This window comes from Engystomops pustulosus, chromosome 9 (genome assembly GCF_040894005.1).
Source record: "Engystomops pustulosus chromosome 9, aEngPut4.maternal, whole genome shotgun sequence".
In the NCBI taxonomy this organism is placed as follows: domain Eukaryota; kingdom Metazoa; phylum Chordata; class Amphibia; order Anura; family Leptodactylidae; genus Engystomops; species Engystomops pustulosus.
Genome location: NC_092419.1, coordinates 41,540,992 through 41,829,349, shown reverse-complemented (window position 1 = coordinate 41,829,349; position 288,358 = coordinate 41,540,992). Strand labels below are relative to the sequence as shown.

Genomic DNA, 288,358 nt, shown 5'->3' with positions numbered 1-288,358 from the left:
ATTGGAGAATACTGCGTCTAACATCAAGGTTATGAAAAGATTTTTCACCTTCTGACCTAGGATTTGTGCAAAATGATGGAAGTATTACCTCTTGGGACCTATGAAAATTAGAGACCACTTTTGGAAGAAACTCAGGGTCGGGTCTTAGAATAATCCTATCATGTAGGACCGAAAAGTAGTGGGGTCTACATGACAACGCTGCTACTTCACCTACTCTTTTTGCCGAGGTGATGGCTGTTAAAAATACTGATTTTAATGTAAGAAGCTTAATTGGGATACTTTCTAAAGGCTCAAATGGGGGACCTGATAATGATTTCAGGACCAATGACAGGTCCCAAGGGGGGAGTCTAGATCTAATAGAAGGACGAAGTTTCACTGAGGCCCTAATAAATCTAGATATCCAGGGGTGACTAGCTATATCCTGGTCATAAAGAGCTGCTAGGGCTGACACCTGAACCTTCAAAGTTGCTGGTTTTAACCCTTTCTCAAGCCCCAACTGTAAGAAGTCTAGAATAAGCTTAAAGTCTGGGTTATCTATGTGTATGTCATGATTTCCTACAAATGAAAAGAAAGCCTTCCATGTTCTAAAATAAATTTTGTAGGTGATAGGCTTCCTGCTATTCTGCAGAGTGGATATTACCCGAGAAGAGAGTCCCCTATTTTGTAGGATTAACCTTTCAAGAGCCATGCCGTTAAATGAAGCCCTTTCACTTGAGGATGACAGATAGGACCCTGGAATAACAAGTCTTTCCTGTCGGGCAGTATCCACGGGTCTGCGATTGACATATCCCTGAGACTTGAAAACCAAGCACGGCGTGGCCAAAATGGGGCAATGAGAATCACTTTTGCTTTGTCCCGCTTTATCTTCCCCACCGTTCTTGGTATTAACACCATGGGAGGGAAGGCATAGAGTAGATGGTAGTGTCCCCAATTTTGGGAGAATGCATCTATGGCCAGGGGATGGTCTCTGCGATTTAGGGAAAAGAAGTTTTTTACCTTTCGATTCCCTTTGTTGGCGAAGAGGTCTACTTCTGGATACCCCCACAATTTTGTTATCATGTGGAAAATTTTTTCGTTCAGAGCCCAATCCCCCTGGGAGATGATATTTCGGCTCAGAAAATCTGCCTGGACATTTTCTGTACCCCTTATATGTACTGCATTTAGGGATTTGAAGTGAACCTCTGCCAACTGAAAGATCTGAGAAGTAATTTGCATTAGGTGTAACCCTTTTGTGCCTCCCTGTTTGTTTATGTAGGCTACAGTAGTGGTGTTGTCTGACCTTACTAACACCCTCTGTTCCCGTAAGAGTGGAAGTGCTGCTTTTAGCCCTTTTAGTACTGCCAATAACTCTTTTGCATTGGAAGATAGGCCGTCTTCTTGTGGTTCCCAGTTGCCCTGAAAAGACTGATCTACTACTTGAGCCCCCCATCCCCAGGGACTGGCATCTGTAGTAATTATACCATCCCAGTCTAACACCCATGGGAGACCTTGTGTTAAGTTTTGGGGAACTAACCACCAGTCTAGAGATTTTAGTACTACGTCGGGAATTCTTATTTTCTTGTCTAGGGATGTTGGACACTTGTCCCATGTGCCGAGGAGAAAATTTTGGAGTTCCCTTGTATGATACTGAGCCCAGGGGACCGCCTGAATGCTTGCCACTAAACAACCCAGAAGAGACATGGCTCCTCTGATGGAAATTTCGGGAGTGGAGATTAGGTCGGTTACTCCTTTTGTAATTTTCTCCTGTTTTTCTAGAGGAAGGAAAGTTTTTTGACACTGGGAATCCAGCAGTACCCCCAGGAAACTTTTTTGTGTTGACGGGGTTATACAAGACTTTCCTAGGTTTCTGACCCAACCCAAGAAATCTAGGATTCTGCATACCCTGTCTACCTGGTTCCTTACTGCAAGTTCTGAGGCACCAACTAGTAGGAAATCGTCTAAGTACGGGATGAACAAACCTGGCTCTTTTCTTATAAAGGTTGCCATTTCTGAAATAACCTTTGTAAAAACCCTCGGTGCGATAGCTATGCCAAAGGGAAGTGCTCTGAATTGGAAATGCAAGATCCTTTGATCTACTTGAACCGCAAGTCTTAGGTACTTCTGGTATTCCGGATGAATTGGAATATGGTAATAAGCGTCTGCCAGGTCTATTGACGCCATGAAACATCCTGGGAATAGCAGATTTACCGCAGACTTTAAAGTTTCCATTTTGAAACTTGGGATCTGAAGATGTGAATTTAAACCTTTTAAGTTTATTATAGCTCTTAATGACCCGTTGGGTTTTTTCACCCAGAAAAGAGTTGAATAAAATCCTTGACCCTTTTCCCCCGACGGTACCAGACACAGTACCTTTTTGGAAAGAAGAGTAGCAATTTCTGACATCATTGCTAGTCCACCTTTTCCGGACGGGACTTTTGTGATTCTGAATCTCTGAGGAGGGAGAGTTGTAAAGTCCCAGGTTATCCCTTGTGAGATGGTACTTAGGATCCAGTTGCTGTCTGATATTGTTTTCCAGGCCGGGAGGAAAAAGGAAAGTCTTCCTCCTACCTGGGGCCTTATGTCATTGTGGATGGGAACGGGCCGGTTTGGACTGATTCCTAGACTGGTTAAATAAGAAACCTCTATTCCTCTGTGGTCTGGAGGAATTTGGTCTGGAGTCTTTCTCTCTCCTTTCAAACCTTGCCCTACGAAAGGACCGAAAGGATCTTGATTTATAAGGAACATAAGGGGAAGGGAATCCTTTCCTCTTATCCCCTGCTTTTTCTAGTAAATCATCCAGGATGGGACCAAATAAAAAATCTCCATTGCAGGGTATATTACACAGTCTGCTCCTAGAGGCCAAATCACCCGACCAGTCTTTTAGCCAGAGGGCTCTTCTTGCAGAGTTTGATAGTGCCGCAGATCTTGCTGATAGTCTCAGACTATCAATCGAGGCGTCTGCTAAAAGAGCTGCTCCTTTCTGTATATTTGCAATAGAGGACTGCAGACTTTCTCTAGGGACCTTATTTTGTATATCATTCCCCAATTGGCCTAACCACATCAATACCGCTCGGGCCGTGCAAGCGGCTGCCACAGCTGGTTTAAACGCATTAGTCGAAGATTCCCAAGTTTTTTTAAGGTATCCATCCGCTTTCCTATCTAAAGGATCCTTTAGGGAACTAATATCTTCAAAGGGTAGGAAAGCCCCACGGCCCATTTTTATGATCGAAGCATCCACTTTAGGTGGGGGGCCCCAGGATGAAGTATTATCCAAATCAAAGGGGTATTTCCTTTTAATTGCTCTGGAAATAAAAGATTTCTTGTCAGGGTTTTCCCACTCCTTTGAAATTAATGTGGAAATAGTGTTATGAATGGGAAAAGTGCGTTTTTTCTTTTCCGCTAAACTTTCAAACATAATGTCCTGGACTGACTTTGGCTCTCTCTTTTCCTCAATGTCCATAGTGGCTCTAATCATTTTTAACAATTGATCAGTGTCCTCCGTTAGGAATAAAGGACGCCCCGCCAATTCCTCCTCAGAGAGCGAAGAGGCTGTTTCATCCTGAATAATACCCTCTTCTTCAGAGTTTGAAGGGTCTTCCGGGGCTGTTACAGTGGAAGGACCCGGAAGATTTTTATCCGGTAATATAGGTGCCGGATTAATCGTTTCTTTTACTGTCAACTGGACCTCTTCTCTAATTACCGAACGAAGGGTCTCCAGCCATGAGGAGGATTCCTCTGAGATAATCTTTCCAATACAGGAAGAACACGTATTTTTCTCATAACCAGACGGCAACTTCCTACTGCACATCCTACATTCCCTGTGATGTGTTTTCCTAGTGGCTTTCTTGGGAGTATCTTCTCCCTAAAACCATTAAGAATCAGAACATTAGTGTGTGTAAAAAAATGCCCCATCGGGTAACTCACCACACCTTCATTACCGGAGTTGGGTTCTTCAGGGGTTCAGGGAGCTCACGCTTATCCGCCATTCTCCTGGCCTGAGCTGCAAAGCACCAAATGCTTACTCTTGCATGGCGCTTAAATGTGAAGAAAATCCAGCCAGGCCACGCCCCCTTCCGGTTCCAGCTTTGCCGGCTCGTTCTTCTATTGCATATACACATATGCACAGAACGAGCCCAGCCAGCTCCACAAATACCCTGGTGGTTGTCTTACCGCCCCACGGCCCCTTCTTTTTTCCCCCTGTCTTCACGCTGCCCCGTTCCGGGCAGCGCCGATGCGAACCGGAAGTGAAGAGCGAGCACTTCCGGTCGCGCGCCTCCGATACCACAGCGAGGCGCCATACAGGAGGAGAAGGACCACGTGGAGCCGGCCTCTCCAGAGAGACGCGACGCGCCCCCCGGTAAGTTAGAAACTGTGGGCACCCGACGGAACCAACCAGAGGTTCCCTCAGCCCACGCTCAGGTCCCTTCCAAGGACAGGAAACCACTGAGGCAGATAAGGAGGAGCATGTTTTTATGCTCAGGTTTCCTGTCCCTGGGGGCGGATCCCTCTCTCTGGTTGGTGCCGTCGTGGTGAAGGGGAAAGATAGGACACATCCCATCTTTTTCCGGGGTACGGAGCCGTACGTATACTGCACCATTCCCATATGGCGCCGTGCGCCCATTGTCGTCTATGGGGGACGTATATCAGCCGTATACATGTCCCCCATGCAGCAGTGTAAATGTAGCCTAATTCCAGCTAGTAGAGTGTGACATACAGGTAGTAGGTGTGCGGCAGGTTTTACAAATCCATAGCATTCTGCCTAGTCCTGCTTTAGTGTAGAAGAACCTGAGTCCAGGAATTAGATCCTTAACACATAACTATTCTCAAGAACAGTCCACAAAGATGTGAACCCCTAACAATTGTATATTCTCTATTCAGTTTCCATTAGACAGTTGTCCACAGACTATTGTTGTACCTGATCTACTTGGTAGATCAGAGGTACTAATCAACCACTGAAAACATTGAGCCCGGTCTCAAATTTTTGGGCCAGATCTTCTATCATCTAAATCTCTGCTAAATTCCAAAATCAGTTTAACATTTATCAAGGCTTCTCCGCATGACCACTGGTGGGCCGGGCCAGCACAAATATTTGTTAGAAGGTTTTTATGCAAAACTACACTACGTTGGGCTGTCAATAGACTGTCAATCAGCTGGGATGGGAAGCATATGATTAATTACCCATTGCATCTCCATGGTAACAGACAACAAGCAATCCTTGTGTAGTCTGATCCTCCTTTGTCTTCTCCTTCTGATAACCTATCAATTGTAAATTAGCAGGAAATTGACGACACATGAAAAAGAATGGGGGTAAAGAAAACAGATTTATTCAAAAATGGCGCAGTAACCTTTAGATTTTATTAGTATGTAGAATACACATACCTGAAAAATAAATATTTCACACAGAACAGGTTTACATTAGACTGACTTGTTTCTTCAGAGGGCAGTACAACGTCCACATAGGAGAAGTCACGTGAGCTCAATGATGAAACATTAACACATCTGCACAAAACATAATGGGGGGGAGATTTATCAGAAGTGTCCGAGGTAAAACTGTTCTAGTTGCCCATTGAAACCAATCAGAGCTAAGCTTTAATTTTATTCAAAGCTGTGGGAAAATTAAATCTGAGCTCTGATTGGCTGCCATGAGCAACTATAACAGTTCTGCCCTTAGACACGTCTGTCTATGGCAACTTGCCTTCTGCTTTCAAATGACTTCTTTTAGCAGTTAGTATCTTCACCCCAATTCATTACCGCTTTTTTTTCCTATGCGAATACACTATCGTTTATATACAAAAAGGTTTCACTTTCATAACCCATTTAATATAGTGATCTAAAAACTTTACAATAATTTACAATCTAATACAGAAGAAAACTTCCCTTCAAATACTGCAGTTTGTAAGAGGGGGTTATTTCATAGGACCGAAACCAGGTACAGAACACAATTCGAGATGAGCAGACCAGAACTTTAAGTTTGGGCCCAAGGTACGGATACACCCCGACCGTGCAGCCAATAAAGCCCCTAACTACTGGCCATAGATGTGATTGGTCAGGGGTCCCCCAGCACAGCCGCCAATCTGGCAATATGCCCGGGTCGTGCACTTACAGTTTGGGTCTTCTCATCTCATTGAAGCATCTAGCCATACACATGCACAGTTATCATCCCAAACATAATTTCACTTCTAGATAAGCGGTTTCTTAAATATTAATTCTATAGGTTAGCAATCCTGTTAAAGGTGTTACCATTTCTAGATGTCATTTTTCTTGATTTTTAAAGAGTCAGAATGGCTTTAAACATAAAACATCTTATACTCTCCTCACTGATCCCCCTTCACCACCTCCATCAGTATACTTATCACCAGCCAACGGAGGCCATTGCTCAAGTACCAGCAGATATAGGTAGGCAGGAGAAAGGAGATGAGGGGAATTGGTGAAGGGAGGAGGACTTATTTTTAAAATCCACTCCAATGTTTTTATTAGGGAAAAAAAACAACAATAGGACAACCCCTTTAAAATGTATTTATATACAAGTATTCCCGATATTACTAAACTATAGCTATACACATACAATAAATCTCCTCTAAAACATCCTATAGTCTGATATGTGATCTGCCATTATACATACATGTCCACATATACACACTGTTCAGTAAGTGGAGTGCAGTAAAAATGTCTTAAACTATCTTCCATTTGCTTCTGGTGTCAGTCAATCATTCTCCCGATACACTGGGAGCAGGACATTACTGAAAGGCACAAAGCAAGAAAGGCTGAGGCTGGCCATACACATTAGAGAGCAAGATGGGCATTCAGCTGAATCATTCCTTCCAACCCCCACTACACATGCATACTCAGCCTGACCAAGAATCCATATGTCCCAAGAGAGGAATTCAAGAGGCTCATCTCCCCTGAAACTGCCCCATCATATGCCTCTGTCACCACCATGACATGTAAGGTATAATAAGAGGTGCACTCCTACATGACAGATAGTCGCCCAGTCTGGGTTTGGGTAGCATCGTCTAATGTGTATGGTCCATGTATGTTAGGGAATCGGTGACAAAGTGAGGACTTTTAACCATGTATCACCGTTTCCCTAGATATGAGGAATAGAGACAAAATCTAATAGGTACATGTCAGAACTATAGAGCATGACATATATTACCAAAAATAAGGGGCACACATATCATACATCACTTCCTTACCCATCATCCTAGTAGAAATACTGAACAATCCACCATATAAGTTGCCCTGTGTGACCAGCACAATGAAGATATGATCCCTGGGGCACACTGTACAATAATGTGTGGACCATGACACAAGGCAAGAGAGGTCACACCCCAAAGCTCTAGACAAGTCCAATGTGATACGGTGAGAAGCCAGCAGGGACCATCCCCCACGTGTAGTATACAACAGGGTCTACATACTAGTGCAACAGGTATAAAAAGGTAATTCAAGATCATAAAAAGGCACATTTTTATTCAACCGTGAAGAGTCATCCAAATTAAGGCATCATTCAAAATGGCCTCCCCGAAAGCGAGCAGAGTCCGTGTCTATACTTCATACAATGAGCTGTTCTTCAGTGTTCAAAATGGAGTTTGCATGATTCGTGAAGGTGACGGAGGGGAGACGGATGAGTTGTTCATTTTTGGGGAGTTTGAGATTTGCAGTTCTTCAAGTTTCTTTATGTAGTCGTCTCGTAGAGCCAGGAGCTCCATGTAACGCTGCTCCACCGGGTTCGGTTGCTAAAAAAGAGAAAGAGTTAATAAAAATGATCCTCCATTAAACCTCATTAATATTACCACTACTTTTGCTCGTGTCTGTAGCTGATGCACATCGGTTTAAGATGCCACATTTACCTGTTGCCTGATCCTTGTATTCCACCTTATGTAGTAATTGACCCACAGCTCGAGGTGACGCATACTGGCGACGGGGTACAAGACCCGATTCAACTCCTTGGTGTAAAAAGGATTTATGTACTTTGACTTTTCACTGTTGATCCAGGACCACAGGGACTGTGTCTTTTCTCTCAGTTTCTAGAATTAAAAGAAACATAAATCTTACAGCTGAAATAACAACAAAACACATTTTGGCTTTATTTCCTACTATCAGGGCTACAGAGCATAACATAAATTCATAAGTTTACCCTCCGGAGTAACGGCGTGCAAGAGGATCCGCACACTGAGAAAAACCCAAGTACAAGAGATTCATAGAAAAATGTCATGTAGAAAACGTTTCAAACTTTCACCTGCGTCTATCAGGTTCTGTTTCACTTTGTTATAAATAGCAACACAAGAAGTATAATTGAAGGAAAATAGGAGACTAAGGCCTTATGCACACGAATGGATGCTCGACCGGGCCGTAGATGGGGCAAAAACCCAACTGGGTGCAGGAGAGAGGAGGGTTAAGCTCCCCTCACCACTCCCCATTGAAAGTCTAGTGGCCGGCGCTGTAATAAGGCAAAATATATTGCGTGCACAGTCACAGTGAGATAGCGTGTACTCACTGTACTATGCCCGGCTTCCATAGATGTCTATGGGGACCATGATCTGGCTGCAAATTGTGTGGTCAGATCACAGTCCTCATTACATTTGTGTGTGCATTTGTTTCAGTACCCTTTCCTACAGACAGACAATGGAAAGTCTTCTCTCATTAACAAGCAGGAGATGAAGCCCATCATCAGAAATCTATTAAGATAGATCCAGTGGTAGGTTCCTTCTTCCGGGCTTAGCCCCAACTAATTTTTTCTAATCCTTACATATTAGCACACTTGAAAAAAACCTTATTTTACTAATATAGTCGGGACTTTCATGCCTTGTACTTCAGAAAGTGTGATAAATCCCCCCTTCCCCCTGGAGTGCAATAATGTAGTGACCACCTAATGACTAGCTAAGGAGTTACAGGCCTGCAGGGCTTACACTACTGTGTGCAGAATCAGATACAGCTTCATAGACTCAGGAGGTAGAGGAGAGCAGTGTGAATGCAGCCACATAATATGGGAAACACACTAACAGTTATAGCATTATTACATTATAAACAGAAAGCTGTGAAGCTGGGGGCTACTTACCTCTTTCTCTCTTACGGACTCGCAGTTATATAGGAAAGAGCCGAACCGGCAGCTGTAGAGATGGTCCAGAATAGTGATGAGAAAGTGCTCATTGAACTCAAATGCTGTTGGAAACTGGGGGAGAAAAGAATAGCAGAAGCATGAGACCTGGGACAGGAGACAGCTGGGCACGTAGAAGATGGCAGATGACTGGCACACATGTAGAGCATATACCTGCTTCGACATCTGCCACACACAATCAATGAACTGCACGAAGATGGGAGATCTGTCAGCATCGGCGTGATTCTTATCCCCGTGTCCAATCCTCTGAAAGGAAGAGTTAGTTATTAGCTAGCTTTTCTTTGGGAAAAAAAATAGAAGAGAGGGTCAAAAGAGTGGACAATTAAGGGTTACAGTCCTGCATTTTGGGATAGGGCATTATTTTGAAAGGTTACAGACACTACTGCACAAATGCCCCAACATTTTAACAGGACACCAGTCGCACTGCTACCGACTCCCTCCAAGAAAAGTATTCTAAGCATTTGTCAGAAGATAAATATTTACAGGAGAATGTGCGTTTCTGCATTTGCAGGTTCCATTATGCACAGACGAACGAAGCTTTTGCATCACAATTCCTTCACTCATTAGCTTGAGTCACTTTATATAAATGTAGGCAGCAATGAAGGATAAAAGATGGGTGGGTCCCGCTTTGTGCTCCCTACTAAACGCTCCACAGATAAAACATTTCTGTAATAGGTTTGTAGACTTACCGATCCAAACTTATGCCCAAAACTAATCCATTCCTTTTGTACCAGGACCTCAAAGCCATCTACAGTCCTATAGTAGCTGTCCAGCATCAGCATGGCCAAAGATGTCAGCTGGGCGGTCCGATCCCAGCCGTCGCTGCAGTGCACCACCACAGAACTTTTACCAGAAGCCACTTTATCTGCTACCTGAATGGCTCCAGTCAGTACCAGCTGAGGAAATAGAAGACATGGACAACACATGAGACCACACCATCAAATTATCATATACCGGATGCCCCAATTAATTCGTATATAGGTGGATCCTGAGCTAAAGGGGTTTGCCCATAAATGAAAGTTCTCAAAATTTAATCCCCTAGTGAGGTTTACACAATTAAGATAATTTTAAACCCTTTACTATTTTATTACGGTTTTAATTCCTATCACTTAGTGATGATGATCAGGGTAAAATTCCAGAGAGCACTCTTCTAACCAGACACATTATGATCCCTCTAGTGCTGTGTGAGACGCTGTGTGCTAACAATGTGCTCAGATTATCAGGCTACAGGTTTATACAGACTTATTTAGCTTCTGAACATTCTACTATTGAGATTGAAAAGAGATGAGAAATCAGAGATGAGATCCATGATATGGATATAACACACACACAAGCTTTGCTAACTCACCAACAAACACACACATTCAGCACTGCTGTATGCCTCCCTCAGATAAAAACCTTATCTTGTCTTTAGCTTGTAGAGCAAGTCTCTGCACACTGCACCTTGCTAGCAGGAAGTGCCTGTGTCTGAGCTGGTCTTGTAATGCAGGGGGGAGGGGCAGGAAGAAGAGATAACTGCAGTGTGCAGATAGGAGAAGCTTAATGAGAAGACCATAGTCAGAAGATTCACAGTCGTATTGAGGGTCAACCAATTGTAAACACCAGCATTGTTAACAGTTAATTAGAGAATGTGTTATTTTGTTACACAGATTATATTTAAGAATATTGTCTTCATAGGAATCTCCCCGACTTACAGAGGGACCTCTCTTACATTCAAATTCAACTTAAAAGGGTTTTTCCCACTAGAACAAATTCAGGTCATTTGTACAACATAAGGCCTAACTTGTTGATCGGTGGGGGTCTCCGCGATGAAACACCCACAGATCACAAAAACAAGGGGGTCAGATGTACCCCAGAGATGAGGGGAGCAGCAAACTGTGCATGGCCGGGGCTTCCCCATTCATCTCTATGCACTCTGCAATCAGCGCCATGCAGATGAATGGGGCAGCCCGGCCATGCACGTCCTGCAACTCTGCTCATCTCGGGGAGTCACAAGGGGTCTGACTGGGGTACAGCAGACCCCAATTTTCTAACGATCTGTGGGGGTCCCATCACCCCATGGTCAGCAAGTTAGGCCCTATCCAACTTATTTTGTGGGAAAACCCCTTCAAGTTCAAACCTAAAGAAGCTACCCAGGGACTGCCTGAAGCAAGAGGCTCGGACTCTTTCACAAATAACTTACAATACACACAAACAATAATGAACGAAAAAAAAATTACTTTAGTATCAATATGGTCTATTAAGCATAATGAACAGAAAATAGAAATTAAATCTATTTTAATATAGGAGATAAAATTGTCAGATTTAGTCCTTTTGTTTCTTTCTTTTTATTTATTTTTTTACCAATCCAGACTAATGGATTATACTGAGCCTTTACCTTTATGTGTTCTAACCAGTGCGTAGACTCCAGGCTGGAGAGCCAGTGAGATTCCTCCACATGTGGAAAGACGATATCTTTCAGTTTCTTCAGAGATTCTCTCATTACGTGAATGTTATGGATATCCAGAAAGACAAGTTCTGCAAATGGATATGCATCGTCACTCTCATAGCCTCCTCCCGTTGCCTACAGAAAAGGCAGAATATAAAAAAAAATTAAAATAATAATAATTACTGTATAAAGAATGGATTAAATCTCCAGAAAGCACTAATATACAGTAACCATCTTCAAGGTATAATCATACAGAGAAGGAGAAAGTTCTGCAGAATCACAGACTGGGGCCCATAGAGCTGATAACAGAGCAGTTCTTCTAGTTAATAATAATAATAATTCTTTATATAGCGCACCCAGATTATGCAGCGCTGCACAAGCATAGCAAATTGGTCCCTGTCCCCATGGGGCTCACAATCTAAACAACCTACCAGTATGTTTTGAAGTGTGGGAGGAAACCGGAGTACCAGGAGGAAACCCACGCAAACACGGAGAGAATATACAAACTCTTTGCAGATGTTGACCTGGGTGGGATTCGAACCCAGGACCCCAGTGCTGCAAGGCAGAAGTGCTACTCACTCAGTTACACAATGAGTAGCATCACATGACCTCCAGAGTGAGCAGGGAGCGGCAGTTCCCCCCTTACAGCAGTTTCCATCATTTAGTTTCTTGTTTAGACACACTATGATCTCACAGAGATAAGCAGCACAGTCAGGGGTGACAGCTACTGCATGGACTGGCTAAAGCAGTCCTACATCCAAAGAGCTGGCACTTAAAATACAATATTTTAGGGGAAGTTTTTTTTTTGTTTTTTTTTATTCTCACACATACAGCAAGCATTTTTTCAAACACCTGGCCAGACAGCATGGAGCAGATACCAGTATGACAGCTTTGGGAGTGGTTCAGCTATTATGTGGGGAGGCGTTCCTTTGGAGGGACACATACACAGGTACCCCGACTGCCATTAGGTGCCAGGATGAGATACTCAGACTTCTTGTGAAATAATATACAGGTGCAGTGGGCCCTGGGTTCCCTCTGATGCAGCACACTGCTAGGACTCTTCTGGCTGGACTGTGTCAGCAGTTTCTACATGATGAAGGCATTGATGCGATGGACTGTGGCCTACCCATTCCCCAAATTTCATTACAAGGACATGTGGGACAGTGTCCCACCTAATGCTCTAATCCGGGTCTGGGAGGAGATCCAATTTATAGGATCTTATCAGGAGTGTGCCCAGGCGTTATAAGGAGGAGACACCCACCTCTGAGCCACATTTCCTTGCCTTGAGGCACTTAAATTGGACCTGAAATTTGATTTTCCACTTTGGGATATTAACTTAATGGACCATTATGCACCAGTATGTCAAGGGGACATTAAAAATGTATAAAGAGGGATCACGGGCTGAGCCCTTTTCATACAGACTGGGTACTTGCTGCATTATGCAGTAAACATCCATTATCAGCACTGGTAAAAATCAGGGGCATTAACAGTTTAAATGCCACAGGGGAGGGACAATCCATCACCATTACAGCCTGGAGCCCGTTGGAGACTCCAGGTATTGCTGCTGGCACATTGTAACAGAACATCAGTAAATCTACCATACACTGTAATACAGCATTATATATGGTAGGAACACTTAGGGGGGCTGCGAATACAGTAAAATTAAAAAAAAAAAAAAATAAGTCGCCCCCTTTTCCCTAGAACCAAATAAATCATTAACATGTTAGGTATCGCTGCATCTAAATAAAATCAGAAGGCACAAATGTTTAAAACAACAATTATTTTGCAATTTTGCACATAAAATTTGGTATTTAAAATGATTAAAAATATTGTACAGACACCCAGAATAGTACAAATAAAAGTCATCTCATCCCACATAAAAAAAACCAAAAACATTAAAGTGGAAGTGTCAGCGGCAACATATATAATATATAAAAGGTTTTGATTTTTTAAAAATCTATTAAAACAATTAAACCTGTATAAATTTGGCATCCCTGCGATTGTACTACCGCAAAGCATAAAGAAGAGGTGTCATTTGGAGTGTATAATTAAAGCTGTAAAAACAAAGCTGTCAAAAAAATATGGCGCAAATGTATTTTTTTCCATTGATTTTTTTGTTTCACTGCGATTGGAAATTTTTTTCCAGCTTACCAGTACACAGCATAGCAAGAACAATGTGTTAGACAAAACAAGTCCTCATAAAACTCAGTACATGGGGAAGGCAGTTATGGATTTTTCAAGGTGGGGAGCGAAGAATGGAAACTCAAAAAAAAAAAAAATGCTGTATCTTTAGGGGGTTAATTTTAATTGCTCTTTTTTGTTTTAATCATTCTCAAAGTATTCCAATATGTAAGTAATAATCTTAGATATTTCACTCAATCAGATCTCGGGTGTGATATTTTAGTTTTCCATATATTTTTTTTGAGCAGTGCATGGACGGCTTGCAACATTGTGTTGATTTGCCCAAGTGTCGCACCCCACCTTCCTATAGAGCTCTATTAACCCCTTAAGGACGCAGGGTATTTTCGCTAATTTCTCGCTCTCCATCTTCAAAAATCCATAACTTTTTCATTTTTCCGTGTATAGAGCTGTGTGAGGGCTTATTTTGTGCGTAACAAATTTTACTTTCCCATGATGTTATTTATCATTCCATGCCATGTAGTGGGAAGCCGCAAAAAAATTCCAAATGTGGAAAAATTGAAAAAACTGCATGTGCGTCATGTTCTTGTGGGCTCAGTTTTTACGACTTTCACTCTGCGCTCCAAAAAACACCTCTACTTTATTCTTTGGTTCGGTATGATCGCGGTGATACCAAATTTATACAGCTTTTATTGCGTTTTAATACATTTTCAAAAATTAAACGAATGTCTACAAAAAAGAAAAAAAAAAATTTTGCCATCTTCTGAGGCAAATAACTTTTTCACACTTTGGCGCACGGAGCTGTGCGAGGTGTAATTTTTTGCGAAATGAGCCGACGTTCTCATTGCTACCGTTTTGAGGACTGTGCGACATTTTGATCATTTTTTATGTCATCTAAAAAGGTGTAAAAGTCGCGTTTTGGACATTTGGGCGCCATTTGCCTTTCCGGAGGTCACCGCCGTTAATAACCGTTTTTATATTTTGATAGAACAGGCATTTTGGGACGCGGCGATACCCAATGTGTGTGATTTTTACTATTTATTATATTTTATATCAGTTCTAGGGAAAGGGGGGCGATTTGAACTTTAAAAAATGTAAAAATAATAAAATTTTAAAACTTTTTTTTTTCTTTTTTTTCCCACTATTTCTTAGACCCTCTAGGGTACATTAACCCTAGAGGGTCTGATCGCTCCTGCCATATACTGCTATACTACTGTATCGCAGTATATGGCATTTCTGCTCACTATACATTACAATGAGCCACAGGCTCATTGTAATGCATGTGCAGAAGCCATGTATCCTCGGGTCAAACGAAGACCCGCGGCTACCATGGCAACCGATCGCCGCCCCCGATGACGTTCGGGGGAGCGCCGACCGGAGGTAAGATGGCGGCGCCCATGCGCCGCCAAATTTAAAGTGCCGCCGGCGACTTTGCCGGCGGCAAAGAAAAGGTTAACAACCTTACAGCTCCATGGCGGATATATCCGTCACGGAGCGTGAAGGGGTTAACTGACTGACCCCCTTCTTTTAGCTTAAAATTATTTTGCTTACATCCACATAAATCACCTTTTTATCTTATATTCCCTGTCATGAGAGGGGGTGTGCCCTGCTCAGCCAGGCCCTCCCATCTAATCCTCCCCATGTCTGTAATTAAGGTACAGGGCCCCACTGGCAGCTAATTTTAGGTGATATGTGGAGAACTTGTAAGTCATTATGAGCAAAGTGACTACAAAGGGAATCGTGAATTCAAGCACTCGCCTCATACCCCTTCCTTGGGCTCATGAGTCATCCGCTGCTCTGCACCTAGTAGGGGAAGGGGGGAGCAGACCTGAGGTGAGACAATGCCTTGCATGATGGCACACGCTTTTGGGACACCCTGCTCCTTCAGACAGGGTGACAGGTAGGCTTACAAACTTTGTTTTCTGTATATAGGAACTATGTGTTTTGTTTAGATAAATATAGTGTGAGCACAAGTTAGTGCTATGGGAACTTATAAAACTTAGTAGTGAAAATCTGGTGACAGTTCCCTTCTAACTTGAACAAGTTACTTATGACCATTTCTTTTAGGGAATTATACATCCCTTGTTCTACTAAATACATGGCAGTGTTGCTGACTTTTATTATAAAACTCGGCACATAGAACAAGGGCAGTGGAAATCTTTTGACAAATCCGTGGTAAATCCACTTACCTTATTAGCCACAGCATTTACATTTGGCCTAGCATCAAAAATAGTCAGTTTTGAGGTTTGGTTGTTGGCCTCTTTAATGATCTCCAGGTAGCGTTCATCATCTTTATTTCGCTTGCCGCCCATGCCCACTAATGGCTGGCTGCACCTTGTGATGACCGACTGATTTTCTGGGTGTATCCAAGACAAGACCTGCAGTTGGTAGAACAGTGAAATCACGTATTCATTATCATAAAGTTCTGTTGAATAGACTTTGGCAAATTACAGCATTAAAGGGAAACTCATCAGAAGTTCACCTAATAAACCACTACCAGTATGTTGTGTAGAATCTTTACACCTTGCAGATCATATTTCTTTCGTGGCCCAGCATGGTTCCATCACCCAGAAAATCAACTTTAAAGTGAGATGTAAATTAGCTGCATTAAGTCAAGGAGGCAGAGAGTATCAATGAATTCAATCTCTCCCTGCCTCTGAATGCCTTCTCCCCTTGATTGGCATCTAGTATCAGACTTCAGGATATCTGGTTAGTGATGTCTCCGGGGTGAAGGACCATCGATTACTGTCAAGGGGATTTCTGAGGCAGGAAAAATTTGAATTCAGCATTAAAGTCTCCGCCTACTTGACTTTGAACAATCAATTTACATCTCCCTTCAAAGTGGATTTTCTGGATGATGTCACCGCACTGGGACATTAAAGAAACATTATCTAGAAGGTGTTAAGCTGCTTGGTTTAGCAGGTCAGTTTCTTCTGACAGGTTCCCTTTAAGGGACTGATCTCCAAGACCAACATATACTTTGTTGACTCTTCAACATACCGGAATCCTGTTCCTGGACCTGAAGGCAGCAACTCTCCTGAGATCATCATCTGTGGCATTAAACGGGACCATGAGCAGAGGAGGGTAGGTGTCACAGAATTCATAGCTTTTATTAATAAAGGTTAATCTCCAATTATTGTTCGGTAAACCCTGGGGCCAAGACAAGGAGAGAAAAAAAAAAGTGCGCAACATGTCAGAGATTTCTTGAAGATTGTGCTTATATGTACACCGGCTGTACTGTATGTAACCACAGGGTGGTGATCACACCTCACTATATGGAGACCATCTGCTTTACAGATTCTTCTAATACTAAAGGAAGAGGGGACAAAAGGCACAACTAGGAGGCTAAACACTTCACTGGTAAAGATCGCGGTGTGAACGAGGCCGTGGTGCGGTGCAGCCTGGAGGTGGATCCCAGCCACAAGTGGAAATGTACAGACACAGAACGGGTGTAATGGCATAGAGCATGGAGGGCGGAGTGGCCATGGCGCTGGCAGCCGCTGTACTAACAGGCTGACTCAGTCTGGGCAGCCGGCCCGGGAGCCTTGCTCATACCACATGGAAGTTTTCAGACAATAATGTCAACCACTTATAGCTTTGTGTGGCAGTCTGATACAGATGTAGAAAACATTGTGCAGGGTAAGAGTATAATAGTCAGACTGCATGACACTTGTCATCACTGCTGCAAACACATTTACTGCACACTGCTTTACTGCACAGCCGGCGGCTGGTTACTGTACTATACACCGAGCTCACACCCAAGGAGAAGGAAGGATCACACTTTATAATCCATCTCCACCCTTCCTGGACAGCAACAGCTGCCTCAAATATTCCTAATATGACTAGTGGTAGACAAGAAATCCAATCACTGATGGCTGCCTTCACTTTTCTTAAAGGGACTGTAGCATTAGCTGACATCACACGTGACTGAATCAGGGGTAAACTGCAAACGCACAAGTTGTCCAGAATTGTAGATAAGTGCAGGAGATTGTGTGTGTGTGTTTTAGTGGGGGGCAGGATATTAGGTAAATTACTAATATATATCTATTAATAGGGCAGTTCTGAGGTTCCATAGGTTTGTTCTTAAATTGAATTTGTATGCAAGTAGAAACAATTTTATAATTGTAGATCCAGACAAAAATTTTTTTTGTCCCAGTGACAATTGGGGTTTCTAAATTTTTAGGTGTAATTGGACCAAGGATTATCAATATAGCCAACCTACAGCCGATCATTGCAGCCTGGGACTATAGTAAAACATCCAGGGAGCTTCACCAGAGGGCAGAGGGGTCCGTCTGTAACTAGGGGTCGTCTGTAAGGCAGGTGTCCTTTTGTAGGTAACCGCCTGTAGTTCTATGTAAAGTGAAGATTCTTGTCTTTACCTCATCAGCCACACATTCCTGTCCATAAAATGGGGTCATGTGATCTCTATCTGCCCATGAACAATGGCCCTGACAAGACCTTGACCTTATAGTCATGAATATTATCATAAGGTCCTGGCAGGGCAATTGTTCATGGAAAGAGATCCCTTGACCAACTATCTGCAGCCATTTTATGGTCAGGAATGTCTCACTGATACTAGCGTATAGGGTCTAGTCCATTGTAGAAAGCATACGGTGTAGCAGCCTATGCGTCAAACTGAGGTTAAAAGCCATATCAATAGTGAGCCAGCATATGCCACACCGAAACATAATGAGTACAAGCGGCTTTTGAATATTACAGTATACGCCAGAAATGCTTCCAATGTATATACCACATAGAAACATGTAATAGACATAATAGGAAGACAGGGGTAAGCCACGTGTGGCAATTGGAAGACAGATTAGGTGTGGTAATTCTGTATTGAGGCCTAATCTAGGTAGAAAACTACAAGTACAGGACAGGCCCAGTGATAATATGTGGCAAACTAACGAAAAAAAAAACTTTAATGCTAAAATTAAAGCAATCGATCAATCTTCCATCATTGAGGAGCAGTATACCATGTGTATCAGTGTACTACTAGTATTCTGGAGAAAGCACCTAGTGAGACACTGCGGCTGGTGCTGATGTTACAGGGGATTGGGCAGATGGGGCAGGGATCAGGGTTCTAGGTCTGTCTCTGTCTATAACACTAACTGCACTGCAAATGTTCAGGAATTAGACTGGATCTCTACTTAAATGAAATCTACCATCAACATCAAGCAGGAATAAACCAGGGACACTTACACATAGATCCAGGCACTATGACTGTGGTAATCTCCTTATATTTGTTTTCAATTCCTTCATTATAACTTTTAAAACTATGCTAATGAGCTTTAAGGGTTACCCTAGCCCCTCTGTGAGCTGGCTTTACAGGCTGTTACACTGTCTCACCCCGAGACAGTGTAACAGCCTGTGTAGCTGCAGAATGGAGGGGCTCTGGTAAGGCTTTCTAGAGCCCTTCTGGTTCATTGGCATAATTTTAAAATGTAATTTTAGCAGGAAGGAGACCATGAATAACAAATAAGTTGCTTGATTTTAATTTAGGTCTGACTATCGGAAAACACAGTTACAAAGAATGGGCATTGAGGAGTGAAGCACGTATACCATTGCTCCCTTCACTATGCGACAGCCAGAACAGTGATCTCGAACAAGCCTGTAGAAGTGATGCATGGAGGCTAACCCACACTTCATTCAGAGGTACAACAGAGCCGAGTGTGAAGGTCCCAGCAATGGACTAAACCCTGATCCCATGTCCACAGGGAAGAGGATATTAGCATTTTAAGGGACAACCCGTTGAGGTAAACTAAAAAATGCTAACGTTGCACAGAAAAAAGTCAGACATCTTCCAGACATGATCTTTGTCTAATATTTTGTAATGCCACATTTTAAGGCATATCTTGTAATGGTAACAAGTATCTAATATAATTGGATTCTGTGCTGAGATATCATGAGATTGATAGTTAACCACTGCTTTCTCTTGCCCTCCCCTTTGCCATGAATCAACATTGAGGGGGAGGATATACTGATATTACTTTTTGCAATGTATGTAAAAGTAATAAGTGAGAGGATACAAGTGGTTAGGGTAATGCCTATCCATGTGTGAACTGTATATGTCCCAGCATAGTAGATAATGCAGCGAGCGGAACATAATGTGCCATTTTCCTTACCTGCCTCTGAAACTCTTTAATAGGATCATAAATATCCCAGCCATTATTGGGAAATCTTTCTTCACTTATGAATGCAAAGAATTGCTGGAAAAAAAAAAAAAAAAGAAAAAAAAAATTAGTGGTAGCAATCATCATAACCATCTTTATACAGTGACAAGCATTTGTTGTACTAGGGGTGTTCACACATTGAGGGTACTACAATATGGGTGCATAAGTGGCTACTCCACACCCAAGTAGCCTCAGCTTCTGCTGCCTACCAGTACATCCTCATCTCACTCCTTTGCCCCCCTCCGCTCTCTCATCCTGGAGCAGGAGTTCTGTGCATGCGCAGACGAAGGGACCGCCACAACGCACTTGTGTTGCTGCCTTCGTCTCTGTAGCCAGAGCTACTGCATATGTGCAGATCTTCGGAGGTGAGCAAAGGAGTGAGGAGAGGATGCACTGGTAAGCAGCAGCTGATAGTACTGAGGTGTGGAGCAGCCGCACCCGATATTTAGCATATATATACGTTTTTCTCTGCTTACTCTGAAGGCTATGATTAGACAGAGATTGCACGGTGATAAGGAAGATAGTAGCAACCTACCATCAGATGTAACCTGTTAAGTTGAACTGTGATAATAGGTTACCTTTAAGGCTATTTAAGTTATTTTATCTGGAAATTTCCATTGCATTTGGTGCATTATAAAATAAAAACAACATTAGGTTTATGGGATTTATAAAATGATTTGTGCTCCATTTTCTCTACAGTCATGGCCATAAGTTTTGAGAATGACAAAAATATTATATTTTCATATATCTGTTGCCCTCTGGTTTTTATGTGTGTTTGTCAGATGTTTTTATCACGTACAGAAATACAAGTGCAATCATATTATGAGTAACAGAAGCTTTTATTGGCAGTTAGAATGAGTTACTGCAGCAAGTCAATATTTGCAGTGTTGACCCTTCATCAGGACCTCTGCAATTCCCCCTGGCAGCTCTCAACTTCTGGACCAAATCCTGACTGATAGCAGCCCATTCTTGCTCAATCAAAGCTTACATTTTGTCACAATTTGTTGGTTTTTGTTTGTCTACCAGTCTCTTGATGATTGACCACACGTTCTCAATGGGATTAAGATCTGGGGAGTTTCCAGATGTTTTGTTCCCTGAGCCATTTAGTTATCACCTTTGCTTTATGGCAAGGTGCTCCATCATACTGGAAAATGCATTGTTGATCACCAAACTGCTCTTGGACAGTTGGGAGAAGTTGCTCTTGGAGGACATTCTGGTACCATTCTTTATTCATGGATGTGTTTTTAGGCAAGACAGAGAGCCGATTCCCTTGGCTGAGAAGCCGCCCCACACATGAATGGTTGCAGGATGCTTTACAGTTGGCATGAGACAAGACTGGTGGTATCGCTCACCTTATCTTCTCCAAACAAGCCGTTTTCCAGATGTTCCAAACAATCGGAGAAAATGACTACCCCAGTCCTCAGCAGGCCACTCCCTGTACCTTTTGCATAATATAAGTCTTTCCCTGATGTTTTTTCTGGAGAGAAGTGGCTTCTTTGCTGCCCTCCTTGACACCAAGCCTTGCTCCAAGAGTCTCTGCAGTCTCACAGTGCGTGCAGATGCACTTACACCTGCCTGCTGCCATTCCTGAGCAAGCTCTGCACTGCTGGTAGCCCCATCTCCAAGCTGAAACACTTAAGAGACGGTCCTGCCACTTGCTGGTCCTTCTTGGGCGCCCTGGAGCCTTTTTGGCAACAATGGAACCTCTCTCCTTGAAGATGCGATAGATTGGTGACTGAGGTGCAATCTTTCTAGCTGCGATACTCTTCCCTGTTAGGCCAGTTTTGTGCAGTGCAATGATGACTGCACGTGTTTCTTTAAAGATAACCATGGTTAACAGAAAAGAAACAATGATGCCAAGCATCAGCCTCCTTTTAAAGTGTCCAGTGGTGTGATACTTAGTTAATCATGACAGATTGATCTCCAGCCCTTTCCTCATCAACACCCACACCTGTGTTACTGGAGCCATCACTGAAACGATGTTAGCTGCTCCTTTTAAGGCGCCTGCAATGAGGTTGAAATGTGTTTGGGGGGAAAAAGTTGATTTTCTAGGAAAACATTGACTTTGCAATTAATTGCTGTTAAGCTGATCACTCTTTATAACATTCTGGAGTATATGCAAATTGCCATTATAAAACCCGATGCAATAGACTTTGTAAAAACTAACATTTGTATCATTCTCAAAACTTATGGCCATGACTGTACAGCATTTATTCAACAACACTGCAGACTTCTGTCCTACTTTGTGCAAAATCCATCATAAAACACCAGTTGGCTCAGTCTGAAGTTTTATTTATTCTCTCTAGAAGACTTTGTATAGATGTTGACTTTACCTTGTGAACATGAGTGGTTATCTGACGAAATTCACAGTGAACGGCACTGAGCGGCCTGCACGTTATGAGAATACAGGCAGAACCATGTGTTTTTACAGGCCAACGTAAATTCGAGAAACAAGAATTCTAAATAATTCTAAAATATGGCTGCACCCATCACAGTAGCTCCCTCTGTGGACTGGTATTTCTTACAGACTAAGAATTGGGGACGGTGCACATTTCTCACATTACACATCTGTAGCACCCAAGCCACACAGGGCTGCTTCACAAATACATGTCAAATTTCACAAGAAATTCTGGCAACACCCATAGCTCTTGTTAGAGAAAGCAAGAAAAAAAAAAAAAGTCTGGTAATCAAAGCGTTGACGAGAGAGGAATGGTGGGGGATAATGTGTACAGAAAGCAATCTGAACAATGCGTCTACTGCTGTGCTTTGAATGACAGATTTGCTGTGATCAGTATCTTTCCCCAACACGGCAATTTCTGCACAAAGAAACATCTCCTTTACTTACAAGCGCCCAGCAATTTCTTACTGCTCCATCACTTAACACATTTAAATTAAGGTTAAGCTACAAAAGGGAAGGCTCTGAACACAGCAATAAATCAATACACCCAACGTTACACTGAACAAACCCGGAGCAAAGTAGCACTGACCACAGGCACCGCGGCAAGTCACGGTTCCTACAAAAGATACGTCTGGAGTGACCATCAATGCAGACCACCGAGAAGAGACATGTACCAGCCTTGTGTGTCTTATATTTCTGCCCCCCAAAAAGACAAACTTTCCCAATACAGGCAGTCCCCGGGTTACATACAAGATAGGGACTGTAGGTTTGTTCTTAAGTTGAATTTGTATGTAAGTCGAAACTGTATATTTTATCATTGTAGTTCCCGACAATTTTTTTTTTTTGTCCCCGTGACAATTGGAGTTTCAAATTTTTTTGCTGTAATAGGACCAAGAATTATCAATAAAGCTTCATTGCAGACAATTTTAAGCTGATTATTGCAATCTGGGACTATTTTAAAGCATGCAGAGAGCTTCACCAGAGGTCACAGTGGGCAGAGGGGTCCGTCTGTAACTATGGGTTGTCTGTAAGTCGGGTGTCCTTAAGTAGGGGACCGCCTGTACTGTAATAATATTTTCTTAGAGAAAATAGAAAAAAAAAATGTATAATTACAGAAAAATGTTAAATCAACTGGATAAATCATCCCTATCTAGGAGCTACAATGTCTGACACTCAGCGGAATTCCTACCATGTAACACTACATCTCCCACCTTCTGTATTCATGATATAGTCACCGGCCAAATGGAGAAGTTACCGCACACATGCACCTATTCGGGGAGATTTATCATAAAAGTCTTAGAACAGAACTGTTCTACTTGTCCATGGCAACCAATCAGAGCTCAGCTTTCATTTTCACACAGATGAGCTCTGATTGGTTTCCATGGGCAACTAGAACAGTCTCCCCCATTGTCTCTTTTTGGGCTTATAGTAGTATACACGCTCAGCTATTCTCTTTGTCCATTTAGATGGGATGCAGAATGGGTCATGGCGACCCTCTGTTCTCGAGATAGGCGCAGCTCCAATAGTCACAATTTTATGTAAAATACAGAAAATGAGGAAAAACTCCTTTAACTGGTCATGGCTTCTCCCGGGAGACCCCAGCTGACAACACAATTCAGAAAGGGGTTTGTTGCTGATGGAGTCACCCCCGTAGTTCTCCAGTCACAGCATTAGTAGAGAAGTATAGTGATATAATACATAACAGCACTGGGGTAATCAATCATTACAAAACCCACACACAAAAAATAAATTAAAAAAATCATACAAACTAGTAAAATGTTATTTTTCCTCTCCAAAATTACATAAACCACTCACTTTGAATTCTATACCGAATCCATGTCTCCTTCCAATTAACCATGTATTACCAGCGCAGGAATTATGATAGAAGTGTGTGATTACATAAGCTTACACAGCGCCCATGATGGATGGCTCCTAAGTACAGGACGTAACGCTCGTGTTTTGCACCGTCAAACTGCTTATTTACTGTCATAGAGACCTGACATGTACAACTAGTCTGTTCACCCAAGGACAAGTATGACTAAATCACATAGCGAGGGTGGAAGGAAACCCTCTGCACAGCTTCCTGCAGTAATAGCAGCAAGAATATAGATTGGGTAAAACCTTAAAGGGCTTGGCCACTTTTACCTCATTTTTTTGTAGTGTGTGTGTGTGTGTGTGTGTGTGTGTGTGTGTGTGTGTGTGTGTGTGTGTGTGTGTGTGTGTGTGTGTGTGTGTTATTACCAATTTACCAATACAAGTGGTTCTGTAGGTTTGTTCTTAAGTTGAATCTGTATGTAAATCGGCACTGTATACTTTATAATTGTAACCCCAGTCAAATTGTCTGTGACAATTGGATTTTAAAAATGCTGAGTTGTCATAAGAACCAGCATTAACAGTAAAGCTTCATTGCAGATGCACTTGATAACTGTTATAGCCGATTATTGTAGCCTGGGACTAAAGTACAGTAAATTACCAAAACATCCAGAGGTCTGTGTGTAACCCGTCTGTAAGTCGGGTGTTCTAAGTAGGGGACCGCCTATATACATCTACTAACAGTTCTGCTCCGCTTTCTTGACAAGTCAAGTGAAGCTTCCTGTCTTTTACCTTATCAGCCAGAGGTTCCGGACCATTAAATGGCCGCAGATGGAGGGACATGTGATCTCCCCCTCTGTGCCTTTACATGGAGCATCATGGAGCATTGTATTTAAGAGATTCAGTCCCCTCAGTCACAACAGTTGAATTGCAAAACAGACATTTTGTAATTCAGTACACCTTGTTGTGACTGAGGGAGATGGATATCTCCATTGCATCACCATGAATCCAGTCTGGTCACAAAAAGCAATGCAAATTGCTCCAATTCTTAAAAGAGGGGAGACCCTGTGACCCTCAGGGCCCATGCACACACATTCAGAGAGCCGAATCAAGAGAAATATGCTGTAGGTAAGAAAATCAGTCTTTGAGGTGGATGGATCTCTGCTTTCAAATACAATGCTCCCTACTGGAGAAAGAAGGAGCAGAAAAAAAAAGACAAAGAAGCTGCTTTCTAAAGGGGTATTCCCACAAAATCAATTTCTTATATGTACTCACAGATATATTTCCAACCTATCAGTCCTGGCATTTACAATTTTGGTTGTCACTGTATCCAATCGTAAAACTTCTGACTATGGTTGGGATTTTTCTTATGAATAGCTTGCACGGCTGCAGTGTTCTCTGCCTCCTGCTCCTCCCTGCATTACAAGACCAGCTCAGACACAAGCACTTCCTGCTGGCAAGCAGCTGGGTGCAGAGACTTACTCTACTAGCTACAGACAGATAAGGTAGACAGCAAAACTGACTGTGTATTTTATTGATTAGGTGAGAAAGCAGAGCGGAGAGTCATTGTATAGATCTCATGGATCTCATCATCTCTCATCACTTTCAGATCCAAGTAGAAACTGTAGATCAATTCTGTACTATGATCTAAGCACAATGTTAGCACACTGTACCTCACAGCACATGAAGGGTCTGCTTAGCGTCTCCCCGCCCACACTCTGGAATCTTGCACTGCCTTATCGAGGAAGTGGTAGGACCAAAAAAGCAATTACAATTGCAAAGTTAGGGGTTAAAAATTATCCTTATTGTGTAAGCATCACTGGATTTAAATTTGAGAACTTTCTTTCAGGGGAAAATCCCTTTAATGAACTACGGTACATTACAAAGAACTTTTATCACCAGCTCTATTCATTTATGGAAAAAAAGGACTTCAAAATCTTTAGTTACTTAAAGGAAATTAACCATCAAAATCATAGAGAAGCTGGGTCCACTTACTCACAGGCACAGTGACTGTCAATATTCTTATATTGGTAATCCATTGCCTCCTTCCTTCTAAAATTAATTTTAAAGAGTTATGCTAATGAGCCCAAGGAGCTCCTGAAAGCATTACCAGAGCCCCTCAGTGCTGCAGATGCACAGGCCGTTACAGTGTGCAAGGAACACCTCCCTTGTCGGACTGTGTGCTGGAACTCCCTCTACGGCCCATTTTACATTGTTCTATCTATCTGATCCGTCCGTGATCCCGGCAGTGACATGGACTGATCTCAGAGTATTATATTATATATGATGCATATGATTCGCAGCATAGTGATCAGTACGAGGCACTTGTCATGCAATAATGTAAAATTAGCCTAATGAATCAGTCAGAGGGAGGGGGAAGTGCAGAGCAAGCAAAGGGGCAGGGTGAGACAGTGTAACAGTCTGTGAAGCCAGAGGAAGGCAGGCTTTGGTAATGCCCCAGAAGACCTATAGGTTCATTAGCATTGGTTTAAAAGTTGATTTTAGAAGGAAGGAGGTCATGGATAACAAATATAAGAAGATCACCAGAGTCACAGTGCCTGGATCTAGGAGTAAGTGCCCCTGGCTAATCATGATGGATTTTGAGAGTCACACTGGAATTCAGGAGGTTGGGATCTCTGGTCTACTGCAGCGAGGACACCTGGGGAGGCCAAACATTGTGATATAAAAGCCTGTCACGCGCTTTATCCTGGAGCCACAGCCTTGTTTATACATTATTAATGCCAAATTAAAAGACCCATATTAATTTTTATTGTCAATTTCTCAAATGCAAAAGAAAAAAAAAAATAATTTTTTCAAGGACAGATCCATTACAGCCTGAGCCAGATGACTCGCGTACAATCTTACTTTAGAAACTACACACACGAACATTTCCACAAAGTGAACTGTGAGAATAGCGGTCAGGGTATAATGGAAGAGCCGGCGAAACCGAAACAGAAAAGCCATTTGTCTTGGTCAGCCGGGAAGATGCAGGACAAGGTTATACACATCAGAATTCAGCACAGTTCATCAGGAGAAGCTGCTGCGGGAGGGAGACATGTTTATATAGCTGGACACATAAGTGATATATAGTGACCACATCCAGCCCAGACACCGAGGTTATACATAGGAGGTTATGCACCCGCATTTTATGTCAGGCGCTCAATGTACCCCCCGATATAATTCATCTTATAACAAATATCCTACGCAGGGATCACTTACATAGTGTGCCACATAGCATAGCGAGAGGATGGGAGCCACTATATGTAGCTCATACGAGAGATGTGCTCACACTACAGGGTGAATAAAGGGAAATACTGCCCTAAAATTCTGGAATGTGGAATACTGAGAGAACACAGGACGATAGTAACAGCTCTTATATGTTCTGAGAAATACCTGCAAAGCACCAAGGAAAATGCTTCATTAAAATTTTTGTTTTTAAACCACTATAGCGTATTTTTTGGACTATAAGGCGCACCGAATTATAAGGCGCACCACTAATAAATGCCTGCTAAAATGTCTAGGTTCATATATAAGGCGCATTGGATTATAAGGCGCACTTGATTAAGGATGAACGACCAGAAGGTGGCAGACCTGTGCACAGTTCAAGGCAGCTGTTGTATGCAAGTACGGTTCATATATAAGGCGTACTGGACTATAAGGCGCACCTTTGATTTCTGGGAAATCAAATGATTTTTTGTGCGCCTTTTAGTCCGAAAAATACGTTACATATAACCACAATTACACTATGAATATGTTCCATTTCAACATGTCCATATAAAAAAAAAAAAAAAAAAAAATAGGATAGAGGCTTCCAGCTTCCCAATTAATTTTTTGTTATTTTTTTTATATTATATGAACATGTTGGAAAGGAACATATTCATAGTGTAATTGTGGTTACATGTATAGTGATTATAGGAAGTTGATGCTGCGGGATATACAGTGGGTACAGGAAGAGTTGCAGTCGTCCCAAACTTCTCCCATTTAAGGATTATGGAGGCCACTGTGCTCTTAGTAACCGAGTGCTACAGAAATTCTTTTGTAATCCTGGCCAGATCTGTGCCTTGCTACACTTCTGGTTCTGAGCTCCTTGGGCAGTTCCTTAGACCTCATTATTCTCATGTTCACTGAACTGTGAGCTGTGGGGTCTTGTATAGAAAGGCGTTTGCCTTTCTTAATCAAGTCTAATCAGTTTAATTAAACAGCTGGAAGGAGTAGAACCATCTCAAGGAGGATCGGGAGGAAATGGACAGCATGCGAGTTAATATTGTCACACTGTTGTTAAAATGTCTAATGGTCTTGAACTACATCAGATTTATCAGTTGTTGACCAAAATCTGACATTTCACCCTGCTAGTAAAGTTTGATGCCCTACTAATGCAGATACTGGTCTTCCGAACCCTTCTAGATCCCCCAGACTGCAGAGGCCTAAAGTCACCACTTTATGTTAAATGACTTCCAATGATCCCACAGGTTATCAATATTAGGGATGTAGATTAGCAACAAATTGTTTTACATAGAAGGTCACTTATATACTAATATTTTATACTTCCTGGTCCCCATTCTACAGCGTTTAGTACAACATTGTTATCACACACACAAATAATTCTCTGGCCTACGAGATTATGGGATATGGTCAGGACAAGCCTGTTTAGAAGCACTAATAGGATGTATGTGGTCGGACTGGCCAGTAATACATTATTTATACAATCCATTATCAACATGTTTTGTTAAAGGGCAGCAGTCTCTGAATAATAGATAGTGATATTAGAGATGGCTGTATTTATAGGGCAGGCTGAGATATTTAAAGAACAACAGGTATAAAACCCACGTTAATACAAAGGAAGGCTCCCGGGTAGTAATACTTGGGAGCCTCAGTCTTCTAGGTATGTGTGCGCACAACTCTTCCAGGGGGATGGGGCCTTCCCCATTAATAAGAGCCGTTCCCAGCTCCTCGTTGCCAGCATGCATCACTCTCCTACAATCCATTGCCCCTCATCCCCAGCATGCACCTCTTTCCAACAATGCATTGCCCCTCATCCCCAGCATGCACCTCTTTCCAACAATGCATTGCCCCTCATCCCCAGCATGCACCTCTTTCCAACAATGCATTGCCCCTCATCCCCAGCATGCACCTCTTTCCAACAATGCATTGCCCCTCATCCCCAGCATGCACCTCTTTCCAACAATGCATTGCCCCTCATCTCCGCTGTCAAGTCACAATTCCTGGCATACAGATGGCTGGTCAGCATCTCAGTACTATACTACTATATTCTAATGCACAGAACACAGATAAGACATTAAAGGAGAACCCCAAGGCAATATCCCCTTTAAAATTTTATATCCACACATCACTGCATAGTGCGGTTACACGAGCGCTGAAAGTGGTGAGCATGACGCTTGTTCTGCACCTGTGTGTTTTCTAAGAGATCCCAAGGTCTATGGTATATACTGTAACCCTGTATATACACAAAACACTCCAACCTCAACACTGAACCTTGCACGTGCCTGGTTGTAACCATAACAGTGCATGAAAGCAGAGTAAAGTCCAATGCACTCTACTATCAGATCTTCTATTCACACTGATCATGATATCTACAAGAGATCCTTTAGATAAAAAGTACAAAGTCACAATTAGGTCATTATTGGCACATAGGGATACTATAGTCCTGGTCAGACAAAGCAGAATGATTATAGTGGGAGTTTGTCAGCTCCACAATGTCTCCACAAACACTTGTACCATGTAGGAGAAGAAACTTTTTTTTAAAGGTATGCAAATATTCCTGCAAGTGCAACAAAATCCTATGCCAGGAAGCCGACTGTCAGTAATGGCTACGGAGGAGATTGGAACCCTTGTGGCCGTCTGTGGGCATTTTATTCCCATCCCCCCTTGCACTTGCAGGCCGATCTGCATATTCATAAATATAGCACAATAAATGTGATGCTTCAAACTTACTTTTGAAAATTCTGCCCACCACTAGGGGGAGATGTGGCGCTTAGTGCATCGTTTTTGTTGAGCTTGAAAGGGAACCTGTAACTAGGAGACCCATTTTTAGCACTCCCCCAGTCCCCACAGAGCACAGTACATACGCTGCCAAAGTGTTTTTGTATAAAAAATTGGTTTTACAGAAAAAAAGATATGTTATATTGTACCTTTCATTAGCATCTGCTGTGTGACTAGGCAGTTGCCAAATGGGAGGGGCTGGAAAGGAGCAGTCCCCCCCCACCCTTGGGAAACAGCTACTCCATGTGACCTTTTCAAATATATGAAAACACCCATCACTGGGCTTAGCGACGCCCCCTGCTCCTCTACAGCCAATCCCGAGTGAGGGGAGTTATTCATATATTTGAAAAGGTCACATGTTTCCCAAGGGTGGGGGGGGGGGGAACTGCTCCTTTCCAGCTCCTCCCAAAAGGCAACTGCCTAGTCACACAGCAGATGCTAATGACAGGTACAATATAACATATCTTTTTTTCTGTAAAACCTATTTTTTATACAAACAAACTTTGGCAGTGTATGTACTATGCTCTGTGGGGACTGGGGGAGTGCTAAAAATGGCTCTCCTGGTGACAGGTTCCCTTTAATGTATACAGAATTTAGCATAGCTCCACCGAGTGGTGAATGCAGGTAGTCAAAATTTTATCCAATAATGGGTTACTATCATTGTAAAAATGTATGGCATTTTGCTTTGTTCAATCAGTTAGCAGCTAGCGAAACTACTCCTTATTGTTCACCATAACAATTGTAGTCTCAAAAACGGCCTGCGGCATTCAACAAGTCTCAAGCATATAAACAGCAGAATGCAGTCCAAAAAATCTAATAAAACATAACTTTTAATCACAAGTTTCCAATAAAAATGATAATCGAAAATGCAAATGTCTAAAAAATGCCTAGAATATTGATCATAAGAGATCAGAATAAATCAATAGGTCAACGGATGCACATTATGTATATTTATGCATGACAAGAGTACAGCATTGCATTAGGTAAGGGAGATAAAAAGGTTTGGTCTCACCAATCTTCACTGGAACGGGTTGGATTTGTCAGCACTTCTGTAGGGAAATACTCCGACTTACCCTGTTTTTGCCCTTACTGCAGTCCTACTCCCGTTAATAGTGACTCCCAGCCCTTACAAGGGCGGTCCCCAATACTGTCCCTGTATGCAGACTATTGCACCCTGTAATTCAAGGTTATTATTGAGTCCTCTTCCCTACGCGTTTCGTGCACCGTCGTGTGCACTCCTCAGGGGAAACAGAATTTCTGCAGGTTGCAGTGTGTCATGAGTTGCCAAGGCCACGGCAACTCCACTTATTGATTGCAGGCGTTGGCCCTAATGCATTATCAAATGAATCGGGTGTGAGCAGTGGCTCATCACTACCCGAATCTGTCCGGCTAGGCACTAAGTTGTTAACTGGCGTCGGCGCCATATTTTGTGCGCATGCGCCTAAAATAGCCATGTCGGCCCGCCCACTGACCTCCTACAGGCCGGTCATGTGATCCTGTAGCGATCACGTGGGGCCATGGGCGGAGTCTGTAACTAGGGACGCGATGAGCGACGTGTCATCACACTTCCATCGTCACTGACAGGGTTCCCTCCCGTCATTCAGCGTTCAGCCAATCAGGTCTGTTTCTGCTATTGAGTGGGCGGGAAAAGGGGACCATTCTATCCATCAGCTTAGCCGCATTAGATACGCAAGAAGTATGCTAATAGTGCACAGTTTTGTTTTACAAATAATACCATGCTCACTTGGCTAAGTTGCTAAGGATTATAAAATAAAGGCCTATACTCTGGATCACGGCATTACATTTTTGGCTTCTGAAAGTCGTACCATTAGGCGCCTATATACTTTGGTATGGATGTATGAGGACACACATACTTAAAGAGGGTTAACGGAGGCGATACATCACTTTTGAGAACACACATTACTTTTGGGAACACACAAACTTAAAGGAGGTTGTCGGAGGCGATAAGTCATTTAAAGTAATCAATGGCTTTCTGATATATAATGAAATGCTCCACTACTATATAGGTACATAATGTGGAGAAGTTGTTCTATAAAAAGGACGTAAAATTCAACATCTCATTGAGTCCTTTAGGGGCGACGGTGTCCAGAAGGAAGATCCATTTAGTCTCCCGTTGTAAAATTATTCTGTCCCAGTCCCCCCCCCCTCACTGGTTTCTGTACTGCCTCAATTCCATGGAATTTAATTTTACTCACATCACCATTATGAACCAGATTGATATGACGGGCCAGGGGTGTATCTCTTTTATGTGCGATATCCCCTAAGTGCGCTCCCACTCTCCTTCTCAATTCACAGATGGTCTTCCCTACATATTCAATCCTGCATTCACAAACTGCTCGATATACCACCCCTTGTGTTTTGCAGTTTATGAATTGTTTTATCTTGTAGGTGGTACCTGTCACTGTGGATGTGAATGAATCACATCTTAGTATCTGAGGGCAGGCGACGCATCCACTACACCTAAAGCTACCAGTGATTCTGGTCGGCCTATCCAGCCATGTGCTGTTTTGATCTTGAGTGTAGAACAACTTCTCCACATTATGTACCTATATAGTAGTGGAGCATTTCATTATATATCAGAAAGCCATTGATTACTTTAAATGACTTATCGCCTCCGACAACCTCCTTTAAGTTTGTGTGTTCCCAAAAGTAATGTGTGTTCTCAAAAGTGATGTATCGCCTCCGTTAACCCTCTTTAAGTATGTGTGTCCTCATACATCCATACCAAAGTATATAGGCGCCTAATGGTACGACTTTCAGAAGCCAAAAATGTAATGCCGTGATCCAGAGTATAGGCCTTTATTTTATAATCCTTAGCAACTTAGCCAAGTGAGCATGGTATTATTTGTAAAACAAAACTGTGCACTATTAGCATACTTCTTGCGTATCTAATGCGGCTAAGCTGATGGATAGAATGGTCCCCTTTTCCCGCCCACTCAATAGCAGAAACAGACCTGATTGGCTGAACGCTGAATGACGGGAGGGAACCCTGTCAGTGACGATGGAAGTGTGATGACACGTCGCTCATCGCGTCCCTAGTTACAGACTCCGCCCATGGCCCCACGTGATCGCTACAGGATCACATGACCGGCCTGTAGGAGGTCAGTGGGCGGGCCGACATGGCTATTTTAGGCGCATGCGCACAAAATATGGCGCCGACGCCAGTTAACAACTTAGTGCCTAGCCGGACAGATTCGGGTAGTGATGAGCCACTGCTCACACCCGATTCATTTGATAATGCATTAGGGCCAACGCCTGCAATCAATAAGTGGAGTTGCCGCGGTCTTGGCAACTCATGACACACTGCAACCTGCAGAAATTCTGTTTCCCCTGAGGAGTGCACACGACGGTGCACGAAACGCGTAGGGAAGAGGACTCAATAATAACCTTGAATTACAGGGTGCAATAGTCTGCATACAGGGACAGTATTGGGGACCGCCCTTGTAAGGGCTGGGAGTCACTATTAACGGGAGTAGGACTGCAGTAAGGGCAAAAACAGGGTAAGTCGGAGTATTTCCCTACAGAAGTGCTGACAAATCCAACCCGTTCCAGTGAAGATTGGTGAGACCAAACCTTTTTATCTCCCTTACCTAATGCAATGCTGTACTCTTGTCATGCATAAATATACATAATGTGCATCCGTTGACCTATTGATTTATTCTGATCTCTTATGATCAATATTCTAGGCATTTTTTAGACATTTGCATTTTCGATTATCATTTTTATTGGAAACTTGTGATTAAAAGTTATGTTTTATTAGATTTTTTGGACTGCATTCTGCTGTTTATATGCATTTTGCTTTGATACATCATTTCATTGTGGCCCAACTCAGGAAACCCCACCTAGTAAAGATCCAAAAGCTTTAAAATGGGTTGCCTGGGCACTTTTTTTTTTACTTCAAACAGAGCCAAGCTGTCATCTATTAAACCAGCTTTGAACTGTAATGATGTGGTTTCTGGGGGGAGCAATGTTTTTCTAATTCCATGCAACCACTTTTAGGTCTGCAGCCAGGATCTGGATGAGGATTACCTTCAATGGTGCCCTTGCCCAGCGGTAAGTGTGACATTTCCAAACAGGTTGTTTAAGGATACATTGAATGCATCAAACTTTGAGAAGATCAGAAGTAAACCAAAACTAACCCCCCTGCCACCCAATGTCATGTTCATCATCTTCCAGGTTTACCACTTCATAGAGCTTTCCATGAGCCCATCATTATTACTGCAGGACCACAACCTTATCTGCACAAATTTATCATTTATAAAACAGAATAAACAGCATATAAAGTAATCAATAATTTAGGGTAATGTAGGAGATGTAAGGAGCAGCAATATCATTGTCAATGGAGAATGTTGTGAATACATTAAGCAATGACCATCTTAGTTTGTAGCCAGAGTCACCAATAGACCGTGAGTCAGCGAGACGGATGAGCCTGCAGGCGATGACTACTAAAGGAACAAAAATCAAATGAATTATATATATTTTAACATACAAAGTGGCTTACCAAACCATGTGAAAGAGGAAAAGCATGTTTGGTCAGATCTTCAAATATCTGTTTTCTGCTGTGCGTTTCCTGTTTCAGAGCAAAACGCAGGTTTCTCATGTCCTGTAATGTAAAAGGATATGAATGAATCATTGTCAAATGTGGCTCAGGCTAAAGGCTCGATCTTTTCTTGTAAAAAATAATAAGCTACACATAGGGATGAACACATAAGGAAAGTATTATACGAGTGCCAGCCTGGGATAAGATTGTAGAGACACATTTACAAGTAGAGTGTTAAAATAATGGAATACAATATTCCTCTAACCCCCCCCCCCCCTTCATTTATTATGCTGTGCTAGAAGCAGTGTAGAAATGTTCTGAGATTACAATAATGAGGGCCAATCTTTAGAGCAAATTATTGTATTTTTTGGACTATAAAACGCACTTCAGATTTAGTCACATTCTGCCTAACTTCACTCCGCACTGCCACATCCATTCACAGACTGCTCTTTATACCTGGCACCAGCCGCAACTTCTTCTCTGGCCCCATCTCCTGGCAGTATGAAAGGGTTTAAGGACCTTGCAGTGATGCAGGAAGCATGAGATCAGTCACATGATTCAGACATCACTCTAGGTCCTGCAGTAGTACTCCATTAAAATGGCTGGAGCAGATGCTCTGACTTCTCAGAGATTGGGGGAAATGCTTCGTCAGCGCTTCACCTATCCTCCAGGACAGTGGTCAGGAGGGTCTGGCAGTGCCGGATCCTCCTGACCTTCAGGCACCATTTAGAATTTTTCTAGCAAAATAGTGCATCTTATAGCCTGAAATATAATGCATATTACATTGGTGGTGGTTCCAATTCTTATTTCTCTCGGATAAAAAATTTCTTTCTGATAAGACGCATTACAAAATGTCTTTTATTCATTTGTGCCAATTCTCAAAGATACCTAGCTTCATACCAGAGCCACAGCAGCTCTCACATATACATGCCGTATGGCTGTCGTACTTACTTTACAGGTAATGTCCAGACCATACGAGTTTTCTCCTCTACTCGTGGCTCCCCCCATCTTCTCAATCCTTGTTATAACACCGAGAGGTGCATCAAACACAATTAACTGCTCCTAAATTAAAAATATATAGATATTAGCAAATTATCATTGTTATTAGTGAATAAACATTGGTCTATGTAGAATTGTGCAGGAAGCGGAACAGGACTTCTGTATAGATAATAAACAGGTCTTTAGACTTGCTGCACTGCTTAGTCCCCGGCGGGGGTCTCCATATAAAATATCGCAAACTCCAACAATGGGAATTCGTACACATTGCGCATAGTGATTGCTCTGGTGGACATCTCCTGTAATAATACCTTCTGGTACCTTTACATATTGGGGAACCACAGCTTATAGCCCAGTGATCTACAACTATCTGTTGCCACCCACACAGCGGCTGATGGCTTACAAGTACAAGTGACGTTATCTAGAAAGAGACGTCAATCATTTTGGATCGCTGAGCATCTTCCGCCGTATCCCTGACACGGGGTAACACAGGAGACCCGATAGATGTCCTTTCCTAACCCCCCATACTTTAATTAGGTCCCACAGAGATGGGCCTACTCCCATAACACACATTTGTAGCATAGTCACAGAATATACCATAAATAACGTAAAATGTCTCAAATATACGGGATGCACCTGTGCCTAACCCAAGTTTCGTTTAGGAACAGAAAGTGATGGCAGCGCTAAATACAGCAATGCAATAAAAAGTTCAATTCAATCTTAGACAAAAGAGTCTTTAACTTACCGTCTCCTCACCTTTGAAGTACAGTTTATAGTTTGTGACATAAAGCCTTCCTTTCACTGGGGTATTAAATGGACACATGTAAATAACATCCTTATCTGTCAAAAATAGGAAAAACAGAGTGGATAATAGTAAGACATATTGATGCATAAAAAATTCTAGAATAAAGCATAAAAGCTTTCAGCCAAGTGACAAATGCAAAGGTATCCAAAAGCTTATTGGACCTTAAGTGATGTCACAAGTATGTGACTGATCAGAGGAGGCAGTCTCTGCATACAGCCCAGTGGTATGTAGCAGAGCCGGTTGTGTTTCAATGCAGCAGAATTGTGTATTTGTGGAAGTTTGAATGAACAAATAAAGACAAAGCTCCAACTCCCCGTCAATTCTAATGAATGGCTATCAGATCCTGCACACACAGCACAGTATATATACAGTGATAACTCTTTGCACAGGAAAGGGGTTGTCTGCAGATAGAGTGCAGCTTCCATAGAGTATAATGGCAAAAAATTCTAGATAATTGTGCTTGTAAGTCATCAGCCGATATGTTGGTTGTCTGTGCAGGTTCACATCAATGCCCTCAGTGCTCTGGCCTCACTGCCCTTAGCTGATGTCACAACCAGGAAGTCCCAACCATGACAGAAGAAGATGAGAGGATTTTATAGAAAGGACTTATATACGAGACTGCTCTGAGGCTAGGAAGAAGAAGCCAGAAGCACGATATAGGCATCATTCGCTCTCTCCAGCTATGCTAAAGCTATTTTTTGTCAAGTAACTTTACAGTTAAGCTTTGTACTAGTTCCCGTGTACTTTTATAAGGGAATGGAAACAGAAATGTATATTATAAAAGCAGAGAAGGAATATAAAAGAGGATATGGGAACCTGTTATTAAGTGAAAATGTGAAATTCTGACAGGTTCCCTTTAAAGAGGATGCTATTGATATGAAGAATTTGGCACATGGGAATTAGTATACAAACCACAGAACATTACATAAACCACACAAACACGTATTCTTCACCTGTTACAAGAACTTCCCCGGGTAGGAGTGGGACTTCATTGTTGTGTTCCTGGTTGGTGCCTTCTCTAGGAAGCTGCGAGAATAAAGTCATTTTAAGAGGGCATTTAGGTTCGCCAGCACATCTATATATGCAAAAGTGTCTAAATAGTATAATAGCTAGTGAATCATTCATTACTGTCCAGGTAAAAGGAAGCAAAAATGTATCTCATATCAATTATTAACCAAACATTTCTAAGCCAAGCGCATCAATAGTAGTAAATGAGAAAGGGTCATGTCATGATGAGACTACTCAAATGTATGCAAGAAAAAACAAACAAACAACAATCTTAAATCATATAGAAAATGACTCAAAGGTCAAATGCCAGGATGAAGGATTTTAAAGCAGGTACACTATTACATCCAGCTGTGGCAGGACCAGCTATTGTTTTAAGTGCTTTTGCCCTCGTTTTCACGGGCAGTTACACGGTCTCACCCTCCCCCATTCCATCAGCATTCCCCCTCCCTATTCAGCACAAAGTGGAAGGGCCTAGTGCTCCTGCACAGTGTAACAGCCTGTGAAGCCACGGATAACAATTATAGCATTACCACAGTCACGGGGCCTGGATCTAGGAGTTCGTGCTCCTGGTTTATACATGCTGGGTTTTGATGGTAGAGAACCTATCACCAGAGTTTATCCCATCAATCTACTAGCCTCTAAACTTTGCTTATCTCAGGTAAAATATGACTCTTCTCTGCTCATTTACACATGACTTTGAGATCTTTTTCATCTGTTAAAGGGTCAAATTTCAAATAAAAGAAGTAATTCTAGACATTTAGTTCCCTACATGAGGGGGTAGTAGTTTGATGGGGTAAACTCTGGTGACAAATGTCCCTTTAAGATTTGTGCAGCCTGTCTCACCGGAGGTATACTCAAAAACAAACTGCTCGTGGACCAGGGCAGGGTTACCAGGGCCTTAGGGACTTTTCCAGGATTTACACATAGTTTGGCATAAATGTCCATATTCATTGTCCGAGTTAAAGGAGCAGCCAAACGCTTTACAGCATGGGACCATAGGCTGCAATAGTCTGGAGCCGAATAATTGGGGGCTATGTGGAGTTTTTCTGGCGTGCTCTGTACAGACATGAGGAGTAGATAAGTTGTTAGCGGAGGAGGTATAATCTTTTATTGTAATCCTGTCTGTGATGTCACTTTGTTTTATGGAAAGTGTCCAGCTATTAAGCCCGAGTGTAGATTGAGCCAAAGAATATAATAAAATAGTGAACCCCAGCTACTCCTTTGCTGCCCATGTTCTATACACAAGGTGTAAATCTTCTCTACAATGTAAAAGTTATGGTGGATTATATACCAGGATTGTTTGTGACCCTTGTACTGACTGTAATAGAACCTTCCCAATAAAAAAGCTGAACATTGGACTCACCCTTCTTATTGCCGAATTCTCCAGGGAGATTGAATTGTACCTGGTAACCGAGGACGATGCCATGATGACAAACCTAAAAAAGAAAATGTATCAGTGAGGATAGGAAGACGCGGCAGACAGCCAAGTGAGTGTAGGCAATGGCTGCCAGGCGCTACAGCTGCTTCACACCTCCGTCTGGAAGAGACAGTACACGTGGCTGGTGTGAATGGAGCTGTATATCAGCTGGGCTGACGACTGGATGTTATTATATCACCTAAGCCCCATAGCCGAATGTTACCAGCACAGGCTGCACCGATAAGTGTGGAGGGGGACAGCATCTCAGCGCAGACCGTCCTCTCATTCACACCACCATCACCGGCATAGTGACCACTGGGGACTACGCACTGGACCGGAATAAGGTCTTGGTTTGGGATTGGGCCACCCGATGATGACTAGCTAAGTATCCACAATAACCCAATGCATGTTCTTCTCCTTACTTTAATAAAATAAAGACCCCCACCCCCTATCTGCTCTCCCCCCCCCACGAACCCCACCATAGAGCCCTAGCGGCTGGGGCCTCAAACTTGAGAATGATGTAGCTACACTGATGCAGAAATATATCTTGTTTAATCCACGAGTTGAGTGGTTTTGCAGAAACAAACAATTATAACATTCAGGACCTTGGGAAAGCCGGTTTGGACTCAGCCTGTACACATTACTTGAGCTTCCTGAACTGTCCAGACAGGACTAATCAACCAGAGCTGGATCACTCATACACAGCAGTTGGGGGATGGTGCAGGAATTGATTACTTCAGCCTATCAGGCACTACACAGTGATTACATCATTCTCTTAAGCAGTGCATACTTTATGTGAGAGGAAAAGCGCCGGGGCCCCAACACAGAAGCGACAGAGCTTCATTATCAGAATTTTAAAATTTCTTTTTCAGCAAAACCACTCAGCACAGGGATTAAACAATATAGGTCTTAAGGCATGTTTGGTTCATAATGCATGAACTGTATCTACATGTGGGTGTTCTTCCTTATGAAAGGACGAGATGATCTCCATACTCCTGGTACTGCTAAGGGTACATTTTTAAGCCAAATTTACATAAACTTAACACAAATGTAGATTGACAGATATTTTTGCGTTCCACTATATGACAACGTGACAGTACATCTTCTACACTTCTCCATGAAGTCCGGATTTTTCTACAAAGATTTGTAACAATGGTTGTGTGAGTACAGGCAGTCCCCGGGTTACATACAAGATAGGGTCTGTAGGTTTGTTCTTAAGTTGAGTTTGTATGTAAGTCGGAACTGTATATTTTATCATTGTAATCCCAGACAGAACTTTTTTGGTCTCTGTGACAGTTGGATTTTAAAAATGTTGGGTTGTCATAAGAATCAATACTAACACTAAAGCTTCATTACAGACACATTTGATAACTGTTACAGATGATCGTTGTAGCCTGGGGACTAAAGTACAATAAATTACCAATATCCAGAGGTCCGTTTGTAACTAGGGGTCATATGTAAGTCGAGTGTTCTTAAGTAGGGGACCGCCTGTACTGCTACAGCCCTGTTAAAGTAAAAGCCGGTCCAGCAAAGCTCCAAAACCCTGCAATGTTTTACCAGGCCAGACTGGACCAGAAGCAGAGGGAACTGCCCCCTAGCATATTAAAGGGGCTTTCCCGTGAAGCAAAGTTGGGGGTCCAGCCGACTGATCAGCAAGTAAGGCCCTATCCCGTGGATAGGGCCTAATTCTGCTTTGTGGGAAAACCCCCTTTTAAGGAGCACAAGAACTTTTCATTACAGATTTCCACAAACTAAAAGGAAGAAACTTCCTTTAATTCCTCGGCACATTATTCCATTTGGAAAATAATAAGGCACATTTGCACAGTGAGGCGAGGTGAAAAGAGTCACGGATTGTTATAATAAAATATCGTCCAGTTGCCCGGCAACCATTCCACACAACGCTCATTTCCATGAATCAAAGAATCAATAGCACAAAGATGCAAGGAGCCGGAAAAAAAGGAGATCATCTTGTTTCTTCCACTTACAGCCTCGTAGCTTGTGTTCTCTTATCCACACAAAGGATTAGGGCTGCGCGAGGACTCAACAAGCCGCACATCTTACACTTTATGTCTATTGCTGCTAAATAAATAACAGCAAAGGGAGATTTTATTGCATCTGGCAATTTCTTTTCAGGTCTTTTCTGAACCTGATCACTACCAGACAAAGTCTGGAAAGGAGATTCCCCTGACCCCCAAAACAATCCATAGGCAAAGGCATCCAGGGTACTGTTTTGTCCCCCCAAGTTCAATCTGCTTTTAAGACTCCCAAAAGGAGGCAATCTAAGGGTGCGATCACACGTTGCGTTACGGATGCGTTTTTAAACACAGCCGGTAAAGGTAGACATTATTAATATATCACTACAGCGCTGCTTATAGAACGCACAGGGACCCAAAAACTGCAATGACTGCACAGACATATGCAATTCCCATAGATTTCCATTAGAAGGTCTCTGTTGCGTCTCCACCAAAACAAACTAACATATGCGGTAAACGCAATGCGACCGCAACGTGTGACCGCACCCCAAGTATTCTCCATAAGCAAATGTGCCCCTGATGTGTTACTTAATTACTGTAGGTTTGGGGAAAGCCTCAGGACTGAGCTGTCTGCTGTGAGATGGGAGAGAAGCAGCAGCGAGCTGGAAGACACTAGTGATGGGTCATTTGTGAACGGGCCGGCACAAAGAACTGGCTCTTGTGTGAACGACGGGAGTCGGCTCCCCTCCGTGAGGCAATGACTCACTTTAGCCCGCCCCTAATCGGCTCAATATGCCCCCTTTAACCCAATAAAATCGTGTTAAAAGTTGAGTGGGGTGAGCGGCTTGACTTGGGCTCCAATATTATTTAATAGGTAACCATTCAGGAGCCACAAGAGCCGGCTCTTCTTAGTGAGCGAAGCCTAATGAACCAACTCACCAAGAAGAGCCGGACTTCCCATTGCTATAAGACACTGAGCTGTCTGCTGTGAGATTGGAGGGAAGGGGTGTGGCTGGGAACCGTGGCTTCCTGTAGATTGTAGCAGATTGGGGCGTCAGAGGAGAGAGGGAGCATACCGCCTGAATCCTACTCAGATGGATTGTAGTGAGGAAGCCTTACTGTGTATAGCATCCACACAAATTACAAACTATTATAAGAACCCGCTATCAGTAAAATAAACTTAGTCTCTTTAACCCCTTAACGCTCTGCGCCGTAGCTCTACGGCGCAGAGGTATAAGGGATGTATGAAGAGGGCTCACGGGCTGAGTCCTCTTCATACAAAGGTGGGGGTTTTTGCATTTTGCACAAAACCCCCACCGCTAATAACCGCGGTCGGTGCTTGCACCGATCGCGGCTATTAACCCCCTAAACGCCGCCGGCAAAGTCGCCGGCGGCGTTTAAAAGACGGCGGCGCGTGGGCGCCGCCATCTTTTTTTCGATCGCCACGCCCCCGAACGTCATCGGGGGGCGGCGATCAGTTGCTATGGTAGCCTCGTGTCTTCTTTTGACACGAGGCTATCTGGCAGCTGCATATTCGTTACAATGAGCCAGTGGCTCATTGTAATGAATGTGCTGCAAAAATGCCATATATTGCAATACAGAAGTATTGCAGTATATGGTAGCAGCGATCTGACTATCTAGGGTTAATGTACCCTAGATGGTCTAAAAGATAGTGAAAAAAAAAAGAAAAAAAAAAGTTTAAAAAATAAAAAAAATTAATAAAATATTAAAAGTTCAAATCACCCCCCTTTCCCTAGAACGGATATAAAACATAACAAACAGTAAAAATCACAGACATATTAGGTATCGCCGCGTTCCAAAATGCCCGATCTATCAAAATATAAAAACGGTTACGGCCGGCGGTGACCTCCGAGGCGGGAAATGGCGCCCAAATGTCCGAAATGCGACTTTTACACCTTTTTACATAACATAAAAAATGAAATAAAAAATGATCAAAATGTCGCACAGACCTCAAAATGGTAGCAATGAAAACGTCGCCTCATTTCGCAAAAAATGACCCCTCACACATCTCCGTGCGCCAAAGTATGAAAAAGTTATTAGCGTCAGAAGATGGCAAAAAAATTTTTTTCTTTTTTGTACACATTCGTTTAATTTTTGAAAATGTATTAAAACACAATAAAACCTGTATAAATTTGGTATCACCGCGATCGCACCGAACCAAAGAATAAAGTAGGCGTGTTATTTGGAGCGAAGAGTGAAAGTCGTAAAAACTGAGCCCACAAGAACGTGACGCACGTGCGGTTTTTTTTCATTTTTTCCACATTTGGAATTTTTTTTCAGCTTTGCAGTACATGGCATGTTAAAATAAATATCATTACGGGAAAGTAAAATTTGTTACGCACAAAATAAGCCCTCACACAGGTCTGTACACGGAAAAATGAAAAAGTTATGGATTTTTGAAGTTGGAGAGCGAGAAATGAGGCGAAAAACCCTCCGTCCTTAAGGGGTTAAAAAACACAATAGGCAATAAAGATATAAAAGCTGGCAATGGTGTACATCACCCACGAAACTACCTGCCGGATTGTGAATGACTCTACAAAGACCATTACAAACCTCTGCATTGTCTGCAGCGGCAGGGAAGGGGAGCCGGCTCATAGACCCGGATCTACCACACAACTTAGATGACGTAATGGGCTGAAGGCTACCATGTATAGGAGCATAAACATGTGATAAACTAAGCTATGTCTGCACATGCATCACTCACTGTTATGTTATAGGCCCGGGCACAGCTGCCGGGCAGCGCTAAACTATGGAGTTTCTCGAAACTTTGACATCGGTCAACTCTTAAGAGCCCAATTGTTCTCAGAGGATCCATGAATGGCGGCAGCCAAGAAATCAAACACAACAGCCATAAGGTGAGAATTGTGCAGGCACAATTAGGGGTACTCCGCTTCTAAAGCTTCACATCCCAGTAATAAAAAAACACCCAGTCACTTACCAAGAAAGTGATTCATATTCTTATTACAATTGGGTGCACATAGGCCAAAAGACCAAGAAAACGCCACTGGTCTAAACACATCAGGCAGCTCATCGGTGAAGGTGCCGAGTATCACAAGGAAACGTGATGAATTTCCAAAACCAAGACATCCCCTTCTTAAATAAACTTTTAACATTATGCTAATGAGTAGTCAAAATGGCTCTACCTTAGCCCCCAGGTGCTCTGGCTTCACAGGTTGTTACACTGTCACCCCCACTGACTGTAACTTCTGTAATCTCATGGCAGCAGCGCCCATTGGGAAGGTGAGAGTAACAGCCTGTGAAAATAGAGCACAGAGGGGATATGGCAACACTCCCAGAGCCCTTCTATTTCATTACCATAATTTTACAAGTTGCTTTTAGAAGGAAGGAGGCCATGAATCACAGCGCCTGGATCTATGAGTAAGTGTTTCAGGTTTATCATGCCTGGTGGTAGATTTCCATGCAAAAATTGCATTCAAAACACCTGAATGTGTAACCCTGGCCTTTTTGGTCTCCATTACTTCTTTACAGGTTTTTCTACAGGACTTTGTGTGACTTTCAGCAAGAAGTGAGAATGTAAGGGGAATCCTGCACATATACCACATGTGATAACTACCACCAGTTATGTGCCATAAATAGTCAGTATATCAGCAGAGCAGTAATCCCACACAATATTCGTTTCCCCAGTCCCAGCACCTACAAAGAGGCATCCAAATGGTTTCAAAGGTACATCCCACAAAACAATCTGATCAGTAAGGGAGCAACTACAGGAACTATGATTATGGAGACAGGGGTTTGGTTCCCATGCATCTTGCTGCAGCATTCAATACTATAGGAGCATTGAAAATTGCCAAGCACAGCGCTCAGGTATCTTCCATTTACTGTGTATAAGCTATACCACACAAATTTCCACCACTCCCATAGTAGTGAAAGCAGTGGCAGGAAACCTGTTCCACCAGCTGCTCCATCAATTGGTGATCACAGGACCCCCCGCTATCATAATCAGTGGGGGTCCAAACAGTCAGATGAGGTCTGTATTCTCTGGTTCCAGTGATTTAAAGATGAGATTTTTGTCTATAATATGAAACCAAAACCCATGAGTACTATAGAACAGGAGAGACAGGGGCGCCTGAAGAGACACTCCCCCAGCAACCTGTAAACTTGACTCATCTCAGGCAAATATGACTTTTTTTTTTAATAGTTAAACGGCAGAGATTTAAAAAAAAAAAAAAAGGGATTCTAGAAAGGATATACCATTCCCTACCTCTGGGGGCTGCTAGGTTAATAGGGTAAAACAGATGTAATCATATTGCCAAAAATCCAGTGCATCGTGGACAGTCCCGAGCCCCATGTTAATTTGGGCAAGAGAGGATCCCCCAAACTTTGTGACCACGGGCCACTGCCCTCAAAATTCTAATTTGCATATATACTTAAGGGAACCAGGAATTTCATTTTTAGCTAGTGACAGGTTCCAATAGCCTATGCTATGCCGATTTTGAAAAAAAAAACCTTTGTCAGCATTTTAAATCATTTCATTAGTTTATAATAGTTTAATATACATTACACAGGCTGCAGCAGCCCCCTCCTTGGGGACTTATCACACGCTGCTGGCAGGGAGCCAGGAAATGTGAATCAAACTGTTGCAAAGTACTGAAACGATTCAGAATGCTGCCAAAAACATTTTTAAAAATCAACATAGAATAGGCTATTGGAACCTGTCATCAGCTAAAAATCTCATTCCTGGTGACAGGTTGCCTTTAAATTCCCCTGACTTCAGAACACAGATTTAATCTGCAAATTAATTTTTAACGTGATGCAGAATACGTACCCTGCAACGCCATAGGTTTGGTACAGGAGATGACAGGTTCCATTTATTCGAGAGATGCCCCAAAAAGCTCATGTACATAAAGACAAAAACTGGAAGGGGAAGTCTGGAAAGATTATAATGTGCCCTACACAATGTAGGTATAGGCTGTATGAATGAGAACCACAGTAATAGTGTACAGGGCATAAAACACAACATCATTACAAAGGGAATTCTTTAATGTCCGACCTAGGCCCCAACGGAAAGTAACCAGAACCTGAGCTACTGTGTATAAGTATCATAATGGAAACTCTTTAGAAACTTTCTAAAATCCATCCCTGGCCTTACACTATACTGCGACAGGGACCGAGGCACCTAACAGACAAGTGTCAGGATCTTACGCTGCAAATACTCAGGATGGTGAAGACACCAAGAGGTCTTTGAGGAGCCGCATTTTTCTTGCCTTTAATGGAGCCTACAAATGTAATATTATTGACAGATTTCAGGATTTGTTTCCCCTGAGATCATTTAAAATTTTCCTAAGCTCAATATAAATTGTGAAAATCAGCATTTTCATGAAGGACAGAGAGCACATTGTTCACTGTCCAATCTTCATTGCACCCCTTTCACGTGAGTCTTGTCCGAATTAGTGATGGCATGTACTCCCTGACCTGTTATAGCGAAAAGACTTCTGTATCCCGGACTGACAACACTGATGGGGAAGAGACTAGTCATGAGAAGACCTGTTAAATTTCAAGATAGGCCAAAAACGAATTTTAAAAATTTATTTGGGTACCAAACCCAGACCCCCACCAATGTTTAAATGCTGCTGGTGTGGTCAAATTGCTGCAGTCACGTGTGCCGCTTTCTTGGGGGAGGGTCATCATTTTCGATGAAATTCAGGGGTCGGGTCTGCCACTAGAGGGGACTCCTTATAGGATAGATACTACTTCTTCACTTAACAGCAGCGCCAATACTGTAAACACATGGACCAAATGGTGTCTATGGGTCAGTAAAAATTTAAATAATGGTATACTCCTAACATAAGATCCTACATAATATGATTGTGGAGGGTTCTTATATTATTATTTAATTTATTTTATCTCCTGTATCGACCTTTGCCTGCAAAATGTCAACTGTCTAACGGCTGCACAAAGAATCAGGTCGTGTTCACACATGGCGTTTGAAGTGGCATATAGGGGGAAATTAGTGCATTTACTGTCGGTTTGCTAGAAATTGTGCTTATTTCAGGGCATGTGCACCAAAAAACTGGTATACAAGTCCTTACACATCCCTCCTCCCCCCATTGTATGTAGCAGTAACATGGCTGCTTGAACCTTAACAGATCAAATTTAATTTCTATATTACACATGTTGTACACCAAAGACCTCATACACCCCTAGGTGCAGAACAGACCCACAGAACAACCCCCTCAGGATCCTTTCTAGAATACCCTCTTATGAGCAACCTCCCACAATGTCAGGGAAAAATTATAGAGATAAGTCAAGTTTAGAGGCTGCAAGGTTAGATTATAGATACGATTATAGTAGCTCGAAAATGTGATGTCATATTATAGATAAGAATTTAGTCTTTCACATCAGCCCGTGTTTCTGCGAGATATAGATACTGGCTTGTCTTATATTTTGTACCTCCGGCACCCATACCTATTAAGTTGCTCCGGTAGGTCGGACCTATAACCAGAGTTTTCTGCTGTGGTTCCCTACAGTTTTCCAGTGTAGACTATAGTAAATGAGGCAGGCTAGGTCAACCATCTATATCCATGTGGAAGAGGACCATTTCCACAACTGAATCAGATATCCAGGAATTGTTTGCATAAGACTGGTCGGCCCAGTAAACCAATTCTATTCCCAGTCATGGCTGATGCATGGACAGAAATTAAGTCTGGCTTAGCATCAGGGAGGAGGAAACTCACAACCTGTAGACAGAACTAGAGATGAGCGGACTCTAATTTGCATTTGGTTTGGCCGCGTGTAGCAGACATATTACCACAGCCAGTCTGGCAAATAGACAACATAGCTATAATTGGCCAGGAGTTTCTGGTCAATCATAGCCACTGCTAGTTGCATTAATTTGTCTGCCGGCAATATGTCCGTGTTATGTGTCTGTTGGGAACGTCAGGTGGGTCAGCTCATCTATTACCAGAACCTGAAATAATGTCTGGCCCCAGAATAGCAAGATCTGGTCCGATAACCCGTTTAATGTGTCGCACTCATCGGTACACCTACTGTCTGACCCTAGTTCAATAGCCTCTCACACAGCCAAACCAGTTCCCTACACTGTACTGAGGAGACCCAACCAGGTCGAAACAGCGCTGTCTACAGTTGGGAGTCTGTTACTTCCGGAATAGATGTGCTGGTTTGGCTTAATCCCACACCATGTTTTTAGACTTCTTGTACGTCATGTCTGGTGTTAAAGGAAACCTACCATTTCAAATGGTAGGTGTAAGCTGTAAACACCGAGCACCAGCTCAGGGTGAGCTGGTGCCGGTGCTTAGTTTCGTTAGTGTTAAAACCGCGGTATCGCAGTTTTAACAATTTTTAAACTTTATAGCAGAAGCCGCTTCGGCGCTGCGCGCGACCGTGTGCGCGCAACGCCTGCGGCATTTCCTATGTAGGCGCAGCGCCGAAGCAGTTTCTGCTATAAAGTTTAAAAAGTGTTAAAACCGCGGTTTTAACACTAACGAAACTAAGCACCAGCACCAGCTCACCCTGAGCTGGTGCTCGGTGTTTACAGATTACCCCTACCATTTGAAATAGTAGGTTTCCTTTAAGGGGGCTGCCTTTTAAGGTAGAAGAGGAGGCATTGTTTTTTCATTTAACACCTTGAAAAACATATGTGCATTCTTCTCAGAATTCCCTAGTGGAACATTATGGTTTTAAGTTTCCACATGCCTTTAAGGTGGCCTTAATTAGCGATCTCTCCTTAAGGAGAACACCTACTGTCTGACACTCATCTACAAGCAGTATATGGCATCACTTATGACCAATGATCAGTGGTGATATCCGGGACCCTCACACTTCCTGGCAATGAAGAGGAGATTTCTTCGGTAACGCTGCACTATCCCTTTAAATCTTATCAGTGGTGCTCCAGCAGGTCAGAGCCTATGAGCATAAGGTGCTAGAATATCCTATGGATGGGAATATGGATAGAGATTCTCCCATGCTACATTAATAATGGCCTCTGCTGCTTATCCACCACCAGAATCCAGGTAGTGACAGCAGCTGTCAGTCATAGCACTATGTATACACTAGGGCAGTGCATGTACCCCCATGTCTACCTCTGGGGGGTCCTGGCACCTATAGTCCTCCCATTAGAGGCTTCTGCTGACCACTTCCAGATAAGGACGGGAGCCGAGACGGGCCATAAATAACACCTGCGCATCTCCTGCCGCTCACAGGCGACCAGCCTGATCCACCATAACCAGCGATGAGTAGACACACAGCCCCGCACTGACAGCCGGGCACTCCTCAACGCCCCGCCTGCTCCCCGGGGCCCAGCCGGGCACAACAAGGGGGCAGCGCGCCTCCCTCCAAGTATTCCCTCAGTAACCAGAGTGGCGGCCTGCGCCGCGGACCGGCTGCCTACCTGTGCGGGTCAGATCCGCCTCCAGGGCCGCTCAGCCTGACAGGAAGTTCTGAAACCGCCGCTCACCTCTCCAAAGGAGAACAGCCCGAGCCCCGCCGTCACGTGACCCGTGCATGGGCGGAGCTTAATAAGAAACAACACTTAGGATTGGACGGGACAAGAGCTCACTGCGCGGTGCACCATGGGAGATGTAGTTTTTTGGGTGTGGTAGAGAGTGAAAGGTTTTACGAGGCGACGCCAGAGTTATTTTTATATCAGAGAGCTGTCACTAGAGATGTGCGGCCTCCCCCGCCCCACACTCAGCTGTCAATGCATCCACCTGATACACAGCTGGATGAATAGCCACCGTCTATACAGAGTGTGCGGGTCTGAAGTCCTGTATGAGACAAGAACCAACATCTATAATTAATACCAATAACTCTACCCACTTCTTTGGTAACCGATCCCTATGCAGTTCAAACAATAAATACCAACAAAAAACATATGAGACCATACGTCATACTACAAGTACCAACAATTAATTCAAAATATACATCTTTATTAATTCATATAGACAATCAAAAATTGTACATTAAAAACATACACATTAAAACCACAAGAACAAACAGCATGGTGGTGGTCAATCCATTAACCATAGTCAAGAGTACCACGTCATAATAGTATACAACATCAATCCATAAGTATAAAAATAAGGGCTATACCGGGCACAGAAAATATAAACTCTATCTCAAGTCAGACACAGTGGGGCACATTTACTAAGGGTCTGCAGCCGCGAATCGGTCGGGTTTTACCCGAATATTTCCGCTTTGCACTGTAGTTCACAGGATTGTGGCGCACGCGATCGATTTTTGGCGCAATCGCGCCGACTTTCCCGCGACAGAAATTGGGGGGCGTGGTCACCGGACAACCCGAAGGATTCGAAAAAACTGCAGAATTTAAAAAGCCATTTGTGTCGCAAGATCAAGCACTCACATACACCAGAAAAAAGCAGGTGAACTCCGGCGGACCTCGGCGCAGCAGCGACACCTGGTGAATATCGACGCACAGACCTTATTGAATCGTGGCAGAACCCGAATCAGCGCAGGAGAACCTGCCACTGGATCGCGACTGGACCGGGTAAGTAAATGTGCCCCATTGTGTTATGTGTGCTCCAGCATCTAATATCAGCACTCCATTGTGTTATGTGAGCTCCAACATCTAATATCAGCACTCCATTGTGTTATGTGAGCTCCAACATCTAATATCAGCACTCCATTGTGTTATGTGTGCTCCAACATCTAATATCAGCACTCCAATGTGTTATGTAAGCTCCAACATCTAATATCAGCACTCCATTGTGTTATGTGAGCTCAAACATCTAATATCAGCACTCCATTGTGTTATGTGCTCCAACATCTAATATCAGCACTCCATTGTGTTATGTGTGCTCCAACATCTAATATCAGCACTCCAATGTGTTATGTGAGCTCCAACATCTAATATCAGCACTCCATTGTGTTATGTGAGCTCCAACATCTAATATCAGCACTCCATTGTGTTATGTGTGCTCCTACATCTAATATCAGCACTCCATTGTGTTATGTGCTCCAACATCTAATATCAGCACTCCAATGTGTTATGTGAGCTCCAACATCTAATATCAGCACTCCATTGTGTTATGTGCTCCAACATCTAATATCAGCACTCCATTGTGTTATGTGTGCTCCAACATCTAATATCAGCACTCCATTGTGTTATGTGAGCTCCAGCATCTAATATCAGCGCTCCATTGTGTTATGTGAGCTCCAACATCTAATATCAGCACTCCATTGTGTTATGTGTGCTCCAACATCTAATATCAGCACTCCAATGTGTTATGTGAGCTCCAACATCTAATATCAGCACTCCATTGTGTTATGTGTGCTCCAACATCTAATATCAGCACTCCATTGTGCTATGTGAGCTCCAACATCTAATATCAGCACTCCAATGTGTTATGTGAGCTCCAACATCTAATATCAGCACTCCATTGTGTTATGTGAGCTCCAACATCTAATATCAGCACTCCATTGTGTTGTGTGTGCTCCAACATCTAATATCAGCACTCCAATGTGTTATGTGAGCTCCAACATCTAATATCAGCACTCCATTGTGTTATGTGAGCTCCAACATCTAATATCAGCACTCCATTGTGTTGTGTGTGCTCCAACATCTAATATCAGCACTCCATTGTGCTATGTGAGCTCCAACATCTAATATCAGCACTCCAATGTGTTATGTGAGCTCCAACATCTAATATCAGCACTCCATTGTGTTATGTGAGCTCCAACATCTAATATCAGCACTCCATTGTGTTGTGTGTGCTCCAACATCTAATATCAGCACTCCATTGTGTTATGTGAGCTCCAACATCTAATATCAGCACTCCATTGTGTTATGTGAGCTCCAACATCTAATATCAGCGCTCCATTGTGTTATGTGTGCTCCAGCATCTAATATCAGCACTCCAATGTGTTATGTGTGCTCCAACATCTAATATCAGCACTCCAATGTGTTATGTGAGCTCCAACATCTAATATCAGCACTCCATTGTGTTATGTGTTCTCCAACATCTAATATCAGCACTCCATTGTGTTATGTGAGCTCCAACATCTAATATCAGCACTCCATTGTGTTATGTGTGCTCCAACATCTAATATCAGCACTCCAATGTGTTATGTGAGCTCCAACATCTAATATCAGCACTCCATTGTGTTATGTGTGCTCCAACATCTAATATCAGCACTCCATTGTGTTATGTGAGCTCCAACATCTAATATCAGCACTCCATTGTGTTTGTGTGCTCCAACATCAGCACTCCGTTGTGTTATGTGTGCTCCAACATCTAATATCAGCACTCCATTGTGTTATGTGAGCTCCAACATCAAATATCAGCACTCCATTGTATTATGTGAGCTCCAACATCTAATATCAGCGCTCCATTGTCTTATGTGAGCTCCAACATTTAATATCAGTACTCCATTGTGTTATGTGTGCTCCTACATCTAATTTCAGCGCTCCATTGTGTTATGTGAGCTCCAACATCTAATATCAGCACTCCATTGTGTTATGTGAGCTCCAACATCAAATATCAGAACTCCATTGTGTTATGTGAGCTCCAACATCAAATATCAGCACTCCATTGTGTTATGTGAGCTCCAACATCTAATATCAGCGCTCCATTGTCTTATGAGAGCTCCAACATCTAATATCAGCACTCCATTGTCTTATGTGAGCTCCAACATTTAATATTAGCGCTCCATTGTGTTTTGTGTGCTCCTACATCTAATATCAGCGCTCCATTGTGTTATGTGAGCTCCAACATCTAATATCAGCACTCCATTGTGTTATGTGAGCTCCAACATTAAATATCAGCACTCTATTGTGTTATGTGGGCTCCAGCATCTAATTTCAGCACTCCATTGTGTTATCTGTGCTCCAACATCTAATATCAGCACTCCATTGTGTTTGTGAGCTCCAACATCAGCACTCCATTGTGTTATGTGTGCTTCAACATCTAATATTAGCACTCCATTGTGTTTGTGAGCTCCAACATCAGCACTCCATTGTGTTATGTGAGCTCCAACATCTAATATCAGCACTGCATTGTGTTATGTGAGCTCCAACATCTAATATCAGCACTGCATTGTGTTATGTGAGCTCCAACATCTAATATCAGCACTCCATTGTGTTATGTGAGCTCAAACATCTAATATTAGCACTCCATTGTGTTATGTGAGCTCCAACATCTAATATCAGCACTCCATTGTGTTATGTGAGCTCCAACATCTAATATCAGCACTGCATTGTGTTATGTGAGCTCCAACATCTAATATCAGCACTCCATTGTGTTTGTGAGCTCCAACATCAGCACTCCATTGTGTTATGTGTGCTTCAACATCTAATATCAGCACTCCATTGTGTTACGTGAGCTCCAACATCTAATATCAGCACTGCATTGTGTTATGTGAGCTCCAACATCTAATATCAGCGCTCCATTGTGTTTGTGAGCTCCAACATCAGCACTCCATTGTGTTATGTGTGCTCCAACATCTAATATCAGCACTCCATTGTGTTATGTGAGCTCAAACATCTAATATTAGCACTCCATTGTGTAATGTGAGCTCCAACATCTAATATCAGCACTCCATTGTGTTATGTGAGCTCCAATATCTAATATCAGCACTCCATTGTGTTATGTGAGCTCAAACATCTAATATTAGCACTCCATTGTGTAATGTGAGCTCCAACATCTAATATCAGCACTCCATTGTGTTTGTGAGCTCCAACATCAGCACTCCATTGTGTTATGTGTGCTTCAACATCTAATATCAGCACTCCAATGTGTTATGTGAGCTCCAACATCTAATATCAGCACTCCATTGTGTTATGTGATCTCCAACATCTAATATCAGCACTGCATTGTGTTATGTGAGCTCCAACATCTAATATCAGCACTCCATTGTGTTATGTGAGCTCCAACATCAAATATCAGCACTGCATTGTGTTATGTGAGCTCCAACATCTAATATCAGCACTGCATTGTGTTATGTGAGCTCCAACATCTAATATTAGCACTCCATTGTGTTATGTGTGCTCCAACATCTAATATCAGCACTCCATTGTGTTATGTGAGCTCAAACATCTAATATTAGCACTCCATTGTGTTATGTGTGCTCCAACATCTAATATCAGCACTCCATTTTGTTATTTGCTCCAACATCTAATATCAGCACTCTATTGTGTTATGTGAGCTCCAACATCAGCACTCCATTGTGTTATGTGAGCGCCAACATCAAATATCAGCACTCCATTGTGTTATGTGAGCTCCAACATCTAATATCAGCACTCCATTGTGTTATGTGAGCTCCAACATCTAATATCAGCACTCCATTGTGTTATGTGTGCTCCAACATCTAATATCAGCACTCCATTGTGTTATGTGAGCTCCAACATCAAATATCAGCACTCCATTGTGTTATGTGAGCTCCAACATCTAATATCAGCGCTCCATTGTCTTATGTGAGCGCCAACATTTAATATCAGCGCTCCATTGTCTTATGAGAGCTCCAACATCTAATTTCAGCACTCCATTGTCTTATGAAAGCTCCAACATCTAATATCAGTACTGCATTGTGTTATGTGAGCTCCAACATCTAATATCAGCACTCCAATGTGTTATGTGTGCTCCGACATCTAATATCAGCACTCCATTGTGTTATGTGTGCTCCAACATCTAATATCAGCGCTCCATTGAGTTACGTGTGCTACACCATCAAATATCAGCAATCTATTGTGTTATGTGGGCTCCAGCATCTAATATCAGCACTCCATTGTGTTATGCGTGCTCCAACATCTAATATCAGCACTCCATTGTGTTATGTGTGCTCCAACATCTAATATCAGCACTCCAATGTGTTATGTGTGCTCCAACATCTAATATTAGCACTCCAATGTGTTATGTGCTCCAACATCTAATATCAGCACTCCATTGTGTTATGTGTGCTCCTACATCTAATATCAGCACTCCATTGTCTTATATGGGCTCCCACATCTAATATCAGCACTACATTATGTTATGTGAGCTCCAACATCTAATATCAGCACTCCATTGTGTTATGTGTGCTCCAACATCTAATATCAGCACTCCATTGTATTATGTGAGCTCCAACATCTAATATCAGCACTCCATTGTGTTATGTGAGCTCCAACATCTAATATCAGCACTCCAATGTGTTCCCCACAGCCTCCAGTAATGTCCCCACCACCCATACTAAGAAGTGTCCCTCACAACCCCCCCCCCATTATGTCCCCCACACAGCCCCCAGTTATGTCCCCCACACAGTCCCCAGAACACATACTCACCTCGGCCTTCCCTTCCTCGTCTTGATGTGCTCTGACTGCTGGACAGGGTGCATTGACGCCATTAGTTGGCATCTGCTGCTCCGGCCAATGTAGTCAGCTAACTGAAGCAGGAGATGTTGGGTGATGGCGTCAGTATCTCCTGCTCTCTGTAGTGGAGAACTGAGCTGACAGTGCCGTTCTCTACTACAGAACTCATTACTGAAGACACAGATAGTGATGAGAGTGGGGAGAGACGTCCGGACAACAGGAACAGTGTCCTGCTGATCTGAGGCACAAGCCAAAAGATTCAGGGCATGGGCCCCGGTTCTTTTGACCAAGCCATGCCCCTGCACATATAGATAAATAGGGAAGAAGGGCACACATTGTACCTCCAATCCAACAGATGGACACATCTGTCTATGGGGCTTGGGCAAATAAAATCTTCTTATTGAACACTGTGTTGTTCTGTGCCCATATCATGAATATTACTGTATTAGAACTGCAGCAATGAGTGTATTACATTTTATATATAGTCAACAGGGTTTTGGTGGTCATGGGCCCCCTAGAAGCCATGGGTCCAGCCAGGGCTGATGCTTAAAATACCTATATTATCATCTTCAACTGGGTAGCTACAAGTGACGGATGAACATTACTGTGGACCACAACAGAAGATTTGGGGGGGGGGGGGAACTATCATATGCCGGTGCTCATGTGCCCCCTGTCCTGGCTTTAACCTCTTGATGTACATGTCTTGCGTAATTTGGCGAAGAAACAACCCCGCTCCGCCGGCAATTATTTCAGTGCTTCAAGCGTTGAAGCAGTGATAAATGTCCCCCATTGTTTTTAAGGACCAACATTAGATGTATGCTGAGATGACCCATGACTCAAGTATTGGTCAGTGGCTTGTGTTTCATACTATTAACAAGTAATTTCTCCATAATCTGCACATGACTGGGTGTTTTGTTCACCATGAAAATACACGGTGCTTCACAAAATATATAGTCTCCATTACATGAAGGTCAAGAGGATTCCATTACAAAACTTCCTGGGATTGACTCAGCTCACACTTAGTGTACATTGCCTTAATGTGTATTCTCCCCTGCAGTAATGGATAGCGCCTTCATGGATATAAAACTCCACTGTCAGCAGGAAAGAAAAAAGGAAAGCTCATTGTGTTCAGGCATTTACCAGAAGGAATTACCTTACAAAAAGCCTGAGGGAAAAGAATTATGGAATCGGACAGTGGAACTCCAGTTATTAACATGACAGCTTATTTAGGGTGGCCATACACACGTGATGGATGTTTGCCCACCTTGCTTGTGTATTGCAACTATCACCCTATAGAGTAATTATTTCCTATATAACCTATTGACAGGAAAGCAAGTAACAAGCTGATCAGTAGGGGTCCAACTTCTGTGAACCTCACCAACCCAGAGACCGGGGGTCCTGTTCTCCATAATGGGTTTAGCAGCAGGATGAGCATGTGCCCTGCTGCTCTATCCCATTCTACAGTAGTTTTGTAAATCGCTGAATACATTGCTAGCCTATTTCCGACACACACACATAGCATGTAGGTTCCTGTGTTGGGGGTCCCGTTTTTGGTGAGTGTTTCAGTTATCCATTATACCTTTCTGAGGAGGGGGATACATGATTTATAATATCGTGCTATATGGTTGTAGAACTAAAATCTCCAGAATGCATCATCTTTAGTAGATAGGCCATGCTGTCGCTTGTAGTTCCACAACAAAAGCAAAAGAGGGGTGGCTGTACTGTCTGATATTAACGTGACCCAAATTTATGTTTAGGCTTAAAGTGAAAAATGTCTAATGGGCAAAATTAAACCAGCCTGAAAGAGATACTAATAGGTAAGTAACACTTCACATTGCATGAATTGGGGGGTTCGAACTGCACCTTAATTGACACTTTTTTTGCACCCTCTAAAATGTACCAAATGTACAATGTATGAACCAAGCTGAGGATTTCTCATCTTAATAAACCCTTTCTTTATATGTGGAATCACTGGTGATCAGCTGTTATCATTGGAAGAAGTTATGGCCTCACAAGGACACACTTAGTATTACATGGTCTTTTAGTGGGTCTCTCCTTTAGGTTTAGGTCCAAAAATGAGGCCCCCTCTCTGATGCCCATATGTTTGAATAATGAAAGCAGGGCGGTAGATCAATTGGGAACTTCCTTTTAAACAAATAATTGAGTTTTATTTTTACACATTTTTTTTTTGGGGGGGGGGGGGGGGACAAAACCAAAACCCTTTCTAAATGCGGCGCTCTTAGTAAATGATTATACTGGTGCTGTCTGCAATTAAGCTTTATTTTGCTTCTTATGACAATCCAACATTTTAAAATCCAATTGACACAGAGACCAAAAACATTTTTGACTGGGGTTACAATTATGAAATATACAGTTCAGACCTACATACAAATTCAGCTTAAGAACAAACCTACAGAAACCATCTTGTGTGTAACCATATATAACTGCCTGTATATAAATCATTTGCGTGCATGTGTGTGTGTATGTCCCCTAAAGGAATCTGCACTGTCACGTTTACAATCATCAAGTTTTACACAGACGCTCCTTGAGGGTGATGCCACACATGGTGTTTTGAGTGGGTTTTTGGCCCGTTCTTAAGCAGTCCGTCATTTTTTGGCGCGCCGGGCTACTCCCCATCTGACGGACCCATCCCCACGTCCCCCCTCATGCCCCTCCATGTCCCCTCTGGCATGTAGGTGGCAGAAAGATGAAAATAATCTCAAGTGGTAGCAATAAGCTAGCATTTACAATTACTTCAGGGCTTCTACGCCACTTGTGTGGTGCAGAAGCCCTGATAAATAGACATGTAGAAATGGACAGGTCGTGAGATTTCCCTGCTGACCTTGCTCCAATCTCTCCTATGAGGATTCACCTGCCTATAGTTACTAGGAGTCTGTAGAATGGCAAAAGTTGTTCAGAACAGAAAATTACAGAAACCCGATATTGAACCATTCTGACTTTGAAAATATCGAAAAAGTACAGAGGCTTCGATGCATTGTGCAATCCTACCTTGCACAGCTCTATTTACTGAAGCATAATAAAGATACAGGTGTCAAAATATGGGAATATGAAGAATTTATTTATGTTTTAAACCATAACAAAAACTGCCTACACTTGGTATCTCCATGATCATACTGACCCAAAAAATGATGATGATCATTTGGCCCACAGTGGGAAAGCAGTGTGAACAAAGCCCCCCCAAAAATAGAGCAACTGTTTTGTGTTTTGTCAATTTCACTGCATTTGGAAATTGTTTCCAACTTCAAAATACAATACATAGAAAATGAAATGGTGCTCTGAAGAAGTACTATTTATCCCCCAGAAAACAAGGCTTCATATGGCTCTGTAAACGGAAAAATAAATCAAGTTCTGGCTTTCATGTGCATCAAATAAAGAATGAAATCACCAAAAACAGCAAAGGAGCGCATCTACCATCAGGATGAAGGATTGTAAACCAAGCACACTGACATACTGGTGTGTGCCCCCTCTTGCAGGATCTGATCTTCTTTTAGCTTTTTATGCCCTGTTTTTTTTCAAGAAAGGCTCTTAAAATTATGCAAATAAGCCTGAGGGGCTCCGGGCTCCATAGGTGTTAATGCAGCCTTGAGACCCTCAGGCTCATTTCCATAATCTTTAAAGCTTTGGGTATAGGAAGCTAAAAGAAAAGCACATTTTGCCAGAGGGGGCACACACCCGTATTTTAATGTGCTTGGTTTAAAGATATCTATAATCTATGATTCACTGATGCTATACGTCACAAACTTACATGCTCATTCTTTTGTCTAGGCAATGGCATAGTTTTTCCTATGTCCAGGAACTGACAGATTCTTCTAAAAAAAAAAACTTTATTAAAATATTGAAATGAGCCGGAAGCACGGTGGCCAACGTCACCGAAATGCCTCTTGGCTCCACTGCCTGATAATATATGCCCCTATGTCCCACCTGTCTATCCGCAGACATCAAGATAGATGAATGTGGCCAGGCTGCATTGAGCATCGACTGCAAATCGCCCTTTGGGTGGCTCCTCACAGCTGTCATCTCAGTCAGTTTTTATCATCTTAATCATCTTACTGGCATCATTTAGGTGGCATAATATAAAGCAATCTATTTTAGTAATGGAATCTTTAAAGGAAATCTACAATCAAAATCAAGCACGGATAAACCAGAGACCCTTACTCATAGACCCAGGCACTGTGACTGTGGTAATCCTCTTATATTTGTTATCCATGGCCTCCTTCCTCCTAAAATCAACCTTGAGCATTGTGCTAATGAGCTAGAAGAGCTATGGGTGTGTTACAGAAGCCCCCAGTGGTCTGGATTCACAAGCTGTTCTTATACTGTGCAGCACATCTCATTCTCATTCTCACACTTCCTGTAATCTCAGCATCAGTGCTTCTTCAAAATTTAATCACCTGTGTAGCTACATCACTGCTGGATCATTAGCATAATTTTAAAAGTTGGTTTAAGAAGGAAGTAGGCCATGGATAATACAGTGGAACCTTCGATTCTGAGCATAATTCATTCTGGGTTCATTCTTGAAATCTGATATAAGACCAAGTTTTCCCTCAGGAAATCATTGACACTTAGAGGATTGGTTCCACAATGACCAACTACCTTGGATTACAAGCAGAATTTGTGCTTGTAATCCAAATCACTCATATATGAAAGCAAGTTTTCCCACAGTTGATTCGTTTCACACCCTAAAAATACTTAGTCATGTATATTTTGCATGTAAACCAAGTTACAATTTTTATAAAATGCTAAATTGTCTTCTAAAACAATTGTTACTTGTAATCCAAAGTTCTGCTGTAGAAGACCACCACCGTCAAGGAGCCTGGATCTATTAGTAAGCGTTCCTGGTTTATTGTGAGGGATTTTGATGGTAAATTTCTTCTAAATAAAACTGAACCCCAATGGAATTGTTCCCAGAACCTTCTTGACAATGTATTAGCAATCTATGTTCTGTTTTATGGAAGTCCATAATTTACAATTAGAATCGTTATAAAAGTAAAATTTTTTTGATGCTGCGAAGAAGTTTAACTACTAATAATACAGCCTTTTTAAGGGAAATCTGTAAAACTTTAAATTCTGGTGAGGCAGGGCTGCTTGTTACAAGTGAAAAGTCCAATGGGTGATAGCTGAAATTGCTGTCAATCATTGAGTAGGATCATCCATTATGCTCAATCTTCTCCCATAAATATCTATACATCCATCTTTTCAGTTCCTTCTTCTCCAGATTGCCAATAGGGAAGGAGCCAGAGTCCTGCTGTGGCTCATACACAACTCTGATACAGGTATATCATACTAGCACAGATCCATGTAAAGTCTCTAATGCTTTCAAAATTTGTTCTCCTGATATCAGGAGAACAAGAGCAGGTTAACCACCTCTTCCAATCATAACATCATGAATGGTGTATCATCTGTGTCCTGCACCTTGTACTGATATAGCATGATGGGGTCATTTACTAAGGGCCCGATTCGCGCTTTCCCGGCATGTTACCCGAATATTTCCGATTTGCAGCAATTTCCCCTGAATTGCCCCGGGATTTAGGCGCACGCGATTGGATTGTGGTGCATCGGCGCTGGAGTTCACGCGACGAAAATCGGGGGGCGTGGCCGAACGAAAACCCAACGGATTCGGAAAAACCGCCGCATTAAAAAAAAAAAAAAGTGTCGCGGAGCTTGAACTTACCTTCACTCAGCCCGGCTTGGTGTATTCCAGAGCGTTCCGGGGAACTTCAGCGCAGCAGCGCCACCTGGTGGACATCGGAGGAACTGCCTTAATAAATCCCGCCCGGACCCGAATCCAGCGCAGAGAACGCGCCGCTGGATCGCGAATGGACCGGGTGAGTAAATCTGCCCCGATGTGTCCACTAGTGGTCAGCAGTGATATAAATATTGAAAAATATTATACATTTTTTATTATTTACCAAAATAGAAGAAAAAATAACAATGCTCCCATCAAATAGAGTAGTTTCCATTAAAAATCTTTCTTTTATTGTTTTATTGACTCATTCCCTTGGTTTCGTTCTTCCAATTGGGGAACCGCAATTCCGAATTTGAGTTGCTTTACATATGAATGATCTGAATATCCCAGCGACTCATCATTAACACCGTTATGTCATTCTGCCTTCAGTAAAATACAGTTTACAGTTTAGATTTCAATAAATCTGAGAGGAATATTTATAGAGGAGCAGTAAACCATTCATCCTAATAAAATAATATTACGACGACAAACAGCTGAAGGAACTGTAACATTCACTATATCAAAAGTGTCATTGAAAATATAAGGAATATATGTCATAAATAAATGATCGGGTCCTGCACCAATCTCTGGATCGGTGGTCCACTGAATGGACAGTGTGTTGTGCATGTACGTGATGGAGAGTGGCCGCGCATGCACAACACACTCTCCATTCAGCTTGGCTGCAGGAATGGGTTAAGGTTGACCCCTCTTCCTAAGATAGGTGTGAGTCCCAGAGGTAGCATCCGCAGTTTCCATCTATTTATGGCACATCTTATGGATGAGTGATGAGTGGACCGATAAAATTCAGGTTCGGCCAAACCCAAATTTTAAAAATTTGTTTGGGCAGGTACCAGGCTGTTTAACCCCTTAATGACTTGGCCATTTTGCACCTTTCTGACACAGCCCATTGTTTTTTAATCTGACATGTTTAAAAGAAAAGTGGTTTTAACTTTAAAATATTTTGACATATCCAGGCGATTTTCGGATTGTTTCTCTTGACACTTCGCACTTCAAGTTAGTTGAAAAATTTGGGGATATGATTTGCGTTTATTTATTAAAAAAAAAACATGTATGGTGAAAATCTAGAAGTAATAACACCAAAATGACTTGATAGCTAACATTGCCCTAATGAGTGTCTTATGTTGGCAGGGTTTTTTAAGCGTCCACTCATTTTTATAGGATGTTATGAGGCTTAGAACTTTGGGTTATATTTTTCACATTTTCTTTAAAAATGCGAAATTATACTTTTGAGGCACCTACCCAGCTTTACAGTGACTTTGAGAGGCCTAAATAATAGTAAAACCCCATATATTACCCCATTATAGAAACTGCACCCCTCAACTCTCCTCTCCTCACTCCTGCTCCCGTCTCGGCTGGCTGGCGCGCTCCAGTACTCGCGGATATAAAGGGCCAATGCACTGCTGATTGGCACTGGCTACTTCCGGGTTTCCTCAAAAGCCGACTTCTCCCAGCAACCCCCGCCGGATCTTAGTGCTCCAAGCCTATGAGAAAGCTGTTCCCTGTGCCTCATGCTAGTTATTGGATTCCATTGTGACCTCGGACCTGACCCTGCTCCTTCGCTGCCAGCCTTCACCTCCTGCTCCATTCTCGACCTTGAACCATTGCCGCCTGGCTTGACCATCTGCCTGTTCCTGACCACGAGACTGCCCAGTGATTCTGTAGCTCGACCTTGGCTGCCACTGCGGGCAAGTCACACCTGTGGAACGACCTGGTGGCATCACGCCGCAGCAAGACGCTGCAGCTTTGCGGCAGGCACTGGTGGAGACCAGGTGCCACTTAGATTCCGGTTCCAGGTGTCGGCTTGTGTCATCGTCCGCGGTGCCCATGGGGTTCACTGACCCCGAGCCCTGACAGCATTGAAGGGAAGGTGCGCCATTCAGAGCAGATTTGCATTGTCACTTTTTAAGGGTTATACAATCTTTATTTTTTTGGCAATTTGGCCATATGAGGGCTTATTTTTTGCAGGATGCAGTATTTTGCACTATTTTACAAACTTTAGGACATCTTTAGCTTATTGATGACATTTAATTAAATCTTTAATATGTGGAGGAAAAGAAAATCATTAATTTTTGTTTTGGATCTTTAGCATTATTTTTTTAACGTCCCACGTACCATAAAAGTAATATATTGGGGTCATTTACTAAGGGCCTGATTCACGTTTTTGCGACGTGATACCTGAATTTTTCCGTTTTGCGCTGATTTTCCCTGTATTGCCCCTAGATTTCGGCGCACGCGATCGGATTGTGGTGCATCGGCGCCGGCATGCACGCGACGGAAATCGGGGGGCGTGGCCGTAAAAAAACCCCGACGGATTCGGAAAAACTGCCGCATTTAAAAAAAAAAAAAAAGTGTCGCTTGACATGCACTTACTTTCACTAAGCCCGGCTCGGTGTACTCCAGTGCGTTCCGATGCTCTTAAGCGCAGCAGCGACACCTGGTGGGCGTCAGAGGAACTGCCTTAGTGAATCTCGGACAGACCCGAATCCACCGCAGAGAACGCGCCGCTGGATCGTGAATGGACCGGGTAAGTAAATCTGCCCCAATATTTGTACTCTGTACTAGATCACTACAATTACGGAGATGCCTCATTTATATAGTTTTCATTATATATTTTTCCAATTTACTGAAGAAAACTTTTCAGAAGCATAACTTTAGTATTTTTCTGTTGACAGATCTGTTTGAGGGCTTATTTTTTGTGACAAGTTGTTCTTTTCAGTGGTACCATTTTTGTGACAGGATTTGAGGAAAAAAATAGCATTTTTTGCAAATTTCCTGTTTATTGGACTTGGACATTAAACAAGTCCAATAATGTTTCAGATTAAATGTCTGGATTGTTACCACCACACTGTTGGGTATTTTTGCACATTTGTGATTTTTGCATATGTAAAAACATCATTTTGGTGGGTTTTTCACTTTTTATTTCTTTTTCTTAAAAATTAAATTTTTAATTTTTTTTTTCACGCGTTGCCAGCAGCATTTAAAGATTCCAGTACCTATTGCTGGGATTAACAGTGGGCCATGGGTGGGGAGGTCAAGCTGAACATGGGCTTGAAATTCTAAAGAAGTTCAGGTTCTCGTCCCAGGGACGCAAATCTGCAAAGTTTGGTTATAGATAATCTCCATTATAGCAGTGTTAATAGATTGTTTAAAGGGACTGTCCAGTAGGGAATTTTTGTATTACAGTCTCATAATCGGTTCAAAACATAAATTAATCAATACTCCTCTCATGATATCACAACCACTCCCATCCCAAACATTTGTAGGTCCACAATGGCAGAATAGGGTGAAGCAGACATAAACAATGCCAGAGATTTCGCATTAGGCCAATAGGAGAGGTGATATTGCAACATCCCCCACCGGGGCCTAACCTTTTCTTGGGGCCTGGAGACAGCCGGGACCCAGGATACTGGAGTGGCTGGCGGTTGCGGCCTAGGCACGCTAGTGTCACGGTGCTTGGTATGGGGACCGGAAGGCTGTCCCACAGCCTGGAAATCTCCAGCGGGTGGTGTGTGCAAGAAATTAGATGAGGGAGAGGCTGTGGTACTGGTTCTCCCTGGGGCAGCCCTTAGAGTCTGTAGTGTGTGTCCCTGGTAGATAGATGGGGCGCCCTTGATGGTGATACAGTAGTAGCAGGGACCAGACGAAGGCAATATTGTGCATAAAGGTAACTTACAGTTCTTTATTCGAACCAACAGCAACAACAGGCCAAACGATTCTGTACAAGCGCAGGTTACTGGAGTGATCTTGGAGAGGGAACCTCAGGAGCTGGGTCACCAGCCTGGATACAGGTGCAGGCTGGGATGTAGTTGTGTCCAATGCTGGAAGCCGCAGCTTTAATCCTGGATATTATTCAGTATCAGACCTGAAGGTGAGCTGACACTAGGTCTCTCACTCTTGGCTAGTAGCAGGTGTGCTCAAAGAGATGCTCCTCTGTCAGAAACTAGATCCTAAGAGAGCGTGTCACTTCCTGTCCAGGGGTTTTGTTACTCCCTCTGGTCAGGTGGTGGCTTACTCCAGTTCACAAATAAGTGCATTGAGGCATATCATTGGATGATAACATTAAACAATATTGCCCATTCAGGCAGTATCTACCGCTGCACAATTACCTCTTTATCTACTTATCGTACAAGGGGCTTATTCGCAACTACCATGCATTGGCAGGGATGTTGCAATATTTTATGTTTTTCATTAGTTGGATGTACCGTAGTTTGATTTAGAAGGGCAGTGCAGTTAGAATGTAACTTACGAGAAGTCAAAATCAGACTCACACCATGGATATGGGAACATGAGGAAAAGATGATTCTTTATTTTCATAAGTCAGGAATGTGTTTGGGTTCTAAAAAAAACAATTTCTAGTGGAAATAACTTAAAGGGGTTGTCCACTTTCAACAAATAATTGATATGGATTGTGTAAGGAAAAGTTATACAATTTTCCAATACACTTTGTATCAATTCCTCACCGTTTCCAAGATCTCTGCTTGCTGTCTTTCTATTGAAAGCTTCCATGTTTACTTACAGTGGAGAGAAATCTGCCATAGTTTGTGATGTGTTTTAGACGCGCACGTACATGAGCTGTTATTATCACACGGCTCTGATTACTCTCTGTGATAATAACAGCTTGTGCACATGTGTGACCATCACAGACTGCGAACAGTTTTCTATCTACAGACGGTCCTCTACTTAAGAACAACCAACATACAGACGACCCCTAGTTACAAACGGATCTCTGGATATTGGTAATTTAATGTACTTTAGCCCCAGGCTACAATCCTCAGCTGTAACAGTTATCAAAGTTGTCTATGCAACATCCCCCACCGGGGCCTAGCCTTTTCTCGAGGCCTGTAGGCAGCCGGGGCCCAGAATACCGGAGTGGCTGGCGGTTGTGGCCTAGGCACACTGATGTCACGGTGCTTGGTATGGGGACTGGAGGGCTGTCCTACAGCCTCCCAGGTCTCCATCAGGTGGTGTGTGCAAGAAATATGAAAGGAGAGGCTGATGTACTGAATCTCCATGGGGCAACCCCTTGATGTCTGTAATGTATGTCCCTGGGTGATAGATGGGGATGCTTGTGGTGGTACAGCCGTATCCAGGGAGCTAAATAACTTATGCTTCTTTATAAGAACAGCTGCAGGCAACAGGCTAGAACGATCTTGGAACAGATTCCGTATTATTGGAGATTCTGGATTACTGGAGTGGTCATGGAGAGTGGTCCTCAGGAATTGGTTCTCCAGCCTGGTAGTAGATGCAGGCTGGGATGGAGCTGTGTCCAGTTGTTCTGGGATGAGCTGAGTGTGAGTGTACAGACACTATCCCTCTCTTCAATCTGTGACAGGATGTGCTCTCTAGTAAGAGCTTGTGCTCTAAGTTCTTTCTGGAACTGACTGACTTAGCCCCTCCCTGTCCAGGGGTTTTGTTAACCTGGTCAGGTGGTGGCTCACTCTCCAATCACACTCCAGTGTACATGGTGGAATACAATTGGATGTTAACTTGCACACTATTAAACATTGCCTGTACATGCAGGATCTACCGCTGCTTATTACCTCTGAATTGCTGTTTTACCCCTAAGGCGATTTGTGCAGGCTCACCTGCTGGGGAGAGACAGATAAAGGGCCTTATTCGCAAAACACTCCTCTGTCCGCACATCAGTAGCGGTGTTGCATCTGCAATTAAGCTTTAATTCTGGTTCTTATGACAACCCAAAAATTTTAAAAGCCAATTGTTACAGAGAGCAAAAAAATTCTGTCTGGAGTTACAATTAAAAAATATACAGTTCCGACGTACATACAAATTCAACTTAAGAACAAACTTACAGAACCTATCTTGTACGTAACCGGGGGACTGCCTATACTTGGAGTAAACACAGAAGATTTCTATAGAATGACAGCAAGCAGAGATCTTGAAAACTGTGAGGAATATATACAGAAAGTATCTTGGAAAATTGTATAACTTTTCAGTACACAAACCATATCAGATATTTGCTGAAAATGGACAACCCCTTTAAATTTCCGCTTGTTTCTTGGATAGCTAAAGGTCAACTTGCTACATGGCCAGGTATGCCTGGTGGTCAGGTAAGGGACTGAACCAGATGTAAAAAGAGAGATTTTTGAAGGTAACTGTTGACTACATTAGGGCAATGCCAGTCCTAAGATGTAGCATTTATTTAGCCTCAAGTTTAGACCAATTAGTTTTTGTTTTTATTACAAATAGGAAATAATACAAAAGGAAGTATATAATCTACAAATATTTCACATTTGAGCATGGCCAATCCAGTAGAGTATATATTTCAATGATATGATTGAATCAAATTTGCCTCAACATTAATAAGACAGATGAAGGAACATTTTCTGAGGGTGTTCCTTTCTATTTGCAGAATATAAGGATTTTCTTTTAGGGCATGTAAAATTAAGGAAGTTCAAAAATCTTTTAAAATAGTTGGTCTCGTCCAAATTCACATTCGCATCTGTATGGGATAAACCTTACCCATTCATTCCAGGACACACCTTGAAAATGTATGGCTTAAAAGCAAGAATCATTAGCAAACTGACCCTTGGCTTTAGGTTTTATAAATAGCCTCCTGCTTGAGAAAGATGAGACCCCCCCCCCACCCCATCTGTCTACAATCTGGTTCCAGAACAGACACTCAGTGGAAAACAAAAAGGATAACGCTCAATATAGCAATTATCCGGCTCTCTGATGCAGCAAGATAAGAATAGCTGAGAGGTATTTTATACCGCCACTGACTAATGTAACAATGGAATGGCCATCTCTAGGCCTTGATACATAGAGTGCACAGAGTTCATGGTCTGTGGTCTAATCTGTCCTTGGCATGACTACGTGTGGCACAGATTCAACCAGACTACACGTCATAGACTAGACAAAAAAATTAGGGGAGGGGGGGCCGAATCTTGCGACACACTCCGAACATGGTTGTATGATTCTGATATTGTAATCATTTGACATTTCTCTTTGTGTCCTACCCAAGATTAACCCCCTAGACGCCTTTTTATTAAACTTGTGATACATCTAATCTGCGGAAGCCTCTGTTTAACGTAATATTACTCTGAATTATAGGATTTGAAGGTCTTATATATTTTTTTTCCCCTTCTTAATCAAACGTAATTACCAACCTCCAAATGTGATGTGTTTGAAACCCCCGTGCTGGAGCTCGGCTGTCCTTAATGATCAGAAGCCATCTGTTAATCGTACCCTTAAACTGTACAAAGGCAATATTTAATCTAAGGCGATTACTTCTCACAGTAATCGTCTTAATTAAAATATGGTGCATTTTGGACAAGTCTGTCCCTCAATCCAATTGCTGTCCTCCTGCTGTCCAACTGATGTCACCGCAGGGGCCCGAGATTCTGATGTTTGCACAGACTGGATTTTTTTTTTCCATTCTGCTTGCCTCTTTTACATGCATTAACAAGCTAGTAAAGCCTCCGGATAAAAAATGCATAGAGCAACATGAAGCTAGAAGCTGGCTCATTTAAATTTAGGTATAATTTAACATAGCAAATGATTTTATTTCACTGAACAACATCTTAAAGATATTGTTGACTTAATTTTTCCCCCTTGTTTTTGCTTTAACTTTGTTCCTTTCTTTGACACATTTTTGTGCTATGTCTATGACTCCCATTTATGTCTAAACTGTGCATCTCGTTCGCAGAAGCCACACAGCTTCTGACACAATTTGGAATCTCGAATAGATTTTGAAAGCTCTTTTTACTGCTATGTGACAGGTTTTTAATGGTCACAAAAATTCATTTTCTGTTTGTATTAGTGCTTTCACAGAGGCTTGTACTGCACTTGAATTACCATCGTGGGTGACTGACCCCTGGAACACCCACTTATCATAAAAATAAAGGAGGCACAGGCCTTAGGATAGGCCATCAATGCATATTCCAAAAACAGACCCTTAACTCTTTGTATGGGTAGGGACTTGGAGGCCTGAAACAGAAAAATTAAGCTTTGACCACTAAATAATAAGTAATTTTATACAAATGTTTTAGGACCGCTCATCTTAGATCATTAAAAATACCCGCTAATCAACCAAAAACAAGCAAATGCTTTCCTTTATACCGGGATAAAAATGATCGGTTGTTGAAAACAAATCTCTTCCCGGAAATGAAAAAGATAAACATTGCTAAATAATCCATTGATGCTTTGGAAATCGTCAGTCTATCGCTCTCACAACTGAGCAATTTCGTTTTCCACAATGCTTAGGAAATCTGCTTGTGGTAAAGGATCTGGGGACATTGGTCTTTCGCTCCTCCCTCAGTGATCTGCCCCCTCCCTCTTTCTGCCGAAACCTCTGCAGCAGTGACTATAATACTATATCAAACAAATCCCTGCATTCACACTGCTGGGAGCATAGTTAAAGGAAACCTGTCACCACATTTTCACAAATACAGCTAGTTACAGGTTCCCATAGAGCCCTGTAAACTAATGTCACCCTTATGTTAAATTACCTACATCATGGGGGCATGTCTTTTTTTTGCTTGGCCATTTCCTCCCATCCACTATTTCCCATGCCATATGCCTCCTCACTATTCAGCACTTCATGTCATGTGACCAGGGTAGTCTATGGTGCTTTCCCCCTAAATATTGTCATATGTGCCCCATGTATGCATCTCATAGCATGAAATCACAGCAAACCTCCATGGAAATCTACTCCCCCCATACCCCATGGAGACGTCCTGTGATTTCGTGTGATCAGGAACATACATTGCCTAGATATGGCAAATTTTATAGGGGACATCAGCCTGGTCACATGACAAGGCACCTTTTGACACAATGGGGCACATTTACTTACCCGGTCCTGTCGCAATCCAGCGACGCGTTCTCCAGCGAGGATTCAGGTCTTCCGCCGATTCACTAGGTTGTGCGCCCGATGTCCACTAGGTGTCGCTGCTGCGCCGAGGTCTTCCTAGGTCCGTCGGAGTTCACCATCCTATTCCTGGTGCATGTAAGAGTGTCAAGAGACACTTTTTTGTTTTAAAATAGCCCGATTTCTTTCCGAATCCATCAGGTTATCTGATGACCATGCCCCCCGTTTTTTCGTTGCATGCAAGCCGGACACCGATGCGACACAATCCCATCGCGTGCACCAAAAACCCGGGACAATTCGGCGCAAAACGGTAAAATTTGGAAAACCCAGCGGAAAAACGCGATTCGGACCCTTAGTAAATGTGCCCCAATATTTCCTATAAGTAAACAGAGCTTTATATGTCTGTAGTCTAATATTGGCAGACAGTTCCTTAGTTCCATTCAGCAGCATGTCCTAACAGTGAGACCTGTCAGTCTGGAACAAGAAGGCAGGGCAGTGCCTGAGATTTGAAGAGTCACAAAGCAGTCAGTCAAAATAAGGGGTGTGGTGGCCTGGGAGAAATATCCAGGTTAAAAGAGTCAATCATGCTAATTTGCATTTCAGAAAGAACGGCCATAAACGGCTGTAAAATGCCTGCACTATTTGCAGTTTTCCTGTGGAGTGTGCAGGGTGCGCAGGCACAATTTTGGCACGCTGCACACAGAATTGTGGCACCGGGTCTGACTAAGCACCAACACGCCCATTTAGGTGCACATTTTTTCCGTCTTGCTGGACACAGTGCAGCCGCGGCACAAAACTGGTGCAGACACTTTATAAATACATGTGCAAGCAGTTTGCAAGTTCTTTTTAGTGCAAAGTTAGACAGAAAACTAGTACAGACGTTAAATGTGAGACACAGATGTGCTTTTACCAAGCACATCTTTGGGAATATCAAAACTTTTTGATGTTGTCTGAAAACAATGGGGCACATTTACTAAATACAGTGCAGTCTGTACAATGTGCAGCTGCCTGTGTAGCGTGCAGGGGGCGCCAGATTCATGAATTGTGGCACCACTTTTTTTTTGGTGCACCTTTAACATAGGCATGCAACACACTTCTGTTGGACTTTGCATGTTAAATGTGGCGCACGTTCCGACTGAGCACCAGAACGCCCATTTCAGTGATTCATTTTGTGTTACATGAAGAATAGGGCAGCCACGACACAAAAGGGTCGCGTGCGGCACAAATTAAGCGCAGACATTTCTTAAATACAATCTGCACCTAAAAGAACCTGCAAGTCCAACAGAAAACTGGCGCACATCCCTTAGTAAATGTGCCCCAGTGTGCTGAGTTGCTTTCACCCTTGTTAGGAGGAAGCCAGTGGAACTATGTGCAGGCTGTCATTAGGGTAGTGTGAATGTCATCAGTCCTAAGGGGAATTTCAGAAAATGCCAGCTCAGAGAAGAGCCAGTGTATGCTTTAGTTGGGTCAGGTAGGGGCTGAGTTGAGTTTTATGCAGCGTAAAGTAGTACTATATGCTGGTTGTCATGTGGCATGTATAGCCTCCTTAAGTAAAAAACATGGCTATACTAACAGCAGTTGTACCTGCAGCAGTGTCTTCTGCAGCAGCCACATTAGGGACCACGTAGTGTGGGGGCCCGGTCAGGCCTGTCAGTGGCTGCCGTTAACTTTCCATCATCACCATTCATCCGCTGCTACAGGCTTGTGGAGCAGAGGTCGGCAAGTATGATGTGATGATGTCAACACACCGTCTTCAGAGCAGGAAGCTGGACTGCTGCAGGGAATGAGGAGAGGTGAATATCTGCTTTTATATTTTTCAAAATGGAGAGCACAGGAAAAAGGTAGGGGAGCTATCTAAATAGGGACATAAGGAGAGAGCCCTAGGAAGGGGGCATGGGATTGGGTTTATAGAAGATATAGAAAAAGGTAATTAATTTGGAAAGGGGCAATAGAAATGGCAGCATAAGTTGAATGGGCTATAGATAGGGGAACATGAGTTGGGGGCTACAGAAAAATCAGCATAAGTTGGGGAGGCTACGGAAATGAGAGCCTAAGTTGCTGGGTTACAGGAAAATATAAGTTGAGTCTGGGTAGGGCCGATGCCTGCACCAGGCATACCCAGGCCAGGGCCCAGAGCTGCTGGCGGGGCCCACACGACTCAATCTCAGTATATAATATAACCATGCGGGGCTGTACATAATTAAACTATGAGAGGGATGTATATAAAATAACGAAGTAGGAGGCTGGATATAAAATGACCATGAGGAGGCTGTTTGGGATGATAACCTAGGGAATATTTTAGGGAACAGGGGACTGTTTAAGTTTCTGTACTCTTATAGTCACCATATGAGTTTACTGCAAAGGGGCCCACTGGGTTCTGTTGCCCAGGGGCCTAAGCGAGGAAGGCTTCATAAAAGCAATGCTATTAGTATTATTTTCTAATTGTCAAAAATCTGTGCTACTGTCATAATTTCTAAAATCATTGTCTGGGACTACAGAGAGGAACCATAGACTGCCTCTTACAAGCTGCTATATGCCTATTTTTCTTTTTATACACAAATATAAATGTTGCTTTGTTCTTATTCATATCATCTCACATTTGTACTCATTGCCCCCTCCATACAATGTTCTTCTGTAGGCATTTGGACCCCCTTATGATATCTGTAATTTACCAGATCATTATACACTAGACAAGGCCTTAATATACTTTCTTATCACTGCAGGCTTCTCAGTGGGTATTTACACTGTTACTATGGCTAAGAGAATTCAACTTAACATGAAAAGCCTGAATTTCTATTAATAGATGTCTTGCTCTGAAAGTCTTTAAAGAGCAAGGAAAATTACTGCTCTACTTGGCTGAATAATGTACAGGAATAACTAGAAGGATTGGATATGTTTAGTACAGGGGTCGGGAACCTATGGCTCGCGAGCCAGATATGGCTCTTTTGATGGCCGCATCTGGCTCGCAGCCAGGGTTCCTATCCAGGGGCATTACTACAGCCGTGGCATCTGCTGCGCTGCCTGTCAAGACCAGGGGCACTTACCTGGCTCCTGTTGTGCCCCTGGCTGTAGTAATGCCCCTGGATGTATTCAGCAGAGCAGCGCAGGGTCCGCGGGGTTAATTCTGGGGCGGCACCTACGTCTCCTTCCTGCAGCAGTCTCCTCCATGTGTGAGAGAGTGAGGGGAGGAGACTGTCTGCCTGCAGCCAATCCCAGCGCTGGATGTAGCAGCGCGGGAGATTCAGACAGAGGAGAGAACTGCATATACTCGGGAGACATGCAGCACCTGAGGAGAAGGAGTCAGCAGCCGGGATCAGCCACAGATAAGTGCTCCCTTCCCCCAGTGTCTCCTCACACTCTGCCTTAACCCCTTAGTGTCCTGTGTGTGAAGCTCCTAAGTGTCCCTTACAGACCCCTCTGCATCATCCCCTCATATCTTCCCCCACCACTGCATTTCTACATTAATGTGAGGTTCTGCAGCAGCTGAGATACAAAATAGCTAGGACCTAAGACAAAATTGTGGTGCACGTCAGTAATAAATGTGGCGCATGGTCCGGCCTAGCAGTAACAGCAGTCTAGCAGTCTTGTGGGACACAGAGCAGCCGCCACATAAAACTGGCGTAAACACTTTAACAAATGTGTATTGGGATGTTCTGCGGGGGGTGGCGTGTGTATTATAATGTTCTGCGGGGGGTGGCGTGTGTATTATAATGTTCTGCGGGGGGTGGCGTGTGTATTATAATGTTCTGCGGGGGGTGGCGTGTGTATAATAATGTTCTGCGGCGGGTGGCGTGTGTATAATAATGTTCTGCGGCGGGTGGCGTGTGTATAATAATGTACTGCGGGGGCGGCGTGTGTATAATAATGTTCTGCGGGAGGTGGTGTGTGTATAATAATGTTCTGCGGGGGGTGGCGTGTGTATAATAATGTTCTGCGGGAGGTGGTGTGTGTATAATAATGTTCTGCGGGGGGTGGCGTGTGTATAATAATGTTCTGCGGGAGGTGGTGTGTGTATAATAATGTTCTGCGGGGGGTGGCGTGTGTATAATAATGTTCTGCGGTGGGTGGCGTGTGTATAATAATGTTCTGCGGGGGGTGTATAATAATGTTCTGCGGGGGGTGTATAATAATGTTCTGCAGCGGGTGTATAATAATGTTCTGCGGCGGGTGTATAATAATGTTCTGCGGCGGGTGGCGTGTGTATAATAATGTTCTGCGGGGGGTGGCGTGTGTATAATAATGTTCTGCGGCGGGTGGCGTGTGTATTATAATGTTCTGCGGGGGGTGTATAATAATGTTCTGCGGCGGGTGTATAATAATGTTCTGCGGCGGGTGTATAATAATGTTCTGCGGCGGGTGTATAATAATGTTCTGCGGGGGGTGGCGTGTGTATAATAATGTTCTGCGGGGGGTGGCGTGTGTATTATAACGTTCTGCGGGGGGTGGCGTGTGTATTGGGATGTTCTGCGGGGGGGTGGCGTGTGTATAATAATGTTCTGCGGGGGGTGGCGTGTGTATAATAATGTTCTGTGGGGGGTGGCGTGTGTATAATAATGTTCTGTGGGGGGTGGCGTGTGTATAATAATGTTCTGCGGCGGGTGGCGTGTGTATAATAATGTTCTGCGGGGGGTGGCGTGTGTATAATAATGTTCTGCGGCGGGTGTATAATAATGTTCTGCGGCAGGTATATAATAATGTTCTGCGGCGGGTGTATAATAATGTTCTGCGGCGGGTGGCGTGTGTATAATAATGTTCTGCGGCGGGTGGCGTGTGTATAATAATGTTCTGCGGGGGGTGGCGTGTGTATAATAATGTTCTGCGGGGGTGGCGTGTGTATTATAATGTTCTGCGGGGGGTGGCGTGTGTATAATAATGTTCTGCGGGGGTGGCGTGTGTATTATAATGTTCTGCGGGGGGTGGCGTGTGTATAATAATGTTCTGCGGGGGGTGGCGTGTGTATAATAATGTTCTGCGGGGGGTGGCGTGTGTATAATAATGTTCTGCGGGGGGTGGCGTGTGTATAATAATGTTCTGCGGGGGGTGGCGTGTGTATAATAATGTTCTGCGGGGGGTGGCGTGTGTATTATAATGTTCTGCGGCGGGTGGCGGGTGTATAATAATGTTCTGCGGCGGGTGGCGTGATCCCCGACAAAAATGCGGCCGCGAGACCCTCAGTAAATAAGCCCCATTGTACGGCTCTCGCAGAATTATATTTTAAAATATGTGGCGCTTATGGCTCTCTCAGCCAAAAAGGTTCCTGACCCCTGGTTTAGTATATTCTTTATTTTACACCTGTACAGAATATTGACATTTACGCTGTACAGTACAAGATATTCTAAATGTCCATTTTTCAATACAATTTTTTTGTATCTTTAAAGGAAATTTACCATCAAAATCCAGCATGATAACCCAGGGGCACTTACTCCTAGATCCAAGCACCTATCACAATGGTAATATTCTTATATTTGTTATCCATGGCCTCCTTCCTTCTAAAACCACATTTTTATTTATGCTAATGAGGCTGAAGGGCTCTGAGGGGGTCACATTCTATGGTAGTATTGTTGATTTTAATCTTTTATTTGTACACCAGGCACCTGCACTGATCAGCTGGTTTAGTCGGCATAAACACTCTGGACCTGTGCACACCTTGTGTTCACCTGGGCCATACCTGGGTGTAGCGCTCATCACCCCTTCTCACTCAGGGGTAGATTAAGACTGGCATGGGCTGTGGGCTGTATGAAAATTTTAGCCCATACAAGTCTGGAAGTCAATTCCTACATATGTTACTAGAATCAAATCAAACTAGGATGCGTAGTTTTTGCCTGATTTCAATCTTCAGTTTCAGGACCTTTGGAGGACCTTCAAAGGTCCTGAAATGGCTCTTATGTACATGTGTATTTAGAGCAGGAATATCAGCACTGACACTGTAAACACAATTACAACGTTGGCTTTGCTGTTAAATGGGTACGTAGGGACTCCTTACATCATATATTGTTATGATGTAAGGAGTCTCATCTCCAGCAAGTGATGTTGGTTCAACCGACAACGGCAGTGTGAAAATGCTCTTATTCTATGATTGCTGGGGAATTCAGTGTGTGAGGCTATCTATGATCATCCATATACTGCTATAAATCAGGTGGTTCCAGTTACTATGGCTTCCTTATAGACTGTAAGTTCTTGTGAGCAGGGCCCCCATTCCATATGACTAATAGACAAAAGGCGCAAAGGAATGCGTAAAAAAGAGAGCTATATTGGGGCGCTAAAACGACCTAGTAGGGTGGAGTGTCAACACCAGACTGCAAGAAATTAGACTGATTCTCCTCGCACCAATAAAAATTAGACCTTATATTTATTCATTAAAAATAGTCAATATAACAAAATAACAAATACATAAATAACTAATTAAAAGGATGCAGATATACCACAGGTATAAACAATTTGTCCAAAAGTAAAAAAGTGACGCGTTTCGGGATAAAACCCTAAAATTGGGACAAAATGTCAGAAGAAGGGTTTTATCCCGAAAGGCGTTCGATTATTTATTTATGTATTTGTTATTTTGTTATATTGACTATTTTTAATGAATAAATATAAGGTCTAATTTGTATTGGTGCGAGGAGAATCAGTATAATTTCTTGCAGTCTGGTGTAGACACTCCACCATACTAGGTCGTTTTAGCGCCCCAATATAGCTCTCTTTTTTATGTATTCCTTTGCGCCTTTTGTGTATTGGTTATTTGTTCCGAGTGTACTGGTTCCATCAGAGCCCTGCAGAAACGACCAAGACCTCCAGGACCCTCACATCTGGGTAATATTCTGCAAACCTCCAAGTGGTAATCAGGAGAGCAGTTTTGCACACTTCCCTCACCATCGTTTGTGCTGATATCACACGAGGCGCCATCCTCCCTGTTCTCTTTTTTTCTACATATTTCATATGTAATCAGGGGCGTAACTTGAGGGGGTGCAGAGGTTGCGATCGCTCCCGGCCCCAAGAGGTTTAGGGGGCCCTTATGGTGTCACTTTCCCATATGAGAAGGTATTACTATAAACCATACATTATAGTCGGGGCCTGGCACAGACTTTGCACTGGGGCCCACCAGCTTCTAGTTACGCCACTCTCTGTAATGTCTCATTTTATTTGTATATGTTCCCCAGCACTACACAATATGATGGTGCTATATAAATAAACATTATTATTATTGGCCAGAATAATGCAGTTACAAAATGACCATTTCAGTGCACAGCCAAAAGATCTTTGCATGTCCAATGAAAAAACCCCCCACTGGTTCTGACATTTTTCAGTTTATATAAGGATACCGCATAGCCAATAAATGCTCCAATTAAGTCAAGATTTCCTTTAAACTGCTGTGGATAATTCTTGACAATTTCATTAACACTAGACTCTTATTAGTACCTATACCAACTTCACTTAGTGCCAGCGGCAGACAGAATTACTGCTGAATACAAATTATGCAGACACCTCAGTAACGAAAATGGCTTTTCATGCATCCGCAATGAGAATTAAACGCTGACAGCACTTTGCTATTTGAAATGATATTTTTCTAAAGAGCCAAATTATCACATGACTCGTTAATCTGCATAAGAGCTGTAAAGCAGATCTTCAGTAGTAAAAATGGTTTTGGAAATCAAAATGGGGGGAAATAATGTTACAGAATATCGCTTTCAGTGGATGTGTGTGTTTTTCATTATTGCTATGATGACGACCTGGTATTGAAATGTATTTTTGTACAACAGAATTTTTGTTTCATTATATTTTCACATCAAAAATTCTATGTTTCTTAAATAGACTATCAGAGACAATGTGGGAAAGGATACATTTCTGAGACGGCAGCCGGAGTTGCACATTTACACGGATATGTTTAGCTGCAAAAATTGTTTTCATTTAAGCAAAAATGAAGAGCTGCCGTTGCTCATAATTTCCACGCACCATTTACATGGCAGCATCGTAACAGTAACAGAGATCAGATTGAGGAAAACTTTATTGAGGGCATTTTTATTATGATGACAGATAATCATTAGGCTTAAACATTATGACCGTTTTAGGGAAGACTTTTCCTCCTAGAAAAAAATTTCTTCTTGTAAATACAGATTTTGTGCTTTTTTTTATTAAAGGGCTTGCTTAGCTGATGGCAGGGATAGTATGGAGTAGTGAAGAACTGTAGCAGAAAGCTGGGGGGAACACTTTCTCACCAAATAAAGGGTTTTGTCATAAAAAAAGGTGGAAAAAAAACTCAGTATGTGTTCCACAGCATTATCTGCTATTGCCATCATGTTCCCGGCTGTCAACTGCTGGGCCCTAAAGGGCCAGATTAAAAGGGCCAGTGTGCGCACCTTTAAAATGTCTTCTGCCTACCAGGGGGAAAGTCATTAACAGTGGTGTTTTAAATGTCAATCTTAAAATCCCCCCTGCTGGTGCGACAATTCACGCATCTCCGGCCTCTAAGTAAATATAGGCGCAATCTCCGCCAGGTAGGATCTAAGGGTTGTGCGTGGCTGGTGCTGAAACATGGCGAAAAATAGCACTGTCTCGGTGCGTTGAGACAACACATGCTCACGGCACAGTGACCAGGCGCCATAGATGTCAATGGGGGCGGATATACAGCTGCAAATGGTGCGGCTGCATATTGGTTCCAATTATGTTAGTGGGAAGTCTAATCTGACAGAGTTTTCATCTATAGTCACAGCTGGTTTGTTGCCTGCCCACCGCCTTCCCCCTTACTGCACTGATATGCCCAAAATAGCATGCAGTGTGGAGAAGACAGGAAAATGGCTAGGAGGGAATAATGGATCTTCCACATTGGGCACATTCACTTACCTGTCCCGTCGCAATCCCCGAGGAGCTGCCGCGATTCACTAAGATCGTGCGTCCAATTTCCTGCATGTGTCGCTTCTCTGCTCAGGTCCACCAGAGTTCACCATCTTCTTCCCGGTATATGTGAGTGCGTGTCTCGCAACACAAATTGATTTGTTAAATTAAGCGGTTCGTCCGAATCAGTTGGGTTGTCCAATGACCACACTCCCGATTTGTGTCGTATGAAAGCCGGCGCAGATGCGCCAAAATCCGATCGTGTGCGCCAAAAACCATTGTGCAATTCGGGACAAATCGGAAATATTCGGGAAACCCGACAGACATGCATCTGACGGACCCTTAGTAAATGTGCCCCATTGTGTTTGACCCCAGCTCTTTCTCTTGACTACGATTCTGCTTCTGTGTCCTGTTCCATTAATGACTCAGACTTGACCTGGCACCAATCCATATCTGTCTGCCTAAATTTTTGTACCTTATATTACCTGTTTGCTAACTGCTTCTTACCTACAGATACTTAACTGAGTATTGGTACTGGACAATATTTGACTACATTTGCCTGACCCATGGAGCTTTGCAATGGTGTCTCCAGGAGCGGTTGAGTCAGCGTTATCCACACCAGAAGTAGCAGCCCTGTAAGCAAAGTCCAGATCTCTGTACAGGGCTGAAAGGCTGAAGAGGTCCAGGGATAACGGCCAAACCTGTTGGATAGTCCAGGGGATCCACAACTTACAGAGCACTACTTTTGGTTTACCCCACAATGGATCTTCAAAACGGTTATTGGTTATACCAGACTGCATTGGTTTCCTACTTAGTAGCACTAAGCATACAGGTTTTACTACTTTCAAGTCCATACGGCTTCTTCTGGGTGGGGATAACTTTCCAATATTATGTCTTTGCCCCTGAAGCTGGGCCTTTCTGGCTTCTTTTGGCACCTGTAACACTCTATTCCCTGTCTCTCTTAGTCTAGGTCTCTTGCCGCCACTCTGACTATGGTTGTCCAATTACAGTAAGTGAATGTTATTGTTTTTGTTTATTGAAAAGTTATACAGTTCTCCTATATATTTCCAGAATCGGTTCCCGAACATTTTTGAGATCTCTACTTGCTGTTATTTTATAGAAAGCTTCAGAGTTTACTTCCAGTGAATGTAAATCTGTCATGGTCATGTGATGTCACATATTTACTAGCCAAAATTGGGCAAACACTGGTTCCCAACCTTTTTTTGCCCATGGACCGGCTGTGAGCATACATTTTCTCGAGGACTGGTGGGGGGGGGGGGGGTGTCTGCTGTCTAGCCAAATAGGTATGTTTGCATGCCCCACCATAACATACTGGGGCAGATTTACTTACCGGTCCTGTCGCGATCCAGCGGCGCATTCACTGCGGAGGATTCGGGTCCGGCAGGGATTCACTAAGGTAGTTCCCCCAATGTCCACTAGGTGTGGCTGCTGCGCTGAAGTTCGTGGGATTGCACTGAGGTTCCCCGTCCTCCACTGGGTGCAGGTAAGTGAGTGCAGGTAAATGCGGTGGTCTTTCCGAATCTGTCAGGTTTTTTTACGGCCACACCCCCGATTTCAGTCGCGTGCATGCCGGCGCCGATGCGCCACAATCCGATCGCGTGGTCCAAAATCCCAGGGCAATTCAGGGAAAATCGGCGCAAATCGGAAATATTCGGGTAACCCGTCGGAAAAACGCAAATCGGACCCTTAGTAAATGACCCCCAATTCCCGGGAGAAGCATCCCCCACTTATATTGTCCCCTTTCCTGTTTGATGCTTCCCCTGCTTCAACTGTCCCCTTTCCTGTAGCAGCTCCCCTCCAGTGTCCTGTTTCCTCTAGCTACCCCCATCGAATGTCTGCCTTTTCTTGTGGCATACCCCTCCTCACATGTCCCCTTTCCAGTAGAAGCCCCTACCTCCTGCTCCCAATGTCCCTTTTCCCAGCTGAACTCTTAGCTGTTTTTCTTCTGCATTAATGCACAGCTCTGTTGTCGGCAGATGCAATGTGATGACATCATCACGTGCGCTGGCAATAGAGGCAGGCATTAACATGAAAGAGAAGTGAAGGAAGAGAAGGCAGCTGCTTGGGAACAGGTAAGTGAGTAATGAACTATTTTTTTTCTTTACAGAATTCGTCCCGGTCTTGGGCCATGACTTGGCGATATGGAAGCACTATTCCCCAGCATCACTGCTCTGAAGCAACATTAGCCACAGCTTTAGGACCTCTCTGTTTTCTTTCTAAAGTGTATTACCCCTTAGCCTTAATCCTAAGTATGGAAAGTAATGGTAGTGTGCACTAGGCTCAGTTCAAGGGGTGACATAGGACGAAGGAAGAGACCCTCTCCCTTCTGAGAAAGATTTTGGAAAAGTAGCTTTAAAAGAGATAAAAACTCCTTAATTCTGGAAAGAAAAAAGCTAGAAGAATAAAGCTAGTGACACAATATGGGTGTATGGGAGCATGTTTTTCCAAAGTCTTATCAAATTAGTGTTGACTAAGAACACAACCCTGAATAGTACAATGCTGGGGTATGAGTCAAATGCTCCAAATCTATGATTTCATAGAAAATGCTATATTAAGAGAGACATGTCAGGAGTTTAACTGACTCGCTAGAAAGCAGAACATTATCCTGTTTGTTTTCAGTAATCACATTTAGGACTATAGAATCTTATGCGTGACTTTATATTGGAAAGAGAATAAAAAGGAGATATTAAGAAGTTCTGCGGCTCCTTTAAAGTATGCAATGGGAAAAAATAACCAAATACCCTAAATAATATAGACAGTAAAAACCAGAAGCTATGCAGCACTAGATGTCTGTGGGGAAATCTGGAACATTGAGTCCCAAGTGGACTATTGGGGCACATTTACTAAGGGCCTTGCACCAGTTTTCTGTTGGACTTTGCACGTTCTTTCTAGAGTAAACAGTTTGCACAGGTATTTAAGACGTGTCCTCACCACATTTATATTGCACGCTGCACTAGTCATCAGGTGACACAAATTAGGGGGAGTTCTGGTGCTCAGTCTGTCGTCATGCAATATGCCCTAAATTCATGATTTCTGGGCTCGTTCTTAATGAATCTGGTGCACCATGATTATACATGGGGAGAGCACTTTTGGTGCAGTTTCCTACATTCTTAGTAAATGTGCCGCATTGAGTACAGTTAGACCTGCATGCATCATTCAGTTCGACGTAGTCAATAGCGCAGGTGGTATTCTGGTGATTGTTACTGGACTGTATAATATTAAGATAAAATGTTTATAATAACCAATATTTGACATTCCAGGCTTGGCCTTCATCAGGGGCATAATGATTTTGGTTGCAGTGGGAGTGACCGGGCCCATTGGAAGACAGGGGCCCATGGCTGTCACAATTCAGGATATGCCTGTTTTTCACAAATTAAGTTGCGGGCCCTCCAGACACGGTGCATAAGCAAGTTGTAGGAAAGAAGTAGTGTACTCCTGGCTTGTTTGTTGCACCTGCGGCTTTCTAGCTCCAGGCCCCCTTTTTGCTTTCAACTGCATTGATTCCCTGTAATAAAGTTTAAAGCAGTGGCAGAGCAAGGACTATACAGTCCCTGTTCTGCCACTATGCACAGCACCACATTGGGTGTAAATGTCCCAGCGCCGTTAGTGCAATTATTTCCTTGCTAGGTACTTTACTACACTACTGGAAGACAGTCACCCCTTGCCGAGAGGGATCTGGAAAAAAGTAAGTACATGCAGAGAGATTCCTATGTTCCTCAACTTGTACAGCTTTCCTGAAAAGCATTACTCTAACAGTCAGATTCTTCTGGCATATTACTTGTGTTCCATTGCAGATGCCAGGAAAAACATTTTTCCATGATTCATGCCATTGTTCCAGCATGCCCATCAGCCTGACTTTACGTTTTTGGCATAGTTTGGGTGTTTTGGGATGGTTTGTGTGCAATGTAAGCTTTTTTTTTTCTGAATGTGGATAGTGGATGAGGGTTAAACAAATTTCATTCTCATCCTATGAACCCCAACATGCTGCCGATCCAAACCCACCTGCTTTTACAGGTGGTACATAACTGATTATGGAAGAAAGTGTCTACCTTTATCATTATATAATCTACTGCTTTCTCCCCAGTGATGGAGGAATGGATTCCTGACCTAGTTCTGTGGCTTTTCACCTAGCCCAGTGATGGCTAACCTATGGCACTGGTGCCAGAGGTGGCACTCGGGGCCCTTTCTATGGGCACTCAGGCCATCACCAAAGATGACTCCAGGTATCTTCCTGCAGTCCCAGACAGCCCAGGACTTGCTGTGCACAGAGCTATTTTAAAGTGACAGCTGTACCTGGGACTATTTTCTGCTTTATTGGTGTCCTCAGGTGCTGGTATCAATTAAAACTGTGACAGAGAAGGGAGTATAAATCACAAATTAAATTTCTGTGTTGGCACTTTGCGATAAATAAGCAGGTCTTTGTAGTTTGGGCACTCGGTCTCCAAAAGGTTTGCCATCACTGACCTAGCCCATCCCGTTCCCTACAAGGCACTGGAGAGATGTGACATCAAAACTAATGCTGTCTACAGTTGGGTGTCTCTTTCTTGTGGAAAAGACTCACTGGTTTCTTGAAGGTCAGTTAGGCTTCTTGAAGGTCAGTTATTGATGTACAGGGAGCTGCCTTATCTAACAGAGCAACTTATATGCATGTTCCTAACTTTACTCTGAAGCAGTAACGTTAATAATTATCCTTATCATCCCCTATTTTTAGGGGACTGTTTTTTAACTTTAAAAAAAAAATGGAAATGTGCAAAGCAGACATCCAGTTAGCAAGGACAAGAAAGTGATTTTACTTAAAATTACTTGTAACAACAACTCTGAGTATGCCCTTACAGCCATGTATTATACGGAGCTGGCACAAAACACAGCATCCACTGTATATAGAGCCAGAGATAACTTGTAGACATTGCATTACGGCTGTCTGTGAGTGCACCATCAATATGCATATGACCCATTACACAAGCAGGATTAAATACATATCGCTCAGGTAATGCTTGAGACTGCATCTTGGAGTTAAAGCAGAACTGACCTTCCATAAGATCTCAGTAAAGTGCCCCAAACCAATTTGGTCTTAGAAGCCAGCACAAAATGCAAATGTTCTTATTAGATATTCCAAATCAGCTTTTCGATGCAAATGAGGCAGGAAACACAGTGAGGGAAATCTATTTTTATACAGGAGATGGGAGTCTTTGTCGAGTTCTGAAAGAGACATTTATTACTCATATAGAGGGCTGATTAATATTTCTTTTGTAAATGAACTGTGAATAAACTGAGAATAATCAGCTGTATGTTCTCTGTATAGCCTGCCTGTACCAAGTATGTATTTCTGACAATTCTTGTATGTATCAATGTACTTCATTGGGGTTTTGCCAGAATCTGGAAATTAAACTGATGGGTAGCTTGGCATTGGATTTGTCTCCTATCACCACCCTTCTAATATCTACCTTGTATGTCATGCCATACTTCATCCATTTACATCATACACCACTTGCAGTAAGGGGGAGATTCATGTGCCAGTTTTATGGAGGAGAAGGCATAATGAATCTCCCCTAATGTGCTGAACCTCCTAAAAGACAAGTAACAAAGCTAAGCTGAAAATACCTTATTATCATGTATAGAATGTGGACAGCATGGACCTGTGATTTGAGGTTGGTATACACTGTCGGACTGGGGTTCCTTGGGCCCACCAGATAAATTATGCTGGGGGCCCACCCTCCATCAACTTCTACAAAACAGACTCTAGAATCCTCCTCCACATTGGGTTGTCTTCTGCTGTATTTCTGGGGTCCACTACTAGGTTAGATCCTCTGGCACTCTGGTGGGCCAGTCCAACTCTGTTGGTATATCATAATCATGAAAAAGAATGCCATGCCATATTTAACCGATTGACATCATACCCCATGGCTGTGGTTAGACAATGGTGGGAACGCCAGTCTTAATATAACCCCCCAGCGGACAGTCCTGTGCCCATAACCACTAAGAGGAATCTCTTAATACAGTTAGGAATACGAAATGCATTAATCTCCCCTAATGTGCTGCACCTTTTAAAAGTAGAGCATGTGGATACCCCCTAAGACAAGGTACAAAGCTAAGCTAATAATACCTTATTTTCATCTACAGAATGTAAAAAACTTGGATCTGCAATTTGAGGCTACTATATCATAATCATCAGACAGAGTGATTGTGATAATGTCAAACGCTGTTCATTGGATTCAAATATGACTACCCAAATTTGTATGAACAGCCCCCTATTCTAAGTATAGCACAGGTCTCCAATACTGAGAACGGCGGTTGTTCTGCTGTCTTGTGACAGTCGGGTAACTTCTCTAGTAGCCCTGAGGGAAGAAAGATACTATACCGGCTATTCAACCCCTTAGATCTAGTGGCTACTACTCCCTCTCTCTTCCTTTTGGCCGTAAATAAAAAAAATTACACCAACCAAATCAATCACTGCGTTTTTGTGACCTGTACAGTGAAGGACGTAAAAAAAATTTTTCAAGAAAAACAAATACATTTTACCAATTTTGTGTACGTCCACCTCCCAAAAAGCAAAATTATAAAGTAAAAGTCATACGTAGAAAAATGGTATGATTGAAAACAACTTGTTCCGTATAAAAGAAGAGCACCATAGCTGGAAAAATGTTACCATCTTTTAAGGCAAAATTTCCTTTAGTAAAAAGTCATTTAAATATGCAAAACTTAATAAAATATATAAATATTATAATAAGTTACATGCATTGATGGAGTATGGGAACACCAGTCCTGGCACTGGCCAAGAGAAGCCAAGATAGAATTCAATTCTATCTTGATGCAAGGAAAAGACATAATATAATCAATTAAATTATGCCTTTTTATATATTTTATATGGTTACGAGTCCAGGCGACCTTAGATGAGTTGTGTATACAGGCTATACATGCAGGATTTTGCGCTCCTTCTGCTTTTGTTCTATTCTTCTCTACTTGAGAAGATGATTGAACAGCATGGGTTAGGGGTGGCATGGGTTGAACAGCATGGGTTAGGGGTGGCATGGGTTGAACAGCATGGGTTAGGGGTGGCACAGCATGGGTTAGAAAGCAGATTGCCAACTCCTACTGCACCAATATGTTAGAACACTGGCCCATTGGAGAATTTCCTGATACCTGATGGGTCATTACCACCTCAATATGGGGGAGATTCATTATACCTTCACAGCCAATTTTCTGGGTCAGGCTTCCAGGCTTCTGCATCCCACAAGCATCCGTATTGCACCCGTAATTACTAAGAGTCTGGAGCTCCTTAATAGATACAGATGCTGAAGTGCCAGCCAAAACGCAGGTCACAATGAAGTCCGCCCAATATGTTTGATGTATAACATTATTTTGAACCAGATAATAATAGTGCGTCTCAGTAACTCTCGTGAAATAGTTGCGGCAAACAAAAACCAAGGAGGATAAACCAAAAATATAATAAATAAAAATAATATATAATAAAGTTCCCAGCAGTCGTTTTAAGAACACAGGATACTGGTGCAGTAGTTCTTTAAGCTTTGCTTTAATAACTTTTAATTTTAACTAAAAACCCTTATTGCAGTAACAGAAAAGTATTACCTTTTTATTACAACAAAGGAGCATTATCAGCAAGATTAAACCCTGCTTTTATAGAGCTGCCAAAGCCACAACCCCAGAGGTTAGCGGGCTGAGGTATTGCAGGTGCAAAAATGACTCAATGTAACCGATACTTCAAACTAAGGCACCAGGGCCTTACTCCAACTACATTAACAAATTCATCTATGGCTAATACACATTGGGGAATGGAACATGAGGATAACCACAATGTACACTGTTGTTTTAACAATTTTTAATTTTTCAAATTGACTACTAAAATACAGGTGACCAAAACTAAAGGTCCGTATCATATGTTATGTAATGGATTCTGGCTTTGTGATGAAAACTTAAAATTTTATTTCCACATTTAATAGTTCAGAAACGCATGAAGGGAGTTATCTGACGCCTTTTCAGCAATTTGTGCTCTTTGTCTTTTCATTCTAAGCCCCTGAAATTTTTATCACAGTGCTGGAATCCATTACAATTCTTCTAGTTGAGCTACAACTGTCCGGACTGCTTTATTTCCATTGCATAGTGAATTCTAATTGGGATACATGAGGATTCCAATACTTTTCAGATATTGGGGCACATCCAAAGTGCATTGTTCCGACGATCAATTGTGCGCCCGATATCCTGCATGTGTTGCTTCCCCGGTCAGGTCCGCCGGAGTTCACCTTCTTCCTCCTGGTGCATGTAAGTGCATTGTCTTGCAACACAAATTGAAAGTTAAATCCAGCGCTCAGTCCGAAACCGTTGGATCCTCCGATGTCCCGTCCCCCGATTTCTGTCGCATGGAAGCCTGCGCAGCTGTGCCAAATCGCATGCGACACAATCCCTTGCTTAATACCTGTCCCAGCGTCGCATTTCCCAAAAACCATGAACAGTCCAGCGAAAGTGCGATCTGCGACCCTTAGTAAATAAGCCCCATTGAATCTATTGACAAGATTTATTTTAGGCTCTGACTTTAAGAGAGCTTCACCTTTCCACAAACTTTGAGGCAGGGCCGTTGCCAGCAAGTGCTTTGAAGTAATCAGTATTCCTTTGTCTCTATGTGAAGAGTATTGTTTCTGGGTATTATGTGACCTACTATCTTCATTTTAGTGCAGTTAGTGTCTGTAGATGTGTTGTCCTCTCAAAGCTACAGGGAGGAAACCTAGCGGTGGTGACTCAATGGGGCACATTTACTAAGGGTCCGCGGATCGCATTTTTGGCGGGTTTCTCGATTTTTTCCTTTTTGCGCCGCATTTAACTGGGGTTTTAGGCACACGCGATCTGATTTTGGCACAACGACTTTCATGCGACACAAATCGGGGATGTGGCCGTTGGACAACCCGACTGATTCGGACTAAGCGCGGGATTTCACATTCAAAATTGTGTCGCAAGCCAAGCACTTACATTCATCAGGAAGAAGATGGTGAACTCCGGCAGACCTGAGCGTGGAAGCAACACATGTAGGAAATTGGACGCACAATCTTAGTGAATCGCAGCAGCTCCGAATCCTCGGACAACGCTCCTCGGGGATTGCGACGGGATGGGTAAGTAAAAGTGCCCCCCTCTCTCAGCATAGAGCAGACACATAATCTGATACATTAGTGAGTGTATATATGCGTTTGGCTAGCAAAAGATCAAATTAATCAAATGCAGATTATGAGTAAATGAAGGTGAATATGTAGCAAGTGAAAAAAGAAGCACATTGCTCTAAATAGCTTTCTTTCTTATGATCTATTGAGTTATTCAGTGTTTATTAACCCACTAGTTGTAGATCCCAGCTCTACCTGGGATAGAAAATAACTGCTCTTAGCTATAACAAAATAGAAAGGGTTAACAAAAAATATTTTATATGTATCTATCTCTCTGGCCGTCTCTTTCTGTGACTGTCTCTGAGCTTCTCTTTCAGTGACTACTCTCTGATCGTCTCTGTGGGGTGGGATGAAAATTTTGGCTCAAAACCAAGTCTATAAAGTTTTCTGAGTCACAGAGAGCGACTGTGCAAAATTTGGTGATTGTAAATGCAGACTCCTTTAGCGGGCATACACACACACATACATTCAGCTTTATGACTTGTTACCCCTATAAGATACATTTAGAAGCAATATTTTTTTATTCAAGTGAGTAATCCAAACAATAAATGCAACGTTTCGGTCTATATACATCAGACCTCCATCAGGCATTGCAAGGTATAAGGAAGCAAAAGAAGGAGTCTGCGGTGTTAAGATCCCTGTAGCGGGAGTGGAGAGTAAGATATGCAGGATCATCCGCTAGAGAAGAACGCACGGGTGATCCCACATATGTCACTCTCCACTGATATAATAATGCTTTAGGCTGCATTCACACACTTGTACGGGTGACATATATACGGCCCATATATGTCCCCCATACACTTCTATGGGCTCACGACCCTGTACGGGAGCAGTACAGTTCAGCACACGTGCAGCACCCTACAGCTCCATAGCCCATAGAAAGATAGGACATGTCCTATCTTTCTACGTGATACTGCGCTGTGCGCTGTATATTCCTATGGAGAGGGGCGGGGGTGAGCTGCGCTCATCCCCTGCTCTTCTCCACAGCGCCGTGCGCTGTGCCGCGCTACGGTATGGCGGGCATACATAGTCTGAAAGTAGCCTTACATATTTAAAACATATTTTGGTAAAAGTTTATTCAGTTTTACTGCTTATAAAAAAATTACAAAAAAAGCTTATTTTTTCACCTTTGCAGTCATTTATCGTCTACTTTTATCAAGTAAAAAATATGTAATTAACAAAACTATCCTATCAAGTTAAAGTCTCACATGTCATGAACAAAGTAAAAATTGTTTGGATATGTAAAGCTTTTCCAAAGACATCGTCATTTAAAGAAGAACAGCAAAACTTGTCTTGGACATTCAGGCATCAATGACCCTCAGTCACAAAGGGGTTAAGGAAAGGGAGAGGTTTTGCTTTCGAGTTGCCATATAAACCTTTAATATTGGAATTGGCTAGTGTGACATGTCAACTATGCTGGTGAATCCAAAGAAATACGTTGCTCCTGGCTGTTATATATCTATATCCATAATGAAATATAATGAAAATGAAAAATTGTTTATTTAATTTTCTTTTGGTTGCTGCTACATGGCAGGAAATTTTTCTCTTATTTTTTTTAAATTTTTCACTCCCCATTGGTGCCTTCTCTTATTCAAGTTTCCTTGAGTCAGTCTTTACTGTGTTTTTTAGCATTGGTGGATATAGTGATTCCAGGGCCCGTGCCAGCACTGGGCATACCTGTGCAAGTGCTGGGGCCCAGAGCTGCTAGGGGGGCCCACATAAGGCTTTTCATAAAGAATCCATGGAGGTGAGGGGGCTGTATCTAATAAATCTATGGGGGTGAGGAGGGCTTTATATAAAATAACCATGAAGGGACCTTTATATAAAGTGACCATGAGGGGGGCTTACATAAAATACCCATGAGGGGGCTGTTTGGTATAATAAACTAGGGAATATTTTATGGAACTGTAGACTGTTTTCGTTTCTGAATTTTTAATGCCTCTATGCGAGTTCACTGCAAAGGGGCCCACTGAGGCTCTGTCACCCAGGGGCCTACTGAAATTTGGGGCTGACCCAGAGCAAAACACAAAGGAGCAGGAATGGGAAGAGAAAATTTGTACAAGATAGGTTCCATAGGATTTTTCTTAAGTTGAATTTGTATGCAAGTTGAAACTGTATATTTTATCATTGTAACTCCAGACAAAAAATTTTTTTTTGTCCCATTGACAATTGGAGTTTCAAAAATGTTTTGCTGCAATGAATAAAGCTTCATTACAGACACCTTACAGCTGATCATTGCAGTCTGGGACTATAGCAAAGCATCCAAAGAGCGTCACCAGAGGTCACAGTGGGCAGAGGGGTCCGTCTTTAACTAGGGGTCGTCTGTAAGTCGGGTGTTCTTAAGTAGAGGACCGCCTGTACCAGTGGATTAACTAGGAGAAGCAGGGCCCCATAGCAGGCTTCTGCATGGGGCCCCCCTTCTCACTTAAGAAATATACATATTTGTATACTCACACATGCAAGTTATAATCACACATTTATACAGATATATAGAGCATATATACATCACATATGTGTTATATATATTTTATACTGTACAATGTGCAACATAATATGTATATAATGGTGCACATCCTCCACTCTTTAGTATGTCAGGTAGGATGACGGGGCCCCCTGACACTGTGGGCCCCATAGCGGCTGCTATGGCTGCTACCACTGTAGTTACCCCCCTTGGCCTGTACTTAAATGCCAGGAAATTCTGCATTTTTCGATACATGTGATTATAATTGGTTAACAATAATGTAAGATCAGCTTAATTCTTCTGGGATCTGCTCTTTAAATCTGCTTGTATTAGTTGACCTCCCGAGAAATCTACAACAATAAAATGCAGAAACCAATTTATTTCCCTGGTTCTTTATTATGGTATGAAGAAAAACATCATTGATTCTGTGCTTGATGCAGACATTATATTACAAATGTATTACAGAAATATGGTGCGATTATTAAAATATGATTACACAAAAAGTATGAACATTTATAGGTTTACAGTACAGTGGATTTTTTTTTATAAACAGACTCTTAAATATACATTGGACAATATTAGCTGACAGAAAACATCATAGATAAAATTGACAAAATCCATGTGTCGTTTTTTTTTTTTAAAGTTGAAACAGTTTTTTCAGCAAAACATAACTGGGAAAAAAAGCCTTAAACCCAGGAACCAGTCGCCTTTATACTACAAATATATACAGAGGTGTGCAAACCAACAATGTGTTTTCCATATTAGAGTATACACCAATGGATCATTGCGTAGAACATTTGGTCAATTCATGTTTAATTGTAAGTGCATTCCATTGGATTTTGGTAGATAGTCACCTTTTTTGTTTTCATTGTTTCTAAAAATAGGTAAGAAAAGGGTATGCACCAGTTATAGGGGGTGTAGAGGTAGCAGTCACACCCAGGCCCTGGTGCCTCAAGGGGCTCTACGTCGGTATAATAAATGGCACATGACAGTTATAGGCCTTGTTACAAAGTTTTTATAGGGCCCCAGAAACTTTACGTTAGATTATTGGCCTTCTAGTTATCTGGCACTGATGGGTCATGTTGTTAATATATGATAAAGTTTATAGCCAAATTTGTTTTTGTATTATATTCAAAGCTCCCAAAAAAATTAAACCTTGATGAACAGCATGAAAAAGTTGGATAAGATCATTTTGAAAATTCTGCTTGTTACAGTCTTGCAATATTTGAGGTGCCGGTGTAATGTAGTAAAAAGGACAACCAATTGTCATGTTGTGGATTCCCCGGTACCAAGAATTACCAAGATCTAGTAGTTATCAACTGTTCAATGCATGAGCCTCCCTCACTCAGCATAACATGTACATAACAGACATAAAGGAAAGGTTCCCTTCAAACATTGGCAATTTTGTATCCCTAAAACAGTCGCTCCTGACAAATTCTAGATTCAATTTTTTCCAATCCATTTTTTTTTTTTTTAAGGGCCATGATATCGCAAATTTCCCCAATTCTTAGAAAATGATAATACGTGGGCATGCATTGCATTCAGTTTGCTTTGTCACCCCCTACATTTTGTTATGTCAAAAAACATAACAATATTTCATACTGTAATACATAGTATTACTGAAACTAATGATATTTGCATATTTAAAACAAGGTGTTAGAAATGAAAAACTCTATAATGTAACAAAACATTATGCTATAATTTTATGTACAGTCACGCACAGAAGTAGCAATACTTCTATTTATTGTTGGAAAGAAAAACCATAATTTAAAAAATATTTAAATATTTACAAGATTCAGAAAACAATTGCCGATATTAACCACAATGTTAACCTCACCATTGAAACAATTGCTTTCAAGTCTCTTGGATGAATTCCGCATATGTCTGTTTGCTGAGGGCTACACAGGGCCGGAGTTTTGATTGTGCTGTCCCAAAATATCATCAAGAATTGTCAAATTGTTTAGCCAGTCTTCATCGTTGCTGCTTCCACCACCACCCTTCATGAGACATTCAATGAAGTCCGCCTCGTTACAGTTCGCCGACAGGACTGAGCTGTTCTGACTCGCAACAAAATCATACTGATGGATCTCAGCCGCAGAGTTTATCCGGTCAAAGGTTTCAGGTGTTTGGACTGATGTTGGTCCATAAGAAGGTGGACCAAGTTGACCAGGGTTCATTTGGTTGAAGGTGGAAACACCTTGAGGCATTGCTTTCATAGCATTGAGAGCTGCAAGCTGTCCCCGGGACAAACTGTTTGCAATGTTAGGGTTGTTAAGGGACCCCACGCCCTGATTTGCCTGGGACAGGCCAAGTTTTTGCATTTGTCTAATTTGAACCCCTGGAGCAATCTGGTTTGGAGGGACCACTCCCTGATGAGGAAATTGCTGGCTCGCCATATTTGGTCTGACATTTTGTTTGGTGAACAGGGGGTTGTTGGAAAACTGCTGCAAACTGGGATCCATTTGGTTTTGACCTGTTATTCTTGAAACTCCACCTTGAGTCCACATCTGAGAGGAAGGGCTGGCATAGACATTTGGAATTCTTGATATGTTGGATTGCCGCAAGTGTTGCTGTGCTGCAGAATGATTTATTAACGAACTTGTCGTATGTCCAGACAAAGTCATTCCAGGTCGGACATTAGACTGGCTATGCACAGTTTGGTAGCCGGAAGCCATACTGAGGGCATTCTGGTTCTGTCTAAGTGGCATACTAAAATCAGACGAGGCTGGGAATATTCCTTGCTGCTTTCCTGTATTCATCATAACCATTGACCCACTATTCTGATTCATTGATGTGGGTGTTATCCCGGCAGCCATGTTTGTCTGAATCATCCCTTGTGTTGATGTGATTATTCGATGACCTTGAGGAGGTGTTGGCATAGGTTGGACACAGTCTGTACGGAGTGACTGGGGGATATCTACAACAGAAAAATGGAGTTGAGAATAATTAGTAACGTAGCAAAATAACTTGGAGCATATTAGTGATAGCAAAATATTACATTGGATAAGGAAATGACATGGCACCATTAAGAAACATTGATCAATAGTTCAATGGGTCTACCCCAATAATTTGGGTTTCTAAAGCGTCAACAAAAAGCGTTGGTAAAAATGTATTGTTCATTCTTAAGAGGGATTAATTTTTATAGTTGACAGTTTGAAAAACATGGCTGCTTTCAACCAAAAACAGCAGCACATCATGGGTAGTTACTGATATTGCAACTAAGCTCCATTCATCTCTATACAGCTGAGCTACAATACTGGCACAAACCCTGGTCAGGTGTGCCATTGTTTTTGGGAAGAAAGTAGCCTTTGGACAACCCCTTTAATAATGAACAATCCTAAATGTAATCACTGTCCAAAATTTATGGGGGGAGAAGGAGCTGTGTGTGTGTTATAGCTCAGATGTAGCAGAGCTGACAGTGTATCATTGTGTGTTATTCATCTCAGGGATCTCATCATCCCTGATCTCAGATCCGTCTCATCTCTTCTACTTCTCTACTAACAGAATGTTCAGAAGGTAAATGAAAGTGTTAAACCCTGTACTAAGACAATCTAAGCACATTGTCAGCACACAGGGATCATAATGTATCTGCTTAGAGAGTCTCCGTCCACACTCTGGGATTTTACACTGATCATCACTGAATTATAGGAGCTAAAACAGCAATAAAACTGAGTATAAGTAAAGTAAGAGGTTAAAAATGAGCTTTATTGCATACACCTCACTAGGGGATTAAAATTTGAGATTTTCATGGGCAAACCCCTTTAATATCAGGCTTCAAATATTATTACCATCACTTGCCAATCTATTCATAACCAAAATAGAAACAGTCTGAATACACACTCATCTAAGAGTCTGCACTGTGTACTAATGACTTATGCAATAAGATTTCAATAACAGATACATTTGGAAACACCATTTAGATCGTGATATCTGATATCAGAGACAGTTGTTTTGCTGTAAGTTAATATATTTGTTTTCCACTTACTTTGAAACTGGTTCATCTGCTGGGCTACAAAAGCGCTGCGCTGTTCCGAGGTCATGCTCATCATGTTTGGCCTGGGTTTTACCTGAAATTAAAAAAAAAACAAAAACAATTATGTAATATAATGTAACATTAGTTAAATACAATGTAGGTTGCTGAGGTCAGTAAATGAGCTTGTTAAGCCTCATAAAGGCAGAAGATCTGTACACTAATACATATAACGGAAGTGCTCTATATATATATACTTCCCTAATATACAAATTAAAGATTTGACTCACCAAAATGTTATCCTTTGCTTTAAAGTGAGTCTACCACCTCCCAATTCATCCAATTAAATATAGCAATATGTAGAGAACTTCTTTAGCTTTCCAGTCAAGCCTTTCCTGTTTCATAGTGTTCTGCCATTTTAGAGAAAATTAAGTTTTTATATTTATGCAAATTAGCCTCTTGGTGCACCTGGGAACTGACCACGCCTACTGGTGCACCGGTTTTCTTCTTTATACGTCTTTCTTCTCCAGTCATTGTACAAATGGTTTGGCATAGAAAGAAGAAAACATATGCACCAATAGGCATGATCATTCATTTCCAAGTTAATTTGCATAAACGTAAGATATTTCTTCTTAAATAACAGATCACTGAGAAATAGGAAAGGTTTGTCTGGAAATTTTATAAAATCTTTTATAAAGTACAATGCTACGTTTACATGTGAGTGTGATGGGAGACAGTAGACCCCTTTAAAGAGAACTTGTTACAAGAGGGTTGCTGGTAGTGACTAGCAGTAGTGGATTATAATATAAGCAGTTTGTGTGGTAGCCTGGGGCCCAAACCTTCTAGGGGGCCCTTGGCCACCCAAAACGTGTGGATCATGAGCGAGAGTAGGAGAACGGGGAGGAAAGCTGGATTTGAATCCGAATGTGGAGGTTGACAAGCAATTTCCTCGGTCGGAGGGTAGGGGACTCAGCTACAGGGAGCAAATGCCCCTGGGACACCAACCTGTAAGCTGGCAGGGAGCCAGGTAAAGTTTCATCTAATTTATTTCATTAACCGTAAAAGTCAGAGATTTTGGATAAACAGTTTAAGGTTATCCTTCACTGCTGTTGTGGTAACCTGGGCACTTCTACAAACAGCCCTCTGATGACAGGTTCCCTATAAATATATGTTTGTGTATATATACACATACATATGCAAGATATTGCCGGCAGAAAATTCCTAACTCGTCTAACAGTTGCAGCATATGTGATGTGAGATGCATTAGCCTAGTTATGATCCATCTTGAATGCACATGAATTGCTTCCCCGTGGAAGGTCACTGTAGCCTTGTGCGGTCAGCAACACTGAATGACATCCCTAATACAGCAGACACTAGGAGAAGGTCATACGTTAACTCTTGTTTCTCAACACTACACATCCATTATTATTATATGGACATAATTTCATTATCTTGCTTTCCATATAATGGTGAGAGGCAAAATCTCATTATAGATCACCAAATAGAGGGAGAGCGACAGCCATAGGAACTTGGTCACATGTGTGGTCCTTACATCATATATAGGTTTCTCAGTGTGAAGTAAGAAGGTTATTATGCATTTTTAGAGGGGAATGTTGGGAGTTGCGATGTAATTTCCTGGAATAAACTCTTTAAAGTTTTAAAGTAGAACTTGTAACGGGAAGGAGTTCAGTGGCACTAGTAGGACCAGGCCCAATTAACCTATGAGACCCAAAAGCCCGGCTGATACATCAGCACTTGTTAGGGAATAGGCTCTATTACAGATTATTATTGTGCCCAGAAATTTTCATGTATGATAGGACAGACTCTTAAAGGTTTTAAGGACAGACTCTAAAAAGATCTTCAACCTTAAAGGAAATCTACCATCAAAGTCAAACCAGGGACACTTACTCATGGATTCAGACACTGTGACTGTAGACATGTAATTATTTGTGTTATCCATGACCTCCTTCCTTCTAACATCAACTTTTTAAATTATGCTAATGAGCTGGAAGTGTTCTGGGGTGTTACCAAAGCCCCTCTATGCTCTGGCTTAACAGACTGTTAGACTGTCTCCCCCTAAGCACTTCCCCTTCGATCTGCCTCATGTAATCTCATAGCACTAGAGGAAGTTTCAGCACATAGTGTTGGAAAGAGGGAAATGCTCCTTGCACAGTGTATGTGAAGCTACAGTATGACGGGGCTCTGGTAGCACCGCAAAGAACATATCTGTCTCATTAGCATAATTTTGGATAGCAAATGCAACATCCCCCACCAGGGCCTAGCCTTTCCCTTGGGGCCTGGAGGCAGCCTGGGCCCAGAATCCAGGAGTGGCTGGCAGTTGCGGCCTAGGCACGCTGTGGGCATGGTGCTTGGTATGGGGCCCGGAGGGCTGTCCTACAGCCTGGCAGGTCTCCAGCAGGTGGTGTGTGCATGAAATATGGAGGGAGAGGCTGATGTACTGGTTCTCCCTGGGGCAACCCCTGAATGACGGAGGCAATATAGTGCAAAATAACTCACGGTTCTTTATTAGAACAACCGCAAATGGACAAAACGATCTTGGAACAGATTCCAGATTACTGGAGATTCCGGATTACTGGAGTGGTCATGGAGAGTGGTCCACAGGAATTGGGTCACCAGCCTGGTAGCAGATGCAGGCTGGGATGGAGCAGTGTCCAGTTGTGGAAGCTGCAGCTTTTATCCTGGGTTTAGCAGAGTGTTAGTGCTGATGGTGCACAGTGGTGACACTGTTTCTCTTCTCTGTGACAGGATGTACTCTATAGTGAGAGCTGAGGCCTAAGAGGCCTCAGCTCTCTGGAACTCAAGAGACCTAGCCCCTCCCTGTCCTGGGGTTTTGTTAACCTAGTCAGGGGGTGACTGACTCTCAAATCACACTCCAGTGTACATAGTGCAATACAATTGGTAGACAGAATCACATCCACTTAACCCTTGCCTGTTCAGCTGCTGATTACCTAATAACCCAGTGTTAGAACTTACTAGAAGGTTCATGACTCCTTCAGACAGCTCATAACCTGGAGAATTCACTGTTCGCAACTACTCCTCTGTCCGTGTATTGGCAGGGGTGTTGCACAAATATAAGAGGATAATCAGTCACGGTGCCTGGATCTATGAGTAAGTTTCCTTGGCTTATCATCATCTCAATGGTAGATTTACTTGAAGGCCCAGGTGGGACTGCTACCGTCACACCTCCTATTGCCTTTGGCCTGGTAAGGCTTATCATGTGATAATCATACAACGCTAGAATGCCGTTCAAAAATCAGTGTAAAATACATTAATTTATTAAAAGCTTTAACCCATTTCACTAGAATATGTACATTCTCCCTATAACAAATGTTGAGGATTATTCACACTATTATAGCATTATGTTACTATTACAACCTGTGCACAAGCCTTCAGCTGCACAAACATATATAAGCAAGTTTTACCCAAGTGCCAAGTAAAGAAATGATTTTTACAAACCTGCTGCCGCCTCATAATTTGCTCCTTCAAGATTGCATTGCGTATGTAGCCATTAGCCGTGAGAGGAGTAGGCCCTGGGCCTGCACTTGGTATGGAGCCTGGTTCTTGCATTCTGGGAACAATTCCAACATTCGGATCCTGCCAAATAAAGAGAAGAGCAAAAAAAAAATACAATAAATCAGATGAGAATGATTACTAAACTGAAATGTCACCATATTTTGCAGCATTTATATAATTTTATGTCCTTTCAGGCAAATTTCTTATAGATTTCCTTATTTTGTTTTAAAGAACAATGTATTAAATTATTTCTCAGAATATGAAGAGACTTTAATGATGAAGAAGAAGATTTTTTTGGCCATGTTTGATATAGTATGGCAGCATCAGAGATGGAATTCAGTATAATGACATCACAACGGCACGTCCTGAAGAGGAAAAGTAGCAGGGAAGACTGCAGGTAAGTATTAGTGTGAGAGGGGCAGCACGGGCAAGGGGACTTTAATATGGGGACATCAGATACTGGGGGCGTGTTATATACTGGAGGCTGTGGGGGACATTATATACTGGGAGTTGAGGGTTACATTTTATATTGCAAGCCTCTGAGGGATATTATATATTAAGGCTGTGGGGGTCTACTGGGGGCTGTGGGGGACACATAATATGCTGGGGGCTGTGGGGGACACATAATATGCTGGGGGCTGTGGGGGACACATTTTATGCTGGGGGCTGTGGGGGCCCCATTATATACTGGGGGCTGTGGGGGACCCATTATATGCTGGGGGCTGTGGGGGCCCCATTATATACTGGGGGCTGTGGGGGCCCATTATATACTGGGGGCTGTGGGGGCCCATTATATACTGGGGGCTGTGGGGGCCATTATAAATTGGGGTCTACTGGGGCTGTGGAGATATTACCGTTTTCTGTATATAATATTTTCTGTAGATGTATATGTTAGTTACTGTTGTTTTTGGCACAAGTACATGTGCGCCTTTATGTAAAGGAATGGACACTGCTGAAAATTTGGTACATATGTATTGGGGCCCTAGCAACACTCCTGGTCCTTACAATAATTAAGAGTCAGACTAGTAATGCTAAACATTTGTGACTACTATAGTGCTTTATAGACTTTTCCTTCCTGTGCATTCTCCCAACCGATCTGCAGAGCTGAGGGGTAAGGGGCCAATAGTTTAGCAGTGATATGGCCTTGGATATGTATCCTAATTGTATGAGAGCCTCAACACATGGCATGTCGGGTGCTATACCGACCAGCACAGATATTTCTTTTAATACAGATATTATTGTTGTCACACAGAAACCACACACCCATAATGATTTCCACTTTAAGGGACAATTTTTATATGGTCAGTGTTAGTAATAAAATTATATTACTATATATTATTACTACTACTACTAGTACTACTATACATTTCTATATTAGAAATATAAAAAGTCTACTACATAGCCTGCATGCTGTCAAAAAGTGTTGTTTCTTGGACTTTATACAGCAGGTCCCATCTACATAGACTACCCACAGACTCCATGTGGCCTCAGCCACACTAGTACAACCACTAATAGCCCCCAAATGACTGCATAACTATCATAATTGCTCGGGATTCTTTAGAAATTATTATACTGTATTGCTGTGTTTTCTGGAGTTTCCCTTTAAATCCTGCTTTTTTCCCAATGTGTTCTGTAATGCGGTGATGTGTCAGCAAAACAATTGTTTCCCTTATGTATAAATCTAGGCCTAGAATCCTTTGTTTGCAACTTCTATGTTATCAGCAGATGAACTGTGAAGAAAAACTCTGGCTGCATGGCTGTAAGTAACTGGGCTGTAATACAGAAAACAGGAAGCAGTGCAAGACATAGGAGACACAAAGGAAGTCTGCAGGGCACAATCATACATAGAAAGCTATTCTACTGTTGCCTCAACATTTTTACACCACAATTGTAACTTATTTATTTGTGACATACAGATCCTTTTCCCTTAGTGAATTCATTTGTTTGGTAGTCAAACGATAAGGAAGAAGGAACAATTAGGAATCTGTATTTAAAAGGGTACATTTTTGGGGACCCTATATAGGCAAATTTTAAACATAACCCTGTTGATAAAATTATACTTCATATATGTCAAAATAAAAGTAGACACAATGTATAATTATCCTGATCAGTATGGAGTACAAATTATATAAGAATGATGTACGGTAAGTATTGAAATGTAAAGACATCTAGTGGCCATGACTAGTAGTGCACCTTTTAATTGTACATGCAGGATTCTCTGCATAATAATAATAATAATAATAATAATAATAATAATAATAATTTATATCATCATATTCCGAAGCGCTTTATAAATCATAGGGGACATATACACACTAAATAATACATTAAAGAGTACAAACATATGGAACAATAGGAGTGAGACAAACTTTGCAAAAAATAAAAGGGGATGATATATCTAAAAGTGGACATAAGGACCAATGAAAGATTACATTATGCAAGCTCCCATATATAAATGTTAAAATGACAATGACGTCTTACAGAGAAAGAAATGATATTTTGGGGGTTGGGAGGTTACAACATAGCTTTTTTTGCCTTTGTCATAGTTATCTAATGTGTTTGGTGAGAATTGTTTAGTAAGCTTTATGCTCTACTTACATATGGATCCCAAAACACAGACCTCAGTGACCTTGTATTGGCTTTGGATGTATCTGTGTATCATATAAATAAGGTGCAGATATGGAAAATCCTGAAGGACATTAATCTTATAGCAGTGAACATATGGAAGTGATATCACTACATGCACTACAGTTGTATAGAAGTGCGGACCCACCCGCTTCCTAAGCCAGAAATCACCCTTTTTTCACTTATGAGTGATACAGAGAAAAGCCTCGGAGTGAAACGTCTCTGCAGCGCCGAAATATTTCATTCTAAATAATGTTCTTAAAAACCAAAATTTTTCCATGTAATGCCCCCTTTCACAATCTAAGCATAACAACGTGAACGCCTGTCACAGCTATTCAAACTCTACTATTGAAAAATCACTGTTTTATTCGTACCCAAGAAAGACAGAATTCCCCGCCAGGTACTTGGAGCTGCGAAAATCACTTCCATTATTTATCAATGTGTCACTCGGTGAATTCAATCGCCCCTCCTGTGTTGTTTAACATGGCACCTTAAAATATAAGGCACTTAATGCAAACAGTGTAGCATAGCCTATATCCAGCTGGCTGGCTGCCTCCGTGTCACAAGCTATCCATTATTCTACACTTACTGCTAAACTTTGAATAATACGGATTGCCTCTGGGGGAATATCTGAACAAGCACGGATCTGGTTTGTATAGTCTTTACATGAAAGAGGCCGCTCCGCTTACTGCCGTCTTGTGTTTTTCCTTCCCCTAGACGCGGCCTTGTGCGTGCGGACAGCCTGCTATTATTGAAGGATGCAACAGACTAAGATCTTTTTTGATGCTTAGCTTACGGCTATTATCAGTCACAACAATGGCCAGCATAGCAGTCATTGTGTTCGATCCCAATATGTTAGTAGCTAAACCCTGACAGTATTCCGTTCTTTCACTGCCACATCTGGGTGTTTGATCGTTTTCAAAATGATGCCTCTAAGCGAAAGAGATAGAGTATAGTGGCCCATATGATGACTACTTTATTTTTATTTATACATAAGAATAAATGATAAGAGTTTGATAACTGGCTTGTATAAATGCTAAGAGGCTCTAGCCTTCAGGTGCAAATTATGGGGAGTGCTCCTTGGCCGCGGAACCTAGGCCCCCACTTTTCTTATAAAGGGGCTAACAGTCAGCACATGCGCCTGCCTTCATGCTTTGACAGTGAGAGTGTGCCTGCACAGCCCGTCCGTACTCAATCTCGTTCTGCATGCAGCACGCTTTTCGGGAGCTCCACCCTTAGTACCCAACATTAGTTAGCTGAAGTGGTTACTAGCCAAGTCCCAGCCAATCAGTGTTTGGTTTACTTCCTCAATGATCGCTCAACACGCCTTTCCCCTCCCATTGTCTCTGCAACTACCATGAGATCGGATTAATTCAGGACCTGCCTTCCATAGAAGTGTGGTATAACCCGTGTCAGGAAATGTTAAAGACTATAGGGTGTCTCCACACCAGCCTGCTCCACTGCCAGCTTGGATGTGATGTAAGGAGTTCAGGAACTGCAAAATCCAGGGAACCTTCTCCCTACCCCCCCTAAAGTCGATGGGACTGATGCATATAGCCCCTAGTACTAGGTTATCACCATCAGCTGCATACACAATGAACAGAACCATATCGGCTAAGGCAAGGAGTTTTTTCCAACTTGTCCTAAAGCTTTGATCAATGCGACTCTGTACAGCACACCATAAAGTTCAGAAGCCCTACGAACATTTAAAAGAAATAATGTAGTCTACCAGGATTTACCATAGAACCAGTAGCCATGATGCAGCCAGATGTAGATGTGTCACGACACTGGATAATCTCTTGTCCACACCATTGCGGTACTAAGAATATCCGGAAAGCTGGGTGACCGCCCTATAGTTAGATGTAACATAGCTCATCACTCAGCTTTGCTATGCACAGCATTGTTACACTATCCTATAGAGGAGAAGCAGCAATGTGTAGGTAGATGCATCACCACTAGTGGGAAGTGCAGTATTTCTTATGGTTCCCTACAGCAGAACATGCAGCTTTGTTATCACATTGTTAGATGTTTTTGCGGATGTTTCTTCATTTTCCTTTTCAAGGAATCAATTATATTCTTTCTTAAAGCGACGGCACATATGTATCCTATACCACCCGCGTGAGCAGCCGCTTCTCAATGTAAAGATTATTTACAGGACTCCTGATGTGTAACATGAGCTTCTTGGGTGGTCAGCACTTCACAACAATTCGCTATGACACAGGAAAAGATGACGTTTGCTGGTTTTCAATCAGTCGGCGCTTTCTTTACGTCGGTGGAAGTATCATATGGCAATTTTATATTTCTGCCGCTTCTAATCATAATATGTTTCCAGTTAATCTGTATACAATTAGCATTGCAAATGTTTTCAGGTATGAGCATGTGCCCTGGGGCTTAGTTATTAAAGGCAAATTCATATGCAGCACAAATATTACAGACAGACACATCGTCTCACTTCACCAACGGAGCCCAAGTTCTCTTATATATTTCAGAATTTGTTGGCGATCGCAATTTTCTATCTTTACTTTATGAATAAAAAATGAATAATAATCATTGCATCATACACGGGGGGGGGGGGGAGATTCATTAGAACTGGCGTTTTAAAATAAAATTTCTCTCACCAGCGCTTATAGGTGTCAGTCTATGGACGCAAACTTCACCAGTCCCGACCTAAGACCAATATTGTACATCTCACTATTGTAAGGACTTTCAAGACCCCTGACACTGCTTAACTGCGTGTGATGAGTGATTAGTTGTCTGGTCTCATACAATGCAGTCTCAAAGTGTCCTATTATGACAGGTCTCTTCTTGAAATTCACTTCCCGATTGAAGAAAAAGTGAGAACATGGTAGTGGATTTACTGAGCAAAATGTGGCAGATTACTACCATAATTTCAGCCACAAAACTATGAAAATGTGCTACAGTTATCAAGCATTTATGATATTTTTGAGATTTTTACAAAGAAAAGGTGTGGTCTTACAGACAAGGGGTGGGACAGAAAGTGGGAGTGGCCTATGTAGCCCAAAACTAAAGCAAAAATCTGACCAGAAATGATCCAATGGGCAGGAAAGTGATCGGACCTGCCAGGAATTGCCAGACAGTATGAACTGTCACATAAATAATTGTAGTAGAAGACCCCATTATACACATGTGAACTCTGTCTACTAGAAGTCTGTGATTTTAAACCAATTTATTTGAGTTTTGGGTCTATTCATCCTGCATTTTCTTTTTCTTGTAATCCTGATATAGAAACGCTGATAAAAGGAGCCATAATGTAGCCTCAGATTTATTCCATCTCTCCCTTCTTTCTTGATGTACAGCTCTGCGGAAATAGTATCAAGCTCAGGTTTCGGAGTTTATCTCGGGGGCTGTCAGTTACGGGAGGCTTTGTTTGAAGGCTGTAAGTGATCCATGAGTAGATGCTATTGTGAAGAAGTTCTTTTAAGTTTGTCTTTATTCTGTCCTTGTGGCGCTTGGCACATCCAACTGCACACAACAAAGCAAAAGATCTTTGATGGGAGCCATGAGAAGATTCTCACACCTGGCAGGGAAAGTTCTAGGCGTTCAACAAAACTGTACAGTTATCTACAGCACGGACGAGGGACGTTCCAGGTACAAGTGGCCTTGTTTTGCCTTTTACTGGCCTGAACTTATGTTAAAAATACAGGCCTATAGGTAGCGGCATAAAGTGGAGAGCCCCCCTTCTTAAAATAATATATACATATTTGTGCAAACACGTTTATACAATCACACACATTTACGCACTTATATACATACATTTATGTTATATACACACTTAAACTATACATTCACTTTTATATACCCGTTTACACTTATACACACATTTATGCACCCATATATGCATTTATACACTAATACATTCAGTATATAAAAACATACAGTATTTAAACATCCATACATTTATACATGCACACAGTATATGTACATCAAATTTGCACACATACTGTATAGTACATACACATATACATACATATAGTATATATACATCATATAAAGGCTGATGTATACTGTATATATTAGTCAGGGAGAAGAAAAGATCACATAAATTTTAGTATTTGAGAAACAGATTGTTATTATTCAGACTTATAAATGCAATTCAACAGGCGCCTCTTGACCTACTAGATCACTGATTGATGCTAGTTATGGCCAATTATTCTGTCCATGTAAAAAAACCACAAGTTGTGGTAAGTAGGTTGTCCCTTGCCTAACCTTTCTTAAGGATTTTCTTGTGAACATCGACAGTTCTCTAGTGGATTAACCCAAACAATCAAAGTTTAATGCATATAAAATGTCACACTTCATAAAAATCTTACAATAAATAATATTTCTTAGATTTCTTGCATAATGATTGCATTGACATACAGAGTTCCCAAATGTTACATTAGTCTCCCTGGCCAAATAGCCCATATAGTCAGCATATTAATCCCCGTATAAATGAGACCGCACAGTATTGCTATCATTGCAGTCTTCACTCCCCCCCCCCTCCTTATTACTAGGCCATTGAAAGAATAAATAGATCCCTGGGATACAGAGGCAAACTACTGCATAAATGAGAAAAGTCCTTTGTGGGATCATTAAGCTGACTGTATGTAGTTGGGTCTTCACAGAAAACCTGCCCAGTCCAGCCCCTATCATCTGTATTTAGGGTTAAGGACTACCAATTATTTTTCACCTTGAATATTGGAACTCATTATTAAGTAGAAACATGTTTAGCATTGTCAGAATTTATTAAGGAGTCCCAATAAGTATAGTTTGTCTCTGTGGAGTTTATGAGGGTGCACCCGAAGGGTACAATATGGAAAAAAATTACTGTTCCGAACAGGGTTAAGTGGTCTGCTGATAGCGATCTATGGTGTATGGTCAACTCAATGAAATTGTAAAGATCCCATCTAGTAGACAAATGGTGATGGGCTTCCACAGGGAATCCAAACACAGGGGTTTAAAAAACAGATGACTAGGTGTTTTATCAGAAAACTGAACCCTTCCTAAGGTCCAAGTTGGGGAACAAACTATGACAAAAAAACATAAACCACACGTGGACCTGAGGAAGGGTTCTGTTCACTTGTGAAACATGTAGTCTGTAAAATGAAAATTTTGGAGTTTGAATCCCTGATGTTTCGAAACCCCAGTTTGTTTGTATGTCTTGTGGAAGCTGCTTAGAAACAGCTGAGTTTTTTCCCACTCTCAGTCTCATGCATTCTTCTTCTCATCCTCCCTCATCCAGCTCCCTCCGCTTGTCCCTTCTCCCCACTTCCTGCCATGTGCTTGAGCAGACATGGAGGAGGGAAGAATGCATCGGGGAGACTGAGACACAGGCACAAAGGCTGCTGCGGCTCACTACACTGCTGGTAGGGATCCAGGTAATGTGAAAATTTTTTTTATTTTAATTTTATTATAAATTCAAAATTCTAACAAAAGGCATTTTTAAAATCAGCAAAGCATAGTCTATTGGAACCTGTCACCAGGAGTGTCATTTTTAGCTGGTGACAGGTTCCAATAGACTATGCTTTGCTGATTTTAAAAATGCCTTTTGTTAGAATTTTGAATTTATAATAAAATTAAAATAAAAAAATTTTTCACATTACCTGGATCCCTACCAGCAGTGTAGTGAGCCGCAGCAGCCTTTGTGCCTGTGTCTCAGTCTCCCCGATGCATTCTTCCCTCCTCCATGTCTGCTCAAGCACGTGGCAGGAAGTGGGGAGGAGGGACAAGCGGAGGGAGCTGGATGAGGGAGGATGAGAAGAAGAATGCATGAGACTGAGAGTGGGAAAAAACTCAGCTGTTTCTAAGCAGCTTCCACAAGACATACAAACAAACTGGGGTTTCGAAACATCAGGGATTCAAACTCCAAAATTTTTATTTTACAGACTACATGTCACTTTAAGGGCACTATATGATTTATGGGTTGGTAGTAATACCACCATATAGACCTCATAACCCCGCTCAATGTTATAATAGAACATAAGGCTTTACAAAGTGCACACAAGTGATTTGTTACTGACATTCCTAAGATCGGGTGAAAATAAAAGACTGTGTAGTTCTTTCAGAGGAAAACTGTAGATTTTGAAGCCTCGGATGTAGAAGCCACCAACTCAATCACTTAATTCCATCACTAAATGAAATAGAGGCTTTATAGTGTCTTGTCTGAACATTGCTATCTAGCCTCCATGACCTTGCTACAACTAGAATCTGTGATGTGAGGCAATTTTGCCTCCTACTCAAGTTGATTTAGTGTGTCCTCTGTAAAACATTTTATTCCTCTATTACATCTCGGTAACAATGAAAAGAGTAGCTAATATGAAGGTTCATGTGAAGAAAACGGATTCAACTTGGCTTGAACTGGCAAGTAGATTTTTAACAGGGTGTAGCTGAAAACTTCATTGTATCAGTCACTGGAAGAGGAAATATAAGAATAAAAGAGGTTATCTACAGCAGAATATTTGCTAATCTGTAGTATTCCGTTTTGATTCAGGAGAACAAAGGACTTAAAAACGATATATATATTCTGTTAGTTCCTCCATTAATCAAACAGATATATGACAGATTTCTATGCTGGGAATCTAACTCTACTTATGGGAACATTTTGGAAAAGAATGTTGGCAGTTCATAATGGAGGGTCAGTGTGCCATAATCCAGCCCATGCAGTTGGCAGGGCATCAAGAGTAGTGCCAATTAAAGTAACTAAACTTTTAACAAAATGTTATAAATAAATAGGGCAGATGATATTAGTAAACTTTGTAATATACTTTATTAAAAAAAATATTTCTGTGTCCTTCTTTTCCCCTGCCTTTCTTCCTGTTTGAAATGGAGGTGCTAAGAAAGCTTCACTGCAGGAGAAAGAAGCAGGAAAATGTTGTTGGATGAGGGATTGTTTTTTGCGAAACAAGTTTAAATTTTTAAAGGTGTCCATTTGGGGTGCGTATCAATTATTATTTCCATTTTATTAACCCATTAGAGAGAGGTTGAAAAAACTAAACTAAATATTAGGATTTAGAAGATGGGCAATTTATACCTTTTTTCCACCGACAGAGCTAGTTGATGGCTTTTTACTATGAACTGTATATTTCATATATGAATAGGGTAAAGTGAAAAATCAGGTAAAAGTTAAATTTACAGACAGGTTTTAAACAATTTTTTTTAAACAAAGCCTTTTCTTTATTCCTGTAGACAATTTTCCTACCATTTCCTAAGAAGACCCTCTCTATGAGGTCACCCGACACTTTCAGACTGCATCTGCTTTCCTTGATCAGCTCTTGAATGAATTGCCTGTCATTTTCGGCTCTTGAGTCTAGTGATTTATATCAGTTTGATCTGAAACAATGAATTGCAGAATGTATGGGCAACTTTCCATGCAAGGAGATCTCTATATAAAAACTGTCTATCTTGCCTTCGCGAGGTGCAGAGATTTGTTGAGCAGGAAAAAGCAGAGGTGAAATGCAAACAATGCAAAAAACATAATGCGCATTGTCTTATATAGTAAGGTGTTTGGGGCTATTGTCTTGTTCTATTATTGCTTGTACATGACTGAGTTAGGACCGTGCAAGTGTACAAACTCTACTGGGCAGTGAAGCATGGCAACAAGGATACTAATAAGGTCAGGGTTCGAAAAATACTTAGGTAACACATTTTACAGTGGCTGCATTTACAGAGCAATGCCATGGTCTATGGACTTGTATTGACTTCACCACTGTGGTCATGGGGTCACGATTAAGGTCCATTCTGCAGTAGGCTGACCTCTAAGTCATGGTAGGAACTTACCAAAACAACAAAAGGTTTTCTAGGGTGGATGACTACATAATGTAGAAGGGCTAGAGGGGAGTGAGACTGTAAAAACTATATAATATCCATTATAACTGGGTGGATTAATATAATGTGCCACCATCCAGAATAATATAGTGATCAGACTTGCGAACTTTCAAAGGACATCCACCACCAGGATGAAGGACTGTAAACCAAGAACACTGACATACTGGTGTGTGCCCCCTTTGTTAGGATTTGCTCTTCTTTTAGCTCCTTATGCCCTGGTTTTTAAAAAAAAAAAGCTTTGAAGATTATGCAAATGAGCCCAATGGGCTCCAGGCTCCATTGTTGTTAATGGAGCCCGGAGCCTCTCAGGCTCATTTGAATAATTTTTAAAACCTTTTTTTTTCTTAAAAACGCATAAGATGCTTAATAAAGAGCAGATCATGCCACAGCGGACAAAACCCTTTTTTTCTTAAAAACAAGCGCATAAGATGCTTAATAAAGAGCAGATCATGCCAGGGCGGGCAAACACCAGTATGTCAGTGTTCTTGGTTTACAATCCTTCATTTTGGTGGTAGATGTTCTTGAAGAACAAAACTTATTCATTCCTATGCGAGTGCATTGTGTGTTGTTGAGATTCTGCTTTAAATGTCATCTAGTCTGTAAGCAGGAAAATATAGAGCAGGAAAAGCTGAGTAGACTGTACAGAGTGTCTGATCTACAGGTAGAATGTTATAGAACAAGAGGAACTGAGGGGATTGTACATAGTGTCCTATCTGCAGAAAGATTGTTATGGAGCAGGAGGAGCTGAGCAGATTGTACATGGTGTCTGATCTACAGGTAGTATATTCTAAAGCAAGAGGAACTGAGCAGATTATACATAGTGTCCTATCTGCAGGTAGCATGTTATATAGCAAGTCGAGCTGAGCAGATTTTACATAGTGTCTAATCTGCAGGCAGGACATTATAGAGCAGAAGGAGCTGAGCGTATTGTTCCTAGTGCCCTATCTGCAGGCAGCCTATTATCGATCTGGTGTAGCTAAGTAGCCTTTTCATAGAATCCTATCTGCAGACAGCATGTTATAGAGCAGGAGGAGCTTAGCACACTATACATTGTCCTATCTATAGGCAGCATGTTGTAGAGCAGATGGCACATAGCGCAGATAGGAAACTACAGTCTTAACAGCTTCTTCTCTATTACATGTTACTCCATGATGAGTATCATTACTTGGAAGGTGCAAAGTTAGGTAGTCATTCTTAAATTACCACAGACCTATCATTTGCCACCAGACACTTTCATACACCTGGCACAGTGTCAGACTATCTAACTTTCAGACACTTCTAATGAATAATATGCCATAGTATTTCAATTGTGCATCATTTTGATAATCTATGCATCAGGTGGACATGGTTTTGAGCATCTTGATTTAATTTTCATTCACTGGCAGCAAGTGGAGATCTTGAATGAATGGCAGCAGTGTGCAATATATAGTATATCAAATACTAAAAGCTCTATGAACAGAACCATTATACTATTATAATAAAGTCTTGATTACTTGTCGCACAGATATGATATGAAATCCTCTGTACACGGTCCATTAGCCCCATAGCACTTTGCATAGGGAACAGGTTGTATCTCCATTTCAATAACCCTGGTAAAGTGTGGAGACTCTGCACGTCCCTTGTCCTTGTTATATTTACAAACTGTATTTGGCCCATTTTTTTTCCTTGTGTCATTTCATTATTGCAGAGTTGAGATCACTCGCCATCTGTAGACTCATTTCATCAGCCTCCCTTTTTATCCTTGGAGCAAGGTCATTTGGGACATGCACATAAACTGAAGCTTCTCACAACTGACAATTCTTTATGTCTTCCTGTAAATCTGTTCCCTTATTTCAAATTCCTTTCACCCCTTTCAGATTCCTTTTTGGAAATTACAGGCAGAGACACATTAAGAAGGAGCAGACATATTTAGGCAAGAGCGTTTAATAGTGTTTATTAGTAGATGGCTGACGTATTCCACGTTTTAACGTTGGAATCTTCTGTAGTTTCATAAGATTGGTTGATTATTAGCTATGGGTCACGGAACGGGGCCCCTTCCACATTAACATATGCTCTGGGGGTCCTCTGTTTTTCATCAAACACAACAATATCTGCAGTTAGTGCACAAAAACTACCAGCTGCAAGTCCTGCCCCCATAAAGCAGAGAGTTCCTATAGAAGTATGTATGTACATCTATAACAAGAAGTGGGTGGTCTGACTACAGAGGGGCTCCCATGGGCTTCCTGATTCTAATCTGCTTACCAATCTGGCAACCAGAAGACTGTGCACAAATACATCTGTTTTATAGTGGTTAATATGAGCTGGAGCTTCATTTCAACAGGACCTTGCTGACTTCTATCTAGGTGTCAGAGGCAATTGATTTTTACAGCCCTGGATAAAAGACTTTCAGCAGCAATGTTGTATTAAATAAGCTGGCGCCGAAACACATCTGATGGTGGCACCCAGGCACAAATGCCTAATATTACAAATTGTGATGGAAGTCAAAACTCTAGGGGGCACATTTACTTACCCGGTCCAGTCGCGATCCAGCGGCGCATTCTCTGCTCTGGATTCAGGTCCGGCCGGGATTTATGAATGTAGTTCTTCCGCCGTCCACCAGGTGGCGCTGCTGCGCTGAAAGTCATCTCATCGCGCCGGAATGCACCACCTCGGACCAGGTGAAGGTAAGCGCTCCCCAAGCGACACTTTTTCGGTTTTTAAATGCGGCGGTTTTTCCGAATACGTCGGGTTATCGTTCGGCCACGCCCCTCGATTTCTGTCGCGCGCATGCCGGCGCCGATGCGCCACAATCCGATCGCGTGCGCCACAATCCCTGGGCAATTCAGGTACAATCGGCGCAAATCGGAAATATTCGGGTAACACGTCGGGAAAACGCGAATTGGGCCCTTAGTAAATGACCCCCTAGGTGTCTAAGTCAAAGAAAATAAGATTCTTATTCTTAGAAGGAACCGGTCATCAGGGAAGCCTAGTAAGGGAGGGTATGAAATGTCTTTACTAGCAGACCCTCTTCTTGTCCATTTACCTATAAAAACCAATCTCCTCCAAAGTCATATGAAAATGAGATGAGAAGAGTCAAGTTTAGAGAGTGAAAGGGGAGTGCCACATTTAGGGTTCTGTAGTACCTTTATAATAGTCTCTGTTAATCTTTAAGTTAAGACTCTCATATTTCAGATGTTCTGTGAGCTAGAGGACCAGAAATACTGGCTGAATATAGATTCAGTTCTCATCTGGATCTGCAGGTACAGATCTGGTTCCTGGGCATCAACTTCCTGCATGCGAGTTATCGAGTAACAGAATCGACGTCCAATACAGCTCATTTTCCCCCCTCCCTTCTGGCTACGTTATGGTAAGTTTTCAAGCAAATCCTGTGCTTTTTGACATAACATGATCACTGATGAGTGACAACTCAGGCAAAGTTCAGTATTTTCTAGAAAACTTACAATGAGGGCAGAAAAGGGAGCCGATTCTGTGACTTGGTGACTCAGATGCAAAAGGGAGACATCTACATGACGCAGTGGTCTGTGCTGGAGAGGAACCCATTACTTTTTTTAAACTTAGATTTTGGGTGATTGTAGAAATGTAACTTTATTAAAAAATCAACTTATCAATGTATTCAACTACAGGATATGTCATTAGGGTTAAATATGAAAACCTGATGACAGGTTCCCTTTAATCACCTCAACCAACTCCTTGCCCTCTTTTGATTCTGCAGCACTTAGAATGTTCTCCTCCGTACCCTGCAATTACTGTACAATCTGTGTCATAAGTTTCAGCATCAAATATATTAATGAGGTTATCTACTGCCAGGTAGTCCTGGAACTGAACTAAAACACATTTGTTTCTATTAAAATCACATGATTTTAACATCAATTTACTTTACTGGAAAATCACTTTAAAGGGAACCTGTCACAAGAGGGCTATTTTTTATCAGGGGGACAGGATCCCATAGACAAGGTACTTTATACACCAAACATGTTTTTAAAAAATGTCTTTATTATATGGTGTTTGAAATAAAGTATGTGAAATTTTACCTGGCTCCCTGCCAGATGCTTTAACCAGGTCCCGGGGGAAGGTGGGTCACTCAAATCACAAGGTCTGTCTGCTCTGTAGCATATTTCTTCCCATGCTTGTCACTCCTTGCCCCTAGCCCTGAAAACATGTTTGGCATATACAGTCCACTGATAAAAATAGTGGCAGGTTCCCATTAAAGAAATTTATGGGAAGGACATGATACCCCATTATAATGCTACATTATGAACGATTAGGGGTGTACCCAGAGGCGGATTAAGACTACCATAGGCCCAGGGCTTTATGCATATTATAATCCCTACATGTCTGGAATTCATTTCTTACATTTGAAACTAATATCAAGCTTATTGGGGAATGGAGGCCTACTGCTTTCAGAACCTTAGGAGACCCTTCAAAGGTCCTGGAATGGCTCTTGTGTACATGTGTATCGAACACAGGAACAGGCATAGGATTTCATGGGTGAAGGTTCTGCCGAGTATAAAATTATGTGTATGGTTTTGGAGGCCATGGGCCCCCTAGCAGGCTTGGGCCCTGGGCTACTGCCCAAACTGCCTATATTATAATCCACTACTGAATGTACTCTCCATGTTCACATTACCCATGGCAGCTTCGACAGGGGGTTAACTTTATATTGCAGCCATGTGGGATTGAAAGGACATGTTGCTGTATTTTAATGACATGGCTCTACCGTGATAAACAGAAAAATAAAAAGGGAAGGAACGATAACGCCTGCACATATGTTGCATAGAGCCGAGGATCTGGCATACTGTCTGATCCATTTTTCTTCTCTGTGAAACATGAAATCCAATTAATCTTCCAGTTTAAAAGGTAGCTGAACTGTGCATTTAAATAGGTTTTCTCTGGGGAAAGGAGAATGAGTAAGCTTGATAACTGGAGAGAGAAAAAATAAATTAGGTCATCAAGCTCGTCTTGATTTTAAGCCTCGTCAAACCCCTAACTGTCATAGGCTTATCACCAACAACCAATGTGATCTATAGCATTATTAAACATTCATATGAGAATATCATCTAAGCAAACACTTTCCAGATGAGCTCGCCTCCCCTTCTCCAATCGTCTCTAAATTACACTTCCCATTAACATTAGTTAACGTGCAAAAATAAAAAATAGCTGGGGCTCCATCAACAATACGTTCCCTTGTATGAGCCGGCGCAGCGTCTATTATTAAGCTTCAGGACGGCATTCTATTTTTGTTGCTGCTACAAAGCAGTTTATGTAAAATGTAATCCAATGACCTATGCTTCCATTGCTTGCAGTTCATTGAGCAAGCATTTCTAATGCATTAGCTAATTAAATCGGAGCTGGAGATGATCATTTTCACACTGCTGGATTAAAGTGTGTTACCTGCTCTTTACATAGAGCCAAGGCGGCCATTTTGCTGGCTTAATTATTAGTCGTCATTAAGCAATCAGCGCGCCGCTAGAAGAAAGTGACATCACTTAGCTATTAAGCGCAGACCATGGAGAATAAAATATGTTCTGTTAGTGTTACCAGTTGAGAAGGGGAATAAAATATATTTAATATGATTACACCAGGGCAATCTTATCCAGCATATTATATGGCAGTGACAGGGCAACCTAACTAACAGTGATGTTAAAGGGAATCTGTCGGCAGTTTTGGCCCTGGAGATCTGTGTACCTATGGCTATTGGGTGTCGTGATAGTAGAGACAAAGTTATAAAAAATGCATTTTTATTCCAGAACTCTGGTACGTGCGTGTGCGAGATCTCTTTGATGCACAGCTCCTCCCCTCTCCTATGAGTCCCTGCTGTAGCAGCTTCTGTTTGAATACTACAGCTAATATTCAAGGGGAGGGTCCAAGCAGTAGCACAGTGAAGCGATCTCACATATCATAGTGCTCTGATATAGAGGCATTTTTCACAGTCTTGATGCTACTAACACCACACACAAACACATGGTTACACAGATCTCTAGGGCTGCTACCTTACACAGCCTGCAGTTGTACATGGTCAAAAGTAATTTAATGAGGGGAGAATGTAAGAAGAATTAGGGATAGGGAAAACCCCTGAAAAAGATTTTCCACATGATCCATGAACAACAATAATAATAATAATCTTAATTTATATAGCGCCATCATATTCCGTAGCGCTTTACAAATCATAGGGGACAGATGCAAATAAATACTACATGAGTACAAACAGTCATATGGAACAAAAGGAGTGAGGGCCCTGATCACAAGAGCTTACAGTCTATGAGGGATGACACCAGACCTTACAGTCTATGAGGATGAAGGGGGTGACGCAAGAGCTTACAGTCTATGAGGATGAGGGGGTGACGCAAGAGCTTACAGTCTATGAGGATGAAGGGGTGACACAAGAGCTTACAGTCTATGAGGATGAAGGGGTGACACAAGAACTTACAATCTATGAGGGGGTGACACAAGAGCTTACAGTCTATGAGGATGAAGGGGTGACACAAGAGCTTACAGTCTATGAGGATGAGGGGGTGACACAAGATCTTACAGTCTATGAGGACGAGGGGGTGACACAAGAGCTTACAGTCTATGAGGATGAAGGGGGACACAAGAGCTTACAGTCTATGAGGTCTATGAGGATGAGAGGGTGACACAAGAGCTTACAGTCTATGAGCATGAGGTTTGACATAAGAGCTTACAGTCTGTGAGGATGAAGGGGGGGCACAAGAGCTTACAGTCTATGAGGATGAGAGTGTGACACAATAGCTTACAGTTTGTGAAGAAGAAGGGGGTGACACAAGAGCTTACAGTCTATGAGGATGATGGGGGGGGCACAAGAACTTACAGTCTATGAGGATGAGAGTGTGACGCAAGAGCTTACAGTCTATGAGGATGAGAGTGTGACGCAAGAGCTTACAGTCTATGAGGATGAGGGGGTGACACAAGAGCTTACCATCTATGAGGATGATGGGGGGGGGGGGCACAAGAGCTTACAGTCTATGAGATACCACGAGTTTAGATACCCAAATTATCTTGCAAGTACCCCTTGAAGCAAATACCTAAAGCAAACATTGTTTTTTTGTTAAATATTAGTATAATAAAACGAAAAGTTAAATGACTTTGTGATTAAAGTGCTTATAGAGGACCTTTCACCAGCCCACACATGATGTTAAACATATCCTTTTGTTTGAGCTGCTACACAGATCTGGGGGCTGAGATATCAGTCCTAGTATCTGACCATTGCAATCTTATCCACTGTCAGAGAGGAGGTGCTGGAGCAAAGGAGGGGATGGCGTGCTTTATGATAATTTTCTCAGTCACTCAGTATAAGAGAAGACTATACCCCTGACTCTGCTCCAGCACCTCCTCTCTGTCAGTGGAGAGGATTACAATGGCCAGATACCAGGACTGATATCTCAGCAACCGTGGGGGCTAGAAAAAAAAATTCAAGGTGTCCCTGGTTCAAGGTTAATCCAATTTAAAAATGTTTCAGACCTGAATTTACAATTCTGTTATCAGTTAACACTTCTTTCCTTAGTGGAGCCTCTTTAAGACAATATTATTTGTTACTTTAAACTTTCTTTGCCTGATGTTAGTTTTTCCAAATGAGATCACAGTGTTTTAAAAACTCCACTTCCTAGACTACAAATCACCAGGCTAAACTCCGTATCACTAAGCAAGTAATGGGAGTAATGGGAGCAGGGAAGTCTATAGCTAAGAAGCCTGGTGTGCATGCATCGGCAGAGGAGAATGGACTGTGACATATGCCATAACTTGGTTTATTACACATTAAGATAAGTCATTTATATGCAGACTTCTCAAATTCTTCCTTTCCCCATCTCAGCAGGGAAACTTCTTTAAACATTGATGCTTTCTTAAGCAGAGATGAGTTACCATGGCAGAGCCTAAACATTCTGCAGCTACATATGAGAAAGTGCCATCTATGCTATATACAAAGTGATACCTCCATAAATATTTGCAATAGCCCTATATATATTCTACATTTTAGATGAATGGACTATTATCCCGAAAGCTCCATTAACAAGGAGTGATGGTTGTAACCTATGTCTAAAGTATTAGAGGAGAACAATAATCCGGAATCCAGGGGTAAAGATATACTTCAAAGAAGAAACAGAATTCGGAATAAGTGTAGGATATATGTATGCTTGAGATGGAGATGAAATCGGCCTCAGAAGTCCACACTGTATACAGTGAACGGTTTACTGTGGCAGCCATCACTGAGCTATGTGTTTTATAATGAGCTTATAAGACAAAGCACTAGGGTTGAGAGACATTCACTACATGCTCAAATGATTAGGTAAGCGCTTGTTTGACTGGAAGGTCTGATACACTTGGCATGTGTGACATGGAATGTTGAGGATTTGCCAAAAGTTAAATGGTAAGGGTTGTTTGTTTGTCTTTTTTGTCTTCTTTTGGCAGATCGGTAATCTAAAATCACATGGGTTACTAGCTTTGCTGGATGAAATTAATTATGTTCTTTTGCTTAAATGTCACAATGTCTTAGCATCTAGGCTACTTTTTCCATGTAATCACTTAATGTGCCTATAAGGAATATATGCAAATGTTTTTGATTTCTGCTCTCTGTATATTAATCACATTGTAATTAAAGAAACAATACACATGCCCTAAGGAAATTGTATAGTCCACTGGGATAGCAACTGATGCTACTATAATTTAGCTGATATTAGTTTTAAAGGAGTTGACTGAGGTTAGAGAGCCTCCTTATATTGTCTAGTACAGACTGATGGACACCAAACTTACAGATGGACCTCTCTGCCAACTGTGTCCTCTGATGAAGCTCTCTGGATGCTATTACTTGAATCCCAGGTTGCAATGATCAGATGTAAGGAGTCTGTAATGAAGCTTTATTGATAATCCTTGTTCATATTCACAAAACTTTGAAAACAGAATTGTCACAGGTACAAGAAAATATTTTTTCTCAAGTTACAATTATAAAATATAATTGTTAGATCTTACATACATATTCAACTTAAAGGGGCATTCCAGGAATCAGCATAATTCATATACAAATGGGCCCTTAAAATATAAGCTTATATGTAATTAGTTGTTATTTAAAATTTTGCTCCCCTTAGCAGAAAATCCTGATGACATAGACTGTAGTGAAGAATTAAAAAGCTACCGGCCCTTTAACATACCTCCCAACATTTGGGAAAAGGAAAGCGGGACAAAATGGCGGCACGCGTAGCGTGCCGCGGCGATCCCCCTAAGCCACACCCCCAATCACTCCCTGGCCACGCCCCAAATTTTAGCCATATTAAAAATAATAAAAATCATAATTAAAAAAAAAAAAAAAATTATCCTCATTGGGATTTGAACCCAGAACCTGCAGTGTCCATGTACAATAATAACACAGTGCCTCAACCCACTGAGCTATAACCTCAGTGATTAACAAGTAGAGAATTTTGGTAACTAAGAACTATATACTGCCTTGGTATATAGGGAGGGATCTTCTCAGATTATTGTAATTATTGAGACTATTATTATTATTATTATTGAGATGATTATTATTATTTTTACCATTATTAATAATCATCTCCATAATAATAAAATTTATAATAATAATAATAATAATAGTCTCAATAATTACAATAATAATCTCTGAGAAGATCCCTCTCTATATATCAGTGCATTAGTCTGTGTCACAGTGTAAATGGCAGATAACATGTCTTACTTACCAGAAATCCCCAGCTCTGTATCACTGGGCTTATAGCTCAGTTAGTTAGGCTCCTGTCTATGGTGCAGAGGGTCCCAGGTTCGAATCTCAGCCTGGCCAAAACTTTATTTAATTTAATTATATTAAGAGCTTGTGTCTGGGGAAGACCTGGAGACCATATATGGACAGATAGAGATCTGAGCTGATGACGTGGTCCCTGCTCTCTCCACTAAGCCGACACTTCTCTGAAAAGGATTCCCTCCCGATGTCTGCTCTGGGGAACCCTAGGAGATGCAGTGACCATATATGGACAGATCTGAAGCTGATGACGTGGTCCCTGCTCTGCGCTAAGCCCGACACTTCTCTGAAAAGGATTCCCTCCCGATGTCTGTAGAAGCCATTCTGTACTGTGAGTTCAGACTTTCAAAGTATTTACTATGCGGACACAGCGCCGGGACACAGCGGGACCTGGGGGGGAAATCCGTGACAATATCATAGCTGCCCGTGACGCGGGGCAGGGGTACGAAAAACGGGAAAGTCCCGTCAAAATCGGGACGGTTGGGAGCTATGCCTTTAATCAGTCCATTAATTTCCTCCGCACGGTCCATTGCAGAGCATACAGAGGAGAGAAGATGGCCGCTGGTCACATGTCCACATCACATGTCCTACACCTGCCTGGGCAGGTCATGTGATCACCACTAAGTTAGGCTGTAGTCGGTTGGCTGCAGTGCATCCAGTATGGCCAGTGTTTTGGTGATGGCAGTTACACATCATTACTATGGTAATAGAGCAGGACAGTCTGTTACATCATCACTGGGAGCAAAGCATAAGAGGGAGGAGGAGTTACTGAGAACTGAAGGATCTTGGGACTTGTAGTTTCCAGTGGCAGCCATCTTGGTGATAACTTTAGAGAGGCCATAAAATTTTGTGAATCACAAAATCAAACTATTTAAGCTCAATTTTGTGACTTATGACATTAAGTCTTGTTACATTCATTTATTTATAGCATTATGGGTTTTTGTATCAGACGTTCATATTCCCGGAATACCCCTTTAAGAACAGGCCTAAAGAACCTATCTTGTATGTAATTCGGAGACTGCCTGTATGTTTGGGAATGTTTGGCAACACCTGTTGTGTTCAAGAGTGATCTTGGGGGAACACCCACTGGTTCCACTGATGAAGACTTACTCCACCTTATAGTCACCTTATGCCCTATGGGATTCACAGTCGTTAAAATGATGAATGCCCAATCATTTGAACCCCTTTAATAGCCAAGCACTACACAGTGTTGCATTGGTGGACATGTATCAATTCCAAACACGATTATTCACTTCACTAATGCACCCAACATGAAAATCACATAAATCATTAAACCATAAATCAATTAAATCAACCCAATTAGTTTTAATACCTTATTGATCCCATCTAAAATTTATATAATTACTGTGCATCTTGAGAACGGTGATTATTCTAATTGCCAACATATATCCTAATTAATTGCACAAATTAATTATCAGCTAATTGTATTTTTCTATTAGTAGTCTGGATATTTTGGCAAGGAAAGAAAAGGGAAAATTCATAGAAATAGGAACAATAGTTGTTGTGTACATACAAATATTCAGATTTCTTCCATGTTGTTAGAGCCCTTTGTTACCATTTACAACCAGCTGGCATCGGCCTCTTTCAGGTCCTGCCTGGTGCTATGGAACGGGCACATGAGACTATTGGAAAATCGACACAATGTAAACCCTAACGCGCTGTAAGGATAGTTTTAGCCAAAATTTTAATGCCTAGTTAAGACGGCACGAGCCTTGCTTTCTCCATCGCCATGCACAATGATGACCATTTGGTATATCCACAAGGGGATGTAGTCTTACATGCTAGCCATTAATACTAATAACTAGCCATGTAGCCTAAGGCAAGGTAGTAATCCTCACCCATTCCCTCCTTAGTAAACCTACTCTATTAGTAGCTCTGCACCACTAGGAGGGCTCCCCTAAGATGTCCATTTGCCTTAACGGACCACAAGGAATACTTTTTCTATTACTACTATCATTTGCTGTCATAACATTTTTGTTTGATGTTATAAAGTATAAAAAATTGTATAAGTAATTACATATTTTATAGCATATCATCGACAAACCTCTGCTCAGACTGATGTCCAGGAAGAATCCTTCACAAAACACTGCCACATACTTATGGGAAGACACAGCTAAACACATAGGCTACGAGAAATGTGCGAGTCTCTTTCACAGGGTGGACTTGGAAACTATTTTAGGAATTTGATCCTGCTTATGTCTGGAAATCTTGGAAGAGGATTCCTTTGCCTGTAAACAGTTGCTTCACTATTGAGAAGCAATGAGAAATATGATTAACTCCTTCAGGTTCGTGTAAGCATCACGGCAGTTATGAGGATAATACATGTGGATCATACAGTCAGTATGAGTTTAAGGAACAAAAAAATAGGTTTTACAGGAGTTATTGTCCAGAAAGACAGATCTCATCAATGCCTATTAAATCACATCTCTATCATTTCATGCACAAGTTCTTTCCAAGAAGCTTAGTTTTAGGACTGTATAAAGGCAGCAAATGTCAGCAAAAAAAAAAAAAAAAAGGGCAGAGGAGGGCGGAGGTTCAACATTTTTCATAGAGCCCAGGGCACATGGCAGTCTTAATCTGTCAATGGAACATAGGGATAGGTATCTAAAATCCATGTGCCTTTTGCTTCTTTCCCATCTTCAACACCTGTTGGAAACGTGTCAGCTCACCTCCATATACACTCACCGGCCACTTTATTAGGTACACCTGTCCAACTGCTCATTAACACTTAATTTCTAATCAGCCAATCACATGGCGGCAACTCAGTGCATTTAGGCATGTAGACATGGTCAAGACAATCTCCTGCAGTTCAAACCGAGCATCAGTATGGAGAAGAAAGGTGATTTTAGTGCCTTTGAACGTGGCATGGTTGTTGGTGCCAGAAGGGCTGGTCTGAGTATTTCAGAAACTGCTGATCTACTGGGATTTTCACGCACAAACATCTCTAGGGTTTACAGAGAATGGTCCGAAAAAGAAAAAACATCCAGTGAGCGGCAGTTCTGTGGGCGGAAATACCTTGTTGATGCCAAAGGTCAGAGGAGAATGGGCAGACTGGTTCAAGCTGATAGAAAGGCAACAGTGACTCAAATCGCCACCCGTTACAACCAAGGTAGGCAGAAGAGCATCTCTGAAAGCACAGTATGTCGTACTTTGAGGCAGATGGGCTACAGCAGTAGAAGACCACACCGGGTGCAACTCCTTTCAGCTAAGAACAGGAAACTGAGGCTACAATTTGCACAAGCTCATCGAAATTGGACAGAAGAAGAGTGGAAAAACGTTGCCTGGTCAACGTTGGCGTCAACAACATGAAAGCATGGATCCATCCTGTCTTGTATCAATGGTTCAGGCTGGTGGTGGTGTGTAATGGTGTGGGGAATATTTTCTTGGCACTCTTTGGGCCCCTTGGTACCAATTGAGCATCGTTGCAATGCCACAGCCTACCTGAGTATTGTTGCTAACCATGTCCATCCCTTTATGACCACAATTTACCCAACATCTGATGGCTACTTTCAGCAGGATAATGCGCCATGTCATAAAGCTGGAATCATCTCAGACTGGTTTCTTGAACATGACAATGAGTTCACTGTACTCAAATGGCCTCCACAGTCACCAGATCTCAATCCAATAGAGCATCTTTGGGATGTGGTAGAAAGGGAGATTCGCAACATGGATGTGCAGCTGACAAATCTGCGGCAACTGTGTGATGCCATCATGTCAATATGGACCAAAATCTCTGAGGAATGCTTCCAACACCTTGTTGAATCTATGCCACGAAGAATTGAGGCAGTTCTGAAGGCAAAAGGGGGTCCAACCCGTTACTAGCATGGTGTACCTAATAAAGTGGCCGGTGAGTGTATATTGAGTATTCATTGAGCTAGGTAAGTAGTTTATGATGCATGGAGCTAGCATGCACCAATTTATGGTATCAAACATATGTATTCTTGACCCTTCTGGAGGGACTACTGGTAAATATTCACCCTTAGGATACATGTACACTGACATATGCTCACACGGCTACGACCGGGCGGGCATACGTCAGCCACAATGGATCAGAGGATGGGTGACCCCTCCCCTCTCCATAGCGTTCTATGGCGCACGGCCCATAACATGGAGAAAGATAGGACATGTTGTATCTTTTCCCTGTGTACGGAGCGATACGGTGCTGCAAATGTTCGTGCTGGTTTGTTGGTCTATGGGGGACGTATTTGTACGGCCGCAAAATGCATCCCCCTACGTTCATGTAAATGCGGCCTTAAAACAAACTCTTTTCTTGATTTCTGAATCTGGAATGGAAAGACATGGAATGCCGAGTATCCTGCTCGAACTTTTTTCAAGCTATTGGGGGCTTTATCAAGTTGCCTAAGAGAAAGAATGTGCTTAGTTGCCCATTCTTTCTTAGGCAGCTTGATAAATCTCCCCCATTGTCCCAAGTTCTCCAATACAACCAACCCTCGGCCTTAGTTACTTTGTTATTTCGATTACTGGACTAACCATTTGTAGGGTGAAACAATATAAAGTTGTATCGTAAAGATTCTTTAAAAAGAACAGTCGCCAGTAGTTCTGTTTTATACTTTCACCTTATTGAAGGTCTTGTTCATGTGTCTTTCCTTGATGGTATTATACTGTACTTCAAAAAATCAATAATTCATCATCCTGTGGAAAGGTTTTGTATAACAGTATGGATGTCTTACTTATACCAGACGTCTGTGTAAGGGTTTGCATGTGTATTTAGAATTCTACAGGGAAGAACATTTACCCAAAAGATACTAGAAAACTACTTCTATTTTTTGAGGAGGTATCTGGAGGACACATTTATTTTGTCTTTCTGTCAGAGTTACGCTTTAAGACACAACACAGTAGCCCAAGCAACATAACTAAGAAGCCATTAAAAGCTTTTTTTTTTTCTTACCCATGTGACCTCGAGGTTGACCTTTTAAGTAACCTTGCCATGTTTATCTTCCATTTATTCACATATTCTAATTAGCATGAAGTTCCAGGAATCGGTTATGTGTATCTTTATTGTATATACAAAAGATAATGAATATGAACACATATAGGTATAGATATAAATTCACATTCATTTACAGAGTGGAAATAGCACTGTCGACCTTTTGTGTACATAGGACACATTAAATCCAGTAATTATGTAGGATTAGAAAAAAAACATGGCTGCTTTTCCCCTCCAAAACAACGCTACATCTGTGAAATGGTTGTGTGTAGTATTACAGTTCAGTTCTGTTTAATTTAAAGGTTTGTGATACTGAGGATAGTCAGGACCACCCCCATGACTTTGTTAAGTGGGCAGCTCTGCAGTTCAGTTCCATTCACTTGTTGTTATTCCAGTTGTGGAATATATTGGCCGGTCCCTGTTAATGTGGTTCAGCTCCCGTGTAAGTGTCGTTTCAACACTACACAGAGGATGAACAAGCGCTTCCAATTCCATTCTCTATGTTGGTAGCCGAGGCAGCCAGAATCAACTGATCTGTAGGAGTCTCGAGTTTTGGACCTCAACCAATTTTATATTGATCACCTATGCTATGAATCACTAATCAATATCACTGACTTGGAAAATGATTGTAATGAAGATGAGTTGCAATACCTGAGATAGCTTTTCCCCCAAATGTTCTAATTTTGGTAAAATAAAACCAAGGGACTGGTCCGGTATGAAATAAACATCGGGACAAAAATATAAGCGTGGAAGACCTATAGTGAACCCAAAATCAGGCCTCCTCACTTTAATTCAAGGCTTGTTACTCAGCCTAGGAGTATTCATCAGAATATTCTCTACACATTACATTAGGGAAAGACCAAGCCGCTTTGTTTTAAGGTATAAAATATTCATGACTGGAGAATATAAATTGCCTGCGTAGCTCTATTGTACCTGAAGTGCCGTCATGTCCAAGTCTTCTGTGTTTTAATTATAGGGTACACATATAAATTACTATTAAATAATCTGAAAAGCCTTCCAGCTGACTGATTTACTTCTCTGTAATTTCTCAAGACATTGACCTCATTGGCAACTATTTACTTATATAAACCAGGACACAAATACTCATATTACAGAGGAGATTATGTATTCTATTGTATTGCTGGAAATATGTTATGTACATTAAAATCACAAGGCTTTCTGCTTGAAAACTTGACTTTCGTGCTAGATAAAAATGTGTAAAATTTTTTGTTTAGATTTTTGTTTAGTAGATTTAAGAGTATAAATCATGGACATGCCTTGCATCTATGGTGTAAGCACATTTAAAGAAGACCTATCACCAAAATTTTACTCCTCAAACCAGTAATCCCTGCTGTTAAAAGTCCTCCCCAGATCACCTAAAAGTATTTGCCACTGAGGCACTGTACCTTAATTACAGCAGTTTTTGCAAATGAGTACACAAAGAGTCATACTCCAAATAGAAGAGTCATGTTTCTCCAGGTTGCCAGTGAACCCCGCCCTCCTCCTATTGATTGAAAGCTGTGTCTCTTCATATCTCGGCCTAAGCAAGCAGGAAGTCCTCTCCCTGTCCACTTCCTGTCTTTACCATAATGCTGTTCCTCTCACTGCGTGGTATATGTAGCAGTGAACATTATGTGGGAAACTGCAGATCTTCTCACTTCTCAAGACACATTGGTTGGGTAAGAAAGGGTGAGGTGAGTAAGGTTTATTGTACCAGTTCTTGATGACAAATTGCATTTAAGAATTAGAGAAATTCAAATCCCCAACTCTTCACTGTAAAAGCTTTCACCCATGTGTTATGTTCTAACTTTATTCAACAGAAAGGGCTAAACCCAAAGCCTGGGAAACCGTGGTGGAAAATATTCCTGCCTGGATAGCAAGGTGTTCCAGAAGGAGACGTGCAAAACGTGTACATGAGCAGCAGGTGGTGGGGAGGATGGATAGGCAGGGGCGGATCAAAACTGCCATGGGCCTTGAGCTGTATGAATATTATTGCCCCTACAAGTTTGGGATTCACTTCCACCATATGGTACTAGAATCGAGCTTCTTCCTGCATTCAATCTGCAATTTCAGGACCTTCCAAAGAGGCTTCAAAGGTCCTGAAATGGTTCTTGTGTGCATGTGTATTGAAAGCAGGAACAGATATATGAGGATTTAATGGGTGAAGCTCCTTTTCAGTATAAAGGGTATCAGGGTAGTTTGGATGGACACGGGCCCCCTTAGGAGGCTTGGGCCCCGGGCTACCACCCAAACCACAAATTTTATAATCCACTATTGTATATAGGACCCTTATGTCATCATAAAGCACAATCCTTCTTTCTCTCAACTAAACTTGTTAGCCATTAAATTCATTAGGTCAGGTGATTACACATAACATACTAGAATGTAGGAATCTGCTTTAGGATATGTACAATGTTATGTCCACCCGTACGAACGTTACAGAAACAGAAGGCAACTTGTGTATCAAAGGGATAGATGCAACAGACTAAGGACAACAGGATAAATTTGGGATTGGATGTTACCTGGATGCACATTAGAAGTATTCTGTATATGTCCCTAGAAACCTAATGCTAGAAACCTTTACATATCTATCTATGAAATGTCTATATAGGTAATGGTCCTTTTGTATGGGGAAAAGAGACCTTACAACCGCTTTGTATTTGTGGACTAATATTATTTGACAGAAACTGTAAATAATGTAAAACTTCAACAAATAATTTTCCAAAAAGTTTATTTAATGCATCTTTTGGCGATTTTGATCCTATTTAGATTGAAGGGGTATTCCTTCTATTTCAGTAAGTAATGGATATTGTTTAAAAAAATGAAAAGTTATATACATTTCCAATATACTATCTGGATCTCTGCTTGCTGTCATTCTATAGCTTGCTTCATTGTTCACTTCATGTGGACAGAAAGGTGGCACACAGGTGCACGGTTCGTTATAATACATGGCTCTAATTGCTTCCTAAGATACTAACGAATTGGGAACCTGTATGACCATAGTCAGATTTCTATCCACTGGAAGTAAACATAGAAGCTTTCTATAGAATGACAGCAAGCAGAGATCTACAAAATTAGCATTTCACCGTACAAACAATAACATAAATTTGCCGAAGTGGGAATACCACTTTAAGATTACAATGAAATCTCTTCATTTTGTAATAGATGTATATGTAAGTTCTCCTCCCGACAATGGTTGAGAATCGTGAAAAGATCATAAACAACTGCTTAAGAACACACTTTGTATCCTGGCGTTTCTCAATGTTTCCCTTAGCTGTAATAATATTGGATCTGGAAATGTGGGAGATGAAAAAGGACAGAACAATAACAACAGCTGCAATCCAATTAGATGCGACTCCCTTCACAGTGTCCAGAGAAGTCAACCTAAATCAGCTTGGTGCCGGTCTTCCTTCAGCCGTCTGGTGCCTGCCCAGGACTCAGGAAAGGGGCCGTCTGCCCACTTCATCTCCGCAGCCAAGCAGACCCTTCCCAGTCACTGCTTCCAGGGAAAAGAGGACTTGGCTGGAGATATTCATCAGAGCACCACAGCCTTTTAGTAGTCTGGCTGGGCGTCTTTTTTCACCAGTCCCTCTACCACCTTTAAGAGAACGGGTTAACCGGGTTGTGAATGTTTTTCCCTGTGTTCTTATAAACAACCTCCATACAGAGATTTTACTTTCCTTCCAAGTTTCTGGGAATCTTGTTTATTTAGAACAAGTTTAATTAGGAAGTAATGCCTTATTAGGACTGCCGAAAAGACAAGCAAATCGCTTGTTATGATTCGAGGGGGTTTACATTACTCCATTAATATGGCTGAAGTAATGAGTACATGGAGTCATAGGGATCCCTCATCTTACCTTAAGAGGGTCACAAATCTGAATGAGTGCAAAAAGGATTAAACTTAAGTGATACATGTAATACTAAATTACTTTGTAGTTTACAGCCCAACTTTATTAAATAAAATAACTAAAAAAAACACCCCCTAACCAACCTAAACCCTCACCCTCAAAGTTGTTGTCGTTTACATTGTCTCATTATATTTAGAGTAATACTTATCTGATACAATGTTAGGCTATATTCACACTGCCGTTGCCCGCCGTACCGTAGCACGGCAGGCACACGGCGGCGCGCGTGGAGGAGTTGAGCGCAGCTCACCCCTGCCCCTCTTCATAGGGATATATGGCGCACGGCGCCGTATGCCGTGAAAATATAGGACATGTCCTATCTTTTCACAGGGTATGGAGCGGTACGGTACGTGTGCTGCACCGTACCGCTCCCGTAGGGCGCTGTGTGGCCATTGCTGTCTATGGGGGACGTATATCGGCCGTATATACGGCGGCCATATATAAATCCCCCATGCGGCAGTGTGAATGTAGCCTTACACATATAAAACCACCGCAGGCAAACATTATACATATACTTTAAATGTGTATTCCCATCATAAATTGAAAAAAATCCACTCAGCCAATAACTGGCCACAGTGGTGACCTGCCTTAAAGGGGTTGTACTATTTTTTGTTATGTCCTATTCACAGGATAGGGAATAACAATGTGATTGGTGGGGATCCCCAATCGATAACCAGAAAGACCAACTCGAGTTCACAAGAAATGAGGTCCCGTTCTCACTAACTGAATGATGCAGCAGTTGGAGCAGACATTTTGCCGCTCATTTAAATACTGTGGGAAGCACAGGGGACATTTACATAAAGTGTCGGTATCTGCACTGGATTGATTACCGACCTGCTCTCAGATAGGAGGTACATATTTAAAGGGGTTGTCCACTTTCAGCAAATAATTGAAATGGTTTGTGTAATGAAAAGTTATACAATTTCCAATATACTTTCTGTATCAATTCCTCACTGTTTTCTAGATCTCTGCTTGCTTTCCTGCTATAGAAAGCTTCTATGTTTACTTACAGTGGATAGAAATCTGACCATGGTCACACAGGTGCACAGCTCATTAGAACTCACAGCTCTGATTACTCTCTGTGATACTAACAAGCTGTGCACCTGTGTGACCATGGTCAGATTTCTATCCACTGCAAGTAAACATAGAAGCTTTCTATAGAATGGCAGCAAGCAGAGATCTTGAAAACTGGGAGAAATTGCTACAGAAAATATATCGAAAAATTGTATAACTTTTCCTTACACAAACCAATCCAATTATTTACTGAAAGTGGACAACCCCTTTAATATTATGGAACTGTACAGATATATTTCAGGCGCTGAGACCATTTTCTGTCCCTTAAAAGCTTCTTAAATGTGTCTAACAGCCAGAGAACAAGCTGAGCACCCTGCCCTGGAGCCCAGCAATGGCCGTTGCGTCAATGCATCGTGGTTGACTTTGTCCGATAGCCTGTCCTGTCTGAATTGGATGCCAGAAAGACAGGCAGCAGACATCCTAATGTGGTGAGTTTTTCCAGGTACACTAGTATAAGCTGAGTGCAGTAGCATGGTTTTGTGTCCCTGCTAAACCAAATTTCTTTTGGTTTACTTTCCGCCAGTCTACAGCGCCCAAAAATGGCTACGACACATATTAATTTTGTCAGAGTTTCCACTCAGCCAAAGCCAGGCCCCTTTTTCGGAGCAGACGAAAAAAAATGAGAACCTACATTAAGAGCACCACAAAATTGGCAAAAACACCATAGTAAATGCCCCCACTGTGTTTACACCAGGCTATGAAAGTACTGAAGTTAGTTAGACCGAATGATAGGTAATTTCCGGCACTCTTGAAGTATTGACCCAGGTTCAGGATCCCAGTCCATGTGAACTGTATGGGGGTGCGATCTCATGGGTTTCCCAGCATTTGGACCCCCCGCCGATCAGATTCTATTATCACCTATCATATGGATAATAATCAAACTTGGTACAATCCATTTAATCAGATGAGCTATTGTTTGTTTTATGTCGAGATAGGACTAGACAGAGACTGGGAGCTAGGAGGATTGGTGGGATGTCACTTTTCTTTTTTTAACCGACCGGTACTTTGGGCTGTTTAACAAAGAAATACATAAAAAAAATTTTTCTTAGTTTGTAAAATTTTTTAAGTATAATCTCATCTGTGCTTAGTATCCGCAGCAGAAATAGCCGCATAAATTCTTTAAGCAAAGTAGCGGTGCAGGTAAATTAGCGAATATACGGTAGCGTTTGATAACATTGTAATATGTGTGTTCATACTTTATCTTAAGTACTGGGAAATGTTTCAAGACTTATTCTGAATACTAATTCAACAGTGGACACATTTCAAAGGCATTAATTCATTTCAATAATAATTGAGGTGTCAAAGTGTTTTCTTTTGCTTTCTATGAGTTCCTGTACAGAAATGAATTATTACACATTTTTCATTCTCCTATAGGGCAGACTATAGACTGAAAGCTGCTGGCTAAAAAGAGAATGGTCTTATTTTCTGTGGTCGGCAGCCGTATTGTGTTAGTCTGAGTTAACTAAACTGGAAAAGGCTATTGTAGTAGACTTAGAACATCCTAAGGTTTTTTTGAGTTAATTTTTTTTTTTAGTCCCGGCATCTGATAACCCACCCCCAGGTATCTCATATGGAAGACCTACAGTTAAATTTTACCAAAGTACTGAAAATTTTGAAGCATATTGGTAATCACCTTCACTAGTCACAATGCAATAGTGTGACATTACCATTTTACTCGATCGGTGGCGTCTGACTGTTGTGGTAGTCACACAGTCATAACCTGCCTCTTCAAGATTTCTCTCCTATAGAAAGCAAATAATGAAAATAAAATAATTTCGGAATATTTTCATATTAACTCTAAAATATCCTTTTTTTTCAATCTAATGGGCACGGATGCCAGCAGTCCTTGCCAGCCTTCCTTTCATCCTTTTATTGAGATGGGGTATGAGTGGCGCCAAAGGGGTCTGGCACTCACCCTTCCTCCTGGAGGGCAGTTTTCAGCTGCCAGTTGTCTATAGTCTATTGGCAACAAGTTGACTCCTCATAATGCTGATAAAACAATGTGCACATACAAACATTTTTTATGAATTATTAGACACTATGTAAAAAAGACAAAATATGAACATGAACATGACCAAGAATACATGGAAGAACGGTGGACATATGCTTGACAACACTGTAAAACCCATAGAGAAATTATTGTGGTAGGAGTACAATACAACATGTCATCTATCTCATATATTGCAGAAAATTGCTAGGTGTACAATTATGGACTAATATAGACTTTTATACAATTCTGGATACCAACTCCATGACAACACACGAGGAGTAGTTAGTTCTCGCTTTGCAAGAAGGAATTTTATCCATCACTGGATGTCACTGCTGGTATCAAATACACCACTGGTTGTCACTGCTGGTATCTGATACATCCGTAGCTGTCACTGCTGGTATCTAATACACCACTGGATGTCACTGCTAGTATCAAATACACCACTGGTTGTCACTGCTGGTATATAATACACCACTGGTTGTCACTGCTAGTATCAAATACACCACTGGTTGTCACTGCTGGTATCAAATACACCACTGGTTGTCACTGCTGGTATCAAATACACCACTGGTTGTCTCTGCTGGTATCTGATACATCACTGGTTGTCACTGCTGGTATCAAATACACCACTGGTTGTCACTGCTGGTATATAAAACACCACTGGTTGTCACTGCTGGTATATAATACACCACTGGTTGTCACTGCTGGTATCAAATACACCACTGGTTGTCACTGCTGGAATATAATACACCACTGGTTGTCACTGCTAGTATCAAATACACCACTGGTTGTCACTGCTGGTATCAAATACACCACTGGTTGTCACTGCTGGTATCAAATACACCACTGGTTGTCTCTGCTGGTATCTGATACATCACTGCTTGTCACTGCTGGTATCAAATACACCACTGGTTGTCACTGCTGGTATATAATACACCACTGGTTGTCACTGCTGGTATATAATACACCACTGGTTGTCACTGCTGGTATCAAATACACCACTGGTTGTCACTGCTGGTATCAAATACACCACTGGTTGTCACTGCTGGTATATAATACACCACTGGTTGTCACTGCTGGTATATAATACACCACTGGTTGTCACTGCTGGTATATAATACACCACTGGTTGTCTCTGCTGGTATCTGATACATCACAAGCTGTCACTGCTAGTATCTAATACATCACTGGTTGTCACTGCAGGCATCTAATACACCAAATTATTGGTTGTCAGTCACTGTTGACATCTGATACACCATTGGTTGTCAATGCTAGAATCTAATACACCAGTGGATTTCAATGTGAGATATGATACACTACTGGTTGTCACTGCTAGGATCAGATGCACTACTTGTTTTCTCTGCTGAGATCTGATGCACCACTAGCCGCCGTTGCTGGGATCAGATATACTATTAGTTGTCACTGCTGAGATCTGAAACCCCACAGTTGCAAAATGCTGAGATCGTATGAAATAATCACTACAAGTCTTTATCTATGTTACTTTGTATTCACATTACAAACAATTTAAGGCCCTCATGGCTGAGGTTTATGGAGTAACAAGAAATAATTTGGGATCCATACCCAGTACCTATGATTTAAGGCAGAAGGGGACAGATTTATATGGGTATCCCCTTGTTTGGTGGATATAGTTGATCTTGATATGTCAGCTCTCCGCTCCTGGCTTTCTAGTATGACCTTTGCAGGATGTATAAATAAAGACAATATCTGCAGTACTGAGAAATATGACGGGTAATGTAACATGACCTCTCTGTCTATTGTATTTGCAGAGTCTGATTTAAGAGTCTTTACTTTATGAAACAGGAGATATCATTTATACAAGATCTAGGAGGGAAATGATTTAATTCATAATGTACAAGGTAGTTCCTGCCATGGTGGACTGAGCATAATAAAAGTAGTGCACTACCACATCACTCCTGCGGGAGGTGCTGCAAATACAATGAGCAGTCAACGGAATCTACATATCTGGGGGCTATAGATACAGAATTCAGGGATGACTTCATTACCTAGCAGATTAGATAACCCCTTTTATTATTGTGGAAGGCAATGAAGAATCCCTATGGAGCAGTCCTTGTTCCTTTCTTTTTTTATTCCAGTACATTTAGAACTACGATAGTGACTTAACCTTTCAGTCTATACATAAGCAAATTCAATTTAGGCAAACTATCTTTCCTTTAGCAACCCTGTAGAGTTATGCAAATAAGGCAACTTACATAGTATTTTGTGTAGCTTCAGTTCCTATAGAGTTTAGCCATTGGCTTTGGATCTACACGTTACATTTGTATGTTCAGTCTGTGGATAAACTCTAGAAGTTGCTGCATGTGACTTGTCACAGCTATAGATATAGATAGAAGGTATTTGTAAATGGGTTGAGGACAACCAAATTCCTATAGGCTGCTGTTGTGTATTTTTGCACAAAAACAAGTCCCAATGTTCCAGTCAATGGAAATATCATGCAGGTCTTGGAAAGACTTTCAGATGGTTTGGGACCACTAAACAACCAGCATGGCTTTATATAGCTGGGGTGTAGGGTCCCAAACAATTCAACCTACCTAAAATATTGATTTGATTGAAGACAAATACAGGTGGAAAATAGTGGTTGGTTCAAGGAGATGGGTTGGCACATGTGCAGTGCACCTGGTATAGTCAAGGGCAGTATAACCCACTTCACCACACAATGGAAGACGGCCCAGTGACGTGAGGTGTAGTGCCCTTTACAACAACAGGCTACAGACCAATCTCATTGGCATGAACGGCATGAAGAATTTTTAGTGGTTCCAAAATTACAAATTGTCTTTAAATATATTGCAATTGTTAGTATATGTAGTACTGTCAATGGGTAACAGGGTTGGATAAAGGAACACTTCAGTCACATCCGATTCATCGTACCTTTTGCAGGGCCTGAAGGGAGGAGCAGTACACAATGAAAATGAGCCGTGCTCCTACCTTCAGGCCCTGCACCATGCATTATTAGCTTTAGTGTTCCTTTAATGTAGTTGTTGCTGGAATCCTTACTTAGTGACACATGTGGGAGCAGAATGGAGCCTAAAGGATAGTGAATTGGTGCCAGTAGTTGTGAATCTGCAGGAATTGTCCTAAATTTTATCTAAAGATCTTAAAAAAATCTACAAACCCCACCCAAATTTCTGGCTACAGATTGTACAACTATAAAGTTAATGTTTGTATATGGGGATAATTGTGGAATAATTATTAGATTACATGTGGTTAATTACACTTTATATCCGGAAGCATGTAGCAGGTATCTTCTATGGTGTGGCCGGCACAGTGTGGGGGAGTACATTTGGTATGCCATGTATATGGGGGAATGCGGTATTAGCTCCTTGTACTTGGCCTCTGTTGAGGAGGTTCCTAGTAAGGAAGAGCGTGATTCTTTCATCTGTCTAAAAATGAAGGTATGCTAGTAATCAGTTTTTGTACAAATAAATGTAGATGGTGAACTTCTTTGAATCTAAGCTTTTCACTCCATGGTTTATATAAAGCAGCAAACGAAACACAACGTCTATCTGTCAGCACCTGACATATCACTTCCTGTTTACAGCGCGGTCTGTTTCCATGCTCAGGCAATGAGAGTTTATCCAAAATCTGCCAGTGCACTTTATATAGAAGCAGCTATGTACAGTATGATCATATACATAAAAGAGATTTGTGTCTATTTGGATCTATGTAAACAGAATGATTATAGGCATCTGCTCGAGCCAGCGGTACACTTTCCATTAAAAACATACCTGCCCCATGACTAGCTAGGCTTTGTATATGTAATAGTGTCTCCAATGTAGTCCATATATTTCTGTATCAAATTATTATCCCCTTTTGATTGATACTATATTATAAAAATGCAATAGATATTAAAAATTGAGGTCCATAAATGCAACAGACCTTTTTGGTGGCACGTGGAGTCTTATTGTATGTACCTGTAGACCGTTAACCTTCAAAAATAAGGCTTATACTATAGTATTTTTCTGGATTAGTAGTACTAGTACATGTTCTGGATAACCTAAGAGAAAAATCTTCAGCTCTTGCTTCAAATGTTCTTAACTTTTATTGAGACATTTCATTGGACAATACACAGCCAACAGCTTCTGTATAATCTCTGCATGACCATGGATGATGGATCCACGCCAAAGACTTTAGCTCGTCATTTCAAGCTATGATAGAAATTTAGTTTAGGAGAGAGGATTTAGAAGTATCAGATTTTACTAGTATTGTACAGAAGAGAAGTAGGTTTCACCAATTTAACAATTTGAAGGCAAAGATACATACGAGGAGATGCACAACTGCTACTAGAGGAGCAAGACTTCAACTCATTCACTATGCATCAGGCCCGGCTTTAAGATAACGGTCCAATGCTTCTCAGCATTACATGTTCTATAGATTATATAGTAGTTTCTAGTAGTTATAAGTAGTACTCAATCATATTTCTCAACCTGGCTGAAAACCCACGTCATGTACGGCCACCTTAAGAATAAGCCTTCTCGTAGTCAAAAAGACAGCTCAGTAGGGAAAGGATCTCCCGCAGATTCCTGCTGAAGCTTTAAGTAGGTCTACACATCTCAGATTATGCACTTCAAAAACGTCAAAAGCTGCTTTCTTACTAGAAGAAGCTTAACAAGGTTTGAAGCACATATCTTCCAGAGAATGCTAATTGCTGAGCAAACCTTTTCGCTGTTTTGCAGTACATTGTTGGAGTCAATCAAGGTTGTTGTACTCATGGTATAAGATGTTATCTCTCACTCAAATCTAATCCACTTTCCTTGTGTACGTATGTTCTATAGTTTATTTAGCAATATTTAACCTTGTCGCTGACAGCCTCGTACTTCGGTATTTGGTAACTCGTCATCCTTTCGGATCTTTTTTCAATGGAAGTGAATTCAAATAACTGTTTTGTTTAATTTCTTAAGCAATAACATGTATTTTCATGTATTTTAACATGTATGTTAAAAGGGTTGGTCTTAAATACATAATAGATATGTAGGTTCAACTTCTGAGACCACCGACTTCCTTCCCAGGACAGGTTTAATGGAGAGTTGGTTGCATATGCCCAACCATTTCTTCAAGTCGATGGGAGCAACCAACACAGCTGAATAATTGGTTTGTGTTGGGTGAGTTGAAGCGCACCTCCTAAAACCCAGGCTCCTCCCTCCACCTCGAGCTGTACCATTGGGACACCCTGAGGCTAGAGGAATGAACTGCACTGAATCTTCTCTACTCTAATACAGAAAGTGGCAGTGGTGGGTTATGCATCTATCATGTATTTATGTGTCTTCAGGAGAAGTCAGGAATACTTTAGGTTTTTTTCCCAAAATCGTGGTTGGTGACGATTCACCTTTGGAGACCAATACTGAATTTCTTGAGCAATGCAACCCTCCTTCCACCTAGCCCTCCCATATATATATATATATTAATACATTAATAACTAGCTGTTTATTACCGGTTGGGGTGTTCCTTGTTTAATCACCGCTGTCAAATTCAGTGTTTAATGTCATGTCAGTGGTAACACCCAGTTGTCAAATAATTTATACACCAATGGCTAATTATAGAGGAGCATCACAACATGGGATGGTATAGAATGATTCTTTCATAGGGAATAAAAAGACAAACTAAAGCTGCCATGTCCGGAAAGGAGGCAGGTTCTCTTTAAGAAATCCTAGACTCACATACAAATCTTATACTTCATGTCAACATATTGTAGATATAATAATCAGCTCAATTACTTGTCCCAGCCAGGGAGCCAGAAAGATAGAAATTCTTTTTATCTGAGCGTGTATTAGCCGTATAACTGTTAGATTATCCATCTCGCCCCTTGCATAGTTGTCCTCTGCAGAGGAAAATAACATTACCGTTAGACAAATTATTATTTTCTACTCAGCTCATTTTAGATATGAATAGAGTATTTTAGCAGGCGTCTGATATTACTACAGCTGTGAACACTAGTAATATATTACACAAACTATGCCCTTTAATTGCCTAGCATTCCTCCCACAGTTTCTTGATGGTGGCACACTAAAGATGTATTGACATTCAGGATTACTTATGTGTGCCAAGCAGCGGTAATGATTAATAGCTTCTCAGACCACAAGAAATAGATGTAAGATTAAAGACTGGGATATGAAGCAGATATTAGGTTTGCAGTCCCAAATCCATCTACACTTTAAGAACAGGAATCCACTAGGGAAAGCCCACACTGTGGCCTGAGGGATTCTGGGTAAGCTTTCTTCATCTGACAGCACTGTAGTACAGATGTCTTTTCCATTGTCCCTACATTAGCATCTGGCACTGGTAAGAAAACATTAAGCTTTGATATTTATGTTAAAAAAGTTGTGTGAGAAAATAATAATGGCTTTATGATTCCCTTTTTACATTTCATCGAGCCAACAGAGAACCTCATACTGATGAGCCCCATAAGGTTGAAACAGTCCTCTGATATTTCTGACAAGTTCTTTCATGTGATCAACATTAATAGGAGACAATTCGACAGTGTAGAATGGAAGGTATTAATGCAAATTGGCTCAATGCATAACAAAACAACCATATAAAGTAATAGAGGGACATTTATCAGTGCTTCTATGGAAGTTTTCTGGAGTAGAAGCACTGAAACAAATTGTGATTATTCTTGAAACTATGTTACCTCCACATGCCATATTGGCATGTAGGGGGCCTGAAGGGACGTGGCTGGCGGCAGAGTGGGCTGACACTCACAGGTTTTTTTTGCAGAACTACGGCAGCTTGGGCCTGGTGTAGTTTTGCCTGGTGGTGAGGCTGCCTGACCAATACATCTAGAGGTCTATGCCTCTTGATATATTCACTGGGACAGAAGGGAGTGTGGCCTTTACCACACATCATTTTATTTTTGGAACCTAAGTCTTATCCTAGAGATTCCATTTCTCCAATAGTGTGCCCATGTCTCTGGTGGAATCCATCACTAATTGTGAACCTCGGGAATCATTAACGTTGTAAAATTTATTAAACAAAAAAATATTTTTTAAACAAATCTTTTTAACGTGACATCAACCAAATAGTCATAATAATAAACCATTAGAATCGAGAATTGAAATTAAGGCAACAACATAAGCCAAAACCTGTATCATAGGAGAAAGCTTGCAATCAGGTAGTGGCCTAGGAGACCTTTCTAGCAACACCAACGTAACCATCTGGCAAAAACCCTGACCATTGATAGGGCTGACGGCATCTGGAAGAACATATGGCCTCTACTAAAAATATTCCCTAGTCCTGGCAATGTCATAGTTTTTGCCTTGTTTTTGATCTTGTTACCTACTATGATGTATTGATGTTGCAGTATTGGAGGGTATAACCATAGTCGTCAAAGAGGTTTGACAAGGGCAAAGAGGACTGGCTCTTTGGCACAAAGAAGAAACCAGAAATAATCCTCAGTGTGAAGTCTTCCATAATCGCCAATTGCTCAGGCAACCAGACACCACCCCTGGGAGGAAGCAGCTGAAACAGGTGTAATTAGTAGCATTGGTGCTTAGTGGGGCTTGTGTTTTCATGAAATACATGTCACACCATATCTATTCCTTCATAGCCACCCGCATGTCATTCCCTAAATCTGGAATTTAATTATCCTATAAATCTGGCACTAGTTTTTACATTTGGACTAAAAAAATATAAGTAAAAAATGTAGTAGATTCATTTGTTGTTTTTCTAAACTTTTTTAAAGTCTCTCCAATAATCCAGAAAATCTGATGATCTGGCTCCCATCAAGCACTATTGATTCCACATTTAAATCATTTTATTGTATATATAGCTTCTAGTGTTATTTTGGGATTTTGCTTGCTGCATCTTCCAGGACGAGCACTGTTTAATCATCTTCATTTCAGTCATGCACATTTTCTTAGCAGCTGCTTTTCATACTTGATGGAAATTAAATCATTTTGTGCACTTGATTAAAAAAACATTTACAAATGCTTGATAAAAGCTGTGGCCAATTGTATTTCCTCGTGGTATTTTTTATTTTGATGATGCATTTAAAGACTAAAAACTTTAATTCTAAGTTTATTCGGGTCAAACCTGTTGATGAACAGATTGAGATAAAAGTAAGGTGCCATTAAAAATGGTAAAAAAGTATGGGTTATGTTAAACATTAGACTACTATTACATTTTTAGCTCGAAACTTGAAATTTTAATACTACATCTTAGAAGTCCAACAACTTCCCAGTCAACTTCCATTATTGTTTGGCCTTCTGTTAATTCCTTTAGTTATTTTGAGCCCAAATCGTTGTTGATGGTGATGTCACAGGTGAGCTCCGTTTTGATGACAGAGGTCAGCAGTGATGGGGTCTGCACAACCTGGGGTCCATAAAAACAGAAAATATTCCATCCTTAAAAAATCCTGTTTTGTACAGTCTACATATGTTCAGGGGATCCCAAATCTGTGGAGTGGTCATATGTTTGACTAGTTTCAGAATACTGTTCTTGGGAGGATCCCTGACGGATTCATTTTTTTTTCATCCAGTTTTTCCTGCTGGATGAGACTAAGGCCTCAGGCACATGACTGTTATGGGGGTCGTGATCTGGCCTCTAAATTAGCTACTGCACCCGATCGTGGTGCAGTGAGCATACTGCACTGTGACTGGGCCGCCCACCCGGCTTTCTATGGAGAGTGGAGGAGCGCTAATGCCTCTTCTATTCTTTATCAGGCCGTGTGCTCGCCCAGGTTACAGGTTTGTGTGCATGAAGCAATATACTGAGCAGATGGAGGCATTCATTTTTACTTCCGTCTGTTGACACTTTTTTTGTGTAGGTCGGAAGCATTCCCGGTGTATATGCTAATAAAAGAAATATGAAGCTACCTTAACTGGTTCTATAAAAATGTATATAAGTAAAGAATATACAAAGGCTACATGCATACTGGGGCCGGAACCTGGGCATAGCACACTGCTGGGTGTAGAAGAGGTGGGGGACACTCCTCGCTCCCCCCCCCCCTCTCTATAGAAAACTGAGCACCCAGCTCAGTCACGGTGCAGAGAGATACTCACATCACTGTTACCGAGTGCCATAGAATAGACCTCTATGGGGACTCAGATCTGGCCGCAAATTGTGCAGCCAGATCATGGTCATGTGAATGTAGCCTGAGAATATACATAAAAATTGCACGCCCCTCTTTAGGGCATGTAATGCTCTAGTGAGTAAGTTTCTCTTGTAGGTGGGTGCATTACTGAGATTATGAATATATGAAGGTCTCTAGGAGTCTTTTCTAGAAATACAACAAGTACCTAAAAGGCTGTTCTTGTGGGTTTATGTCACAACAGCTGTGCCTTTCCCTTTGCTCCGCTGTTTGCTACAAGGATCAAATTTCAGGTCTTTGTGTTCCTACTCCAACTGGCAGCTATCCACATTCTTTCTCAGTACACAAGCTGCACCTCTTTCCATTATATGGGAAAAAACTGCTGCAGCTTTAGCTCCAGTCTTGAATTGCCCTCTCTAGATCGCTTTATTACAAATAATGAAGCATTTCATATAATTATGCAGTTTAATCAAGAAGATCAGATATTACTACGAGGTTAAGGAATAGCTAGATGATCTAGATAACCAGGGGCTTGAGGCACCGAGCAGATCTAACAATCTCCAGATAAGTAAACTGAAGGTCAAAGTTTTTGTATCATCATTAGAGCAGTGGAGAGGTATGAAGTCGTCCAATTACAATAAAGGACCTTACTGTACTTCCTTAACACTATGTTTTCTACATAGGTATGGATAAACACACTTGTTTACTTTGGCTGCATGTTAGGTAGAAAGTAGAAAGGTAGAAATTCCATTAAAATAGTATTTTTTTGTACAGATAGGCGAATACTAGTAGATGGGCAGGGGTCTGACACTTGGCATCTTCACCGCTTGACTATGTGACGAGACTATAGCGTGGTGTGAACTCTTCATAGTCTACCAAGTAGAGAACCGTCATAGACTCAGCAAGAGGAAGTGGTGCTCATTGATTAGAAAATATCCTATAGTCACTAACTTATGGTTTTATTTCCAGATCCCTCTGCTCTGGAGCTACACTATAGCTTAATTACAGATCCAACTAGTTTTATTGCCTCTTCCTTATCCCAGAATTTCCTTGCATTTCCTGTAAGCCTATGATCCTCCTGTTTCACAGCTATTCTTGTTCTTATCTTTCACTAAAATATGCTTCCTTCCTGACCTTTGTTACATCCAGTATGAGCAGCATACTAGGAAAAATTAGAATAACTTCTCCTAGTGCTAAACATCCATCTAGGAGAATTTTTTTTCCATAAAAGCAGACATAGGATAAGTGCAAATACCGTCAAAAGTGGAAAAACTACACAAGACAAAGAAGAGTTCATTCATAAGATATTCAAAAGAGTGTAGAAAAGACAGAGTAATCTACCTCTTTACCCTCCATGTGCTTGTATTGTAAAGCTGATTTGGTAATATTGGTAAATGCAGCAATTTTGTTTATAGAAAGCCTTATTGGATAGGTAACAAGTTTAGGGGACTTACCTGTCTAGACTGAGGAGGCAATCCACTGGTCTGCATCTGTCTCTGCATCCTTGAAGGCTGCATCAGTTGCCTTATCTGTTGCTGGAGAAACTGATTGTTGCCGACTTGCTGAGTCTGCTGCACCGCCGCAGGTTGATGCTGGGCTTGTTGTTGCTGCTGCTGCTGCTGTTGCTGCTGCTGAAGGTAATGAATTAGTGATCCTGGATTTGAGGACATATTCATTTTCTGGTTAGCAGAATCTGGTGCAAAATGAGACAGTGGCTTTGTGTTGTTAAAGGAAAACTGGTCGTGACCTCCAGAATTGTCATTGGCTATCCCAGGCTGCAAGCCATTGGAAGGCTGTTGCATAATCATGTTCATATTTTTTGGCGGGTTTGTCATTGACTTGTAGAGAGAATTCTGTAGGCTCGACTGGCTTCCTGTAGGAGTTAAACTGGAGATCAATGAGTTCTGGGGACTAAATGGTTGTTGATGCAAAGCTGGGCTTGAGAGCTTCTCCGGTTGATATGGTGGCGAAGGTCCAGGATTGGTTGGTGCCATGCTTGGTACCATGTTGTTTTGGGGACTTTTGATAGTGTTTGCTGGGATGTTGCTTGTAGTAATGTTCTGCAACATAGAGTTCTGAGGGCTGAAGGGTTGCTGGTTAAGAGCTGGACTTGCAATCTTCTCTGATACATAAGGTGGAGAAGGCCTGTTGCTTGGGTTGCTCGATGAAGGTATGCTTGACAACATAGCATTTTGTGAACTTTGTATAGCACTTCCCTGTAAGTTTCCTGTGCTCATACTGGGTACCATTACATTTTGTGGGCTAAAAGGCTGCTGAGGAGAAGATCCTGGTCTATATGGTGGAGAAAGACCTGTAGGTGATATGGTTGGCCAGTTTGGTGTTGGCACTTGCTGCTTTCCTGCAGGTACTTGTTTGCTTGCTGCCAGTTGTTTCAATTGTTGTGCATGCCAGTTTGTCCCAGGCATGTTAGTCATTGATGTCGGTAACATAGTTTGTGACTGACCCTTGCTCTGGGTTGCAGGAATTGGTGACTGAGCAGGCTTGCTTGATGAAGATATTGGGTAATTGGTTCCAGCAGATGAGGGTCTAATTTGAGGAGACCCAGCATTCGCAGAACTACACCCACCAGAGAAATCTTTGCTAGAAATATGGTTGTCCAAATGAGATGATTGTGCTGGGGAGAGCTTGGGAGTCGTACTTAAATTAGGTTGAGAGTGACTCATTACAAGTGGTTCGTCTGGCTTACCTGCCAAGATTTTCTCAAGATCCAAGTCATTTGGGGATGGGTCTGGCATTTTGGTTAACTCTTCCAAGAGGTCTTGTAGTTCTTGGTCCACAGATTGTAGGTTGGTAGTTTTGTCTTCATATTTTTGAGTCATATCTGCATTTGAGAAAGGTGAAGCCATTCCTCTCCCATTCATATGATTATTTTCAAGTAAAACTTGGTGTCCACTGACCCCCATGGATGAACCCCCATGATTGGTAGAGAATGGAGAGTGCTGCAAATCAGAGCATGGTACACTGGAACTGGTGCTTTGTGTTTGGCCCATAGGAAGTGTAACATCATCGAGACAGAGACGTTTGTTGTCACTTGAAAATATAATATCATTTATGCCAGAGGACACAGGGGAACTGTCATCTTCCAGCTTTCTCTTTATGGATCCTTGTAGCTGAAAGATAAGAACAGACATTATTATCTCTGTTTGTTAATCACAGCATTTAAGTCACATAACACAGATTAGAAACATAAAAAGATAGCATGAAAGGTTCTGCAGATCTTCATAGTAAAATGTCACTGTCATAATGATTAATACTGTCCCCAGCTTGCAATTTTTTTACATTTGCTTATTTACAAGATGGAAAGATGCAAGGCCAATGAGAAATACTGAATCACAGTGTATCAGAATATATTAAGAAGAGAGTTATGCTTACACTGCCAATTCTGAATCTGTTTTCACTGCAATTATCATTTTATTTTATAAATCATATATTCTATGTAAATTAGGAGTTGTTGAATTTTTTTTAAGGGGTGAAAGTAAATCAGATTATTAATTTTACCTGATCTGTCACCAACAAATAGCAAAGCAAGAGAAGTTCTGCTCAGAGATATAAAGATAAATATGGTATGGAGAAATATTTTAGAATAAATCCTGTTAGGACTCCTTGTGAGAGTCCTGATAATTCCAACCAACAAACAGTGATTGACAGTTTAATGTATACAGGGAAAGCTGTCAATCACTGTGTGTGGGTGGGGTTATTAGGACTCTCAATGTCCTTCCTAGGAGTCCTAATAGGATTTACTCCACCTTTTACTCAGACACTCATCACCATATAATAGAAACCCATCTATAAGAGAACTCAGTCTTACTCTGTTTATCATTTTCTGCTTTAAAGTAGGGAAGCAAAATTCAACTGAAAGGCTTTCTTTAATTTCAATTTAGGATTAAGCCTGTTTGGCCCTTAAAGGCTAAGAATTGTTTCTGTTCTAGAGCCATAACAGCATCATTTTTCAATTAACACAGACACTGATTTTTGGTGGGATTCACACCCTACAGCCTCTTTATCCATCCTTTTATTTGCTTGTAACATGGAGGACACATTGGATTAAATTTACTAAAATAACAGCCACCATGTTGTCTGGTTTCTTGTGCTACTTTATGAGACTTTTCTGTTGCACTTCAGGCTTTTTGAGTCCAAAAACAGCTCAACTGTGACAAAAAAAGGCTAAAAATATAGTACAAGAAACCAGACAACATAGAATTGATCCTATAGAGGATATTTATCACTATCAAATACAGTTCTACTTATTTGTCTATTTTTGAAATCAAAAATATTAAAAGTTAAAATATAGCCTCTCTCTATAAAACGATTCATAAAAATTAAAAAAAGAACAACATTTTTTCAAAGCACATAAATAAAGTGAATGCAGCAAAGCATTCCACTATAAGTATTATTACAGTGCGTGCCGCCCCCGGTTTAATAGCTATGACCTATGTGTCAACTTGATTAATCTATCATTAACACCACTGCCTCACATAATGAGGAAAAATCTTTATAGTCCATAAGAAGCACAACAAACAAAGACACCAAATCATCAAGGTGTTAACAAGACTCCAACAGGACAAAAGCAATAAAAACAACATGGTGTAGATGATTTGACAAGTAATCCAGGCTACCTAAAAAAAATCAGACCAGCTATAAATCTCAGTCATAGGGGCCCACATGGACATGATAAAAAATTTGCTGTATTAAATGTGAAAATACATTCAGGGCAGGACCAGGCAGGACTTTTGTTGACTATACCTCCCACTTTGACACACTAAAAAGAAGTACTCATCTTCAAAATTATTTTAAATGTATTAAAACACAATAAAAGCTATATACATTTTTTATCCCAGTGATTAGATCCAAAGAATAAAGAAGACATGTCATTTGGGGCGTACAGTGAAAACCGTAAAATACAAGCCCACAAAAAAAATGGCGTGAATCCATTTTTTCACCAATTTCACTGCATTTGGAGTTTTTCCCCACTTCCCAGTACACGGCATCACTATCAAGTGAACAAGCCCTCACACAGATCTTTACATGGAAAAATAAAAAAACTTATAGATTTTTTAAGGTTGGGGGTAAAAAACGGAAATGCAAAAACGATAAAGGATCTGATTTTTAAGGAGTTAATGGCTTAAAGTTTCTACAAACTGAAAAGTTAGATTTACAAAAATGCCTATTCAGTAGAATCTAGCCTTTACGTAACTGTATTTATACAATACTTTACATTCATCTTGCCCTAATTTCTGACTCCTGGTTAGGAGCCTAATGAGCTGTTCATTTGGTGACATTTCTACCAGCTCAGCGTCTTGGTGATGGACAATCTTCTAGATGAAAGCTTTCTATGGTAGGTAGTAAAGATGGTAATTTTAGAATTTAGTTCTTTTATTGGGTCTTTTAGACCACAATGTGGTTGAGATAGATGATGGAGAGGTGGTTGGCTGCTGAGATAGTTAGTGAGTCAGTGGTCTGGGGTCTGCTTTCCACTGTGCATGGTCATGTTTGAGGTCTATGAATACAACATGAGTATTTAGCATTGAACCTGTTGGACCTCAACCCAGGGCAGAATGTGCACACACTAATGCATGGGGGATTTACAGGCCACGAAGAATAAGGATCTAATCCCTATAATAACCAGATTATGGCCTAAAGTGTCTCAGAGACATTCTAAGCCTGTCAGTAGTTTAGAAAAACCTTGTATGGTATATATTCCGAGGCTAGAAACAAGGAACAATAAAGAACAATGTATTCACCAAGGGTTTGCCTGACTTTACAGACTGCTACAAAATAATATGTCGTATTACCTTCATATTTTGTATCCAAGATGATCTTAATATTCCCTGAGGCTCAGTAAATCTCTGTAGCTTTATGTAAGTACTTGAGCTGTACAAAGTGTACACTCTGAATGCAAAAGTCCTGCAGAGTTTGCAATTTTTAGGTAAATATACGCGCTATATGCCTACGGCAGGAGAATTTAAGCATAGTCTCAGTGATACCTAAGCCCCTTTCCTCTGTCACAGAGCCAGCAATTCTTTGGAAAGATGAGGTACTCATCCATTTTAATAGCCCCCCTGCAGATATCCTTTGTCTATTCTCAGCAGACATTCTATTTTAACATTACATGGCTTATCGGATCCTTTACACGATCTTCCATATGCCTCAAATTCACAAGGTAGAAAGGTTGGCTATAATAAGGCAGTTGTTCCTCTAATTATAGTTTTCACACAACAAATCCTACACATACCTTAATGAACCTTTTGTCTCTTACTGCAATTTATTTCTCATTTCTGCTTATGGCATATACATATATACATAAAAGACATATACAATCTCTAATGTATGGGAACAAAGTGAATCTCAGAATTTACAATCATGGCTAATGTTGGGTTTTAGTGTCAGAAGTTCTGTTTCCCTATTTAGTATGAAGAGCGTAAGGTGTCTGCCCAATTATCTTCTCTACCAGTGACATTGATAATACCTCTAACTTGAGTATGAAATCTGGAAGGCTCAATGGGGCTGGGAAAAGGTGAGATGCTTTAAGGCTGACTCATTGTGCACCATTATTACATTGTCTCCATTCTGATGCAGGAGATGCCGGAAATAGTTTTAATTCCCTGACCCTGCACCAGGAATTATTCAAACCATGTATGCCAGAAAATGGGTGTACAAGACATGAAAAATGTCCCCCAAAGTGTACTTACTCTGCTTTGGTTCTGTTGGGCTTGTACTTACATTCATTAACACGCACACCTTAGCTGGTGAGGAGTGTGAGTGGTCAGGGAACCCCTGCCAGCCGATCCGTGGCCTCCAACTTGTGACAACAAAGAACTCCCTCCCATGGTCCTATGAGACCGTGGTGTGCAGAAATGAATCTTGTGATCACTCCCTGTGACATCCAGTCAAGCAAAGGTTCTGAAGACCAATCGTACCAGTAACCAGCAGACTTTGCACTAGAAAAATCGTGCAAACTGCTTGCACATGTATTTATAAAGTATCTGCGCGAGTTTTGTGTCATGGCTGCACTGTGTCTGACTTTCTCCTAGAGGGACATGTTAGTGCATAGTCGGAGTTGGCGCCACATTTATTACTGACGTGCACCACAATTCTGTAGAATAAAGAAAGTGCATCAAGAATATGAAGCACACTTCCCAAGCAGTGCAGGGGGTGCCAGATTCATAAAGACAGGGCGCCAGTTTTGATGAGTCTGGAGCACTCTGCACACTTCCACAGGTACATAGTACACACTACAATAGTCTTGATAAATGTGGACCGGTGTGTTTGGATGCCATCCATTCTGACCGATAGTGGATTGGGCATGTAAAATTCAATAATGCTGGACCCTTTTGTTCCTGAAGAGGTAGGTTCCCTGCAGAGCAATTCAGCAGAGGCTTATTCTTCAATCCCATGGTACACACTTGGTGGACCTGATCATTCATTTATACTTGGGAGTGGTATTGAATTGCTGCTAAATGCAGTTCACTTGGCAGATATTGATGGTTTACAGGCACCTGAGGTCCTAAGAGTTGCCAAATATCATAACGAGAACTATAACATTTCTCAGTTCTAACTTGCTAAGAAAATTCACGGTTTATTGTATGTGATCAATGATTACCATGCAAAATCAGTGATCTCTTTGACAGAGGTGAATTGTAGGGGTAAGACACATGCAGATACTATGAATGTAGAGAAAATCTGTTATGTGGACAATGTTTTTTCGGTAACTTGGTAAAATGAAGAGATAGTGTAAAGCAAGATAAACGGGTATGAAATGCATTTATTGAATTGAAATAATTGAATTAATTAATTGAAGCGACTTCTAATGGAACCAACCTAAGGTGTTACCAATCCTCAGAAATAATAGTAGCATTCATGGTTTCCTCCCTCTAGGATCTGTGCTGTCTAAAGAATGGGGATGATGATTACAGGGTATAAGACCCTAAACGGGATGCAGATTTTACTTTGGTATATCCATAGCTACATTCATTTATAAATCCCATTTATTACATCTAAATGAATGAAATAAAAACATAACAGGGCTTTCAGAAGTTCATTTAAAAATGAATCGGAAATCTTTTAATTGCACGACCCTAATGTCTATCAACTCGTGACTTTACAAATGATTCAGATAGTAACAGAGCGGAGCACATGACAGAAGCTGTACGCCTTCAGGGGGTATTGAAAGACTGTTATAGAACACAAAGCGGAGTTTATTTGCTCTTTACTAAATAAAACCATGAACTCATGCCGTGAAATCTAAAAAAAGGAACAGACAGTAACAAAACATAACAAAAAGCATAATTTCATAGGAAACACCCCGGCATCGGAATGACTTATTCATAACAGAGCTTTTGTGTTGGGAACATTGTATGGATAACACACTGTGGTCTGGATAAAAGCAATGTAAAATAAGGAGCAGTAGGGTTTAGTGTGCAATTAATTAGGAAAAATAGTAAGTCTAAGCAATAATTAGTATTAGTTCTGGTGTGTTTGGTTAAAACCAACAACAATAATTGCCTCTTAGGAGATAAAAAAACACAACCTATGTTTTAGTTGCTTAGAATAAGACACAAATAATGGTGTGATAAATCTGGAATACATACAGGTAAGTTAGGTTTTGTAATGCTCTAAAGATACGTAAGAAATGTAACATATGGTAATTGCTTCTTTAAGACTTCCCAATGTTTTTTTCTTAAATTTTCACATTGCAAGACTAAAATTGTTATGGGCCGGTGCCCGTAAGCAAGTTCGGTTTGAGAAACCCGTTCCATGTGCTTCAAACTTTGAATCATCGAATTGACATGCAGAGTTCAGTTCTGTGATTCTAGGTTCGATCCAGAACATCCTGCAAGTATAAGGACCAAGAATTTTGGATTGAAATTGCTTAGTTGCAATGGGTTTAAGATGATATTTTCTTGGGGATTATGGATGAAAGTTACCATATCTATAAAACAAAATTGCAGTGTAAGAGATTTTACTATTACTTCCATAAAACCTAAATGAAAGAGGACCTTTCACCACTTCACACATGTGGTGATGAAAATACTATGCTGTAGGGGCTGCTACAGAGATTTAAAGGGTACCAATCACCACATTTTTCTAGCACATCCTCTCTGACATTGGTGAGGATTACCATGATCAGGTACCAAGGCTGATATCTTTGCCATACTGGGGGCTAGAAAGTGCCCCTGAATATGTGTAGCGGCCCCTACAGCACAGTAGAGGCTCACATCACCATATGTGTAAGGTGATGAAAGGTCCTCTTTAAAATTAAAAAAAGGATTACCATATAAGAGTACATAGACATCATAGAGGCAGTCACAGCTTTGCTTACCCTCTACCCTCTTTCACTAGACAGCACCACATACAAGCACAGCAGTGCATTAAGACCTGCCATCCGTCTCTTTATTCAGCATCTCTTCTCACTTGATAAAGGAGTCAGGGTTGACTACGAAACGCATTGTGTTCCCGAGATATTAAATAAAACAATTTTATAACTACAAATCAGGTGATCGTCTGAATACCTGTGTGTGCCATGTCTGACAGCCCTACTATATCAATCACTAGACAAAAGGAAGGGCTGTTTACCAAGATCACCGATCCAGCTGTCAGAAATTATGTGATGGCCGAATTGTGGGGGTTCACTCCTAAGATTGAATGTTACCCATTTGAATGGAGAAGTAGGTTGCGAGACTGTTGGAGATATGTTCGCACTGCTCGCAGCCATACCCAGGTGTCTCATGGAGATTTTACTACCACTCTACTAATACAAGGAAAACCTGACACTGTTCGCAGGATTAGTGACCCCCCCAGCCAAAATAATATTGATCTTCTTTTAACAGTCTGTGATTCGACGGTATACTCTAGGCTGTTACACTGTATATGACTTTTCGGAATAATAGAATTTAAAATTTTCATTGCTTGTAAAATTTTAATTTGCCTTCATGCTCTTCCTGTGCCCACAATCCCCCCATGTCTAGGCTCCAGTGCTCAGTGCCCGCTGTATTACCAGAGAAGATACTTTTCTATTTTCTCTTTTGACAGAATCTTATCAGATGATAAGTTGCAGAGTATTGTGGGCATTGTCTGCACAACATTAATTGCTACATGTCTGAAGATTTAATGTGCCCTTCCTTGAACCAAATATACTTTTAGAGAGTAAGGAAGAGGAGTTTTATTTCCAGTGATTTATTCCAGAAACATGTCGAGTTTCTGACCTTTGTTTGTGGCTAATATCAGCAGAGAGCATTAATCTTGGTAAGCCTTCTTTTCTAACAGCGGGGTATGAAAATATAACAGCTATGCATATGGCAGAATAAACATATACTGTATCACACTCAATGAAACTCAAGTTCATTTCAAGGTTGAATCCCTACACGTTTAATGTGCCCGGAGATGTTCCAATTGACCATGAAAATAATTTTGTAGTCAAATGTTATTAAATATGAAATAATAAAATGTCATTTTTTTCTTAATTTTAATTAATTTTAATACACAGAATTTGTCAATTTAGGTTTCTAATTAATACATTTCTGTAAAAGAGTGAGTCAACACAGCAATAAAGAGCATATCTGCTCAAATAATAAAACTTATCAGCTCATATATTTTCTGTTATTTTACACTCTTGATAATGCAGTAGTTTATGTTCTTGAGTTGCATCGGAGGACTGAAAGACGAGTCTACATGGATTATTTCCTACTTTATCCCTTCTCTCTTCTCTGTTCAGGCTCCTCTTGTCAATCACTACATCATACTACCTTATGTATCACTGTTGTTAAATGTTACATTTTTAAGGGCCAGACCTAGGACAAGTAGCCTCAGAATCCATTTTTAACCATAACATTGGGTTATTAAAGGAAATCTACCATCAGATTAAATGGCAGATGACTATTACGTACCTACCCGTCCCTTCCCAGTGTGTCCCAAGCTTGATTCCTTATATCTTTGCATGGGCACATTTCTGTAAAAAATAAGTTTATAAGATATGCAAATTAGACTGTGGTTCTCTGCAGAGCACTATTAGGTGCCACCATAATATAATGCCAGCCGTATTCTGAGAGCCAGTGATGTCATCGACTCTCTTTTTGAATCTCACTGTCTCTCAGAATGTCGGTGGCGGCGCTTGGGACGAGCATAAATTATATTACAGTGGAGCCTGATGGTGCTCTGCAGAGCACCACAGGGTAATTTGCATATTTAACAAACTACATTTTTACAGAAATGGGGCCATGCAAAGATAGAAGAAATGAAGCTTGGGACCCACTGAGACGGGACAGGGAGGTACTTAATAGTTATCTTCCATCAGCTGATCTGATGTTAGATGTCCTTTAAGCAGTGGATCCCAAGCAACTAGTCTCACTGATCTGAGCTTGAGGGATCACGTGGCACACAGGATTGTGTGTAATGGAGCACGCACTGAAATCAGAACATCTGCCAGTGGCCACAGAGTCTTTCAATGCTAAGGAAGATGTGTGGCCCAGGAATTGATGATGTGAGTAAGGATAACAGATAAATAGACCTTCTGCTCAAAATAGTAGAAATGGGAATCCTTTATTCATGGTTTTTCTTTTCGGACAACATGTTTAGGGGGTGGACCAACCCCTTCATCAGGTCCAGAAAAATACACTAGCTTCTAGATGGAGATTACTTTAGATTGCCTTAACCACAGAAATGGACCCATAGGTATTGTACCCAAAGTACCTACGGCTAAGGGCTAGAAGAGAAGTGGTATGGGAGTTCTGGGGTATGGTGGCTGTGGCTCTGTATTGTGTCCATACAATGTATGTAATGTACCAAGCTTGAAAATACTGCCCAACAGAAACTAACAAAGACAAAGAAGAATTTATTAACATGATATAGTTTGTAAGAAACATCAAACTCTCATGTTATGGGCATCAATTAAGATAGCCACTAAAAAAAGGCTTTTAGTACATCTCCAGCCACCCTAACACTTCTCCACTTCTTCAAAATAGTTAGCAGCTTCTAGTACTTCCCAAGTAGGTGACTTTTTTTTCTCTCCGATTTTCATATAACCTAATAAGACATATGGACAATGATTGTCTATATGAGTCAATCCCTGTGGAAATGTAATATATACGGAGCGACAGGTGTATTATAATAGAACTATGCTTGTTTATGGCGTCAGATTGACATTGAGCTGCATTTTCCATCAACATTATAATTACCTCAACATTATCTCTGTGGAATGCGTAAAAAGTGTCTGAAACACTGAAGTATAAAGAGAATAGAAGGGATCTGTGGAAAGAACTAGCACTATTGTATTATGTCTATGTATACTGTCATAGCATTTAATTACATGCTATTTTTGTTTTGGGCTTTACATGAATGTTATGGGGACCAAATGCAAGGATAATTTGCATATAATTCTGCCATCAGCTCTAGGCTCAGATCACATACATGTAATTCTAAAATGGAATGCAATTAATTAATAGTGATTCTATTTTAGTCACTTATTTACATATTAGAGGACAGTAAGCTTCTCCACTGCACACGCTATCCAATGTGCCTTGAATGCTAAAGAGATGGGCAAGCACCACAATGGCGCCTGTACTCACATGTCCTTACTGTGAATGACTCCCTACGAGTTGTTACAGCTAGTTGGGGAGGTGTGTAAATATATTTATGGTGTTGATTGAGTCTTAGGCCCATTCGTTTGTTGGAAGAGATGTTTATCAAGCAGTTTATAAGCTGTGAAATAGTCTTCCTGAAACATTACAACATGTGCCAAAAACTGCGCTTGAATTAAGAGTTCAGACACAGGAACATTGGTTTAACAAGCAAGGGAATATAATGCTCCGGCTGGAGCTTTCATCTTCAAAAACAAAACAAAAAAGTTCTGGGGCTATTGTTACTCTCATTATTTTAAGAATACTAAGCCAAAAGCTTTCAACATTTCTTCCCCATAGCTCCCCATAAGGGTCTCTAGGAGTATGGAATAGCTTATAAGAAGCATTTGCAGGGTTCCTTGTTGACCAAGGCTAATAGGACCTTATGATGGACACTTAAAATGGACACGATTATTAGGGAATTATGGAATGAGAAAATAATTGCAGAAAAGGAGAAAAACCATAACAAATCAAAACAATTAAAAAAAATAGTGGGTTGGCCATTTTACCTCATGTTTCTGTGATGTGTGTAAAAGTTTCAGGGGCAGGATATTAGGTAATTTACCGATATACATCTATTAAAGTTCTGCACCCCCATCGTTTAGCACATCAGTCAGACATTCCTGACCATAAAATGGCTGCAGATGAAGAGTCATGCAATCTCTATCTATTCATGAGCAATCGCCCTGCCAGGACCTTATAATAGTATTCATAAATAGAAGATCAATGTCCTGGTAGGGCGATTGTTATGGACATATAGAGATCACATGACCTGCAGCCATTTTATGGTCAGGAATGTCTGGCTGATGCCGTATAATAGATATATATTGGTAAATTACCAAATATCCTACCCACCACACTTACACACACATTACAAAAACATGAGGTAAAGTAGCCTACCATTAATTTTGGAAAGTACTAATAACAAGATGTATGACCTTAACATGTATTATACCGTTTTATGAAGGATCATATAAATATATAATTCTTATACAGTATTTTTCGGACTATAAGGCATACCGGACTATAAGGCGCACCATCAATAAATGCCTGCTAAAACGTCTAGGTTCATATATAAAGCGCACCAGGTGGCAGCTGTTGTCTGTAAGTACGGTTCTATATAAGGCGCACTGGACTATAAGGCGCACCTTTGATTTCTGAGAAAATCAATTTTTTTTGTGCGCCTTATAGTCCAAAAAATATGGTACTATAAAATATAGGGCAAATACTTTCCATACATGGAAACATTTGTAGATCATAGCAAAATAAAGATACACACCAACTAACTATGTAATGTCTAACCAAACATCCAACCTACAGAAGTGTCTGTCAGTGAACCTATTCTGGATCCCCATAAAGAACACCCAATTATTTAGGGTTGTAATACATCCACATTTCAGGGTTCAGATTATGATCACAAATCATGGAGGCTATGAAGTTCTACTAAACCAATCATATATAAACATAGAACACTGTGGCTATGCATTTTCCCCAAAACAGAAGCATATTATTACTTGTCAATGAGTGACCGGGTTTGGTCTATTGGGGAAAAAATGTTACATGTAAAAACCTGGCCAATTGAGAAGTGTCTTTGCTATGATATCTTTGTCCTCAGAAGTTGCAAAGACCTGGTTTGTTTTGGTGAGACAACCCTTTTGCTATTCAGATCTGAGGGAAATGATGACATTTTCATCAAGTCTGTCTCTTCTAGTAATATTCTTGTAAATGTCTTCTTTTAACATACACTATTGTCTTAATATTACTTGTCGTATGGGGTGAAATATAACCTTTAGTTATGGATTTAGCCTTTAACAAATTACATTCTCACCGAAACGATCCACAGTACTTGGCTTTAAAAAGTTTACCGAAGCGAACATGCTTCAAACAACGCGATATAAAACAAAAAAACACCAGAAGAAACTGAAAACAGGCTGTTCAAACACTGAAAGGAAAGGCTAAGTACAAAGATCAACAGACTTGTGGCTTTTCGACATTTAGCAGAGCCGGGATATGAAAGGATATATACACTAGGGATTATAGTTTTTACTAAGACAGCCATATAAGTGGTGGTGTAAAATGCTGCTTTATACTCTTCTAGGATAGGGTTTCTCTACTCTAGTAATGCAGGCTACAAACCCTATCTAAAGTACAGGTGTCACAGTCAACAAAACCATTAGAATAGATCAGATAGATATAGATCTAAAATGTCTCCTACCTACATGAATGGGGACAATGTAAGAGCTTGTACTATGGTTCATACATTAGACCATAAAATAAGTTGTGGGAAATGCATTCCTACAATCATAGGACAATACCAGAACCCACAGGAACATGGAATTCACTCACTTTTTTAAAGTTGTTTTTCTACTTTTGTTTTATAAGGTTCACTGCTTAATAACGATTCTCAATGGGGATAATGATGACTTATGCTACTTAACAAAATGTGCATATTACAAAGATTTACTTTAGCAGCAGATATTCCCCATGTAAACTGTGACTGTATACTATGAAAGATCTGTTCACAATAATGGAGTCCAAGTAATGGATTTGATCTGCTTTAATTTTTTGGGTATGATATTGTTATGGTTTATGCTCAGGGTCCCATGTTTCAGTAGGCACCTGGGCGTCAGAGCCTCAGTGGGCCCATCTGCAGAAACTAAAACAGCCCCCTGTTCCCTAAAATATTTCCTAGTTTAGCATACGAAAGAGACCCCTCATGGATATTTTATATATAGCCCCCTCATGGGTATTTTACATAAAGCCCCCTCAACCCCTATGGATTAATTAAATACCACACCCTCTAACCCATGGATTCCTTATGTACAGCCTTATGTGGGCCCCCCGGCAGCTCTGGGCCCCGGCACTTGCCTGGGTATGCCCAGTGCTGGCGCCAGTTCAGTTTATCCTTAACAAGAAGCCGACTACTATTGTATATTCCCAAGCCTAAGTTTTCGCTCTGTAAATATGATTCCTACTCCAAAGAATGAATCTAAATATCTAACATTCCATCAAGTTGATTATAACATCCATGTACAGATATAAAGGGTTTCTCTAAATTCCAGAAAATGAAGCCCAACCGATAGTGATATCCAGAGGAAGCAGAGGTAATACAGTGAAATAACTCTACTTCATCTTAGAACATTGTCTTTACTAAAACTCCTTTAAATCTGCTCCTCTTGAATATTTTTCTCTCTGTGACATCAATTGTTCTGGACACCAGTGGTCTGTTTTGATAAAGTGATTAGAGGAATTAGAGGGAAACAATTAGCCTTCAGCCTTAGCAGCCAATGAGACAAGATTATTGAAGACTATGGATGGCGTCTGTTGGGTGGAACACGCTGCAGACCTGATGTGGAGCGATAAATGGATTTATTGTCTTATGTCTCAGACTTCTGTTTTATTCTCATAGTGGAAAATATTTTACCGTTTGATTGTCACTGCTTAGTGAAATAAAGAAACAGAAAGAATAATGTGCGGACACGGCCTGGCCTATTTCTTCAAAACTTTCTCCATTTAGTTTTGGTGACCTAAAGTTACCTCTCACTGTTCAGATTGTTAACAACTTGTTTGTACATTTTTTCTTTATCCGTCTATTCCTTCAGGGTCAATATTAGAAACAGCTTACAGGGTACAATAATTGGATGTCTAAACAGACAACAGGCTAAGCAAGGTTGGTTTTAGGAAGCCGAATGGCACAGTCAGTAGTCCAAGACAATTATGCATGGAATCTCTATAGATATATATCTCAGCGACATGAAATCACAGGTGGATATGTTAAAATAATTATTAGTAAATTATAATATGTATTATATATTGCCTATAGAAACTTATCATCTGCCGATTATAGTCCTGGATTAATTGGGATCCTTCAAAGTTTTGCTTTTGGACCCAAAGCTACTTGTTATACCTCTGCTTTAATGATGTATAATTTATGGATTTGAGCCCCAAAGTCAACAGCAATGAGTAGTACATGGGCCTATTAACACAACCATTGTCTAATGAGTAGAAATTTTCCAGAAAGGGGATTAGCTCCTCGTAAGTTCATCATCTCTAATAATCTTTTCTATAAACACATAGGCCATTTACAGTATATTTTACAGCACAATTTATAGATTTGTATCTTCAAGTTGGGTAATAGCGGCTTAGCGGTCTCTGTTATAAGAATAATACCAGAAACATAAGTCGTATGCAACGGAAAATAAAATGTTAATTCATCAAAAACATTTATCAAACAGGATATAAAATATCCACCATATGAAAATTTTAGAGATAATATTAAAAAAAATGTTAAAAAGTGTACAATATCATAAATATGATCTCAGAGATATTTATTAATCTGAATAATAGTCTACAACCTGTGTCAACATCCATACAAACAGGAGTTTTAAGGGTTTGCAGTATGTTGGGGTCTCATGACAGCGAAAACCAGTTGCTACGGGATCATTTTTAGATAATACTACGGTATACTTACTATCACCACATAAAAAACACAAGAAATCCAATTTATCGCTTAGTGCTAATATTCACCCAGTATAACCAGTGGGATTAGAAGGAAGATGGTTGTTTAAAGGGGTTGTTTGAGTGTGGCCTGTGAGGGCTTTAAAAACATTAAACTTACATTCTCCGAGGATCCTATTCACATATGCCCATCATGCCAGGCAACTGTCTGTTTGCAGGGGCAGGCACACTCTGCTCCAATAACTTCCGCCCGCCTGGCACTGCCATCTGTCCATACGCCTGATACACACATTGAAACTGTACTAGGCAAGGGGACAGGGGAAGGGTGGGTGTGTCAAGCGGGCACAAGTTGTCATAGTGGAGCAAGCCTACAAACAGGGTCCTGACACCAACAGACAGTGGCATGGGAGAACTGGAGCACCAGAAGAGGGTAGTGCAAGTTTTTTATTTTTTTTTTTTACAACCACCCCCTGTGACCTGTAGATATTTTAACACACTCGGACAACCCCTTTATAGGATTTTAAAATTTAAGATGCTCCAGGAGAAAGTGGACACACATCTGACAACTACTGGGACCCCCAGAAATCACTCCGACGGAGAGATGCATGTCCATGCTATGAGCTGGCCGCTCAAACTGCGGCTAATTCAGAGTCCCCATTGAGGTCTATTGTGCACAAAGAATTAAGTTGAGGAACGGTGAATGCACTGTGCGCCACTACTGTACACCGTAACCCCGGTGAGTGGGTGCACTGCAAATTATGGAGTAGGTCCTATTCCTGCCTGTATTTGGAGCACATTTTTAATGGGCATCGGCAGGGTGTGCAGTATGTGTACATGATACCTAAGGGAGATGGCTAACACAACTATCTCCAATGTTGGAATCAAAATCTAATATTTAAAGATATATTCTTAAAACAAAACATATGAATCATAACATATATCTTATATTAAAAATAAGGCCGCAAAAACCTTTTGTTCTGCAGCAGGATTTGCATTTGGTGAATGTAATAAATATCTGTTGTGGGTTGTTTCCTTTTCTCCATAAGGCAGTGTAATTAACACAATCCATTCATTTCCCATGGACACATGTGACCCTATGTACCTCACCCTTTGTTCAATGTGGCTTTAGCCCATGAATAATAAAAAAGTGCACACATGCAGGAAACATAGAAATTTCCATTCTGTGGTGATATTAGTTCAATGACTGAAATGACGAGATTTGTTTAGATAAACATTTTTGTAAAAATGAATTCATTGGAAGTGGCCATGTAAGGAATGTATCCAGTGCAAACCATGGTCTTTCATGATGATGATGCTCCAATGATCATGTTCACATTATATAATTGTTTAGTTCATTTTGTTTCCAATATACTGTAGTCCTATAGGTTTTCAACTTTGAGATCACAGGTCAGTACAACATACAGCTGGCATTCATCCCATATCTATGGCAACATAGCTTAGATGTATCTTGGCCAAACCTATGGGAATGGCCAATAATCCTCAATGTATACTATCTGCCTGGCTTTTCCCCCAATGATAGATGCAAAGGCAGGTTCAACTTCTCCAATGTTGCCGTTGTATTTAGTAAGATAATTTTGCTTCTAGACATGTCTTAGCTAATATTTCTTTTGCTATTGGGAACAGATGCACACTTGATGTGCATCAGGAGAGATACCTGTCAATATCTAATGTTTATGGACAACCTAAAAAATAATTGATTCAGATAACAAACTCTAACCAAATCTGCATAGTCCTTTCTTAGTCCAGAAGATCATTAAAAAAAAAAAAACCTTAATCAATTAAAGGAAGTTTCATCCCATCTTGTTGAGCATCTGCTGACCAAATGCCCTCTCAAGGAATATTGACATCATGGAGCTGTGACCCCTTTTTGAGTCCATGTAGCATTAAAGTATGCCATACAATTATCATTCACACCTTTCAGAATTTGGAGTTACCCTGCCAAAAACAGATGTTTACTGGGTAGCTAGAAGGCAAGTCAGTAGCAGTGGATTGTAATATGGGCAGCAGCCCGGCGTTTAAGGCTTCTAGGAGGCCCAGGGCCACCCAGAACAGCTAGAAGGCAAGTCAACAGTAGAAGCTTATAATGAGGGCAGCAACCCGGGTTTAAGGATTTTAGGAGGTCCGGGATCACCCAATCCTTTCACCAAGTTTGATACTGCCATGTAAAGATAATAAATAAAGTGAACTTTAGCTCTTGACAAACATACAATAGCCCTTCCAGGCTCTCCAAATGTCCTTGAACTGCAGAACTAAAAACAGACAGAAGGGACTCTCCACTTTCCCAAGAAGCTGCTTTCTGCTACTGTATGTAGGCAGTACTAGGGGGCTCACAATTTTCAAACATCCCCCAAGCCCATAGGAGTTTTAACCCATCCTTGACCCTCAGGGTCATGAGATTAATGTCTATCCTTTTAAATGCCCCAAACTGCATTACTTCAGCTGAGAAATAGGTTGTGTTCCCCTTTACAGGCATAAAAAAAACCCAACTAACGAAACACATAACCGGTAGCAGTAAATACAACCTATGTTACACGAGAAGTTACCGTATTTGATCTAAGCATCTTTATTTACATCAAAGTGCTGTACTCCCCTTCCCAGACATAACACAAGGATCCTATCACATACAAGGGATTTTCTTAGATCACTCAGATACTTGGTAAAGTGGTTGTGATAAAAGACGCCCTTTATCTTCTAATCACTGCTCATTCACACTGTACTGCTGCCTAGTCACACAATTGGAGGGGTATGTGGCACAGAGTCATGTCACAAGATTTTCCTTTATCTCTGTAGTGCCGCTTTGTCACGGTGGCTTATGAGGATTTGTGTCAATGGAGTTGAAAGTACTAATTTATCCCTAATTCTTTTCGAAATGAACAGTACATTATTAGTATTGTTTGGCATTTATGAACATCTAATTGTATATTAGGATGATGTATTGGAATACACTAAGAAGAAAAATCCAGCGATTGTGAGCAAAACATTGGCTTTTTGGGGTTGAGAAGTTCAGAGATGTAAATGCAAACAACAACTAATAATGCAGTCATTAAAAAAAGCAACAAAAAGAATTACACACATTTAAAGGCATCATATGCCAGAGATTGATAGATTGGGTATGTGTGTCTGCTGATCATAAACCTACATAAGATTAACTAAACAAGTCCAAAATGCTGAAAATACATAGAAAGTCCAAGAGCACAAAAATGTCCAAACTAATAGTAAATGACCCCCAATGTGTAATAATATACATTGTAGCACGGCTGATACAGTGCAAAACATGTGTGGCACCATAATGCTCTGTACACGGGGAAAAGATCGGACATGTCCTATCTTTCCCCGTGTGCACGGTCGTACTCCATGCATTTCTATGGAGAGGGTAGGGGTCTCCAGTGTGCCGGACAGGCATATGTTAGTGTTTTTTTTTAAACCTATGGCTACTGATAAATGAGAACTCACATGTCCATGTTAACAGCTTTCTATGAAGGCCAGAAAAATAAAAAAAACTGGCGGGGAACCGGAAGGCATTGGAAAGGAAGCAGAAAAGAGACGTGCATTGTAAGTATCACTTTTTAATGGTTTCTAAAAGGGGTTGTCCAAAATTTTTAAGTTTTCCACAGGATCCACAGGATAAATGATTACAAGCTGTTTAGTGGGGTCTGACTGCTGGGATCTATCACAAGAAGGGGACCTCCAGTAATCTTGATAATGGGGTCCCATTCTCACTAATGGGTGGAGCGTCAGGTTGAACACACATCCAGCCGCTCTATTCCGTTTCAAGGGACTGTCGGAATTAGCTGAGCAACAGCGCTCTGATATCTCTGGCGCTCACATTCATGGTCTATGGAGATAAACAAGAGCTGTGCTTGTCTATCACTCCCATACAATAGAATGGAGCAGCAGGATGCATGTTTGTCATACTGCTATATCCATCAGTGAAAATGGGACCCCCTATTCTTCCGTTTGCTCAGAGTGCCATTTTAAACATCTTTGGTGGTATAAGCAGTCGATCAGCTCATTAATCAGCTTGTTCTAACTACATGTGATCAGTGGCTAGAGAGATCCTTTAAATTACATATAGTATTTTAGTGGACTAATGAGAGTCAGGTAAAGTCTAAATAAAATAATATTTTACAATAGGATCAATAAGTAATCAATAAACCCTCAGTCTACTCAGTATCACAACCTAATTGGAACTAGTGAATTCCGGCAACACTGTCCCCATGCATGTAGCAGTATACATTAAGCTCTATAGCATTCCGCTTCAAGTGTTTTTGATTCTGAGGCCCCAGGACATGCCCATCTGTTACAAGCTACAATGAAATCGCTTTGCCAGCAGCTCTGCCATCCCTAGGGATTCACTATTGTACCTGTATGACTAATTACACAATGACAAGACTCACTGGAAAGAGAGGTAAATGCAAAATGCAAATTGCAAGGTGTGAGGAAACGGGAATGAAAGACAATATGAGCCTATTCCATTTGAGCATTAAATTAGCATCAATAATACAATTTAAATAATTAGAATTTACATGTACAATAAATCTATTATGTCGGATTAAACTGGTTCTGACAAAGAGCCGGACGATATTAGTTTTATAGATCTAAAATTCACCTGTAGTTTACTGTGCTCAGAATAAATCCCACAACACAGGATATTTCCATTGTCATGTAGATTTCCTGCCACATCCCAAAATGCTGGACAGCCGTCTGCTCCCGGGTTCCAAAACGCAGCAGCTGAAACCCCCTTGACCTTAGTGAATGTGCCCATTTCAATTAAGTGATCTAAACAAAGAAACCCTTTCAACATCTGGATTGACCCAGATTTCAGTCTATGATTAAACCACAGAAATGGAAAATTTCACAAAACTGTAATTACTACAACACCCATTTACTCATTTGGCTCAACAACAAAATATGGCAATAAGATGGGGAAACAGCTCTGCTTCTTCCGTTCCATCTTCCATAAAACTGGTGGAATGAGTCTGGTCCCTGACCAAGATGTACTTGAGTGTTTTCTTTGTGTGAAAGTCTAAGTGGATTTATGTAAGAAGGACCAGGAGTAATAAATAGTCTAAGCTGACGGCACTGGTTAATTACTAGTGATTATAATGTTCATCAAATCCTGGACCCCGAGGACGCGCTTGAGCATTCTCTTCTAGAAGATGCCATTGGAAAACTAAAAAAGTAAGTTCTTCTGAAGATGGATACACAGTACACTCAGTGTTGGTCTGACCCAGCTGAGAATCAGAGGATTCTCCAGTGGGCTGAGGCTCTAACCCAATACTGGACCCCAGTGATAAAGCAGAAGACAACTTAAATTTGGCTAGTAGGGTCTATTTAGAGTTAATGAAGGTTGGGATCCAGAATAATTTTAGCTGGTGGACCAAAGCAACCCCAATCCGATAAACTTAAAAGTTGTCGGCAAACACTCTTTCAGCTGACAGCTATTCCTTACAAACAAGAGTTCTTCATTTGGTTCAGTAAGCATGTATTTTTATTGAGAAAATGGTCATATTTTACAAGATATTAAAATTAAAAACCGTAATCATTTCATATCCACTGTAGTCTTCAGTTTGCTTAGTTTACAAGCTTTAATCCTGGTGGTAGAGCCTCCTGAAAACCAAAAGACTTTTCATGTAGAGTCCAACAACAAACATTTTTTAGTAACAAGTGATGAAAGGACAGCAGTAAAGAAGCATATCCATTACATATACAGATGGTTATTTTGCCACTATAGAACTACCTGGAATGTTTACAAAAAAAACTGTTGACCATACGAAAACATAGCCAAAGATGTTGGCCAAACTTAAAGCGCTTGTCCACTTTCAGCTTATAATCGATATTGTTTGTGTAAGTTATACAATTTCTCAGTATGCTTTCCATATCAATTCTCAGTGGTTTTCTAGATCTCTGCTTGCTGACATTCTAAAGAAAGCTTCATTGTTTACTTAATGTGGACAGAAATCTAGCCATGGTCATGTGATGTCACACAGGTGCACGACTTGTTATAACACAGACAGATCTGATTGCTCACTGTGCACCTGTTTACCCGGAAGTAAACAAGGAAACTTCCTATAGAAGGACAATAAGCAGAGATGTAGAAAACAGTGATTCATTCATTCAGAAAGCACATTGGAAAATTGTACAACTTTTCACTACACAAACAATATCTATTTGTTGCTGAAAGTGGACAATTCTTTTAAAATGGCGCACATGCTTGAACCACTATTTACCGCATATCTAGACCCTTTTTTATAAAGGCGCCCCATTGCTCTGAGGGAATGTTTTTGTATTTTCTTTCCAAATCCTTGAATGTCCATTGATGTTTATGCCAATTGTGACCAGCGCGGTCCTCCTACTACTTGTTGTATGATTTTTCATGTCTGCACACTGTTCTGCCACATTGCAATTTAATATCTTATAAATACAAGCGCTGTCCAAATATTGGCAGCCCTGTCCTCTGCCCACCACTGGGCTGTCAGTGACTGGATTAGGTTACATGGAATTGCCCAAGAACTGTTGGTGTATTTCACAAGGAACTTATCATAAACATGTAAATGTCATAAAAATCAGATGATAGAACACTATGTGCTAAGATTTACAAGTGTGATCTTTACACATCTTCCATCAAAAAGTCATAGGTGAAATATTTATATAAGGGAGAAGCCCAAAAACTTTCATTTACTAGGTTGTCTACTTTTTTGTTGGAGACAACTCTTCTCCTGTTTATAGTCTACATCTAGTATAAAAGCCCTTTCCCTTTCATATGGAAAGTGCTAATCGGTGATAAGTTTTGGATAAATTGGGGGCCCTTCCTATGAAAATAGCAGTTCTTGAAAACCCCTTATCGTTGACCTATCTTTGCGTCAGCACTACTGTTGACCTTTCCTTCTGGAACCATCACTCATCAGCTATTTTAAAAAACGACAGCATCTTAACGGATTAATTTGTATAACACCATACATTGTACAGTGGCGGTTCTTTGTATTGCAGATATGGCTCCATTCACTTCAAAGTTGTAACCAGGCCATTTAACCAATAAATGTGACATCCCTGGCCTGAATAACTATCACATGAGTTCTGTTGCCACCTAGAGCAGCTTATTTAAAGGGATTGCTGGTTGTATGACTCCCATTGGTCTAATATTGATGACCTATCCAATGGCTAGTCCAATACAGGAACGCCCTTTTAAAATAGATCCAAGGGTTTGGAGATCCTTTTACCTTCATCTAGGGTATAGTTGGTCCCTTGCTGAGATATAGAAAAGGTGATTACAACAGATAGCTCTCCAATGTCCAGATAGAGGGAGCAAGACCCCTCTTCGCACCATACTGATCCTTTTTACCCCAATAAAATAATTTTGGCTCATCGTTTATTTAGAGGCAAGCGCATTACATTGATAAAGATATATCATCATTATAAAGGCCACAGACCCTTGGGACGGATGGGCTACTCTGTGGTCCAAATATGGACCCAATATGTGTTATGATAGAAAAAGGAGCTATGGTTGGTGTAATATGACATTGACAAGAAGTGTAAAAAAAAGTCAAGTAAAAAGAAGCACATTAATCTTCATGTGTGTGAAGGAGAATAAAATAGAAATATTACAAAAACATCAATGTAATATAGTAATATAGTAAAGATTAATCTATTAATCTGCATCACAATTCAGTGGTCCCTCTAGCGCTGCAGATGCCAAGGATTTAATAAGGATAGTACAATCTTAACAAGCTCTTAGATTGGATAGAACACATTTGCCTGATAAAACCGCTGCTGCTACAATCAAAATCCTTTTAGCAATGTAGGTTACAAATGATAAGAGACAAAGCAGAATACTAAATTTGATGATGTTAGGCCCTTGACTGCAGGATAATGTTGCAATAGAAATTGTATTTAGACTATTTCTAATGTTTCTCCGTGAGTGGTTTTTCTTGCAAATGGAGATTAAAGAACTAATTGCTGTATCGTTTCCTGGTAATATCAATGGGCTTGTAGTTTTAGCAATTAATTCTGTGTTGTAGTTGCTCTAGGAAACAAAGAGGCAACTAAAAAAAAAAGGAGAAAAAAAAGGAGGGAAACAAGTGCTTACTCAACAAATGCTCCAAATTGGTTTAGTTTAAACCCAACAACATGGGGTGTTTCCCCAAGGATATCACTATCCTTATAGTGACATCACTGGCGTCCTCCCTCCTGCTGAGCAATGAATCTGCTCAGCGAGGCCGCTACAGGGATCCAATAGATAACTTCCGCTACCCATAGGCCTCTATTGCCTTTGCCAAGCTTGCTACGTCTTTCCATCCTGTCTTTTTCAGTGGATGCATCGTATACTGGTAAGATGGAGGCAACAAAGTTGCCCACTATAAGTCAATGTTTACAGTGGGAGCTTTCCTGATGTATATGCTGTGTGTATACCAAAAATGTGATGTGAACACAGACTTATGGACACCCCCCCCCCCCCAATTACTCCTCCAGTACCTGTCCCTCAATATGTGACTTCCTTCCAGATCCACAGGATAAGGGGTAATTGTCTGATTGTCAGACAATTGTCTGATTGTCTGAACTTGACCCCACATGAATAAGGGCTTGCAAGTCATGGGAATGAAGAGCTGATAGACCATGGTCTTCTATAGGGCATTTGGTATGTCTTAGTGTTATCCCAATTATCCCAATTATACAGTATAAGGGATAACTGCTATAAGTAACGTAACCCCTTAGAGTCCTGAGGAAGGTATCATTTCTCCCCTAAGAGACCAAGACAGCAGTGACATAATTGGCAGGTCCATACAAGGGTTAGGTATAGACCTCCTCCTCTGCCCATTTATCTCTGCAGAGCCATAAGGTGATACATAGATTGCATTAGTGGAATCATATCAAAACCAAACATAGATGTCTTCTCATTATGCTTTACTACATTATATGGTTAAAAAAAAACCTTCCAGTAGTTTCACTGCTTCTCAGATACATCCAGGATGTAGGGAAACACCTTTATTCCATGCCAACTCGTATATGGATCCAACATAGCCTAGGTTTGTTGAAAGAGAAATGTTTGCTACATACGTGTTTGGCACACATCCCAGATATGGAAAAGTACTAATGACTAGGCAATATTGGTGGGATTAGGCAGAAATTGAATGTTTTTGGCTATCCTGGGTTTAGAAAATGTTATTAATTTAGTACTTTTTACTTTTTCATAGTTTTTAAGATCTCTACTTACTGACAACCAAGAACAATAACTAGGAGTTCACTCAGAGAGGATGATGGCATTTTGGCACCATGAGTAAGTAAAGGATATTACAGAGTCACACCACAATGAAGATTTATGTGCTGAAACTGGAAGACCTCTTTACTGTAGGGTGAGGACGAAGGTGGAAGACTTTCAGAGTTAAAGTTGTATACACTATAGGCAAAATACATGAAGATATCGGCAAACAGAATTTTTCAAGGTGACCCCCTGGAAGTCATCTTCTATTCTTAGCCTTCAGATTCAACCATGAAACACACAGTCACAGATGCTGAAACAGACACTAGGGCTACAGCAATGTCAAAGCTTGCACATTCAGGTTTGCCAGATTTGAAGGTGTGTTGGAACATTCATCTAGTAGGAGAAGTGTCCCTTCTTCACCGACCGAGGAAGGGTTTATTCTTGAGAAAGGATATCCACGTTAAAGTATCTCTACTGCCTTGTAATATTTTTTAGAGCTTGCTGCTAATTGACTCGTACAAAATTACTGGACCAATGTAAATTTGGTGCCCTCTTTAGTTAGTCCCCTTCTTAACGGGTCCACTTGAAATATTGATTGGGGAGCAGTATAGAACTGAGACATAAAATTGAGACATAATTTCATCTGTGTAACCTTTGTTTTTTTTTTTTCCTTTATGAAATTAGATATTGGGATAGCCAGTAAACTGTGTTGCCGCTGGCTGCCCATACATCATTCCACTATCAGGGTCAAACACCCATTACAGGGGCAACCTGCAAAGTTATAATAATGTTGTAATATCATACATAAAAAGGAAAATTACCATCAACCATGATAAACCAGGGTCACTTACTCATAGATCCAGGCAACAAGACTGTGGCAATCTTTTTATATTTGTTATGTATGGCCTACTTCTTTCTTAAAATTATGCTAATAAGAAAGCAAGTTTATAGGCTGTTAGGCTACATTCACAATAACGTGTGCCCGCCGTACCGTAGTACCGTAGCACATGTCGGCGCCGGGGAAAGAGGAGGAGGGGGTCAGCTCAATTCTATAGAGAAACATGTTCTATCTTACCTGGCTTTGGAAAGGTACGGATGTGTGCTGCGCTGTACCACGGCGCTGTGCACCAATTGCCATCTATGGGGGACGTATATATTCCATATATACATCATCCGTATATGCGTCCCCCATACCGCAGTGTGAATGCAGCCTTATACTCATCCTCCACCTGCTCCTTCAATACTTCACCCCTATCTCTGCCTGATATAAGCTCACTGCAGGAAAGAAAGTTTTAGCCCACTGTAAAAGGGGGAAGTGCTCCTGCCCACTGTAACAGCCTGTGAAGCTACAGTTGATTTTAGAAGGAAGGAGGCCATGGATAACAAATATAAAAAGATTACCACAGTCACAGTGCCTGGATCTATGAGTAAGTGCCCCTTGTTTATCATGATGGATTTTAATGGTAGATTTCCTTTAAAAAGAACACAATGGGTAAAGAGTGCAGAAGCATGTGGTGTACTGGTGCTAATATGCTCTTAAATGATACGAAATATGCAACTTCTGAACAAATCTGTTTTTGTCCTGGGGAAGGTATCGTTCACATAGGGTTTTATTTAATACCCGTGAGATAACACAGTAACAAGAATCACAACCGCTAACACTAAGTAGCAAAATGCTGTATTTTGTATATATCCATAGTTCTTTTTTCCCGTGGTTATAGGCCATTCATATTTCTATAGGATTATTCGTTTACAGTTGTTGTTTTATGCCTAGAAGGTTTCAGTATGATAACATTTTACAAGGCTGACAAAAAGAAGAAATATTTCCTTATTCCATGTCCAGTAGTTACCAAGAGGAGGAACAGAAAAAAAAACAAAAATGCCAGAACAGTGCCCCATATACCCAGAAAAGATAAATATATGTTGACTTTTCATTGTTGCCTCTGGCTGAGTGGAGATGGATTCAGAGAGCCAAACATACATGCACACACAGCTCTGTGGAGAGCCTTGAAATCCTGCCAGCTTATCCGAATAGATATGGACAGGCACAGCCAGGACTGGTTTTCCACCTCATGAAACAATCATCATGTCCGGCTGTGAACAGTTTCTTTGTTTCTGTTGCAAAACCAAATGTCTACATTACCCAAAACAATAGAAACTTATCAATACTGCAAATACTCCAAAGGGAGCCCGTCACCATGAGAATGCAGCGTAATCTGCAGCGTAAACCTGTGATGGAGCAGAGCTGGGCAGATTCATGGAAAAGATTTAGAATGACCTGGAATGTGATCACTTTCTTTCTTCTTTCTATGTTGCTAAGCAGCCATTTACTCAGGTCCGGTCTGCCATTGTAGACATGGTCATAAATGGAGGGCAGTTAGTCACTAATAGGGCCACCATTGTTCATAAGAAGAGCACATATATATGTATTAATAATTTACAAGTTATACAAAATAAGAATAATCTGCCCAGTTCCTCCTGCTCTATAAAATGTGACTTGCTGAATGGATATTATGTGAAATCTGCTCAGCTCCTCCTGCTCTATAACATGCTGCCTGCAGATAGGACACTATGTACAATCTGCTCACCTCCTCCTGCTTTATAACATGCTGCTTGCAGATAGGGCACTATGTACAATCTGCTCAGCCCCTCCTTCTATATACCATGCTGCCTGCAGATAGGACACCATGTACAATCTGCTCAGCTCCTCCTGCTTTATAACATGCTGCTTGCAGATAGGACACTATGTACAATCTGCTCAGCTCCTCCTGCTCTATAATATGCTGCTTGCAGATAGCACACTATGTATAATCTGCTCAACAACGTCTGCTGCATAACATGCTGCCTGCAGATAGCACACTATGTACAATTGCTCAGCTCCTCCTGCTCTATAATATGCTGCCTGCAGATAGCATACTATGTACATCCTGACTAGCTCCTCCTTTTCTATAAAATGCTGCCTGCCTATAGGACACGATTTACAATCTGCTCTATAATATGCTGCCTGCAGATAGGACACTATGAACAATCTCCTCAGCTCCTCCTGCTCTATAACATTCTATCTGTAAATTTCACTGCATTTTAAAGGTGAAAGGTTGAGCATACTAACCATAACCAAGGTATCTAGACAATTCTAAGAGAATATATGCATGTTACCAGGGGTCTTCATTTATTATATCCTGCACTATAAATGTAATCTGTTTAGGTGATTGCTGTGGGAAACACCTCCACGTTTTGCCTGCACTACTTTAGTTTTTACACTAGGTTTTGCTGGTTTATGTAATAGAACAGATTCCCTTTATAAAATAATCACAATTAGATGTTCTTTTAATGTCTTTTCCATTCATGGGGGGAGAGGTTTTGAAGGTAAAACTGTTCTAGTTGCCTGTGGAATCAGAGCTCAGCTATAATTTTATTAACAGCTGTAGGAATATGAAAGCTGAGCTCTGATTGGTTTGCATTGGTTTGCATGGGTAACTAGAACAGTTCTGCTCTCAAACACTTCTGATAAATCTCCCCTATGGTCTCTAAATGTATGACGATTGTGGGAGGTTTTACAATGTTTGACCGTTTTTTTTTTTCAACTGTTTTGTCACTGTTGGGTTTTGCGCTATTGGAAATTGATAGGTGGTTTAAAGTCTGATTTGGCACAACTTGCAGAAGATTTTGCCGATTTATGGAAAAGTCACAATTTGCACTTATTAGATTGAAAATTTAACTGTATGCAATAAATTGTACGCAAAATAAAAAAGGACAACAGCCAAGTGTAAAAAAGCACTAAACAAGCCAAAAATAGTGATAAATTCCCTATGTGTGTTTCCATGGTCAACATGACTTATTCCTTGTGTTTCTACCTGCTGCACCTGTCTGATGCCCCTGTCCATGGTACCAACATGAAATGCCAACAGGTTACATAAGCAAGAAGATTTCCTGGAATACAAAGAAGAATTAAATGGTAGAACTTACTTAAAGAGGACCCGTCATTCAAAATTTCGGCACTAGTGCTTAAACAAACGCCGCAGTGTTAGAAGGATAGCATTACCGGAAATCTCCGCTAACGCTATCTAACACCGCGGCGAGATACAAAGCTGTCCGATGTATTCATGAGGGTGTGGTCCGAGGCGCTGCCTCTAGCCCTGACCGCCCTGCTTGCTCCATAGGCCGCCGATGACTACCGCACCACATGCGGCAGTCACCGCCCCTAACCATGCCCAACCCCGCCCCCTCATGAATACATCGGACCGCTTTGCGAGCGGTCCCATAATTACATTGTACCCCGCCGCAGTGTTAGATAGCGTTACCTGAAGTTTCCGGTATCGCTATCCTTCTAACACTGCGCGTTTATTTAAGCCCTAGGAGCTGCTTACTTTAGTAAGCAGCTCCTAGTGCCGAAATTTTAGGTGACAGGTCCTCTTTAAAGAACTTTATACAGAGGACTTATTACTCTCCTCTATAGATTTTTTTCCTTCTGTTTAAGTGCAAGGACTGGTACATTTTATGCTCTGACCTTTGATAACAGATTCTTCAAATATATTTAAGAGTTATACACAGAGCCTGTGATAAATGTCCATGTAATCACAGATATTTTCTGTTCTGGAGCAGCTCATAGAATGGACTTGATGATACGGGTACATTCACATTTCCTCTATTTGTATATCTTCAAGGGTTTCTCTTTTATTGCTTCTCACAGATTAATTGCCATAATATGTATGTACAGGCGGTTCCCTACTTAAGAACACTAGACTTACAGACGGACCCTAGTTATTGGCAATTTACTGTACTTTAGTCCCAGACTACAATTAACAGCTGTAACAGTTATCAAAGGCGTCAGTAATTAAGATTTATTACTTATGACAATCCAACATGTTTAAAATCCAATTGTCACAGAGACCAAAACATTTTTGACTGGGGTGACAATTATAAAATAAACAGTTCCGACTTACACACAAATTCAACTTAAAAACAAACCTACAGAACCTATCTTGTATGAAACCCGGGGACTGCCTGTATATGAATCCATTAGGACAGTGATGGCAAACCTTTTAGAGGTCGAGTGCCCAAACTACAACCAAGACCTGCTTATTTATCGCAAAGTGCCAACACAGAAATGTAATTTGTGATTTATACTCCCTTCTCTGTCACAGTTTTCATTGATACCAGCCCCTGAGGACACCAATAAAGCAGAAAATAGTCCCAGGTACAGCTGTCACTTTAAAATAGCTCTGTGCACAGCAAGTTCTGGCTGTCTGGGACTGCAAGAAGATACCTGGAGTCATCTCTGGTGATAGCCTGAGTGCCCACAGAAATGGCTCTGAGTGCCACCTCTGGCACCAGTGCCATAGGTTAGCCATCACTGCATTAGGAGATACATCTAACAAAGTCTCATGTTTATCCACGACATAAGCCTGGAAGAGGCAATAGTCCTACAATGGTTTAATACAACCTCAAAGTCTTTTGGGCCCTTCTCCAGTTTTTAAAATCAAAAGAATTAGGGTCCTGCAGAACTTTTCAAATAAATAAATTGGTTGTGCATTCAGTCTACCACTCCATTGATGACCATTGTGTCTTATAAGTGGTGGCACAGGACCTCAATGTGTGTTGAACTGCTCCTAAAGAGCACCAGAGGATCCTCTGGTGGCCCCGGCTCCATCCCACTACAGAGGTCCTGCTGTAGTCAACCTACATTGTGGACTGATAATAATTTTTTTTATTCATATAGCGCACACAGATTACGCAGCACTACAGAGAGCTTGCCAAATCGTTCGCTATCCCCAATGGCGCTCACAATCTAATCAACCTATCAGTATGTTTTGGAGTGTGGGAGGAAACCAGAGGACCTGGAGGAAATCAATGCAAACACAGAGAGAACATACAAACTCTTTGCAAATGTTTACTCTGGGACATTATAGCGCTGAAAGGCTATAATGCCACCGTGCCGCCCATTCTAGGGTCTACTCCCTAGAAGCGGAGGGATGGTTGGTCCCCATGATAATCTGGTGGACAAAAGGAACCCAAGTGCGACACTGAGTAAGACCTATGATTGTAGACACCCCCCTTACTTTATTTTACATAAGGATATGCTGATTACAAATATACAAGATCACCCATTGCTCTCATAATCATGGACACGTTCAGCCATAACCAATATAACCAGGGAGGGGCCCTCAGCGCACCCTAGGACCTCAGCCTCCTTCTGCTGGGGATCTCTAGTTTGGCTGTAAAGTAATGTGAATACATGATATCCCTGGCATGGCTATCCTCCCGTGAGCAGCTGTGAAAGTGTTAATATAACAAGCCGTGTTCTTGTAATTAGCGGCAAGTTCTTGACTGTGCAGAGTGTGATGGAATCAGAGAGAGACTTGCTGTGAGCTCTTTGTGTCTATGAAAACGAAAGCACCAGATAAAAGGTGCATTTTGAGGAACTGTTTGATGTTCAAGTCAATTTTCCTTTCTCTTGTCATTAGTCATTACCTGTTAGGTTCTCTAAGCCGGGGTTAGCTCAGAAAAATCCACACTGCAACATTGCACTTTCCAGTAAAGTACTTATTAACATACTGTCTCCGAGTAAATTGAAACCATTGAGCATTTTGGCAATTTCAATATTAAAAGCCTGATGGTGGAGCTTTTATTAAGGGAACAATAACACAGGGAGGCGCGGTGCGTCTATCCCCGCTAATTTCTCTTTATACATCATTTTATTCATTATATTTAGACAATTCTTTTGTATTATCTTTTGTATATGGAAGTATTTCATTTCAATACCAACAAATTGACTGTATGAAAAGACAATGCCTTTATATAAATATCTCAACCTAGAGTAGATTTAAAAAAAAAAAAAAAAAATTCTAATTGGTCCATTTGCCTTTGCTGATAAATATCCAAAATATATAAATTTAGATGCCCAGGATTTGTTTTTGTGTTAAATCCTCACTTCCTAAAGTGACCAATAGATGGAGCACAAGAGCAGACTGTATACAATGGGGGAATTTATGATGTATTGGGGCACATGTATCATTGTATTTCTGTTGTCTACTGTTGGCACACTTGTGTGTAAGGTTTTTTTTTTTGTTGGTGTGAATGTGTGCATTTTTTATTTTTTTGCCATTTTGTAGGTGCATTTTAAAACAAGTATGGAATGATGGGTCACTTGTAGTTTTTTAATTAGAGACTTTTTAGGCACCCAAAAATAGGTGGTGAAAAACACACAAATCAAAGAAAACATCTGTCATAAATTAGGAACACTGCAACAGACACACTGGAGAACTTCTTTAGACACATTGGGGCAGATTTATCAACCTTTCTGAAAGTCAGAATATTCTTAGCTGCCAATTACAGCTCAGCTTTCACTTTACCAGTGCTCATGAATATTTAAAAGGGTGGCTGTGATTGGTTGCAATGGGCAACTAAGAATATTCTGACTTTCAGACATCTTGATAAATCTGCCCCATCGCGTCCTTAACTGCACTTTTTCCTAAATTGGGTGTGGCTTGGCAGGAGTGGTATTCCATGGTCCAAAAAGGTTAAAAAAACTAAAATAAAGCAACATGTGAAACATGTAAAAATGTGCAGCATCATTGGATAACTACACCCACTCTCCACCCAAAATAAAGCAACATGTGAAACATGTAAAAATGTGCAGCATCATTGGATAACTACACCCACTTTTATAGAAATAGTTGAACAAAATGTTAAATGTTGCAATGTTTCTTTCTTTCCACTAAATTCTGGATTACAGAGATTGAGATATATATATAAATATAACAATAGACTATATAATAAAACAAAGTTTTTGTAAAATTCACCAGTGATCACCCGGAATTTGAACCTCTCAATAATTGTATTGCTCTGCAGTGCCACCACTGGGCAAACAAAGTATTACACGGTGCCTATTGAAGACTGTTTATTTAATGTGTGTTGTGTCCTCCAGATTAAGGATGCTGTCTCTAGCTGCTCTGTAACTCAAGACTGTAATCTTCTACCTTGTAGTTCCCTAAGAGCATATAAGATAAAGAGTCTTCTTAAATAAAGCCCCTTTAAAAGGGGTCCTGATATATTGACCCCGCTCTTTTAGTGATACTAAATGACACATCATAATACCAGAATGTTGGCTTACAACTTGTTCTTTGAACATTTTTATCCTATAACAATTGCATTCAGCAGACAGACACTGGCTGACCTGCCAGCTACAAATATGTTACATAGCTCCAATCCATTATCTTTTCCTTTTCATTGTCAAACAAATTCCCCACGGACTAGAACAAATATGCAATGGCCTTTACCACAGTGTATCCAATCTTCTGACACATCCTGCTTTATATGATATAGAAGACATGAACCAGCCTCATATATAGAGGACACAAAGCCAGAGGCACAAGCGACAGAGCTCCAGTTCCTGCTGCCTTGACATCTAAGACTAGGGTAGTAACAAGATAAATCCAAGCTCTGCCAGCAACAAAGTGTCTAATACATGATAAAGATCTTTTCTGCCCAAAGTGAAAGTCATTGAGTTGCCTTCTTGTTAAACATTCAGTTCAGATGATTCATAGTTGTGCATTTCTGGGAAGGATGGGTGACGGCAAACGTGAACCACCACCACAGGTCCTCAAAGTTCTCTCAAATCCTCAGTATTACACAGTGATATAGCACTTCATATCTAGAGGTCGTATTTTTCTGGGAATATCCTTGATTTAGGTTGTATATTCTCTTAATATAAGGTGGATAGACTCTAATGGTTTGGAGAACCTGAGCACTGTGCACTACGGGCAGCACAAGCACAAACAAGAAAAGTTCTCATGAACCTCCTGTGGAATGCAGACAAAACGACTGCTCTCTCATAGACAAAGGCTTGATTCTCAGGAATACAAAGCTCTCAGATTCACAGACACCGCATTCCTGTGGTAAGTCATTGAATAGCCAAGTACGTACAATATCTTGATGGTTTCTAGAAACATTACCACTTGGGTTGCAGCGTTACAAGAGCCAACTTAGGTAAAAGTGCACAACGGTCACCTGTACCCGGGGTTCCTGTTACGACTTCTCAGATGGATTACATTTTATAGAAGGATGAGACTCATGTTTAAAATTGGCATTTTAGGACATATTAATTTTTCTTGAGGTAGTCAACTTGGGAAATATTTTTCTAACCCATGTGGAAAGATAACCACGCGTAGAATTGGTAAGATCTTCCAGGTTTACCCAGATTGTACAATCATGCCTATTCTATTGGTACAAGCAGATAAGTCCCATTGATGCTCTCATCAGAGTAATGTACAATATAATAGGCATCAACCCACTGTACATCCAAAACTTTAAGACCTTTAAGGCTACATTTTTAACCCCTCCCCCCCCCCCCAAAAAAAAAGAAACAAACAAAAAATAAACAAAACCTACAATCCCTTTCAGTCACAACTACTTTGGACTTATGTTCATCCACCTTTAAGATCAATCTAATAAAACAAATTGTTATAAAATATGGGATCTAGAACCTGGTTGGAAGAAAAAAATTATGCAGATTGAGTGTTTTTAATGGTATTGTAACCATCCGGAACACATACTTGGGATACTGTGAAATGGACTAAAGCGTCTCCTGTAAGTAGACTGCATCAAGGACAGTCTTATGACAGTATAAAAATAACCGCCATTCGCAGGGCAGCCGTTCACAGCCTCTCATACTTTGCCCACTGGGCATTCAGAGCACGATGCAAATATACACAGAGAAAACAAAAGAGATGGTTTCACAGATTCTGCTACAAAGCTAATTAAAATGTCAGCTACCCGGTTAGCACCATTGTCACATACAATACTGTTTTCCTAGTAATCCCACTGAGTATCAGATCAGGAGATTCCATATACATTAAATTATTATAAATTCCATTCCTTTGATATAAAAATTGCTACACTGCAGCGTTCTGCCGACTTCAGATCTTTTCCGAAAGCTGGAAAACCTAACACTTTATTTAGCATATGAATAATATTTACAAGAAGAATACCTCCTTTACCACTTTACAGCATATGAAACACCATTTAATGTGTAAAGATATTTACATGCTGATGATAGTCATAAATGGCATCTGTGCCATTATAACACAAAAAGATGTGAATGTTTGAGAATATAGTGGAGACCGGTGAGAAAGGCAGGAGATGCATAGCTGTGGATCTGTGCATCTACTGCAGTATGATCAGATTTAGGCCTATAACCCGGGCTGAAGCACATGGGTAGGGCAGAGATAGGAGAGGAGAGCGCACCTCACCCATCCCACCTCCATAGAGAGCTGGGAGGCTGCACCAGAACACAAGAAGGAATAGGACCTGCTCTATCTTTTGTAGTATGGCCGCCCAGGGCCGTTAGACACTTTGTGCTTACCACATTGTGACCGGGTACAATACCCAATACGGTACATTGAGCCTAAGGTTACATTCACACGATGTGTGCCCGCCGTACTGTAGTACAGCGGGCACACTAGGGCGCCGGTGATATATGGGGGGTGTATATACAGCGTATATAAGTGGGCTTTATGTACGTCCCCCATACAGTTGTTTGAATATAGCCTTATGCTGTACTGCTCAATGCTATAGGCCCCTAACAGCATAATAGGCAAGGTCTCCTGTTCCCCCCACCTCATACATGTGGTGAACTCACCCAGAAGGTTCTTGACTGATGATTAACATTACTTCCATTTATGAAATCCCTTATTTAAAATATGATAAGTTAAATACTTTCATACTTTTTAGATAATGTAATAGTTGCTCTTCACACTGGTAATAGAAGGGGTGTGAAGGCTCAAAAATATTCCGATATTATATTATGCTGCAACTAAAATCTCCATCTGACACTTTTTCTGGAAGTCATTAATATTTAATCAATACCAGTATTTAGAATATAATAAAAACCCTTTTAAATATCATATTTTTATGTACCGTATTTGTTTCACTTGGCTTGTTCCTGCTGATGAAGGGCAAACTTTTAAAATGAGTCAACCCAAGACCAAAAACGTACACAGTGCCTCTCAGCAGCAGTCCACCAGAACTGCTCAAATAGACCCGATTTTCTACAAGTGAAATATTCCTTTAAGCCTAGCTGATACAATAGCAGGATGCGTGCAGTACAGCTAATTGAGGCATAGATCATAAAGATATTTTAAATGAGAAAATACCTATAAATCAAGGACTTCACATATGTACAGGAATTGCTGACCCTTTATGACCCTGCTGAGTAAATAAAGGCCTGAAAACCATCCTGCTTTACATTACCTGTGTAATTCTTTACTGCCTGACCTCAAAATGCCTTTCCTGTGAGTGTAATTGCTGACACAGTCAAGAAGCTTTACTTCTAACCAACTGGAACAACCAGCGGATTATGCAATAGCTGGCAATGTACTCTGCTCACTGCCAATGGGAAAGGAGGATGTACCAACTGCTGGTGGGGGGGATAGATTTTGGAAATAATCAGGAATAAAATAAAACAAACTTATAAATTTATAAATCACATCAAACCTATTTACATATGGCAAAAACCTCTCACTGCTCCATTCTCCATTCTTAAACAGAGTTTAAAGAAAATCTGGTGCTTGCCACCAAAATAATCCTCCTTTGTAATTCAATGAAACAAGCTGCAGGAACTTCGGAAAAAAATCTTCACCATGTAAATATACCCCAACAACAATTGTAGGAGAAATAGATACACCTGCCTGCCTCCTTCCAAAATAGCACCACATCTGTCTACAGGTTATGTCCCCAATCATTGTTGTTAAACTGCACTACTGCATACAACCTGTGAACTTGAGTGGCACCATTTTCTTTTTACAAAATTAAGAAAACTTTTAATGCAATGTAAAATATACTATTGTACCACCCCCCATATTATTTGCATTTCTAGTGCTTGACTTCACTTCATGTATGACCTCTGTGACCCATTTATGCAATTCCCCCACCACCACTTCCTGGGAAGGAATTAGATTTCCACGGCCCATAAGATTTCCTATACTGTATACTTGTATAATATATAGGAGGGGGGAGTTATCAAACACTGTTCTCCATTCCCCGCAGTTGGCAATGGATGTACCTAGAGGCTCCGGCCACTTAGTAGATCCGGTGCATCACCATACTCAATTCTACATCAGGTCCTGCCTGGCATAGAACTGAACTATAACCTGTTAGGAACTGCCGCAGGCTATAACATATCTCACATGCATATATTAGCCCAGAAAAGACATAGACCTAAATTTATGCATAAAATTTGTTAGCACACCTCCTAATGAATGTAATGCATTTTACTCCAACTTACTATGGCTATGTACTATGTACAGGCAGTCCCCTACTTAAGGACACCCAACTAACAGATGACCCCTAGTTAAAGACGGACCCCTCTGCCCACTGTGACCTCCAGTGAAGCTCTCTGGATGCTTTACTATAGTCCCAGGCTGCAATGATCAGCTATAAGGTGTCTGTAATAAGGATTTATTGATAATTCTTGGTCCAAATACAGCAAAAAAAATTGGAAACTCCAATTGTCACTGGAGCAAAAGAAAAATTGTCTGGATCTACAATTATAAAATATACAGTTTTCGACATACAAATACAACTTAAGTACAAACCTATCTTGTATGTAACCCAGGGACTGCCTGTACTACGTTTCCACTAATAGGTTTTGGCTGTGATTTTTGTGTGGTCATGATGTTCTGATAATTGTGTGTGAGAGAACCGAAATGCCCTTCATATCAACATCAGAAATGCGGAGGTAAATGGCTCCAATGTAAATGATCCCCAGTCTATTGTTACAATCTATATACAGTCCATATTTAGTGGTCTAGTGTTACACCAACCTCTGCAAATTGCCCATTAATGATGAGTAAAGCCTGACACCGCTTAGACACATCCCGCCAACCCAAGCTTTACCAGGACATGTTCTTCCAATCACGCACACTCACCGCATAAATTAATGTAGCACCTCTCAAAATTCTTTAATGACATCCGAGCTTCCGAAACAATAAATCATTTTCTGGCCCAGACAATTCAATAACCTTTAAGCGCAATTGCTTCTTTCTCCAGGAAAGTGTAATGTAAAAGGGCTCTGATTACGCTGGTCAAAGAGAGTGGAAAAACACAATTTGCAAGGATAATTCTCCCAGTCAAGTCAGATTGCTGCCGCACTTCATGTTAAGGTGACAATCCCCGTCTAGTTTTGTGTTCTGTAGAACTCATTTCATTTAGACGCTACTACTGAGCAAACACCTGACATTATTGAAGTGTTGTATAACCAATTTATGGCCAGATACGCACAATGAATCTGGTGTAGTGCCTTGTAACAACACTTTAACTAGTGACAATGATTGATCTGCGCACAACACTCCTTTCCCAGCATCTATAGACAAGCAAAGAAAAGGAATTCTATTTAACCAATGAACATTCCAGCTTCATAGTCAATAGACTGCGGAAAGTGGATCTGTCAGTGACCTTCCAGTTAAAACTAAAATTAAAATGCAGCTCAGCTTTGGAGCCACTTTAGAGATTAGATTAGGGACCTACAAAATAGAAAATCCCTAATATGATAGTGTTCTTTCAGTCACTCCATTCTGGGACTGTCTAATGTTGGATGTGCAATGCAGTTTTTGCCAACTCCCTCCTCCCACATCTGGCTTGACAAACATTATACACTACCTAAAAATAATAAGATAAGATGCCTAAATAAAACTTCTATACAGTAACCATGCATTGAAAAAATCTTATAATATACTTTGTGTAAACTAAGGAAACTAATAGGAGGAGCAAATTTAGACTATAAAATTATACTGCACTAGATTTATCATACAGCACCAGACATTGGGGCGGACTGCACTTATGTTGGACTTTAACGATTTCCATTTTGCGCTGCTGGGACAGGGATTTAAAAGGGGTTTTTGCCGCACACCATCGGATTTTGGCGCAATCGCGCCGGCTTTCATAGAACACTAATCGGGATTTAACTTAAAAATTGTGTTGCAAGCCATGCACTTACATATACCGGTAAGAAGAAGGTGAACTCCGGCGGACCTGATCGGGAAAGCGACACATGCAGGATAGAAGGCAAACAATCTTCATGAATCGCGACAGAGGTCATCCTCCTCGAACAGTCCGGATCGGGGATCGCGCAGGGACTGGCTAATTAAATGAGCCCCATTGTGTAGATTTTTGAAAATTGAAAAAGGATGCCTCCATCTCTCAGTAAATGACCTAGTAAATGTGCTTGGATATGCTTTCCTGGTGTGTATGCTGAACTAATCATAAAAACATGGTCTGAATGTAGCTTAATAGTGTCTAATTGTGTACTAACTTTGAGACAAATTTGATAAATCCGCCCCATTTCATCTCAGTTTAATAACTTAGACAGGTGGTAATAATATGTAGGCGGTTCCCTACTTAAGGATACCAGACTTACAGACAACCCCTAGTTACAGACAGATCTATCTGCCCACTGTGACCTCTGATGAAGTTCTCTGGATGCTTTCCTTTACTCCCACACTGCAACCATCAGCTGTAAGGTGTCTGTAATGAAGCTTTATTGATAATCCTTGTTCCCATTACAGCAAAAAAAAATGTAGGAAATCCAATTGTGGGACAAAAACATTTTTGTCTGGAGCTACAATTATAAAAGATACGGTTCTGACTTATATACAAATTCAACTTAAAGGAAACCTACCACTTGAAGTGGCAGGTTTCCGATGGCAATACGGAGCACCAGCTCAGGGTGAGCTGGTGCCGGAGCTTATTTTAGTTAGTGTTTTAAACCGGGATATCGTGGTTTAAAACACTTTTTAAACTTTATAGCCGGCGCAGGCAGGTACGCGCTCGGCGCTTACCGTGCGCGCGGCTACATAGGAAGTGAATGAGAGCCGCGCGCATGGTAAGCGCCGAGCGCGTACCTCCATGCGCCGGCTATAAAGTTTAAAAAGTGTTTTAAACCGCGATACTGTGGTTCAAAACACTAACTAAAATAAGCTCCGGCACCAGCTCACCCTGAGCTGGTGCTCGGTATTGCCATCGGAAACCTGCCACTACAAGTGGTAGGTTTCCTTTAAGTACAAACCCAAGGAACCTATCTTGTACGTAACCCTGGGACTGCCTGTACTCGGTAACGGGTAATTTAAAATACCCTCATTGAAATCCTATAGACCTCAAAATACCGTTTACTGTGGCTTAAAACGAATCAAAAAATTGTTCAAAAATCTGAATTATTATGTAGCTAGAAAAGCAGTGTTAAAAACATTTATTTTACAGCTTCCCAGATGAAATGGAACAATGTCAGGACTAAGGATGAGCAAATTTCAGGACGTGCATTTTATCATTTAAATTCATGCAAATTAGATATCACATGGAGCCATCAGTAGTGGTCAGAAATCTGGACAGCCTATAAATTAGAATTCCTGTAGAGCTCAGAATTCTGTAGAGGTAAATATACATACATTGCCATCATTCCTGTGCAGGGGCCTTTCGGAAGTATAAAACCTCACCAATACGATCCCTACGATATGTTTGAATTTGTAGTTCTATCCAAAAAGATACTAAATTGCCATAAGCTATGATTCTAGTACCTATAAACATACAAGCTTAACTTATTTGTATGTTGGAAACTTTTTATTCGATCAGTGTCTACAACGGATGTCCTTGGAATTTTAGAAATTGTCTTCTTTTTCACAAGTCGTCTATAATCCGTTCCGAAGCGGAGAACACCAGCAATGCAATACACCAAGGATATAAGTCTAACAAAACAGTTGCTAAGGCTAAAAAGTGTCAAAAGCTGCTCTTGTTCCAGAATCTCACAGTGGAGCTTGTGAGTCAGAAAACATCACTGTATTCCGGCAATCACTCGGGTCATGGCTGTGACCGGAAGTTTGGTCACATGATCATTTACAGCTGTGGGGCAGCTTAAGGGAGCTGGTACATTGCCAAACAGCAAAACCACTTTCACAGAACAGTACTGGGTATACAAAGCAGCCATTGTCACTTCTCTATATAGAATTTATAGAGGAGACTGGCAAGCGATCCAGAAGCATAATAAAAGCCTAGGCAATCAATGGTCAAGCATCAATGTGTTCATACAGTAGCTGGATAGAGATTTTTTTTCATTTTTTTTTTTAAATAATGTCATGTCATCCTGTAACACAAGACTTCACTTTCTAGGAAAAGGAATGATTCTAAGAAGTTGTATACTTAGCACAGAGATTGTTACAAACATTAAATTATTGTGGGGGGAATCTTATTTAGCTTACAATTATGACCCCATCCCTTTTAGCACATACAGTACTCAATATAATAATTCCTTTTTATAGTGCACACAGATTACGCAGCGCTGCACAGAGCTTGCCAAATCGGTTCCTGTCCCCAATGGGGCTCACAATCTAAATCGACCCAACAGTACGTTTTGGAGTGTGGGAGGAAACTGGAGGACCCAAGGAAACCCACGCAAACACGGAGAGAACATGCAAACTCTTTGCACATGTTGAGCTGGGACTTGAACCCAGGTCCCCAGCACTGCAAGGCTGTAATGCTAACCACTAGCCACCTATCTTGAAGATAGACACCTGCTGGGGTCTGATGGCTTGACACCCATAAAATGATTAAAAATACCCATAGGACGGATTTTAGATATCAGATTTGTGCAGATATGAACGTGGCAATAGATTTCGACAATGGAGATGATCCATTCACAAGCTAGATGTTTAGGTGAATTGGAGCTGAGCTGCAGTTTCCTGGGGCTGACCAGACAGAGATCAGAGATAGACTACTTGGATTTATTTTATGTGTGCCAGAATCATAGGATCACAGGGGCTTGAGTGTCCGATACCTAACGATCTTATATTGATTAAGTCAATGAATTAATAACTAAATAATTTTCTTTAGCAAAAGGGATTAAAATAGTTATCCCCAGGGCACTGTGGTTTTGTCACAGTACCAGGGACAAGTTAACTAGCAATATAATTATCCCTTTGTTTCAGTACTCTTCACCTTTTCTACCTCCTAATAAAAAGGAATCCCAGATAGATAATGTTGTTTTATGTTATGATCTATAGCTAATCTATGTGATCTCGGAAAATTGTTGAGTCTCAAAGTAGTTTGCCAAAATATTCTAAACCTTGGTAAAAGCACAGTAGACCAAAACGTACCATTATATTTGTACCGGAATGTTTACAAAGCCTTGAGGCAAGAACGGTGCACTTTTTATCCCTCGTAAAAATGTCTACACAAGTTGTGTTTGTACTACAATGCAAATACTAAAACATTATTAGGTCTACCAGCCGAGTAAACAACAACTTTGGATTGTTGTTTGCCGAAGAGGGATATCTTAGGTTGACTTCTATTTTGGAATCTCTTGTAAACTAAAGATTTTATCCAGAGGAGTCATATTTATTTGTAAACTTTATCTCACTGCTCTATAAGTAACCAAAAAAAAAAGTCCAGAAGATTATTTAAAGCCATCAAGTGTGCATCGAATTGAGAACCAAAGATCGGGCGTGCAGTATTGTGATGCTATTCGAAGAATGTTACAAGTAACCTATTATAAAAGATTATATTTCTGTTGAATGTAGATATGCACTTGATTTTAAAGAAGAAAAGAACAAGTATTATAGAATACACTCCAGTACAATTCATATTTCACAACACTACAGCTTTTACCTACCAGTACTCCTTTTATGTGTCACACAATGGAAAACTTGCTGTTATGGCTAAAGCATTTATATAAAAACCTTGACAGGATCACTTGGAATTGTATTGATGAAAGTGGTCTTCTAATGGGTTGATCTTCTCAAAGAAGGGGGTGCGTCCGGTGTGGCGCAGGAGGATTTGTAAAATCCGTAACAGAAAAAATCCTAGGTTGTATAGAAGGGTGGTCTATCAAGAGGATTTCACTTGGAAACATTCCTACCCAATAATTTAGCACTTTTTTTCCACCTCTTCAGAGAATAACTGATATAGATGTATTGAATTGTCAACTTTATAAAGAAGAGACATCGAGCATTGCGTAATTTGGTCTCCTGGTGGCTCTACTATAACCCCCATATCCCCATTTGGGATAGCTGTCAAATGTTTCCACTGCCGACAGTTATCTCTTTCGATCAGTGTTTTGGAAGACTAGAGTTTATAAAGAAATTATTTAAAAAAATTCTGAACAATTTGAGCAACATTTTGGACAAATCAGATTCACAAATGGAATTTCGAATGATTCCATTAAAGAGTGAGGCTGAATTCAACTTGCCCGATCCCCATTTCCCATGATATTTGCAGTTGGAGGAGAGGCAGGGACTTGAGAGCACCCAATAAAGTTGGATTGTGTGAGAACTAGTAACTATATAAGATACCACAATGCATTGCTTTCTGAGAAAGTTTAAGAAATGAAAGAAAATCCAAATGATACACAAGGTAATCGAAGCAAAATATTTGCAAATTTGTATGATATTAAGTTTTGTGTCCCATATTCATTGAATTGATCGAAGTATAAATAAAACTGAAAAAATATCCAGTAAAAGCTGATAAATCCTGGAGTCTTCCTGTTGCTTCAGAAAGAGCTCTAATTTACAAGGTATTTGTACTGCCTGACAGTTGCTAACAATGAGCGAGCTGTTTGTTAGGAGAATAATGAGCGAATCGCTTCACAGATTTGAAAAGATTCCAGGAATCATTTTCTTGTGGAAAAGCCATTTAGCATAATCAATCCAAACAGGTATTAACCTGAAGGAAATTTAATAGGGATCTGCTTATCTTTGGGTCATTGAGTCAGGAGCCGCTCACAACAATCTTCAGTGGGATCACCTAACTGTGTGGGCGCTACTTCTAAGTGGCATGGACATTGGTTTAATGTTGTTCTTTTAAAAGCGAAAAACTTCCATTGCACCTAATGTCTTTTTTTAGGTTGAGGAGAAACACTGTCACCAATTTGTTTACCCCATGAATATTTAGTGATTGATTGCCTTCTGTGAACATGAATTACTACAGAAACAGCTGCTAATCACAGTTAGTGAGATTCCTGCTTACCTTGCCCACTTACAGTAATAGTGAGATTCCTGCTTACCCTGCCCACTTACAGTAATAGTGAGATTCCTGCTTACCCTGCCCACTTACAGTCATAGTGAGAGTCCTGCTTACTCCGCCCACTATCACTGTAAGTGGATTGGGTAAGCAGGAATCTCACGATTACTAAGTGGGCGGGGTAAGCAGGAATCTCACGATTACTAAGTGGGCGGGGTAAGCAGGAATCTCACAATCAGTAAGTGGATGGGGTTAGCAGGACTCTCACTATCACTAAGTGGGCAGGGTTAGCAGGACTCTCACTATCACTAAGTGGGCAGGGTAAGCAGGACTCTAACCATCACTATTTGGGGGGGGGCTAAGCAGGACTCTCACCATTCACTTATTGGGCGGGGTAAGCAGGACTCTCACCATCACTGTAAGTGGGCGGGGTAAACAGGAATCTCAACATCAATTATTGGGCGGGGTAAGCAGGAATCTCACCATCACTTACTGGGCGGGGTAAGCAGGACTCTCACCATCACTTATTGGGCGGGGTAAGCAGGACTTTCACCATCACTTATTGTGAGGGGTAAGCAGGAATCTCACCATCACTTATTGGGCGGGGTAAGCAGGACTCTCACCATCACTTATTGGGCGGGGTAAGCAGGACTTTCACCATCACTTATTGGGAGGGGTAAGCAGGAATCTCACCATCACTTATTGGGCGGGGTAAGCAGGACTTTCACCATCACTGTATGTGGCGGGGTAAAAAGGACTTTCACATTCTAAGCTAGGTGTCCTGCCAGGATTTACCCTAATTCTACCCAGTAGTCCTGCTCAAAATCATAAAATCCTAAACATCACAGAGCCCCCCCCCCCCTCCTGTTTATATCGTATCTTGTTTTAACACAAGGATAATAAATAATAATTCTTTATTTATATAGCGCACACAGATTACCCAGCGCTGCACAGTCCTGGCTTGTATACCCAATTGTTTTAAGCAATACCTTATTTTCAACTTGTTCACCCAAGAGGCTAAAATGGGTAAATAAAGTTATGTAAAAAAATTTTGGGACGGATTTTGGATCCAGGTTGCTTTCATGGCCTAAAAATAAGAAATTTCACACACCTGGAATTTAAATGTTTAGGTAGATTGACTGCAATAATTGGTTTTATTCAGCTTAACTACGATCAGTAGATAACAAAAAAAAACTGACTGAGCGTGATGTAAACTCTCGAACATTTACAACATTTACAACAATGAAAGTCTACATGGCTACAGGACAGCATGTACATTAGCTATAATAAGACATGTATGTAATCAATACATCCATTTTAGATGAAGTTGGGCCAGCTATTGCCAATGGCTATTTAACAATGCCTCATCAACCTCTGCACTGAGCGCACTGCATCAACTCACTTGACCTAGAAGTTGAAAGTCAAACCTCATCTGATTAAAGCCCAAATAGGAACATTACTGTTAATAGATGTCCTTGCAGGCTGAACAGTCCTCCTCGTGAATTGCACAGAGGGACATTCCTATTGGCTGCTATCTGAGTCAAGATGTAGTACTTGTGCAATTAGGCATGACTCATTGGGCCCTTAAATATTTCAGTAGATAGTATGCAGATGCAGACTTTAACCAAACGAGCTCCAGAACGAGCGACAAATTGCACTGCAAGCAAACAGATGGCGTATGTGACACAATCTAAATATATGGCGCAATAGAACTTGATAGAACAGTTTAATATTACATATTTTCCTTGTTAAATGAGATTAACATTTTCACAGAGATCTACAGCGTGTGATGATTTGGTAGCCTCTGGTTATAAACCTGGAAACATCATTAAAATATAATATCTGATATGCTTAGAAAATGGCAGGATGGTAATTACAACTACAATAGATAATAGAAGCGTTCTCCACTATATGAAATTCATAGTACGGCTAAATATCTGCATGGGAACGGTATATAAATACATATGCCAGCTTTACTGCCAATATATAGGGCAGAACACGGTGTAATCTCATTGCTGCTAGTGTCATCATTGATCCTTTGTGCACATTTTCAGTGAACAAAAATGTAGTACTTTGATACCTAGCCCAACCCTTTGTTATCCCCTAATTCCTTGAAATGGATTTTCCAAGTAAGTAAGAGGTTTCTCCTGCTCTCCACACCTTGCCCGTTTCTGACACTTTGTTTGGGATAATCTGTGGCCAAACACTCTCCTGTTCCTATGTAGAATACACGCACTCCACTAATAAGATAAAAGGGCATCTACCACCAGGATGAAGGACTATATACAAGCTCCATTATCACCTATGGATCTCCTCAGGCTCATTTGCATATAGTCCATCATCCTGGTGGTAGATGCCCTTTAAGGATAGATTCACACCGGCTTGTGTGTTTCATTGCGGTTTCTGTTTTGTCTCCGCTTTGCTACCATTTTAGGTCATTGTCCACAATAAAAAAAAAACATTGGTTAGAAAACAGAACACAAGGGTTTTTCATTAGTGGAAAAAAATGGACTTGAATTTCAGGTTGTTTTGCAGACCCATGGACATCAGTGAAACAAAAAATAGGACAAAATTTCTTTCATTGACGAGATCATCGGAAAACTACTGAAATGTAAAAACCCATTGCAAAAAATGGCTCAGTAAGGCACCCGTGAAGATCACTGAACCACGGATGTGAAAAGTAACGCTAGTGCGAAGGAGCCCTAAAGCTGTATTTATTTTAGGGGGTCTAGCCCTGATAACAGATTTTGTCTATTCGGCCATTTAACCAATTACTACAACAAATAAAGGAAAACCAAACTACTGCATGTTCAATGCTTATACCATCAGGGCAATGTTACACACCATAGCTAAAACCAGAGGCATTGGAGATGCCATTATACTAATTTCATGGTATTTCATAAAATAGCAACAGTTCTTTTCTGCATTTTTAACAACTAGCTATATTTAGTCTACCAAACTGCTCTTATGTACCTATAGGTATAAATATCTGCACAATAGGGGGTGCCTCTGCACAATACGGGGTGCCACATATTACTACGGCACTTCAAGGCAGCAGGGGATTAAACCTGCAAAAAGCTTAATATACTGTTCAGTATGTTGAATGCTGTTCCTCTGACCAAGACTTACAAACGATAACAACGTTTTTGCAATCAAGATCTATTCCTGAAATCATTTCCTGAGGAGCGGCGATCAGAATCAGAGAATGATTACATTAATGAGCTCACAGTGACTCACCACTCTCCACCAAACCAGCTCCAATATGGCATCATGTAGATGCAAAGATGCCCAAATAAAGCAAAAAGTCTTATTAGGTTAGCAAATAGCTAAATTTAGTGAGCAAGTCACTAAAGTTAAAAAATGCGAGTTCCAGAGTAGAATCGATAGCTGGTCAAAGTGTGCCTTTAAGTGGGCAGCAGTGGGTCCCATGTTCAGGAGTCAATTGCAAGGCCTCCTGCATATGCTTTTGGAGTGCAAGGGTAATGGTTTAAGAACATGGAAACACATGGAAACCCAATGTAGATGTCTATGTTTACCTTTAAATCCTGGACCCCTCTTTTACAAGGCAAACATTATCACTGTGCCAATCACACACACCCTAGGAATTGGTTTGTTAAACCTTTTTAGTTTTTACTTGGCCATACATACCAGAAAGCATGTGTCACAGAACTATTTTTGACTCCCACATACACAAGCATACCTGCCAAGGCACAGCATTTGTTCTTATCTGTACCGACTGAGCTACATCATGTTACATAAGCTAAGAAGTACAGGAGACCCTAATTAGCAGAACTTGGCTAATAATATTCCATTAGATTTATTGCACCCTGTAACCCTGAGGCCAAAAGCTCAACTCACTGCAAATATCTCTGGCACAGCTTATCATCAGTAAGGACAAATGGATCCAGTACATTGAAATCCAATAACCCAAACCATCAGTCCACCAACATAGTTATTAGAGCAAGATTGGGACAACCCTGTACACATTAAATGTTCAGCTAGTCTAACCAAAATAAGCCGATTCAGCCAACAATAATATAATAGTTGAGGGAAACCTTTTGGGTCTCCTTAAAGGTTATAAGTTATAACTGAGTATATTAAAAAAGTCAAACTCTTCACATGTATGTCCGTCTTTTCAATAACAAAATTATAATGTAGCGTCACCTCCAGGAAGCCAAGATCTGATGGTAAAAGATCAGTAGGTTTCTGATTGATAAGATACTGAATACTCAATCCGGAAAGTGTTTTACTTCTGCGTATCAAAATAAAAGCAATCTTCCATCCAGTAAGAAACAAAGGAAGATGTGTACAACAGATTTCTGTTCAGTGTCTATATTTATCTGCAGCAGAACAGTGGGCTCACTGCACTAATGCAGGGAGACGATGATGTCTTTGTAGGCAGACAATGAAAATTTCTATATGATAATCAAGGAAGATTCCTCGGTGTTCTGTTATATATTTCTACGTGTGAATGAACGGGCACTGAGGCATCCTCCTTAGCAGATCATGCGTTTAATTTATACCAAGCAGAGTGTAGGGAACTGGTTCAGGAAGGTTGCCTGAGATAACCTAATAGAAACCCATGAAAGCGAGGTGAAGGATGCAGGGAAACAGTTTTCCATTAGATCTTAAATTAGGCATATCAAAACTAAACTCCAGTTGAATATCTAAACCTGGTGCTATTCACCTGTTATCCCACTCACAATTTCATTATATCCTCCAAAGGGTCAACTAAATAGAGACAGGAGGAGTAATTTGGTGGCATGTTCCTGTGTGTACACCCATCCATGCCCCCGCTTGCCACATGAAGGGGACCAGTTTTTAAAAAAAAAATGTTTTTGTATAATAAACAAGTTACATAAGGGGTCACACTAGCCCACCGGAGGTAGTCCCAGTTCAGACCTGCATCAGGGGTTTCGGTTACACTCTTCATTTAAGGAGAACGTAATGGAAAGCAAAAGTCAAAAGAAGAACATAAGGACGTGTAATCAACTTTTGTCTCCCATAAACTTCAATGTATCTTCCGTTACTTTAAGTTGTAAGCAATCACTTTAGCTTATGTTATAGTACTGCTACCTACTGCTTTTCCCTGTTAATAAAGGAAGATGCAACAGAACCTACTGAAAGCCCAGACACAAACACTATAATGGACCTAAAGGTCTTGCAGAAGACAACCCAGTGTGAAGGCTACTAAGGTTTATTTGCTCGGAGCGGATAAAGGATTGACTCCTAGAACAATTATAAGACACATTGACCAAAGGACTTTTTGACACTAGTTACATCCATATCAAAGGCAAGTACAGGGACAATAATGCGTCAAACAATGACCCCTATGTCAGCTTCTTGGATTCCTGAAGGCGTGTTCTTCTTCCCTACATATGGCTTTATACATTTTCTACACTCGATGGACATTTATACTCTATTGATAGTTTGTACATATTCCCATGGAAACCAATGCATCCAATAAAGACAACAATCGAGTGACACTTCTGTGTTCTACTCATTGTTAAAATGATGGTGTCACATCTGCGACATCTCCGTTAAAATAATAATAAAAAAAAAGAAACCGCGCCAGTAAAAGAGCGCAGATTCGGAGACCTAGACAAGCTAGTTATAGCTAATTATGTTCAGTAGACGCACTTGCTTTTTCTCCTCTGCGAGTGTTTATTTCAGCTCCCAGTGCTCTGATAGCTCGTGACAGCTTGCTGGGACACAAGAAAAGAAGTAGGTCAGGGTAAGCTGGAATCAGCAGCGGAGGATCCCATTAGACAGGCTTGTAGGGCAATAGCGAGTCTGTGATGTAGTGACAGTATAAGATGCACATAACAAACAGCCCGAGGACTGCCTCCAGCAAAACCAGTATATTTATCCTCTGTGTGTTATAATGATCCCACATATAGCTTAAACAGACTGCGATTCATTGTACAAACTCCATCCAGACAGACATCCTATCAAAAGATGGCCTTACACGTAGCAGAAAATATGTAAAGCCACAGGACATGCAAACTGTACTCTAATCTACCGATTGCCCTTATCCAGCAATATTCTCTGCTTACTTCAGCAAAACTGTTTGTTTTTTTTTTCCTGCTGTGCCAGGTAGGCAATTCTCTTACCGCCCTACGATGCAGTCTCCATGTTATACATACAGTTTTTAGGCACCGAGTACAAAGATAACTCTGTATCTTACATCATCACTTATTATAACATTAGAATAGCCAAACTAGTGAAATGGATTTGAAGTGTAATACCCAATATATCCTCATGTTTTTTGGGAAAAAAAAAAGATATATCCATTTACTTTTATCTGTCTACTAAGAACACAATAGCATTGTCTAAGGAAAATCATCAATACTATCAAAATGATAAAAATTAAATGATAGTTCTATCTATGACTAGGTACGATTGTTCCGGTCTTATCAAAGTAATACAGATCTGAGTTCTGACATGGAATAAATATTGGATTGTTAGATCATCCACAGAATATCCTTGTATCTTCTAGGTCTCCCTTATATCAATGTCAGAGCATTATATTGATGGGTTACAATTCTCATATCTAAACCGGTAGTCTGAACGTAGAAATCCATAGACTTAGTGTAGACATGGTGGGATCTGAAGGTATAAGCTTCTTCTGAGATCCACAAGCTGGCGGATTAGTGGCATTTAATAGAAAAGGGGTAGAGCTGCAATACCGTCTGTAGCCAGTGGAGAAGGTTGGCGCCATTTCTATAAATAAAAGAGCTTTTATGACCTTGGATAAGACATTTGAATAATACGCAGGGCGTTAACCTGTTTTAATGTAACATATAGAGGAAGCAATTAACTGTTTTTAATGAGGGTGAGATAATTTCTTGGAAAGGGATCATCCGATTCCTCAAAAAAAGAGAGGCAATTATACAGGAAATTCCATAAAAATGTGTCACGGAATTATACAATATTGTTGTATGCTTGTATCCTTCAAAGAGTTAATAATAAATTACCATTTGCTGCTAAGAACAAAAAAAAAAAACCTCCTCTCCTGCAATCTCTCTGGGCCGTGAACATCTGTCATTATTCAATAGGGTAAGGTTTTATTGCCACAACAAAGCATCCTGTACAATTAATCTCTAACAGGTCGCACTCACAAGGCTCCAGATTTGGTGCTTTATCGCTGCAAGTAATATGAAGTCGCTGGCACTTTGGGAATAGAGCAGAAGTAGTACACAACCACAATAATGCTCAAAAAACACAAGAATATCTATAGGATCTACACACTATCTCCCTAATCTACTTGTATCGCTCTATGCAATATCTATCTAACCTTTATCTACCCATCCTAAAAAGGATTTATTCCTTTCCAAATAAGCCTTACTCAAACTCAAAACTGGAATAAATCAATTTTTCTTGATTTGCTGCCATTTCTTTCCTCTTTTATAGGAAATCTTCCGTCTACTCTAATCTACTTTATTTAGTCCTCATCCTAGTACAAATTTTTACCATTTTTTTTATAAAGCTGCCTAACTATATTTTATGTAAATTACCTTCAGAGGCTACTTAGGACATATCACAAAGACTGCAGTAATTTTTTTTTATCTATTACTGTATTTTTCAGCGCACCATCAATAAATGCCTGGTAAAATGCCTAGGTTCATATATAAGGCGCACCGGAGTATAAGGCGCACCTGACTATAAGGATGGCAGACCTGTGCACAGTTCAAGGCAGCTGTTGTCTGTAAGTAAGGTTCATATATAAGGCGCAATGGACTATAAGGCACACCTTTGATTTCTGAGGAAATCAAACGATTTTTTGTGTGCCTTATAGTCTGAAAAATACGGTACTTATTATTCATTGGGAAACAAGTAAAAGGAGATGAATGCGGTGGGAGCATCTGCGCAGATGAGCAGGGAGGTCTTTTTGCAGAGGCTACTCAGGGCACAGAGTCGCCTCTGTGAACTCCCAGGGCTAAGGCTAATCCATGTCCCCAGCAGCCTCTGCAGAAAGACCCCCATGTACATCTGCACAGGTGGGGAGGCTCCCGCTGGAGGGGAATGGGTGAATCTAACGCAAAGAGAGACCTAAGAAACATTACTACTCTGACCTTTCTCCATTCATCTCCTCTACTTGTTTCCCACTAAATTATAAGTATCAAATTTTTACTTCAGTATTTGTGAAGTGTAGACTCAGACCTGGACTTTATCTCAGGATTAGAAATGACTGACACATGACGGCATAGACTGGATTATAAGTGTGAAGGGAAGCACCAGTGTTCTGGATGTCTTATATTTGTGGCGACCCAGAGGGGCAGAGAACGTTATACTAAAATTGACATTAAGGCCCAAAACCCACAAGTTATTCTGATATGGCTAACTCCATCAAACTTTCATCATGTGCGTGCCATAATGTCCGTCCCGAACATTCAGAGACTGGAACTGAAATCCAGAAAACAGGGCATCCTAGTTCACTGTCTAAGCGAGTGCTGGAGATAGCCCAGTCCGCAATTTCCGTCACTCCTATACTATTGAATGGAGCAGCAGGACGCATGCTTGACTTACTGCTCCACCCATTAGTGAGAAAGGGACCATCCCCCATTCTCCATTTTAATGGGAGTCCAGTTTTCGTGATCGGTGGGGATACCAGCAGTTGGACCCTCACCAATCTGCTTATTACCCCCTATGCTGTGGTTATAGTATAACTTGTTCCCCTGGTACAACTCCATCAATTTAGTTTTCGGATGGCTTGAACTTGTGACAGTATTGTTATATAGTAATGGTTATGTACTAAACAGCACAAGAGAATATTAAGAGGTTGCATGTAAAACTTTGGATACAAAACTCCAAGCAGATCACAGAAGTCGTACAGCTTAAAACAATAAACCACAAGATTTATCACAGAGGAACCATTTAGCTGATGGTAGCAGATTGTTATCCCTTTAAACAAATAGTGCAGTGTTTGTGTGAAGCGGAGACTGTTTCATGTTAATAAGCTGTTTAATTGTAGCAAATGTTCAGACTGTTCACTTCTCTGTAAACCCTGGCAGTTTTCATGGCAACTCCTCACTAGAGAGCATGATGCAGCGAAGCTCCGAGTAATAATGACAGGATCCTCAAGTGCAGGTTGTCAGTGTCAGTGTCTGACCTGCAGCATGTACCGGATAATTTCAGAATGAGAGCCCATTAGAAAGTAAAATATAATAGTATATAAAACATGCAGATCTCATGACAACATAATTACCTGCATCACACAGGGCCACAGCCTTGAACTAGTGATGTCACTCAAACTATTGGCTGATCATCACAAGCTGTCACTGGGAAAGTAGTCTGCTCCAAGCTTCGAGCACGGGTCCTCTATCACAGTCATCAAACCATTGCCAGCTCCAGGGTCGGCCACCAGCACTGGGCATACCTAGGCAAGTGCTGGGGCCCAGAGCTGTTGGGGGGGCCTCCATAATGCAGTACATAAGGAATCCATAAGGTGAGTGGGCTGTATCTTATGAATCCATAGGGTGTGAGTGGGACTTACTGTATATAAATTACCCATGGGCTGTTTGGGATGATACCCTAGGGAATAATTTAGGAAACAGGAGCCTGTTTTAGTTTCTGAATTTTTAATGCCACCACGTGAGTGCACTGCGAAAGGGGCCCACTGAGGTTCTGTTGCTCAGGGGCCTACTGAAACCTTGGGCAGACCCTTGGCCAGCACTTTAATTTCAGATTATGACCATGAAACAAGGACAACCCAAGATATTATAATAATAGTAATAATAATAATAATAATAATAATAATAATTCCTTTATTCATATAACACACACAGAGTATGCAGTGCTGAACAGAACTTGCCAAATCAGTTCCTGTCCCCAATGGGGCTCCCAGTTTAATCAACCTACCAGTATGTTTCGGACAATGGGATTTTGACATGATTTGGTTGGTATGATACAAGTCAACGTAAATTGGCAATGTTGAGTGACTGCTCTGTGGTAATAGCTTTCCATTGGCTTCTAGAAGGCGCCCATTTGGCCTACATGTTGATTGTGTCTTTCCATGTAAAGCTGACATGTGTAAGTGGATTAACATGAACTGCAATGAAGACAATGAATCTTATACATCACCCTCACTTAATATGAAGAACGCAATAACATGACATTTTGATTGCTGGTTCATATTAAGCAAGCAACACATGTAATGATATCATGTAGAAATGACATTCAATCAGTTTTCTGCAGCCAATTTTCATTTTGCCCACAAACGCTGCTGGCAGATGCACATTCTGTTTACCAATGTCCCCGTATTATTATGTGAAAGTAATGGGTTTGTTGAAGTGAATGATGGAATTATGTTGCTGTACAGAACAATCAGACCACAGATTACTATGTCATAAAGACAAGTGTGAAGCCTTTTAAAGAGGTGCAGTAAGCCATTAACGGAATTAAAGAACATGACAGCTTATCAAATTCTCTATATAATCTATGAGAGTATTAGATGCTCGGGAAGACACTAATCAAGATGACGTACTTATAATTCTAGGGGTTTGTGATTCAAGATATGTATGAATAAAGCACTAAATAGAAAACAGAGATTCTTTAAAGCAATGCAAGGCAGTACAAGATGTTCTAAAAATAATAATAATATAATGGGGTATTGTTAAAGAGGAGTTGTAGGTGTTTGGGGGCCAAATTTTACCAATCCTGCTCCAACTCCCAATTCCTACATCATCCTGGTAATTCAGGTTTTTGGCAAGGGGGCATGGTCATTCTTTGGCCAATCCATGATCACCATGGATCACTCCACTTCACTTGTCACAAATAATATCCTGTTGTTTGAAGTCACTGATTGGCCAAAATCAGGTCCCATAACCCCTCTGCTGGTTCCAAAACCCACAAGTACTAGTGAGATATGGGGTAACTGAGAGCTGGAGCAGGAAAAGTACACTTTGGCCCAGCCCCAATGGAGTCTTCTAGAATTTCTGGAAAATCCATTTAAAAATGAGGGCATTTTGGAAACTGATAAGGAGTTTTTTACTATTCAGTGAAGTCCAGCAATCAGCCTTCTGTATCCCTTGGTCAGGGTTTTCTTGGGAGACATCAAAGAAACATCAGCTGGTTGACTTTTGTTCTAGTCGAATCAGTTAAAGATCACCTAACACATTCCCTATAGTAGATGTTAGGTGCCAACAGCTATTCCTTCCTTTGTATATATACATTGGCTTGGTTTAGCCAAGTGTGGTCCTAGTAGAGAGAAAAGGATTGTTGAAATACAGATGCTCCAACCTTCTCTCTCTTACCGGTGACCATGCTTAGGAGACGGTTGGCCGCCTATTGGATATTAAAATCAGGAAGTTTGTTGACATTCACCCTAATGACAAGAGTGATCTTAAGGATAAAGACCTAATAGTCTATGATCCTTAAAAATACATCTCATAGATGCAACTTACACAAAGAAGCAGCTATCTGGAGCTTCAGCTATCAGACCATACACTGTAAGTATGCTAATACAATATTCAGCACTTACTTTCTAATCTCATTATAAAGCTCAGTAGAAGGATTATTATCTCATATATTACAAAACCTAACAAAATACAAGTTCAGACCCAGTTAAGCTTTTTATAGAGCCAATATATAAATTTGATTTATTTATATTTTGTAATAAAAATCAATACAATTAGCATATGGCAGAGCATAGAAAAAGCAAATTAATTGCCAACGAGGCTTAGAAAGACAGGATGCTGCAGAAATCCTTCTGTGTAATAAACTATAAAAAAGTTACTACTTTTAATAATCTTTTCCATGTTGTTTTACCGTAATTAATTACATTGACATCTTCTTATTTGCCGTTAATATGCTTCAGCAAATCTACTGCATGGGCAGCGCTGAATATTTGGGCAACACTGTGTATTTTCTACCAAGTTTATTGGCTAATGGAAATGAAATTGGTTTACTTAATATTTTATGTATAGCGGCTTAAATAAATGTTTGGTATATAAGATTGGATCTGCTCCATCAAGTTTTCAATTTTTTAAGTGGATTCACATTTATTTTATATCCAATCCTCTGATGGACTTTGACCAAGCGGAATATTATTTTTACAGATTTAAAGTAATTTATTTAGAGAGTTAGTTTAGTGATGAGATTAATAGAAGATGTCGGACTAGAATGTTAGCTCTGTACCACATTTTAGCTTTTCTTATGTGTCAGTGTCTTAAAAATGCCTTTATCAATGAATTTTAAAAAATCAGACATATGCGCCAGAACAAATGGATTGCGTCACATATTATCATTGAAACAAGGATAATGCGTTTCAACTGAAGACTTCCTTCTTCATCAGATGCAATGAGAATCCCGGAACAGGAATGAATCCACTTCTTCTCTGGCCATCTCCTTGGTTATAAGAAGAGGGAAGTCCTCCCTTGGAATGCACAATCCAATCAAACGTCTCATGCATTCCATTTGTTCTGGTACCTATTTCCAATTTTCCAATTAATCAATGAATACTTACTGGATGGTTCCAGGTCAAGGACGCTGCATTGCCATTACTAATACAGTCTGAAACAGGTAGCCCCCCAAGTGCTCAGGGGTACGGGATACTAGTGGGCCCCTTGTATATACACCTAAATTACTACTATATGGGAGCCCAATCTTTATATATATTTTTAATAATGTCTTGAGAATCTGCCTAGGACATGGAAAAATCTTACATTTATTACAATAAATAATAATAATTCTTTATTTGTATAGCGCCTACAGATTACACAGCGCTGCACAAAACATGCCAAATCGGTCCCTGTCCCCATGGGAGCCACAATCTAAACAACCTACCAGTATGTTTTGGAGTGTGGGAGGAAACTGGACCCCAGCGCTGCACGGTAGAAGTGCTACCCACTCAGCCACCGTAATAAAAAACACAACACATTTACCGTGTATTTTTTGTTAATGGACTTTGAACATGTTCTAGAGATCATTCCAAATGATTGACATAAAATTTTAATATATATACCTGGAGAACCAAACAACATAAGTCATATATCCAAATTCAGCGTTACATCTCACAGTACTACTTAAAGGGGGTTTTCAATCTTAGTAAAAGCATGGCTGAGATGGAAATAAACGGCTACTTATCCCATACACCTGCTCTGGTTTTGTGAAAACATCCAAATATGTCCTACACCGTTTCCATAAATTTCACTGTTTTACTACCAATGCAGTGAAGTCGACTATTGAGGTTTGTGCTTGGAAGGCTGCAGCAATATTTTTCTAATTGTGGACCACAACGATAATTCTACTCTCATGGTGCTCAAAGGAGTGGCAGGAGTGGAAATAAGAAAAGGGTCTTCAGCGTCTGCCAAAACACACTTATATCAGCAGAATGGACTCTCCTCCCCCCCTGTAAAATTGCTTTAGACTCTCTCGAATGTTGTTGTTGAGAGGAAGATGATGTGGTGTCTGGTTGTAGCTTATTCCCAGCCCCCTACATTGAACATACACACACCTGGCCAAGCTGAGTGCATGATGGAGAAGTCGGCACAAACAGCTGTTGATCAAACCATCAAGTGTAATTGACCACCTTTAATGTGTAGCCTACTTAAGGGGTGGTGCCGGATTTCCCAGACAATCTGTGCCTCTAAGATCTTGAGATACTCCTTACCTTACTACAATACAACATCAGATGCATTTGTGTTCAAACGTTAAGAAATAATTTTTGGATCTTATGGCCAAAGGGGTCGTCAATAGGTCCTTGGGGATTATTCATTGAAATAATATAGTTATAAAACCAATTCAGCCCTAATGGTGCACGTCAGCCATTGTAAGCAATTCAGGGTTAAGGATAACCATGTTGTATATAAAACCTTTTTATGTTCACAAGCTGTCGGAGATAAGTCAGAATGATGTGTTCACACTTACAATTTTACTCTTGGATTCAGTGCTAGGCAAACCTGTCTACTGTTGTAAATTAGCTTAAGTGCATAGTTCTGCTATCCATTAAGCAGGCCCTCCCCCCTCCCTGTCCCTGTTCTTGTAATTGAACACCTCTCAGTTACAGACCTCAGGCTGTCTACTAGGAATTGTAATAGCCAGGTGAAAAAAGAAGGCTTTTCTGCCTCAAAACACAGCAAATTCTCCTTCTAAAACAGGGAAATGAATCTCAGTGCCCTCAATGGCACAGTATACACCAACACACAAAAACACCATTGTTTCTTAAGATACTAGATAAATTGGAAAAGAAAAAGTCATCTGCAATCAGCACTTAAGACGAAAACTGCGGCGCAATGGCGATACTAACAATTCTGGTATTATAGTCAACTTGCTTGGATCCTGTACAGAATTTTCTTGGGTCTAGAAATCGTAGAAAGCTCGATTGTTTATTGTGTTATAACCAACAGTGTCGGGATGTGCAAAAATTTACATATCAAAAGCCTTTTTTTTTCTTTAAATAAAAACATGAAATATGAAGGCAAGAGCCTTTAAAAAGATTATCTGCTCTGGTAACAGCTTTCTATGATTAAATTCATTTATGCAGTAATTTGTCATTTACAATGCATTTAAAAACTGAAATTGAGTTGTTCCACTGAAAATTATTTCAATATTTAACAGCTGTTCTGGCTTCAAGAGAAGATTTTCTCAATGTGCAAAAGACAAAATTCGGATTAGAGTAGAATTTTTTTTTTTAAATTTACTTTGGCACAGGCAGGTGTGGGAAGGTGCTGCTTTCTGAGATTTTATGGATATTTGAAGGTTTAAATAAGCCCACAAACATATTTTGTTAGAAAAAATTCTCTAGCGCAAATGGTAAACCAAAGTTGTGTTAATGTATCAATGGTCCAATTGTCTACGAAGAGTCCGCCAAATATAAGCAAGCAACCCCAAAGAAATCTACGACTGGTGTTTGATTCTCCTGCAGTAAAAATTTTGTATTATACTATTCCCAATTACATGAATTAGCTGTTGTGTCCTCTAGAGCATGAAGCATGGAAAACTATTAACATTAGATAATAAAATATTTAGCATAATTATAAAATAATGCTTAATTATTTTCAACTATAATTTCAACTATAGATGAAACATGCCACAACATATGCAAGTACGAAAAGAAAGACTTATGTCAGGGGGCAAATTGTTGGAATAGAGAGAAATAGAAAAGGGGGCGGAATGGGAGGTGGGCATCAGATAATAGGCGAGGTTGGAGATGCGGTGAATCTGGTCATTTTAGAGAAAAATGGATACATATACATTACAATTATATTTATCTTTTATGGTCTACAATATAAAGATCCATGAAATGTTACCAAAGACACTCATATTTTCTTTAAAACATAATAAATTTGCAATTCCCAAGTTGTCTGATTCACTCTTGTCTAGACTACTGTAACTTCCTTTCGCTTACTAAACTCTCTCCTCTACAATCTATTTTTAATGCAGTAGCCAGACTTGTGTTTCAGTCCAAATGCTAAACTGGTGCCTCCAGTCTGTGCCAGTCACTGCATTGGTCAGCTCTCCCCTTCAGAATACAGTTTAAACTAATCACCCTCATCCACAAAGCTCTGCACAATACTGCACCACCCTTCCTCTTCCATCTCTATCGCTCAAGCCGTGCTCTTCCATCTGCTAGTGATCTTAGACTATTCTCTTCTTTAATTCAGACCTCCCACTCATGTCTAGAGAACTTTTTCCAAAGTTGGAATCAAGTCTCTGGAATGCCCTACCCTGGACTCTCAGACTAATACCCAACTTTCAAATACACTCTAAAAACCCATCTCTTTAGGCAGGCCTATCACATTCCCTAACTGCATGCAACTTCAACTCTCTAGTTACTAACCCATCCTGTTAAACCCTCCCTTCTGTTATCTGGCAAACACCGAATACCAGGCTACCGGCTTCCCTGCTGTCCCTTTTATTGATCATAGACTCTGTATATACGATGGCGGCTGATGACTGGTTCAAGCAGAATTTTATTAAATTATTTGTATTCTGTTCCATTATGTAAGCTCTTATACCTCTTGTGCCACCCTTTCACCCTCATAGACTATAAGCTCTTGCGAGCAGGGCCCGCACTCCCACTGTTCCATATAAATATACTATTTCTCTATAATTTCTTATTTTATTTGTATATTTCCCCCATGATCTGTAAAGCGCCAAATAATATGATGAGACAATATAAGTGCAGATTAGCTCAGGCTAACAGATGACGGTCCTTATGGGTGGTTTTTGCAGAATTCCTCAATTGGATATCAGATATGATTTTAAAACCTGCATTCCCCATGAAATGAACAAAGATTCTGATTAGACGACGTGTTACTTTAGAATTATATATATCTAATGCAAGTGTGAAACCCTTTAAAAGAGCAAGTGTCAACATCTATATGAAAGCGCAGAGGGAATTCCAGTTTGAAGACTGGTAGTGGCTTTAGAAGCTCGGTAGTAATGGCATTTCATTATTAGTGACACTGGCACTTCACATCTTTCAAGCTTTGTCCTCTGACTGCTGGATTGCTTCCCTGTTCCCAAGATGCTGAGATTTATTCTCTGAGTTTAACACTACAGAGTAATGAAATCACTCTACACCAGCTGACAGGTTGTGTAAGGGGAGCTCTGGGGCATCGCTGGGCATTATATCTTCTATCTGCTTTGAGTCCATTTAGTTTCTACAGATCTATTTTCAATTGTCCGGCTATACAGTATACGTTTTAGGGGGTGGTGAGTACAGAAGGTATTTTTTTTTTTATCGTTCTCATTTATATTTATTGCACTGCAGATTCAGTTAAAAAGAAGACTGTAAATGAATTCCTAAAAATAGATACAAGAATTGGAATGAAAACCATAGAAACTGATGCGATGTACAACAAGGGAGAACTATCGATACAGCTAAGCAAGACTTGGATAAGACAGTCAGGAGCCACACTTTTCATTGTTACCTGATGTTCCCAAAAGACAAATGCTGAAACTTATGTCATACTAGAAGAATCTCCAAAAAAGGGTTTCTAGTCTATGATGGAAGTTCTATCAGTATTTGACACTTGAGGCTTTCAAAACTTAATGGCATCAGTCAGAGCCGGCTCCAGGTTCTAGAAGGCCCCTGGGGGACAGAGCCTCATTAGACCCATTTGCAGTGAACTTACGTGGCGGCATTATTCAGAAATTAAAACAGTCTCCTATTCCTTAAAATATTCCCTAGTAATTTATCATACCAAATAGCCCCCCCCCATGGTTATTTTATATAAAGCCCCCCTCAACCGCATGGATTCATTATGTAGAGCCTTATGTGGACCCCCGCAGGAGCCCTGGGCCCTGCCACTCGCCTGGTACACCCAGTGCTGGCGCCAGCCCTGACATCAGTGTAACAGAAGGCAAGAGAACTAGAAGGGAACCTCTGGGCCTTGAGGTGTCTTTGTCTCATATAAAGAGCCCAGAGCTCTAATAAATATGTTATAGTTGGAGGCCTTGTAGAGATTTTGTATCGGGACCAAGAATCTGATAATTAATTCCGTTTAAAATACTTTCAATAACAAAACAAGAACTACCAGATTTAAAGGAATTTTCCAGTACAGTTCAATAAAAATGTAGGCTGTATGGGATGGCGTCACATATAAACCTCTTAAAGCCATATGTATTTGATATGAAAATGATGGTGCATTCACCAACACAACTTTTCAACAGCAAAACTGCAGTTTTCTTCTCCGATAACAGCTTTACAGCAGAATGTAGATTGTTTTCTATGTTAAAGACCAGTTTGGACACATTGACCAGTGACCAATAATACAGATTTCAATGTAACCAAAGTGCCATCATAGTAGAATAGTTATACAGACGTAGAGAAGAAATACGGTATACACCAGATGCTATACTACAATACAATATGCTGGGTCAATAGGTAATCCCTATGTGGTTAGCCATGCCCCGAGACTAAACACAATGACAATGAGCAGCTTTCTGTAAATGTGTCACATTGTCATCCAGTCCCTTCAATAATCGGACTCTAATTGGCCAAGGCATTTGATGTGCAGCTAATTTCATCCAGAATATAACTGTCAGACAGATATTTCAGCTTTCAACACCTGCAACCAATCCAAATGCATATTGTTCACACCCAGCCTGGGTGTCTGCCCGGTCCCTTCAGACACTGCATTACAATCTAGTTTTATCATAAGGTGAACGGGGAACAACTACATAAATTGTCATAGGAACATCATACCTTTCATGAGTGTTATACAGCTCAGTTTAATAAAGTTATACTACTAGAATGGTGAAACAATAGAAAATAATAATGCAGACATTTAAGGGAACATGTTCATGTAAGAAGCAGAGCATATTGTGCATGTTATAGAGCAGTAGAAGCTGTGCACATTGTACACAGTGTCCCATCTGCAGGTAGTATGCTATAGAGCAGGGGGATCTGAGCACATTGTACATAGTGTCCCATCTGCAGGTAGCATGCTATAGAGCAGGAGGATCTGAGCACATTGTACATAGTGTCCTATCTGCCGGCAGCATGTTATAGAGAAAGAGTTGCTGAGTATGTTGTTCACAGTGTCCTATCTGTAGGCAGCATGTTATAGAGCAGGAGAAGTTGAGGAGATTGAAGCATTTTCGGAAAGAATTTAGTACAGCATGTCATTTATTTAAGTCTATCTCCACATGGTCCTACTAAATGATTGAGAGCTGGCAATATTATTTTGCACATCTATAGACCGCCCTTCCTATAATATGCACAGACCAGACTTTGTGTTAAAGGTTGACAGGTTTCCTGTAAATCATCTCTATGTTTTCATGAATCTGATCATTCCTTTTCCAAATTGATTACATAATAGACACACTACAACTCCAATTTTATGATGGAAAATTCCTGTGGAAACAATTGTCAGTTGACCGATGGTGGCTTCCTATCGGTAGACATACACAAATGCTATTTACCTGGGGTAGAGTAAAAGTAACAGAACGGGGGCAGGACACTTCACTGACAATTTCTTTTGCTATGGTTTTAAGCATAGAAAATAAAGTGAGGTCTGAATACAGGACCAAAGGAAGCAGTTTACAAGGCAGATGACATCATCTTGCAGAAGTTATGGTACAAGTAAGGAACGCTTAGAAAAAGGGCAGGTCAAATTCCTCTTCCGATAGTCAGACTTTGCAATTAGCCAAGAATTCAGATGTTATGTTCCTATTTTCTTTCTGTTGATTTTGTAGCTAACAAATTATTTCTGCTGAATGGAAAACTCAATTTATTACAGTGGGGGCTTCATAATAAAAACAGAAACCATGAAGTATGATCTATGCAATGTGCATTTTATCAGCACCTTCTAATTCATAAAAATCTGTAATTCTCTAAATTATAAATGTCTCATATATCAGGAAGTGACTCCTGGTAAATCTACCCAAACTTTTCAATCAGATTTAATTGTGTAAACATTGATAATTTGTAGCCTGGACTCAGATTGGCTGATAGGGTCAACAAAAAAAATACTCTCTCTTTGATAGGTTAATGCACTATGACCACCTATCCCCTTCCAACACAACAAGACTGGACAGATTCCTCTCGTATCGCACTGCAAGTCACTGCACTAAGGGTGCAAGTGTCCTTTACTACTGTTAAAGGGTTAGATTGTGACAATCGGAAAAAAGCTGAACAACTTGTACTTGCTGTCAATTTATAATTATAGTCGAAATGTTATAAATTACATCAATTTACCTTCTACCTCTACATTAATCCAATCTGCAAAAGCATTACATTACCGAGTGCAAAATACAAGCCAGATGTACGACTAAACCAGCTGAAATTCACAGATAATGCTTAAGAGCTTCCCAAATACTCCAATCTCTTTAACGTGAGTAACACCAAAACAAGATGATTGATTCCGGGTCTATTCTGGGCTCCACGGGTATAATTTATCCAACTGATTTCATAATTTTGCTCTTCGTTATTAGAGAATCAGATATATTTGGCTTTCTGTAGACATTCACTATAACTATGACGACTCACTTTCCTTTATCACTTCTTACGCATTGCAAAAGCAAATATTTTACAACTTTGTGATAAGATGGTATTCGCTGAGATATTGTATGGAGATAGCTTCATCAAGATAATCTCCAATTATTTCTCACATTTACTATGGTGTATCACACTTGGCCACACATAAGATGGAACAAGGTTGATCAATGACCGAATTATTGGCTGATGAAAGTCTGGTACGTCGATACGGTCTTCCTAATTTTAGTCTTTATATTTAATGGCATTAGGTGAACATTTTTATTTCTTGGAAGGTTTTTCTTTTATATATTGAGTTTTTTATTGATTCACCCTTTCACATTACTGAAAATGGTCCACTTGTGTCAATTTTGGCTTACCTGGGTTTTCTATGTTTTGTGTATGATACTTCAATGGAACAATTCAATGATATTAGGGGGAAAAAAAGAATCAAGAATGTTGAGGTTCAACACTTGATCCTTTGTTTTCATTTGAGAGTTTTCCGGCAGCATCTTTATCCCTTCTCTCCATTGACAACGCACACATTTTTTCGAGCATGTATATGTACAAATTTAGGGGTAGTCAAATTTAGTTTTGTTTAGGATCAATCGTGTCCAAATTTGTTTGTATGATGAAAACAATGTGGTCTTAATAGGTCACTTTATAATTTTCCTCTACGGATAAAAAAAATATTGGTTTACTATTTAAAAAAAAATTCTCATGTCTGTGGCTAGCTTAAGTAAATGGCTGATGGTATGATTGTATGGCTTATTTGATATATGTTTATGCGGATATTCCCGTCCCTATAGAACCTGCACGGAGCTGCCGATTGGAGCCACAGGTGCTGAAAACCGGCTATAATTACTCTCTTATCTACAGAAACTGCAGCTGCGGCTGCCACAAATAACCACATGATCCTTTGACAGATTTTTTTTTTTTTTATTACCCAACAAATATTCAGCTCTGTTTATACTGGCTGCCAGTGCTAATAGGAGGGGCGGGCATCGCTTGACCATTTTATGGAACATCTTTAGCGAGCCAGCAAAAAAAAAAAAAAAAAAAAAAAAAAAAAAGATTATGCCTCGAGAACAGCCGCTTTTAAATTCCTTAAACACTTACGTTGAAGAAAAACCAAAACTTTGGCCCCAGATTTCCAAAGAAACAATAGGGCTCTTCATCCCTCAGAGTCATAATGCTGAGAAACCATTAGCAAACTAGATGTCTTTTGGCAAACATTGATCTAAACTCGTGTAATCTAAACCATTATCTTGTGACTCATGAATTCAGACTAATGAGGGTGCGAGCAATATGAAGAATTTATGAAGGCTCTGGAAGTCCCGAAGGTTCTGAGCTCTGCCTATAAGTGAGATGACACATGGGCGATTATCCAGTTATAGAGTATACAGGTTGTTTAGAAGGCTCATAGTCATATCTTGGTGTGTTATTATGGATTGTATGCGTTTCTGTCAGTAGTCATGGTCAATTTGCTGTAAAGCGATGACCAGTTTCTATCACTGTATGTTCATCCTCAGCCTAGTGAACCTTAATCTATAAAAAGCAGCTCTTAACTAGGTCAGTGTAAATAGTTTTTAACTCCTTAAAGTGGAGTAGGGAACAGAAAGACTGTTAATGTACATTTTGTCAATCAGTCTCCCTAAAAGTACTTAGGGCCAAGTTCACACCTCCATTATTTTGGTCACTAAAATTATAATATTAATGCTCTATTTCAATGGACTTTTAATGATTTCCATCAGTTTCCGTTTGCTCCACTTTTGTAAAGCTTTTATCATTTGAGCTCCAGCATCATTTTTTCTGTCTCGAATATTGGAAGCACTAACATTAAGCACCAAGCCATTAAAAGTCCATTGAAAATCAACAGATATTTTAACAGGTCTGTTCGACTTCTGTCATACACCTTTTAGGGATGGAAGATAATAATAGAGGTCCAAAGGCAGGTGTGAATAGGATCTAAGATAATAAGTGATGAGCAGACTCTATTTTAACATGCCGGCAGCGATGCACTCCGCCATATTGCGAAGGATATTTTCTCTCAATAGCGTTATTGAGGAGCAATGATCCTCCCCAAAATGGCGCAAAATGCCAAATAGTGCTGGCAGATGCAGTTTAGCCATTTAAATGTCACTGCCGTTAAAGGGAACCTGTCACCAGGAGACCCATTTTTAGCACTCCCCCAGTCCCCATAGAGCATAATACATACACTGCCAAAGTGTTTTTGTATAAAAAATTGGTTTTACAGAAAAAAAGATATGTTATACTGGTCCTTTCATTAGCATCTGCTGTGTGACTAGGCAGTTGCCTTTTGGGAGGAGCTGGAAAGGAGCAGTCCCCCCCCACCCTTGGGGAACAGCTACTCCATGTGACCTTTTTAAATATATGAAAACACCAATCACTTGGCTTAGCGATGCCCCCTGCTCCTCTACAGCCAATCCCGAGTGTGGGGAGTTATTCATATATTTGAAAAGGTCACATGTTTCCCAAGGGTGGTGGGGAAACTGCTCCTTTCCAGCCCCTCCCATTAGGCAACTGCCTAGTCACACAGCAGATGCTAATGAAAGGTACAATATAACATATGTCTTTTTCTGTAAAACCTATTTTTTATACAAAAACACTTTGTCAGTGTATGTACTATGCTCTGAGGGAGTGCTAAAAATGGGTCTCCTGGTGACTGGTTCCCTTTAAAGAGGGGTGTTTTCAGCTGCACCCAGATCCACACTTGAACTTGTAATGAACTTTGCTGTTCGGGTCCGCTCATCTATAAAGATAGCATCTTAGACCTTGTACTAAGCAGGGAATTCCTTCCAAATAAGAAATTGTATAAAAAACTTAAAAAATGGACTCAAGATTAGAGAAAAAAAAGGGGGAAATATACTTTTTTTGTTTAAGATTTACCAGGAGGACCTGTTAAATATTCTGGATATTTGTTTGTCTATGAAATTGACAAATAGGTGTTACTCTGTGAGGTGAGTCTGTGAACAATGTCACACTATGGGGGGTATTTATCAGGACCTCTGCGCACCGCCAGTGGCGCAGAGGCCCTGAAATAATCGCAAATGCTAGCTTATTGCTAGCTTTTGCGATTATTTTTCACTATCCGCCACCTTCACGCCAGTGGGGCGTGAAGGGGCGTGAAGGGGGGGCGCGGTCGGACTGGAGTGGGCCGGCGCGGGGCGTTACTGTCCCCGCGCCTGCGCACTGGCTGCTGCCGGCGACTTTTCACGTATGCCTGGCGTAGGAAAAACGCTGCGCAGCTGGCAGCCCGATACATGAAGAGGCAGAAGCCTCATCATGAATCGGGCTGCGAATTTGCAGCGGCGGGGCTATCATACGCTGGCGCACGAGCGCCAGCATATGATAAATATCCCCCTATATCTTCTAAAAATAATTTCAAAGGCATCATTGTTGTTTTACTTACACATATAGAAGAAACAAAAAAAATCCCTAACATTATTAGCAGTCTCCAGCCTCCGTGGAGTCAATCCATATCTTGCCTATATAGTCTACATTTGATTTACATTTAATTTACAAAATCTTCTTGAATGAAGTATATGACCAAGTAAACCAATACTCCACATTTTTGGTTGGTTTAGTCTTCTGGTATCAGGAGGGTCAGCATCTGTCAGAGCAGGTGGTGGAGATCCAACTCCTTCCTCTTTGGCAGAGCTCAGTGATCTCCTTTTGTAGTATTAATTTACCTTTTACTTGAGAACTGGTATTTCTAATGAGCTACTAAATGATTCAGAGCATCAAGTCAAAAAGTCACTGCTAGTATTTTTTTGCCTACCAAAAATGATCATAGTCCGTAAATATGTGAATGTCATTCAGATCTTTAGTAGGATGTGAAAATATTGTGCTTTAGTAAAAAGACGCAAAATTCAAAGAACATGATAATTTATGTCCCATGTAAATAATAGAATAATATAGAATAAAGGTGGCCATAAACTTTCAAACATTTGATGATCTAACAGGCAATACTAATCCCCTCTATATGTATTCACTCAGCTTTGCTTAGCATTTGGTTTAGTGCTGGATGTTGGACCAAAATTGTCCTCATAATAGTCCATTGATATCCAAGCCTTGGACATCCCTAATCACAATGGCCACCTCATGCAACTAGAGATTTACTAGTAGAAATATTATTATTACATATTTATACTAAATGTGTAATGCCGAATCATAATGAAGACCCATCACCAGTGTCGGAATAACCCACCAGAGGACCAGAGGATCCTCTGTTAGCTAAAGCTGTAACCCAATACTGTACCACAGAGGTAGAGCAGAAGAGAACCCAATATGAAGGCTAATAAGGTCTATTTCCTAGGGGTTGATAAAAGTGGGACCCCAGAATAATTTTAACTGGTGCGTCCAGGGAACTCCAGCCCCACACTGTGTATGGCGAATGGGTTGTATTGATATCTTGTCTACTGAATATACAGACAAACAGATACGTATTATCCTAAAGCAAATTTATAATGGGAACAGGTGGAAAATATGCAGTGGGGTGTAATAAATGCTGCAAGAAGTTGATTTCTTATAAATAATAAATTGCTAATAATAATTTTCCAGCAAGTCCAAATATTCAGGAATAATATAACAAATATCCAACGCATTTCACGTGCTGATATATTACGTCATTAGGAGACTTTCCATGTACATTGAGCCAGGATCTTTCATCAATATGCTGCTTATATATGTGATCTAAGATTAATGGAGATTGATTTGGTAAGTATAGCGCCAAATGTTTATGTCCTTCAGCTGCAGCAGGATATAAACGATTATAAATGAACACATAGAAAACATATACTTGTGTGTGTTTATGCAATAGATTTTTTCTCTGCGGGTACAAAGCCAATATTGCATTATATTTAAGAGAACAGTCTTGTTCCACACATCAGATCAATCAGCCTGGGAAACATACCTGACTGGCGAGGTTATCAACACAGATCTCTATTACAGAGAGAGAGAAGCTGCGGGAAATGATTGACACCATTCAATCATTCCCAGCCATTGTGTCGCGGCTGACATTCAGTGGGTCAGCTTATAACACCCTTACAATCAAACATGTACAGAATAGCTCCAAATTAGTTTAACCACTATGATACCAGAAGTGCACAAGTCATTCATTGCTACAACGCTGCTCCCTGACATTAGGAAGTCGCTGGTATTGATATAAACAGATAGAAACCTGGAAATCAACATTTCCTATTGAATACATATTGATATTTTCTTTAAGACATTTGACATTTCATAAAATAAGTTTTTTTAAATAATTATTTTTAAAATCATTTCAATCAATAATTGAGTAAGTGGAAAGTTTTTTTGATGGCATATCCTATTATTTTATCATATTATATGTGAGATATATACAATAGCTTTTCAATTTTTCTAGCGCTCATTGTATTGTAACTGACTATGATGCGGTGAAGTTGGCACACAGCCGCAGTTGGTCCAGTTAATGTGGCGTGTACATGTAACATGTTTCACGGACAGAACATGGTTATGTGAAATTGGTGTTAGGCCCTTGCACAAAAATGTTTTTTTCCGGCTGTGTACTACCGTTACAGCACAGTACCGTTTCAGCACAGGTAGCACACAGATCCATTCATTTCAATGGCCAATATGGCCATCGATTTCAATAGCCATAGCCAACCATACCGTACTTTCAATGGAAAAAAAAGAAAGAGCATGCTCTATCCTTTGACGTAAAAAAGGTCTAGCTCCATGGCTGTACATGGCTACACAAGTTCATGTGAATGAATCCTTACACAGACCATAAATGGCAAATAAGTCAAATTTTGCTATAAATAGATACATCTGACATGCAATGTCTTCTGCTGATGTATAATTTTATCATTCTATTTAACGCTGGACTGGCCCACCAGGGAATCAGAGGATCCTCTGGTGGGCACAGGCTCTTACCCAATAAAGGACCCTACGGATAAAGTATAAGAAATTTGGGATCTATTCCTGGAAAGATGAAGATTGCTCTCCCAGAATGATTTTCTCTCTTGAGCCTCATGAACCCTAGTTCGAAACCGATTCTAGTGATGAACCACGGGGCTCAGGGTGGACAGTACTATAGGAATCATTAAATAGGACAGAGCTTGAAATAATTCTGTGGCTTCGTAAGAAGAATCATTTATTTTATTAGTATTGCACTGCGTACGAAAAAAAAAAAAATCTAAATTTACCATATTTTTATTATAGTTTTTATTTCTTTGCACTTTCAAGCACTTTAGTTGTCATCAGCTCCGACCATTTCCTTTTCTCATCTGGTGGGAGTGTGGTCTTCCATTAACCATCCTAATTTGAAAAGCAGGCGCTGGCATGCAATAACGCCGCACGTGCCAACCATTGTGGAAGAGTAAATGTGCTTATTTGAAAAATAAATCTGAAATAATTTCCATATTGATACAATGCATTACAACCTGCTTTTCCATCTTTCTAAGTTCTGCTTATTTCTTTCCCAGCTGAATATATACTAGAAGATTTCTATATCACAGATAAAAGGAACATTTGAAAACTTACAGATGACTGGTTCTACCTAGGTTACCCTTCAATGGCATTAAATCTGGTACATTATTAAGAGAGGTGTATGATGGGAATTGGTTTATTGTGCTGATCCATAGTAACCAACTTCTGTTCGTCCATCATTTATCTCCTGAGCCAGTGACATATGGGTCTGTCTATTCACACTCTCAGCATTCTGTCTGCTCCAACAAACACTCTGCCTTTTTCTGCTTGGATAAGGAGATTTTTTTGTTACATCCATTATGTGTGTATCAACATTTATGGCAGCAAGATAATTGCCCAAGAGCTCTGGGGAATAAAAGCTCCCTCTTTATAACATAAGCCCCCTGAAAAAAATCAATATTAATATGAATTACTCAAAAAACCCCAATGCTGCCTTAGCTCCGGCTACAAAACACAGCAGAACAAAGGTAACGCAGGAAAATGGGCTCGTGTTATATGGGGAAATAAAGCGGCTGTAATCATTTGTAAGGGGATGGGCTTAGTTAAAGGGCTCCAAGGAATTCCCTTGTTATGATGTTGGTTTTGCATGAATGCATGCTCACCGGGAGGAGGTTTACAAGAGGAGCCTTATTGTAGGTTATTTAGCTGTGTCACTGACACCCCTGGGACAGAGTCTTGCTTCTATCACCTCTAAGTGAGACATTGAGGACAAGCGTTGTAACCTTGTTCTTTCCTATAGAAGAAAATCCAATGACGCATTGGACATCAGCTCATAAAAACAAACAATCAATCAATCAAGGCACAGGTAAAGCAGTTATGTAGAATGTGTGGTCTTTACTCAGTCTTATTTGGGGAGTCTAGTGGGTGGGCCTTAGCAATGTATACATGAAGGGCTGTCAGTGATTGCAACTTGGACATCTTAGCCTAGAACAAGCAAAACTATGTATCAATCTGATAAGGTCCTCCTGCTCTATAACATGCTACCTGCACATGGGACACTATGTACAATCTGCTCAGCCCCTCTTGCTCTATAACATGCTACCTGCAGATAGGACACTATGTATCAATCTGCTCAGCTCCTCCTGCTCTATAACATGCTACCTGCAGATAGGACACTATGTACAATCTGCTCAGTCACTCTTGCTCTATAACATGCTACCTGCAGATAGGACACTATGTACAATCTGCTCAGCTCCTCCTGCTCTATAACATGCTACATTCAGATATGATACTATGTATCAATCTGCTCAGCTCCTCCTGCTCTATAACATGCTACCTGCAGATAGGACACAATGTACAATCTGCTCAGCTCCTCCTGCTCTATAACATGCTAAGTGCAAATAGGACACAATGTACAATCTGCTCAACTCCTACTGCTCTATAACATGCCTCTTTCATGTAGAACACAATGTACAAACTGCCATAGAGGCCCCGTGTAACACAACTCATTGATTACATCAGACTATAAGCCCTTTCCTACCCAACATATATAATAGATGCTAGAATTCACCTGCACACATCTCTAGGGAAATTAAAGGCCATAAACATAGCTCAATTAAACAGACAGGACTTGCTCTAATTTCTCACTATACAGTATATTTCCATTAGGTCCAGGAATATGGGACCTATAAATAGGGATCTATGTATACATCTCATGTCTGTGGACTAGGTAATAGGAAAGAAATAGTCCATCTTTACTGTACCTACTGCCCTGCAACCAGTGAAAGTCTGTGGTTATTTATATATTCATTGAAAACACAAAAGAAGTTTTACATATTTTATGGGTTTATTTGATAACATTTAAAACCACACGTTGTAGAATAGGCACATTTATAACAAAACAAAAAAAAGAACACAACAACAAAAAAAGCAAAATGCTACACTGAATAATTTTCAGCAATCTATTTTACCAAATAAACAATACACAGCAGGCCAATCACATGTCAGCTTTTATTTCTAATAGTGTTCTAGAAAAATGAAATGGAATCCATCACCAGGATCTACTTTCCCAACTGTCCACACATTCCAATTAGACTTTTTATGGACAGGCTGCTGCTCCCATGCAAAAATGCGATAACTGCTCCCCCCACCACTTCATCATATTCTGACCCTCTTACCTCCCCTTTAGGTACAAACCTTTCCCTATTCCCCCGCAGCATGCCTCTCCTCGAGTGCATTCTCTGCAGTTGCACATTGCACCTTGCAGCCTCTGCTGCACTGTACTGCAGCTCAGGCACAACGATGATGTAAGGAGGCAGATAGAGTTGAAACCTGGGACATACAACCCACTGCCTGGGACAGTGAGAAAATCCTCGAAATCCAAAAATAACTTCATGGATCCAAAACACTAAGAAGGTATGTCCTACCTGACATGGCCTTTAGTTTGGGTACATGGATCCTGGTGACAGATTTCCTTAAACGCTGTGGTGTGCTTCATTGCTATGGGCAACAATGTCAATTTTGACATTGATATGAAACAATCTACTGGTATGAGAATCAAGCCTTAAAGGGGTTGTCCACTTTATTACTGACTTAATAATAGGTTAAGTCATCAGCAGAAGATTGAAGGGGGTTTGGCACTTTGGGACCTGAAGAGTAAGCTCCATTCTTTATATAGTGGTCATTCCAGGCAACTGCAGATCAGTTCCCAGTCATTACACAGAGAACGGCGCTTCGAGCTCTACTCTTTGTGATGACTTCGGTACCAGAAGCTGATATATCTTAAGCCCTAGTGCAAGATCACCTACCAGGTGCCATTTTTTTTCTCGTCTGCACCTTTAGGTAGAAGAGCCTTTAGCCCCATAGTCAGGGTTTGACTATGTTCTATTTATAGTACTGGAATCTTCTGTTTTGGCTCTTGGTTCTTGGGCCTCCTCTGGTACAAGGTCCCAATAGGATTTGCCAAGTGTATCCTCCCCTACATCCATGCCCCAAATATTTTATGGTGGATACAAATCAAGAGATGAATACATTTCATTTACATATTCAGAATCGTTTTCTTTTTTACAAGTTTTGTTTTAAGCTAAAGTTTTGTCTTTGAAAGAAAAGGAAGGCAACAGAATGATCCATGCTGGGGTTAAGCTCTGAGCTGGAAGACGTGTATTTTATGATGCCTTGTTTGTTTTCCACCTCTCAGCAACAGGCCATTTCCTGGTTGAGCTAAAACTCTGTGACGTTCTGGTCTCAGCCCACACAGCACATCTTTGTCATGCTCGACGTCAGCAGGAGGAAAACAGGACTCTACATCGGCTCTGTCTGGAATATCCTAGTCCTTTTCAGTACTGATTTTACTGTTCTTGTTAACACTTAACCCTACAACTCCAATTCCTCACTCTAAATCCAATGAAAACCGGTTGCTTCTGGCTGCATTTAGCTTTCAGTGGGTTTTCTCTATTCAATGGAAATGTACCAATCATTGTATAAATGTAAAAAATATGCAAATTCTTAATAAGCTTTTGATATCAATTCCTCAAAATGTACTCAGTAGTGGGGGAGATCTATCAGAAGTGTTTGAGAGCAAAACTGTTCTAGTTACTGATGGTAACCAATCAGAGTTTAGCTTTCATTTTATAAACTGCTGTAGGAAAATTAAAGCTGAGCTCTGATTGGTTACCATGAGCAACTACAACAATTTTAAACTCAAACACTTCTGATAAATCTCCCCCAGTGTTTCCAAGATCTCTGCCTATTGTCAGTTTGGGTTATAAAATGCGAGTAAACACTAGTTCAGTGGAGTGACCTTACGATTTTTTTTTTATTACTTAAAAAAATTGCAAGTTTTAAATCTTTACACAGTATTGGTCCTAAGTTTAAGCCTGAAAAAAAATTATCTTGCCAAAAAAGGCAAGATAATCATTTGATAAATGTCCCCTATGAGTGTAAATATTGTGCGGTCAACTCAACATGTTTCTAAGATACTTTGGGACAATTTCCTAATAGACCCTGTGTCAGACAGGCCCACCAGACTACAGGAGGATAGTGTCTCTCTAATAAAACAGGGTCTCAAAAGGTCCAACAACTTCATTTACACCCTCTCTACATTAGGGTTTACTTCTGACAATTCTCTAAATGTTTTAGAGAATGACAATGGAATTTTATCTGAAGAAACCCATCATGACCAATACAAAATGGATGGTATCAGCACTGTGGCAATCAGTTGATTGGTGGAAGTGTTTGGTAGAAAAACATATCCTAAAGAAAGGTCATTAATATATATTATAAACACCTTTTAGGTCAATCTGAGAAAGAAATCTTACCAATTGTATCAGACTGAGATCCTTAAATCTTCTGAATACCAATAAGATGGCCATTGGTAGCACATTCAGGTCAACACTCAACAGGTATCTTCCTTACCCATGTCTATAATCATGCACATAGAGTTTAAAGGAGATACCAGACAAGGAAGTAGTCCTTTTTTGAAATGGAAAAAGGATCAGACACAACTCAATGTTCCTAGTCTATGTTTGCACTGACAGCAGTGTTGTACTGGTCCACCAAAGGATCCTTTTGTGGGCCAAGGCTCAAACCTTAAACTGGATCCCAGAGATATAGCAGAAGACAACCGAATTTGGAAGCTGCTGAGGTCCATTTCCTTTGGGATTTTAAAAATATTCTGTGGGGGCCCAAAATTTATCTTACAACTCAAAACAAACCCGATAGGACATTGACTGAACAGGATACATTTGGGGTCCATTGAGTTTTCCCTTTATACATAGAAATTGCATAGCATCTTAATGCTAATGCTTGCCAAAACATCTAAAAGTTTATAAAGAAACCACGCACCTAGGGGTCAAACATACTCCGGAGTTTGTATAACATAGGATTCTTAGCTATTTCACTTGTGGAAAGTTGAACATTTTGTCTAATGTTGCTTTAACAGGATTAAATACAGCTTGTTTATGCATCTCTAAGTGTTTTTCCACAAGAGCAGCTTTGTAATGCATCATCAACCTGAAAAAGGTTAATGTTCCACACAGTCAAAGTGCACAGGAACAAGTTCTTGAGTAGCTTTCAGCTCACTATAGCCGTATCTCAAATAATCAGATGCAGAACTGTAGTCAGGCAGGGAAAAGCAGAGCACAAAGAGTTAAATAGCGAGAACTGGAAGATGTGCTTTGCATTTGTAAAAGTATTCAAGTCAATAATGATATCAAGGATAAGAGTATAACAAGCTATGAATGACACTTCTAAATATAAAGCTTCGACACAGGTTTTCCAGGATTCTTAATAAGTTACTATATCTATATTAAAAGAATAAGCAATGTCTGCTGGATGCCACCCAGTGCCACCATTATGGGTCAATGTGTGAAGTGGTTGGCAGAGAATATGACCGTTCCTTGTGGTTGAATCTGATAATCTATGACCACATATGTTTGCTGGTATCCTGCTAGAAGGGGAAAGAACTCATCTCATGCACCACCTCTTTACAACCTTTCAGCAGGAACGCCATGCGTTGCCATATTTAGGATTGCACTAAATAGAAAATGTGATATCTATGTAACATTTTGGCTGCTAGGTGACTGTTCAGACCAAGGTAAGTAAATGGAAATGTATTGTAACCCACTTGTTGTGACCATGATTTCTAGACTTCTAGCAGTGCTGAATTATATCAATAATAAGTACAAGAAGTAAGAGTTCTCCTTACGGAGACTTTGCCAATTAAAACCGTCGTGTAGGTGCATGGAGACATTGATGTACCGCTAGGGGATTCTGGGAAATATGTTTTCCAGGATGGGGCAAGGAAAACAATGCCTCTTTTTGCTACTTTGAAAGCCCCCACTTAACACCAAGCAGGACTTTAATAATAATAAGCTTTATTTATATAGTGTAATCATATTCTGTACCGCTTTGCAAATCATAGGGGACATATACAAATAAAAAAAGACATTACATAATACAAACAGTCATATGGAACAATAGGAGTGAGGGCCCCAAGTCATTTTACGGGGCCTGCCTTTAAAGGTAGCAAAAAGAGACACATTCTGGTAAGTAATTGCATATTTCCAAATACAAGTACAACATCTTTCAGCTCTCTGAGAAGACTAGACTAGACTATCCAGGGATCATCTGTAAAGAGTTAAGTTATTATAAACATTATCATTCCTTTGCACAAACTGCTTAAATAAGGAAGAAAGGAAGGGAAAAAGAAGGACACAAACCTATTTCTTCAATAAAGTAGATTACAAAGTTTACTATTATCCTCTGCACTTTTGATTTATAAAATGTAGATTCTGTTTCATAATAACAAACTCCCAACATTTACCAGACGTTGACTCACTGTTCTACATGGATGATTGGACATGAAAAGGGTCTGTGTAGATGGACATTGGGACTCAAACATAATCACTTCTGTAGGCCCAAGAAACACTCAGACATTGTCTATGGCACAGCTGGATATTTATTACAATTGTATCCAGTGGTCTTTTTATGAACTCTATGATGAATTCCATCTTGCTAACAAGACAGACAGAAGCTCATTGTTGTGTTAGGTAGAAGCTCTATACACGATACATGATAGAAGTTATATGCACAGAGAAGGGGAAATTATGAGTTACGGCAGCTAGTACTCCTCACCATAGAATGGAATGGATTGCAAATTACACAGAGAGCCGGACGACACCATCTTCCAGCCACTAATATATAGTAGAAAATTATCAAGATTAAGATTTTGATGTTGAGCAAAGATTAAAAAAAGCCTTTAAGAGATTGCCAGAAATTGATTCCGCAGCCATGTGGACAAATATAAATGTAGAGTATTCTGTTATCTATATAATTGTTATATAAGGATCTTCCTTAGAAGATACAAGAGTAATTCTTAAAGTACACGCCATGTACAGGTCACGGTCCCCAATTGTGGATATAGTATTACCCAGGCTTTATACGGCTTATATAGTCACCAGTAGACAAGTTCATGTCTTCCCCTACCAGAACTATAGAAAATTATACAGTGCCTGGAAAAATGAGGGAATCTGCCAAGGAGACGACTCTTTTTTAAGCAAAAAGCTGATTAGCTGTTCTTGCTGGCAAAAAGCAGCTGGGCAGTCCGACAGGTTCAAGGCCAATACGAGTCCCCTTTCATGGAGGCACCATATGTTAAAACTCTCACATCAGCAGCTTTGCTCTTTGATAATCTCACTCCAGAGAAGTAGAGAAAGGAAGGATGTGAATTGTACTGAGAACAGGGGGAGGGAGCTGTTTAGCGTTGCTTCTGCATAAAATACACTGCAGACACCCCGTGCTAATCCCTGGCTGTAGACTGAGTGCAAAACCTACAGCTACACTGTACATCAATATTCTCATTAAATTACACTCATAGTAATCTTCATTATGATTGCATGGGTTATTACATTTCTACAAGTTGCTATAAATGGCAACAAAAAAAGTACAAAATCAACTCAGAAAACTGGTACGTCTTTCTCGGACAAAGGATTTATTACGTCTTTTAGACAATTTTTGAGCTCTACCAATAAGTTCTCACCATCTCAAGCAACACTGTAACTACATTGCTAAATTATTATTCACCCACAAGTATTTTTTTAGGATTTGCACATCAATCTCATGTTTGAGACATTTGTCTTTTTGACAGTAAGTGCGAAAACCTCATTGACAGGGGCCTAACTTGGAGGCTTCTACATGGGGTCCACCTTCCTACTTGAAAAAAAATATGCATATTTGTCTACTCACACATGCGAGTTACACATTTATACACTCATGTGCACACATATAGAGCATATACACACATACAGTGCCCTATACAAAAGTACATCACACCATAGACCGTATACACATACAGTATTTACACATCACATATATGTTCTATACATACTATGGTGTACAAGGAGCAGCATAATATGTATATAACATCCTCCATTATCTAGTGTGTCAGGTCGGATGACAGGGCCCCCTAATACTGTGGGCCCAATAACAACTGCTAACATTGTCGTTACGCCCCTGCTTATGGACATGGCAATATTATGGGTCTGTATAGCCTTCACATTTTACAAAACTGGGGTAGATCGTCCTTTGACATTTATGGGACCCCATTGTCCCCCCATTGGCATCCCCTATCAGCTGATATATGGTGGCATCATTTGGCTATTCATACAGTCCCTCGTGCTTGCTCATGAGTATGCCGCGCACATTCTGCTATGTTCCTAATGCCAAATAGTAGTTTTTTAATATCACTATTAGCTCATAAAAGTATAGTAATGATAGTGGTACAACCTCTAATGATAGTGGTTCAATTGCAAGGGACACCACTAGTCACTGCAGGAGAAGTGTAGCATTACATGGCTTTCTGTGTACTGGGATTGGGAGCCACACATACAGATCAGCTCTACCTTCTGGCCATATGCCCTAATAGAGTTGATGGACAGTGCTTGTCCCTGAGGAAATCATCATTTACCCAAATGACGCTAGGAATCCTGGATAAACTGCCCCACATTTACACATGGACAGAGGCTTGTACACAGGGATTGCTCCTTTTCATTATATACATTATATCTAGAATTACCAAGTAGAGATGTAAATCTATATCACATACAACATTCCCTTGTACTTGTAGCTACTGATATGAACACAGTGAAATACTGTAAAGGTCACCATTATGGGTAAAAAGTTATCACAACTAATATGCACTAAACTAATATGTAGCCAGCGAGGCTGCAGTGGCACCTCCCTGCATTCTCAATAGAAGTCTTATGTAACGGATATGGAGATTTGCCATGAAAAGGACACACGAAGGCAACATGACCACAGCAACAGGAAACTGGTAGGGAAATAAGCCTATTTATGGCAAGAGCCTATCCTATGCGGTTGCTCATGTCTCAACAGCTTAGTGTTTAACTCTTTTCTATCTGTGACTGAGCATGACCTCACTGGGCTGTGCAACAGTTAATGCATCCGTTTATCGAGCAACAAAGTGAAAATGTCAAATCGTTTTTTCTTACTTTTCTTAAGTTCAATTTGTTTCTAAAACATTTCACTTTGTAGTTATGCTGCCAAACAATACAAGCCTTTTATACATATCACTGCAAAACTTGAGACGTCTCCGTCGAAAACCTTAAGTGCAGTCGTGCCAGCCGTCATGCGTCTTTCTCAGAAAAATCTAGGATTCGTAACAAGTTGTCAAAAAGGGAAGAAATAAGGTATTTTCTGGTGATTTTTTTTGAAGCACGCTGTGCATTGTTTATAAAGGGCGCCACTTTTTCTTCTGTCTCACAACTTCTCAGAATGAATAAGTTCCTGAGCTCTCTCTCTCCGTTTCTGAGAAACATGTTTTTCCCGAGCACTTCTGTTTCACTTCTTATGCCGTTTTCTAAGTAAAGAACACACACACTCACACAGTCGGATGTCATTCCCCTCAACTACCCCTCCTCGCCTTCACAATTTCTCATGCAAATCCAGATTCTTAGCTGGTGCCTTGACTGATGCAGACACAGGGAGGAGGGCAGAATTATGGGAAGGAATCTCAAAAGACTTCTCCAGTGTCATGGAAACAAAGATGATCGCAGCTTACATTTAAATAGGAATATATACAAACATTTGAGCTCATTCGAGAGGGGGCAAGCGATATTAATTAGCCTTTAGCCAAGTTAAAACTTCAGAGGGAAATGCAAGGGTAAGGGGCGTGACTAAGGGTTAACTCGAGAAATTCTGCTAACTGCTGACTAAAACAGTTCCTAACTTAACATCAAACCAAACGCAGCGTCATCATGTCTGGTCCACAGAGGGTAAGATCTTCAGAATTGTGAAACAGGTCTGCTCTAATCCGTATAATGTCACCCGACTTTGTAAACAGGAGTATTATTTCAGCGTTTGTCTTCTACAGCTCCTCCCTTCTGTCTTGTAGGACAACTCGAGGAGACTGGAATAGCCTTAATCTACTGAAAACAAAGTCAAGCTTAGGTTTTGCCCACTAGTACTATAAGGGCATCTATGTAACAGAGATATGATACCTGAATTCTTGTATCATTGAAGAAAAAAATATGAGAAAGACAGAGATTTGGTTTGACATCAATAAAATTGCTATTTTCAAAGTATATGTAACTTTGTGCAAATATTTGCTATAACTTATCTAGATCCTTAATTATACAGACTTTTACTCTAAGCTGCACTTATGGGACCATCAACGTGATAAAAAAGTGAACGCCAAGTAAAATGAGTCCTCTAGGATTCTTTTACTTAAAGATCAAAACTGATGGAAGGGGGCAACCTACAGAACATCTCCACATTTGCTTTTGTGTTGTAATATCAATATAAAGGTGTATTGGATCCCAGAGAGGAATTCACAGCTTGTGCTCCCCGCCCACCCTCAAAACCAAATTTTAATCTGGGCCTTCGAGAAAAAAAATTGTACTTCTGTGATGGACCCATCTGACCTTGAAGAAGGACATTTATTTCCATATGGCAACCCTCTTAATCTGGATCATCAGTACAATCCCATCATAGACTTATTTAGTGAACAATATTACATCCAATAACCAGTCCCCTAAAGTGCATAACCAGGCCAAAAAGCATTTACTCAGTCCGAAGAGTCCCAAGGTTCATCACACTTCTTGACCATAAGCTACGTAAGGAGGTGTACAAAATCATGAAATATTGAATCAATACATCATGTATTTTTTTTGTGTAAGCCCATCTCCCCTTGGGAACTTGTTGCCTCTATTTTGTGCATGCCCTTAATGATATGGTAAGTAATTGGGAAAGGTTCCCTTCAAAACTACTCCTTAGTATGGCCTTGGTAACACTTCAACAGACCTACATTAGGCCAACTAGTTATGTACCATAACAAAAAGTAGTGGCATTTGGCCCATGTGCAAAATTGTTTAGGATGGAATATTGGGAGGCTGGTAAATGAAGAGAGAGAGAGAGAGAGAGAGAGAGAGAGAGAGATCAACAGTACATCGTTTACCAGAGTTAAAAAGACAACCAACTTTGTCTATTATTCCATATATTTATTCAGGCTGATCATCCTATACCCCAACCAATCCAAAAAGAGAATGTGTTTCATGCAATGTCCCATTGGGGTTCCTTCAAACCTTCAAAATAAATTATTCAGAGGACCTGCTTTTCAGCAAACTCTAGGAAATAAATTGGATACTCTTCTCTTGTACCTCCATGTGCAGTATTGGGCTAGAGCCTGGGCCCACCATTGAATCCTCTGGTGGGCCAGTCCAACACTGGTTTCATTTTATTTTTTTATTTTTTTTTTGTACAAGAGTTATCTACTGTACCGCATCTATTGAGCCATAGACTATAACTTACTTATATGTGAATAAAAATATGATATACAATGGAAATGAACAGAGTAAAGCATAAGTGACTGTATAAAATGGAGCTATTCGATTACATTACACAGATCACATAAACTAGTATCCTTTAACAGATTAAACCCCTGTATGCAAATGATTTTTTTATTGTTTCCCTTTGAAGGTTATCTAGATATAATCCCAGAGCTGTGACCATAAAGATCAATTTCCTCCTATTAAAGGGTATATCTGATAAGAGGAATAATTGTTTTTTTTTCTAATTTCCTGTTATAGAAGTGTATTATTAAATTGGGTCCCTAGACACTGATTTCAGGAATAAGGCGGTAGGGAGTGGGACAATGTAGACACATAATACATCCATAGGAATCTAGATGCATGTTTCTTCCTTACAAAAATGCAGCTTGTAAGGAAACAATGGCTTATATGCCGAATACAGAATAGCCTTCCACCAATGGAATAAGGTAAGTGATTTGGGGTTTTCCCACCGTAAAAATATCTTATTGATAATCTTATTGATATCGGAGTGCGAACCAGTATTTAACAGCAATGTTGGGAGTGTTGGACTGGCTCACCAAAGTACCAGAGGATCACTGTGGTTGGCCCAGACTCTAACCCAATATAAGAACCCATCAGAAGACAACCCAAGTTGGGTCTCATTCATAAGTGTTGATGAAGTTTGGGTCCTGTAAAAATTGATCTGGTGGGCTCAGTCCAACAATGACCTTGTTAAGGCAAATAGTGATCCTGCATTAGGGTGGAGGCGTACTGAGTAAAAAGCTACTGTATTCCATTTACATGCCCTATTAGGACCATATAAACTATAAGGTGCAGACACTCATGCTGAAGGACCTCATGATAGAACATAGATGGGATCCTATTACAGATTTTGCATTTGGAGGATTTAAGCTGTGCCTCTAATGACATCTGCTTTCAAGGAGTGTCCCATTAATGACAATTATCCACATTCAATAGATAAAGAAACATGTCTGATCACTGGGTTCCAACCACTGAGACCAAAAACAAACTATTAGGTGGGCCTGCAGGTCCCTTGAAGTTCCCCACATAGAAGTTGTTTTAGAATTAAATGAAGGGACATTTGCATCAGATCTGCAGTATAATTGCCAGATTCTTATGATCCCTGGGGGTCCCAGAAGCCAGACCCCAGACATTTTACTTATAAATGGGAAAAACCCTTCAAGCAGTTCACCAATAATTTCAACAAGCGAGCTCCAGACCTAGACCAAATAAGGTGTCAGTGTCTGTGGTGTGTATGCCCATTACCTATAAACATTTTTACATACCTGGGCACATTTACTTACCCTGTCCCCAGAGTTCACAAAAAGTGCATTGTCCGACTCCAATGCACCATGCCGCAATTCAGTAAGATCGTGCGCCCGATATCCTGCATGTGTTGCTTCCCCGCTCATGTCCGACAGAGTTCACCATCTTTTTAGTGGTGCATCTAAGTGCTTGGGCTTGCGACACAATTTAAAAGTTAAATCCCATGCTCAGTGCAAATCAGTGGGATTGTCCGTCGGCAATATTGTGTCGCATGGAAGCCAGCGCAGCTGTGCCACAAAAAGGGTTGCGTGCGCCACAATCCCAGCAACACACTTGTTAAATACCTGTGCAAGCCCCGAAAAAGGTGAACAGTCCGAAGAAAGTGAGCAACATGACCCTTAGTAAATGAGCCCCACTGTATTTTATAGGCAGAACCAGAATTCAATACAATGGGAAACCAGGAAGCATTGACATTGCACCGAAAACAAGATTACCATAATGTTTCCAGTCCTTCTTTCTACGTCAGGTATTAGGCAAAAAAAAAAAAAAATTAAAACAGTCATGGATTAAACTATCTAACACATATTAGCATTCTTCATTGTGGGTTTTTCAATAATAGGCCAATAAAACAAGAAATGGCTTTGTGATACCGTGTCAAAAGGTTATCAGCAATAAAGAGAAAGGAAAAAAAAACTGATCTTTTTTATTTCCATGACTGCCAGCCTATTTTCCATGGGAGTGTAAATAAGAATTGGCTCCGCTTTCCAGATATAGACAAGAGGGATTAGCTGCAGGATGCCACACTAACAAAAGCCAAGACTGTGATCCAAGGGCCTGGCACCGCTGGGACTTGGGGGTGGGAGGGGAAGCGGGTATGCTGTTACACACACACACACAAAACTTACTTGACCCTTCTTGAGAAACCAGCGAGGTCATTTCTACAAGAACTTTAATTGCACGGCTGGCACCAGACATTAGAAGTGACTTATCAACACTTTCTTCACTAATCTAACTAAACTTTCTTTGAAAAACATAATTCAGCACATCGACCCAAAAATCTCCTGCTGCCTCCCTTGACTTTCAACCAATAATTTTTTGGACTGTACTGGGTGCTGTAGTTCCGCATCATACTAGACTTCATGTCTCCGATCAGATTTATATTATTCTCTGATGATATAGAAACTGATTGATAAAGATCCATCATTTGATGGTCTGAAAGAGATCATGATGAACCCGTTTTCCTTTGGGATTCCAATATGGTGTCCGTAATTTTGTAAATGAAAAGGTTTGTTCAGAATTGCTATCTTAATTTTTATCCCATATTCACACGATGCGCCGCGTTGCATTTTTGACGCATTCCAAAGGCTTGAATTGTGATCACATGCTGGAGGTTACATTGCATTTCTACTGCATTTGCTTAAATGCAATGTAACCATGTCATCAAGGCTAAAGATTTTGGAATGTGTCAAAAGCACAGCAAAATAAGGCGGCGGCGGCATCACACTGTGTGAACACAGCCTTAGCGGAGCTAAACTGTTTTTCAGCAACGCATCAGGATTACTTGCAGTCCCATGTAAAATTACAAATTAACACACACCTTATGACAAACGATTATGTAACCCTGTAGTAGTGATTGAGTAATGAGACATTATACGTTCTGGCAAGTGACAAATCACAATAATATATTTACATCTACCGTAAATCTGTGACAATCAGAAAACTTCTAGTCACAAAGTAGAAGGGAATCTTTTAGGTATTGGAGTAAAGTTAATGTTTGCAGTGTTTGCAGTGTTTAACAAGATTATATAGATCAAAAAGGTAAAAACAGGTAGATTGGTATATGAATAGATTGTCAGCTCCTAGGACCAGCTGAAGGTGAGTCCACTTCTATGGACAATGTAGACGTTGCTGCAGGATTGAATTAACCAGAACCTATTACTCAGTCCTTAGCACAGTGAAAGGAAACGCTTATTAATACTGCATCACAACCTGCTGCCATGTGCGGGTATAATGTACACAATAGATTGACATGAACTGCCACTGACTTCTAGAGGACAGGCGACAAGGGAATCACAGCGTTAACCCTCTCCTATTTCCCCTGCAGCTCCTTCCTGTGCAGCGCTGAGCCGCATTGTACGCCGCGGCATCCCGGGGGTTAATCAATGAGTGGGTGGGGGAATATAAACCAGTTTTAAAAAACATGAGCCAGCTCCATGCTCCCACACTGTGTCTGGGAGGCTCGGAGGGTGTTTTCCTTGCAACAAAAATCTATTTCTCCTGGCTGCGCAATGTGCTGCAGAAACACCGACTATTAACACGTTCAATGCCAGAATCAATGCCCCATTAAAGGGATACTAAATGTAAAGCTGGTCCCTTCAATATTTTGCAGTAATCTATTGTTCCTCGTATGCTGTAGCGATACTGTCCAGAAAAATGTCTGCCTCTGTGATCAGTGTAGTTCCCAGAACCTTTATAGACATCATTAGAAGCATTAAGGACTCTCTGGGCTTCATTTGCTTCTGCACAGTATTATCTCCACCTGAAATCACATGTTAAGGCGCCGAGCAATGTTACTGGGGGATTTGTTCCGTATGACAAACTCAGCTCTGCTACGCTGCGCACACTCAGCGCTGTGCCATGCCTCTGTAGAAGGCACACAATGATCAGCAAGTAATCCCTGATAGCTCAGCACACAAACACACATTCACCCCCTGCTGGACATGAGCTCCAGCCTTGCCACTGGTTGACAATACAAGTCTGCAGGCAGGTGTCACTTTACCAAAGGAGAGGAGGCGGCGCATTTATCAAAGTCTTTAGCTTACAAAAGATAACAATAAGCGGCTATGGAGGGGTTTACCTGATGCATTAACACATGCTTCATTGATCCCACTCATGGCATGACATAGCAGACCCAAGCGAGAAAGCTGGGTCCACCACACACACACAGTACAATTAATAATATCATTGGAAGCGCACAGATCTGCACTGCAGTTAAAAAGCCTTGTGGTCTATTAATTCACGGTGACACGGCGATGACCTGTGACCTGCATAGAACAGCATCAAATGAAGTCATTCTGCTTATTACAGTGTAACGCCTGCTGCATGGAACACTCCCGGCCCATTCACCACACTTTGAATGAGAGACTTGGTACCACTGTACAAGCCCATATGTAGTCTGTGCGGTTTAACCCCTTGATTGCCAGGGGCGGAGGGGAGGGGGGGTGTTTGCTAAAACGCTAACCCATTGTAACACACTGACGCCTAACACCAAAATCATTAGGGCATAAGGCACATAAGGCAGAGACCCTTCTGTTTACACAAGGATATTCCAAGCTTTCGAGCCGGAGTTTATTGGCAAATTTTTAATCCTATTAGTCCCCTGTGCAGTCAGCGGTATTAATCTAGGATAATTCAGACATTATTGCTGTAACCCTGGAACTGTAAAATAAAACACGGCGGCTGGAGGAGGGTAAGACAGTATCAATAATAATCCAGGCACTGGGCAGCTGTCCTTGTTCTCTGCTCATACACATTATATAAGAGAATCTGGATGGCCGCTCTTACAATCTGATCAGTCACGGCTTTGACAATTGTTTAGTCTGGTAACACTCATTATATAATGACAAACCCTAGAATCGTGTCCTAGTCGTTCCCCATCATCATCATCATCATCACACTTTGCTGATGGATAGATACACCACTAGTAGATATATACTGCACTTTAGATTGACTGACAAGACACTTCACAGTCCAATTCAGAAGCCTGGGGTTGTCAGAGCGGATGATCGGATACAATGACACTTGGATCAGATACAATGACACTTTAGGGAGAGGTCTAGCTATAGGCACTGCATGTTACTTACTGGTATATAGGGCTCCATGCGTGGTGCTTCTGTGCGCTGGGAAACCAGCAGCATTTTGGACTGGAGATCCACCAGATATTACATCCACTTTGGTTTATTGGTAAAACCCCCAAAAATCAAAAGGTACAGTCAGGACGAGAGGAGATATTGCAGTGTCTATGTCAATGTATATATTTTCCTATTAGACTCCAGACAAAAGCATCCCAGTGAGGCAGTTGGCTAATGATTCACCCAGTGCCTGTCTCAGACTGCTCACTACATTTCCATCAGCCCACAGTTCTCACTTCAAGGAGGAGTCTCAGGGCTTTAAATTACTGATAGGACATTTACAACTGCTGTGTCACCAAGGGAGGAGGAGACAGCCTGGAGTCACTCAATCTTAAAGGGGAAACAAGCATTCACTTTACACTGCTCATTCCTGACAATTACATCCCAGTGTGGGAAAGTAATGGACAGGGAGCATTCGCAAGAGCGAGCCCTCCTCCTCCTCCTCCTCTTCTTCTTCTCCCCCTCCCCTGTTGTGTTCACATTTCAAGTATGTACAATCCTAATTACATTGTAGCAGCCGCACTAATTCTAATGATGGCAATGATAACAATACAATTATGTACACAATAGCCAAGTGAAGAGCTTACAGTAACGTTACTATAGGACGGTAATATTTAATTGCCGGCGTTATACATGCTTTATTATTAATATAGAAGGCTAAGAGAAGGCTTCTTAAGAGAATCACCTATGACAGGTCTTGTCTGAGTGGCTTATGAGTGTAGTGTTCGGAGTCAATGACACATAGAATGTGTTACATAAGGGGCTTTCATAGAGACACAACTTTTGAAACAGTACTTTTATCATTGACACATCTGAACCCATATATTTACTCTCAGCCTCTGCTTGGCTCATGTATAAGGATGTATTGTGGCATCATAAGAAGTACCCACTAAAGTCATACTGTTCCCCATAATTGTATGGGGCCTTAAGAAGCACCCCACACAAAGTCATACCATACTCCCTTAATTGTGTGGAGCCATAAGAAGCACCCCACACAAAAGTCATACCTTAATTGTATGGAGCCCTAACAAGTATCCGTGTATCCTCATGATTGTACCCCCATAATTGTATGGAGCCATAAGAAGCACCCGCTAAAGTCATACTGTACCCTCATATTTGTATGGAGCCATGAGGAAGCATCCAACACGAAAGTCATACCATTCTCCCTTAATTGTATGGAGCCATAATAAGCATCCGTGTACCCTCAGGATTGTACCCCCATAATTGTATGGAACTCTAAGAAGCACCTGTGTACCCTCATGATTGTACCCCCATAATAGTAAGGAGCACCCACTAAAGTTATACTATTCCCCCATAATTGTCTGGAGCCTTTAGAAACAACCATATTAAGTTATACTGTACCTACATAATTATATGGAGGCATAAGAAGCAACAACTGAAGTCATACTGTTTCCCATAATTGTTTGGAGCCTTAAGAAACAACCATATGAAAGTTATACGGCACCCACATAATTGTATGGATCAATAAAAAACACCCTACATTATATGTATACTGTACCCAGATAAAGAGCCTTAAGAAGAACGCAAGTTATACTTTTCTCCAATTATTGTATAGTCATGAAAAGCATGCACTAAAGTCATACAACACCCCCCAAAATTGGATAGAGCCATAAGTAGCAACCACTAAAGTCATATTGTATCCCCATAATTTTATGGATCCATAATGTATAATAAGAAACACTTGCTAAAGTCATACTGTACCCCCATAATTGTGTAGAGCCATAAGACATCCCCGTTAAAGTCGTACTGTCCCCCCATAATTGTATGGAGCCATTAGAAGCATCGGTTAAAGTAATACTAAAGTATGAACCGGACAGATGGAAAATATGGTATCTGTACAACACTATACTAGATTCATTGCTTTTATAGAAGAATGTCTCCGTATTATAGTACCATACAGAAGTACAATATGGCGGCACATGACTCCCTACTATAGTGCTCTAAGGATCTCTGTCTGCCTCCAACAATAGAGTATCTAATAGAAATCAGCTGATTTACTGATCTCAAGTGATCTTATTGCTCCGTCAACAAGACGATTTATCTTATTATGTCTTCCTAGTGAAAATCCATGCCGAGCATGATACTGTGCCACACAGTGAATTATCTCTCATGAATTTCAGATTCATGTCAGGATAACACAACTAAGATCAATAAAAATGTGTTCAATGCATTTTTACTAATACTTCACTTAATCCTATGTGATATTTGGCACTGTAGATCCAATTAGGGTTATAAATGTTTATCATCACAATGGCTTAGTATTGTTATACAACATATCATTATGCCTCTTACTACCATTACAGACTGAAATTTCCATTACAGCAATATACAGTGTATTCTATAATGTGTAAATATTTTATTACATGTATTATGGTTGTAGTACATGAGCATAGGCTTCTATAGTGATCTCTAGCCGTCTCACTAGACTTGCAGAAAGCAGGGATCCACGACAGGATATTTCCTTTGATCTTATGGGAAATGTCATGAAAACTTATTAATATCAAATAAAACCATTTTTTCCCTATTCTTACATATATATGTAAATCAAAGGTTGCAAATGTAAATGACTTGTAAGTCTCGAATAATACATGTTTACAACCGCTGGTTACAACTACTTGTTTTGGTATAATACATGTAACAGTTAGGTAAAGGGACTGTAATGGGCCATGTCTAGTTAACAATAATGTTCTCCTATAAAAACATTATTATTAAAGATCTGTATGTCTACAACCCAGTTTACATAGTAGCACTCTGATAGGGATACCCAGATACTCTTTGGTAGACAGCTTTTGGTGAGCATTAACCTGTTTTCTTTGATTTTAGATACTACTGGTATATGTCTGCACAGCTTTGTTCACTCTGATACCCTGTTGTCTTACTAGTATCATGTAATGATGTGAACTACATTTGTTGATGAATCCTGGCTCTGAGAATCTTAGACTACTACCGCGTTGAAGTGACTACATGTATATTGTATTGATGTTCCTTGGATTTTTCCACCATTATGTATTTATGTATATATGTACCTTATATCCACTTGTACATTTCATGTCAATATTGATGTTGTATATATGTTCGATTTACAGTGTTTGAGAAAGGCCCTTGTGGCCGAAACGTCACACAAGTATTACTGCTGTAATCTATCACTTTGAAGATATTAAATGCATGTTAAAATCCATTGGAGTGCGTGGTCCTAATTTTACTTTACTGTACATGGGGTTGGATCCCTGGATCAGACGCACCAAGATGCAGACCGAATATATTAACTCCATCCTGCCTTGTATCAACGGTTCAGGCTGGTGGTGGTGGTGTCATGGTGTTGGGAATATTTTCTTGGCACTCTTTGGGCCCCTTGGTACCAATTGAGCATCGTTGCAACGCCACAGCCTACCTGAGTATTGTTGCTGACCATGTCCATACCTTTATGACCACAATGTACCCAACATCTGATGGCTACTTTCAGCAGGATAATGCGCCATGTCATAAAGCTGGAATCATCTCAGACTGGTTTCTTGAACATGACAATGAGTTCACTGGACTCAAATGGCCTCCACAGTCACCAGATCTCAATCCAATAGAGCATCTTTGGGATGTGGTGGAACGGGAGATTCGCATCATGGATGTGCAGCCGACAAATCTGCGGCAACTGTGTGATGCTATCATGTCAATATGAGGAATGCTTCCAGCACCTTGTTGAATCTATGCCACGAAGAATTGAGGCAGTTCTGAAGGCAAAAGGGGGTCCAACCCGTTACTAGCATGGTGTACCTAATAAAGTGGCCGGTGAGTGTATGTAACCCAGTCATATGTAACCCATTTACGAGATGCCACTATAGATTCTATACAATAGGTCAGTTGGCGTAGAGCAAAATAGCCACCTATTGCATTTACCATGACTTTAGGACATATTCCTTGTCACTTTGTAATAAAGATGTCACATAAAGACATATGAAGCACTTTTAACATATAAACAACATTTCCTATGACCTGTGGGTCTACGACGGGAACCCTACAGTACAGTATAAGCTTGGTTATTGACCAGTCGTGGACTAACTTAGTCAAAGTGATGAATTTAACCAGGATTCTGCTGAACAGTGCCTGGAGCTACCCAATTTGTAAATCCATCTTTTATTGACTTTCTAACAAGTCCCTCACTTAAGCAGGAAACAATAACAGATAATCAATGAGGTGAATCATATTCCCATTTTTCTCTGTAACTTTAATGATTGTTGGGGTTAATATAAGAAGTTAACTGGAGCCCTGAGCATATTATTTACTAGCATAGTTGTAAATTGCATGGCGTAGTAATCTGGAGTAATGGTGTGTAGAGTACAGTAAAAATATCAATGATGGAGTAGTAACCATTGGGTTGTTTTGTGATTTAGGATCAGATAGGTATAACTGAAGACAGGTCCAGCTATTACAACTCTAATACACAACTCAAAATGCAATATTAAGTTATCATGATACCACCTTTTAATTGAATTTTTATTGAGAATCCATCACCATGCTTTACCTACTCAAACTTGCCCCTCCTTCTGTGCAAAATATTCACTTTATAAATATATAAATGTGGTTGAAGATCTCTGTGGGGCTGTTAAAGTTCTGAAGCCCATAAAATATTTTATACAGGCATATTCCCAAAGTGGTCCAAGATATGATCAAGGAGTATGAGCTTATCCTCTAAATGTCTAAAGTTTTAAATGAAGGTAAGTTTCAGTTTGATACAGGTTTTTTTGTCACACCCAAGAATCAAGAGTGATCAGGTTTTCATAAATTCATATTAAGTCCCCCAGCTATAATGTATTGATTACAGTGTCACGGGTGCTCCCGTGCTCCGCTGCATGCCGGTTCCCATCACCCTGCCCTCACTTACCTCTCCGGGCTCCTGTCTGTGCTCTGGGTCCCGGCGTGCAGGCCGCAGCTTCCTGACTCCAGGCTGTGCGCTGTCACTCCTAGGGCGTGCGCTCACTACCCTGAACTTAAAGGGCCAGCATCCTTCCCATCAGCGCTGGTCACATCCGGGTTTCCCATATAACCCGGCGGTTTCCTTCACTTCTGGTCGGATCTTCAAGTCTTTCAACTGAAGTGAAAGCCTCCTGTGTGTATCGAAAGGTCCTGTTCCTGTGTGTTTCCCGAGGTCCTGTTTCCTGAGCGTTCCCAGACGCCTCCGTGTTCCTGTGCATTTCCAGATGCATCCCTGTAGTCCATGTCCGGTGGTCCGCATCTTGAGGTCCGTTTCCTGTGGTCCGTGTCCGGCGGTCCGCATCCTGAGGTCCATATCCTGTGGTTCGTTCCCGTACGACTGTGCTCCTGTTGTGCCATCCAGGGTTCCAGCCCAGTGGTGACCTCCTGCCTTCCTGTACTTCTGCGGAGCCTTCCAGGGTTCCAGCCCAGCGGTGTCTTCATTCTGTACCAGCATTTCCAGTACTCTTCTGTGTTCCTGCTGTCATCTCAAGTTGTGACTGTTTCCTGCATCCATTGCCTTGGCCACCACCGCGGGTCCCATACCAACTCCCGCGGTGGCCCAGTGGGTCCACAGACTCCTCCCAAAGAGATTCTCAGACAGTGCGCTCCTCGCGCAGCGTGACGTACAGTAAGATGGAACTGTAGGTTTTTGGTGTGACTGCAACCTCCTAAACTTTAGCTCTGGGCACAAGTCACCTCTCCCCATTTTAGCTCAACAACCTATCCCCTCTCCATGGGTCTTTGGCCTCCTGCTTCTAGCCAATTGTGACACTGGTGACATCAGACCTTATGGTCTACTGAAAAGGGACGTTACCATACTTTTCTAGACTGATGAATAAAGTATACCTAAAATTTAAAGACTTCTTATGCTAACTATAATGTGTGAAGACGAGGAGTGAAACTTTTTCTTGCCATTACATGACTTGTATATGGCAGGTATCCCCTCATAAATTCTCAGGCACTTTGATGGATGGAAACTATTTGGCAGAATGTTAACTGAAACAGTACACTTATTATCATTTTTGGAAAGTCATGAACAGCACCGTGTACTGAAACATTGTGGCTCATTTACTAATGGTCCGGGGACTGTGATTCCATCAGGTTTCCCATACATTTCCATTTTGCCCCAGGTTTTTGGCGCACGCAATCGGATTGTGGCACATCGGCGCCGGCTTGCATGGGACAGAAATCGGCGGCCGTACCGTTGGACAACCCGACTGATTCGGACAAACCGCGGAATTTAAAAAAGGAATTGTGTTGCAAGATCAAGCACTCATGCACCAGGGAGAAGAAGGTGAACTCCGGCGGTTCTCAGTGTGGAAGAGACACATGCAGGAAATTGGACGCACCACCTTAGTGAATCGCGGCAGACCCGAATCTTCGTTGGATAACGCACCATGGGATCGCGACAGGACTGGGTAAGTAAATCTGCCCCGTTATGTTGGGTTAGAACACTTACTAATAACTGGAGCACCAATTTTGCTTCTTTCTTCACTCTCATGACTACCTCTCTCCAAATACCATCTATTGTGAGTGGTAATTTAATATTTTATTCTGTATAGGGAGAAAAAGACAGATACAGAAGAATTTAAGATAGGGAAGAGGAGAAAAAACCTGTTAAGTGGAGAAAGAGGGTTATATTTGCTTATATAATTGTGTGGTGAAAGTTTGAAAAAGCATAATGAAAAGAATAAAATAGTGGTCCTGTAGCTTGTTGATGCATGGAACACAGAGTTGGGTTGACTCCAGTAGTGGAAAACAAGGTCATTTTAGCATCAGGATAAGAGAAAAGTTCCAAATTTACTCTATGCTGTAAATTCATAACATACCCCCAAAATGAGGAAGAAGTGCAAGGGAATCAATCCAGCTGACGTGTTCTTAGTTGTAGCCTCATTGAGTGTTTAGTGACCAATTAATGTATTTAATAAATTGGTCTTGACTTATCCTCCTTCTGAATCCGCCTTCATTTTGTTACCAGATTCTGCTAATATGTCCTTAAATGTGTCACATGGTACCTGTCATCCTACTACTGCCTGACTTCCAGCCTATTCTTTTACTAGTTATCCATCTATCGTTCTTCTCCTTCTGAAAAAGTCTGGCTTCATTGATGACTACGCCATGGTTCCTTCAAGTAGATCTACCCTCTGTTGGTGACTATTCTGAAGACATGCATGATATACAGATATCCTAAATCCAGGAAGCCATGGTCCAAATTGCCACTTCTCAAGGCTACTATTTCTTCAACTAGAAGCACATACAGGCTTATATTACTAGATCTCTTTTAGTTTTATTAAATTTTTTTTCTTCTTTTAGTACTAGATGTTTAGAACACACAATTTTCACTATAAAAGTAATAGAAGGGTTGTGTTGGCTAATAGTACATCTACAGCGGACTCTCAAATGGGTGTATCCACAGGAAGTGCCTCGGGCAGAACCAGCTGTAAATACAGCCTCGGGAGGATCTTGCCAAAATACTTTTGAGACTGGCAAAAGTCTATGTGAATAAATAATATAATGGGGAAAGTTATTTCTAAATATCGTTTTAACCATCTATTATATAAATCAATGGAGAGTGAGAGAATGACATCCTCCTTGGCATACACAAGGTATTAATGTTTATTCTGTGGTTTTCTTTTGCGATTCCCACCATGCGATACACTACAGGAGAGCTGCACAATAGATCTGTACAATGAATAAGGTTAACCATCACACAGCATTTCATAATCACATGACAAGTTAACATGTGCTCTCCTATAGCGGCCGTTCTACGCTTTACTACAGTTTTCTCTCGCTGCTAATCTTTTACTGATTCTATGTGGTTTAAGTGATTTGACAAGCTTACTATAAATTTGTACAGCAATTTCAAGGCTTGGGTGTATGACAGATATAGAACTGGAATATGTTTAAATGATTGAAACCACATTTCTGGTTTCAATATATATAATATAGAATACTTGGAAATTAACTGAACAGAAATTTCTTAATAAATTATAAATAGGAAAAAAATGCTTATTGAGTGACAGCTGTAAAATCATAGCTATTCATTTCATAATGTAGCCTCTGCTAGCTGTATGGTAAAATGGTGGTATTATGTAATGGGAGGCCGGGACTAAGGCTACATTTACACTGCTGCATGGGGGACGTATATATGGCCGACATATATACTTCCCCCATAGACGGCAGTGGGCGCACTGCAAACATACGGCACCATACCGCTCCGTACCATGGGAAAAGATAGGACATGTCCTATCTTTTCCCGTATTACGGCGCGGTGTGCCATACATCCCTATGGAGAGGGGTAGGGGTGAGCAGCGCTCACCTCCTCCTCCTCTCCCCCCGCACTACCGCGTGCCTGCCGTGCTATGGTACGGCAGGCAACGGCAGTGTGTATGTAGCCTAAGGATGACAGAAAGGACTAAGAGAGCTGAACTATGCCCCCAAACTGTCACTTGCCTACAAAATCGGAGTCCAAAAACCAGTGGCCTCATTATTGCCCAAAGACATCACACATGGCTTCGAGGAAGTGAAATGGCGTGCTGGAAAGATTATGTAACAAAATTCATCAACTTCCAATGCCCTCAAGATGTGGGATTAGTCAGAGTTACAAGAGCCAAGATCAGAAAACCAGAATAAACAGAAGTATTACGAGAGCACAGCAAATATAAACTTAATTTAGAGTCTAACCAGCAGGGTGTAAAGGAGTTCCTGGACGCCACCCCCAGCAGCTGACTGGCCGTCCATTACTCAAGTTATCCGTTTGCTGGAGAGAGCTGAGCTGCAGAGGAACTGGGTTTGATTCAATCAGTCCCAATACAGCAGTAAGGTAAGCCACAGTTCACACACACAATGAGGAAAATCAACATCATCAAGTCCCATTCTGTGGAGTCAAGATGATGGGATGGATGTTATATACTACTTCTATCTTAAGTGTATCTCAGAGCCGTGTGAATAGAGAGTCTGTATTCTGAAGATTAATCCCTACAGTTAAATAGACCCATAGGCACTGCAATATGTGCCACTGTAATACGACATGTGATTGAACATGCTTTTTCTCACCGTCTATGTTGATGGGTATTTATGGATGTACATCAGGTTCAACCACTTTATATATATAACTTTATATATATAGACCGAAGTTAATCTAGAAAGTCACATTGTAAATGGTAAGGACCCAAATTGCCATTGCCTGGCAGCTTCTGGCAATCAGATAGAGACAATTTTGCAAAATTAAAGGGGATTTCCGGTAACCTGAAGTTATCCCCTGTCTCCACTATTGAGACTCTTATGGATGTTGACAATACATGTGCAGCCCCTTAATTCATTCTCTATGGGACTACTGGATATTAGCAAGAATTATATTTCTACCAGTCCCACAGAATGGAATTGAACAACTTCACAGACACAATTAGTAGCTCCATTGATTTGGAGGAACAATGGACCCGGCTATTTTCATATTTTGATGTAACCAGAGTACCGTATCAATATAAGGAACCCTTTAAGTCATAGCTTCCAGGAAAAAATATATTATCAATACAATGAGCTTAAAGGAAATCTTACATGCTGGTGTGAGTCCTCGCTGTCAGGATCCGCTCTTCTTTTAGCTTCTGATGCCTGTGTTTTTACAAAACAAAGGTTTATAAATTATGCAAATAAGCCTCAGGGGCTCCAGGCTCCATTGACATCTATGGAGCCGGAGCCCTGAAGCTCATTTGCATCATTTTTAAACCTTTTTTTCTTAAAAACAAAGGCATAAGTGTCATGGGTGCCCCGGCGACCCATATCCCGGGGCGCAGACGCACCCATGTACCTCCCTGTGCCCCCGGAGCCTGTCTGCAGTAGAACTCACTTCTCCTGGCTCCAGTGGCGGTCTCTGTGGCTCCTGCGGTACAGCGTGTGCGTCCCCATTTTCTAGGACGCGCTTTTCGGCTCACAAGAATTTAAAAGGCCAGCATGCTGATAATTGGAGCTGGCCTGCCGCCTTCCCAGATAAATACCCAGCCCCTTTCTGTGTCCTGCCGGATCTTTGAGCCTATGCCATTGAGATAGCACCACGGCAATATTCCTGAGTATTCCTGCGTTCCTGTGTGTCCCTGCTTCTGAGTTCCCATGTTTCCGACTTCCTGCGTTCCTGTTTTTCTGTGTTCCCGAATTCCTGTTCCCGTGCTCCCATGTGTTCCAGTCCGTTCCTGTGTTCCCGTTCCCATCTGCCTGGACCTCCCATTTCTGACCCCGGATTTGACTTGACCTTGCATCTGTGCCACCTGCCCTGACCCTGTGTCTGAACCTGACCACAAGACTGTCTCCTGCAAAGGTACCTCGACCTAGGCTGCCACCGCGGGCTAGTCGCACTTGTGGAATGACATGGTGGTACCCTCCTGCAGCAAGACCATCCTGTCCAGAGGATCCACACATCCCGAACCCTGACAATAATAAAAAAAAACAGAACCTGACAGTTGGGGCACACACCAGCATGTAAGTGTGCTTGGTTAAAAATCCTTCATTTTGGTGGTAGATATCCTTTAACACACCTTCTTCCATTACCAAAAGCCGTAGAAGCATGTCACACTCTAGGCAGTGTGGTAATGCTTTCGAAATTTCAACAAAGTTTCATTTTCTTTAAGTAAAAGGAATGACAGTCTTGATCTCTGTCCACTGTCTTAAGGAAATAATTTATTGTAGATATAAAATAGAAACTAAGGTTTAGGAGCTAAAACATAGTTCAAAAAAATTCCAATTGGCGCTCTTTTTCACAGAAAAAAAACATGTAGGCTGATTTGTTACTTTAAACCAGCTAAAAACTTATAAACTTACTTACAATTAGAACATAAAAATTATATATGTCTATAAAAATGATACATGTTTGTAGCCCGAACCAGGGTCGTCATCAGTCAGTGTGATATTTTACAGTAATAATAGTGTTGATTTAATAGATTAGGATTAAAAGAAACCTACCACCAAGGATCTACCTGTTAATGTAGATCCGGTGGCAGGTTCCTCTAATGTATAGTAGTATAGTCCTTTTTAGGGCTAATTTTTTCATGGCCCAGAACTTTTATCAATTTTAATTCCCCCAGTATGCAAATTTCCTAAAGAGGCTACTGGGGCGTGGAGTAGCAGGAGCTGACTACTCCACACCCAAGTAGCCCCTTGTGTTCTGCCTACCAATGCATCATCAGCGAGCATGCCAATTTCACAGACGAGTGTGCACAGCTACTTGTAGCTGCATGCTGAAAATGGATTGGTTGGCGGAACGCAAGAGGCTACTAGGGCTTGGAGTAGTCATGCCATGAAGCCTCAGCTCCGGCTATTCCATGCCCCGGTAGCCTCTTGGAAGGGGAAATTTGCATATTGGTGAAATTAAAATGTTCTAGGCCATGAAAGAATTAGCCCTAAAAAGGGCTATACTACTATACTTAATAGGTAGATCTGTTGTGGTAGATTTCATTTAAATATAAGCTATATATGGTTGGGTGGTGCTATTAAAACAATAAACAGAGGTCGGCCTTTGCTGTCCTGACCACAGTTGATCGCCTGCTGCAGCATAATTTTCGGTGTATAGCAGACACGTGACAGTGGTCGGTACAGTATCAGCGGCTTTCGCAAACAAACAGGAGCCCGGCATTAAAGTACATTACCATGAGTGAACGGGAGTGCCAGAGGAGGTAAGTATAAGATCTTTATTGCTCAATTAGCCCTCTCCCAAGCCATTGATATCTTTTTTTTAAATCCCAAACAACTCCTTTAACACGGTGAGAGGAGTTGCTAAAAATTTAGTCAAGTCTGTAAAACTTTTATGTGCTCTTCTACAAAAGTCTGGTTTTGTGTGTTAGGAAACTCGATCTCTTCTGTTTGATAGAAACTTTTAGGCCCATTAAATCATTTGTCAGAGAGCAAACAGGAAGTGGATTTCAGGCAGCGAGAATGAAGTGCCGTACATGAAGTCACGCTCATTACTGGCAGGGCAGGATTATTTTAAGGAAATTAGTGTTCTGCTTTGTAGAAAGAGTCATAGGAAGGTTGAAGGAATAGCCGCTGCTCTTCAGAAAAGTCCTGCAGGTGACAAATATTACTTTTAAGTATTTCCACTCGGTGATGACATTTACAGATGGCTTGTACTGTGACTCAATATTTGCTGAATCAGTGGTATATCAGAAATAATCTCAACATCACAAGAGCCGCATGTTAAGGAAATGGTTAGTGTTATGTTTATCTGCAGATTTATGTGTTCTCTGTGTAACTTGATAGTTTTTGTTCTTTGTATTTTAAGTTGAGAAGTCGTTCACGGGCAGCGTCTTCCTTGGATACTTTGGAGGGCCCACACTCTGTACACAGGAAATGTACATGTTTTCTTTCATGTATTTGTGTATTATAGGATATATATATTTAGTATATACAGTATTAGTATATAAGGATTGATTGAATGGTGGATTTAGATTTCAAAATCATAACCAGATTAGATTTTGAACTGTAGTTAGGGCCGTTTTATTGTAAGAGAACTTTAGATCCTCTGGTAGTATGATGGAACAGTCCGTACGTGTACACTATTCAAACAAACTATAATACACTGTATATCCTTGTGTATAAGTCAAGTTTTTCAGCACAAAAAAAATGTGCTGGAAAAACCCAACTCTGCTTATACACGAGTGTATAAAAAAATAAACGATGCTTTGCACACCTTCTCCTCCTCTTCACTCTCTGCTCGCTCTGTTACCAGTGAAGGGGAGAAGGAAGAGTGGCTGCAGGGTGCATTGGAAAGCATCGGAAGGTGAGTATGTAAGTTTATTTTTTTATCTATACACCAGAGGGTTGCAGGGCATTTCATTATGGGGGGACTGCAGCAGGGCATTTTGGGGGGTGCTGCATCGGGCATTTCATTACTGGGGGAGTTTATATGGGGTATTTCATTACTAGGGCGCTGCATCAGGCATTTTATTGCTGGGGGAAGCTGAATTGAGTATTTAATTGCTTCTGGAGGCTGCATGAGGTATTTCATTGCTAGGGGAGGCTGCTGGGCATCTCATTACTTTGGTATAAGACAAAGCATCAAATAGCTGTGTATAAAGTTGTGGAGATGCTACATATGTTAACCCATTCCCATTCGTTCTTAGGTTTCTCTGGACTTTCATGTTTCCTCAGTGGCTTACAGGCACTTCCATTGCAAATAAAGTTTCATAGAATATCAACAATTATAGCAAGTAAAAGAGAAAATGCAAAAATGCCCCAAATGCAAAAACACTTATAATCCAGTGTCAAAACATACAAGTGATATAGCAGGAGCCAAAAAGTATTGTGAGTAGCAATGATATTTGTTACATGGAAAGTAAAAAGAACAGAAACCAATCAGAAATATGTTGTGGGGGAACTGACCCCAGCGCACACTTCAGCATTTTTCCTTTTTTCTTACACTTGGTGTAAATATTTTAGGATACTTTATGTTACATTGGGGCTTATTTACTAAGGGTCCCACGGCCGTATTTCCTTTGGGTTTTCCGACTTTTCGGGACAGGCATTTAGAAGGGGATTGTGTTGCACGCGATCGGATTTTGGCGAATCGGCGCCGGCTTTCATGCGACAGAAATCGGGGGGCGGGCCGTCGGACGATCCAATGGATTCAGACTGAGTGCAGGATTTAACATTTAAATATGTCACAAGACAATGCACTTATATACACCAGGAAGAAGAAGGTGAACTCCGGCGGACCTGAGTGCGAAATCGTCACATGCAGGGTATCGGGCGCATGATCTTAGTGAGTCGCTTTAGAGTCCATGATCATTGGACAATGCACAGCGTTGTGCCCCATTGTGTTTACTTTTCCTCTGTGATGGTCATGTTGCTGTGGCTATAGTCCTTTTTTTAGCATTATTTTATATTTTGACTCTTTCTTTAGATTATAATATAATCTAATAATAATATATGTATTTTATCTTGTTACTCTTCTGGTAACTTTTATTCTTTTCTTCACCTTTACATCTTGATGGGCCACATACTTTACTAGAGGAATCTCCCCTCAAGCGAGAAAAAAAGAGAAAAATCTGCTTCTTGTTATAATCAGCATCAGTTTGTACATATCAACCTATTTTAATATACATTTACTGGGCTTTGCAGCTTCAACGTCTTCCTAAGCTTCCATGCAATGAGCAATGACTGCTCTTTCAGTAGCAGGGCTAAATCACTAATCTGTTGGCAGTATTAGAACAAATATGTTTAAAGGGATTGTACTCTAGGGGAAAGTAACTCCAGAACTGCAGTATCACAGCTTTTCCCTTTTATCCCTGCTATTTGCAATACATAGGGTTCATACTAAACATATATACATACATATACAAGAGGGTTTGAAAACTTTATTAAAATGTAAAAAGTTTTGTGAAGTGGTAGAAGATGATGTCATAGAGATTTTATTACTCAGTCACTTCTGTATTCTCTTTGTCACTAGAAGATATAGGGGGGGCATAGGCAAGATCTTTATCTTTAACCCTATAAAAGTCCTAAAAAATGCTCTTGTATAAAATTGTGTTGAAAGCCTGCACAAAAGTGTGAGGCTTTCAAAACTGTAATTCATGCTTCATGGTAAGGGGCTGCCTTACAAGGTAGTAAAAGAGGTGTGATTTTCCTTGTCCTAGCTAGGAAAACATATATGCGTATTCCCCTGAATCCCCTAGTAGAGCATCAATGGCTACAAGTCCCACAGGCCTGTAAGGCACCCATAATTGGCAAACTCTCTGTAAGAAGAACTCTTACTCCCTGACCCCAAATATCTCTACAACTTGTTGGTTGGTCATGGGCCCCAACGAAACCTTGGGTCCAGGTTTGCTAAACCCCACATATTTAAATCTGCTACTGGAAAACTAAGGCAGAGCAAGATCAATCACATGACAGACACTATTGGAGCCTAAAGTGGTTTCAGGTGTCCAACATTATACTTTGCTACAGTGGGGAACAGTAGGAAATGTAACTATATTAGGAATAAAAAGATCTCATAATTCCTCTCATAATGCTCGGAAATTGTTACAATGGTAACAGAACTCAATAATCTCTAATTTTCAGCTCAACAGTGAGACATTACCCTGGTCTGGTAGTCATAACATTACCAGAGAACAACATAGATAACAATATTAGACTATATAATGTTTGATTTATTGTCTGTTGACACCCACTGGGAAATTGGACAGTGTTGTTCATATAATTCATACATTGTTATTCATCTGACTTGCTCTTTTGGAGGTGGAAATATAAAAATATAAAATCTATTGTATTCATTTTTATTATTTTAATGGTGTAATATATAATAACATAGCTTTAAATATAATTTTTATCATTTGATTTTTATAAAAAAAAACTTTTTTTTTACTTAAAAAAAACTTTTATATTTTGTAGAAGAAGAAACATCTTTCTCATGTATGTGTCATAATCCACATTTCCATAGCTGTAAGTCACCACAGTTCCTCCATACACCCTCATTTTGGGACACACCCATGTAGATTAACATTTGGTCTCCAGTGTTGCATTACAGTAGAGGCAGTTATAGACAATCTTTGGTTACAGACAGACCTCAGGATGCTGGTAATTTACTGAACCAGGCTGCAATGATCAACGGCAAGAGTTATCAACGGTGTCTGCAATGGAGCTTCATTGTTCCATGAACAGCCCGAATTTAAAAATTTCAATTGTCAAAGGAACAATTAATAATTTATCTGGAGTAAAACATAGAAAATTTACCAGTCCTTACTTATATACAAATTTTACTTAAGAACAAACCTACATAACCAATATTGGTCCAATAATAGTCCCTACAGTCCATCAGAAAACAACCCAATTTGGAGGTTCCTAAGGTCTCTACTTCAGTGGATGATTCAACATCTGTTAGACTGAAGGAGCCTTAGTCCAACTCTGGGGGTCAATCTTGGAGATAAACAAGTTGTGAGTAATGATGTAGTGACTATATGTATGTTGATTTCCATCTTCAGCAAAGGGATAGGCCCTGAAGAGTTAGGCTATTCAAACATTGGCTCGGTGAATAAGAGCACTTGTGGACATATCACCTCAGTGCAAGTGACTAATTCATGAGAGCCATGAACACTGAGTTGTTCAGGTTCTCTAAGGAGGTAGGATGGTCTCTATGAAATGTATGCTGCAAGAGGGGAAGGGGGTTGAATAGGCTTCAAACTGAAGGGAAAGTTTTTCATTATTTACGCTATAGATATCTCATACGTGTACCTGATATCAACCTTAATTTCATGAAAACGTATAAATTTGGATTTGTCCAGAAGAATTCTGTACCCTTCAATCATTCAATCTACTTGTCGTACCATAACTAGTAAGACATTTTGCCTGAGTTCTTCCTTAAATCCCACACAGAAATATTGACACCATGTTCTGCTCCATTCCCTCAAAGAACCAAATAAATGAATGTCATTGATGATTCTCTCGACTTCAGTCTTAATGACTGATGACTGAAAATTGTTAGACACGCCATTCTTTTTAATGGTTTCTGAAAGTTGCCTGGCAAATTATAGCAAACACTGTAAGCTGAGACACTGGATATTCTTTTAATTACCTCATCTCCAGATTTTGGATGTCAGGCTCTCTTAGATAATAACGCTGTCAGATACACTAAGAAAACATAATATAGCGATGTTGATCAAACAAAAAACTTCTTTGAGATACATAGGCAAAGAATAGGTAGGTGTGTGTAGGAATCTCAGAGCTTTCTGGTTTTTTTTTTCTATTATTTGTGCATATTTCCATGATAAGTGCAAGTTATAAATTGTGACCAAGTTATAGTAGTTTCCCACTGGGTCACTTATCACCAAGCCCCAATTCTTTTCGTACATTCTGTATCGAAGTCACCATTCCTGCTCCCGTGACCACCGAGAACATTGATTTGCCACCCTGTCATGGTTTGACCTGTATATGAGTGGACCAAAGGCGCCATCACTTGAAAGACGAGACTGAATTAATTTTATTTTCCAAACCCATCAAGGGCTCATCAGGCCAGATTGAGAATAACATTTTCCTTCTCCTAGAAGAGACAACCGGAAATGGAATAACTGGTGGATCCAGCTAGCAGCTTTGTAAAAGAGACTTCTCTTTTATTAAAAACTACAGCCCTATATAGGGTCTGCAAAGCACTGGCATCACCACATCATCAAAGCCTATGGTATTATATTCAGGCAATTATAAAGATGTTACTATCTCCCAGTAAATATTGAGCATGCCGTGCCTTGTTTGTCGTGTATCATTTGCTTTCATTTATGAATGATTCACATAGTTTTGTAGATTATGAGATAAAATTATGAATGGTACGTCCGTAGTATAAAATCCATTACCTTGGAGTAGTCATGTGCATTTGTTGGTCTACATTTGTCTGGTAACAACATCTTAAACATGCAATTTCACTAATTCATACTGTTGTTTATGGAAGACAATATATAAAGCATATTATTATCATCAGCAAAATGAAACACAGCCAACTGGGATGAGGGATAATACAACTCCTTCTATCATGCCTAAGTAACAATAGTTATGTTACCCAGTCATATAACCGTTACAAAACTGGCCTTATAATACTAAAACCTACAAAAAAAATATCGAGACTTTAAAATTGTATGATGCAAAATATACTCTTTATGCAATCCTCAATACATAAACACAATGGGGCAGGTTTACTTACCCGGTCCATTCATGATCCAGCGGTGCGTTCTGTGTGGAGGATTCGGGTCTTCCGGCGATTCACTAAGGTAGTTCCTCCGATGTCCATCCGGTGTCGCTGCTGCGCTGAAGTCCGCCGAGGTCTGCCGGAGTGCACGATCCATTACCTCCATTGAAGGTAAGTGCGTGTCCAGCGACACTTTTTTTTTTAAAAATGCGGCGGTTTCTCCGAATCCGTCGGGGATTTATACAGCCACGGCCTTGATTTCCATCACGTGCACGCCGGCGCCGATGCGCCACAATCCGATCGCGTGCGGTAAAATCCCTTAGTAAATGACCCCCCAATGGGGCAGTTTTATCAAGTGTCTGAAAGTTAGAATATTTCCAGTTGCCCATGGCAACCACTCACATCTCAGCTTTCATTTTACCATTCCTCATGAATATTTTAAAGGGGAACTGTAATTTGGTGCCATGGGCAACTGGAAATAGTCTGACTTTCAGACACTTGATAAATCTGCCCCAATGGGTACACATTTTTCATGGGAAGATCAGTACACAACATTAGAGAGAAACACAAATACTGCGGGGACACGGGCATAGTAAACAATGGGGAGATGTAGTTAATATAGTACAGGTTCCAATGCTCAAAGGGAACCTGTCATCAGAAATTGACCTAATCAATCACTACCAATATGTTGCCAAGCAGCTGAACACCTTTCAGTATGGTGGCATCATTCAGAATATGATCTTTGAAGTGAGATGTAAACTGGTTGTATAAAGTCAAGGAGGTGGAGAATTTAACACTGAAGTCAAGCTCTCTCTTCCTCAGAAAGCCCCTTCACTGTAATTGATGGTCTTGCATCCAGAGACATCACCAACCAGAACTCCTGAAGTCTGATATACAATGTCAATCCCAGAGGAGGAGGAGGCGTTCAGAGCTCCCCATTTTGACTTCAGTGTTAACCTCTCTGCCTCCTTGACATTGTACAACTAATTTACATCACACTTCAAAGTGGATTTTCTGGTGGATACCACCACACTGGACCATGAAGAAACAAAAACTAGAAGGGGTTATGCCAGGGCCAGATCAAGGTTGGTGAGCACCCCCACTGAATGTTCCATAGATACATATATTTCTTCTCACTATCCCCCCAGTAATACATCTACATACAGCCACAAACCACCAAGTACAACAGCCGTCGCCCCAGTAATATATCTACATACAGTCGCATCCCCCCACTAATACATCTACATACAGCTGCCAACCTCCCAGTAGTACATCTACATACAGCCCCCAGCCCCCTAGTAATACATCTACATACAGCCCCCCAGTAATAAATCTACATACAGCTGCCAACCTCCCAGTAATACATCTACATACAGCCAGCAACCTCCCAGTAATAGATCTACATACAGGCGCCAACCTCCCAGTAACACATATACACACAGCCGGCAACCCCCAGTAACACATCTACATACAGTCGCCAGCCCCCAGTAACACATCTACATACAGCCTCCAACCCCCCAGTAATACATCTACATACAGCCACCAGCCCCCAGTAACACATCTACATACAGCCACCAACACCCCAGTAATACATCTACATACAGCTGCCAACCTCCCAGTAATACATCTGCATACAGCCACCAAACTTCCAGTATTAGATCAGCCCCCAGTAATACATCTACATACAGCCGCCAGCCCTTCAGTAATACATCTACATATAGCCGCCAGCCCCCCAGTAATACATCTACATACAGCCACCAACACCCCGGTAATACATCTACATACAGCTACCAACACCCCAGTAATACATCTACATACAGCCGGCAACCTCCCAGTAATACATCTGCATACAGCCGCCAACCTTCCAGTATTAGATCAGCCCGCAGTAATACATCTACATACAGCCGCCAGCCCTTCAGTAATACATCTATATATTTAGCTCAACCACTACCAGCCATGCACTTTCATGAAACATACACCTCAGTCCTCACCAGCCATACAGTCCCATGTAACACACACCTTAGTCCCAACAAGACATGCAGTCCCTTATAACATACATGTCTTGTTCCAGTTCAGCTCCCCTGACGTTACTTCAATCATCATGTATACACATGTATACACATACACTGTGACTTCTCTCCCATCCACGTGTAGTCAGACGTTACAGCCCCGCCTATAGTCCGGCCCTATGTTATGCTGTCTGGCATGTACTAGTAGTTATTTATTACATCAATTGCCGATGATAAGTTTCCTTTAAGGTTGTTGCTTAGTAGACCAAAAGAATTGCATAAATCCAAACATCTATACCTTTATTGCTAAGTGTATCTTGCAGGAGAAAAAAAGTGCTGAAGGATAAATAGCAGCTTTATATGTAGTACAAAAGACCAGTTGGTTAACAATAATGGTACAAAAGTTCTTACAATGAGAGTAAGTACTTTCTTATGATAGGGTGCACCGGGTCTACCGGCATGATACCCTGATACTTGTTACAATTGTGCAGACAACAACAAAAATGTGGCACAGACCCCCTAATAAAAAAAACTCTTGGCCTAGTGCAGGGATTGACCATGAGTGTTTTGCTTGTTAGGGCTTATTTGTGGCAATTATTTTCAAGTAGACTCTTGAATCCCAACTAGCATCCAGTCCATATTGTGGCTTTTAAAAGTCATTAACATGTCCATCCTTACTACAAGCTGACAATACAGAAATAAAGGCTTAAACTAAAGAATTTGATGCATTCCAACAAAATTTTAATTCTTATTGGTGTTACCTGACCCTCTCCAAAGAACATAAACCTTCTTTTTCCCTCTGTAGCAGATACCTCTGCTACTGGGAAGCTGAGCTGGTCATGTTTGTATTTGGGTTTGTCGAACAAGAAAAACTGGTGACTAGTGTTGAGCTGACCCAATCTACAAAGTTTGGGTTTGTACAGAACTTTGTGGGCTCAAGTACCCCAGACGCAACCCTGAAATTCATTCAAAGTTTGAGACCAGGTTTGGCTCAACCTCCCCGCACTGTTAACAACCCCGATTGGTTCTGGCAACACTTGGGTGTTGAATGCCTGCAGCACTGATCATGGGTGTTACTGAAGGGGGTTTGGGTATGGGTTAAGTCTTCTCTGGACCAGAACAGACTTTTTAAATTTCTGTTTGGTCGTATTTGCCCACACCCAAATTTTAACAGGTCTGCTCATCCCTGCTGGTGACATTTTATTGATAAAACTCCAACAATTTTAATAAATGGTCAGTAATTTATAAAGACTATAAAACTCAACTAAACTTAGATATGTAACTGAGTAGGTTTCCAGGTGCAGGAATAAATACAGAACAGTATTCAGAACCATAGGAATTAGGCAATGGTTTCTATGGATTAGAGGACAAAGAGTCAATAAACAAGTGGAATATTTGGATTTGCATGGATTTAGATGGTTAGAATTTAAGTGCCAAGGTTTATGTACGTGCAGAAATGTGGGCACCAGGCCATACAACAGTACTCGGATACTGAATGGCTCCCTACTATAGAGCCGAAGGGCTTTGGTATCAGTTTCCATTGAATACCATAAACTGTGTATTTAACACAATCTTTCAAAATAAACTCTATGTACAGCAGTCACAGGTACAATAGAGGCCCGGGCACTTGCAGAAGAACCTTGTTATGGATCTGTATAAAATGAAACCATAATAAGGTTTGCGGGACCTTTGATACGGTTTCTGTAGTATGGATCAATGCAGTTGCAGTCACTGGAATATCCATCTATTAGCTATTTTTTTTTTAAAAGATGGGGAAACACTTTGCTTTTGCATTTATCATTGTGTTTAAGAAATGTTAGAAAATATATTCAAATTAGGTGGTTTGTAGAAAGTGGAGATGGTGGTGAAGTCCAGGCTTCAAAACCAACCACATATATTAGGAGATATTTTTCTTTTCTTTTTACAACTTGTAAAAAAAACCCACGTTAACACCTTCATGGCCAAAGGCAGGTGCTTCTTGTACGGCGGCCAAACATGTAAATTTCCTTAAACTGCTTTAAAAAGAAGTTGAACTCTATATAGATTGAAGAAACAGATGTCCGTGATGAATTCGCTAAAACAAGATGGCACAGTAAGTACAGAGGAATAATTTTATGCTCCCACTCTTAACAATGATTACTTGATCCAATTGATAAGTTGGGCTCAGTATTGTAAAACACTTAAAAGTTCACATGACATGGTGGATCATGGTCTATTCAGTAGGCCTTTTGTACTGCATAAATGGCCAATGTATCATGTGATTGAGGCGTTACCATGGCAAGTATACACAGTGTCAATGAATAGTAAGGAATGTGCAAGCCCAAGTTACGGTTTCACCATATTATTCAAGTTACTAGTTGCCTTCAAAGTGCCCATTGTTCTTCCTCTGTGTATCCAATCTTGTTATAAAGTATTTCAGTATTTACAAGGCTGCTTGCATCAAATGTCTGGTTTTGTTAAACTATAAAGTTTAAATGTGGTGTTAAAATCTATATGTGTTGGTATAATGTCTATATTCAGATGTATAGATTTTGTGCTTGAGGGGGTCACATCTTTTGTGTATTGTGAACTATGATGATAAAAACGGCAGAGGTTTCAAAACACTATTTATCTCATTTCTGTTTATCTATCTATATCTATCTATCTATATACTATCTATGCATCTATCTATCTCTACACAAGGCAACATTCTGCTCCTTTGAATAAACAAAAGCAGACAACAAAACTGCACATCAAAACATCACAAAAATGAAATCCTATACCAAGAATCATTTTTCTGCAGCTCATACTTTTTGCACGTCAGTGGCTGTGATGGTGAATAGTTAAAATGCATCTGTTGAATGGACTCTGTTCCAATGAAAAAAAAAATAATTAAATATTGAGAACACTAATTTAAATCATTGTTGCTCCATCTGAATGGTACTTATTGTTCCAATTAGAGGTTATTATGTTGCATGAAGGCAGAGCGTGCCATTGACCTCTCTGCTAACCCATGCGATGATGGAGGAGAAGTCTAGGTAGTGACTAGTCATGTATTCTTACTTTATTTTATGTCTATGTTATATTTCAAATAAAAACCAACAAGAAAATGTGTAAAACCAAAGTCAAAATTCACAAATGAAAATATAATATATAAGAGTATAAGCAAAACAAGCAAAAGGCATCCAGGTGCTCTATGACCCAAAAGTGGTGGCAAGAATCAACAGCAACTAACAAAAGAAATAGAATTAAAGTGCAAGTGCAACAATAAATATTTGAATAAACATGGAGGAATGGAAAATGCAATAAACTGCAGTAACACACATGGTTAATAATTGCCCACTGCCCAAAACTAGTATAATACAATCTAAATAATAAATGAACAATCTTACAGTTACATCTGTGTCAGCAAGTCATGCCTTCATCTGGGGGTGATCAATGGCCAGCCTGGATTGATATACTGTATATACTTATGTATAAGCCAAGTTTTTCAGCACAAAAAAGTGTGTTTAAAAAAATAAGCTTACATACTCACCTTCCAATGCTCTCTGATGATCCAAGCGACTCCTCTTCTTTCTTCTGTTCTCCGGTGACCACTGATGTCGTAGTGTGCACTGCGGGCAGAGAACATGGATGCAACTGTGCCTGCTCTATTCTACATATATATATATATATATATGTGTTATAAACTAACTACAAGACCAATAGTATATATGTATGGGGCTTTCAGTATTACAATAACTCATAGTCCAAGGATAAATATGCCTGATGCATGGAATCCCCGCCAGTAAGCATGCATGCAATGTCACAACTAGAAACATGGAAGCTAAATAATAGGAAATGGAAGAAAATCAATAAATGAAAATATATACAAATAAAATTTGAACCAGGCTGCTAGGCACAACAAAATGTACCCAGATATCATCACATGGAACGTACCTGGCAATTAGAGAAGTTACGCGATTGTTAGACTCTTACTGAAACCCAGAGGTTCCATACATTGCAATTTCCAAATCTACTTTGTTTCAAACTAGAGTAGTCTCTTCATCAGAGATCCACCACCAACACATTTGCTTTATCCTTCTGGTCTCAGAGATTTTTCACTGATAGGTTGCTGAACCAGTCTTATCAATGTGCCTCATTATCACTTTTCCACTGATCCAATGTTGCCAGTGGACACAAAAATGACAGGTTCGAAAATTTTTTCCACTGACCACAGGATTGAAGTCTTATGGATTCAGCATAAAGCATGCAGGTAGGATTCAGTTTGCACATATTGCCTTATGGGTTAATCCACCTCGTGTCTATCCAGGATAAGATGAAATAATAGGATAAAAGTTTATAGGAGATAAATCAGCATTTACTGCTTGTCAGTTTGAGGGAATTTCCACATGTTCCTCCATTGGACAGTCTTCAGAGGGATTTGCCAGTTACATTGGAAAACACTCTGGGGGCTGGTGTAACAAAAATATGGTGGTCTCCTGTTTTTTACTGAAGGCTGGAAATGTCACTAGTGATGTAGAATCCTGAGCGCTACTGTGGTCATTGATTGGCCAAACGGTCCTGTGACCCCCTCCTCTCCGCACTATCATCCGGCAGTGCCAAAAAATGAAGCAGGAGCCTACTTTCTGTGTTTCAAGGAATTCTGTTAGTTCATTTTCATCATGGGAATGGCTGAAGTAGGGAGCTTATTAAATGGGAATAGATTAAAAGCAGCTCTCCTATTGCAACTAGTTGTCTGACAGTGAGAATTGTGCGGAGGAAAGGGAACGGTTAAACTAATGGGGCCTGTATAGTTGGAGGCTGCATTGGTGATGCGGGGAACCACTGATTCCTTGCGTCACCATTTATTCTCAGAGACTGACAGACGCTATGGGATAACATTTTCATGCCTGCCTTCTTCAGTTGTGGAAGAGAAGAGAAGTATATAATTTACATTTTACAATATAGTGAGAAGGCGACCCCGGGAAGGGGGGTACAGAAAAGGTGGGAGTAGAATAAGGGGTATGAAATAAAAAGTGGGCTATAAGGTGGGAGCACAAGTTGGGGGGGTACAGAAAGGGGAGCATACATTTGGGGGGCTACAGAAAGGGGAGTCTGTGTTAGGGGGGCCACAGATAGGCAACATAAGTTGGGGGGTACAGAAAGGGCAGCACAAGTTTGGGCCTACAGGAGGGCAGTTTTAGAGGGGGTCCAACAGGGAGGGGGCATTATAAGGGTAGAGTGCTCCATTAAATAGTGGGAGGGCAATACATGTTTTGCCTAAAGGAAAGGGGGAAAACTATGTGAGAAGGTAGTTACAAAGAGGGCTATTATGTTATATGGATACACTATAGGGTGCACTAAAGGCAATAAATAAATATAAAGGGAGGGGTATCTAGATTTGCATACCACAATGTACAGTTCTATGGGCGGAAGGCATAGCCAAAAGTTTGCTGTGGGTGCCAATCCATCCTAGTTACCCACCTACATGTGGTTTAGTGCTTTCTTAAAAGTATTTTCTCACAACTCCTTCCACGTTTTCTATGAAGCTATTGATAGATAAGAACAACTTATGTAATATAAGAGTTGCCTGTGCCATCTCCAAGACCCCAGTTGGCAAAGTATCTGATTCCTACTACAGATCACATGAGAATTCTTGTGGTGAGAGTATGATATGTATATTTTATCAATTATAGAACATTATAATGGAAAGCCCTAAGGCAAATGTAAGGTATGGTAACTCTTTTAGAGAAACAATGGAGAATTTCCTGTTTTATAAAACACAACAAAAAGTCAAAAGATGCAGCAAACAAACCGAAAAAATGGCAGCAAATTGATAATGATATTAAGTTTTTAGATTTCTATATATGTGGTTGTTCAGTATTGATGGAGACAGATTTAATGACATAAAAATACTGTGTACACCATAGAGAGTCACTGTCACAGTCTGTCATCTCCATCTCCTGAAGAATGAAGACATGTGAATGGTGGAGGTTAGAGCCTATGATACCGCATGACCCCATTGTCTTTCACATGGAGCCACAATTAGTCACTATTTGGGTCTCATTTTCAGGAATTAGAAGCAATTATTTTACACAGAACTATTTTTGGACCCTAGTAGCTAATATTGTACACGTGTGGTTAACAATTTAGTGAGACAACAGAACATAGTATATACATACTACTTAGACACCCTCTTCATTATCTCATAGCTCCTGCACACCCACTTCTTCTCAGATAACTGAATATCACCCCATCCCCCAACACTTTCCTAAAAAAGTTCATTTCTTCCAACTAACTTTTCTCACTACAGGCAGTCCTCGGGTAACGTACAAGATGGGGTCTGTAGGTTTTTTCTTAAGTTGAAATTGTATGTAAGTTGGAACTGTATATTTTATAATTGTAATCCCAGCCAAATTTTTTTTGGTCAATGTGGCAATTGGATTTAAAAAATGTTGGATTATCATAAGAACCAGGATTAACAATAAATATTAATTGGTGGCACCTGTGATAACTGTTTTAGCTGTTTATTGTAGCCCAGGGCTAAATTATAGTAAACTACCAATTACCAGAGGTCCGTTTGTAACTAGGGGTCGTCTGTAAGTTGAGTGTTCTTAAGCAGGGGACCGCCTGTATTTAAAAAAAAAAAAATGTATTCAGTGATGTTTAAAGTACAGTAGCTTCTACTTTTGGCTGATATAATAAGTATATTGACACAATAGTAAAAATGATGATGATAATAATAATTCATTTTTTTTTTTCGTAAAATGCAGCACAAGCGGTCCCCTACTTAAGAACACCCAACTTACAGACGACCCCTAGTTACAAATGGACCTCTGGATGTTTGTAATTTTCTGTACTTAAGCCTTAGGCCCCTTCCACACTTGCGTTGCAGATCACGTCAAAGTCTGATCAGGGTGCGATCAGGGTTTGGTCAGTGAAAAACACACAGTTTTCAGTCAGAGTTTGTTCAGTGTCTCAGTTTTCCACGTGCGTTTTCAATTACAATTTCAATGCGTTTTTCACGTGCAGATAATGCACGTGAAATTGACTCAACTGAGCTCTATCTTTTCTATGGCAATTGATGCATGAAAAACGCATTGCACTTGCATTGGACTTGCAAGTGTTTCAGAGTGTAAATCGTTTTTGATGCGTCTCCATAGACTTGTATGGTGCGGTTTTCACGCTTGTGACTGGCAAAAGTAGAGCATTCTGAGATTTAAATGTGTGTTAAAAATAAAATGCGTGTGTGCGTGAAAAAAAAAGGCAATTCTGAAAAAGCCCATTGCTTACAATGGGTCAGAACACGCACATGAAAAACGCAAGTGTGATAGGGGCCTTAGGCTACATTAAACAGCTATAACAATTATCAAAGGTGTCTGCGATTAAGATTTATTACTTATGACAATACAACATTTTTAAAATCCAATTGTCACAGAGACCAAAAAAATTGTGGCCGGGGTTACAGTTATAAAATATACAGTTCCGACTTTAATACAAATTCAACTTAAGAACAAACCTACAGAATCTTGTACGGAACCCGGAACTGCCTGTATTTAATTTTGCATTAAAGCAACTTTAATGCGAAGCAAACTGGATAGTAAACTAAAACACCTGCCCTGCATTAATAGAATACAAATCTAATAATATGAAGCTTTATAAGAAGTCATGCGAGAAAATCTGGTTATTTTATACAAAAATCTCATGAAACTAGAACAGTGCAGTGGAAAGTACAGAGTAATGTGATACAAGGCCTCCCTGTCTGTTGACCGATCAGCAGCGCTAAACTGTAACAACCGTAACTGTGCTGGTGCAGCTATTCAGACAGGGAGTCCTTGTGTCACATTTCTCTGTGATGCAAGGACTCAATCTGCACTGTGCTTAGTTTGTGGGTCATTTTCCACAGAGCAAGCTCGTATGTGTGCATCATAGATCTCCAAGCTGGTATCAAAAATAAATATGAATGGGTTGTTCCCATCAGCTATTATTTGGTTCATTCTTTGGCAGGAAAACAAATTGCACTCACAGGAACTATTAATTAGCCATATTCTGTAACCATGCCCTTCCCGATCGGTTGTATGGCACCCATGGCCTGCTATGGGCTAAACCTACCTTTGGGTTTTGGGGGCACCTTTTCACTTCATATATTATTGGGTGCTGTTTTTAAGAGAGAGAATATATTGTTTGTAGGCCCGAGACCACTCATTGCTGCTTTAATGGGCACCTACCACTCCGATTCTAGAAGGGGTGGTAGGTGGATGGATGGGACGTGAGGATAGCCCTTTTTTGGGCTAATCCTCACGTCCCGGGTGTCTTTTACAAAACTTTATTACATCTATATGCAAATTTTTTTATGCGGCTACTGGGGCGTGGAGTAGCCGGACATGAGGCTACTAGTCGCGGCTACTCCACGCCCCAGTAGCCGCGTTACTCCGCCTACCAGATCGCGCCCTCAGGAGCTGCGCGCCGAAGATTTCCTGGTAGGTGGAGTAACGCGGATACTGGGGCATGGAGTAGCCGCGACTAGTAGCCTAATGTCCGGCTACTCCACGCCCCAGTGGCCGCATAAAAAAATTTGCATATAGATGTAATAAAGTTTTGTAAAAGACACCCGGGACGTGAGGATTATCCTCACGTCCCATGCATCCACCTACCACCCCTTCTACATTTATAGGTAGAATCGGAGTGGTAGGTTCCCTTTAAATGTATATGGTGTTATGGATAGGACTTCTTTTTCTAGTAAAGTTATTCAAGAAGGAGTTAAGTTGGACACCAGAGAGAGACCACATCTTCTAAGGCCCTTGTCTAACACCAGGTAATGTAGTTGTGTATATCTCATGTGACTTGTTATTTATTGTTTATGCCTACTGTGCATATTCGGAAGTATGACCAAATTAAGATAAGCCAATCACAGTCAAGCATATTACATAGGAGGCAGACTCCCACTTAAGCTACAGAAATACTCTGTAGTTCAATAATAAATGATAAAAGGTGAAGCCCAAGCACTCCTTTGATGCAAAGAAAATATTTTCTTTGAAGTAGACGGGTCATTTCCACTATTGTGTTGCGTGCGTTGCATAACATTTAGTCCGGGTGAACTTTATCAAACGCAAGTGGACAGAGCAGTGGACAGTAGAAAGTAGGGATAGGTAGGGAGAGCAGTTGGTGGAGTACATAAGTACAAATAAATGGCGCTTTGTTTGAACTGATGTAGCTGCTTTTGACAAAGGCCGTCCGGCCGAAACATTATGCAACGCACACAAAGCAATGGTGGAAACTCCCTGTCTACTTAAAGTAAAAGATTTTCTTTGCATTAAAGGAGTTCTTGGGCTTCACTTTTAATGCTATGTCGGAGTGGGTATCCGAGACCCTACAGTAACCGCTCATTCGATGTTCAGTTGCAAAACGTTATCAAAAATAAATTGAGGAATCTCCTGAGAGACTGTGGTTGTCTTTCTGTCTGTGATTCTTCGTGTGCACAATTTTTTTAATTTATTTGATTTGGAGCAGATTTTAATGCACTCAAGTGGCAGAGTTTTTGGCACAGGTTTTAGTGTACAGTCCAAAACAATAATCCAACAATAACCCATTGTGCAAAAACCATGGTGGCAAAAATAGTTTTCTAACCCTATGCTAAAGGTTAGATGAATTGGGGGGACAAGATTTAGAAGAATTATCCCTCGTCTGTATTTGTAGTATACAACATTTTTGTGTACAAACCGCTATTTAGTTTTCTTTCTTATGTGTATTTCAAGTGACTTCTCTATTCGGAAGAAAAAAATCCCATAAAGCCTTGAGAAAATAAAATGCATTTTGTACATCTGTTATATAATCTGTTTGGATCACTTGGAAAAGAAACAAAGTGTGAACTTAGCCTGAAATCACCCTTTTCAGTACTTCTGAAAATGTTAGAAATAAGGATAGAGGAGTGAATAATATATTCTGTAAATAAGTCAGAGAGCAGCGGTAGGATTCAGCGCAGTCATTTACATTCTCTTCCTGTGGTTCAGAGCCAAACACATAGTAAGTGCACTCGTCGTCTCTTTCGGTTAGTACACAAGACGATAGAAAAGTCAGAATAACTTACCACATTCATCTCATTTATTCTATTGCCTGCATACAGTTTGAGTTTTGAATACATTATAGAAAATTGTATTTCAATATTATTTATATAATTTTCAATTATTTATTAGTTCACTAAAAGATCCGATGTAGAGTCATCATTTGTTCTACACCGCGGTGCACTAGCGGCACTTACATGAAAATATTAATAAATATAATGATAAATTATATATAATATATAATATTAATTGAAATCAACCATTGATATTAAGTTAAATTAACCTAAACGTATTTACCTAAGGTTCTCTTCACCTTGATCCCGACACTGGTTTTCTTTAAAGGGGTATTCCGGGAATATGAATAGAGATGAGCGAACACTAAAATGCTCGGGTACTCGTTATTCGAGACGAACTTTTCCCGATGCTCGAGTGCTCGTCTCGAATAACGAACCCCATTGAAGTCAATGGGAGACTCGAGCATTTTTCAAGGGGACCAAGGCTCTGCACAGGGAAGCTTGGCCAAACACCTGGGAACCTCAGAAAAGGATGGAAACACCACGGAAATGGACAGGAAACAGCAGGGGCAGCATGCATGGATGCCTCTGAGGCTGCTTAATCGCACCATTATGCCAAAATTATGGGCAACAGCATGGCCATGACAGAGTGACAGAATGAAGCTAGATAGCATGTAAAACATCCAATAATTGACCCTGACACTATAGGGGACGGCATGCAGAGGCAGAGGCAGCGGCAGCAGGCTAGAGAGTGGCATGGCGACATACCCTAATTGGACTCAGGCTTCAAACCAATGGGTGTCAGAGAGGAACCAAAGGAGGTGAGCAAGAAGCGCTCAAATAATATCGGTACATGATAAAAGTTTGCCAGTATATTTTGTGGATTACACAGCAGGGTGGCGACAAAGTTAACATGGAAGCCATGAAAACAACCCAAAATTCTGCCTGACACAGCTCGTTTGATAAGGGGACCATGTATGCTTACAGTTCATGCCAGTCGCTGCACTGGCTGCCAGTCTCCTTTCGAATACAGTTTAAAATAATAATAACCCTCATCCATAAAGCTCTGTATAATGCTGCACCCCCCTACCTCTCCTCTCTTATCTCAGTCTATCGCCCAACCCGTGCTCTTAGATCCGCCAGTGATCTTAGATTAACCTCTACCCTAGTGCGGACCTCCCACTCGCGTCTCCAAGACTTCTCTAGAGCTGCACCAATTCTATGGAATGCTCTGCCCTGGACTATCAGACTAATACCTAACCTCCAAAGTTTCAAACGTGCTCTTAAAACCCATTTCTTTAGGCAAGCCTATAACACTCATTAACTGCATGAAGTTTTAACTCTTCTACTAACCCGTCCTGTGTCGTCCTCCCATCTGTTATCCAGCAACCAACAGGCACCAGACTTCTCTGCAGTCCCATTCACCCTGGACCTGGTATATAAGATGACGGCTGAGTGGTTCAAGCGACAGCAATTCCATTTATTATATTTTTTTCTATTCCCTAAGAAGAATGGCTTGACCATTAAATATTCTTTTACCTCGTGTTACCCCATCATCTTCATAAACCGTAAGCTCTGGCGAGCAGGGACCTCACTCCTGTTGTTCCATACAAATGTTGTGCTCTGTTACATTACATTTGTATTTGTTTCCTATGATTTGTAAAGCGCTACAGAATATGATGACGCTATATAAATAAAGATTATTATTATTATTATTATGGAGGCAGTGAACTAGTAGTAGATTAAAGGTGCTGCAACTATGTTAGTTGGATCTTGGGATGGAGCTGGCGCTCTGCAGCCAGGCGAGCTTTTGCCAATCCAAGCCCCTGTCTCTAGGCTACTCCCCAAACAGCACTTCTAAGAACCTTTTGTATAAGATCAAGTGTAGTAGCGTTCTTATAAGTTTAGGATATGGCGGGTGAGGGGAATGTAAACAGATGCGCAATAAGCGCTGAAATAATATCCCTAAATGGTAAAAGTTTGCAAGTATATTTTGTGGATTACACAGCAGGGTGGCGACAAAGTTAACAACTTTGATGTGGAATGCCCTGTAATAGCTCTTGGGCGGTGTGCCTTTTATCGCCTAGGCTCAGCAGTTTCAGCACCGCCTGCTGTCGCTTAGCGACGGCACTGCTGCTGTGCCTAGAGCTACCGACTGATGGCGCCATGCCCACGGATGGTAATTCGGAGGAGGAGGAGGTGGAGGAGGGGTGGGAGGAGGTATAGTAGGCCTTTGAGACCTGGACCGAGGTAGGCCCCGCAATTCTCTGCGTCGGCAGTATATGACCAGCCCCAGGGTCAGACTCGGTCCCAGCCTGCACCAAGTTAAGTGTAGTAGCGTTCTTATAAGTTTGGGATATGGCGGGTGAGGGGAATGTAAACAGATGCGCAAGAAGCGCATGATGCGCATGGAGCTGGCGCTCCGCTGCCAGGCGAGCTTTCGCCAATTCAAGCCCCTGTCTCTAGGCTACTCCCCAAACAGCACTTCTAAGAACCTTTTGTATAAGATCAAGTGTAGTAGCGTTCTTATAAGTTTAGGATATGCCGGGTGAGGGGAATGTAAACAGATGCGCAAGAAGCGCATGATGCGCATGGAGCTGGCGCTCCGCTGCCAGGCGAGCTTTCGCCAATTCAAGCCCCTGTCTCTAGGCTACTCCCCAAACAGCACTTCTAAGAACCTTTTGTATAAGATCAAGTGTAGTAGCGTTCTTATAAGTTTAGGATATGCCGGGTGAGGGGAATGTAAACAGATGCGCAAGAAGCGCATGATGCGCATGGAGCTGGCGCTCCGCTGCCAGGCGAGCTTTCGCCAATTCAAGCCCCTGTCTCTAGGCTACTCCCCAAACAGCACTTCTAAGAACCTTTTGTATAAGATCAAGTGTAGTAGCGTTCTTATAAGTTTAGGATATGCCGGGTGAGGGGAATGTAAACAGATGCGCAAGAAGCGCTGAAATAATATCCCTAAATGGTAAAAGTTTGCCAGTATATTTTGTGGATAACACAGCAGGGTGGCGACAAAGTTAACAACTTTGATGTGGAATCCATGAAAACAACCCAAATTTCTGCCTGACACACCTCGTTTGATAAAGGGACGATGTATGGAGGCAGCTATATGGACGACTTTTGGAGGTAGCAATGGAGACAACGTGTGGAGGCTGCTATGGAGACAATTTAATTTGGATAGTGCCTGTATGTGGCAGTCCCAAACATTTTTCAAACCAGAGGAGCAGGTAGGTGGCCCTCCAGTAAAATGGAATAGATTGAGTGCCTGTATGTGGCAGTCCCAAAAATGTTTCAAACCAGAGGAGCAGGTAGGTGGCCCTGCAGTAAAATGGAATAGATTGAGTGCCTGTATGTGGCAGTCCCAAAAATTTTTCAAACCAGAGGAGCAAGTAGGTGGCCCTCCAGTAAAATGGAATAGATTGAGTGCCTGTATGTGGCAGTCCCAAAAATGTTTCAAACCAGAGGAGCAGGTAGGTGGCCCTGCAGTAAAATGGAATAGATTGAGTGCCTGTATGTGGCACTCACAAAAATTGTTTCAAACAGAGGACCGGGTAGGTGGCCCTCCAGAAAAATTAAATGCATGAAGTACTATAGCAAGAGCCAGTGGGCCCTGTCAAAAAATAGCCATTTTCCTCTGCTTTACTGTACAAAGAGGAGGAGAAGGAGGAAAATGAGGAGGAGGAGGAGTGGATCAATTATTCAGGTTAAGCTTCCTTCACCTGGTGGAGATTGGAAATTCTGAGAAATCCAGCCTTTATTCATTTTAATAAGCGTCAGCCTGTCAGCGCTGTCAGTCGACAGGCGTGTACGCTTATCGGTGATGATGCCACCAGCTGCACTGAAAACCCGCTCGGACAAGACGCTAGCGGCAGGGCAGGCAAGAACCTCCAAGGCGTACAGCGCCAGTTCGTGCCACATGTCCAGCTTTGAAACCCAGTAGTTGTAGGGAGCTGTGTGATCATTTAGGACGATGGTATGGTCAGCTACGTACTCCCTCACCATCTTTCTGTAAAGATCAGCCCTACTCTGCCGAGACTGGGGACAGGTGACAGTGTCTTGCTGGGGTGACATAAAGCTGGCAAAAGCCTTGTAAAGCGTACCCTTGCCAGTGCTGGACAAGCTGCCTGCTCGCCTACTCTCCCTCGCTACTTGTCCCGCAGAACTACGCACTCTGCCGCTAGCGCTGTCAGAAGGGAAATACTGTTTCAGCTTGTGCACCAGGGCCTGCTGGTATTCATGCATTCTCACACTCCTTTCCTCTGCAGGGATGAGAGTGGAAAGATTTTGCTTGTACCGTGGGTCCAGGAGAGTGAACACCCAGTAATCGGTGCTGGAATAAATTCTTTGAACGCGAGGGTCACGGGATAGGCAGCCTAGCATGAAATCTGCCATATGCGCCAGAGTACCAACGCGTAAGAATTCACTCCCCTCACTGGCCTGACTGTCCATTTCCTCCTCCTCCAACTCCTCCAACTCCTCTTCTTCTGCCCATACACGCTGAACAGTAAAGGACTCAACAATGGTCCCCTCTTGTGTCTCACCAACATTCTCCTCCTCTTCCTCCTCATCCTCCTCCACCTCCACCTCCTCCGATATGCGCTGAGAAACAGACCTGAGGGTGCTTTGGCTATCAACAAGGGAATATTCTTCCCCTGTCTCTTGTGACGAGCGCAAAGCTTCCGACTTCATGCTGACCAGAGAGTTTTTCAACAGGCCAAGCAGCGGGATGGTGAGGCTGATGATGGCGGCATCGCCACTGACCATCTGTGTTGACTCCTCAAAGTTACTCAGCACCTGACAGATATCAGACATCCACGTCCACTCCTCATTGTAGACTTGAGGAAGCTGACTGACCTGACTACCAGTTCTGGTGGAAGTTGACATCTGGCAGTCTACAATCGCTCTGCGCTGCTGGTAAACTCTGGATAACATGGTCAGTGTTGAATTCCACCTCGTGGGCACGTCGCACAACAGTCGGTGAGCGGGCAGTTGGAGGCGGCGCTGCGCTGCCCTGAGAGTGGCAGCATCTGGGCTGGACTTCCTGAAATGCGCACAGATGCGGCGCACCTTCGTGAGCAAATCAGACAGATTGGGGTATGTCTTGAGGAAACGCTGAACTATCAGATTTAACACATGGGCCAGGCATGGCACATGTGTCAGTCTGCCGAGTTGCAGAGCCGCCACCAGGTTACGGCCGTTGTCACACACAACCATTCCCGGCTTGAGGTTCAGCGGTGCCAGCCACAGATCAGTCTGCGCCGTGATGCCCTGTAATAGCTCTTGGGCGGTGTGCCTTTTGTCGCCTAGGCTCAGCAGTTTGAGCACCGCCTGCTGTCGCTTAGCGACGGCACTGCTGCTGTGCCTAGAGCTACCGACTGATGGCGCCGTGCCCACGGATGGTAGTTCGGAGGAGGAGGTGGAGGAGGGGTGGGAGGAGGAGGAGGCATAGTAGGCCTGAAACACCTGGACCGAGGTAGGCCCCGCAATCCTCGGCGTCGGCAGTATATGAGCATCCCCAGTGTCAGACTCGGTCCCAGCCTCCACCAAGTTAACCCAATGTGCCGTCAGCGATATATAGTGGCCCTGCCCGGCAGCACTCGTCCACGTGTCCGTGGTCAGGTGGACCTTGTCAGAAACGGCGTTGGTCAGGGCACGGATGATGTTGTCTGACACGTGCTGGTGCAGGGCTGGGACGGCACATCGGGAAAAGTAGTGGCGGCTGGGGACCGAATACCGAGGGGCGGCCGCCGCCATGAGGCTGCGAAAGGCCTCGGTCTCTACTAGCCTATAGGGCAGCATCTCCAGGCTAAGCAATCTGGAGATGTGCACATTAAGGGCTTGGGCGTGCGGGTGGGTTGCACTATATTTGCGTTTCCGCTCCAGCGTCTGGGGTATGGAGAGCTGAACGCTGGTGGATGCTGTGGAGGATCGTGGAGGCGACGATGGGGTTTTTGTGGCAGGGTCCTGGGCAGGGGGCTGACTAGCAGCTGACACAGGGGAAGGAGCAGTGGTGTGCACGGCCGGAGGTGAACGGGCTTGTTGCCACTGAGTGGGGTGTTTAGCATTCATATGCCTGCGCATACTGGTGGTAGTTAAGCTAGTAGTGGTGGAACCCCTGCTGAGCCTGGTTTGGCAAATGTTGCACACCACAGTCCGTCGGTCATCCGGTGTTTCCTTAAAGAACCTCCAGACTTCTGAAGATCTAGCCCTCGCCGCAGGAGCCCTCGCCACGGGAGCTTCACTAGTTGACACATTTGGCGCTGATGCACCAGCTCTGGCCCTGCCTCTCCGTCTGGCCCCACCACTGCCTCTTCCAACCTGTTCTGGTCGAGGACTCTCCTCCGTCTCAGAAGCACTGTGTTCACCCGGCCTCTCAACCCAGCTTGGGTCTGTCACCTCATCATCCTCCGTACCCTCAGTCTGCTCCCCCCTCGGACTTCCTGCCCTGACAACAACTTCCCCACTGTCTGACAACCGTGTCTCCTCATCGTCGGACACCTCTTTACACACTTCCACTACGTCAAGAAGGTCATCATCACCCACAGACTGTGACTGTTGGAAAACCTGGGCATCGGAAAATTGCTCAGCAGCAACCGGACAAGTGGTTTGTGACTGTGGGAAGGGTCCAGAAAACAGTTCCTCAGAGTATGCCGGTTCAAATGCCAAATTTTCCTGGGAGGGGGCAGACTGGGGGGGAGGAGGCTGAGGTGCAGGAGCTGGAGGAGTGGCGATTTCGGTGACATGGGTGGACTGCGTGGAAGACTGACTGGTGGTGGACAAATTGCTCGAAGCATTGTCAGCAATCCACGACATCACCTGTTCGCACTGTTCTGGCCTCAACAGTGCTCTACCACGAGTCCCAGTAACTTCAGACATGAACCTAGGGAGTGTAGCTCTGCGGCGTTCCCCTGCTCCCTCATCAGCAGGTGGTGTCTCACCCCGCCCAGGACCACGGCCTCTGACCCCTGCAGTAGTTGGACGCCCACGTCCCCGCCCTCGTCCTCTACCCCTAGCCCTCGGGTTAAACATTTTTAAAATGAGAGTTATAACTTTATTTTTTTTTTTACTTTTTTTTGTTTTTTTTTGTGTTTTTTTTTTTTTTTGTGTTTTTTGTTTTTTTTTGAGTTTTTAAAACCAAACAATGCTATCCTATTGCTATGGCTATTTTCTAGCCAAGTATCAAAGCACACTACTATGCCAGATGAGATGACACTGAGTTAGTGCCTAATTGAAATCCAACCCCTACTAAATTTTCCCACTTCGGTCTTTGCTATGGATATGTGCGTCACTAAGCGCAGAACACAGCGGTCACAAGTCTCACTACAAATTGCTCAGAATTGGCTAGTACATGCACTGCAGAAAGTACAGCCACCAGCAGATCAACCAGAAATCAAATATATAGAACGCTACTGTATGCGTAAGTAAGCTCTTTGTATTCTCCTATGGCTATTTTCTAGCCAAGTATCAAAGCACACTACTATGCCAGATGAGATGACACTGAGTTAGTGCCTAATTGAAATCCAACCCCTACTAAATTTTCCCACTTCGGTCTTTGCTATGGATATGTGCGTCACTAAGCGCAGAACACAGCGGTCGCAAGTCTCACTACAAATTGCTCAGAATTGGCTAGTACATGCACTGCAGAAAGTACAGCCACCAGCAGATCAACCAGAAATCAAATATATAGAACGCTACTGTATGCGTAAGTAAGCTCTTTGTATTCTCCTATGGCTATTTTCTAGCCAAGTATCAAAGCACACTACTATGCCAGATGAGATGACACTGAGTTAGTGCCTAATTGAAATCCAACCCCTACTAAATTTTCCCACTTCGGTCTTTGCTATGGATATGTGCGTCACTAAGCGCAGAACACAGTGGTCGCAAGTCTCACTACAAATTGCTCAGAATTGGCTAGTACATGCACTGCAGAAAGTACAGCCACCAGCAGATCAACCAGAAATCAAATATATAGAACGCTACTGTATGCGTAAGTAAGCTCTTTGTATTCTCCTATGGCTATTTTCAAGCCAAGTATCAAAGCACACTACTATGCCAGATGAGATGACACTGAGTTAGTGCCTAATTGAAATCCAACCCCTACTAAATTTTCCCACTTCGGTCTTTGCTATGGATATGTGCGTCACTAAGCGCAGAACACAGCGGTCGCAAGTCTCACTACAAATTGCTCAGAATTGGCTAGTACATGCACTGCAGAAAGTACAGCCACCAGCAGATCAACCAGAAATCAAATATATAGAACGCTACTGTATGCGTAAGTAAGCTCTTTGTATTCTCCTATGGCTATTTTCTAGCCAAGTATCAAAGCACACTACTATGCCAGATGAGATGACACTGAGTTAGTGCCTAATTGAAATCCAACCCCTACTAAATTTTCCCACTTCGGTCTTTGCTATGGATATGTGCGTCACTAAGCGCAGAACACAGCGGTCGCAAGTCTCACTACAAATTGCTCAGAATTGGCTAGTACATGCACTGCAGAAAGTACAGCCACCAGCAGATCAACCAGAAATCAAATATATAGAACGCTACTGTATGCGTAAGTAAGCTCTTTGTATTCTCCTATGGCTATTTTCTAGCCAAGTATCAAAGCACACTACTATGCCAGATGAGATGACACTGAGTTAGTGCCTAATTGAAATCCAACCCCTACTAAATTTTCCCACTTCGGTCTTTGCTATGGATATGTGCGTCACTAAGCGCAGAACACAGCGGTCGCAAGTCTCACTACAAATTGCTCAGAATTGGCTAGTACATGCACTGCAGAAAGTACAGCCACCAGCAGATCAACCAGAAATCAAATATATAGAACGCTACTGTATGCGTAAGTAAGCTCTTTGTATTCTCCTATGGCTATTTTCTAGCCAAGTATCAAAGCACACTACTATGCCAGATGAGATGACACTGAGTTAGTGCCTAATTGAAATCCAACCCCTACTAAATTTTCCCACTTCGGTCTTTGCTATGGATATGTGCGTCACTAAGCGCAGAACACAGCGGTCGCAAGTCTCATTACAAATTGCTCAGAATTGGCTAGTACATGCACTGCAGAAAGTACAGCCACCAGCAGATCAACCAGAAATCAAATATATAGAACGCTACTGTATGCGTAAGTAAGCTCTTTGTATTCTCCTATGGCTATTTTCTAGCCAAGTATCAAAGCACACTACTATGCCAGATGAGATGACACTGAGTTAGTGCCTAATTGAAATCCAACCCCTACTAAATTTTCCCACTTCGGTCTTTGCTATGGATATGTGTGCCACTAAGAGCTAAACACAACGGTAGCAAGTCCCCCTGCTAATTCCTCACAAAATGGTACTAGATGCAAATTAAAATAAAAAAAGTAGAACGTTATTGTAGCCCTAAGAAGGGCTGTTGGGTTCTTTGAGAATCACTCCTGCCTAACAGTAAGCTAATAGAACACCCTAACGCTTTCCCTGACCAGCAGCAGCTCTCTCCCTAGCGGCATCCAGACACAGAATGATCCGAGCAGCGCGGGCAGCGGCTAGTCTATCCCAGGGTCACCTGATCTGGCCAGCCAACCACTGCTATCGACGTGTAAGGGTACCACGTCATGCTGGGTGGAGTGCAGAGTCTCCTGGCTTGTGATTGGCTCTGTTTCTGGCCGCCAAAAAGCAAAACGGCGGGAGCTGCCATTTTCTCGAGCGGGCGAAGTATTCGTCCGAGCAACGAGCAGTTTCGAGTACCCTAATGCTCGACCGAGCATCAAGCTCGGACGAGCATGTTCGCTCATCTCTAAATATGAACTATGATGCTATAAATAAATGAATATTACAAAACTCAATTTCATTAAATCACAAAATGGAGCTCAAATAGTTTGATTTTATGATTCACAAAATTTTATGGCCTCTCTAAAGTAGTTAAATAGCTAAGTAGTTATCACCAACATGGCCGCCAACATGGCCGCCACTGGAACTAAATGTCCCATGATCCTTTAGTTCTCAGTAACTCCTCCTCCCTCTTATGCTCTGCTCCCAGTAATGATATAACAGACTGTCCTGCTCTGTTACCATAGTAATGATGTGTAACTGCCATCACTGCACATTATCTCACTGAGATCTCAGCTCACCACAACACTGATCATACTGGATGCACTGCAACCAACCCACTACAGGCAAACATAGTGGTGATCACATGACCTGCCCAGGCAGGCATGTGTAACATCCCCCACCGGGGCCTAGCCCTTGAGGTGAGGCCTGGAGACAGCCGGGGCCCGCTGTACCGGAGTGGCTGGCGGTTGCGGCCTAAGCACGCTATTGTCACGGTGCTTGGTACGGGGGAACCGGAGGGCTGTCCTACAGCCTGGCAGGTCTCCAGCAGGGGGGTGTTGGCAAGAAATGATGAGGGAGAGGCTGCTATAGCGGATCTCCCTGGGGCAACCCCTTAATGTCCCGAGTGTGAGTCTCTGTGTGGTGGACAGGGTGCCGGTGATGAAGGCAGCCGTATTAGCAGGGACCAGACGGAGACAGAAGTTGAAGAAAACAACTTACAGTTCTTTATTTGAACCGGCAGGAACCGCAGCAAACGTGCCTTTAACAGGTAGATGGAGTGCTGAGATGTGAGTTGGAGGGAGCCTCAGGAGATAGTTCACCAGCCTGGATGTAGAGGGCAGGCTGGGAGGCAGCTGTGTCCTGGTAGGAAGCTTCAGCTTGTCCTGTAGGGCTTCAGGTATCACCTTTAAAGGTAAGATGATACCCCTTTTCCTCACTACACTAACTGATCTCTAGTCTTAGACTCCACTCTTCAGAGGCAGGGGCTAAGCTCTTCCTGCTCTGGTATGGGCTAGACAGTGATTGCTCACTCACTCTAGGATTCTCCTACACTAGACTCTCTCTCCATCAGAATCCTCCAGAACATTCCTGGCCAGGGGGTTTTATTACCTCCCTTTGGTCAGGTGGTGGCTGCTCCTCCAATCACATCTCAGCTTACAGAGCACAGGATGTAACACAGATCATTGGACAATAGTATCTTGCATCATACAAAACACTTAACCTCTGCCTTGCCAGGCAGGATTCACCACTGCAATACCCCTATGTCCTATCAGGACCATGTAGTTTGATGTGATTACATGCAGGTGGAACGTATTCGCAAACACTCCCTCGCCATTGCATCGACGAGGGTGTTGCACATGTTTGGGTTAATTTAACTTAATATTAATGGTTGATTTCCTTTAAATTTCCAATGGAGCTTCAAGTGAAATGTGTGGCTCAACAAAACTTTTTATGGGTCACATTAAGGTACTTTAAAGGAAATCTACCATTTGATTTCATGCATTATGAACCAAACATATCTTGAGAATGCTGTAGCTACACTGATGCAAAAACATATCTTGTTTAATGCCTAACTGAGTAAAATTATGATAATGAAGCTCTGTCTCTTTTACGCCTGGCTCTGGCAATTCTCCTCTCAGATTAAGGCCACATTCATACAGTTGTATGCCGTCCGTGTGCTGGAGAGAAGGAGGAGGTGACCCCTCCCCCCTCCACGGAGAAATGCGGTGCACGGCCACACACACAGGGAAATATAGAGCATACTCTATCTTTTCCCTGTGTATGACGCGGAACGGTGGCACTGTACTCTCACCGAGCCGCCATTGCTGTCTATGGGGACGTATATGTGCCAGCAAATTTGAATGTACCTTGAGAATGAACTGCTCCAGAGATTGATGTAATCACTGTGTTGTGCCTGACAGGCAGAATTAATCAATCCCTGCACCGTCTCCCAGCTGCTGTTTATTAGCTCAGTATCCCCCAGCTGAGTGATTTAGCTCAGGTTGATTAGTCCTGTCTGGACAGTTCAGGAAGCTCCATGTAATGTGTTTATGAACGGCAGACTGAATGCCATCCAGCTTTCTCAAGGTCCTGAATGTTATAATAGTTTTTTGAGCAAAACCACTCAACTCAGGGATTAAACATGATATGTTTCTGCATCAGTGTAGCTACAGCATTCTCAAGGTATGTTTGGTTCATAATGCATGAAATCAAATGGTAGATATCCTTTAAAGGGGTTGAGTTACTAATATTATTATAAATATTATAAATGTATGATTGCAAAGGGTCTATGCTGTTGTAACCCACCTACACACACTCAGCAGGACAGTGGCAAAGCAAACCCCACTGATCTGCTCCAAAGCTTGGGTACTTCCAGGTCTCGACAGTTACAGGTCTCAGCTGTGCTGTAAGCAAATCTGGACAGCCCCTTTAAGCAATAGTCCAGGAGGTCTCTAATGATGCCAATCTTTGGTACAGCAAAAATAGTTATTTTGTATTTTTATATTTTTCATATTTTAGTTTTCCATCATAGATTTTGTAGTAGTTTTTTGTGCCCTACCCATTTACACTCACAGCAGCACTAAAAATACAGTAGCATTGTTAATTCTAAGTTTCTCTAGTTCCCCATGAATATAATGGGAGCATTGAATCTACTTCCAGAACTTCCAGACATGCTCACTGTATGAGAAGTTTGAAAGAAAGAGATTATGTGATGGAAAATGGATTTTAGTAAAGTAATGGTAAATGGACACAGTTGTGTTCCAGTGTCTGTGATGTCTATACAAGTTTTCAAACTACTAAAGCCCCTTAACAAAATTACTGAGGGTGTGTTCACATGTTCCAGCCCAAACTGCATCGTAAAGAACTGCATTTTGTTTTGTAGCTGCTTTGAGTTGCTGCTTTCTGTACATGTACATGAGGCGTTAGTTTGTAAAGAAACAGACGGCTAAGTGCCCATTAGTTACCATGTTACTTCTGCCATGGCAAATCTGCTCTCTCTCTGGTTGTAGTATGCTATGATCACTATATTCAAACATCAAGGTAAAAGTAAAGGAGTTAATCCTCCCATCTCAGAGCTGTTTAACCAAACACAGAGAGAGTGATGTGAGCTCATGCAGCCTCCATAGACACACAGGGGCACATTTACTTACCCTGTCCTATCGCGATCCCCGATCCGGACGGTCCGTATTGAAAAGATCAGTGAAGAAATCCCACACCCCAGTGCAATAGCTAAATCCTAAAAATTTTCACAGTACTGCTCACACAACTCAAAAAACTAATGCTATACAGATGTACAGAGCTGTTACCTGTCTGCAGTGTAAGAATTGAATTTCCACGAAAGGGATATATACATATTTATTTCAGTGGCATAATGATTGTAGTCACAGACAGTATGGCCTCAACAGGGCTCAGAAAGACTGTAAGTCTGCAAATGCCGGGACAATTTTTTATATTTTACATATTTTTATCTATGCATCTTCTGGAGACGAACATACAATTGAAAATAGTGGTGGAGCGGAATTAAGTTATATCAGGCAGAGGGGGGAGTGGCTGAGGGAAATACTAAGGAGGAGGAGACAATGCAACAGCCGATGAATCTGCAGCATGGAGTTACTCTGGTAACACCCGTCCAGAGCCCTTTGGACTCATAAGCATAATTTTAAAAGTTGATTTTAGAAGGAGGGAGGCCATGGATAACAAATAGAGGATGATTACCACAGTCACAGTGCCTGGATCTAGGAGTAAGTTTCCTTGGTTTATCATGATGGATTTTGATAGAAATTCCTTTACTGTTGGTGCATAGTTGACACCTGTTTGGATGCATCCTAAAAATGGATTTCCTGGATAGTTTAAAGGAAACCTACCACTTATGAAGGTAGGTATGAGATGCAAACACCGGGCACCAGCTCAGGGTGAGCTGGTGCCGGTGCTTAGTCTCGTTAGTGTTAAAACCGCGGTATCGCGGTTTTAACACTTTTTAAACTTTCTAGCAGAAACTGCTTCGGCGCTGCGTGCACCTACCTTCAGAAGTGGTAGGTTTCCTTTAAAACAACATCTTTCCCTAAAAGACCTGCATAGATGTTGGATGATAACTACTATATACTATGTGACAGAATTGTAGCATAAAAATGTGATACACTACACCTGCTTTTATACTTTTTTTGTCAATTTATACATTTATAAAGTATCTTCAAACAGAGAATTTGCTAAAATTAGTCATAAAACGTGTCACATTTTTTTATGCCAGAAATAATTTGCTGGTGTGATGCACGTGGTTGAATTGATCATTTTGTCTATGTCATATGATAAAGTTTGGCGCTATTTTGATCGGTCTAGTCCCGTTTTGTCCAGTCTAATGTTGACAGTATTGATAAATATGCTGCACGGTGTATATCAATTATTCAGTGTGCATTTTTCCTGGTTATTACTGGTATGGATCATGCGCTAGGTTTTTCCACTTTATTACCACCTGCTGTGTAGCTTTTCTTCAAGGTATAGCTGACACATTATAAATAAACCCATTGACCCTGTGCTCAAACACATAAATCTTATCACCCAAACCAACATAGGGAAGTTTCCAGAGCAATGACCATTTCAGCTCACTCACTCCTGCAAGAAGAGGTCTCAAGCACAGGAAATTACATTGCGGTTCCTTAATTGTTTAACCCTTTACTCGGGACGCTGTAGAAATTTGTTTATTCCCCTTCTCTGCAGAGGACATGTCAATGAAGTGTCAAAATAAACATTTGGAAATGAAAACATTCCAATAATGAGCGTGAAACGTGCCGACCTCTCAATTTCCCAGCCCCGTGCAGGATAAATAGATGGTTGAACAAGTAATAAACACAATCAAATGCAATTAACAGGAAGCAAGGCTGTATTAATGGGTGTCATTTTCTTTCCTGAGCATTTAACTTACTAAGTCTTGTCAGTGTTTGTTTGAAGAAACATATGAAATTGGCAGAGTATTGATTTTCATTTCTTTGGAATCACAAAGCAGAAAAAGTACAGTCTGGTAAAGGCCTTTCTAAGTGAATAGTTAATTAAAGGGCTTTCCAACAGAATACATTGATTTGTTCATCTGAAACAAAGAGCATTGTTAATGCTCCGACAGGAAGTCACATTTTAACTCCTGAAGCTTTAGAAATGGGTTAAATCTGCATAGGGTGATTATTAGACCTGTTAATGCATATGATCATCATAGAGAGGACCCTTATACTATGAGACTATTACAAGAGTTATCAATTATATGACTATCCACCTTGTAACACTACCTTACCCCGCAGTGTTTGTTGTAGCAGATATTCCTGGCTAGCCACAGCTTATCCTTGCAATTTTTCCCGAGGCTATGAGATTTTCTCCGAAGAGACAACCTTTTACAACGATTGGCAGTAAAAATTCATAAAGCCATCCCCATCACTAGAGATGAGCAAATCATCCAGTATTTGATCACTGAAGCTCAACAAATCTTTCAAAGATTCGGTTCTTGTTCAAGTCTATTTGGCCCAGGCCTATGTTGATCAAATTGTCATGGAAATTTGTGTATAACCTTCTGTAGTCCTCTTAAAGCACTTTCTCTTTGTGTTAATTATGCGGCCAAGTACAGAGATATCCTGGATGGAAACCTCTTCCAGCAGTGGCTTCAGAACAACTCTGTGACCTGGCCTAAACCCATTGAGCATCTCTGGATAGACGTGAAAATGGCTTCCACCAACGTTCGCCATCCAACCTGAGGGAACGGGATAGGATCTGCAAGGAAGAATGGCAGAGGATCCCCAAATCCAGGTGTGAAAAACTTGTAGCATCATTCCCAAGAAGACTCCTGGCTGCACTAGCTCAAAATGGATTTCTTCTCAATACTGAGCAAAGGGTCTGAATACTTATGGCCATGGGGCGCAGAGTGTACTTTAATAAGCAAAAAAAGAACTTTTTGATCTTACCAATCTTACCAATTGGTTGCAATGAAACATATAGTGAAAAATTTAAAGTGGTCTGAATACTTTCTGTACCCAGTGTGTGCTGAATTGTCACGTAGAATTACAATGCCACTCTTAATTCTGGGCCATAGAGAGGGATTCCAAGTTTCCCTTTACATTTTTTATTTAAAAAATGAAATGAATGCTTATGGGATTTCCAGTTGATCAACCAATACAAGTTCTTATAACCCTTCAGGAATATGCAGTCCAGTTATGTAGTGTTAAAATGTGTGCATGGACCTCAGGGAAAAGAAATGGTCTCCAATTGATTATCTGTTTTACGAGAATAATATGTATAAAATATATTTTGTTACATTTATATTTAAGTAAATGTTAAATCCACATAGATAACCTAAATATAGAAGAGGTCAGGAGATAACGTCCACTTGTTATATCCTGCCTGGCCATTTCCCTAATCTGCTGTAAAGCTTTTTAACCTTGTATGATCTGTGACATGTGTTTAGTGAGGACACTTGCGGCTAAACACTGCAAGCTGTAGCACTACAGTTCCCTACCGAAATTCTAAATCTTCATGAAATCGCAACAATTTAATAAAATTGCAGCGTTCTGTGCTACTTGTCAGTTCTAACTATGATTATGCTTGATTTTTATTAATTAAATCTGAACCAAACCCATGAATTCACAGATGGCTGAGGATATGGTCAGGATTCAAATTTTTGGGGCACATTTACTTACATGGTCCAGTCGCGATCCCGCGGTTTGTTGTCAGACGCTGATTTGGGTCTGTCAGGATTCACGAAGGTCATGTGCCCGATATCCAGTGGTGTCGCTGCTGCGCTGAGGTCCGCCGGAGTTCACCTTATTCGTCCCGGTGCATGTAAGTGCTAATCTTGCAGCACAAATAGTTTTTTAAATTCCGCGGTTTGTCCGAATCCATCGGGTTGTCCGACAGCCATGCCACATGAAAGCTGGCAGCGAGGCGTCACAATCTCGTTGTCACAGTCTATGGGCATTATTCCCTTAGGACTAAGTAAGTGGACTCCCTGGACCACCACGGGAGATAACAACCTTAGCCGCAACTCGGGAGCAGAGTCTAAGTGAACTCCTGGTCTTCGCCAGAGCCCGCCGCAAAGCGGGATGGTCTTGCTGCGGCGGGGAGTCACCAAGTTGCTCCACAGGTGCGACTAGGCCCGCGGCAGCAGCCAGGGTAGGGACAAGGGGACCACGGGAAGGCAGTACCACAGATGTCAGGCAGGACCACGGATGGCAGGCAGGACCACGGATGGCTGGCAGGACCTCGGATGGCTGGCAGGACCTCGGATGCCTGGCAGGATTACCGGACCGCCACAGGATAACAGGACCGCCACAGAATAACAGGACTGCAACAGGATAACAGGACCGCCAAAGGATACCAGGACCACGGGAACAGCACGGTATACCACAGAACACGGGAACACCACGGAACACAGGAATCACCACAGAACACGGGAAACCATGTAACACAGGAATCACCACAGAACACGGGAATCACCATGGAACACGGGAATCACAGAATCCATGGAGGCATCTGGAAACACTCGGAAACACGGAGTGCTTTCACTTTAGAAACAGAACATGAAGATCCAGCAGGGAATGCTGGGAATCGTCAGGCTATATAGCAGAGCCTTGATGCCAGCACCAATAAGGAGGATGCTGGCCCTTTAAATTCCTGAAGAGTCTCTCGCACGCGCCCTAGCAGCGGGAGCGCGTGGCCGGGAAGGAAGGAGGCGAGCGGACTACATGCCGGGACCCGAGCGGAGCCAGGAGCCTGGAGAGGTGAGTGAAGGTGAGGGGGAGCAGGGCTAGACAGCGGAGCATGGGTGCACCCGCAATCCGCAACATGGATCGTGGGGACACCCGTGACCAGAACTGGACCGGGGGGCTGTGTGGCGCAGCAGGACACAGGTGTTCCCGCGATCCGAGACATGAATCGTGGGGTCACCCGTGACACGCGTGCGCCAAAATCCCGGGGCAATTCAGCGCAAATTGGAAATATTTGGGAAAGTGCGGCGTTCGGACCATTAGTAAATGAGCCCCATTGTGTGCTAGAAGTCCATTGTATAGGAACACAAAGTATGAGGCACTGCTAGGAGTGAATAGGTCATGCAATTCAGGATCCAATTTGACAAAAAGCAAAAGTGATACAACAAATGACCATAATCAAAGTTTATTAAATCATACAAATATACATAATGCAACAGCACACAAGAATTAAAACCACCAAAAAGGTGCACAATAATCACCACCTACATGAGGACAAAGGGCGGTACACAGCAATGTCCCACATAAATGCTCCCCATACCCTGCCTGAGTAACTCAATAAATTGCATGCATGCACAATAAAGGGATAAATATGCCATCAAAACCTTTTCCAACCCATCAAAAAAATCATAATACATAGTCTGGAGGCATGGACCCTCCAAAAGAACAAATACAACCAAAGAATAAAGCATACATTACCAAAGTGAACACTGATGTAGAAAAACATGATAAGGAATGTTTGGAATGGAAATGCAGTTAATAGAAAGGCTCGGGGGGGGGGGGGGGGAAGCAAAGTGTGACTTCCTCAGGGGTAATCTCCTCTCCGCCACTGCAACAAGTGCCCCACCCGTGTCAATGCATAGGCGAGGTGGTTGTTGCGAATAGTGCCCTCTCCTGGTAGCGCCACTGCCTGGTAATACAAGAGTTAACACTGTGAGATGTTACTGTCAAATGATGTTCTTGTAAAGCAAGCTGGAAGCTAATTGGAGAAGTGCTACCACCTGACCAAGGGAGTATATAAACCCCTGTTGGGTGGAAGCTGAGCACATGGTCTTGAATTCAAGTCAGTAGATGGAGTAGCAGGTCCAGTGTGCAGCTCCCGGGAGAGCTGCCCTCTAGACCCACTAACAGAAAGAAGAGGTAGCTCGGTCGCTGCCTCATACCTAAGAGCAAGTCAGGAGACTTAAGTCGCAGAGCAGGGGTCCCCATCTGGACTCAGCTTTATATTTACCTGCCCAGCCTGAAGCTAGTACCAGGCTGCGTCTAACCTTCCTGCGGACCAGCTCTCACCAGCTCACCAGCTTGCTGAAATCTGCTGTTAATCGTTTGACCGGGGCCTGCTGTTGAATAAAGAACTGTAAGTTGATTTGCACAATGTTGCCTCTGTCTAATTCCTGGATCCAGGCTGCTTACCATCACTGACTTCCCCATCCATCAAGACACCTCAGGGGTTGCCCCAGGGAGAAACCCTTGCATCAGCTTCTCCCTCCATATTTCTCACACACACCACCTGCTGAAGACCTGCCAGGATGTAGGTCAGCTCTCCGGTCCCCATACCAAGCACCGTGACATCAGTGTGGCGAAGGCTGCACTAGCCAGGCACTCCGGTATTCTGGGCCCTGGCTGCCTCCAGGCCCCCCAAGAAAAAGCTAGGCCCAGGTGGGGTATGTTGCACAAGTAAGAGATGAGAGAAGGTTCTTAGGCCTGCTGCTTCTCCCAGCCATGATTTTAACTACCGCTTCACCTGAACTGATGAGATAACGCCCGAACCCATTCCTGGTTATCATACATACTTAGACCTACAGCAGAGAAGATTTTTTTTTTATCACCTGTGGGGTGGTCTTTTATTGGTGAAACCAATAATACATCTTACTTCACATGTACAATGATATGAGGTATACTACCCTCAGATTTACTGATGAACATTGCATTACTGCATGTATGGCCTTAAATGGGTAAAGCAAAACCCTGTCCAAGAGGGCTCAGGTTATTTAAACTTAATTAAATTAAACAATTAAATACCTCAAGTTTTTATTTTCTTTCAAAGATTTTTTTCAAAATTTAAAAGGAAAACTTTAAACACTAGACTGCATTCAACATTCAACAAGAGCCATCACACAAACAGAGTGACACAAGACAAAATTTGGAGACCTAAACCAGAATAGGAGAAGTACATGGTGTCTTAGGCACCTAACAATTGATGACAAGTTATGTGAAACCACTTATAACATTATGATTTATAGATAAACACAATAACAATTTATGCTGAATTTATAACACTAGTAAAACATTGTCAAAGACTTAAAGAATTTATGGGGTAACATATCAGCGCAATGAGGATCCCACCCCTGGGAATCCCACTGATCACTTGCCACAGTCACTGGATCTTCAGAGTGTATAGAGCTGGAAGCAGACACTGTATGATGGCCATGCTATGGTATTGCAGCTCTGCCTTCCCTGTATGGTGGTCATGCTATGGTATTGCAGGTCTCATTCCTTTCCCTTCTTTACCCTTACAAGACTACGACAACTTCAGTTTTTGTGTTTCCATTTTTTTCCCAGAACTTCTAAAAGCACTATCTTTTGTAATTTTCCTTTTAAAGGAGCATATGAGGTCTTATTATTTGTGTTATAAATTGTACTACCTAGCGGAACCATTAAATATTACATATATACTGGAAAGCTGGAAAAAAGTTCCAATGCTGTCGAAATGACAAAAAACACAGTTACCGACAGATATGTCTGCCCATACGCCCTTGGCGATCAAATTATAGATATAATTTTGTATGAAGGGGTTGATCTTAGAAACCCCTTTTAATTCCTTCTTGTGGGGGAGTTATTTAACATAAAACAGATGTAAAGTTAAAAAGTAACTAGATTTCAATATACAATGGCCCACATTTATCAAAAACAGTGCAAACTGCTCTGGATGCAGTTTGCCTGTGAAGCATGCTAGGGGCGCTAGTTTCCCGAATTGTGGTGCACGTTCCTCATCAATCTGGTGCCCCCTGTGCTGATTTTGGTCCACTTTGTTGACGCTGCAGAATTCTGTCACAGACACAATTGTGCCGAATGTTGGACAGGTAACGATGGGGGAGATTCCTCTTAATCCTCCGCTCCATGCATCGGTGATATAGCCCCACACGTAAACAACCGCAGTGGATACATTATAAGTCTTAGACCTCATTACGTATCTTCCAGGCATGCTGCGCTAAGGAATAACACCCTGTGCCAGTCCACTCCACCGGCAGTTGTGCCTCTTCACGCCTCCTCCACGCCCACTTTGCGTCGAGGTGGCTTAGTGGCATAATTAATCACAATTTCTTGTAGTGTGCAAGGATTTGCGATTATTTCAGGGAATCTACGGCAGAAAACTGGCGTACTGTAGCAGCACTGATAAATATCTCACTATGAGTGGTTTCTACCTCTAGATATGCAGGAGGTCAAATGGTTGAGACAATGGGGAGACAATGGCTAATACGCTTTGATAATATTATTGCACTCTGATACTTGACCTCCAATTCTACGTCCTCATGTGTAACATCTAGGAGTAACCTAGTGCTGTACAAACCAAGGTTCCATTTTCTAAGGATAACTGAATGTCAAATTAGTGCTGAAAATGTGTATTCAGTATCCAAAGAGAGGCAATGAACAAGTATGTAAATGGATTACTAAAGCAGAACCCATCTGGGAATTAGATAGGATGTTGCCAGTTCGGAACACAATAGGCAGTCAGAAAATCCTGTCTGGTCACAGTGGTTTTGATTTATAGAGATGCTGATGCATTTGCTAATTAGTGCTTTTTTCTCTGCTTGATTATTGAAAAGGATCTGTCAGAAAAAATGATGTTGGGAATGCGTCGGGCTAGCCATGTGTGACTAAATTCAATTCAGCCTCTTTGTTGCATTTTTTCGAGGCATTGTAAAAACGTGTGTACCTTATTTCAAGGAGAATTGATTGGTTATTGATAGTTGTACTCAGCATAGAATACCATAAAATGAATGTTCACTTCTTACAGCTTTATACCGGGACCATATGGTAAAAGTAAAGATACGCAGTGTTTTTTTTTTTTTCTTAAAAATTTTTAACAGCTGGCCTGCTCTGAAGTACAGAATAGTTAAAGCAGCGGGTCACCTTCAACTTAATGTAAAGACCATAATGGGGAATTGCTTTGGTAGTATTTCCTTAATATAATGTCATTATGTAATCACTCCATTTAGCAAAGAGAACATTTTAATAATAGATGCATTGCTTCAGGGAATTGTATACAACCTAGACCATCCATAGTGATAGGCACAGACCAAGTGTGTCTTCAAGTTAAAAAAAATAATAAGGGACTATGGGGGAGATTTATAAGAAATGTCTCAGCGCAGAACTGTTCTAAGTTGCCCATGGCAACCATTCGGAGCGCGGCTTTAATATTATTAACAGATGTCGGAAAATGAAAGCTGCACTCTGATTGGTTTCCATAGCCAACTAGACACTTTTTATGAATATATATATATATAAAACATGCATAATTGCATTCCGATAAAATAACAATTCTGGGGTTCAAGAGAAGCTTGAAAATATAGAGAATATACTGCAGGAATTCTTGGTAAGCTGGATGTATATATTGTGAAATGAATATGAGCGGCAGCTGTTACTCAGTATCTTCAGGTAATGATGAGACATTTTCTAGTTTATATTAATCTTATGTGTATGTTGATGGCTTATCCCCTATTCCAGCTGATGGACAACAACTGATAGGACATCAGAGGTCTGAAGAAGAAGCTAATTACTCTCTCTCTCTATTTATATATATATTTATTTATTTTTTAATATAATGCTAAGGGCTATGGAGGCTCTCAGTTATGAGGGGAGATTATAACAATTTGATTTATTCAGTCTAGAAAAGAGACGACTATGAGGGGACATGATTAATTTATATAAAAATATGACTGGTCCATATAAAAAAATATGGTGGTAAATTGTTCCAGGTTAAATCAAACCAAAAGACAAGAGGGCACTGTCTCCATCTGGAGAAATCAAGGTTTAATCACCAGAGGTAACAGGGCTTTTTTATTATGAGAACTGTCAATCTGTGGAATAGCCTGCCTCCGGCGCTAGTCACAGCAGGCAGGTGGAATAAATATTTTCTATTTATCTTGGAGTGCTTCTTCCCTTCTTTGGAGTTTGCATCTAGAGGATCTTGAGTCGGTGCTTCTGAAGCCGGCACCCAGTTAGCCACAGTGCTGCTCCACTAACCTTTTAGTTTGCTATGTTTCTCAGAACAAAGTCTCTGGTGGACAACAGGCCTTAGACACAGCTTTTATACAGGAGGGGCATTGTTTCTAGATATTAAACCAACACATTTTTTGTATAAACCTTTAATGTTTATGAAATACATATTTCAGTACAATTTATTATTATATTATATAGTTTCAGTTCCTCGCTATATTCCAAATCCCTGTGTTGGTTGAATAACGTGTAGGAACTAGAGATGAGCGAACATGCTCGTCCGAGCTTGATGCTCGGTCGAGCATTAGGGTACTCGAAACTGCTCGTTACTCGGACGAATACTTCGCCCGCTCGAGAAAATGGCAGCTCCCGCCGTTTTGCTTTTTGGCGGCCAGAAACAAAGCCAATCACAAGCCAGGAGACTCTGCACTCCACCCAGCATGACGTGGTACCCTTACACGTCGATAGCAGTGGTTGGCTGGCCAGATCAGGTGACCCTGGGATAGACTAGCCGCTGGCCGCGCTGCTCGGATCATTCTGTCTCTGGATGCCGCTAGGGAGAGAGCTGCTGCTGCTCAGGGAAAGCGTTAGGGTGTTCTATTAGCTTACTGTTAGGCAGGAGTGATTCTCAAAGAACCCAACAGCCCTTCTTAGGGCTACAATAACGTTCTACTTTTTTTATTTTAATTTGCATATTTTACCATTTTGTGAGGAATTAGCAGGGGGACTTGCTACCGTTGTGTTTAGCTCTTAGTGGCACACATATCCATAGCAAAGACCGAAGTGGGAAAATTCAGTAGGGGTTGGATTTCTATTAGGCAATAACTCAGTGTCATCTCATCTGGCATAGTACTGTGCTTCCTTTGATACTTGGCTAGAAAATAGCCATAGGAGAATACAAACAGCTTCTTGAAGCCTACAGTAGCGTTCTATATATTTGATTTCTGGTTGATCTGCTGGTGGCTGTAGTTTCTGCAGTGCATGTACTTGCCAATTCTGAGCAATTTGTAGTGAGACTTGCGACCGCTGTGTTCTGCGCTTAGTGGCGCACATATCCATAGCAAAGGCTGAAGTGGCAAAATTCAGTAGGGGTTGGATTTCTATTAGGCAATAACTCAGTGTCATCTCATCTGGCATAGTACTGTGCTTCCTTTGATACTTGGCTAGAAAATAGCCATAGGAGAATACAAACAGCTTCTTGAAGCCTACAGTAGCGTTCTATATATTTGATTTCTGGTTGATCTGCTGGTGGCTGTAGTTTCTGCAGTGCATGTACTTGCCAATTCTGAGCAATTTGTAGTGAGACTTGCGACCGCTGTGTTCTGCGCTTAGTGGCGCACATATCCATAGCAAAGGCTGAAGTGGCAAAATTCAGTAGGGGTTGGATTTCTATTAGGCAATAACTCAGTGTCATCTCATCTGGCATAGTACTGTGCTTCCTTTGATACTTGGCTAGAAAATAGCCATAGGAGAATACAAACAGCTTCTTGAAGCCTACAGTAGCGTTCTATATATTTGATTTCTGGTTGATCTGCTGGTGGCTGTAGTTTCTGCAGTGCATGTACTTGCCAATTCTGAGCAATTTGTAGTGAGACTTGCGACCGCTGTGTTCTGCGCTTAGTGGCGCACATATCCATAGCAAAGGCTGAAGTGGCAAAATTCAGTAGGGGTTGGATTTCTATTAGGCAATAACTCAGTGTCATCTCATCCGGCATAGTACTGTGCTTCCTTTGATACTTGGCTAGAAAATAGCCATAGGAGAATACAAACAGCTTCTTGATCTTGAAGCCTACAGTAGCGTTCTATATATTTGATTTCTGGTTGATCTGCTGGTGGCTGTAGTTTCTGCAGTGCATGTACTTGCCAATTCTGAGCAATTTGTAGTGGGACTTGCGACCGCTGTGTTCTGCGCTTAGTGGCGCACATATCCATAGCAAAGGCCGAAGTGGCAAAATTCAGTAGGGGTTGGATTTCTATTAGGCAATAACTCAGTGTCATCTCATCCGGCATAGTACTGTGCTTCCTTTGATACTTGGCTAGAAAATAGCCATAGGAGAATACAAACAGCTTCTTGAAGCCTACAGTAGCGTTCTATATATTTGATTTCTGGTTGATCTGCTGGTGGCTGTAGTTTCTGCAGTGCATGTACTTGCCAATTCTGAGCAATTTGTAGTGAGACTTGCGACCGCTGTGTTCTGCGCTTAGTGGCGCACATATCCATAGCAAAGGCTGAAGTGGCAAAATTCAGTAGGGGTTGGATTTCTATTAGGCAATAACTCAGTGTCATCTCATCCGGCATAGTACTGTGCTTCCTTTGATACTTGGCTAGAAAATAGCCATAGGAGAATACAAACAGCTTCTTGATCTTGAAGCCTACAGTAGCGTTCTATATATTTGATTTCTGGTTGATCTGCTGGTGGCTGTAGTTTCTGCAGTGCATGTACTTGCCAATTCTGAGCAATTTGTAGTGGGACTTGCGACCGCAGTGTTCTGCGCTTAGTGGCGCACATATCCATAGCAAAGGCCGAAGTGGCAAAATTCAGTAGGGGTTGGATTTCTATTAGGCAATAACTCAGTGTCATCTCATCTGGCATAGTACTGTGCTTCCTTTGATACTTGGCTAGAAAATAGCCATAGCAATAGGATAGCATTGTTTGGTTTTAAAAACTCAAAAAAAAACAAAAAACACAAAAAAAAAAAAAAAAACACAAAAAAAAACAAAAAAAAGTAAAAAAAAAAATAAAGTTATAACTCTCATTTTAAAAATGTTTAACCCGAGGGCTAGGGGTAGAGGACGAGGGCGGGGACGTGGGCGTCCAACTACTGCAGGGGTCAGAGGCCATGGTCCTGGGCGGGGTGAGACACCACCTGCTGATGAGGGAGCAGGGGAACGCCGCAGAGCTACACTCCCTAGGTTCATGTCTGAAGTTACTGGGACTCGTGGTAGAGCACTGTTGAGGCCAGAACAGTGCGAACAGGTGATGTCGTGGATTGCTGACAATGCTTCGAGCAATTTGTCCACCACCAGTCAGTCTTCCACGCAGTCCACCCATGTCACCGAAATCGCCACTCCTCCAGCTCCTGCACCTCAGCCTCCTCCCCCCCAGTCTGCCCCCTCCCAGGAAAATTTGGCATTTGAACCGGCATACTCTGAGGAACTGTTTTCTGGACCCTTCCCACAGTCACAAACCACTTGTCCGGTTGCTGCTGAGCAATTTTCCGATGCCCAGGTTTTCCACCAGTCACAGTCTGTGGGTGATGATGACCTTCTTGACGTAGTGGAAGTGTGTAAAGAGGTGTCCGACGATGAGGAGACACGGTTGTCAGACAGTGGGGAAGTTGTTGTCAGGGCAGGAAGTCCGAGGGGGGAGCAGACTGAGGGATCGGAGGATGATGAGGTGACAGACCCAAGCTGGGTTGAGAGGCCGGGTGAACACAGTGCTTCTGAGACGGAGGAGAGTCCTCGACCTGAACAGGTTGGAAGAGGCAGTGGTGGGGCCAGACGGAGAGGCAGGGCCAGAGCTGGTGCATCAGCGCCACTGTCAACTAGTGAAGCTCCCGTGGTGAGGGCTCTTGCGGCGAGGGCTAGATCTTCAGAAGTGTGGAGGTTCTTTAAGGAAACACCGGATGACCGACGGACTGTGGTGTGCAACATTTGCCAAACCAGGCTCAGCAGGGGTTCCACCACTACTAGCTTAACTACCACCAGTATGCGCAGGCATATGAATGCTAAGCACCCCACTCAGTGGCAACAAGCCCGTTCACCTCCGGCCGTGCACACCACTGCTCCTTCCCCTGTGTCAGCTGCTAGTCAGCCCCCTGCCCAGGACCCTGGCACAAAAACCCCATCGTCGCCTCCACGATCCTCCACAGCATCCACCAGCGTTCAGCTCTCCATACCCCAGACGCTGGAGCGGAAACGCAAATATAGTGCAACCCACCCGCACGCCCAAGCCCTTAATGTGCACATCTCCAGATTGCTTAGCCTGGAGATGCTGCCCTATAGGCTAGTAGAGACCGAGGCCTTTCGCAACCTCATGGCGGCGGCCGCCCCTCGGTATTCGGTCCCCAGCCGCCACTACTTTTCCCGATGTGCCGTCCCAGCCCTGCACCAGCACGTGTCAGACAACATCATCCGTGCCCTGACCAACGCCGTTTCTGACAAGGTCCACCTGACCACGGACACGTGGACGAGTGCTGCCGGGCAGGGCCACTATATATCGCTGACGGCACATTGGGTTAACTTGGTGGAGGCTGGGACCGAGTCTGACCCTGGGGCTGCTCATATACTGCCGACGCCGAGGATTGCGGGGCCTACCTCGGTCCAGGTGTTTCAGGCCTACTATGCCTCCTCCTCCTCCCACCCCTCCTCCACCTCCTCCTCCGAACTACCATCCGTGGGCACGGCGCCATCAGTCGGTAGCTCTAGGCACAGCAGCAGTGCCGTCGCTAAGCGACAGCAGGCGGTGCTCAAACTGCTGAGCCTAGGCGACAAAAGGCACACCGCCCAAGAGCTATTACAGGGCATCACGGCGCAGACTGATCTGTGGCTGGCACCGCTGAACCTCAAGCCGGGAATGGTTGTGTGTGACAACGGCCGTAACCTGGTGGCGGCTCTGCAACTCGGCAGACTGACACATGTGCCATGCCTGGCCCATGTGTTAAATCTGATAGTGCAGCGTTTCCTCAAGACATACCCCAATCTGTCTGATTTGCTCACGAAGGTGCGCCGCATCTGTGCGCATTTCAGGAAGTCCAGCCCAGATGCTGCCACTCTCAGGGCAGCGCAGCGCCGCCTCCAACTGCCCGCTCACCGACTGTTGTGCGACGTGCCCACGAGGTGGAATTCAACACTGACCATGTTATCCAGAGTTTACCAGCAGCGCAGAGCGATTGTAGACTGCCAGATGTCAACTTCCACCAGAACTGGTAGTCAGGTCAGTCAGCTTCCTCAAGTCTACAATGAGGAGTGGACGTGGATGTCTGATATCTGTCAGGTGCTGAGTAACTTTGAGGAGTCAACACAGATGGTCAGTGGCGATGCCGCCATCATCAGCCTCACCATCCCGCTGCTTGGCCTGTTGAAAAACTCTCTGGTCAGCATGAAGTCGGAAGCTTTGCGCTCGTCACAAGAGACGGGGGAAGAATATTCCCTTGTTGATAGCCAAAGCACCCTGAGGTCTGTTTCTCAGCGCATATCGGAGGAGGTGGAGGTGGAGGAGGATGAGGAGGAAGAGGAGGAGAATGTTGGCGAGACACAAGAGGGGACCATTGTTGAGTCCTTCACTGTTCAGCGTGTATGGGCAGAAGAAGAGGAGTTGGAGGAGTTGGAGGAGGAGGAAATGGACAGTCAGGCCAGTGAGGGGAGTGAATTCTTACGCGTTGGTACTCTGGCGCATATGGCAGATTTCATGCTAGGCTGCCTATCCCGTGACCCTCGCGTTCAAAGAATTTATTCCAGCACCGATTACTGGGTGTTCACTCTCCTGGACCCACGGTACAAGCAAAATCTTCCCACTCTCATCCCTGGAGAGGAAAGGAGTGTGAGAATGCATGAATACCAGCAGGCCCTGGTGCACAAGCTGAAACAGTATTTCCCTTCTGACAGCGCTAGCGGCAGAGTGCGTAGTTCTGCGGGACAAGTAGCGAGGGAGAGTAGGCGAGCAGGCAGCTTGTCCAGCACTGGCAAGGGTACGCTTTACAAGGCTTTTGCCAGCTTTATGTCACCCCAGCAAGACACTGTCACCTGTCCCCAGTCTCGGCAGAGTAGGGCTGATCTTTACAGAAAGATGGTGAGGGAGTACGTAGCTGACCATACCATCGTCCTAAATGATCACACAGCTCCCTACAACTACTGGGTTTCAAAGCTGGACATGTGGCACGAACTGGCGCTGTACGCCTTGGAGGTTCTTGCCTGCCCTGCCGCTAGCGTCTTGTCCGAGCGGGTTTTCAGTGCAGCTGGTGGCATCATCACCGATAAGCGTACACGCCTGTCGACTGACAGCGCTGACAGGCTGACGCTTATTAAAATGAATAAAGGCTGGATTTCTCAGAATTTCCAATCTCCACCAGGTGAAGGAAGCTCAACCTGAATAATTGATCCACTCCTCCTCCTCCTCCTCATTTTCCTCCTTCTCCTCCTCTTTGTACAGTAAAGCAGAGGAAAATGGCTATTTTTTGACAGGGCCCACTGGCTCTTGCTATAGTACTTCATGCATTTAATTTTTCTGGAGGGCCACCTACCCGGTCCTCTGTTTGAAACAATTTTTGTGAGTGCCACATACAGGCACTCAATCTATTCCATTTTTCTGGAGGGCCACCTACCCGGTCCTCTGTTTTAAAAAATTTTTGGGACTGCCACATACAGGCACTCAATCTATTCCATTTTACTGCAGGGCCACCTACCTGCTCCTCTGGTTTGAACAATTTTTGGGACTGCCACATACAGGCACTCAATCTATTCCATTTTACTGGAGGGCCACCTACCTGCTCCTCTGGTTTGAACAATTTTTGGGACTGCCACATACAGGCACTCAATCTATTCCATTTTACTGCAGGGCCACCTACCTGCTCCTCTGGTTTGAACAATTTTTGGGACTGCCACATACAGGCACTCAATCTATTCCATTTTACTGGAGGGCCACCTACCTGCTCCTCTGGTTTGAAACATTTTTGGGACTGCCACATACAGGCACTCAATCTATTCCATTTTACTGCAGGGCCACCTACCTGCTCCTCTGGTTTGAACAATTTTTGGGACTGCCACATACAGGCACTCAATCTATTCCATTTTACTGCAGGGCCACCTACCTGCTCCTCTGGTTTGAACAATTTTTGGGACTGCCACATACAGGCACTCAATCTATTCCATTTTACTGCAGGGCCACCTACCTGCTCCTCTGGTTTGAACAATTTTTGGGACTGCCACATACAGGCACTCAATCTATTCCATTTTACTGCAGGGCCACCTACCTGCTCCTCTGGTTTGAACAATTTTTGGGACTGCCACATACAGGCACTCAATCTATTCCATTTTACTGCAGGGCCACCTACCTGCTCCTCTGGTTTGAACAATTTTTGGGACTGCCACATACAGGCACTCAATCTATTCCATTTTACTGGAGGGCCACCTACCTGCTCCTCTGGTTTGAACAATTTTTGGGACTGCCACATACAGGCACTCAATCTATTCCATTTTACTGCAGGGCCACCTACCTGCTCCTCTGGTTTGAACAATTTTTGGGACTGCCACATACAGGCACTCAATCTATTCCATTTTACTGCAGGGCCACCTACCTGCTCCTCTGGTTTGAACAATTTTTGGGACTGCCACATACAGGCACTCAATCTATTCCATTTTACTGCAGGGCCACCTACCTGCTCCTCTGGTTTGAACAATTTTTGGGACTGCCACATACAGGCACTCAATCTATTCCATTTTACTGCAGGGCCACCTACCTGCTCCTCTGGTTTGAACAATTTTTGGGACTGCCACATACAGGCACTCAATCTATTCCATTTTACTGGAGGGCCACCTACCTGCTCCTCTGGTTTGAAACATTTTTGGGACTGCCACATACAGGCACTCAATCTATCCCATTTTACTGGAGGGCCACCTACCTGCTCCTCTGGTTTGAAAAATGTTTGGGACTGCCACATACAGGCACTATCCAAATTAAATTGTCTCCATAGCAGCCTCCACACGTTGTCTCCATTGCTACCTCCAAAAGTCGTCCATATAGCTGCCTCCATACATCGTCCCTTTATCAAACGAGGTGTGTCAGGCAGAAATTTGGGTTGTTTTCATGGATTCCACATCAAAGTTGTTAACTTTGTCGCCACCCTGCTGTGTAATCCCCAAAATATACTGGCAAACTTTTACCATTTAGGGATATTATTTCAGCGCTTCTTGCGCATCTGTTTACATTCCCCTCACCCGGCATATCCTAAACTTATAAGAACGCTACTACACTTGATCTTATACAAAAGGTTCTTAGAAGTGCTGTTTGGGGAGTAGCCTAGAGACAGGGGCTTGGATTGGCGAAAGCTCGCCTGGCAGCGGAACGCCAGCTCCATGCGCATCATGCGCTTCTTGCGCATCTGTTTACATTCCCCTCACCCGCCATATCCCAAACTTATAAGAACGCTACTACACTTAACTTGGTGCAGGCTGGGACCGAGTCTGACCCTGGGGCTGGTCATATACTGCCGACGCAGAGAATTGCGGGGCCTACCTCGGTCCAGGTCTCAAAGGCCTACTATACCTCCTCCCACCCCTCCTCCACCTCCTCCTCCTCCGAATTACCATCCGTGGGCATGGCGCCATCAGTCGGTAGCTCTAGGCACAGCAGCAGTGCCGTCGCTAAGCGACAGCAGGCGGTGCTGAAACTGCTGAGCCTAGGCGATAAAAGGCACACCGCCCAAGAGCTATTACAGGGCATTCCACATCAAAGTTGTTAACTTTGTCGCCACCCTGCTGTGTAATCCCCAAAATATACTTGCAAACTTTTACCATTTAGGGATATTATTTCAGCGCTTCTTGCGCATCTGTTTACATTCCCCTCACCCGGCATATCCTAAACTTATAAGAACGCTACTACACTTGATCTTATACAAAAGGTTCTTAGAAGTGCTGTTTGGGGAGTAGCCTAGAGACAGGGGCTTGGATTGGCGAAAGCTCGCCTGGCAGCGGAGCGCCAGCTCCATGCCAAGATCCAACTAACATAGTTTTAACTGCAGCACCTTTAATCTACTACTAGTTCACTGCCTCCATACATGGTCCCCTTATCAAACGAGCTGTGTCAGGCAGAATTTTGGGTTGTTTTCATGGCTT

At 41.4% G+C, this 288,358-nt stretch overlaps 2 protein-coding genes across 2 annotated transcripts; both read right to left on the bottom strand.

Moving 5' to 3' along the window:
• Positions 1 to 7,429: 7,429 nt before the first annotated feature.
• Positions 7,430 to 49,349, bottom strand: MTM1 (myotubularin 1). Its single transcript, XM_072125477.1, has 15 exons — positions 49,197 to 49,349; positions 38,781 to 38,853; positions 37,363 to 37,435; positions 36,350 to 36,444; positions 35,560 to 35,670; positions 34,570 to 34,671; positions 19,790 to 19,873; positions 16,665 to 16,814; positions 15,854 to 16,042; positions 11,475 to 11,660; positions 9,787 to 9,993; positions 9,251 to 9,343; positions 9,038 to 9,151; positions 7,830 to 8,006; positions 7,430 to 7,715 (listed from the first exon to the last, which is right to left on the bottom strand). Exons 2-15 carry the CDS (start codon positions 38,841 to 38,843, stop codon positions 7,557 to 7,559), a joined length of 1,803 nt encoding a protein of 600 aa, XP_071981578.1. The 5' UTR covers positions 38,844 to 38,853; positions 49,197 to 49,349; the 3' UTR covers positions 7,430 to 7,556.
• A 41,196-nt stretch (positions 49,350 to 90,545) lies between these two features.
• Positions 90,546 to 227,308, bottom strand: MAMLD1 (mastermind like domain containing 1). Its single transcript, XM_072125634.1, has 5 exons — positions 227,015 to 227,308; positions 140,330 to 142,006; positions 97,617 to 97,754; positions 94,155 to 94,236; positions 90,546 to 93,086 (listed from the first exon to the last, which is right to left on the bottom strand). The coding sequence occupies exons 1-5, from the start codon at positions 227,066 to 227,068 to the stop codon at positions 92,068 to 92,070; spliced, it is 2,970 nt and encodes a 989-aa protein (XP_071981735.1). The 5' UTR covers positions 227,069 to 227,308; the 3' UTR covers positions 90,546 to 92,067.
• Positions 227,309 to 288,358: the final 61,050 nt, after the last annotated feature.

Excerpts from the sequence above, each read along its gene's own strand:
- MTM1 (XM_072125477.1), bottom strand. The coding sequence starts at position 38,843 with ATGGCATCGTCCTCGGTTACCAGGTACAATTCAATCTCCCTGGAGAAT. Across the intron at positions 37,436-38,780 it reads AGAATTCGGCAATAAGAAGG|CTTCCTAGAGAAGGCACCAA; the intron begins GTGAGTCCAATG and ends TTATTCTCGCAG. Across the intron at positions 16,815-19,789 it reads TTAAAGAGTTTCAGAGGCAG|GGTTTACCGAACAATAATTG; the intron begins GTAAGGAAAATG and ends TCTTGGCCCCAG.
- MAMLD1 (XM_072125634.1), bottom strand. The coding sequence starts at position 227,068 with ATGCTGCTGGTTTCCCAGCGCACAGAAGCACCACGCATGGAGCCCTAT. Across the intron at positions 97,755-140,329 it reads TGCCTCCTCAGTCTAGACAG|GATCCGAATGTTGGAATTGT; the intron begins GTAAGTCCCCTA and ends TTTATTTGGCAG. Across the intron at positions 94,237-97,616 it reads AAATTATGAGGCGGCAGCAG|GTAAAACCCAGGCCAAACAT; the intron begins GTTTGTAAAAAT and ends TTTTAATTTCAG.